At 40.5% G+C, this 288,358-nt stretch overlaps 1 protein-coding gene across 1 annotated transcript; it reads right to left on the bottom strand.

The window, feature by feature from the left end:
• Positions 1 to 51,170: 51,170 nt before the first annotated feature.
• LOC126162355 (nose resistant to fluoxetine protein 6-like) lies at positions 51,171 to 221,727 on the bottom strand. The gene is made up of 14 exons (XM_049918809.1): positions 221,466 to 221,727; positions 171,355 to 171,516; positions 157,212 to 157,417; positions 139,314 to 139,531; positions 129,363 to 129,463; positions 124,472 to 124,665; positions 120,765 to 120,928; positions 114,541 to 114,709; positions 103,324 to 103,517; positions 98,252 to 98,393; positions 90,740 to 90,941; positions 67,469 to 67,611; positions 60,272 to 60,409; positions 51,171 to 51,682 (listed from the first exon to the last, which is right to left on the bottom strand). The coding sequence occupies exons 1-13, from the start codon at positions 221,710 to 221,712 to the stop codon at positions 60,302 to 60,304; spliced, it is 2,250 nt and encodes a 749-aa protein (XP_049774766.1). The 5' UTR covers positions 221,713 to 221,727; the 3' UTR covers positions 51,171 to 51,682; positions 60,272 to 60,301.
• Between the last annotated feature and the right edge of the window lie 66,631 nt (positions 221,728 to 288,358).

The following is a 288,358-nucleotide window of genomic DNA, read 5'->3' as shown; positions in this document are numbered from 1 at the left end:
TACTCTAGTCCATACTAGGTTACAGTTGGATTCATTTTTTACCTTATTTGCCCTGCTATTTCTGCTTATTGCTCTAAACACTGTTACTTCTTGGGTTTCTAATTTGTGTTCCATATGCACTGATATGAAAACGTAAGGATGAAAATAGCTTTCACATGATGTATCACTGCCAATATACTGCTACATTACAGTATAGAAGATAACTAAAATAAATTTACCCAAAGAGACACACAGAAATGACACTTTTAATGAAAGACAATAATTTCACTGAAGTCACCATGGTTCATGTTGATCCCTAGGACTTTACAACAGGTGAAACATGGTTCTTAACAAGGTGTGCGATCACTATGGATAGCAATACATGCTGTGCAACATGCTCCCACACTGGCCACAAGGTTGGTAAGGACTTCTTGTGGTAGGGGATTTATTCCTCCACCAGTGAGGTAGACAACTACAGAATGGTCATTATTGCATGTATACATACTGCAGTACACCTCGTTAACATACACTCCAGGGGGCTCACAGTTCTTTTGTGAGTTTGTGTGTGGCACACATGCAGCCCAAAGCTATTGTGGTCATTTCTTCCTTCCTGGGCTGCATTCCCTTCCCATGCCACTCTCTCCCTTTCTTCGCTCCTTCCACTTTGCCCCCTATGTCTCCTTTCTTGGTATCTTTGTTTACATCTGCCAGATATCCTCTTGGTTTCTGCCATCCCTTATGGTTTTTTTCCTCTTGTTTTTTTTTATTTTTCACCTTTCCTTTTCAGCATTTATGGTCATCCTTTGGGATTTGACTTTCCCTTCTAAATTTTATCTCTGTAGTGTGAGCCAACTGTGGAAGAACACTTTACTCAGTATCTTTGGCAAGTGGCCTTACCATCTCTTACATGTTTTACTTGTTGCCATTGTCCTTTTGACATTATGTAGCCAGTATGGTACTGTATGGTGGGATCAATATGCATGCTTTTGGTTGAGCCCCCTGCCAATACAGGGATCATACTTGTGATACTTTAGCCGCTACCTTCCTGTGAATGCCTAGAAGTGGTTACTCATCATTATGTAGCACCAGAACTCCCAGCTATGGCCACCATGCCAGACGATCCTTGCTGTGCCTGGGTAATGCACATGGAGAGAGCCCCTGATTGGAGTGGGTTGTATCAGGGTGGATGCTCTGTGTATGCAACTTACTGAACTCCAAAAAACTGGCTACTCTTTTAAGACCACCTCTTTACTTGGAAATGAATCTTTTAATGCTGCATCTTTTGACCCAGTGGCCTTTGCTTCCCTGGCTACACCCTGGGAGGAGGTCCTGTTTCAACAGCTTGGGGTGAAACTCTTTCCCTGCTACCTGGTCTGCACCAGGAATGATGGGGACACTTTTGCCACTGCCAAACTGTTATTTTTCATAGAAACTATGAAAGACAAGTTTGGCAATGTGGACTTTCTAAGTACGCTGTGGTCGAGTTTGTTGTTGGTAAAAGCTTCAGGTGCCCAATCTGCTATCCTTTGTGCCTGTGACCATCTTGGCAATATCCCAGTCTTTGAATATGGTTCGGGGTCTCATTTTTCTAGGGACCTCATCCTTGAAACTGAGAAGAGCTCTAGGCCAATCGATGGCAGGGCATTCATTTTGTTTGGCATGTTGAGAAAATCTGTAAGGTCAATCACACTGATACTGGCACCTTTATTCTGGCATTTGAGGAGGACACCCCCTGGAGAAGGATGAGGTTATGGTTTATTGGTATGATGTGAAGCTATATGTCCTGCCACCTGTGAGGTGTTTTGGACACATATCTTCCTTCTGTACAGCAGACCCTCTATGGGGTGAATGTGTATGCCCACCCCATGAGGTTAGCTCTTATGTTTCATTGTGTGTGTGTTGACTGTCATGACCATCACTTTCTATGCTACCAGACTGTCATGTTTATAAAAAGAAAAGGAAGAGGAGTTAAGTCCCTTGAACATGACCATCTCATGTCTATGACATCTAACTTTGCCTCTATTGCATCCTTTCCTCCTCCCTCCTCCTTATCACAGTCCCTCTTTCCTCCCCTCCTCCCTCCCCTATGGTTCCCATGCTCTCCCCTCTGGCTGCTTCTTCCTCTGTGCGGCTGGAGAAATGTTCCCCTTCTTCAGCATCTGCTGGTGATGAACCTCTGCATGGGAGCCTTACCTCCCCCCCCCCCTTCCCCCCTTCATCTATCAGACCAGGGGGCTGCTGTCACATGTTGGCCATAGTATCCACAGTCCATGCTCCCCAGGTCTCCTGCTCTCTTTTGGTTACAGATCTTGCTGAAGCCTGTGTTTTCTCAATTACAGATTTTACTGGAGCCTGCACTTTCTCCAGGCTCATGAAGCCTGTTCTTACCCCAGGCTTGCTCCTTGACCTATGAAAGAGAAGGAAAATATATGTAAGTCCTAGGATATGGCTCCTCCAGTACCACCAGAGGGGCTGATAGCCCCCACACAACCTGAGTCTGACCTCTATTTTATGGATGTTGTGCCGCCCTTGTTGGTGACCTGGCAGTGTGACTGGTTTCAGCCCATACACTTCCTGTTTGGATCCACATTCGATGCTCATTCAATGGAACTGTAACAAATATTACTGTCACCTTCTGGAGCTGCAATCCCTTATTTCCTCTTACTCCACAGCTTGTGTCATTCTACAGGAATGTTATTTTACTGACCGTTTGTTGGTTTTGCACTTTCTGTCAGAACCTGGTTGGTCATTTGAGGGCTTCCGGTGGCATCTGCATGTTGGTCCATATGGATGTTGGTAATACATGGATTCTCCTTCACACCACATTGGAAGCAGTTGCCATCATAGTCTACTTGGACTCTGCAGTCATGGTTTGCAATCTCCCTCCTGACAGGCCACCTATACCTGTTGCCCTAACTGCCCTCCTTCAGCAACTCCCCCTCCCTTTGTCACCCTTGAGGATTTTATTGCCCATCACCTCTTGTTGGACAGTCATTTTTTGTCTAGTTGTTGTCTCCTCATAGATGAGTTTCTCATGGATCATGACCTGTGCCTTCTTAATGATGGCACCCCTACCCATTTGAGTGCCACTTATGGTACTTTCTCTGCCATGATCTTTTGCTCTCTTCCCCTTCCTTTCTTGCTTCAAAATGCTGATCACCACATGATTACCTCTGCAATAGTTTTCAATTCCCATTGATTCTCTCATTCCCTTCCTTCTTGCCTCCCAATGGCCAGGTTGCCCTGCTGGGCTTAGCATCACACTTATTGGTCTCTATTTACTTCCCACATCATGTTTACCCAATCTTTGACAGGTTGTATTGATGAAGTCATCTGTGACATGTCTAGTATGATTATTCATACCCCCAGCATTGCCATCCCCTGCTTGACTGGCCCATTTTGCTGGCGACTGGTCTCATGGTAGAGTGCGACCATTGCCATCATCATCCTGAACCACAGTCAGACTTTAAAATGCCTTAAGTGGCACCTGTCTTCCACTAGTCTGATTATCTTTAAACATCTTCATGCCAAAGCCCATTACTTAATCAGACAGAACAAGCAGGTGTGTTGGGCACACATTGTATCCTTCCTAGGTTCTTCTGTCCTTTCAACATGGATGTGGGCTATGATCTGCTCCCTCCAAGGTTGCCATTGACCGTCTTCCATCCAGGCCTTATCCTCCCAGGTGGATTCTTTTCCCCTCTCAATGGAGGGTCAATATTGTGGTTCTTATCCTTAAAACCAATAAGGTTTCATCATCCCTTGATAGTTACCAGCTGATCAGTCTGATCAATGTCCCCTGCAAGTTATTTGAATGGATGGTGACTCATCAGTTTCATTGGGTCCTTATATCCTGGAACCTGTGGTCTCATTACCAATGTGGCCCTTGGAAGGGTTATTCTCTGACAAATTATCTGCCTCAGCTGGATACCACACTTTGGCAGGTCTTTTCTCAGTGCTGCCTTCCTTTTGCAGTTTTGTCAAATCTTTGTAAGGTCTTTGACATGGCTTGGCACCATCACATCTTAATTACACTCAATTTTCTTCACCAGTTCCTATCCCACTGGTCGTTCCAAGTTTGGGTTGACACTGTACAGCTCCAGGCATCCCATTTCAAGTGTCCTCCTTTTTCTCATTGCTATTAATGGACTTGTGGACTCCTTTGGACCACTGGTCACTCCTGCTCTCTATGTGGATGATTTCTGTACCTGGGCTAGTGGTTCCTACTCTGTGGCCTCTATAGAGTGCCAACTCCAGGGTGCCATCTCGTGTGCTTCCATCTTGACCCTCTCATGTGTCATTCAGTTCTCTCCCCTTAAATTGTGGTTGGTGCATTTCTGTTGCTGTATTGTTGTCCATCCTGATTCGGAGCTCTACTTTGACGCCCAATGCCTGACCATGGTTCGCCAGTTCCATCTTTTGAGTCTTCTTTTTGACAACAAGCTTACTTGATTGCCCCATGTCCGCCTTCTGAAGATTGCCTGTTTCCATAATCTCAGTGTCTTTTGCTTCCTCGCCCACACCTCTTGGGGTACAGATCATTCAACTCTTCTCTACCTTTACTTGGTCTTAGTTCTGTCTCACCTGTATTGTGGCTGTTAAGTTTATGGCTCAGCTCCCTCTTCTACGCTGCTCCTTTTGGACCTGGTCCATCGCTGTAGTATCAGTTTGGCCATGTTGATAGCCTTTTGATTGATGCTAGAATTCCTCCCTTTCCCCCTTTTGGTTTGGCAGTTTCCTATACCATCACTATCTGCTCTTTCCCTGTTTACCCATCTGCCCATCCTCAGGTCAATTTAGTGATTGTGCTCCGTCTTACTTCTCTTTGCCATGATTTCCATCTTCCAGATTCAGATTGATCTCTTGTAGGTCCAAAAACCTCCATCTCTCCAGTGTTGTTCTGTTGTGTCTCTAAATCCATCAATCATGTGGGATATGCCTTGGTGTCTTTTATTGTCATATAACACTGTCTCTTTCCTGCCACATGTTGGGTCTTTACTGCAGAATGGATGGCCATTTAGCAGCTGCTCTGCTTTATTCAGTATTCATACCTCACCTGAGTTTTATTATGAGTAGCTACCACCCACTGTTTTTCAGACCACCTCTTGGTCTCCGCCAGCCACAACCTTCTTGCTGATGTTGACTGTGCTGCTTATTTAGTTGGTTTCCTTTGGGTTCCTGGCCATGAGTTTGCCAATCATCTGGCAGGGGGGCAGCCACCTACTCCTCATTCTCTATGATCCCTCCAGGGGTAGATTTACAGCTTCACATAAAATTCTTGTTTAATCATTCACAGACTGAATCTCAAGAAAGGGCGTGGGGGAAGAGGCACCTCCCTTGTCTAATAAACTTCATGTTATTAAGGGCTTCCTGACATTTAATGTTCTTCCCACTACCTCTCCTGGCAGGAATCTACCATCCTCTACTGTCTTTGTATCGGCTACACCAGGTTGACCCATGGTTTTTTACTCTGTAATGAACAACCACCTCGTTTGTAGTTGTGAGGCACCCCTCACTGTGATACATATTTTGCTAGACTCTCTAACCTTTTGGCTCTTCACACTAAACATGCCCCCCACTCTCCTTGTCATCTGTGTCAGCAGTTGGACCTTGCATGTTTATGTCTGTCATCAGTTTTCTTCATGAAAGTGGCTTGTCCTACCAGATTTAAGTACCTGAATTTCATTCTGGAACTGAAGTCCCTCAGGACTGGCATTGGTTTGGGAGGCCTTTGGCCTTGCCTCCAAGCCAGCTAGGTTTTCACCTCTTTCCCCTATTTTGTCTGGTCTTTTGTGTCATTCTCCCCACCTCCCCTTTTTCTGTTTCTCCTTCCCCTGGTTTTGTCCATGTTGTGTCGGGATCTTGGTGTAGTGTGTGGATCGGGAAGGTTTGGCAGAGTTACCAGCACCCAGCCATGCATAGCACCTCTGGGAGCCCCTACTCTCACATCTGCCCCCCCCCCCCCCCCCCTGCCCACCCTTAGCTGTTCTTTACTCTTCCTGCTACTGTGATGTTCCTTCTGCCTCTTTGTTTGCTGTTTTTATTTTCCATCATTTGGACTGTGCCATTGGTGTTATTCCTCCATTAGTTTTTCTCACCTTGGATTGCAGGGTTGATGACCTCACTGTCTGGTACCTTTCTCCTTCCTCCCACCACCCCCTTCACCCCCACCCAATCAAACAACCAACCATCCCTAATGCAGCCCATATACTTTTGATGAGATTTAAGTTGGGCGATGGAGGGGGTTTGGGGGAGGACAAGTAAGGCAGTTCATTCGTCAAATATCCTCTCATTCCAAGAGCCAATCACCTATGCTGTTTGAGAAAGTTGTGCGTTGTCATCTGTAAAAGTGAAGGCAGGGCCCAATATATCCCTGCAAAGACACCCTGTAACTGGGTAACCTATTTCGATGCTAGTCAGTTGTCAGGATGAGCATTACTGCAAAGGGCATTTGATTTTAAAGCATTATGTCAGGGTAAAAAACACTAAATAAATTACTTTTTCTCTCTTAACAACATGTGGGCAGGGTGGGTTTTTCCTTGGCTTGGGTATGAGGTAGAATGAAACAGCATTTTTGCATACGATAACTTTTATTGAAAGATTTGTTCAATGGTTTCCTTACTGGATTGTTCTGGCTGGGAGAGCAGCAGCTGTGTTGTTTACGAAGCCTTCTGCTGCACGAGCGCCGGCGTCTGATTATGCCTGGCACTGTGTATCTCGTGTCGCTGTGTCGCCCAGTTGACTGGAGACACGCATCGTGAGGTGGCCCGTTTAATTATTCAGAATGAAGTCGTGGATCGGATGGTGATACCTTGGATGTGGCGTCCCAGTGTTTCTCTTCTCTAGGCAGCTGCATGTGTCAGAGTTGTGCGTTGGCCAGCAGAGCAAGGGAACACCAGTGTCCCAGACTCGAACAACGGACTCCCGCTTGCCAGTCTTCGGCTGTCAGATCTTCATCACCAGCTCACAGGTGACTGCTGATGTGAGGCCGTCTCCTTCCTGTCCTCACGAGTCGCCCGGGTACACAAAAATCAGTCTTCAAATACCTTCTAACTTCTGTCCTCTGGTGGAGAGGCTGCTGCTTACTATTCCATTCGGCAGACTTGGCGCTTCTGTGTACGATGTAGTCTCTTCCTGCATGATGGTCTTCAGCACCGACTGAACTATACTGGAACTGAACTCTAACTGAAACTGAACTGAAATTACTGTTGGGCCCACTGTGTCTCACGTATTTATTTACTTCAGTTCACTGGAGGTGAATGACTTCACGGTCATTGCCTCTTCTGTCATGTTGAAAAGCTTCTCGAAGAATCTTATTAACGTCGGTCATTGGCTCTTGGAATGTAGGCGAGGGCCTTTGATCACATGTGACAATTGAGAAACACTTGAGCCAGTTGGGTGATGCCCTGACAGCTGAATCGACAGCTTATGTGGGGAGGGTGATGGCTTCTCCTGAACGTGCTATTCTGACTCGCAAGCACCGGCCGTTGCCACTGCTGCTCTGCCCACTGTTTGCCAGTGTGTAACTCTTCTAAACTAAACTAAGTTTTTCATTTATTTTCTAATTTCTACTTCACTTCACATTGATTTCACTAATTTATTTACCTATCTTAAGTACCACTCAACATTCCTCCACTCTTCGGAGAAATTCGCACTAGAATTTACCACTCGACATTCCTCCACTCTTCACATGGCAAAAGCACTAACGCAAGCAATGAAAACTCTTGAGTTAGACGATTACACACACTTCACATTAAGTATGTTGAAAATACTTTATCACTTTACTAAACACTGTACACTCATGAATCACATAGTTCACACATAAATCGTTATAATAATTGTAACAAATCTTGATGACAATGAATAAACAAAAATAGATTTTTCACTTAGAAAATTACATAGCAGTACCAGTTTAATCTACCATATATTAATTCAAGAATATCTATTCTACAGTATTGTTTATTTTAACATGAGACTGTTTAATAAAGACTGAAGTACAATAAACAAAATTAATACACTAATACTCAAACGTAACCACTGAAGTACACCAGTTAAGAGTGTGGTATCCAGTTAACAGGGATTTGATGATGTGGTATATTATTATTTGGCTTATTTTTTCGTCTTAAATAGAACAAAACTGTACAAAGCAGAAACACCATCACAAAGGTTCCATATATACCCATTCCTAGCATTATAATTTTAGTTTTGTGTTCACTTTTTAACTTTAAGACTTTTGCATCATAACATTGGCATCAACTTTGCCTTGCTGTGAGTTTATGAACATATCTAATGACTTCAGAAGGGAACTGTCAAGGGAGTCATTGCGGTAGGATAGCTCTTGTGTAGAAAATGCTTGCAAGACTTTTTATGGCCAATAAATTAGAGGGAAAGATGAATTAACATTAGTTGTACCAGCGATTGTTGCCGGTATATGAAAATTCACTCCTGAGATGGAACAAAACGTGCCATTAATTATTAGTTCGCTTCCATGAAGTTCAAAATGTTGTAATGTTGTAGCTACACTTCTCATAACATTGTGCAAAAATATCAGCTGGTTTACTGACTGCATATAACCAGTGATTTTCTACTTGCTCAAAAAAACATGATGTAGAAGTTAATATATCGCGTGGGTAATTGGTGGCGTCAGATTGTTCGAAAAATAATTGAGATTCACAACTAGTGGTATGTAATACGATTGCACAAGATGGACATATAATAACTTGTTTGGATAGGCAACTATTTAATTCTGAAGTTGTCATTACCGTGCTGGTATTGGTTGTTTGGGAAATTAAAAATACTTGGTGTGTTCGGAACTGTACAAATTTATTTAGTTTGCCCCATTTTACTGGAAAGGAGTGTACTCTGTAACAGTCATATATACACATTTTATCTGTAACAGGGAAAGGTATATGAACTAGTATTCTTGCATTATCTGTATCCACTAGTACTGTAGCTAAGTGGTAATACTGCGGTAACCAACTTTTCCATTTTTCTGCCTGATTAAATCAGAAGGGGACGGCATTTTTCTCCCATAGATCACTTCATAAGGCGACATGCCAGTTGCTTCATGCGTTTTGGAGTTGTATGCTGACATGATTATTGGTAAATACATGTCACAATTAGAATGTTGTTCATTAATATAATAACTAAGCATCTTGCCAATTGTCCGAATAACTCTTTCTGTGCATCCATTGCCATGAGGGTGTAAGAGAGTTGTGCGTAATTTACATATTTTTAGTAAGTGGTATAGCTGTTTCATTAATTCAGACATAAAATTAGATCCCTGATCTGTGATAATAGCTTTACGTACGCCAAATTTAAGTATCCAGTTGTTAACTAAAGCTTGGGCAACTGTATTTGCTTGCTGATCTGGGAGACTCACCATAGCTAGATAGCGTGAAAAGTGATCTATAATCGTAAGAACATACTTATTACCAGCAGGTGTTTTATGGAATGGTCCGTAAATATCTAATCCACAGATTTGAAATGGGCATGAAGCCTCGGGGAGCCTCTGTAAGGGTATTTTTAAATGAGAAAGTTTAGCTTGTTGTGCACACCCAATGCAATTACGAACATACTGTGCAACATCTTTCTTTCTGGTTTGCCACCAAAATCACTCTGCTACGCATCTTTCGGTTGTTCACTGTCCACCGTGTCCTGCAAGGATATGATTGTGGGCCTCTGCCATTATTTCTTGTCTAAGGTATTGGGGAACAACAATTCGCGGTCCAAGTTTTGTTTTATGGCATAATACACACCATCTTCAAAGCAAAATTGTTTTTGAGTTGTGTATTTTTTGCTTTCTGTATCCTCATCTTGTGCCTTTCTCCAGTCCTCAGTATCTTGGCCTGTTGCTTCCAAAAGTGCTATTTTCTGACTTAGGCAATCTACATTCATGTCTTTTTTGCCTGGTTTATGGATAACTTCGAAATCCATTTCGGAAAGACATAGGGCCCAATGGGTGAGACGACTAGATGGATACTTTAACCCAGGAAACCATTTTAAAGCTGCATGGTCTGTAATAACCTTGAATTTCCTACCATACAAGTAGCATTTAAAGTATTTGATGCCATAAATAATACTTAACAATTCTTTCTCCATTGTGGAATAATTTCTTTCTGCCGTTGTTAGTTGTCTCAAAGCGTAGGCTATTGGGTGTTCCGCGCCATTAATATTCTGACTCAAAACAACTCCTACTGAATGATCACTTGCTTCACAGGATAAAATAAATTCTTTATTATAATCTGGGTAGGATAATACTGGACTGTGTGTTAACTAATCTTTAAGGGTTTGAATTGCTGATTCACAATCTTCAGACCAATGAAATTTTGCACCCTTTTTCAATAATTGGGTTAAGGGTCGGGCAATTTTGGCAAAATTTTGAACATAATTTGGTAATACAATGCGAGACCAATGAAACTTGGTACTTCCTTAACACATTGTGGTGTTGGGAAGACCTTAACTACTGAAATTAATCGAGGATCTGTTTTAATTTCTTTTTCACTAATGACATGCCCTAGGTATGTAACCTCTGTCAAGTCCTTAACTACTGAAATTAATCAAGGATCTGTTTTAATTTCTTTTTCACTAATGACATGCCCTAGGTATGTAACCTCTGTCAATGCAAAACCACATTTTTCCATATTTAATGTTAATTTAGCTTTTCTAAGTCTCTGAAAAATGTTACACAGATGCACAGCATGTTCATTAATGTCTTTGGATAATACAATAATATCGTCTAGATACACATAACATTGCTGAGTTTTGAGTCCTCGCAATACTCCATCGAGTAGTCTTTGAAAAGTTGCTGGGCGTTTTTCAAACCAAAAGGCATTCTTTTAAATTGCCAGTGGCCTCCAGGGGTAGAAAATGCTGTTTTATGCCTATCTTCAGGAGCAACTTCCAATTGATGATATCCGCTATGTAAATCGATTATTGAAAAGTATTTACTGTTACCCAAACTGTCAATGATATCTGTAATGTTTGGAAGAGGATAAACATCTGAGATAGTTTATTTGTTAAGGTGTCTGTAGTCACAACAAAATCTATATTGTTTCATATTGTCAGGAGACTGCTGTTGAATAATTACAATATTTGAATTATAAGTCGAATCAGAATATTCTATAATTACATCTTTTAGATGCTGTTCTAAAAATTCATCCAGTACTGGCTGTAAGTGATGCGGAACTTTATAAGGCTTCCTATAAACTGGGGGGCTATTTCCTGTTGCGATCCTATGCTGTGTGATATCTGTTGCTGGCAGTGGACCTTCTGCATTAAATAAATCTTGGAACTCAACTAAAACTGCTTCTATCATGTCTCTGTCATTTCCTCTCAAATGCTCAATCTTCTGGCATAATGCAGTTTTATAGGTGTCTGGTTTCTCACCATCAGTAATATCTGACCAAATGAAATCTTCTTCTTCAAAAGTACTGACTGTAGCTACTAATATTCCCTTATGCAACTCTTTGTCCTCCACTCCGAAATTGTCAATATGTACCGGTACTTTTCTTTCTCCCTCAGCGTCTTCAATCCGTACAACACTTCTACGTACAAAACAATGTGATACATCTAATTCCACATTTTCCTCTAATGGCTCTATTAGACACATTGTATCTGTAGGTACCTCGGGGTCGACGGTCATCCAGAAAAGTTTTCCTGAACCAAATGGTATCTTATCCTGCGAATCAACCTTCAAGGACATTGCATGCAGTGTAGTTGATTTTGCCTTCCAGTTGGGGAAATCTTGCGGCAGTGGGCCCTTTGCAGCAGTGTCACCTAGCTGAAACACTATTCCGCTAAGTTCTACAATTTGCTGTCTGAGGTTGATTTTAGTGTGAGGTTTATTCAGGAAATCCAGCCCTATGATTGTGTCGTGCCTGTCAGTTACCTTTGTTACCACTTCTACATCTTCTTGAAATTGTACACCATGAATATAGAAAATCAATGATGTACATCCTAATGACTTCACTGTACCTCCTCCTACCCCACTCAGTCTATACCTTGGAGTGTCATATTTCTTTTCTCCAATGCATTCATTGCTTACTATTGATACATTTTCACCTGTATCCACCAGTATCCTTGCCTCTTTATCTTGTATGGTAGCAGATAACCAGCATTCCGCCTTTACATTCACCTTAATGGCATGAAATTTTATTGGGAATGCCTGGTGGTGGCTCCAACATTCCTGTTTGAGTTTAACTGATTTCTATTTCCAAAAACTTTCTTAGACCTGCATTCCTTGAATGTGTGACCTATTCTTTGACAATTAGTGCATTAAGGTTGTCTGCAGTTTTTTGCTATATGTCCCTGTCGATCACACCTTAATCATCGTACTCCTGCTGAAAATACATTTCGCTTCTCCTTGTATCTGGTGTCAATGTCTATTTCTTCGAAAGCCATCGCCATAGATACCTTCCGCTAAATTTTTAGGAAACTCTGCCCTGACATGACGGAATGTTTCGGGAGGTAACCCACGTAAAAATGTATCCAAAGCTATATCTTCTGCCTCTTGTAAAATAACTTTATTTGCTTCATCACTAGTTGTCAACTGATTGGTGTTAATATTAACTTTTCTAATCCTATATACAAAGCTTTCTAATAACTCGTTTTGCCTCTGAGTGATAGTGTTTAATTTTTCCCTATAAAATCTGCAGCTGTTCTGTTTTTGAAAACGTTTAAGTAATCCTTTCTTCAATTCCTCAAATGTTGGAGCATTCCGTAGTTCTTCATGGTATAATACGTGTGCTTTAGCCTCTCCTATCAATCTTAACTTTATCATTTGTAAGATCTGTTCATCTGACCATGATCCTAACTTTGCAGCTGCTACTAAATCATCAAAAAAGGCTGTTATGTCCTCGCCAGGTTTACCTGAAAAAGGAGTTACCAAGGCTGCTGCTGAGGAATCTAGGGTGGGAGGGATTGAACTGGTTTGCCTAACCTCACACAACTGTTTAAATAATGTATTATTATCATTTTTAAGCTGTGCTATTTGATTAACTAAGCTCTGAATAGCTTCCTCAGTAGAAACCGCTTGTGGTGCTGACTCTGACTTTGCATGATTCCGTGTCATCATTTTACAAACTATTAGTTACACAATCTTACTACACTCAATTAAAAAGATGTTTAAATATTTTCAGCAAACTCTTAAAATTATGAGAGAAAATACACTTCTAAATAAAGAAAATATTACGACTGTTATGCAAACCTCTATCCTTTCACACATTAAACAATACTAACTGTGGACATTTAGTGACTGTCATTCACACCTCATATTGAGCCAAGGGTTTTTTCTCTGACACCAAATGTAACTGGGTAACCTCTTTTGATGCTAGTCAATTGTCAGTATGAGCATTACTGCAAAGGGCATTTGATTCTAAAGCATTATGTCAGGGTGAAAAACACTAAATAAATTACTTTTTCTCTCTTAACAACATGTGGGCAGGGTGGGTTCTTCCTTGGCTTGGTTATGAGGTAGAATGAAACAGCATTTTTGCATAAGATAACTTTTATTGAAAGATTTGTTCAATGGTTTCCTTACTGGATTGTTCTGGCTGGGAGAGCAGCAGCTGTGTTGTTTACGAAGCCTTCTGCTGCACTAGCGCCGGCGTCTGATTATGCCTGGCACTGTGTATCTCGTGTTGCTGTTTCACCCAGTTGACTGGAGACACACATCGTGAGGTGGCCCGTTTAATTATTCAGAATGAAGTCGTGGATCGGATGGTGATACCTTGGATGTGGCGTCCCAGTGTTTCTCTTCTCTAGGCAGCTGCATGTGTCAGAGTTGTGCGTTGGCCAGCAGAGCAGGGGAACGCCAGTGTCCCAGACTCGAACAACGAACTCCAGCTTGCCAGTCTTCGGCTGTCAGATCTTCATCACCTGATGTGAGGCCATCTCCTTCCCATCCTCATGAGTCACCCGGGTACACAAAAATCAGTCTTCAAATACCTTCTAACTTCTGTCTTCTGGTGGTGAGGCTGCTGCTTGCTATTCCATTACAGTGGCGGACTTGGCGCTTCTGTGTACGAATTAGTCTCTTCCTGCATGACGGTCTTCAGCACTGACTGAACTGTACTTGAACTGAACTCTAACTGAAACTGAACTGAAACTACTGTTGGGCCCACTGTGTCTCGTGTATTTATTTACTTGAGTTCACTGGAGGTGAACGACTTCACGGTCATTGCCTCTTCTGTCATGTTGAAAAGCTTCTCGAAGAATCTTCTTAACGTCAGTCATTGGCTCTTGAAATGTAAGCGAGGGCCTTTGATCACGTGTGACAACTGAGAAACACTTGAGCCGGTTGGGTGATGCCCTGACGGCTGAATCGACAGCTTATGTGGGGAGGGTGATGGCTTCTCCTGAATGTGCTATTCTGACTTGCAAGCACCGGCCGTTGCCACTGCTGCTCTGCCTGCTGTTTGCCAGTGTGTAACTCTTCTAAACTAAACTAAGTTTTTCATTTACTTTCTAATTTCTACTTCACTTCACATTGATTTCACTAATTTATTTACCTATCTTAAGTATCACTCAACAACACATGGGGATGGAGTGCAGTGTCACAATAATGTTGACAGGTGAGTGTACCATGTTCAAAGATGTAGGGATGAGTAAGCCCACGCAACCTTATCACAACCTGACCTGGACAACCAAAACAATCATGTTTGAGAATGCTGGATTTACCCTCATATGGCAAGAGCTGGGAAAATGTAATGCATCCAGCACCTGAGATGACAACTACTTCCTAGGTTTGGATCTTGTCAATGATCTTTTAAATAATGGCAATGGTGAAGCCTTGCATTTTGATCATGTTGTTATGTCTCATGCTGACTGATGATCCAATGAGGTATTATGATCACTGAGAATATCATCCTGTTCGTTCTACCAGCAACTCCTATCATTTATTTGTCCCCAGTACCATGGTAGGATTTCATATGAAGGATGTAGACAACATCTCTGACTTTTGTCCCTTCTGTGTAGCTTCATCATCATTGTCTTTGTAGGTGAAGTCTGACAAGTGAAGTGGGTTTCAGTATGCAATAAATTAGTGCTTTAATAATGTTTCTGATACCTCATCCTTCCTCACAGGTGTAAACATCCATACCAGGTCACATTACTTGTACCTTACAAGTTGTGTTTGGTGTTATGAGTTTCATTCAAATGAAACCTGGTGGGTTCACCTAACTTTGCCTTACACATAAGGTGGCACCACGTAACTGTGGGTATGGTAGCACCATCTATTGATGTTGCATAGTGCTAGTATGGTTTCATGCTGAAGAGAAGGTCGTCACACAAGTTATTGTCCACTACTGAACATGCAGGCGAATGAGCAGGAACAATGAGGAGTGATTCAATTTTTGGCAGCAGAGGGAGCTGGAGGCCATGAAGTGTATCAACAGATGAAGGCTGTGAGTACAGACTGAGTCATTCAAGTGTTGTGAAATGGCACAAACGATTCCTTGAGGGACGAGAGTCACTAGAAGACGATGGTCATCCTGGACAGGCTCATCATGTCATCACACCACAAATGGTTGCAGAAGTGAATGTTTTGGTCTTGGACATCCGCAGAATCACCATGGATGAGATCCATCAGTTACTGGGTGTTAGCATGGGCACCACCCACACCATAATGCACCAACACTTGAACTTTTGAAAAATCTGTGCGCAGTGGGTTCCCCACCAACTGACCACCAAACAGCAAAATACTTGTATGGCACTATCTTTGAGTCATTTACGACGTTATCATGAAGAGGAATATGGCTTTCTGTTGCATATTGTCACACATGATGAAACATGGTGTCACCATTTTGAACTGGAAAGTGTGACTTCACCACCTCCAAAGAAATCAAAGGCTGTACACACCAGTTCTGGTAAGGTCATGATGTCCTTATTTTTTGACCACAAGGGCCCACTGCTTGTTGAGTTCATGGAACAGGGAACCACCATCAATACCCAGCATTATCAAGCCACTTTACAGAACCTTATATGAGCCATCAAGTCAAAACACCAAGACATGTTGTCCAATGGTTTTATTCTCCTGCATGATAATGTCTGCCCACACATGGCCAATGCAATGAAGACAACATTGTAGCAGTTTTGGTGGGAAATGCTGGAACATCCGCTGTACAGTCCCAACCTTTCGCTGTGTGACTTTCATGTGTTTGGACCTCTAAAAGAAGCTATTCACGGACATTGATTCGCAATGGGTGACAAAGTGTGTGACTGGGTCCAGGCCTGGATCCGACAACAGCCTACTAGCTTCTCCGTGGATGGAACTGATTGGCTAGTGTTACAATGGGATAAAAGTGTCAACAGTTTTGATGACTATTTTTGAGTATGTGTACTGTGTATAATTACATTTTTGGGTTAATAAAATCATTACTGTTACTCTACACTAGTGGCAGGGTTCCATTTGAATGCCCCTTATATTATCATCAAAGGTCCATGTGCACATCTAGTGTCTTGTTTAGGCTGTTCGTGTGATAAGCTGTTTTATGGAATTTGTCATCTGGGAAATACTGGCAAGTCACCAATAGCAGATCTTCCACTAGGCTAAGAGGACTGCCAAATTTGTTTATCAAGGCCATTAATTACTATGCTAGGATGTACAGAGAGGCCTTAGAAATTCAGTAGCATAAAAACAATTTTAACAGAAATGGAGGAGGATTGAAATTAGAAAAGTTGTGGCCCTTAGTGCTAACTAAAGCAAACAGCATCAACTCTTCCCCTTTACAAGCTCAATGACACACATCAGTGTGGATACATGATCTTAGGCAGTGATCTGACAATGTTGTGAACTTATTGTTGCATGGAGACATATTAACAGTTTGGCTTGCTGAGATTGCTTAACCCTTGAGTGGGCACCCCTATGTATAAAGTGCACCAAACACAAATAAAATTGTTTTGCAGTGTTCCAATGTTGTTTCACAATTCTGAGTCCATACCTATTCCTTCAAAATTGTTTCAGCTAACACAATGATAAATTGTGGTGTCAAACATCCAAGTGAGAAACAGTAATATAAAATAAACCATGAGCGTGGTCATAAAAAATTTACAATCTGTACAAGAAAGTGACCTATATTCTGAGTTAACACCACAGTCCCACAATAAGGCAGTTGTCTATGAGATAATGAGTAATGAAATGAGTGGTTGGCTGGGATCTGACATAAATGTGCTGTTTACTGCTTTGAGTGGATCATTACCATGGAGTAACACCTGTCTGTGGCAAAAAATGATATAATGAAAGTTTATTTAGTGATTGTTTAGTTAAACAGTGTTTTAGCACATATTGATTGCACTTTTACATTTTTACTGTGGTAACATAGAGACAGCCAGTCTTCATAGGTGTTGAAAGTACACCACATGCCTACTCGTGTTGTGAAAATTGGTGTGCCCACTCAAAGGCTAAGTTTGAAACTGCTATCTGAGTGTTTGTAGCCTCTGTGATGTCTCTACAATTTGAATATGGAATTTTTAAGTAGGAAAATAAGACTTGGGCCATGGCCTCATGCCCATGAAGGAGCTATTTGTAGTGATGGGGAATGACTTGAGGGAGTTGTAGAATGACCTCAGTCAGGGTTCAGCAATTGGCTTGATCCTGCAAGTCATCTGTAGTCATCTGAAATTGTGTGGCATACCAAAAGCTGTCATGTTATGTGACATTTTGCAACTTAATAGTTGTTGACTACACTTCTTGTTTCTTTAGAGTAGTGCACAACATATCCAGGTCTTCTGCAATGGAAAAATGAGGTGTGTTGTCCTCTCTGTATGTTCACTTTTCTGCTTGCCAGTCTGGTTGCAGCTATGTTGTTGAGAGCCTTGGGTGTTGACTGGCAATTACGACAGTATTCTGCAGTTTCTGACACCACTTCAGAGTGTTGTTTTGTCCTGTAGAGCTCAGTGTCAGTGACTGATGAACTTCTTCTTGAACTAACAATGCTACCTCAGCCTCACTGGTTTTGACAGTTTAAAGCTGCTACTTTCAGCTGTGTGGATTTTATGTGAACAGATGTCCTAAAACCCTTCTTTGACTATTTAGTGTTTTAGTGATGGTGTGGTCCTGATGACCTTCCATGATTGCCAACAGTACGAGATTCAAAAGTATGGTTCACTGCCTCAGTGTGCTGGAACCACTTGATGAAATCCTCTGTTGTGGCGACAACCTGTGAAATTTGTCTCAGCTCTTGAGCTTTAATACATTCTCAAAATTCTGCTTGGCTTTCACATCTGTGTAAATGTAGACACTGGCTAGGTACTTCATTTCATCCTACCTGTTTTATTTAATCACTCAATGAAATTCCTGAGTCATATATTTAAATCCTGACTAGCATCTGCCTAGAAAATTATTGGATGCCTGATGTGCATCTGAATCAGCAGTGCTTTCACATCCCTTAGTACCTAGACAGTGTATACCACCAGAGAAACGTACTACTTTCATTTGGGTTTCTGCCCATGAAAGCACTCATTTCTGCTTTGTCTTATAGATTACGTGGTGATGTTGATGTTGTAGATACCTGATGTCTCCACCAAACTATGCAACATTGAATGTGGAATCAAGTACCAACTGTAAGAGCCAGATCATCAACAAGAACTAACACTTCACACAGAAAGCATGTTTAGTGAGTACACATGTGGCTGAATTGCCTGTTTCAGCAGAGACTGCTCATATTCATATGTGGATTGAATCTTATAGTAAATTACATTATTTCACAAACAAGTACATTCTAGAACCTCCTATAAAATACAAATCTTAACCAATAAAGAGTAACAAAGTTGGGGATTGAACTGGCAGCCCATAGATCATCAGATGGTGACTGTAAATGCTACACCACAATAGGTGAAATGCAGCATGAGGCAGTTTCACACTTTGTGCACATATTTTGTCAGTACTGGAAGTCTCTTTGTGCTGGTTGACCTACTTTTATTTCTTCATTGATTGTCCTTGGTGTTGATGTACTGCATTGTGATACTGGCTGAAAACTGGAGTGTGGAAGTACAACACTGACTACTTTAAATAACGTAGCCAACAGGTGCAAAGTTGTTTACTTTCACTGTTTACAACCCCCCCCCCCCCCTCAATAATACCCAGGTAAATATAGCCAGTGCACTATTGTTTAAACTTTCCATAAGCCTCATTAATAGATTGCAGGCGAACATCCACATACTGCTACAATAATTTCCTGTTCAACATGTATGAGCAGTAAAAACCTAAACAAAAAGTTCTTCACAGTTCTTGAAGAATAGAAAGGTATGTATGGAGCAGGCACTGTCATTGTTTTAACACATGGCCTAATTGTGTATCACATATTTCACAGATGCATTGTTGTTGTTCTAACCAACACAGGTTTCTCGTCTGAAACTTGGCCATGAACTGACTGTCTCATGACCAAAAATTGGGCCCTTATACATCATCACAATAACTACATCAATTACTATGTGGTTTCACTTAAATACACTGTTGTTATTATGTTCTTTCACTGAACAACACAGAAAACTAACTCGTTTCAAGGTTAAGAAATGACTGAAACAACTCACTAACGGTTGCCAACAATGACATAAACATTTTTACATTCTTAATGGAAAGTAAACAAATTTACTTGCATATTAATGTTTGCTTCTCTGGATCTTCTGGAAAACTACTGCAGATACACATGTGGGACATGTTTTATTAGATTCACCAGACCAATAACAACAAAATAATTGGAAATCATGCTTTACTTTAACCTCGTACAGTTTTGCAATGGCTTCATATTAGCAAAGTTGCTAAATTCTAGGTAAAATCTTTTATTAGCCATAACTCTATAACCAAAGATTTGCAGACATATGTTTATTGAAAAATTTTCTTTAGTCTTACTTGTAGAACAACATATTAAAATATTTGCATATTTCTGCAAATCAACCTGTATGATGCTGCACTTTCTACTTAATCTACTTAATCAGCTACCGATGAAATACACATGTGAGATTCTTTTTATGACTTTGGTGAAATTTAAACTTCTGTGAATCAATGTGAAACAGAAAATCACACTAGTCTTCCAAGTTTATGCACAAGTGATTAAATGATAAACATATTGGGTCTACCAGAGCCAACAAGTTATAAAGTAATTGAAGTGGTTGAGTTTCTGTACAAGCAAGAACAAATGTGCCGTGGATTCAGTCCCTGGAAGGTGATGAAGTTTGGGTAGGACAGTTGGAGCTGTGCTGGGCAATTTTTGTTCTTAAGATTGTACACTTAAAATGGCCACAGTGGTAATTGGTAAACAAACTGTATGGGCTGTTGTGCGTGCACTCTGATTTTCCTCTCTGATTTAAGCTTGTGGCAAAGGGAGTCAGTCTGAATTGGTAGATCTCTCATTAGCTGTCATCACTACTCTAGAATCTCAATATTCACTGAAAGCCTTGGGGAGCCCTCATAAACATAAAAATAGTCATCAAATGACCTCTTTAATTGAAAAAAAAAACAGCCATACACACAACATTGAGCTGAAAGCATAAGGCCCTTCATGCACTACTTACACCTAGTAAGCAATATTGGACCATTCCACAGAATGACTGCCAGTTCTTATACAACCACTGCTAGGTTATTTGAGCACATTATTGATACACAGAATTGTAGTGCCCAGTTTCAGTGGAGTCATCTTATTCATATGCATGAGTTCCTGTTGCAGTTGAAAATCAAAGTCCGAGTGAAGTCCATAACAAAGATTCAGCCATGTGTTCATAATGGTGTGCATTCACAGAGCATCTTAATCACAAATGTAAGAGTGTGCTTAACGGAATGGTGCATGGTGACCACTTTATTGCTTCAGGAACCAGCACATGCCTCTTTTTTATGTGATGCTTTGTGCAGTCGGACACAGGCTTAATGGCATCACTAAACTGTGAGGTAACCTCCAGACATAGAATGTCAACTACTGGATCATTTTGTATGGATACAAGATGTACAGTATGTTGACATGGGAGGAAACCTGTAGATGACAGCTCAAAATGAGAGTCACGAATAAGCGGAATTTTATTGCTTCAGGAACCAGCACATGCCTCTTTTTTATGTGATGCTTTGTGCAGTCGGACACAGGCTTAATGGCATCACTAAACTGTGAGGTAACCTCCAGACATAGAATGTCAACTACTGGATCATTTGGTATGGATACAAGATGTACAGTATGTTGACATGGGAGGAAACCTGTAGATGACAGCTCAAAATGAGAGTCACGAATAAGCGGAATTTTATTCTACAGACTTTGTGTCAGTGCAGTGGTATCAAAATCTGAAAAATTCTCAAGGGGATAATTGTTCTCTGTCAGATGTAAGTCCCTTTGAAATGAATTTTGCCAAAAAGTAATTAAGTATTATAGCTTTTCTTCATTAAACCAATCTTTGCAATGTATGATTTTCTCTTATGGTACTCTTATGTCCTTTTTCTTTTCCATTGATCTGTAATCTTGTGCATGTATGTGGATCTCTTGCCATATTTCCTACTTAATCACAGCCAAGACATACATTTAATAAAAATAAGAGCCATGAAGTGTCCCTAATGACCTCATCAACAGGATGTTAAGCTATAATATTCCTTCTTTTTTCTACATATGCAATTATAAACCTGCTTTTATGCCCCTCTGTCTATATCCAACTCTGTCTGTCTGTCTATCTGTCTGTCTGTCTCCCCCCCTCTCTCTCTCCCTCCCTCCTTCCCTCCCTCCATCCCCCCCTCCCCGCCCCCCTCTCTCTGAACTTATTACTCTCTTCCACCCCTTCTTTCATGATCTGTTCAATTTCTGTAACTGTCTTACATTTGCTAATCGTCCAATCAAATTAGTTAATTTCATATGATCTACAATTTTATCATTCAGTTATATATTTTACCTTACCATCTTCACTTACTTGTACTGTCTGTTTTTACCTGTTTCACTTTACCTAATTGTTCAAAATATCTTTGATTATATTTAGTATTTTCTGAATAAGTACAATCCTTATGTAACTGCTCCCTTTGTCATCTAATATTTCTCTTGGCTATTGGACAAATGAGAGAAGAGGGTTGGAGATTACATACAGATACACAAGCGATTATTGAATTCCACCATATACCTGAAACCAACCTACGCACTGCTTCCTAAGCTCATAGGGACTTACATTTAATGATATTTTAGAAATGATAATAGTCAGTTTATGGAAACACAGTTTATTAATGCTTGTAACAAGTAAATGGTCCTTAATCCATCTCCTATGCAAGTTCACAGCATTCACTGCATCTAGCCACAGTGTAAAATTTAAGTTGAAAAGTATGTTTTGAAGTCTGAAGTGTTAAACTGATTAAATGACACACTATGTCACTTTTTCCAAGATCACTTTGTTAATGCTGAAACACCCACATGGCATTAATGGCAGCAACACACATAATATTTGGAGATTTCACTTCTACTTATAACTTCTCATTCCTTGCAAAATTATAAAATTACTTCCTCTGTTCAATGAGTGCCTTAAAATCTTAATCATCATTGCCCCCAAGACCCAGACTGAACTGTTTCTCCTGCTTCTGCCAAAGTGTGCACAATCTGTTGGGATGACTCTCTGTGGGTTGATGCAAACTGTTATGTACTGGAACCTCCCACAATGCCAGCAATATGATATCAATTGCAAGTAGATGTTCATAATCGATTACTTACTGCAGGTATCAACAATGGTATATTTACAACTCCACCCTTTTTTTTTTTTTTGTCGTATCACAAAATTTTCTCAAAATAACAGAACTCAAGCCTCCAGAATCAAATGCCCTAAGTGTCTAGATTCTCATTTGTCAGTTTACACTTTTACAAATCTTGGAGCAATGTAATCGTGCTAACTCTGTAACACTTTAAATTTTGACATTTACTTTCCACAAAATGCATTAACCTATAGGAATACAGATATGAGCATATAATAATAGTAATGTAAGAAATGCATATGGAAAGAATTTATGTAAATCTCTGCACAATGTTTTACACTGTTACAGGGGAAAATGATTCTTAGTCATATGGTACAGCAGCTGCAGCGTTCCTCTAAGAAAGTCAATTTCTTCCACAACTAGCACTGCTCGCTTTTTGTTTTGCGGACAGACTATACTCCCACAGCATTTCCTGTCCAGTTTTTTTACATGAATAAACAAAAGTAAGTTCAATGAACTCTTGTTTATATGGTGGAGCTATTTTTAGTTTATTAAATGAGTGATTATTTGCAGTTGTCGAATGAGCTATTATGTAAATGTGTTAAACTGTCTAACACACTGAAGAGACTGACAAAAGTGTAACATGCTGTCAATAAATATTCAACAATGTCGATTTCATTGTATCCACTAACACTACTTGGAATATGTTTCACAGCAGGAGGGGTATCAAATGTATCAACCTGGCCTCAGCTATCCAGCATCTGAAGAGGCCCAATGGCTTAAACTGTCTCCTTCTGCAACATAAGTATGTCACCTAGACCTTATTGAATTTCAGATATCTCAACATAGGACAAGCAGTGCTTTGCAGCAGATTGCTGCTCTAGACTTGAACAGATCTTAACAGTCCCACTGCATCAGAAATATTCACTGCCACCTTGGAAGATATGTCATGGATGTGTGAGAAGCGGCTCCACTCAGTGCAGTCCATTGTAAAATTGTCAGAAATTTCTGTATGGAAGAGATTTATGCAGTCTTCTAGAAACACAATTATGCTGAGAGAAGAACAGTATCTTTCTGGTCAATCATTAATTCACCACCAAGTGACTACAACACAGTTATATGGCTTCAAATATGCCATCAATGATAGACAGCATCAAAGTTACACATTTAGCAATCCAATCCCATCAACACCAAAAAGGTCACTGACAACATGACACAGATTGTAAACTTCTCAGCGATTGTTTATAGGAACATATTTTACATAGAAGCTCACTTAACAGCAGCAAACACATACTCATTTGACAAATTGAAAACAACTCCACTATAGACATGAGCTCAGTGAAGTTATTTTATCTACTCACATAAGGGAACTGGACATGAAATGCTGGGGAGGTAGAGTATGTCTGCAAAATGAAAAACAAGCAATGCTCATGGTGGGGGAAGTTGCATTTCCCTGAAGAACATTACAGCTGCTGTACAGGATGACTAAATAGTTTTCTGCCTGGCAGTATAGAAGAGCATGCAAAAATTTACATGGATTCTGTCTTTATGGATTTCTTGCATTAGCATTATTGGTAACTCATATCTATAGTCCATGTAGTGTATTGCACTTTGTGGAAAATAGACACCCCCAGGTACGTCTGCTCACTGCTTCATCAGTGATTTATAAGCTGCACTGTGGATGTTCAGTATAGCTTTGTGAAACTCCCTGTAGTTGATTTTTATGAAGTTGTGGGGTAGGTAGAATGGGGAAACATCTGCTTCCTCTTCAGTTTGCAGATCTATGAAGGGGGAAGTGCCTGACTACATTCCAAAGACCTATCTCTGCTTGTGCTTTTACCCTCCACCCCCTTCTCCTCCACCCTCTTACACATCCAGAAAACCATTTATCCCTTCAAAAAACTCTACTGTGGTTTTGGAAGTGGTACATAATCCCTCTGCCCTGTTACACCCCCAGAAAACCATTTATCCCTTCATACAACTGCAGTGTGATTTTGGATGTGGTACACACATTTAATATATGTTCTTAACTCACTTCATTTAACAATAAACATTAATTTTATACCATTTAAACAGTATTTTGTATAGAATGTGATTTTTTTCCATCCCCTGCAGTGCAGACACTATTACTCCCAGAGAAAAAAATGAATAGGACCCTTTTTATAGGAAATTTAATGTGGTTTAATTTTGTACTGGGAAACATTTTCACTAGAAGCTTTAGTTTTCAGTATATTCAAGAAAACATAAAAAGCAACCTTTAAGGACCACCCTCCCCCTATACCAACACTCACACCCATCTGGTCAAAATTTTTAGTATGTTGTTCATGACACTCTGTCCTACCACAACATGAGGATTTGTGACTTCACTATTTTTTGTCATTAATTGTCCCTTATTGATTGAACTATTGCACTCAGCTGTCATTTCGCCATTCATTGTCACACATTCAACAATTATACATGATTTCAGCATCATTTCTCATGAAGCATCTTACTTAGCACAAACAAATGATACTAAAACAGACAAAAATGTTGTACCCTACATTGCTGTGCGTCTTTATTTAGATATAGAGGGTGTACATAAAGTCCAGGAACACTTTCAATTATTTATTGCACAAGAACTAAACATTGTATAGATGTCAAACATATTATATTTTGAAGAGAAACTGAAAGTTTTTTTTTACAAACATTTGGTATGCAAACCATGAGAGACCCAGCAGACATCGGTTCGGTAATCGAATTCTTGCCATACCTGTCCCAGCATGGCATCGTTGACTGTGGCAGTCACTTCCTGTATTCTCTCCTGGAGCTCTGCTACATCATGTGGTAGAGGCGGTATATACACCAGATGTTTAATGTGTCCCCACAGAAAAATCTCACACAGAGTGAGATCTGGTGGTCGGGAAGGCCATTTCATGAAACATCTGTCTTCTTCTGTAGCATGGCCGATCCATTGATGTGGCAGTTCTGTGTTCAGGTACTCACGAACTTCACAATGAAAATGGGGTGGAGCCCCAGCCTGCTAAAAGATGAGTGAAGAGTCCGACTGCATTTTAGGCATCAACCATTGCTGCAACATGTCGAAGTAGGAATATCCAATGACAGTTCTCTCAGTAAAGAAGAATGGCCCATACAGTTTTCGATGTGACAAGGCACAAAAAACATTTACCTCTTGGGAATCACGCTCAAATGGAATGCTTGGTACTTTGCTTGGATGTTTTGTACCCCATATTTGATGATTATGCCTGTTCACTTTCTCATTAGTGTGAAAAGTGGCTTCTTCGCCAAATATGAAGTGATCAACAATGCCATCCCCATCCTCATTTAATTGTTAAAAAAAAAAGAAAGAAAAAAAACTTGTCTTTGTTGTCATCATTGAGCTTCTGCACTAGTTCCAATTCAAATGGTTTCATAGACAGCTTCTGTCGCAGGACTTCCCACACTGTCATAGGAGCCATTTCAAGGTCGTGGGGTGCATGATGCACTGATTTCTTTGGACTCCTTATGAATGTCTCTTGTATGTGCTCCACATTCACTCTTCACTCACACTGGGACATCCACATATCTTTGCCGGGCACAAACAACCAATTGTAACAGATTTATTGTGCCAGTGGTAAATGGTCTTCCTTGTTAGTGGCTTCTTGCTGTACTTGGTTCTAAACATCCATAGAACAGCTGAAGCACACTTGTTTTTGTCAAACTCCAACACACAGAAAGCTCACTCCACACCTTAACTCACCATGTTTGCAGCTAGCACTGACTATCGGCAAAGTACCAAACTACTCTGTGGTGGTATACATGAAAAAATAACTTTCAGGGCTTCTCTTCAAAATGACATATGTATGATATCTGTACAATGTTTGGTTCTTGTGCAATAAATAATTGAAAGTGTTCCCAGACTTTATGTGCACCCGGTACTATAGTTTCTTAGATACTTAGTCTAGGTATCGCTGCTTAAATTTAATCACAAAACTTTAGAGTTCAATGACACTGTGTGAGTGTTCATGACTCCAATCATTACAAAGAAATGCATTAATTATGCCCATTTATTCATCAATATGGCTACTCTGATTGTCAGTTTATTCTTTTATACCAGCCGATAACATCTCTTTTGTATGGTCTGACCTTTATCCTATGCAATGATCCTTTAGTCTTGCCTGGTAACTTCAGAAACAGATCTTCATATTTGAATAGAATAATTTATTGTCCTCATCATCTCCTACTCCTCCAGCTCCATGGATTTTGTTTACAACTTCTTCTTTCTTGTTTGCCAAGGACTCTTCTGAATTTATTTGTACACTGATATTTTGATAAACCTCATATGAACACCTTTTTCAATAATATGTGGATTTTGTGTACTTACTTCACATACTCTAGCAGAGTTAGCACCTCTCACAGCAGTCACCTTCTCAGTAATTTCTATAATCTTTTCATTATTTATTTTTATGGCTTCATTAGCAAAACTCAAACTCACTCCATGCTCTGACATCCAGTCAGCATCTATAATCATTGACTCACAAAGCTGTGGAATTACTATTGCATCATTATATTTTGACCCTTCCTCTATAGTTCCCAATATTACAGACTTCTTAACAGGGTTATTTTGCTTACCTATCTCTCCCAGAACCTTAATTTGCTAACTGGTAATTCAGGAATACCTACACCCGTCTTCCAAACTTTTTCATGGAAATTCTTTGAAGCCACTGTGGCTTGGCTTTCAGAATACAAAAGAATACAAATTTCTTCTCCATACATTTCTGCTTTAGTGATAGAAATAATAGCTTCCTTCTGAACTGTTCTTCAGTCTTCATAGAGTAATTCTTCCTGTTTCCTCACTCAAGCCTTCTGCTTCAGTCACAGTTATTTGTCTCTGTCCTGGTCCCAACTCTATTGTCTTTGGTAAATTTCCAGTCTACTGTCACCAAATTGTTCATACTCCAAATGTGATCATTGTCATTTTCTCTCAAGGCTTACACTGAAATTCACAATCTCTGTGATTATTGATTCTTCATTCTTGGCAATGGGTAGTGATTATTCCATTGTGGTCTTTGGTTCTACCTATACATAAGTCTGTAGCCATCTCTGTGCGTATTTTGTTCTGGTCCATTACTATTATTATTTCACCACAGTGAATCTTTAAAAGTCCTGTAATTTTCTCTTCGTCTTTCATTCTCTATCTGTCCAAAAAATTATCTCACCGGACCAGCTGTATTAATAATGGCTGCATATTTCAGAGGGTAACCACCTTGTGACCAATTTTACAGAATGCTCTTCCTCAAATTGTTTATCGAAGTACCAGTTGTTACCCAGTACCTTTTCCAAAAAATTTGTCAGTGCTCCACTGGTCTCTCTCAAGAATTCTTTATTATACCATCCATCTATAATGCAATCCTAGGTATGTTATGACCAGTACTGTGCCAAAATGGCCACTTCAAATTCAGCATACATCATTCTTCCTTCATCTTGTTGTATTCCTCAATTGCAGACATCTCCATTCAAACAATTAGCAGCAAAACAGATCTTTTCACCATTTGCCCATACTGATGGCACTATACCTCTAAAACTCTTACTAAAACCAACAGGATGTAAATCTCCCTTAGGTATGAATTCATTTAACCGAATACTCTGTGGAAAATGTTGTTTTTGCTCAGCATCACATACATCACCACCATGTGTCCACAGCAAGCTGAAACTTCCAGAGTGATGCTATGGGCCATTTTGGGTTGCATTTGAGTAGGAGATTTAGGAACTGGCACACAGCTTTCTTCCAAGGCCACACAATGATTGCCCATAGTTACTAGCTCTGTAATATGAGTCATCTGTGCCATTAGTTGTTCCTCGTTTGTGGCCACTTCCCACACCTTCAGATCAGATTTATGATGTTAGTGCTCTGTTCTTCCCCAATACTTTCAACATTTTTAATGTTTTTTCCTTAAAGCTACTGTCTTGATTTATCTATTTCTGTAGACAACTTGGTGTGATTGTTGTCTTTCTGTTTTCTAAAATCCATAAGCTCTTGACTAATTTCACCAGCAGCACATTCTTGACTTTCTAATACCTCATATCACAATTTATTTATTACTTATTTCTGATACTGTATAATGCTGAAATACCTAGGGGTAGTACCACAAAGAGGTATGGCATGGGACAAACACATAAGAACAATAGTACTGGGCTGAGGGAGGAATGGGGGAAGAGGGAGATGGAGAACTTAGATATGTTGAAAATGTTTTGGAGAAATACAGTGCATTTGTAAACAAAAAAACTCAGAAAAATATAGTGCAATCTATTCTAGATTGTTGCACCAGTGTCTGGAGTCTTTATGAAGTAGATATGACAGCAAACATTAAATAATCCAGAGAGTCATTGCTATAATCATAACAAACAATGGAAAATCCAGGGTGGAATGTAACAATATTATGAAAAGGAAAGTTGCTACTCACCATATAGCAGAGTTGCTGAGTCACAGATAGGCACAACAACAAGACTTTTCAGTTATGTGTGTGTGTGCGTGGGGGGGAGGGGCTACTTTTGGCGAAAGACTTACTGGCTGAAATCTATTTTGTAGCAGACCTTTTCAAAGTACTCTCCACCATGTGCTGTATTACGGTAGCGTAAAAATGTAAGTAGAGGACATTAATCAAAAATACTATCAAATCAAAATAGTGCCACATTTTATGAAAGAACTTTAGTGGATCAGACTGTGCCTGATTGAAATGTGACAACAGTTTACTAGCAAAGAGGTCAGATACGTTGCATGTAAAGACAGTAATTTTCAGAAAAGGAAAACTTCTGGGCATTGAAACAGAAGGTATATCACAAAAAAGAATTAGGAACAATAGACACTAATGCTAATTGTGCTTATGTGAAAAGTGTTTTTCATAACATTTGGACTGCACAAGAAAGAATAATGCAGAATCATCACATCGTAATGCATAACATCTGCAGTACTTCTTTACATTGGTTGGATCATCACCATGGCAGGCAGAATGTGTCACTCATAACTGTGCAAAGAGTACAGTATTGCATGGCTGACTGCTGTGATTAACAATGTAAACAGTATGCTGCAAATATTAAAACAATATTGTGTACCATGATTTACTGTGCTTTGATAAGATTCCTTTATGTTGCATAGTGACAAATCCAAGATGGTCGACAATAACAAGATGGCTAATATTGCAAGTAAAGGCTTAGTTAAAGTTGCAGATAACAGGAAAGAATTGTTGAAAAATTAAAGTTCTAGGGAGTATAGCAGAACTATATATAGTACTGATGCAAGTAGTACTTTAGAAATTGAGGACCAAAATGTGCCCATGATGCTGCCAGCAGGAAACAGATGCAGAGAATCCAGGGACTGCAGATATTTCTAGTATGATATGATTAATCTTGCAATGTCAGAATAATCTTGCTAATCGAACTGAAGAAAGTGCAGAGATAATTCACATTAATTTTGCTATCAATTCTGCTATAACAATCACAAAAAATTTAAAACATGTAAATAAACAATTAAAAGAAATGCACAACAGCATAGCAATACTGTTCAAAGAAGTGATGTTCTTATGTGTTTGTTCCATGTAATACTTCTTTGTGATACTACGCGTAGGTATTTAAACATTGTACAGGCCTCAGAAGTTGATAGTATCAATAAACATGTAACTGGATATAAGTCGTTTCTTGTGTGTGTGGGCATTATATTGTGTTTAAAGAGAACTACTCTTCAGTATGTGAAGTTTGCCTGCTTTATTTCTTCATTGATTGTTCTTGATGTTGACGTACTGAGTTGCTACACTGGCTGAAAAATGAGGTTTGTATTTGCGACACTGACTACTGTAAATAATGTAGCCTACAGGTGCGACGTTGTGTTTCACTGTTCTTTACTTTCACTATTTACAACCTTCCAATATTACACAGTTATATGTCCAGTGCACTATTGGTTAATTTTCAATAAGCCTCATTAATAGGTTGTGGATGAACATCCACATACTGCTACAATAGTTTACTATTGAACATCTACGAGCAGTAAAAAACATAATCACATAGTCCACAGTTCTTTCAGAAAAATCAGGCATGTATGGAACAGACACTGTCATTGTTTTAACACATGGCCTAATTGTGTTACACTTATTTCACAGTTAAGTTGATGCATTGTTGTTGTTCTAACCAACACAGATTTCTTGCCTGAAACTCGGCCATGGACTGACTGTCTTGGGATCAAAAATTCAGCCCTTTTATACCCTCACAATAAAAAGTACTGAAACTACACATTGTTTGATGTTTAATTAAAAGAAATTACAATTAAAACTTAACTCATTAAATTAACTGAATGCCTCAAAAACTTCCTTCTTTTTAACAGTTTCTCCTACTACAAGAGCTAGGCCGAATTATATTTTTAAATGAAGAAATAAACAGATTTCATTATGCAAACAATACTTTTGACAACACTATTAATTACTTTGGAATTAATTAAGGACTGGCTTCGCTAACATGTTTTTGTGTAGAGCCAAATAGATCCTTTAAGAATACTATTACTTGTGCCACCAAATGTTTACAATTAGTACAGAATTTATATTCGTTTACAAGTCAACAATAAAATTTAAGTTACAAAACAATTACTGATTTCAGCCCATAACAAAAGATACTAACTAGGAATAGTCGAAATAAATTAGAAAGTCAATTACATACATAAAACTAAGCACAAAATTAGTTGTGGTGTTATATTCTTTAAAACTGAGGGCCAACCTTTCTCTTTTATGAAAATGCAGATTATACTCACTTATGTTAATGGTAATTAATTCAAAAATGAAAAAAAAATGAATGTAAGGAGGCAGATGGCAAAACAAGAGGGGAAATAAAAATATACCACCTTGTTTTGTCACATCACCCCCTCATTGGATTGACCAGATAGTTATTGCAAATAGCTAACTGGGCAATTCAGTGACCACAAGTGACCCCAGACAGTGGGTTAAAAATCTACACATAAGAAATATTACATACAAAATCTTATCTAAACTACAGAATGTATGTTTTTCTCAAATTTATACTTATATGAACTGGCTGTACAAAACTCTACATACAAAATATTTACATGCAGTGTATTGTACAACAGCACAAAATATCTACAAGTTATACTTTCAATCAAATTATTTTCATCATAAGTGATGTCCATTTTGGGTAAGTGAAGGTTACATTGTAAGATACATAACACTTTATACAAGTCCTGTCTTGCTTAAAAAAATAAATCCTCATGGGTTGCAAAAAGTCAAATTATACTGTGCACTGCAGTTCAATTTTTAGACAGAAAATTTCACTTGCTCAGGGTTTAGTATTTTTCACAAGTACTTTCACTCTTTTCCAATGATTTTTTACACATTTTATCACCAAGTTGTCCACACCTTCAACAGGTCCAAGAGGCAGTTAGTAAGGAAATGTGATAGTATCAGTCCTCTTGGAGGTGGTTCTCCTCCACCACAGTACATGAAAAAAATGAGACAAAGTACCCTATTTTAGTACACTTACTTTTACTTCTAACTTGAGTATAACAAAAAATTGTTTAACACTAGTGGCAAATGATATTCATTACATCATAAATAAATACATAATTTGCATAACATTACAATAATTAGCACTAAATTTGACTATAGTACAAAAGGTGTGGACTAGAAAAAAATTTATGTCAAGTACACATTACACTACAAAACATTACTCTAAAGCTCGGTTTACACAACGGCACTAGGTTGCAGCTTTTGTGCAGGCAACTGCACTATCAGCGACTGTGCATGCGTGCTGTGTAACTCGTTGGTGTAACTAAACACTTTTGGTGTGTTCCAACTTTGGCAACACTAGTTGCATGAGTTTTGAGGGTATGTGTGTTTGTAGAGTGTAGACATACTGAAATATGAAGTGGGGAATGGAGAATAATGTTTGCTTTTCGGATATCTATGCTTTGCATAGGTGTTTGTGGTATTTCCGTGATGCTGATTACAAAAATAAGCAACATATTGGTGTCACTGAGACCATCATGTGCAGTCATAACATATATGGTTTGACAATATCTGAGCTGCAGGGCAGAATTTATTGAGTTACGAGCACATATACAACTGAATTTAAAAAAAATACAAGGAAGTGTAATTCTAGCTGAGCCAATGCTCTCATCTACAAGACTAAAATCCCATCATGCAAGTTGGCCAACTCTTTGTTAAGGAATATTGTTGACAGGAGGGAAGGCTATAGAAATTCAAGAAGCTGCATTCTTTATTCAATATTTATCTATTTAAAACGTCACTGCAGTGCTCCCCATTCACATACGTTAGAATTTTGAAATATTGCCACTGTAAAGATTTATCTTCAAGAGAGTAGTTTGCAAACCATTCTCTTCTTAATGTGGCCTGCTTTGAGTAATTATTGTTGCTAATGTTAATAATTATTTGTGTTAATGTTAATAATTATTGGTGTTAATGAAATAATGTCATCGCCAACTAAAACCATATCTTATAGCATGCCGATCGTTCTTGATTGTAATGCATGCAATATAATATGTAATTGCAATTCTGGTGACAGTGCGTCATGCATTACAGTACCTTTATTCCTTATCGCATAATTAACTCTATTTAGAAGAAACGTGAATAGTTCTGATGACATACTGAGATAATTAAAAGAACTTACTGGATCTTTCGTTATAAATTATTTCAGCAAGGATGCTGAGTAACCAAGCTGATGTCTTTTCTTCATCCAGTCACAAATCGAAACTCATTTCTTATTTCTTTCTTATGCAGCAATTCCACGCAACAAGCTTTAACTCTATCCTAATTCGTGCGACATGCAGCTGCCAAAACTTTCATTTGAGACACACTCAGGGACCCACAAAACGATGAAACTGAAGTGTATAGTGGTGTTGCCATGTCTACAGTCATATATGAAACCACTTGCATTCAACTCATTCCATGCAATGAGTGGCACAACCCAATGTCATTGTGTAAACTAGGCTCAAGTCATAACTGTCTGAAACTGCTTGAACTTTAAGGACTTTGTTTCTTTCCCATTTACAGAATAGCAAAAACTCAAGATGTGCATTAGCTAGATTTATTAATCATTATGTCATAAAAATTTAGTCACCATCACATAATTACTATTCAAATCAAAATGGATGGAAGTTATACTAAATCATTGCCCCACTTCTCTACTTAACTCTGAGCACTCATTCAATCAGAAAATTAAATCATCACAAAATGTTACCAAATAGTTGACCCGTCAAAATATTCACATCAGTCTAGCACCACAGTTATCAGTTAATCAGCAAACTTATTGTTCTTCATATCAGTGTTACCACTTTAAGCTTATAATTCATCAGAAAACAAATAGAAGTTTTCAGATAACCTATAGATTCAATGATGTAGCATTACATGTCTTGTGCCTAACTAAAATATTACTCTTTCTGTTAAACTCTCATTCCCAGCTGCAGTGTCATGAATTGCACAATATAAACAGTACCCAATGTTGCCTAGTTCAAAATTAGATAACCAATACAGTTACTCCTCATTTGTTTGTATACAGTTATCTTTTTCATTACTCAATCATGTCTGTGAGCTCCATTATTTTACTTACCTTTCCTATCTCGTTAGCTAGTGGAATGCATTCTCAAAAAATATCCCTACTGTTATTTGTGTTAATGTTAATAATTATTGGTGTTAATGAAATAGTGTCATCGCCAACTAAAACCGTATCTTATAGCATGCCGATCGTTCTTGATTGTAATGCATGCAATATAATATGTAATTGCAATTCTGGTGACAGTGCGTCATGCATTACAGTACCTTGATTCCTTATCACATAATTAACTCTATTTAGAAGAAACGTGAACAGTTCTGATGACATTCTGAGATAATTAAAAGAACTTACTGGATCTTTCATTATAAATTATTTCAGCAAGGATGCTGAGTAACCAAGCTGATGTCTTTTCTTCATCCAGTCACAAATCGAAACTCATTTCTTATTTCTTTCTTATGCAGCAATTCCACGCAACAAGCTTTAACTCTATCCTAATTCGTACGACATGCAGCTGCCAAAACTTTCATTTGAGACACACTCAGGGACCCACAAAACGATGAAACTGAAGTGTATAGTGGTGTTGCCATGTCTACAGTCATATATGAAACCACTTGCATTCAACTCATTCCATGCAATGAGTGGCACAACCCAATGTCATTGTGTAAACTAGGCTTAAGTCATAACTGTCTGAAACTGCTTGAACTTTAAGGACTTTGTTTCTTTCCCATTTACAGAATAGCAAAAACTCAAGATGTGCATTAGCATAGATTTATTAATCATTATGTCATAAAAAAATTTAGTCACCATCACATAATTACTATTCAAATCAAAATGGATGGAAGTTATACCAAATCATTGCCCCACTTCTCTACTTAACTCTGAGCACTCATTCAATCAGAAAATTAAATCATCACAAAATGTTACCAAATAGTTGACCTGTCAAAATATTCACATCAGTCTAGCACCACAGTTATCAGTTAATCAGCAAACTTATTGTTCTTCATATCGGTGTTACCACTTTAAGCTTATAATTCATCAGAAAACAAATAGAAGTTTTCAGATAACCTATAGATTCAATGATGTAGCATTACATGTCTTGTGCCTAACTAAAATATTACTCTTTCTGTTAAACTCTCATTCCCAGCTGCAGTGTCATGAATTGCACAATATAAACAGTACCCAATGTTGCCTAGTTCAAAATTAGATAACCAATACAGTTACTCCTCATTTGTTTGTATACAGTTATCTTTTTCATTACTCAATCATGTCTGTGAGCTCCATTATTTTACTTACCTTTCCTATCTCGTTAGCTAGTGGAATACATTCTCAAAAAATATCCCTACTGCAGAGACAGTCTCCCTAACCATTAAGACTCTAACATTATTCATTATTTTATTATTTCATTATTGCTTCATTATCTAACAAATAAACACCTACTCTGCTTATCCAGTGCAAAATTGACTCTACTGAAAAACACTCCACAGTAACAGATCCTTATGCTAAGGCAAACTTAACTCTCATTACTGATCAGACAAAGTTATCACTCAGAAAAACTACTATTTCTGTGTATTCTATCAAATTGCTTAAGATCCTAGCCTGAAGGGTGATATACGTACAGATCTTGCTTATTCTTTCCACACACATTACTCCAGGCAACTATGTCTAAAGTTGGAATTCCTTAATGTTAGAAAAGGCTGTACCATGACACACTTCTATGGGTAGATAGTCATCTGCATATACTGACTGCAATGAACACAAACACTTCTATTATACCACAATTAATATTAAGATCCCACATTTAAGATGACTTTTACTGCATATTGCCTCTGCTGCTGCACCAATGAGCTGATTACTTCAGACGGTAATGTTTTCAGATAAGCTGCACCTTCTCCTCCACATATGCTGACACCTTTCATTTTCTGTCTACCTTACCTCTTTGTTTATAATAGAGGGAAACATTCCACGTGGGAAAAATATATCTGAAAACAAAGATGATGTGACTTACCAAACGAAAGCGCTGGCACGTCGATAGACACACAAACAAACACAAACATACACACAAAATTCTAGCTTTCGCAGCAAACGGTTGCTTCGTCAGGAAAGAGGGAAGGAGAGGGAAAGACGAAAGGATGTGGGTTTCAAGGGAGAGGGTAAGGAGTCATTCCAATCCCGGGAGCGGAAAGACTTAACTTAGGGGGAAAAAAAGGACAGGTATACACTCGCACACACACACATATCCATCCGCATATACACAGACACAAGCAGACATTTGTAAAGGCAAAGAGTTTGGGCAGAGATGTCAGTCGAGGCAGAAGTACAGAGGCAAAGATGTTGTTGAAAGACAGGTGAGGTATGAGCGGCGGCAAATTGAAATTAGAAATTAGCGGAGATTGAGGCCTGGTGGATAGCGAGAAGAGAGGATATGCTGAAGGGCAAGTTCCCATCTCCGGAGTTCTGACAGGTTGGTGTTAGTGGGAAGTATCCAGATAACCCAGACGGTGTAACACTGTGCCAAGATGTGCTGGCCGTGCACCAAGGCATGTTTAGCCACAGGGTGATCCTCATTACCAACAAACAATGTCTGCCTGTGTCCATTCATGCGAATGGACAGTTTGTTGCTGGTCATCCCCACATAGAAGGCTTCACAGTGTAGGCAGGTCAGTTGGTAAATCACGTGGGTGCTTTCACATGTGGCTCTGCCTTTGATCGTCCTTTCGTCTTTCCCTCTCCTTCCCTCTTTCCTGATGAAGCAACCGTTTGTTGCGAAAGCTTGAATTTTGTGTGTATGTTTGTGTCTGTTTGTGTGTCTATCGACCTGCCAGCGCTTTTGTTTGGTAAGTCTCATCATCTTTGTTTTTAGATATATTTTTCCCACGTGGAATGTTTCCCTCTATTATATTCATCTTTGTTTTTAGATATATTTACCTCTTTGTTTCACAGACATTCTTTGACCATGGTACCAATTTACTTTCTTCCATCCTCCGGTGATTCCATTTCTTATAACTAAAAACACTGAAGAAAACTTTTTAAAAATTATCCTATACTAAAATATCCTACTGTACAAAACCACATGAAAGTCAAAGATACAATGTCTCTGGTTCACTTATAAACTACACGTAGGATAGGAGAAGAGTTAGAATGCACCTGGAAACATGAACAATGAGACAGACAGATGGGCTAGGCATTATCACCACGTAATGAATCCAACAGAGGTTGTTAAACTCCCTACTTGCTATTTGCACAGGAAATTAGACTCAAATATTACCTCAATGCTGAGATTTTGAATCACCAACAAATTGCACCCCAACAGCTGTCCTGCCAATTCCACCGAATAGCACCTCTCGTTTCACACTCTTTGATAGCTTACCAGTAGCACCAGTAATGCTTATTCCAGAAACGTGCATCACTACTATACCCTCTGTGTTCTTAATAGATTTGAAAAATGTTTGTGAGATGCCATTCAAATCACTACCACTCTCCAGTAAATGCTTAACATGGATACATTGTACACTTGCTGTTATTACAGTGCGCCACACTTGTTTTTTACTTACCATGTGATCTTGTTCATACAACTAATGATATGTCCCTAAATTCTGATGTGCAATGAATTTCTTTATTGGTAGGAAACAACACATAATACTTAAAGGTCCTGGGTGGCCTATTTTCATGCCCATATTTCTTTCATTTTCTCACTACGCTCTTTTTTCCTCTCTCTTTGAATCAAGTTTCTTTTGTCATTTTATTTGATTTTTCTTTCTTGGTAATTTGCCACTGTTGAACTTCTAATGGAAAAATTTCCCCACTCTGCATATATGGTGGTGTAATATCTAGTAATGTTGGTAATTTATAATTTCCCCAATGTGTTTCATATCCATGATGCTCTCCTTACTCTAGTTTTTCAAAAATTCAGCTGTTTGTTCAATGGGTCTCTGCACTGTGAGATGACATTAAAGTCTCATGTAGACAACTGTTGCTTATACAGTTGTGTTTTTCCTGATTGGCTGACTGTAAGTGAGTCTTGAACAATCAGCCACTAGATTAATATGAAAAATAAAATAGTGAGTTTCTGGCAGTTGTAGTGTTAAACTACAGAAACATTAAGTATAACTTTGTTGTACATGTAATTGGAAGTATATTGACCTAATAATGCAGATAATTTCAGTATATATTTATATGTACTTTGACTTGTACAATACAGTTACTTTTCCCACATCTGTTAGTGTAGTGTTGTGCGTCTCCTGCATGACATGGGATTTTTGTAATATCTTCATTAGAAACTGTATATATAGACATGTAAGTGTAAGAATGCCTAGCTCCCAGAAATGGCTTCTGTAAGAGGTATGGTTATCAAATTTACGCAATATTCTTACAGAAAACTTATGTAGAATAAATACTTTTTTGACGTTGGCTGTACTGCCCCAGAAGATTATCCCATACCATAGGACACACTGAGTAGTAGTATGTTAACAATATTGTATGCAGATTGATGTGTGGCATCGATAGGTCACATTGACCATGTAAAGCATGACCTTTGAACTCTAACTGTTCTGACAAGCTGCCATGTAAATGTTCCAGTCAGCCGTTGTACCTTGTACAATGTACACGTGTATCTTCCTTTGTGCTGAAATATATGTACGTATAAACATTCATGGGAACAGTTTGTTGCGTATACAGTTATCCATATTTCCGTTTCCCATAGATGAAATGAGAGAGGTTTCTAAATGCAAAGCAGGTAGAACTGAGCTTTTTAGTTAACTTATCCATTTACTGGTGCCATCTCAGATTATTATCCATCTGGTTGCCTAAACGAGTCACACAAAGCCTCATCAAACATGTTCAATTGACCTCTATTTCTGGTGCTTGTAACAAGAACAGTATAAATTAGGATAGATTGCTGCTCATCACCTTCAGGAGGCACAGAGTGGCAAACAGATATATTTAAAAGTAGTTTAAGCTATCAGAGATATTTCTTCTTCAGATTAGGAGAAACAGACATGTATTCACATATCACAATTCAAACACACATGGCCCCTGTCATTTCTGGGTACTGGTGCCTGTAAATAATTTTTATTTGTTTGCAATTGCAGAATATGTCTTTGTATGATAAACGTCTGAGAGTCTTGGTATGAACCAGTTTAAAGTCTGCTCCATTATTCCCCTAGCTGAGGTTGTTACAGATCTGTATGGACCCTTCATTGGTATACTAGTATCATCAGCAGACATCACAGTTTTCTGAGTGCTCCAGTGTCCCACAGAAATCATTTACTTAAGTCATGAATGGGAGTTGGTCAAACAATGAACCTAGTAAGACATGACATTTGATGTTCCCCACTCAGAATTTAATCTTATTTCTATTATATTATATGATAAAGTTGCCCTTGTTTCTACTTTTATGATAAGATACTATCCATGCAAGGCAAATGCCTTTAATGTACTAGTAGGGATCTGCACAATCAAAGCCTTGGCAAGACCAAGGAAATGCTAACAGTATAATTTTTCTTGTTTAGTTCTACTGAAATGAAGTTCATGGAATCATATTCTGCTTTGTCAATAGAGTAGCCTTTATAGAACTGAAAATGAGCTATTGTATTTAAGGAAATACATCTTGGCCCAATATAATTTTTCAGAACACAGAAGCAGACATCTGGTGGTCTAATGTTCTAACTTAAAGAATGAGTGTGAATCTGGATTATTTCGATTTATTCCCCCAAACCACTTTCCACTTCTTTATAAAGTGATTTACTTGGAATTTGCAGCCACTCTTATTTACTGACTGCCCAGCTGCTGGAAACCCTCTTAACTTCTTCTCCATCGAATAATGCTAGGTACTGGAATTTTTAGACTCTTTATACTTATGAAATAAGTAGGCATACGAACTTTGCTTTTCATCAAATAATGATGTATTTGACTTTCATATACAATAAAGCTCTCACTTTCCAGCTAAATATGTAACTTCCAGTAAGTCTCTCATACAGCCAAATGTCAGACACTAATTGAGTTACAGTTAAAAGAAAGTTGGCTTAAATACCATAACTTTTCTTAACATGAATCAGAAAATAATCTTGCCTTTAGCAAGCTTACGCCAAGAGCTTTCAAGAGTTATTTTTCAACTGTCTTTGTTTTAATAACAATAGTCAATGACAAAATAAGCACAGAACTACATATAAACTCTATGGTTCTTCATTAAACACTCACTGAAACATCTATGGATTGCCCGACAGGTACTTGTTGGTGCTGTTTGTCTGCTGCGTCTACTTTCTTCCTGCAACTGATTTTGAGCCTGCACACACAAACATGTGACATGCAGTCAGTAGGAATCTACCATCCTATACTCATATCCAGAATACCATGTGTTCAAGATGGTAGAAGGCTGAGTGGCTGTAGAATTTACACAGAAATTCTTCAATCACTACAGCGATATAAAGTCATATATCTTTTGATATGTAGTAATGCTGATAATCTGTTCCACTTGGACAAGTAGTTGCAAAGTGCCAATAAAATAATATAAAATGCGTTTTTGTAATATTATTAACCTCAAAGTCACATAAATTAAATGAAAATACCATATTTAATTGGTTCCAGAACATTGAAACAAGACAATGGCTCAATCTACATGAGCAAACTGAAAAAGATGTGTATACGAATATTACAGTTTCCATTTTACATCAGGGTAGTGATAAACTTAGAACTGTAAAAAGAGGAAGGAAGGAGATTACATATTACTAAAGCTATCCTCAGCAATCCTAGAGGATATGTGCAGATCCCAGAACAGGAAAACAAATAAAGAATATATTTTAATGAAAAATAAATGAATAATCTTTGTTTTGCTAATGAGTTTTTACTGTTTGCCTCTAGTATAGCCAAAACATTTAATAGAATAAGGTTGTAAGCAGATGTGAAAGCCATTTACAATAACACTTCACAAATTTTTTACCAACATATTAAGAAAGTACAAACTGGCTCCGAAGTTATATAATCAGTTAATGAGCCCTTTTTTATTATTCAGATCAGTGTAGAGTAACATAAAACTTTAGTGAAGTGATGTGTTGCACAAGCATTTTTCAAACTGACCAATGATGATTGCCATTGATTGGAATGTTTGGCTGCATGTTTTACTTATATGCATGTAATGTGAGATGGGTGCAGCATATCTAGTCGGAATGATGATAAACTTTCTCCATGTTAATGATACTTGCTGGTCAGGTCATTTATATCATGTCGTTGGTTCCTGCATTGGATATATGGTGTGTGCCATAGAGGATGAACGGCTATATCAATGCTTATATGCTTATGATGTATGGGGACAAGAGAAAATTTGTATAGATACATTCAATTGACATCTGTTAATTAAGACAGAATGTTTTTGGACTTTGCCCTTATCAATGTTTTTGCAATGTTCTGCATGATTTAATAACTTTGTAAAGCACTGTTATTGTAAACAAGAGTACATTATGTGAGACATTTGAATATTGGATGTTGGATTTGTACTCTTAATTTCCAGCAGTAACTGCAGCACTATGAGAAATGAAGTTTGATCAGAAGATGCTGACAATTGTGCTGAAATAGTAAGGTGAGCATGATTAAAAAACAGGAAGTCTTAGCTCCTGATCAGACTTTACTTTGCCATCTGACATCACAATAAAGAACGAATGGAACATCACATGTGGTGACTGTTGACATAAACCCAGAACAAATACAGCTGGGAGTCAATAAAATTTGCATAGAACAAAAATAGTAAACAGCATTTTGAAATTTTAAAGAGAATTGGTGAGTTCTGAGTACACAGCTTTTTTATATCTGTTGTCAGTGGTAATGGAGATCAATAGCTGAGATTATGCTCCATGGCAAAATCAATTTCTAGCTCTGTGATCAGCAGTTACAGATTTCAGCTGCAGCACATCGATCTACAGTGGTGGCAGTATCTATGGCACAATCATAGTCAGCAATGCAGTGGCTTACGTACTGATCCAGCCTCCCCTTCAGCATCTACACACTGTAAGATTCTGGTGACTTATATACAATCTGAGGTAATTGGTTTGCAAAAGTTTTTATGTGTGCTGTGTGTGTGTGTGTGTGTGTGTGTGTGTGTGTGTGTGTGTGTGTGAGAGAGAGAGAGAGAGAGAGAGAGAGAGAGAGTTTTGTGCGGTAAATTGCAAGTGATTTTGAAACCGGGGTTTGTAGGTTTACTACAGCAGCACTTGTTACAATATTAAGTGTATTAAGCTAGGACCAACATGTTAAACATGTGTTATTGTAGATACTGTAAGCCAGTCGTGATGAGAAGAGGGAATTCAGATGTCCTGCGGTGGTTTAAAGCATTTAGTGAACAAGTGGCCAATGATATAAAAAAAAATGAAATAAAGAATACTAAAACAGAACTAAAAATTGAAATAAAAACAACAAACATGACACTAGAACACCATATATTTGAGTCACAGAAGGAAATGCAGGAGATACAGAACAGCATCTTCCAGATACAGATGATACTTTCCACCTTACCAGATAAATAAATTTGAAAACAATGAAACAATGTGATTTAGTTCAAAAGGAAATAAATGATCAACTTAGAGAGGTTAACACTGACTTTAAACAACATGTGCAATGTGTACACAACCTCCAAGATGGTGTACCCTGGGCAACATACTGCTAAGGCAGGACGGCAAAAAGGCTGCACTCCAGTCAGCGATACTAGATCAGTCTCTCATGGCTATTCAAGACAACAGCACAAGAAAACAAACTACAACAAAGGCTCTTCTCAGAGCCATACAAAGAGTATGAAGAATTTTGGACAAAGTATAAGTATTTAACAAATCAATGTTGAAGGATTGACAAAAGACAAATGTGACTACTTGAGCAAACTGGCCACAGACCATGAAGCTGATATCATATCCCTCCAGGAATCCCATCTAAACGAGGACAATATAGCAAAGGGAAAGGTTACAGGTCTAGAAATGGCTCCATCAATGCAAGACGCAAAACAGCGTTTATGATATTAAAGGAGTGTTAACTCTGGAGGTGAGTGGCTTAACTGTTGCCTCAGTCTAAAAACCACCGAACATCCAGTGGCCCACCCCAGCCTTGCCATCTGTACCCCAGCCATGCATATAACTAGGTGATTTCAACAGCTACCACACAACCTGGGGTTATACAAACCATGACATAAATGGAGAAAAATTAGTGGAATGGGCAGAAGGAGAAAAACTCTATCTCAGCTATGATGTCAAAGAACCGAAAACCTTTCGCTCTGTTTGGTGGCACACCAACACTAATCCTGACCTGTGTTTCCTCTCCACTGATGAAAACACACTCCCCTTGAGTCATACAAGGAAAGCCCTAAAGGATTCCCAAGAATCTAACACCACCCAACAATAATGAAAACAGGGCTGGAGATACCCATAATAAATTACATTAAGAAGCCAAGATGGAATTTCAAGAAAACTAACTGGGATCAGTATACATGGGAAGTTGACAGCAACCTACGCTGGGTAGCCCCAAAAGCAGAAAACTACAAAAGATTTGTGGGACTTATAATCGGTGCAGCCAAACATAATATACATCAAGGGCTCAAGAAACAATATATCCCTTGATGGGACGACACAGTAGGAAACTTTTATGAAGAATACCAACAAACTGAAAACCCTGATACTGGTAAAATAATACTAGAACAGCTGAACAAAGCAAGAAAGCAGACAAGGATGGACCTGATGTCTAATTTAAATTTCCCTCTTTCAAGCAGAAAGGCTTGGTGATTATTAAGAAAACTTGACACTGCAGACAATGTCTGCAATCAACAGCTGAAGATAATGCCAACAGTACTGGCACTACACACAAAATCAAGAGCTGAGAAGGTCCCTGTAGACACAACCATGAAAGAAAAAGTAAAGAATGTACTGAATGAAGTCAATAGACACCTCCATTATAACACTACACTATCAGACTCATTTTCTTAAAGAGATGTAAATGGGGCCATCAAAACACTGAAAATGAGAAAAGCTGCAGGACTGGATGGCATATTCCCTGAATTTATAAAACATAGGGAAACATGGAAGAACTTGGCTGAAGAAGTTCTACAATGATTTGCTCAAGACCGGAAGGGTGCCTCAACAGTTCAAGATCGCACACACATTAGCAATCCTCAAATCTGGAAAGCCAGTACATGACCCCTCAATTTACCAGCCAAATGCATTGTTGAGCATGTGCTTCAAACTACTGGAACAACTCATCCATAACAGAACACAAGGAATAATAAATAACATAACCCCAACATATCAGGCTGGGTTCAGAAGCAACTAGAGCAGATGTGAGCATGTCCTAGCCTTGACATCGTACATTGAGGCTGGATTCCAAAAGAAACTGAATACATCAGTGGCCTTTGTTGATCTGTCAGCAGCATATGACACTGTGTGGCTACATTAACTCTTGCTGAAGTTAAAAAAGCATGTCCCAAGTAACAAACTGATGACACTTATGGGAAATATGTTAACCAACTGTTTCTTCAAGGTTAGCATTGGACAAAAACAGAGCGAGTCATTTACCTTGAAAAATGGGCTCCCCAAAGGGTCCATCCTAGCACCACTACTTTTCAATCTGTACACTAGTGACATGCCAAACACTCCTAGTGAAAAGTTTTGCTATGTCGACGACCTCCATAGCCATACAAACACTTGAGGAAGGAGAAGCTATGTTATTTAGAGACTTAGAAACTCTCAACACATACTACAAAGCATGGAGACTCCAGCAAAATGCAGCAAAGACAGAAGTCTGTGCATTCCATCTAAACAACAGAATTGCAAACCAGCAGCTGAATGTGATTCTGCCAGCAAAAGGTTAGACCTAATTTCCAGCCTTAATAACTTGGTATCACACTAGATCGGTCTCTGACATTTGGAAAAAACAAGCCAAAAACTAAAGAGCTGAAACAACATCGTAAAGAAACTAGCTGGTACAACATGGGGTGCAAATGCATTGACTCTACATACTGCAATATTTAGGCCTGTATACTCACAAGGGAACCTCCCCATCGCACCCCCCTCAGATTTAGTTATAAGTTGGCACAGTGGATAGTCCTTGAAAAACTGAATGCAGATCAATCGAGGAAACAGGAAGAAGCTATGTGGAACTATGAAAAAAATAAGCAAAATATACAAACTGAGTAGTCCATGCGCAAGATAGGCAACATCAAGGATAATGTGAGCTCAGGAGCGCCGTGGTACCGTGGTTAGCGTGAGCAGCTGCGGAACGAGAGGTCCTTGGTTCAAGTCTCCCCTCGAGTGAAAAGTTTAATTTTTTTATTTTCAACCAATTATTATCTGTCCATCCGTTCGTCCGATGCGAGGTAACTGCACCGTAGTATGGGGATGCTACACCTAAACAAGAAAACCAAAATCGGGCAAGGTAGAAGAATCTTTTTCCCCATTCGCCAAGTGTACAAGTTAGGTGGGTCGATAACATATTCCTGTCATGTGACGCACATGCCATCACCAGTGTCGCATAGAATATATCAGACGTGTTCTCCTGTGGAGGAATCGGTTGACCTATGACCTTGCGATCAAATGTTTTCGGTTCCCATTGGAGAGGCACGTCCTTTCGTCTACTAATCGCACGGTTTTGCGGTGCGGTCACAAAACACAGACACTAAACTTATTACAGTGAACAGAGATGTCAATGAATGAACAGACAGATAATAATTTTGCGAAAATAAAGTAAACTTTTCACTCGAGGGAAGACTTGAACCAAGGACCTCTCGTTCCGCAGCTGCTCACGCTAACCACGAGACCACGGCGCTCCTGAGCTAACATGAACCTTTATGTTGCCTATCTTATTCATGGACTACTCAGTTTGTATATTTTGCTTATTTTTTTCACAGTTCCACACAACTTCTTCCTGTTTTCTTGATTGATCTGTGTTCAGTTTTTCAAGGCCTATCCACTGTGCCAACTTATAGCTAAATCTGAGGGCGTGCAATGGAGAGGTTCCCTTGTCAGTTGCTGAATACTGTGGTCCAGTATGGCCACACAGTGCCCACACAAGGAAGCTGGTCGTACACCTGAATGAGTCAATGAGTATTATTACGGGCACATTAAAATCCACCCTGATCCCCTGGCTGCACACCATCAGCAACATCCCACCACCTGAATTGCAGTGCCAAGAAGCAATCAATTGAGAATGGAGGAAACTACACCACCCTGACTACCCACAAGACCTCACAATTCGTACAGTCTTAAACAAACCTCCCACAGATCTTACAATGTTGCAATCCACTGTGGTGTAATGGAAGAAACGATAAGAAGTTTGACATTCAAGAAGAGTGGCGTGAGAGGCGGAATGCTGCAACAGTAACACATCAAGGTGTCCAAGTTCCACTGCCAGCCTACCAGGATTTCATCTGCAGAGAAGTGTGTGAACAAGGCTGAACAGAATAAGAACTGACCATGCCAGGTGCAACACTATGATGCACAAATGGAGACTCCAAGATTCTCCAGCCTGTGATTGTGGGGCCCAAGAACAAACTGTTCAACATATTGTTAGAGACTGCCCTCAGAGGAAGTATCCTGGACTATTTAGTTACTTTATTAATGCCACTCCCTCTGCTGTTAGTTGGCTGCAATCATTAGATATTGAACTATGATTAAATGTATTTGTCTTTTTTAAAACTTGCAATTGTATCAGTTAAAGTAGCCAGTAATATTAAGTAAGTAATTTTCACAATTTAAAAATGTGTGTAAAATTTACACCAAAGAGTAAAACTAAACTATTTGTAAATATGTAACTAGATATACATGTAAAAGTAAAATTTATGTACCTGTCAATGATTGCTGTTGTTGCCATATGACAAATAAAAAAATATAAATACACTTTAAATAATTAAAAGATTTTATTGAGCAGGCATTTAAAACAATGCAGGAACAAATCTCAGGCTTTCAAGTCAGATTCAGAGCACTGGAATGAAGCAAAGATTTGGATGTAGCCACAATTGCTATTTTGTAGGAGTCTGTAGTTGATTTAGTTGATGGTAAAACATGAGAAAGGGCTGAATCATCTGTAGATACATGTTATTCTAATGTGGAAACAGATAGACCAGAGAATGAACGAGAGAAAATTTGGGACAACTTAACTAAGATTACAGAAGCACCTTTTTACCAAATATTTATGTATCAGTGGGAGTGCACTAAAGTTGGAAACCTAGCTTTGAATTGTACTTAAACTGTAATGATGCTGATTAAGATTTGAGACTTGAGTACAGTCTATGTAAGGGGTGGTTGAATATGTGTGAATGTACCACAGCATTTTGTAATTTGTGTTGCTACTGCAAAAAGTATCTGAATAGGAAGCTGTAATTGAATGGACCAATAAGTGTACTATTAAGTGAAAGAGTCAAGAGCCTAGATTTAAGGTATGTATATTGACCAGATCGTGGAGGTAGTTTGGTTATTTAATGCTGAGGATATCATAGTGCATGTCAGATATGGTATACCTCTTGAAAACCAATATCTGAACTGGAAGTGTTTTTAATTTAGAATGTTGGTTAAGATTTAACGATTTTATCTACTTACTCTCTTTAATTAGATGACACAATGAAATTTTTATCCAGTTATTTGTTTATTGTTGAAAGAAAAAACAGTGTTAAGATGAATTTGGGTCACTGCATAATGCATGTTAATATACATAATTACTAGATTGGGATTCAGTATTTAATTATACTTAATTATAGAAAAGGAATTTTTTAAATGTGTTAGCCAGTTGGCCACCTTAGTTTAAGTGTGCTTACATTAGATTGGTTATATAAAGGAAAATACTGTTACTTTGACCTAATTTTAAACTTAATAATGTGGTGCTAGTGAAAGCCTTTCATCACAGTTCACAGTTAAGGAAAGAAATGAGTACGTTTTTACATTGTTATGAAAGTCCATACAAAATTACAGGGATTCCACATCCAAAGACTGTTTTCTTAGTAGAATCATCAAGTGGAAAAGAAATGTCTTTAAAATACAGGTATGATTAAAAGACAGGTATCATAAAAGGCATTTCTTATGACTAACATTGTTGTACATTAGAATGTGGAGAAAATAGAAGTTAACAAACTTGAGACAACAAATATACTTCAGAACAAAGAAGAGTTATTTCTTTTTCTGGGTGAAGCTGGATGTTAGTTCCATTAGTTTTGACAGGGAGGGAATTGAGGAGGATATAACCTTTGTTGTGAAGTGTAAACATTTTTTATTTTTGTTGCAGATGATCAGTGATAGGGCTGAGTTTATAAGAATTGTCTGTGGGAAGTTCTGGGTAATATAGTCAATGGAATTGGTTTAATTTGAATGTATTGTAGCATGCATCCAGTGATTTCCAAAAGTTTTATGAGCATGGCTAGAAAAGCCTGAATTATGGAATAAATATACTCGATTAGATGGAATATGGATGATTCGACAATGAGTGGTACATGAGCAAAAACAACAAACTGTTCTATAAAACTGTTTGATGATCCTTATTGATAATAAATATGTTATTCAAACTCTCATGTCCATAGTAGCAGTGATTGCCTGGTAGAAATGTTAAGAAACTTAATCAAAATGAAACATGCATTGTGGTCTAACATATCACTTTGGTGAAGTGATGTGTTGCACAAGCACTTTTTGAACCGATGAATGATAATCACCCCTATAGAAAGTTTATTTCTGTAATGTATTAGATAATCCACTGTTTGAATGTACATTTTATTTATGCACAAGAATCATGATGGGGATGGATGCAGTGTATCTGCAAGCTGGGATGACAAGAACATCATACCACATTCGTGGTACCTGCTGGTAGGCAGTTTACTCCCTGTCATCAGTCCCTGCCTTGAAGATGTGGTGTGCACCAAAGAGAAAGAGCAGCTGTGACTCTGCAAATTATGTCATGGGATCAAGAGAAAACTTGATATATCGATACACTCAACTGACATCTTTGAATTAAGACAGAACATTTTGGGATTTTGTCCTTATCAGGACAATGTTCCGCATGATGTAACAACTTTGTACTGCACAGTTACTGTATGCAAGAGCACAATATATGATTTATTATTAATGAGCAGCCTCACATTGATTTTGAGAGTTGGATGTTGGTTTTTTACTCTTAACTTCCAGCAGTAACAGCAGCACTTGGGGGGAAAAAAAATCCCAATCAAACTTTAATTTGGCACCTGATAACATGGTAAAGAATATCAGTGGAATATGGCACTGCTTGAAGATGACAACTAAATGGAGCATGAAAGAATTTAACAGAAGAAAGGGGCAGCCTTGAGTACTTTTGATAAAATAAGCAGAGGTTTCAAAACTCTGAGTGTCAGGAAGGGAAAGTTGATAATCAGTGTGTTTCATCAGTTTTGACTTAAAGCAGTAAGAAATGGCTTTAATGAGAAAACCATTAAAAACTAGCAATGGAAAGACTGATGTGGTAACAGGAGAACAACCAACTGGATCACTGAACAGACTTGTAATTACAACCATAATGAAAATGAAGTGAATGTGTGTAGGACATATAGACAGGTGTATAAATGGCAGGCAGAGAAGGAAATCCTTTATGAATTCCAAAAGAGAAGGAAAGCTATAGCTGATGATTGAAAGAGAGATAAACGTGTGGCATCAGAAAGTATGTAGGAGAAACATGGAAGTGTATAGCTGAAGGCCATAATGCATGGAAAAATTAATGAAACATCCTTACACAGCAGGGAATATGAAATGGATGATGGTTGTGGTAATAATGGTGGCAGTATTGACGAACACTGGGTGAGCTGAATGACATCTATGCACCAACTGTTCTGTAGTCAGTTGCTTGGCCTTGGTTTGTTTTTTCAGATCATAGGTAACATGATATCATCCCTCCCTCTTCCCATAAACCTGATATTTGCTTCCTTGAAGTCCTTGGAATGGGCATAGGAAATAATCAACCGTGTCTTATTACCACAAAACGTTTTACTATTGAGAGAGGCATATGTTCTGTAAAGTGTTATATGAACATCACTGAATTTGTGTTACTGAAAACTACTAATCAAGTTTTAAAAAAACATTTTATTTGAAATATAAATAAATAAATAGGGTACCTATAGCTCTCAGAGTAAACAGGTTACAAAAATACACTTCTCATTTTTCCATCGATAAATTGTGACTATTCATCCACATAAATATTAATTATCAATATCTTTAATCTATAAAAATATATATTCAAGCTGAAAAAAGTCCAGCACCTCAGTCTATTAATTAAGCTAGGGACAATGACCCACATGATCAGGGAATTTAAACTGCGTTTGTACCTAATTAGAAATTTTCACTCTGCAAAATGAAAATTCCTGACAGAAAAAAAACTGTGTGCCAAGCCCTTTGCCTTTTTTTTAGCTTGTATCATGGAATTGAAGTGTAATCACATTGTTTATTTGGTAAAGGTATTTCATCTGAAAAGTTCACTGCCAGTCCTGGCAAAAGACAGTTTTTAATTGACATGAAGTCTCAATACGGTTTAGATTTCACTGCTGTACAAAGTTACATACATATCTTTGTTACTGCTTACATGCACTATGTATTTTTCCTCATATGCAACTGATAATAGATAGAAGAAAGTTCTTTAAGATTATTAGTAATTATTGAACATTATCTCTATTCAGTTGAGGTCTTAGTAGTTCTGCTGCTCTCCATTGCAGATCAATGTCAATCTGTCCAGAAATATGAAAATGATTCTGTTAAATATTACCATACTTATTTATTGACTCATTGATATCGTGTAGGCCATTGACATCAATCAGTATCAGACATCATCCTTAGATTTTTAAATACCAATTTCTATCAATTAATTGCTCAATACAGCTGTAAATTGTAAAATGTAAACAAATTCTCACTGTGCAGTTAAGCAACACTAGACATGTAGAATTATTTAAAGAGGCAGAAACGTTGTAAGAAGTTCTTGCCTGACACTCACTGGCAGCTAATGTGGTGGTATGCATCTGTCTGATGAATAAAATTGAACACTAACTTAAAAAATACTTTTTATTTATTTTAGTTTTAATATTTTACATATAAATATAAATAAATAACATTATTTATGTACAAAATGGTAACAGTAACTTCCAATATAAGTAGATATTACATATATTGCAGACTATTTCTTTGGAGCATGAACAATGTTTTCACTATGATGGAAGTTATCTCACCACCAAAAAAACCCATCACTACTAAGGTTTTATAATTCCTAATCCACAAGTGGAGTCTTTGAACCACTGGTGATCATATTCTTGTTAGGAAACAGTGAATGTATCTGTATAAGCAAATTTTCTGTACTCAATGTGTACAGTGTTTCCCATTTTAAAACTGAAATGGTTGTAAACCTTCAGTATGTGCATAAATACCCTCATAGATACATGCTCTCTGCAGAGGAGATGTGTTGCATCTTTAACACTGAAATGGTTGTAAACCTTCAGTATGTGCATAAATACCCTCATAGATACATGCTCTCTGGAGAGGAGATGTGTTGCATCATCGATGAGTTTCAGCAGGATACCTGTTGGCATTAATTTAATTTTACTGCAATTACTTGATGAATAGTTAGAGCCAAAAATTAAAAAATACATACAAACGAAATGATTAATCCTAACAGATTATATGAGGAGTGAGATCCCACACAGTAGAAACTGACATGTATGTGACATATTCTACATCTACATCTACATCTATAATCTGCAAACCACTGTGAGGTGCATGGCAGAGGGTACATCCCATTGTACTAATTATTAGGGTTTCTTCCTGTTCCATTCACATATGGAGGGTCTCCAGGTACTGAAGAAAAGTGCTTAACAAAACATAAATTTTTCAGTGACACTCACTCCTTGTAAAATTCTTCAAGTTGTTTTTAAACCCAAAAACCAAATCATGATTATGTTTTCATAACACACTGTATATCTCACTTAAAATCTGGACCTTAATGCATATTTCATTGTCAACATTTGGCCAAAACAGATAAACAGCTTACTCTCACCTTTATGTCTATAGGATTATTGAGTGTCAGCTGAATCTTACTAAAAGACTTCTGACAAAGCCAAAACAAATTCTTGTGACATGTAAAATCTATCAATGACACCAGTGCTGGAGTCCAGACTCTCATAGATGACAAAGGAAATAAAACTGGTGGTAACAAAGCAAAAGCAGAGAAACTTCACTCCATTTTCAAATGTTCCTTCACAAGGAAAATCCAGGAATACTATTCCAGCTTAATTCTCTCTCTCCACTGAAAATGTGATTGATAGAGATATTAGTGTCAGTGGTATTGAGAAACTGCTGCAGTTGCAATGGAATCTTTGTCATATTCTATTTAGTGTATGTAGCTAAGCTAACCCTCTTTCCATTATAAAATACCCCAGATACATTACAAATGTGTCCACTAGTTGGAAGAAAGGAGAAGTCACATCTTTCTATATGACGAATGGCAGAATTGATCCACAAAACTACCATCCAGTATCATTGACATCCATCACTTAGTGATTCTAAGCACTTTTTTCTGAGATCTGTCACAGTCATATATTACCACTGACAAATATAGAAGTTACTTTAGGTGTACCACAGGAAAACGGGCTGGACACTTGCTGTCACTGTTTTATTTTAACTGTCTGGCAGACAATATAAATAGAAACTTCAGACATTTCATGAATGATGTAATTATCTACAATGAAGTGTTATTTGAATAAAGCTTCACAAATTTCTTGTCAGTTCATGATAAGATTTTGAAGTGATAAAAGGATTTGCAATTTACACTGAATGTTAAGAAATACAAAAAAATTACTTCACAAAGTACAAAAACATAATATCCTATGATCACAATAACAATGATCACAACTGTAATCAGTTAACTCAAACAATTATATGGAGATAACAATTTGTGGGGATATAAAGTGGAATAATTATGTAAGTCAGTTGAAAGTAAATTAGGTGGCAGATTTTGGTTCAGTGTTAGGATACTGAGAAGATGCAATCAGTTTACAAGGAGATTTCTTATGAAACACAGGTGCAATCCATCGCAGAATACCTCTCAAAATGTGTGGAATCCATACCAAATAGGACTAACAGGGTATGTTGGATGTATGCAGAGAACTACAGCAAGCATTATAGCAGGTCTATTTGACTCACAGGAGAGGATCATGGAAATGCTAAAAAAATATGAAGTGGAAGATACTTGAACAAAGGTATGAACTATCTTGCAAAAAGCCTACTCACATACTTGAAAGAATCAGTTTTAAGTGAAGGATCCACAATATGGTGCATGTTTCGACCAGCTTTTCATCTGAATGATGGCATGTCATAATATGACCACTGACTTGTAACAAGAAATGTGATTCACTCACCCATGTGACACATTTCCATCAATACATAGTTAAGTCTCAATGATCCTGCATCCACTGAAATTGTAATCAATGATCACATTAAGTCAACATGGGAACATTTAAGCGTCATTTGCCATGGAGCCCCATATTCAACAATGTTCACTGAATGGTATGCCTGAATATGTTTGTCCCTGCTTATTGTCCAGTCTGCCTGTACTGCTTTACAGAGCAGGCAAGCTTCTGACCTCCACATTTTTGGATGGGGTGTGGGCATCTGATATCTTATCACTTGTTCAGGTTTCACCATCCTTCAGTCACTTTCCATAGATGCCAGCAACAGTAGCTTGTAAATAGCTGCACAGTTTTTCCGTTTATGTGATGCTCATTCCCATGTGCTAGGACACGACAGTCTGCCCTTTTGTCAATGTTGTTTAACCACTCATTATCAGCACATATCGTTCCTTGTATGATTCCTTATTTGTCCCAGCTTCACTTATAAACTTTACTTACCACATCGCACATCCAGAACACCAGCAAATGGCATTCAGTCTAGTGGCAGGCAGTAGTCATAATGTTTTAGCTGATAAGTGTATATACTGTGCAAGCAGCTGTACAGTGCATGGCAAAGAGTACTGCATACTAATATCGTCAATATTCTGACCTATGTACAAGATATGCAATGGAGGCAGCATAATGGTTACACAGCCTTCTTTGAATCTTCGTTTTCCAAATGTACCTAACAGGGTTTCACAAGAATTACATCTTTTTTCCTAGCATTCCATTTAAGTTCCAAGTGATTTCTATAACAGTTTTACACATACTGAATCAATCTGCTATGGTACCAGTAGCACATCTCTGAATTGTTTGTTGGCTCTCACTGCTTACTTGATAAGAACTCAAATTACTGTAACAATAGTTTAGAACAGGGTGTACAATCATGTTTTATGCAAAGTTCCTTACAGATACACTAGACTTTTTCAGAACCCTTCTAATAAATCTAAGTTCTCCATCAGCCTTCCCTAATACTAGTTTCATGTGATCATCTCTTTTCATATAACTTCTTAGTATTACTGTACACCTAAGTAGATTCAACATGATATATTTCAGATGTTCATCTCTGGTTTTGTGAGGTGATGCTGGTGGGGTCTGCCTCTTTGTTATAGTCATTATCTTACACTTATACATAATTAAAGAGGTCTACCAGCATAATGGTGGCTATTTAACAAAAGCCAGTGAGTACAAAGCATAGAAGATGTTGCCTTTTAAAGATTTATGGCCTTCAGATATTCCGATGTGACATTCCTCTAGTACTATGTGTGGACTCTTACATACAGACTGTTACTGAAATAGTTGAGAGTGAATGAGCAAAGCTGAATTGCAACAGTTCATATCACTGTTGAACAGCATTTCCAAATGCAGAACAAAATACAATAAGTATTTCTTATATTAATGTCTGAGCCTGGCGGACTAGTGGTAAAGCGCTTGGCTGGAAACAGTTCACAGAATAGAGTCCCAGTTGGACAGTAGAAATTTTCAGTCTGCCTTTAATCCAGCATTCATCTCCCAATGATGTGATTAGCTGCCAAGAATGACACATGCTTCAGTTTCCAAGTTAAACTGTTGGTCCCCTTTCCCATTTGGACAGATGGTGTAGATTAAGGTCACCCAAGTCACCGAAGTGGTATCTAATTGAAAGACTTGCATGTAGCCATTGAGCCACACAAAATTATTATTACTATGTTATTGTTTATTTCCTTATGTTTTATTACTAACAAGCTGTTATAATAAAGCTGGTCATATGCAAGTCTAAGGCTTCCATTGAGTCCCTTGTTGACCAATCTGGTGTGGCAGTAGAAGATAGCAAAATGAAAGCTGAAGTTATAAATTTCACATTCAAGAATTTGTTCACACAGGGGAATCATACAAATATACTGTCATTTGGCCATCATACAGATTCCCGCATGGACGATGTAGTTTAAGCATACCCAGCATGGAGAAACAACTGAAGGATTTTAAAGGAAATAAATCACCAGGTCTGGATGGAATCCCTGTTCAATTTTACAAAGATTACACTACAGCATTGGTCTCTTACCTAGTTTGCATTTATTGTGAATCTCTCGACCAGTGCAAAGTCCCAAGTGACTGACAAAAAGCGCAGATTACCACAGTATGTCAGAAAGGTAAAAGAATGGACTGCACAATTACAAACCAATATCTCTAACTTCTGTTTGCTGCAGGATCCTTGAACATATTCTCATTTTGAATGTAATAAACTTTCTTGAGACTAAGAAGCTAATGTGCATGAAACAGCATGTTTTTAGAAAGCATCACTTGAGCAAAACTCAGCTTGACCTTTTCCCACATGATAAACTGAGAACTAAGGATGAAGGGAAACAGGAAGATTCCATGTTTCTAGATTTCTGGAAAGCATTTAACATAGTGCCCCATTGCACGCTGTTAACAAAAGTTTGAGGAAATGGAATAAGTCCACAAATATATCAGTGGCTCAAAGACTTCTTAAATAATAGAACCCAGCATGTTTCCCTTGGTGGCGAGTGTTCATCAGAGACAAGGATATTCTCAGGAGTGCCCCAGAGAAGTGTGATAGGACTGCTGTTGTTCTCTATATACATAAATGATTTGGCTGACAGGGTGGGCAGCAATCTGTGATTATTTGCTGATGACGCCATGGTGTATGGCAAGGTGTCAAAGGTGAGCAACTGTAGGAAGGTACAAGACAACTTACACAAAATTTCCAGTTGGTAAGATCAATGGCAGCTAGCCCTAAATGCAGAAAAATGTAAGTTAATGCAGATGAGTAGGAAGATCAAACCTGTAATGTTTGGATATGGTATTACTAATGTCCTGCTTAACACAGTCAAATCGTTTAAATACCTGGGCATAATGTTGCAAAGTGATATGAGATGGAAAGAGCATGTGAGAACTATGGTAGGGAAGGCAAATGAACAGCTTTGGTTTATTGGGAGAATTTTAGGAAAGCGTGGTTCAGCTGTAAAGGAGACTGCATATAGGACACTGGTGTGACGTATTCTTGAGTACTGCTTGAGTGTTTGGGGTGCATACCAGGTCAGATTCAAGGAAGACATTGAAGCAATTCAGAGGCAGGCTGCTAGATTTGTTACCAGTAGGTTCAAACAACACCTAAGTGTTATGGAGATGCTTTGGGAACTCACTTGGGAATCCCTGGCGGGCAGTTGAAGTTCTTTCTGAGAAACACTATTGAGAAAATTTAGAGAACTGGCATTTGAAGCTGACTGCCAAACGATTCTACTGCCACCAGCATATATTGCGGGTATGGACCACAAAGATACAATATGAGAAATTAGGGCTTATACAGAGGCATAACAACAATCTTTTTTCCTTGTTTATTTGTGAGGGGAACAGGAAAGGAAATGACAAGTAGTGGTATAAGGTACCCTCCACCACACACACCACGTGGTGGCTTACGGAGAATCTATATAGATGTAGATGAACGTATTGCAACTAAATTTTCAGACAGAAAGGGGGAAATATTGGCACATATTATTAGCATGTTTACAAGCAGCACTCTTTGGCATCAGCAATACATTAGATAGCATGATTTCCAAGCTTCACAGGCACCATGTAAGAGCTGTTACATTGTTCATTATAACCATCATAAAAATGACTGTCATTCTGACCACATTTCAAAACCTTTTGGAAACAAGTAAACTGTTCCTGTGAGTTAATGCTTTTGTGACAGATTTAGCACACATTTTCCTCATATACAAATCCTCATTAATGATTTCATGTCCTGTGATTTTATCCATCCATGCAGCCTCTGTTATTATCTGAGCACTTAACTGAGGACTGGTATTGAGAAGTTCATGTGTGTGGTTCATACTATTCTTAGATTTGCTTATTGGTGGGTGTCCAGAATGGAATTTGACCTCCAGTTATTAGTTGAATATCTTGTGTAATCACAAAACTTGTGAAGCTAAGAGACAATCTTCTCCAAAGACTTACTGTTGTTGCATCCTGTTTGAACTGACTGAGGCTAGCATAAACATGGCAGAATTAGTAGGAAAGCTTCTAGTTTTAAAAACATAAGAAAGAGAAAATCACTGGAGCTCTCCAATCAAACTAAGTAGCTAATTTTTGATTCATGACTTTCATTTACTGCTCATTGCTTAATATTTACATGCCTGCTACAATAATGAACAAAAACTGCCAGTTATCTACATTCTGTAAGACTAGAAGCATTTTCATATTGAACACTGTTACATATCATGCAATTAATGGGGGTTTCCTGTTGTTGAATCTAGGTAATTTTTTAATTTGTAGAAGAAAGGTCAATGGTATACAAGGTATAACAGAAAAGGTATGGTCAGACTTTCAGGACACATTACTCATGGAGAGAGAAAGAAAATATGTTACAAGCACATGGGTTCAGAAAGCACATAACTAGTATTTAGTGTTCATCATGAACTTGTTCCAGTGCAGTGAAAATGAACACTAACACAGAGTTGGAAAATGCTTATTTAATGTATGGATCAGTATGGTTACTCTGCTCAACATTTATTTTGTTCCATAACAAATGTGCCACAATAGGAGGGCATTTGAAGCAATTAGTCATTAACTGAGGTAGAATGGAAATTTGACTCCTTCTGCTTGCAACTGGGAAGGCCAGATGAATGAGGCCACTGCAGTTGGGGGAAGAAATTGATAATGCATAGGACCATGACCCTAGTCCCAACATAAGACAAATTGCTGGTTTTATTCCACAGATTAATTCAAAAAAGTGTTAACCCTTATTTTAGTGTCATAGTAATGTTCACAGGTGAAGTGTATATTAAACGTTACCAGACTGTAAATTTTCAGTATCAGCACATATGCAACTGGTGAGGAGTGTTATCAATACTTATTTTCTTCTATATTTGGAGCAACATTGTTGATGACTGTTAACTAGGGCCTCAAGTTTTTCTATTCAGTATAAACAAACAAACTTACAATGCTTTCTTCAAGAATATCAGCAAGAAGATTTACATTTATCAGTGCAACAAAACATGTACTTTGTGCACAGTGGAGCTGCTCCTCATTTTAGTGGCCTTTAAGTAACAGGTTCCATGACAGATAGGCTGGAAGAGCTTGGTCAATTTCTTTTCCTCGAAATTCTTCAAGCCTAAACCCTTTGGACTTGCTACAGGCAGGGAGGAAACCTTAAGTTATTAAATTTAGAGAAAATAAATCTAAATTGCATTTGGAAGCTCTTGTGTATCAAACTACAGCACAAAATGCAGACTATCTTCATGTGCATGCTGAGAAAAATTGTCAAACCATATACGATACTGCAGGGATATATCAGTGCAACTGCGAGTCATTGCAAAGTTAAATTGATGCACATGTCAATGCTAACATATGACATTTTGAATATTTTGTCTAAGAAAGGGTGGTACAGTGTGCTGATGTGAAGAGATGTAGAAAATAAATTGGGCACAGAAATAAAGTGTTTCCAGATCCACATCTATATAAAAGATTTCCTTGTTCTGTGTGGAAAATGTGTTCTGAATGTTTTTCTCAACCACTTTCTTACCCTGCATATTTTTTTGATTTGCACTTAAATCTTCTAAGACTGCCAGTTACTGCCTGCAGCTTGTTAATGTCTTATTTGTGAATTTTCTGAGCAAAGTTTTGATGGCATATCATTACTTGAAAGAAAGCTGAATCTTGAGCTAATATTGTGGACTACAAACTGTTTTCTGTCAATCTAAACCAAATGAAAATTCGGGTGCAACAGACTATAGGCACATTTTGATGGTGACACTCCTCCACTAAATCTTGTTCACAGTGAGTGCTCTGTGGTCTGGAAAAACTTGATTGCATTAGTTTTCTGACAACAACAATGAGACATTTCCATGAAAATACATACTTCAATGCCAATGGAAATACATACTTCAATGCCAGTATTCTCTTTCATTCCTATTGCATATAAAACATTTTTATGACATTTGATGTACGTTCTATAGAGTTCACATGATATACCTAACTGATACTTCTAGAAAACAAAAGAAATAGTTGTACAGGGATATACAGACCACATAACAACTTTGAAGAGATTATAACACCTCATTGCAGTAACTAGCAACAAATATAATTATTTTAGATTATTGAATGTAACACTCAGAAAGTTAACCGTTAGTTCTTAACTTTGCAATAGAAGAGTCCAAATAACTGTAGACAAACTACAATTTTAGTTTTATAACCCTAATAATAAGGTGATAATATGAACAACAATAATAACTAGAAACAAATATCAGAAAAAATTAAAAATTTCTGTGCTGGTCAGTAGTATATAAAGAAAAACTTGAAATTTATATTAGTAGAAATTTGTGTAGAGTTACTGAGCTGGCACTTGTGTAAAATTAATAAGTTATGTTGCTACCCACTAATTTGATCCGTGCGTGAGAATTTGATTCTCAAATCAGCTGCTATTTAAAAAAATGTTTCAGTTACATTACACATAGTAACATAATGAGAGTAAATGAATATTTCCATCTGAAGAGCAAATAGTAACTGTTCGTCACAAAATTGATTCCAGCAGAAGTTAAGCAAAATAATGAAGTAACAATCCAATTTAGTGAGCATTACAATAAACAAAGAAGTGTACAAATTTCTCATACTTCATAACAACAGAAGTGCTGTCCTGGTACAGAGTTGTGTAAATCAGTATAATTTAAGTTCCTTGGTTATTTAACAAAAATTAGGGCAAATTTCCAGTCTGTCTTTTCCATACTAACCTTTTCAAAGGACTACATTTTTCTTGAAAGTCACGAGAGCAATATTTTTGATATTGTACGAATAGGTGCCTCTACACCAATAAATAAAAGAAATGCTAAGAAGTAGACAGCACAACAGTCTCCAAGAAGGGACCATATCTGAAATAAATCAAGAATACTCTGTTAGTTTTCTAAAATATTCATTGTTAAATCTGTTACAGCATTATATTATCCATGTTAATAACTTTTATAATAATTACAATTTAATTGTTCAAATAAAAAATATTAAATTAAACACATTTAATTTGATTTAAGCAGAATTACTTATACAATCGTTGTATTCCACAAACTGTATGATACAGGAGAATGTCCTAGAATCTGGAACACGCTAAGTTATGTAGAAACGAAGAGAAACAACTGTCAAATAGTAATACTTTGCACTGCATTAACAGTTCACTGTCAGTACACTGCCACTTTACATTTGTACTTTAATGTATTATTATAAACATAATAAAATTAGTAAGAAAGCTATTATTTTGGGAAAAATGGTAAAGAAAAATAGTGCTTTTCTTAGTTTATGTAACTAGCTACAGTCTGATCCTTTAAGCTTTTATATAACTACTTCCTTGGTACTTAAATAACTGTAGTCATAATTATCAAAGAACAGCAGTTACTGAAATATGGTAAGAACAGAAGCCTTTCTAAACTGAATGTTGTAATATGATATAGCTCTTAATATGAGTTTACCATTCTTGAAACTAGATAACCTGATATTTTCTGGAGGGAATGGCAAATAAAGAATTTTTTAGAGATTATTAATTTCTACAAGCATATTGTTAAAGAGATTTAGACTTTGACACAGAACACCAGCATGATTTCTGGATGTGAAGACAAGGAGTACATATGAATTTTTTGTGTCTCCCACTGTGATTGTGTTTATCTGGAATTTATTTCACTACTAGCACAAATACCATTAAGGAGTAAATGTACTTGTAGATGGAATTACTTTATGCAATATTTTTCATTCTTCATATATGCCAAATAAATGATTTGTGTACTTCAGCTACCCAGATCCGGAAGAGAATTCCATCAGACCACTGGGATGTCAAGCCCTTTTCTTTCTTCCTCCCATGTGACACCAGCAAGTGAAAGTAGGGAACATAAGCTGGCAAACTTATCTTAAAATAAGCCCATTGAGAGAAGCTGAATTTCTGGTTCCTCAGACAACTGGCGTGTTAAACTCTAACTTCCTCTCTCCCATAAGACAAAAAGAAATAAAAAACTGCAAAGTAAGCTGGCATACTAGCCTTAAAATCAGCACAATGAGAGAATCTGAATGCAGGCTCTTGATTAGTTTATTTATTTGTTGACTCCAGTTTAGTTTGTTTTCCAGTTGGATATTAAGGTATTTTACACAAAGTTTTTCATGTAGTGCATCACCATAATATTTATTTATGGTAACAGCAGGTCATTTCACCTGTTTAAACTGCATAATGTGGATCTTTGTGAGATTAAGACAAAATTTTTGCTTAAACTGGTTGTAGCCTGTTCACCTATAATTTGGGTGTGAATGGAGTCATTAATCTGAGCTATTGATTTGTACATTTGTGTCATAAATAAATTTGTTGCTTTTTGAACTATCCTTACAAATCTTTGGAAAGTAATTTACACAGATGAAGGTGGGGAGTTGATATAGCACTGAACCCTATGGTACTACATACTATATGTTTTCCCATTCTGAGTTTATTTTTATTTCCATGGCACTGTCTGCCTGTGTAGCACACTGATTTCAGCTATTAAAGTAAGAGGGTAGCCGTTACTACCAGATCATTTTAAATTCCATAGTAGGATTTGAGCATCCATACAATATAAGAAGTCTTGGTAGGCAACAGCTTATATCACCAGGAGAAATTACCTTATTTGAGTCTATCATAAAATTATTTGTGTGAGCATATATGCAATCTATACTTTATATTTTACTCTGTCCTTTGAACTGAGAGACAGTTAAAAAAGTTCTTCTAGAAAAGTGAGTAATCTTCTACTGTAGACCATTTCTTAAAAGTTTTTTAAAGACTGGAACTAATGAAAAGTCTTTTAATGAAAGTTACATTCTTATCTCTGAATGTTTATGAGTATTAGTATTGGACATTTAAATATTTGAAGACATATATCTTGTGCCACTGAGTGATTACAATGGTAGCTTTTGGTTGGTCTTATGAAGTCGGAACAAGATTTCAATAATGTGTAAGAAACAGCATCGTGACCTTGAAGCACAGTGGTGTTCAATGATAAAGATATTTAAATATTCTTGGACTTCTATTGCTAATGTTTGCCAGCGATTTAACAGAGAGAAACTAATCATTTGCATTTTACTCTTTATTATGAGCTCCAACATTTGCTGCCACTTTTTAAGAAAAAATCATTACATTTTGTTTACAGTGATTTGAATGGGTGTTGTAGCTATTCTTGCTTCCAGTATTGTCTAAAAACTAAATTTAATTGATCGTTTTTGTTTTGTTTTATTTATTGTTTGATATTGATGTAGGCAGTTTGCTTTATTATTAGAATTGTTTATATTTGTACATAATAATTTTGATTCACTTTTTAATGACAGACAGGAGGATCAGTGATGGAATTATTCATTTTTTTATGTAGATTTTGTGGTTTGGTGTATAATAGTAGACTGGATAACTCATAATGATGCACTTTCTCTTCTTGATACAACCTGCACTCTCTGCTCTCTTTTTATTGGAGAAGATTTTACAATACCAGGTGTTATTCCTCACAAATAATTTAACAATAGGAAACAAGCCAAAGCTGGACAACATCAACTATAGGTATCATAAAGCAGTATTACTTTATAACATTTAATTCTGCATAACATTATTAAAAAATTTTTAACTTCTATATGAAACTGGAAGTACTTCCTGCTGACGATCTGTACACTGTCAGTATTACTAGCTTGTGTGTACTTGTTTTTCTGTCTCATCAGAAATCATGGCCAAGGGACATCAGTTTTTAAAGTAATTAAAACTGCTGGAAACAAAATGAAAGTAGAAGAAAAGGTCCATGTTGTTATCTTATTCATAAAAAATATTGTATGTGTTTATCAGTACTGCTGCATAAAAAATCGAAGAAAGTTTTTGGAGTTTTTGATAGGGAACTGAACTGAATTACAATTTAAGGATCATACAAACATGATGAGAAGGCCAACATCTGTTCAGCAACACTGATTACCATGCACAAGAAGTTCTTATGAATAAGATAACATTACGGAAAGGATAGATCACTACTTACCATATACTTATGCCAGTCACAGACAGGACCAGTGAAATAATACTAGAAATATTTAAGCTTTCAGACAAATTCCTTTCTTAAAAGTAGTAATAGGAATATAAAAAAAGGGAGGAAGGTTTATCTGTTTAGCAAGAGTAATAGAAGGCAGATTTCAGACTACCTAACAGATCAAAACGAAAATTTCTGTTCCGGCACTGACAATGTTGAGTGTTTATGGAAAAAGTTCAAGGCAACCGTTAAATGCGTTTTAGACAGGTACGTGCCGAGCAAAACTGTGAGGGACGGGAAAAACCCACCGTGGTACAACAACAAAGTTAGGAAACTACTGCGAAAGCAAAGAGAGCTTCACTCCAAGTTTAAACGCAGCCAAAACCTCTCAGACAAACAGAAGCTAAACGATGTCAAAGTTAGCGTAAGGAGGGCTATGCGTGAAGCGTTCAGTGAATTCGAAAGTAAAATACTAGGTACCGACTTGACAGAAAATCCTAGGAAGTTCTGGTCTTACGTTAAATCAGTAAGTGGCTCGAAACATCATGTCCAGACACTCTGGGATGATGATGGCATTGAAACAGAGGATGACAAGCGTAAAGCTGAAATACTAAACACCTTTTTCCAAAGCTGTTTCACAGAGGAAGACCGCACTGCAGTTCCTTCTCTAAATCCTCGCACCAACGAAAAAATGGCTGACATTGAAATAAGTGTCCAAGGAATAGAAAAGCAACTGGAATCACTCAACAGAGGAAAGTCCACTGGACCTGACGGGATACCAATTCGATTCTACACAGAGTACGCGAAAGAACTTGCCCCCCTTCTAACAGCCGTGTACCGCAAGTCTCTAGAGGAACAGAAGGTTCCAAATGATTGGAAAAGAGCACAGGTAGTCCCAGTCTTCAAGAAGGGTCGTCGAGCAGATGCGCAAAACTATAGACCTATCTCTCTGACGTCGATCTGTTGTAGAATTTTAGAACATGTCTTTTGCTCGAGTATCATGTCGTTTTTGGAAACTCAGAATCTACTATGTAGGAATCAACATGGATTCCGGAAACAGCGATCGTGTGAAACCCAACTCGCATTATTTGTTCATGAAACCCAGAAAATATTAGATACAGGCTCCCAGGTAGATGCCATTTTCCTTGACTTCCGGAAGGCGTTCGATACAGTTCCGCACTGTCGTCTGATAAACAAAGTAAGAGCCTACGGAATATCAGACCAGCTGTGTGGCTGGATTGAAGAGTTTTTAGCAAACAGAACACAGCATGTTGTTCTCAATGGAGAGACATCTACAGACGTTAAAGTAACCTCTGGCGTGCCACAGGGGAGTGTTATGGGACCATTGCTTTTCACAATATATATAAATGACCTAGTAGATAGTGTCGGAAGTTCCATGCGGCTTTTCGCGGATGATGCTGTAGTATACAGAGAAGTTGCAGCATTAGAAAATTGTAGCGAAATGCAGGAAGATCTGCAGCGGATAGGCACTTGGTGCAGGGAGTGGCAACTGACCCTTAACATAGACAAATGTAATGTATTGCGAATACATAGAAAGAAGGATCCTTTATTGTATGATTATATGATAGCGGAACAAACACTGGTAGCAGTTACTTCTGTAAAATATCTGGGAGTATGCATGCGGAACGATTTGAAGTGGAATGATCATATAAAATTAATTGTTGGTAAGGCGGGTACCAGGTTGAGATTCATTGGGAGAGTCCTTAGAAAATGTAGTCCATCAACAAAGGAGGTGGCTTACAAAACACTCGTTCGACCTATACTTGAGTATTGCTCATCAGTGTGGGATCCGTACCAGATCGGGTTGACGGAGGAGATAGAGAAGATCCAAAGAAGAGCGGCGCGTTTCGTCACAGGGTTATTTGGTAACCGTGATAGCGTTACGGAGATGTTTAACAAACTCAAGTGGCAGACTCTGCAAGAGAGGCGCTCTGCATCGCGGTGTAGCTTGCTCGCCAGGTTTCGAGAGGGTGCGTTTCTGGATGAGGTATCGAATATATTGCTTCCCCCTACTTATACCTCCCGAGGAGATCACGAATGTAAAATTAGAGAGATTAGAGCGCGCACAGAGGCTTTCAGACAGTCGTTCTTCCCGCGAACCATACGCGACTGGAACAGGAAAGGGAGATAATGACAGTGGCACGTAAAGTGCCCTCCGCCACACACCGTTGGGTGGCTTGCGGAGTATAAATGTAGATGTAGATGTAGATGTAGACATTCACATAAGAACAACTTACACATAGATGCTGCTAGGGCAGAGACAGTACCCAAGTGTATGTGAGATGTTGCTGTATGAATATGTGAGAGTTATACTTCTGAGGAAGGACTTTGCCCAAAAGCTAAAATATTTCCAGTAATCTTTTTGGTGAATCTCAAAGCCTCTACTACATGGTGAGTAGCAATCCATTCTTTCCATGCGGTTATCAATAAGACACTGACTTTTGTCCTAATTTCAGCATAACTCCAAAAGGAGGCCACAGTTATTCAGAGACACAGAAAAAACAGCCAAAACTGAAAGTTTAGTTTGTACCACTATTAAACACTTGTACTGTCTAAATGAATAACTAGTAGAACTGCAATGGAGATCTGGAAAAACTCTATCTTTCAGAATTAAATAAAAAGATGAATGAGAAATGCTTCATTAGCCAATCAAAAACAATTCAGAGTATTTAATTCAAAGAGCAAGTCTAAAGAACGACAAGGAAAGCTGAGAACAAAAATTAAAGCAACAGGTTCCAGCAGATGGCAAGGAGATGTCTGAGTACTTATTGTAGCAGAGGTGCAGTTTCTGGTGCACATAATAGGAGTAAGCAGGAAGAGACAGTTAGTCAAGGTGGGTGGGGAAGGGGTATAAAGATTATGTTCTACAGAAACATGCAATATGTTTCAGTATGAAGTGCTAGTATGACAGGTGAATGTCAGTGAAAGATTTGTGATTATCATGTCATACAAGTATTCTAAACACCTTTTATGATCAAATGAAATAAATGTGGAAAATTCATCTTTGAAATGTGGAATCAGTTTCAAAATGTTAAATCCCCTTTCACTTTCTTCATTTAGGCTACATTGCTGTCAAGAATAAAATGCTTTATGTATAGTCGTGAGTGCTGAGAGCAAAGTATGCTCAGAACATATAGGATTCAAAGATGATAAACTTCCTTTTCTCTATGACAACATACCATTAAATAATGCACAGGATTCATACATGTTGCTTTTTGTATAAACATAGGTTTGTAACATAAATTTTAAATGAAGGAAAGATAAGACAACTTGAAAACTTACTAAATAATATGATGTCTTTCACATCCCAAAGCATTTATATAAAATTTAACACACTGCCCAGGTATAAGACTGTCTCGATTTGATAATTTCACTCACAGAACATATGAATCAGTCTAGGACAACTGCCATTTGCTTCATAAAAAGCAGTCCAGTCAATTGCAGTATAGAAATTTGGAAGTCCATATCACTAGCTCACTCCTATAAACCAATTTATTGTCACCAGTAATTGAACAATTCAAGGAAGGAAGGAAGGTAGATTGGGTTTAATGTCCCTTTGACATCAAGGTCATTAGTGACAGAACACAAGTATGGACTGTGTCAAGGATGGGGAAGGAAATCGGCTATATCCTTTCAAAGGAACCATCCTAGCATTTGCCTGAAGTGATTTTAGGGAAATCACAGAAAACCTAACTCTCAATGGCCAGATGCAGGTTTGAACCATTGTACTCTTATTCACAGTATGTAAGCTAAATTTTAAATCATGACTGTACCTTACGGCTGACTAATTGACTAGTTCTGTTGCATAACAAACCAAAATCTTAGGCATATGATGACATCCAAAATGTTCTGTAGTAAACTCTTCAAAATGTTCTCTTATGCACTTTTTGTTTTGTTTTAAAGTATACTTACTGTCGTGAACCAGTCAACATTCCTAGGAAGTCGAAGGGAACCTTCATCATACAACTGAGGCAATGTGTGTATGAGGTAGGCCCCATAAGTCAACCGACTCAAGATAATAAATATATTAGATGAGATGGTCTTCTGTATTTTCTCTGGAACAAAAAAAAAAGTTTAATGTATGTTTAATAAAGTTGTCATGGAGGCAATAGAAATATGTAGAAACTGAAGCTAATTTTGTCTTTATCCACACATATGTAATTTAAAAAATACAACAAAAGAGGAAGAGAGAACAAGAAATAGTGTGTGTGTGTGTGTGTGTGTGTGTGTGTGTGTGTGTGTGTGTGTGTGGGTGAGAGAGAGAGAGAGAGAGAGAGAGAGAGAGAGAGAGAAAGCAATGGAGGGTGAAGCTTTGACAATGCCAGCCACTCATGCTGGCGAAACATCAGTAAAATCATCAGATGAAAATTAGCTGAAGAGCCCAATACAGAAGCCAATAGCCAGCTTGTCAAAAAATGGCCACAAAAGCCTTAAGCATCTTCTAACGACTCTTTGGCATCTATATCTACCTCTACAAATAACTATGAGTTGCATGACAGAGAGTAATTTATATTATAGTGTGTACACTGCTAGCCATTAAAACGGCAACACCAATAGGGACAGCAAATAATCAACTCTTACTTACTGAGTGTAAATAGTATAATAGAGAAAACACACCATCACACTTATAGGCACATTGGAGGTGTACACGATGTGAAATTTAGTACACAGACCTGTCACCACTGGTAGCAATGATGGCATTAACCAAGCTGGGCACTGAGCTGAACTGAGAATGGATGACATATGTAGGTCTTTAGTGCTTCCATGGTGCTTCAACTTTATTCCAGAGTTCATCAAACATAGTGGCTGATATGTGGCGGCATGCCAGTCTCTTGGCAACCCTCTACCAGCTGTTTTCAGTGGATGAGACATCTGGAGAATTTATTGGTCAGGGGAACAGTCAAACACTTGCTGTAACAAAGTAGATCAGGACAGCACAGGCAACATGTAGTTTTGCATTATCTTGATGAAAGGCATTCAACATTGCAGAGACCTCAATGGTAGGGCATAACCACCAGCCTTAGAACATCAGAAATGTAATGGATGCAGTCCAAATTAGCAATCATGCAAATTAGAGGTGACTGTGTTGTGAACCCAATGGCACACAAAACCACCACATGTCTACATGCTGAGGTGAAAGGAATTCTGTCAATGTTCATTCTCCTCAGAGCTTCCAAACGGGCAAACATTCTCACAATGCAGTGTGTAGAACCAGGACTTGTCTGACAAGAAGACATGGTGCTTCTGTAAAGATATATCATTGGGCACACCACTATTGGTACACCAATCTGCTACAAACCTCTCTCATTGGTGCAAACAAGTCCATTTTCTGGATTAAAGTGTTTGATTTGGCACAGCAGAGTGAACAATATGCCTGTCCTTATGGGCGCCAATCATGTGGGTCTGTTCTGATACTGCATGGCATTAAGTGTGGCCCTGCTGAACCTATTGACTCCATATTTGCATGACAGCTATGGGATCCTGGGTAAAGCAAACAAAAGACTGCATTTATTGGCAGGACACTTAGTAAGTACAACAGGTCTACTAAAGTGGCTGCTTACACCATGCTTGACCCACCTCTTCTGGAGTTCTGTTATGTGGTGTGGGATCCTCATCATACGAGACTGACAGAGGATATTGAAAAAGTTCAAAGAAGGCAAACTCATTTTGTATTATCACAAAATAGGGAACAGAATGCCCCAAACATGATACATGAATTGGGATGGCAACTGTTAAAACAAAGGCGTGTTTCATTGTGGCAGGACCTTCTCATGAAATTTCAGTGTTTCATTGTGGTAGGATCTTTTCATGAAATTTCAGTGTTTCATTGTGGCAGGATCTTCTCATGAAATTTCAATCACCAACTTTCTTATCATTGCAAAAATATTCTGTTGGCGCCCACCTACATAGTGTGACATAACTATCATGATAAAATAAAAGATATCAGAGCTTGTACAGAAATATTTAAGTGTTTGTTTTTTGATGTACCATTTGAGGATTGAAAGGTAGAGAAATTGCTTGAAACTGGTTTGATGAACCGTCTGCCAGCCACTTAACTGTGAATTGCAAAAAAGTCATGTAGATGTAGATGTAGATCCTAACTAGAGCAAGCAGCAATGCTGCAGGACTATAATCTGCTGCCTCAACAGCAGCACCCATACAGCTGTCAAAATCTGCCACATGCAGGTAAAAATTTCTCAATCTTTCATAACAAATAACAAAAATCTTATCTCAGAAGAAACAGCATTTAAATGTGATTCCTGAGTGAGAAGTTTGCTGTGTAATATTTTCTTGCATTTTCTCGCATTATTTCTACCTAAATTGTATGGTTACACTGAAATGCATATTGCATATCTGAACTTGTGTTGCATTTCATGCCAGTTTTGATGGTTTGCTGCATGCTGTGTTCAAGGTGTTGCAATTTCAATGGCCAGATGTATATTAAGGTCTTCTTCTTCCAGTCACATGCAGACTGTGGGAAAAAATGACTGCTTGCTTCTATTTGAGCAAGCTGTTATTTGCCTAATTTTATCTGCACTGCTACACTCTCTGTATTACAGAAGTGTAGGGCCTGGAGGATATCCACAGAATGTGTCCTGAAAGGCAGTTCTTGAAGTTTTCTAAGCTAATACTTGAGAGCATTTTATTGGACATAATTTTCTGACAGATAATTGCATTATCTAAAGAAGTATGAGGCTGCAACTAATACTATCTGTTCAGTCATTAATGATAAGATGAAGAGCAATTCTCCTATTAGACTCCACTGGAAATACTGGAAACACTCATATCAGTAGATATCTCCATACAGGTTAACTTGCTGCAATTTTACTGTTAGGAACTTTTTATACTCTCATCAACCTGGTTAAACATCACACAGAAACATAATATTTTTAAAGGAATCAATGTGGTACAGACAAATGTTTTTGAAATTCTAGAAACACAAAATTGACTTAGTTTCCCTTATCTATGGTATTCATCAAGAGCATGAGTTGAGTTTCTATTAATGTTTCTGAACCCATCTTGAATATGACACGGAAGTTTTTTCCAGGTAGATCATAATATTGAACAATGAATGTGTTCTACAATTATGCAACATATAGATGTGAGTGATGCAGAATGGTATTTGTGTGCATCAGCTCTACTTCTTTTTTGTAGCTTGGTATGATCCATGCTCTTTCTGAAACACTCAGAACATTTTATAGTTCAGGCATTTACACTAAATTATGGTCAACAGTAGTTAGTACACTCACAAATTCCATATACTGTAGCTATTTACAAAGACCCTGTCAGATCCTAGGACATTACTGAGTTTTAGCATTTTAAGCTGCCTTTCAATGCTGCTAGCACTAATTACAATGTTACTCATCTTAGCAGCAGTACAGATGGTGGCAATTTTAAAAACTGTTTTTTTTTTTTTTTTTTTTTTTTGTCATCAGTCTACTGACTGGTTTGATGCGGCCCACCATGAATTCCTTTCCTGTGCTAACCTCTTCATCTCAGAGTAGCACTTGCAACCTACTTCCTCAATTATTTGCTTGACGTATTCCAATCTCTGTCTTCCTCTACAGTTTTTGCCCTCTACAGCTCCCTCTAGTACCATGGAAGTCATTCCCTCATATCTTAGCAGATGTCCTATCATTCTGTCCCTTCTCCTTATCAGTGTTTTCCACATATTCCTTTCCTCTCCGATTCTGCGTAGAACCTCCTCATTCCTTACCTTATCAGTCCACCTAATTTTCGACATTCGTCTATAGCACCACATCTCAAATGCTTTGATTCTTTTCTGTTCCGGTTTTCCCACAGTCCATGATTCACTACCATACAATGCTGTACTCCAGACGTACATCCTCAGAAATTTCATCCTCAAATTAAGGCCGGTATTTGATATTACTAGACTTCTCTTGGCCAGAAATGCCTTTTTTGCCATAGCGAGTCTGCTTTTGATGTCCTCCTTGCTCCGTCCGTCATTGGTTATTTTACTGCCTAGGTAGCAGAATTCCTTAACTTCACTGACTTCGTGACCATCAACCCTGATGGTAAGTTTCTCACTGTTTTCATTTCTACTACTTCTCATTACCTTCGTCTTTCTCAGATTTACTCTCAAACAATACTGTGTACTCATTAGACTGTTCATTCCGTTCAGCAGATCATTTAATTCTTCTTCACTTTCACTCAGGATAGCAATGTCATCAGCGAATCGTATCACTGATATCCTTTCACCTTGTATCTTAATTTCACTCCTGAACCTTTCTTTTATTTCCATCATTGCTTCCTCGATGTACAGATTGAACAGTAGGGGTGAAAGGCTACAGCCTTGTCCTACACCCTTCTTAATACGAGCACTTCGTTCTTGATCGTCCACTCTTATTATTCCCTCTTGGTTGTTGTACATATTGTATATGACCCGTCTCTCCCTATAGCTTACGCCTACTTTTTTCAGAATCTCGAACAGCTTGCACCATTTTATATTGTCAAACGCTTTTTCCAGGTTGACAAATCCTATGAAAGTGTCTTGATTTTTCTTTAGCCTAGCTTCCATTATTAGCCGTAACGTCAGAATTGCCTCTCTCGTCCCTTTACTTTTCCTAAAGCCAAACTGATCGTCACCTAGCGCATTCTCAATTTTCTTTTCCATTCTTCTGTATATTATTCTTGTAAGCAGTTTCAATGCATGAGCTGTTAAGCTGATTGTGCGATAATTCTTGCACTTGTCAGCTCTTGCCGTCTTCGAAATTGTAAGGATGATGCTTTTCTGAAAGTCAGATGATATATTGCCAGACTCATATATTCTACACACCAACGTGAATAGTCGTTTTGTTGCCTCTTCCCCCAATGATTTTAGAAATTCTGATGGAATGTTATCTATCCCTTCTGCCTTATTTGAGCATAAGTCCTCCAAAGCTCTTTTAAATTCCGATTCTAATACTGGATCCCCTATCTCTTCTAAATCGACTCCTGTTTCTTCTTCTATTACATCAGACAAATCTTCACTCTCATAGAGGCTTTCAATGTATTCTTTCCACCTATCTGCTCTCTCCTCTGCATTTAACAGTGGAATTCGCGTTGCACTCTTAATGTTACCACTGTTGCTTTTAATGTCACCAAAGGTTGTTTTTTTTTTTACTTTCCTGTATGCTGAGTCTGTCCTTCCAACAATCATATCTTTTTCGATGTCTTCACATTTTTCCTGCAGCCGTTTCGTCTTAGCTTCCCTGCACTTCCTATTTATTTCATTCCTAAGTGACTTGTATTTCTGTATTCCTGATTTTCCCGGAACATGTTTGTACTTCCTCCTTTCATCAATCAACTGAAGTATTTCTTCTGTTACCCATGGTTTCTTTGCAGCTACCTTCTTTGTACCTATGTTTACCTTCCCAACTTCTCTGATGGCCCTTTTTAGAGATGTCCATTCCTCTTCAACTGTACTGCCTATTCCTTATTGCTGTATCTATAGCGTTAGAGAACTTCAAATGTATCTCGTCATTCCTTAGTACTTCCGTATCCCACTTCTTTGCGTATTGATTCTTCCTGGCTAATGTCTAGAACTTCAGCCTACTCTTCATCACTACTATATTGTGATCTGAGTCTATATCTGCTCCTGGGTATGCCTTACAATCCAGTATCTGATTTCGAAATCTCTGTCTGACCATGATGTAATCTAATTGAAATCTTCCCGTATCTCCCAGCCTTTTCCAAGTATACCTCCTCCTCTTGTGATTCTTGAACAGGGTATTCACTATTACTAGCTGAAACTTGTTACAGAACTCAATTAGTCTTTCTCCTCTTTCATTCCTTGTCCCAAGCCCATATTCTCCTGTAACCTTTTCTTCTACTCCTTCCCCTACAACTGCATTCCAGTCACCCATGACTATTAGATTTTTGTCCCCCTTTACATACTGCATTACCCTTTCAGTATCCTCATACACTTTCTCTATCTGTTCATCTTCAGCTTGCGATGTCGGCATGTATACATGAACTATCGTTGTCGGTGTTGGTCTGCTGTCGATTCTGATTAGAACAACCCGGTCACTGAACTGTTCACAGTAACACACCCTCTGCCCTATCTTCCTATTCATAACGAATCCTACACCTGTTATACCATTTTCTACGACTGTTGATATTACTTGATACTCATCTGACCAGAAATCCTTGTCTTCCTTCCACTTCACTTCACTGACCCCTACTATATCTAGATTGAGCCTTTGCATTTCCCTTTTCAGATTTTCTAGTTTCCCTACCACATTCAAGCTTCTGACATTCCATGCCCTGACTCGTAGAACGTTATCCTTTCATAGATTATTCAATCTTTTTCTCATGGTAACCTCCCCCTTGGCAGTCCCCTCCCAGAGATCCGAATGGGGGACTATTCCGGAATCTTTTGCCAATGGAGAGATCATCATGACACTTCTTCAATTACAGGCCACATGTCCTGTGGATACACGTTACATGTCTTTAATGCAGTGGTTTCCATTGCCTTCTGCATCCTTATGTCGTTGATCATTGCTGATTCTTCCGCCTTTAGGGGCAATTTCCCACCCCTAGGACAAGAGAGTGCCCTGAACCTCTATCCGCTCCTCTGCCCTCTCTGACAAGGCCGTTGGCAGAATGAGGCTGACTTCTTATGCCGGAAGTCTTCGGCCGCCAATGCTGATTATTTATCAAAATTTAGGCAGTGGCGGGGATCGAACCCGGGACCGAAGATGTTTTGATTATGAATCAAAGACGCTACCCCTTTTTTTTTAATCTCATTTTGATCGCTTTTGTTCGTTGCATCTGGTCGGTGCGGACGTCGTAAGACATCCATTTATGTTCATTATTGATCGATTGACTCAGGTTTTTTTGTATTACAGAGGGCACGTAACCCTCTGACCGAACACGCTGAGCTACCGTGCCGGCAACAGTAAAGGCACACATCAAACTTGATGTGTCCTAACAAAAATTTATCATGGATTATCCGAGAAACAAAATGAAAATTTTCAATCGAGGGAAGACTTGAACCAAGGACCTCTCGTACCGCAGTTACTCACGCCAACCACGGGACCACGGTGCTCCCGTAATTTTGGTGCCTAGAACTGCACGGCCACTCCGGCCGGCACCCCTAGACCATGGGTAGCTGTATCTGACAGCCAAATTGAAGATATTGGTATATCAATAAGTGCAACATTGTCCACATCAGGCAGGGGTGCTTGTGGCAAGAGCGCTGCTGATATCACTGACCGGTCATGCTGAGTTTCTGTAGGGGGCAAATATAAGACCAGCAGTGGCAGTCTCTTTCTCAGTTGCTGTTATTCAACTTTCCTCTACCTGTGGCTCTATCACAACTATTTATTGTGTGCATACTGCCACAACGTATGAACTTGCAGTTTCCACCACTACTTGGCTTAACATACCTATGATTACTAACTGCAAGCTTATTGGCTAAGTAATGCTTTGACTTTATTCAGCTTAATCAGGAGCAGTCTCATATAAGTTTCTGTTGTGGGACAGATGAATATTCCACCCAGAACCGTTACTGTTTGGTTCATTCATGGGCTAAGTAATGATTTTATGTTACAAAATTTACTTGTATTTTGGAAACATTGTTTTCCCTAACAGCAGTAGTTTTTTAAATTATTTATTTTATTTTTTTATTTTTTAAGGGAAGACAGAATTCAGTATTTTGGAATGTGTTTATCTCTTTCTGTTTCAGTCTTTGTGTCATCTAAAAATGTCTGGACAGTGTTTATTGTGCAAAGTAACATACGGAAGGAAAAAAAAAATAATTTTGGGCCAGTTTTTGTGATAATATTGTGCTATGATGTTTATTGAAGACTACATGTATTGCCCTACTGGTTGAATCAAATACTGTTATGCACAATATTGTGAAACTCTTTGCCTATATCATCCACTGGTGCCAGAGAGATCTTAGTGTTCTTGTTGTATGTGAATGGTATGGCTGAGACATGTGTTTACAAGCTAATCATCTGATCCATAGCAAGTTACTGTATTTACTCGAATCTAAGCCGCACTTTTTTTCCGGTTTTTGCAATCCAAAAAACCAGCTGCGGCTTAGAATCGAGTGCAAAGCAAGAGGAAGTTCTGAAAAATGTTGGTAGGTGCCGCCACAACTAACTTCTGCCGTCGAATATATGTAGCGCTATACAAGCATGCTTTGTGGGCACAAAGATAAATACTGGCGCCAAAACCTTTTTTTTTTTCTCCGCCCCGAGTTTCGGCCACTGCATTTTCATACATTATCCAACGAAGTAAATACAAATTCCGTATTGTTCATCTTCGAATGTAGCAGAATTTTAATGTACTACGAAAATCCGACTGGCAAGACTGTTAGGGATGTTTGTCAATATGGCCAACTCTACGTTCCGAGTTTTTTCCTACCTGTGAGAAGAGATGGTTGCTAATAGGAACCTGATGAAATGTGAATCACATGCAGTATTCTCTTCACCATAAGAATAATACAAAAATAAACATTTTGCCATGTATTCTTTTGTGTTTGCTGCTATCTCATTTAAATCCTGTCTGCCTAATAAACTACGAAACTAGAGTGAAACAACAGCAAACGTGGAAGAATATACGTATCGTGTCATGTTTATATTCGTATTATTCTTATGCCTAATAGTGATATAGTCAGAAATGAAGCACGGCAACTGACTAGATTTTAAATGTAATGACTAATTTCTGTGCAGAATTTAATGTACTAAATAAGCGACGGCAAAGATTTTCAAAAGGAGAAAAATTTGCGCCTAACTCACGTTCAGAACATGTTCTATCATACGCAGTCTATTATTTGGTTCTTGTTGATCATTATCAAAGAAAGCAGCAGTGTAAGTAACAACAAATAGCAGTCTCTTGCCATTGTTTCGCTAATGAGACGATTCCTCTTTTTAAAAAAAAAAGAGCGGCGGTAGCGCGCACAAAAGCAAGTCATGCCGCGAGCGGCGACAGGCCGTAAATACGCACTATCAGAATGCGACAAACAATGCATGACACAGTACAGTAATGCATTTTCAGCTTAGAGTGACGTAAACACCTATAACAAAGAAAACGGCACTTATCAGATCAAAGCAAAATAAGCAATCGATTCAAACCAGACGAAGCACGTGAAAAAGGAAGGGTACCCATATAAATACGTACGGAGTGCCTGACGCATAGCAATGGCTACCTGGTAAAGCTTAACTGCTAAGCTTACGACTCGAACCAAACTACTGTAGCTGTATGGTCTTTCATTCGACCTAAATTGTGTCTCATATTACAATGGACCAACTTTGTTTCGATTTGGAGGTGCGGCCTAAAACTTTTCTCTCCCCTTGAATTTCGAGTCTCAAATTTCAGGTGCGGCTTAGATTCGGGAATTTTTTTTTTCCTTTATTTCGAGTCTCATTTTTCAGGTGCAGCTTAGATTCGAGTGTGGCTTAGATTCGAGTAAATACGGTAAACAGTGGAGTGCCAAGATAGAAGGATTTACACAAATGCTGACAGTTGCTAGGCAGTATACTTGATGTCAATTTGGATGTGATTAGTGTCAGTGTAAGGTGTGCTTGATGTAGTTATCTCATTTTATTGCCTGTCATACTGAAAATCATTATAACCAACCAGTTCTTAGTATTCTATCTTCTCCCAGATTCCTGATAATGGGGTATTCCTGAACATTAGTCAAGTAATCGATAATTTGTATGCAGCAATGTGTTATTTTACAAGGGTGGTTTGATAACTCTGGTCAATTTCCATGAAAGAATGGAACATTTTTGTTGCACCTTCATAGTTGGTAATCTTTGTTATTCCAAAGATTGTACAAAAAATTTCAACAATGTAGAGTGTACATTGGATTGTTGGCAGCCAACTGAACTGGTTAGTGTGTCAACTACAACTGAAAATGGAGAAAACTGAGTTTCATGCTGTTATTAAACATTTTAATTTGATTGGGTTGGACTGCCACACAAATCAAGAAACTGTTGAAGTTCACATTGACTCTGCACCATCATTGAACACCATTTACTTTTGGATTAATGCATTTAAAGGTGGATGGATGAGCACCAAAGATGAAGTGTGCTCTGGCTGTCCAATTGAGATCACCACAAAGGAAACTGTTGACAAAATCCATGATATGCTAATGCAAAACCACCAAATAAAAATTAGTGAGCTTGCTGAGGCTGTAGGCAGATCAACTGAGTGAGTGCATAATTTCATGTATGGAGACAGTGGCGGATACAGAAAAACGTCAAGGAGGGGGCGCTAAAGATATCTTGAGCTACTTTTACTTTTACCGTAATAAAAAATAATCAAGTCACGTGCAAAGTTTGAGAAAGCTTTATTTACACTGATTATACACATATACAAGAAAATGCTATCTTATGATATAAAAGATTTACAATTGTGGTTCTCTTCCTTAAATGATGAATTCTACATGCCTGTTCTTCCTGGCAAACTGGTTAATTACATCGTCAACAGGACAATCAATGTTAGAGTGAATGTTCAACAAAGCTGAGCCTTCATTGTCGACCTCAGCCATGTCTTCGTACACCACGATGTTGAAGAACTTCTTTCTACTCTAGCAACAGATGCAGGTAGACAAGCAAATATTTTGTACAGGATGTGGAAGGTAGGATAGTCAGATCTCCTATTTAATCTGTCTCAGTAACCTTTGTAACAGCAAGTTACGTTGGCCTTGTCTGCAATAGGTGGAACTTCCTCTGGAAAATGGTGAACAAATGTTCCATCAATTTATGTTGATGAAGTAGTTTACGCAGGAAAATGTCTCCTCTGTTTATAGCCAGTTTCTTCCCAACAGTCATCATGCTGTCTACCAGGAACATGTTCCCCCTACCCTTTTCTTTTTATGAGACAAATCTGTTGATGTAATAAATAAGTGGGAAAGTAAATTTTTTCCATCACTTTAATCTTTTGGTGAAATGCACAATAGCTGTAGAACTGATCTGCTCTGTCAACATATTTTGTTCCTACTGTAGTCAATGATGACATTTTGCTTTACAGTTCTATAAGGTTGTTGTCAGGAAGTATGAAGTGAGTCATGTTTTTCTTCATCTCTGTTGACAGAAGTAACATTGCTATTCATATCTAACATCAACAATATAGCACAAATTCAATCACAACTTAGCAATTCACTTGCAAATCCTGATTGTGAGGATGGGTCTGTTGACCAGTAACCACAGAGTTTGGCTATTTGAGGACACACATATGCAAAACAACCTTTAAATAAGCAGTAAATTTCCAGTAATTTTATTACAGACCACTTGTACCATATAGAGAGTTTTTTTTTCTTTTTGCTTTTGTTCCCCTTCAGATTGTCTTTATGAGTCATTGATGCAGTTGTATTATCAATGCATTGATTCATTTCACATTTGATTTCTCAAATCATGCAGTCATCAAAGAAAAAATGGCAACAGAAAAATGTGAGTTTACGCCCACTTCTTTCTGGAACATTGCTGATTGTATAGCTCTGTTTGATTGAGTGTCTAGTTCTGACCAACACTTTCCTTGGAGTTGAGCACATAATTAGACACTACACATGGAGAGTGAAGGTCTGTATCATCAGCTGAATAAAGAATGTTTGTATCAGTTCTCAGAAGATAGAAATGTAAACGTCAGGAACACCATTCATAATAGAAAACATTGGTATAAACTACTGTACTTGCTTTAGATAACTGGAACATAGACTTGCATGCATCATCACTTGTACTTTCATCTGTAAAGTATGTGTCCTCTGTTTGTATCTTCTATCTTTGATTTTGAATCTCAGTGTAAAATTTCCAACATCTTTCACTGTCCAGTTGTGATATGCCATTTCTACATTGGTAAATAACCATAAATGAACTACACAAGACACCAAGTACCCTAATTTTTTCTGGGACAGCTTTTTCAGTAGGTTGAGCAAGCTATGCAAGAGTACACACTGAGTGAAAGTGGTTCTCCTTACTAGCCCTTTTCACCATATCTCTAAGGGGTATCATTAGTTCATTAACTTGTCATACAGTTGAACTGCCAACAATTAATGGAATCTTCAATTTCTGCAGCTGTTTTTATCCAACGTGTGATTTAGGATGGTTTTCCAGTGATAGTAGTGTACTGTGCTGCCTCAGATCTGGCATTAGTTTCAGATGACAGCACTTCATACTTGTTGATAGGGGTGAGGGGGGCAACAGAGTAGGATGGGTGGAGCTGGGGGGCAGGGAGGAGGGGGAGGTGAGGATGTATTTAGAGTATCTAGCTCTGTGATTGACAGTAAAATGGATACGTGTGTTGAATGTTCAAACATACTTGGAGAGAAAGTAACTGTCAAATACGTAATAAGACTATGTGAGTTTGAAGAACAGTTCTCTTTTACCAGTTTCCACCATAATAGTAAGTATGGCAAAGTGAACAGAGAAGTAAATGGAAAAACTGGACTACTCAAAATTTTAAAAATTAAGAGGAGAAGGCAGATAAGAAATAGGGACAGGAAAGAAAGGAAAAAATTTATAAAGAGTCAGATTTACTGATACGTGATGATTCCTACCATATCCAAATGTTTGCTTCCCCTGAAGAAGCAATGTCCTCACATTTTCATGAATTTATGCAGTTCATGAATTAATTTAGTTAATATATATCTCTATGGCAGGGCAAGCCACAGTCCATTAGCCAGTTGTTATCCTTTTATATGCTGTAGGGAAACCTGTGAGTGTAGCATTCAGGAATAACAGGAGAAAACATAAATTTGAGTCTCACCTGGTTGTATGCTCAGATAGTATTATTGGTCAGGCAGCTGATCACAATTAGCATTGTGTAAGTCTAGGAGTATTTAATTTGGTGTTCTGCATTTTTAAATGTTTAACTACCATAATGACTTGTCTCATATCATGTAGTACTCTCTGTACCCAAAATGATTCAAAGGATTAATAAAGAATGAATGAATGAATGAGCAGAACATTTGGATTCAAATTGTGATAAGGCATAAATGAAACAGAGTACTTCTTTTAATCACATTCAGGCATTCTTGTAAATAGGAGTATAATGATATAGTGCTTTTTATGGTTTGTACTGAAAAGGTTGTCATAAAAAGAGGTGGAAAGTATGTCAAAGATGTAAGCCATAATTGATTGGATAGTGCAGATTATACCCTCTTATCTGGTGTTTATATGGAAGCAGATAAAATTGGACAGTACCTATGGTCTTGGGCTTCATTCCTTGTTTCTCCATTTCATTTTGTGAGAAGTTTAGTTGAAAATGGTAATAAAGAAATAAAAACACACAGGCTAAAAAAGTGGGAGAAAAAGAAGAAAGTGACTTCAGACAAAAACTGTAAGAAAATTTAGAGCATGCAAATGATTTAGCTGCACTTAAGACATTACTGTAATGAAAGATGAAGACAAGATTGTCAAGGGCATCCAATAAGAAATATGAAGAAAACACATTTAGTCACTCCTGGGTAGGTGCTATAGCCTGTATGAACTTAAAAAGTGAAGTCATTTTCACTGGTTTGTTATTTTAAATGAGTACTTTCTGAAGTGCCACTTGCTAGTGGGTAGTGTGTGTTAATACTCAAGTGTACTGCAAATATAATGACACACCAGAATTAAATGGGACCCAAAACAGAATAATTAAACAGCAATGGATCTTTCCAACTATGTGAACACAAAATATATAAAGGTTAATTTTTGTTGAGGGTAAATATCCAGACCTTTCACCAAACGCTCATCCTTTTGAGGCATCTTGCATTTCACTGCAGTTTTCTCAGAAATGCAGCATCTAGTGCAGTTGTACAGACTTTTATATTTTGACTTCCATTTAATTCTGGTATGTTATTATGTTTGTTTGTACACTTGAGAGTGAGCAAATGCTTGAAACTAACTAGTTATGTTTAACAAAGCAGTCATTTAAAATAACAGCCTGGAAGACACAATGTTATCATAAGTGTCTATTAGTCATGGAGAAAGACCTATCAGGCTGAGATTACTGGCTAACTGTGGAGGCCAAATAACTCTGGTTATGAGACTAATTTACAGATCCTTGCTACAAAGTCACAGAATGTGTCATACAACTGAATATATACTGTTAGTAATATGGAGTACCTTTGTATATTACGCACATTTGTAATTTCTTGCTATTTTTTTAGTAAATGAAGCTGGACAATGTTTGCTAAAAAGTATATATCTGGCAGTACAATCTGATGCTAAAATCTTGATCTCCATCCCTCCTTCAAGGAAGTAAGTTATTCATACTTCACCTTAGTCTGCCTAGACATTAATATATGTTGGTGATCCTTTTGATGCATCTTTTTCTATGAGCCACAGTATATAGTAGTTGGTCTGCATTTGGTAATCATGTCCAGTGCTTTATGTTATCCAACCAAGACATTATTCTTCACTTTTTTCTTCTTTTACCCTCAATCTTCACTTCTCTTATCAACTGCTGAAGCAAAACATATATCAAAGGTGTGTAGTTTTTCTTTTATGTAGATGTTGTTAATATTTCTCACTGTTTCTGTATTTGTCGCAATACTTCAGTATTATTTACTCTTGCTGTCCACAATATTTTAAGCAGTCTGCAGTAAGTACACATTTGAAAAACCTTGATCTTCCTTGCTGTTTTCATATTTAGTGGCCATCTTTCAGAACTGTGTAGAAGAGTAGATCATATGTAGCATCTAATAAATCAGACTCTAAGGTTTTGGAGTATGCCTGTACTTGTGAGAATATTCTTAAATTTTATGAAGGCATTACAGGCTTTCTCTATGAAACATTTTATCTCCATGTCTGATCTCCAATAGTGTATTATCAGCACAATGAATGTTGTTGATCAAGACTCCATTAACCTTTATGGCTTTTTCTATATCATCAATGCTTCCTGAAAAATACTCTCTGAGTATATAGCCGATGTTAATCCAGTAGAGAATTATGGAGTGTCTTTTTGGAGAACAAAAATCTCTTTCATGGGAATCAACATGATTTCTGCAAACAGAGATCTTGTGAAATTCAGCTTTCTATGTTCCTCCACAAAATTCATAGAACCACAGAAAACAGCACTCAGATTATTTCTACATTTATTGACTTCTATAAAACATTTTGTTTCATACTGTAGCTCATTCAACAAAAATTTAGTTTACAGAAAACTGGATCAACATTTCCAAGCACATAGAACTCAATACATAGTTCTTAATTGAGCATAATCCAGGAGCACCCCAAGAGAGTGTAGCAGGATCATTACTGTTCACTATATATATGTAAATGATCTCTTAGGCAATGTCAGAAGCTTCATGAGGCTGTTTATATGTTATATTGTTATACACAGGAAGTTAAAAAGCCAGCAAACTGTCATGAAATACAGGATGCGTCCAGAGGGTCACATGATGGAGGGAGTGCTGGTTGAGCCTAAGCATCAATAAGCAATTGTGCATAAATAGTTGGAAGGATCCACTGCTGTTTGTTTACACTATTGACATAGGTCACTGGAAACAGTGATGACCACATAAATATCCAGGAGTAACAACCTGAAGCAATCTAAGACGGAATGACTAAATGAAACTAATTGTGGGAAAGAAGATGCCAGGCTGTCCCACTGGAAGATTCCTACAGAAATGTAACTCATCCATGAAAGGGGTCACTTACAAAATGCATGTTCAACCACTTCATGAGAATGGCTTATCAATGCTGGACCTTTACCAGGTAGGATTAACAGAGAATATCCAAATAAGGATGACACATTTGGTATGTGTGACACTATTTTGGAGAAGCTCATCAAACTGCACTAGTAGATGCTACAAGGGATGTATTGTACTCTAAAAAAAGGTTACCGTTAAAATTCAGAGATTACATGTTTATTTTTCCTATATGTTGCCATCATTGTGGTTTTCAGTTGAACACTGATTTGCTGCAGCTCTGCTCACTAGTCTATCCTGCACAAACCTCTTCATCTCTGCGTGATGACTACAGCCTATGTTCATTGTAACCTGATAACTGTAGTTAAGTCTTCATCTTACTCTAAAATTTTTATCTCTCATGCTTCCATTCTCTACCAAACTGACAATTCCTTGATGCCTTAGGATGTGTCGTGTTGATTTCTTTTCTTCCCAAGTCAATTCATTACCTCCTCATTAGTTATCTGATCTACCCATACAATCTTAAGAATTCTTCTGTATCACCATATTCAAAACACTTTTGTCTGAACTGTTATTGTCAATGTTTAATTTCGGAACATATAATTACATTTAAATTTACATTCAGTGTTGACAAATTTCTTCTTTTCAGAAAGGCTTTCCTTTTTATTGCTAGTTTGTATTGTCTGTATTTTATATCCTATTTACTTCTACCATTATCAGCTACCAAAATAGAAAAACTTATCTACTATGTTTAGTATTTCATTTCCTAATCTAATTCCCTCAGCATCACCTAATTTAGGCTACATTCCATTACCCTTGTTTTACTATCATTGGTGTAACTTTCCATTCAATTAATCTTCCAAGGCCTTTGCTGACAAACAGAATTACAATGTAACTGACAAACCACAATTTTTTATTACTCCTCTATTAACTTTAATCCCCATTCCAAGTTTATCATTGGTTTGCTTCACAACTTGATCTATGGATAGATTGAATAACGCTAGGGATGGGCAACAAATGTAGATTTGGTTTTTTACAATCTATCTCCTAAGACAAATTGTAGGATCAGTATTATCTAATCTGTTCCTATATTTCTGAGGGAAAGGCATCTACTCCAGATGCTTTGTTTCATCTTATATCTTTTAATGCTCTGTCAGAGTCTTGTCATATTATCATATCTGCCATCTCACTTTCATCTACTCCCTCTTCTCTTTCTAAAGTTTTGTCATCAAGTTTGTTTCCCTTCTATATGTTCCTTTCAATACTCAGTCTTCTCTTTTTTGCTTAGTACTGGCTTACCATCTGAGCTCTTGAGATTCATACAATCTCTTCTATTTTCTCTAAATGTCTCTTTATTTTTCCTGTAGGTGCCATCTATATTTCTAGCCATACCTGAAAATAATTTTGCATTTTTTAAAGATATCTGTATTCCCTTTTGCCTTCTTCACCTACTGCATTTTTATACATTCTTCTTTTGCCAATTATACTCTATATGTCAAATGTTTGCTGAAAATTTCTGCTGTCTTGTCTTTCTGCCTAGTTTATCCTCTGTGCCTTGATTATTGTATCTCTCAGCACTACCCTTTTATCTTCTATTGTATTTCTTTCTCCTGCTTCAGTCAACTATTGCCTAATGCTCCCTTTGAAACCTCTGGTTCTTTCAGTTTATCTAAGTTTAGTCTCCTAAATTTCCAACCTTTTTGCAAATTCTTTAGCTTAAATCTGTAGTTCATAACCAATAAATTATGGTCATAGTCAACATCTGCCTCTGGAAATATTTTGAAGTTTAAAATCTGGTTTTGAAAACTCTGTCTTACAAGTATTCAGCATTAGTAGACCAAATGTTAGCAAAGAACAAATTGTGCCCTGTGCAAAACTCTGCCAGGCAGCTTCCTCTTTCATTCCTGTCCCCCATTCCATGCTCCCCTACTATTTTTCCTTCTCTTGCTTTTTGTACCATAAGACTTCAGTTCATCATCATGATTAAATTTTCTTGCCCCATAACTGTCTGAATAATTTATTTTATCTCATCATTCATTATTTCTTTAGCAGTGCTGACCAGAGCAAGAGCTTGTTGCAGTAATCACACTACTTGCTGTAATTACCTGGCACAGAATTTTGTCACCTCACTCAGGTCAGCACAATGTCACAACTACACTGTCAAACAGCAACAGTTTTACTGAAATCCAGTATGCTTCAGCAGCATTGCAGCAAGTGGCTGACATGACAGATAGTGCAACTGCTTACCAGCACACCCAACCATGCCACAGTTTGCACCCTATATCTCAACACTTTCATTACTCGCCACAGCTAGGACAAACCTTCCCACCCACCCATCCTGCTAGCAGCATAGCAGTGCCTGACTGTATTGCCAGCACCTAATGGAGCTTTGCTGCCTTATCTGGAATGTCTACTATGCAAGGCCGCTATGCTCCCAAGACAAGCTGAGCGTGGTAGCCAGAGGTGACTATATGAGAACTCTTTGTTGTTGAGGACTGAGGGTTTGATGCCCAACCCTTCCTGTAGATGTGAGCTCAAAATTCTGTGGTAATACAAACTAAACAAATAAATCAACTGACACCAAGCTGAATGTGACTTGAGTTGTGAATGCCTCTCTACTAGAAAATTCCAAGGCCCTAGCTTTATTGCCCCTATTTTCATTGTCTGCAGAGCTGGTAGGTATGTAATCTTACACTGCTGTGATGGGTGTTGGTTTTGTATCCATCTTAGCTATGACACCGTGTTCACTGTACCATTCATTGTGGCTTAGCAACATTCCCATTTTCTTATTCATTAGATTTATTCCAGCATTATCCCTATTCAGTTTTGTATTGATTATCCTGTACTCATCTGACCTAAAGTCTTGATCTTCCTGTCACCATGTGCCACTAATTTCCACTACAATGGAAAATCCAGGATAGAATAAGGACAATATTATGAAAAGGCTAGACTGCTACTCGCCATATAGTGGAAATGCTGAGTCACAGACAGGCATGACAAAAAGATTACTAAGCCCATAAGATTTTGGCCAGAAGAGCTTCTTCTGAAATAGACAACATACACATTGGCCTTGGCAGGCAGAGACAATGGTCATGTATGTGTGAGCTACCTTTGCATAAATGTGTGTTTGTGTATATGTTATCTATTTCATAAGAAGGCATTCTCGCCAATAGCTTACATGTTTAGAGTCTTTTTGTTATGCCTGTCTGTGACTCGACATCTCTGCCATATGGTGAGTACCAGTTTATACTTTTCATAATATTGTCATAATTTCCACTACACCTAATTTCAATCTATCTGTTTCCATTTTTCAAGTTCTTTAAACTATCTACCTGCTTAAGGGATCTAACATTCCTTGCTCTGACCAGTAGAAAACGTTTTTTCTTTCCTGATGATAACATTAGCCCCTACTCTGAGAGCTGAATGGGACACTATTTTACGTTTGAAATATTTCACCCAAGACGATACCATCATCATTAAGCCATTCAGTAGAGCTGCATGTCTTCAGGAAATATAATGCTGGTAGCTTCCCCCTAATTTTCAGCCATTAACAATACCAAAACAGCAAGACCATGTTAACTAATTTTATAAGTCAGATTAGTTGATCATCCAGACTATTGTTCCTGCAACTATGGAAAAGGCTCCTGCCCATCTTCAGGAACCATTCATTAGTCTGGCCTCTCCACATATACCCTCCCAATATGACTGCATTATAGTACACTTGTTTTTATTATTAATGCACACAATAACGATTCTTATGACACAGCACAAGACTCAGTATAATTTCTTCATGACTTCAAATGATCGATGTAATTTCACTAATGAACTTAATTAGCACAAAACATCTGAGCAATCTTTAGGTGACTTTTTCTCTGTTTTTTACTATATTTGACCTGTACCTAAAAACCACAATTACAGGTAACTGAAAGAAGTGCATCTGATGATTGTAGACTACTGTGGAAATGGGCAATACTCATTTAATTAAATTTACTTAGACTTAACGTTCATGGATCTCATGAGTCCCACTCTCAGGACAGACAAAATTAAATGTAAGTCCTCATTCCTACCACACTCATGCCTCACAAAATGACCATGATGAGAAAATCAAAGACCAGAGCTCATTCTGACAGTAATTGTTTCCCACGTACAATTCCCATATGGAACAAAGAAGGGAGAAAAAGACAATGGTACCAGAGGTACCCTCTATCACATGCCATAAGGTGGCTTGTGGATTACAGAAGTGGATGTAGATGTAGATTCTGTACTAAAAATAATATATCCTCATTTATTTGAACAAATTAGTCGAACACAACAGGGTCACTACTTCAGACAGTACATTACCTGAGTATTAGTCCATTTGTCCAAGTTTCAGCTCTGGCTAATCTTAGAACACTGCAATTTAATGTCACCCTCATTTATTTATTTAGAGTAATGCATATACCCAAATTTTACAATATTAGTATGTGTTCCAAGCTACACAGTCAAGCATCAGTAGGCCTACAGAACTCAGGAAGCTGTTTTACTCACAGACATTTATTACATTTATGCATGCTAAGGAATGTATTGTTTCAATCAGCCTGTTGCAACTGTTGAGTTACTGAGCTGTGAGAGAAGAAAAAGGAAAAGACAGAGAGAGAGAGAGAGAGAGAGAGAGAGAGAGAGAGAAGGGAGGGGGAGCAGAGTTCAAGTGTGCTGAAGGAAAAGACTTTCTTGTTATTAATAATGGATTCCTGAATTACCTATGCAAAACTAGTGAGACCTTGGTCTTTCCAACAGCAGTAATAATACAGACAATGAGGTGAGCAGGACATCACACAATATAACAGCTATACTAAGGAAAATATAAGTATGTCACTAAGAGAAAATAATTGTCACTAAAATGAAGTACAGCATAAACCAAAGTCTGTAGAAAGACTATGCATTTTAGAAAGAAAACATGCACCATAAATACAAATAAATGAATCATGTGATCAATAGAAGGCGATTTACTTGCACATGTCTCTTGTGAATGAGCTCAGTATATCCTGACAGCACATCTTCCTCAACAACATGGATAACAGCAGCAGCACCTTTACCTTTTACTTGTAGTACATTTCATAAAATGATCATTACAGGAAACATCAAAGAAATTAAAGTCATTTGTGCAGTACACCAATAGTAATTTTAACAGAAATGAGTAAATGATAATGATACAAATAGTCCCTCAGTTACATGCTGTAATGTGGCTTGTGCAAATGCAGTTGTAAGTGGCACAGGATGAGCTAATGCATCTGTGAAAATTAAATCAGCAGCTTAGTTGGCGATCTGAGTCTGTATCTTTCACATGCAATTTGTTTTGGAAACAAAAAGGAACTTATCTATGTTGATTAAATCTTAACAGAATCACTGTCAAATATTTAGCTTCACTAGTGAGCCACAGTTATCCAAAATTATGTTTGTAAATGGATATGTTATGGGATCATTACTGGAGCAAAGTTGAATGACCTTGAACATGAATACTAATATAATTGTTCCCACTATGGTACAGAACTGTTGCTTACTTTGTAGCTTTTTTTTAATGAATCCTGTGTGATTTAAGGTTAACAAAGTCATCATCACTTTTACAGAGGAACTACAACTTTGTGCCTGTTCTACATACTTCAGCATTTCACAAATAATTTCAGACACGGATAGCATAACAGATGTCTATGGCAGTACTGCCTCTATTGTATATACATGCAATTAAGTATACAACATAGAAAAGTAATTAGAATTACACTTAAGGATGAAGAAGGCTCACATTGTGACGAAGCAAGCTGGGATATTTTTACTTCCTGTCTTGTTTTGCCATCTGCCTCCTTAAAATTCATTTTTTTCATTTTTGAATTAATAAACATTAACATATGTGAGTATAATATGCATTTTCATAAAAGAGAAAGTTTGGCCCTCAGTTTTAAAGAATATAACACTAGATATAATTTTGTGCTTATTTTTATGTATGTAATTATTTTCTAATTTATTTTGATTATGCCTAGTTAGTATCTTTTGTTATAGGGTGAAATCAGTAATTGTTTCATAAATTAAATTCTATTGTTGACATATAAACAAATGTAAGTTCTGTACTAATCATAAATATTTGGAGGAACAACTATTGTATTTTTAAAGGATCTATTTGGCTCTATTAGGAAACATGTTAGCAAAGCCAGCCCTTAATTAATTCCAATGTAATAAACAGTTTTGTCAAAAGTACTGTTTGCATAATGATATCTGTTAATTTCATATTTGCAGAAATAATTCAGCCTAACCCTTGTAGTAGAAGAAACTGTTAAAAGGAACAAATTTTTCAATGTATTCAGTTAATTTAATGAGTTAAGTTTTAATTGTAATTTACGTAAATTTAACTTTGAACGTTGTGTAGTTTCAGTACCTATTATTGTGAGGATATATAAGAGCCTGATTTTTGGTCCCAAAACTGTCAGTCTACGGCCGAATTTCAGACAAGAATCCTGTGTGTGTTAGAACAACAATGTTTCAACTACACTGTGAAACAATTTGGTCATGTGCTAAAACAATGACAGGATCTGCTCCATATGTACCTTTCTATTCTTTGTGAACTTTGGGGTTAGGTTTTTACTGCTCGTAGATGTTCAATAGTAAACTATTGTAGCAGTATGTGGAGGTTTGCCTGCAAACTATTAATGAGGCTTATTGAAAGTTAAGCAATAGTTCACTGGCCATATAACTGTGTATTATTGGGGGGGGGGGGTTATGAACAGTGAAATTAAAGTACTGTGAAATGCAACTGTGCACCTGTCAGCTACATTATTTACAGTACTCTGTGTTGGAATTACAAACCCCATTTCTCCGCCAGCAGAGCAAAGCAGTATATCGACACCGAGCACATTCAACGAAGAAATAAAGAAGGCAAACCTTCACAATGTGCTCCATCATGTGTTTACATATGAGCCACATGTAGCTAGGAGGGGAGTTAACACAGTAAAAAAAGTGATATTTAAGGGTGCTGCCTCTGAAAAGAGAATGCTGTGGAGAGCAGATTTCAAATCACTCCCCTTGTTACAAGTAGCCTGAGGTTATAGCTCTATGTGTCTATTAAAGAACAGGACTGTGAATCTTAGCACAACATAAGAGCTGTGTAATGCAAGATAACATACTACCAGGAATAAGATCATTGTGCACATATCATATCATCAGCAGCTAAATTATCTCTATACAAATATTGGATATGAAGGAGTCTCTGTTAGAAGCAAATATCAAGGATTAAATGATATAGAATAAAATAATACTAGGAGCTTTTTGTAACTGACACAAATAATAATAGTTTTAGTTTTTTATGCTGATTCACATGTAGCCCTCAGACATTTTTGGATTTTACTATAGTGACATATGGAAAAAGAATAACTGCAGAATAACTTGTTGATCATGCACTCCAGAGTACTTATATGGAATCAGTACAGCCTTAAACAGAAACTAAATCTTAAGGCATCCATATCCAGCATCTGTCTGGTCTAAATTCTTCAGTTAAATGTTTAAAATTTTCCAAAAAATGCTAAAATGTTAGTAAGAAAATTAGAAAAAGTCTGTTGCAGAATACATACCCACAAAATGACCCATGTGTCCAAATGTCTGCAGTACTATGAATGAGCACACTACCAAACCTATAGCCACTCGACATAGGGATCCATAAACAGCAGCCTCAAGGGGGTTAAGTGGACGAGAAGGTATAAAAAATATGTAGCCTGAGAGTACAGTGACCAGTCCTATAACCGCACTTATTGCCACTCCAGTATAAGCAAAGACCTGGAAAACAAGAGGAATCTGCAATATCATGGTTTATCCCCCCCCCCCCCCCCACCTCTCTCTCTCTCTCTCTCTCTCTCTCTCTCTCACTCACACACACACACACACACACACACACACACACACACACATGATGATATATAAGATTGTAAGATAATCAAAGCACATAAGGAGATACACTGAATCATTCATGTGATAGCCTTCATCCTTCTCATAATAAATTCACACAAAATTTTTCACACTCAGTTTACAATGATATAAATAAAATTTCGCAACAGCTTTGCTATTTGGACCTGGCATATATACTAGACTGGGATTCAAGATCATACTTTCATGGGAAATGATCTTACAAACTGAACTACCCAGGAATGACTCACAAACCACCTGCTCATGTGATACTTGGAAAGCAGGAGAATGTACCAAGAAATTTATTCTGTAAGGCAAGGCTGGATTTGGATTTGAATTTTGGATCAGTACCTAATTGTAGCCTGTTAGGGAGCATCAAAATAGCACACACTCCATTACTCAATGGAAGATTCGTTGTGCATATTATGACTAAGCCAATTTTCATAATATCCTATCTGGTGGAAGTGCTAGTATCAATGCACAAGAGCTTCTGAGGAGCTAGTGAATGGAAAGAGAGCCACTGGAAAACAGGTTGGGGGCATTCCCCCATGTAGCTCCGAATGAGTGTATGGTCCACCACAGAATGAAAGATTTATTCTGGAAACAAAACAATCCACCAAAAATCCAGAGTGGATTACATAATAATGTAATAATTTTTTTCATCACTAGTTGCTGTATAAATTGCTGGTGAATCTTGTTGGTTGTGTGGTCCTGGTCCATGAAACTTTTTTTTGTTCCTAACATTTTGTCCAAATCTGTGTTTGAAATCTTCAACAGTTCATAGGCTTCCATGGCCAGTGTCATTATTTTGGGTATTAGGCCACATTATTACAAAATACTAAAGCAATTAAATTGCCAATGTTTTGACTGACTGTCTTCTGTCCTCTGAGGGTGGTTCACTGCTGGATGCTGTTGAATATCTGTCATTATACACTATCTGTTTCAATTATCTGGTGATAACTGATGTCACATATCTCGGATGTCATTGGACGATTTGAAGGGAGGTAACTATGGAGGACATTGGCTGTATGGTAGGCTATTCCAGTGCTATTATGGTGACTGATTGGAAGGCAGCTGTAATAAAGTTCTGCATCTCAGAGTAATCAAATTCATTTTCCAGAGTGGCTGCAAGATCCTAGATCTGTTGAGGCCCACTAAGAATCCCATGAATGCTCTCAACACTGCAAACATCTATGAACTTCAGTGTGAGTGCGGTGAAGTCTTTGTTGGTGAAACCAGGAGACCCATTAGCAATCACATGTCAGAGCATAAATGTTATGTGTGACTAGAACAGAACAACAAATCAGCTATAGCTGAACACCACCAGGAATGTGTCCATTCTATCAGCCTTCTAGAACCTCGTTTGCTTGCTCAGTGGCCAAGGATGCAGCAGCAAAAATAACAGAGGCTATTGAAATACTAAACAACTCTTCAGTCACAAACTTCAACATTATCAATGCCCTTATACACCATCAGTCGAGAATGCGTAAATCTCCTCCTATAGCATGGCATCTCCGTTCACCATCCAGTGCTGTTGCACGTGCAGCTACATGAAGACTGATGCTGTATCTCCAGATTCATTATTGATATAGCCTTGTGCCAGCCTTTGGCCTTATCAACTTCCTGCAATATCAACGTGTAGTATACATTTTCTTTTCTTTCTTTTTTCCTTTTCTCCATTTTTTTTTTTACAAAAAAAAAACCAGGAGAGATAAAAAAAATAGTTTCTTGTGAATTTACCTCCCATTATTGAAACTGAAATAATTTTCCTTTCCTTACCTCCTGTGAGATTTCTTTTTCTTTTTCTTTTTTTTCTTTTTTTTTTTAAAAATGCATACTATACATAGATCTTGTCAAAAGCCAAGAAGTGATTCTTCTTGGCATTGTAGCTCTCAGGGGCACCCTGAGATGCTGTTTGTGTGATGTGCAGTATTGTGCTGACCTCACTTTGAGTGTGGCACATGACCCACTAGTTTTATTTAGGTTGGTGTGCAATTTTATTTGCAGCCACAAGTTGATAAGACCAAAGGTTCATGCAAGGCTGTATGAATAATGAGTCTGCAAAGACAGTGTCAGTCATTGTGCAGCTGCATATGCAACAGCATTGGACGGCGAATGGAGATGACATGTTATAGGAGGAGATTTAGGCATTCTCGGCTGATGTTGTATAAGGCCACTGATGATACAGAAGTTACTATGAGTAGTTAAGTCAGAGCACAATTGATTCAACAGGGCCTGTCCATGTTTTGCAGGTGTGTTTCTAACTTTACAGTTACAAAGAATGATACAGCTTATCATGGTAATGGTTTGATAAGTGTTGCAGTTGTGCAGTATTCTGGTGATACAGTGAAAGCCATCCAAAAGCGACACAGTTGTTTTGCAGGTATTTGTAGGGCTGGAGACTTTTAATAGAAGATTGCTTATTGCACATTTCAAGTGAACGATGTGCACGAACGGGACATGGATCAGTTGTATTTTACATCTATGATGCCGTTTGTTGTGACAACCAGCAATCATCATAAAATAAATGAGTCAGTGTCCATTGGTGCATGGTTTAAAGGTGATGGTATTTGTAAAAAAATTAAAGAGTCTGGTGACATTACCTTCTATTATCGAAATGCCCTAACAGCATGATAGAGAGGATGGCAACAAGTTACCTAAGGCCTCTTTGCCAGTCATTCCAGACTGGTGGACTGTCTGTGTTCACCAACCAGCAAAACTACCTGACCCCATTTTAACAGCATAAAAATTGGTCACAAGAGATCTGCCGTGCAGCCTTAATACTTCATTGCAGGAAGGCACTACCCCTGGGTACATGAAGCCAGTTTGCTGTTGCTTACTGATCAATCACTTACTACAATGGCACATACAACATGTGTCACTATGTGAGAGACATCAGTGACCATGTATGAAAAGTTCTGCATCATGGAGGCCAACTACAGTCAGCTAGAAAAGGAAGTCCTAGAAATCATGTACCATTACAAAATTTCATCAATGTCTCCATGGCAGAAAATTTTGTCTAGTGACTGCTCTGTTTCATCATACGAAAGATATGCCTGATTGTACAGCAGCAACAATGCTGCAACAATGGTCATTACTTCTAATTATCAGTATGAATTTCTTTACCATCCCACAGCATAGCATGCAAAAGCAGACTCTATGCCTCACTTACCCATGGGAAGCTACCCGGACTTCAAAGAATCAGAAGTGTCTTACCTTCAAATTAATCAGTTTAATTTGCAACCACTGCAAGCTTTTCCCACTGATTGTCAGTGGATTGTACAAGAAGTTACTGAACAGGATCAGTCACTATGATTGCTCAGGTACTAAATTTGGATGAGTTGGCCTAGTAATCCAAAATCCATTCCAGGAGCAATAGCATGAAAATGCCATAGTCATCACAACAACCTTTCTCTCCAGAATTGTGTAATTTTATTGTGTATTCATAATGAATCAAAGTGAGTCATGATTTCCACATAACTGCAGCAAAATGTTTCGAAACTTTTACATAGAGGACATTTGGGAATCGTCAGAACTAAACAGCCAGCACAGTAAACTTCTTTTGCCTAGTATACCAGTACACTTCTTATGTTCTCCTTACTTTGTTCTTCATGTGTTAATTTGCTTCCAAGGTAGCAGAATTTATTACATTTATCATCGTAATGGTTGCCAATTGTGATGTTAAGTTCATTATAAATCTCATTTCTGCTACTCCTCATTACTTTTGTCTTTCTTTGGTTTACTCTCAGTTCATATTCTGTGCTCCTTAGACTGTTCATCCCATTCAACACATCCTGTCATTCTTACTTTCTTTGAGGATAACATGTCATCAGCAATCACAGTGAATTTTAATCTCAATCATGAACTTTTCTGTTATATCTGTCATTGCTTCCTTGAAGTGTAGATTGAACACTAGGAACAGAATGCTAATCCCTGTCTTTCAACCTTTTTAATCTGAGCACATTGTTCTTGATCTTCCATTCTTATTGTTCTCACTTGATTCTTATCCATCTTTCCCAATATCTTACTACTATTTTCTCAGAATTTTGAATATCTTGCATCATTTTACATTCTCAATCACATTTTATTTTTGACAAACCCTTTGAACATATTTCAATTTTTCTTAAGTTTGATGCCTGAGCCACTGAGCTGATTGTGAGATAGTTCTTGCACTTTTTGCCATTGCTATCTTTGCAATTGTGTGGGTGATGTTTTTCCAAAAGTCTTATGGTATGTCTCCAGACTCATACATTTTGCACACCATCTTGGATAGTCATTTAGTTGGGACTTCTCTAGGAATTTCATAAGTCCCAGAGGAATGTTATTATTCTTTCTGCCTTATTTCAATGCAAGTTTTCCAAAGCTCTTTTAAACTCTGTCTCTATTACTAGTTCCCCAGTGTCTCTCATATCAACTCGCATTTATACCTCAGTCACATCATCAGACAACTTCTCTCCTCCGTACAGGCCTTCAGTCTACTCTTTCTCCCTACCTATTCTCTCCTCTGCACTTAGCAGTGGGATTCCCATTGAACTCTTAATGCTGATGCCTTTGCTTTTAATTTCAGTGCAGGCTGTTTTGAATTTTGTCAAGTTGAACCAGTCCTTCTATGACTATTTCTTTTTTCAGTTTCATCAAGATTTCTCTGCAGTCATTTTATCTTGGCTTCCCTGCACTCCATATTTACAGGATGGTTCAAAAAGAATATACATATTACATAGTACTATGTAGTCAAAACTATTGATTGCTGCATCACAGCTTGGTTATTGGAGGAATGAGTGGAATGAGTACATTGCCTAGTTTATATTCATTGCTGTTAGGTGTTGGTTGTTTTCCATTTCCTTTGTTACTGTCACATGTTTCAAATGGCAGCTCTGCAGCAGAAATCATTTTATGTTCATGAGTTTATGAAGTGCACCTCCATTATTACAGTGCAAAGACTTTTCAGATTGAGGTACAAAACTGATCCTCCAAATGGATGGAACACTTGGAGATGCTGTTGACAGTCTGTAGACACAAGACATTTATTAAAGGAAAGAGTCCTAGCCACCCTCATCTTTTGGATTAAAACATCACATGCATTCAAACTGCCTTCCAACATCATCATACAAAATCAACTTGTCATGCCAATTCAGAGTTACAACTGCCTACAACAACAATTTGGCATGTTTTGAGACATCATTTGGTTATGAAGCCATACAAGTTATAGCTGTTATGGGTTCTAGGTCATGCCAACAACGCAAACATGTGATACTTTCTGAGAAGCTTCAGAATGTTATTGACAATGATAAGAATGTTGCACAAAATGTCTTGTTCAGAGATGAAGCAACTTTCTACCTTAGTGGGAAAGCAAACAAACACAATGTTTGAATTTGGGGCCAGCAGAACCCAGATGCACCCATTGAAAATGTATAAGATTCACCCAAAGTCAATATGTTTAGTGCAATATCCAACTCTTCTGGTTATGGCCCATTCATCTCTGATGGAAACATGATTGATGGTCAGCTGTATTTTCCTATGTTACAAAACTGTTTCTGAGGCTGGGTGAGGACAACTTTGTTTTTCAAAAAGATGGGGCACCTCCTCACTGGAGTCACCAAGTGCATGAATATCTGAATGAATTGTACTGAACTGTTGGATTGGTCATCAAACAGCTGGAAACTTAGCACTTCTCACCTCACTTCTGTGGTCACTGGATTTGATTCTCTGTGACTTCTTTCTGCAGGGTTTAATTAAGGTCTATGTTTATGCACCAGCATTACCACAGAACCTAAAAGAGTTGAAGAACCGGATCTGTACTACCATAACATCACTGATGATAGACATGCTTTTCTGAGTGTGAGAAGAATTCAAGTATCAATGTGATATCGTTCATATCACTGGTATATCACTGGTGGTGGACATGTTGAACATCTGCAATCTAAAGTTGAGAGATTCGTAAATATGTGTCTCAAGTGGCATAGTTGTATGACTTGCAGTTTAATAAATATATGTGTTCAAAATATGTATATTCTTTCAGAAAAACTCTGTATTTCATTCCTAAGTGACTCATATTTTTATATTCCTGAATTTCTCTGATAATTTTTGTACTTTATTCTTTCATTGATCAATTGAATTTCTTCTGTTATCCAAGATTTATTCACAGTTACATTCCTTGTACCTATGTTCATCTGTCCAACTTCTGTAATTGCTCTCTTTAGAGATGTCCATTCCTCTTCAGCTGAACTGTCTGTTGTGGTATTCCTCATCATGGTATCTACAGCATCAGAGAAATCCAAATTCATCTCACTATGCCTTATTGTTTCAGTACCTTCTTCTTAACACAACGATTCTTGGCAGATGAGTCCCTTAAAATTCAATCTATTCTTCATCATTACTAAATTGTGATTCGAGTCTATATCTGCTCCTGGAAATATCTTACAATACACATCTGATTTTTGGGTCTCTGCCTGACTATGAATCTTCCCTCATCTTCAGGTTTTTTTTAAATTACACCTCCTCCTCTTGTGATTTCTGAACAGTGTAGTCACTACTACTAGCTGAAATTTATTGCAGACCTCAATTACTCTTTCTTCTCTCTTATTCCTACTATGAAGCTCATGTTCCCCAATAACTCTTTCTTCTGTTCCTTCCCCCACTATCCAAGCCACCATGATTATTAGATTATAATCTCTTTTTGCACACTGTATTAGCCATTCAATATTGTCATATACTTTCTCTGTCTCCTCATGCTGTGACATTGGCATGTATACCTGAACTATTGTTGTTGGTGTTGGTTTGTTGTCAGTTCTGATGACAACAACCCTATCACTAAACTGTTTGCAATAACTCACTCTTTACCCCACTCTTCTATTAATAAGGAATTCTACTCATGTAATGTGTTTTTCTGCTGCTGTTGATATTACCCAATATTCATCTTACATTCTTTTTATTTCACTTCACTGACACCTATTGTATATACAGTGAGCCTTTCAGATTTTTTAGCTCCCATACCACTTCAAACTTCTGACATTTCGTACTTTGATTCACAGTATGTTAACCTTTCATTGATTATTCTATCTTTTTCTCATGGTCACAAAATGAAGCTCTTAATAAAAATAATTGACAAGTAAATAAAAAGACAAGTACATTGGATCAATTCATTATCATTATGAGATAGTACTATGATATTAAGAGATACTCACCATAGGGACTTTAAATGCAGCTGAAATTCCCTTATGAGTGAGAATGCCAGATATCATTCCTATGATATATGGAGCGGCTCTAGTATGTGTAGTTACATAAGCTATTTGAAATGTTTTGTCCTCTCTTGGATCTTTGAAATTCCTAAAATAAAATACAAACAACATGATTTCATTGTAGGTCAGGAATGATTTTTATTTTTATTTTCATTCTTTAAATTTTTTATATTACAGCAGTTCTGTAATGCAATATTGCACACAGTGAGAGGCGTCTGTGCCTATCATATATTAAAAGAATAAAGGATAACAGTTCTTTTCTCTCATTATGTTAAACAATTATGTATGATTTTCTGGTACAGTTATGATGAGTACAACCACCTATGTAGTGTAACAACAAAAACAACAAATTACAAAATAGTTTAATTGGATGGACAAAAAATCTACTCACCAAGTGGCAGCAAAACACACACATAAAAGAAGGTTGTAATCAGACAAGCTTTTGGAGCCAGGTCTAGGAAAAGGGGTACATTTCAAGAAAGTCACCCAGAGTTGCAGGTCAGGGAGTCTAATTGCATGGTATGAGAAGGAAAGACATTCCTTCTCATTCCATGTGGTAAGTCTCCCCTGACACACAGTTCTGGGCGATTTTACTAAAATATACCCCTTTTCCTAAATCTCTCCAGTCCTTTTCCTTCAGCACTCTTACTTTGCCTTCAACCCTTCTGCCTGAAGGAGGAGCCACTGGATCTGTTCTGCTGCTGCTTCGTGAGTAAATTTTTTATCCATCCAATTAAATTATTTCTTCTAAATAGTGTACATTATGCATAGAGGCAGACCAATTGTACATATTTATCTACTATTTCAATAACTATTGCCTAATGATTGATATGTAGACAAATATGATGAGCTAATTGCAGAAGGTACAACAGGGAAAAAAACTGCTGCTCTCCTCAACCCAAAGATTCCAAGAGGCCATAGTTTACATGTCGTACATGCTGCTCCAGCAGACAGTGACAGGACAGTGAGCAACTAACTACAGATTGTGACATTTGTTGGGTCAAATAATGCCTGTTGCCTGGGCTCCAAAGTCATATTTTGATGTTGTTAAAAACTGTAATACATGGTCCTGATGTTTAACATTAAGATTTATTGCAAACCAGCTTTTGGCTTTCTAGACCACCCTCAGGCAACTTAAGACTAAACAGATAGTTCAGACATCAGTGAGAGTTTGTTATTGTAAAAAGATTGTTTTTCCAAGGACCTGTGACTTTTATGATTATCTGTCTACACAAAAACACAGTAAAAATAAATACACCTTACATTATATTATACTCAAAGATTAAAATTATAAGAACATACGGGCCAAAATACTACACAAATGAGTACTCACACAGACTACCGTGTTATAGGGACAATACAGCTGGTGACTGTTATGTAATGGATGAAACAGGATCGTTGTAAGTAGTATAACTGTCCCCCAGACGTATTCCATTGACTCCTTTCTCCACCTCTGCCCCCTTCCCTTTGTCCCTTTCATAGCTTCTTTGTATGTTTATTAGGCTTGTGCCTTTTGCATAGATACTCAGTCATGAAGGTTACATATCTGGAAAAATATCCTGTACAGCTAAAACCACTTGATGATGTTGTTTGGACTGTTTGTTTCATCTTGAGTTGTCAGAGAATGATGTAGAGAGCTGGAAGCTGGTTCACAACAAACTATAAAATAAAGGTTAGTGTGTAACATTAGTATTTTGTATTTCAGCTTTTAATATGTCTATGTTCCTCCCTGTACTGATGGAATATTCAGTAAATATTATCATCCTTGGATCATTTCAGTGACTGACGGGGGAAGGTTGAGAGGACCAGTCTTGCTCACAGAACTTCGATGAAGTTCACAATTAGCAACTTGGTCCCCAGAACTGATTATGACCTCCTGGTTCTCAGTCAAATGGACGGCTTAAACCAGATATACTTGTGTTTACAGTAATTAAGTGTGAAACAGTGAGACTAGCAATTCTTCTAAGGACATGGAAGGTAAGTACTGATGTATGCAATAGTCAATATTGTATTAGGACCTGTTTATTAAGAAAACATTTATGAGCTACTCATCAAATAAAAAATAACAGTACATTATTTTACTAAAACATTTATATTTGTATAGTCAACAGAGCTTAACTAATCCTAATACTTTCTGAAGAAATCACACACAGGAAAAATAATTTTCCAGTGAAAATTATTTGTAACATATTGTTAACCTAATTCATTAAGTTTTACAAAAACACCCACATGTGCACCTGTTAAAAACACCCACATGTGCACCTGTGTGTGTGTGTGTGTGTGTGTGTGTGTGTGTGTGTGTGTGTGTGTTTGTGTGTGTATTGGTATTAATTGGTATTAATAAACTTCTTTCAAGGTTGAAACTTCATCAATGGTGTTGCGCTCATTCAGTTTAGTAGAACGATAGATAGTATTAGCTACGCTACTATTTATAGTTTTAAAAGTTTCTTTTGAGAAATGTTCATACTTCAGTCATCAGTCTTCTCAAACCCGAGTGACACTCCCTCACAGCACTACGATATCGTGAACCGTCACACACATGTGCTCCCTTCTCACTACATTTCTGCATTGAAAACCCTGAGATGTAGCTGCAGTTCGAAGAAGGAAGAAAGAAGAGGAAAGATCAGTGAAAGAAATGGAGCAAAGAGAGAAGGGGAGGTCACAATTCAATGGTAGAAGACTGGTACACATCTTCTTCAGCACCAGAATCCAGATGTCACTCAGTTTCATGTCTGCCTCCTTCCTATTGAAATTCCTGGGGTGCTTTACAATCTCAATGGCCTCTCTCTATAATCTTTCATGGTATCTGCTTGAAGCTTCTAGTGCTTGAGTCCTATTAAAATGAATGTTATGGTCTCTTGCCTGCAGAGTATGTTCCACAACTGATCTGTCAGTCTCCTCACTTCTGCAATTGCCATTGGGTTCTTCTAGTCATTTCTTGGCCATTCTTTATGTATTACCCATGTGCAACTCCCCACAACTACACAGAATCATATAAATTCCTTCTTTTTGAAGTGGTTGGCAAACATCCTTGGCTGATTTTATGTGATCTTGTATCTTCTTGGGGGGATTTATAGATTACCATGATGTTCCAATTTTTCATACTTTTCCTCTGCAGTTGATAATGTCATTAATGAAAGGCAGGAAAACTTTCAATTTCACCAGCACTTGGTCATTGCTATGACTTTTACATGATGGTCTTAACACTCTTTTCACCTCAGCAAACAAATAACTGTTCTTGAGCAATTCATTGGTGAGTTGTTTTAATTCTGTGTCAAGTGTTCCGGTTCACAGATTTTCCTTGCTGTATCTGCCAACCTTTTTATGATGCCTCACTTTTGTTGTGGATGGTGGTTCCAATCCTGGTGTAGGTAACAGTCTGTGTGCATGGGATTTTGGTAAAGGGTGTGGCTCAAGCTATCATCTTCTTTCTTGAAAACTAGCACCTCAAGAAAATTCAGTCTCCCATTGCACTCCTCCTTCCTGGTAAACTGAATCTTCAGATTGATCCCACTGAGATATTTGTGAAAATGACCGAGTTCCTTCCTGCCATGCCACCACAAAATGAACGTATCATCCACATACTGAATATTTGATTCCAGTACATGGATGATAAGTTTGTTTTGTGGCGGTATGTATCCTTGTAATTTTACAAGTTTTACAAAATGTCTGATCATGTAGATCATAAAATTCTTTAAAAACAAGCAAGTGAGAAATTTAATATCTTAGCTTGTAAAATTGTGTTCTTCATTAAAGCACATATGCACAAAGCTACATTGTCCAAGTGGAGCAGCTCAAGTAAGGAACAGCCAAGGATAAGTAAAGCCCATGTAAAAATTTTGTTTCTTCCAGTCCATACCTCCACCCAACAATCATCAGTCCACTCTCCCACTCAGCAACCTTTTGATAACATTCCAAGAATAATACACCTCTTATATTTTATTGCCTTCTTTCCCTTGATCCATTTACAATGATACAAACCTCACAATATGCACAAATTGGTGCACCAGTGTATTAAAATTCATATCAATAGTATTGTGACTATGTAAAAAGACAAAATTATTATCAGCCCTGCCAAATTACCAAAAAGATCCTGGAGACGTAGCAACTCTGATGTCTTCAGCATATACATCTTCAATACCTTAACAACAGAGTGCATAACTTCACTCTGAAATCTACACCAGGCAGCAAAGTCTACATGAAAAATATTTCTATGCATATTATATTGTAATTATGCATATTTTAGTTTTGCTAAAACTAGTAAGGAATAAATGTAATGGTAAGTGAGTTTAAGTATTCCAAGATCATAAAGATGCCTATGAAAGATATACAGTTATTTGCTTGCACAAGATTCTCCTTGGTCACTTCTGCTGTGCCCAGAAAATAATTCAGTAAGTTAACACAGACAGAAGATATGCCAAATATGTCTTTAGGTTAAAACAATGAGGGATACTTGTAAGAGCAAAGCACATTGAATTGAGTACAGAAATATGACACTAATACAAGTATGCAGAACATTTAGGTTTCAATTTTAATGTAGCTCTGGCGTAAAGAAGTAACATGTAAATTTTAGAAGAGAATGTTGCACAAGAGCTGAAAGAATATTTATCTTTATTATTAGGCTGGATGTTCTACTATGTTCTAATTACAGTTCCACATTTTCTGGTAAGTGGGTTTCATTTGCTTGCATACATACATGTGACATGAGAGCTGTTATAAATCAAGTAAGGAGAGATGCAGCAGTATTTACTGTCATGTAAGACAATGTTTCATGAACAAATAAAAATGCGCCATGATACAAAGGAAAAATGGGTAAAGAAGGAAAAAAAAATGTAGGATAAAAAACAAAGGCAATAAAGCAAAATATTCAAGAAATTGTTATGGGACATCAGTTTGAATGTAGACAAATGTAAATAAAGGAGGCTATGTTTGATCTCCTGTGCAAATATGTATAACAGCTGTCATCATTGATATCAGAGAATAATATTACCAACTGCTATTATTTTTCAATTACTAACCTGGGAAATGGTTTCACGATTGGTTCAATATTCCACATGTATATGACAAGGAATGGTATAAGTACTGACAAGGTAGCTATAACACCAGTTATAATCCAGCCAACTTTTGGCCATCGCCATATTATGTAGATAAGAAAAGTAGTCAGCACAAACATTTGGAAATCAACAGCCAGGTACCAACTTGGAAACATGCACTGAAAGATGAAGAAAACAATACATATGTAATACAGAAAAGAAAAAAAATGAGTACTTTTAGAACATTGAGAGCAAAAAAGGGAATTCTGCCAACTTCTATAGCTCCACATTTTTAGCAGTTGTTGTTATGCAGGCATATTGAGAGCATAGTCTGGCATCACTGTTTCATCAGTTCTGTAAATTGTACTACCAGAATGGTTTGAGGGATACTGGCAGTTAGTATTTTCAGTACTTTACAAACAGAATTTGGTGTTTCGTACATCAACTCTGCACTAACAAAATAACTGTTATAATGTACCAAACAAAGATTCCTTTGTCTACCACTCGATATACTCCCACAAGAACTAGCAGAGCCTGTATTGTAAACACCACAATTTTGTAAACTTATAATCAATAGTCTATTTTTCACAATCTGATATTATAGTGAAGTACAAAAAACCTGATTTAATCTATAAAACACTTTATTTATTCTAAATTTATGTCCCTTTTGGAAACTGCTCCAATCAAACCTACATTTGAAAGAATGTTTCATTTTATATTTCAAATGTAACTACTACAATACATTAATTATTAACTTTTGACTTTGGGAAAATTACAGCTTCTTGTAATTAGAATGAACTTCATGTCTGAGTTAAAAACATTGCTTAACTGACTGTGGTGTCGATAGGTCACATCGACCACACAAATTACAATCTTTGGAACATTAACTGCTCTGACGAGCCACCATGTTTAATTCAATCTGCCTTTGTATTTCATGCAGTGTTCATGTGTATCAGTCTTTATGGTAAAATATATGTGTATATAGAAAACTTGGGAACTGTTTATTATGTACATTATGACCCATATCCAGAATCCCATATTGGTGACCCTGGAAAAAAAGTTCTACGTCTTCTGCGACTTCCATGCCGGTCGTATAGAATCAACAGGTTTTGTGTCAGACGCCATGGCTACATCACCACACATTCTTTACAAGGATTTGGAGGCCCAGCTCTTATGACCAGGCCAACACAACCCTCTGTTGTTGATTATTTTGCAGCTAACGGACAATGATCTATGATCTTCGACGAGGATAACCTCTACTTTAGAGTCTCCACAACGACCGTGTGTCACGCAGTTACCTCAAACAATGGACTCAGGTTTTGTTTCACTGGATTATGCACAACAACAAGTGAAAAGTGAAGTGGATGATCTACTAAATAGTGTGACGATTGATTGCTTGTATGAAGTTCAAAGGGACTGAAATTCACACACGTGCTTTGATCCTCTAGGCACCATGTGCAATACCGCCATTTTTGCAAAACACACACACAGTCAACTATTACCAAGCTACGCCAGCCTCACCTTCCCCACAAATCAGTAACAGACATTTTTATGCATCCAGTTCGCCAGACCAAACCACCAGATTGGCAGCCCAGTTTCACGATCATGTGGGTACGAGTGCCCTCAACATAGCCTCTTCACCCAGCAATTACTACGTCAGTGCAACCGCCAACAGGTTTCACCAGTGTTTTATGGTCCTACCACGAAGGGTGCGTGGCCAGTGTACGCGGAAAACTCTTGTTGTTGCCACTTTAAGCTCCAGGCCACGCCCCCCCCCCCCCCCCCCCCCCCCCCCGCCCACCCACAGGGGGCCTCGTTTCCGACCAAACAACCACTCATTCCTTCTCCAGTTCCATCTGAGTCTGCCAAAGCAGCCTTCTGCATCATTTCCGAGTTGGACAATGTCAGTGCTATTCCTGCAATTTCCAGTCCAGTTTACAGGCCCTCATTACATGCCGCTTGCCCGTTCACTCCCACGGTACCAACCGTGCCTGCCACGTTGTGTTTTCAGGCATCTTCAGAGACATTACAACCAGCCATTTTTCCAAACGTCTGTACTAGTAACATTTCTGCTCAGGTGATGCCGGATCCCAGCATGAACTCTTGTGCAGTGGGACCGCAGGCCTTCCAAGACATGCCGAAGCCACCTTTGTCTCCACCTCCAGTCCGCCTACCCAAGGTACCTCCCCTATACGAGAACAATCCAGTTTCATGGTTTGCACTGGTGGAGCACCTCTTCGAGCTGCATCAAGTGACTGATGACAACTCCAAGTTCTTATGTTTGGTCACACACCTTCACTACCACTTGGATTTAATTAGTGATCTCCTACTTTCGCCTCCACCACCACCAAAGTACAAGTTCAGCAAGAAAACAATGTTTATAATCAAAATATGTATGAGGAATACCTGGGAGCCGCACTCCCTCACAACTTTGGCGCTGCCTCAGGTTACTCGTGAGTGAACACACAATTCCAGACGTCACCCTGTGGGTGGTATGGTCTGCCAAGTCACCTACCAACCTACAGATACACCTCCTGCCACACTCGAGTCTATCAGTTCTCACTTATGCATTGCAAATCAGCTGCATGCGCTCCTGCGCCATAAACACCCAGCTCATCCACCATCGCTGTGTGACGCTACACCTCCTTTTTACCAGCTGTCTGCTGGCAGGGGCAGGGCCTGGTCCGCTTCCACGCCTTCTACGCTGCCGGGCAGTACTCGCTCACTCTCTCCTCTTTCCAAGCACTCAAGAATTGCCCACACTCCATACGTTTCAGAACAGATCAACGAGGACAAGCCTCCCCTGCTATCACAGTCACTGCCACCGCCACATCTGGCTCATCCATACTGTCGGTACCACAAGATTTTTGGGGCTGAGGCCACGAAGTGCAGGTTACCTTGCCAAGTGGTTGTTTATATGTGACAGACATTTCATCACAGTTTGTCTACCTAATTGACACTGGCACTGACATGTCTATCATACCTCGATCATTGGCTCCAACAAACTTTTCACCGACAAAGTCTCTCCTACGAGCTGTCAGCACATCAAAGTTACAAATTGTCGGCTCTGTGAAAGTGATGGTGCACCTATCACCTTCTCTGCATTTCCTGTGGACCTTCTACATTGATGAACCAATTCTCGGTATGGATTTTTTGTCCCATTACAAGCTCTCCCCGAACGTAGTCCAGTGTTTAGTTTTACACCACCCATCTAACACTCAGATGCCGTGCTCTGGCACCCAGTCTCCTCGTTCCATTTCTGCTGCAACATGGGATTTAGTACATGAGTGTTCCGTCCTCACGGGCAAGATTGTGATGTGTGTCACTAATCTACTTTCAGAATATTACTCAGTGGTGCACCTTTGCCGTGAGAATGACAAGCTGAAACAACGCATTGCTTACACTTACAACGAGGTTGTTAAGGCCTGCACCTCACTGTTGAAACTGCAATCTGCAGTTCCTTCACCAGATTGAACTTCATCGCCAAGCATCAGTTCAAACAGTCATCAGGTTAGTTAAAAATCAATCATTGCGTGTGACGATTCACGTTCAGTGACCTCCACACTGCCCAACCACCCACTAAGCGCAGTGCCTCATGTTTCAAACAGTGTCTCTAATAACAGTCGCTTGTGCAGCACGATCACGCCCACTACGCATGCAGCTGCCCCGCTTGTTGATAAACATTCCCCCTCTCCTGTGCACCAGCCAATCAACTTGGCGGCCATCGTCGTCCCTTGTGCTACGCCAGCACCTCTCTCACCCACGCTGGTTGCCCAAGACAAAGTTAACAACAGACAGTCGCTGCGTGCCCCATTTCGCTCCATGCTGTGCGCACAGCCGACCTCTACAAACAAGCGCACACCGCACTTGCGTAATAGGCATGTTACTTTCAGACTGCCTTTTCCCAATCACTCTAGTGGCTATGCCTCATCGCGCCCCACTCGTCCCAAAACTCCACGTTAGAACATTACTCAGCCTCATGTGCAGTTCTCAGTCTCTTCCGTCACTGATGGAATGGAACACAAGATAATTATGACTGCTGGCCCTCCTATTAGACACATGGTTAGACATCTCAACCCCATTAAGTTGCACGCGGCCCGGCAGCAAATTAACAAACTTCTGGAGGCAGGCATCCCACAGCTATCGGACAGCAATTGGTCTTCACTAATTCACTTATCACCAAACACAACGGTTCTTTTTGAATGTGTGGTGATTACAGACGTTTAAATTCTGTCATGGACAATTACCCCGTGCCAAATATAAATGATTTTACTCATACGTTATCGGCGCCACAATATTCAGTGTCATTGACTGCAAATGTGCTTATTACCAGATTCCCATAACGCCGGAAGACATTCCAAAGACTGCGATCATCACGCTGCTCGGTTTGTTCCAGTACTACTTCATGCCATTTGGTTTAAAGAATGCGGCAAAAAAGTGGCAACGATTCTTTGGCTCAATCTTACGATGATTCGAGTTCTGCTTCACATACCTGGATGACGTACTCATTTTCAGCAAATCGACTGAAGACCATGAAGATCATTTATCTCACGTCCTCCAGACTTTGGCATCCAACGGTGTTGAGTTCAACAAAGATAAATTCCAATTGTATCACTCATCTGTGACATTTCTGGGTTATACTGTCTCTGCAGATGGAATACAGCCTCCCAAATCCCGCATGCAGTCTATCACGTCATTGCCACCCCCGGCTATGTACGAAGAACTCAGATGTTTCCTAGGTACTATAAATTACTACTACCGTCATCTACCTTCTGCTGCTGCCGTGCAGGCCCCACTGATGGACTCGCTCTCCGGCAAACAAACTTCGGTCGTTAAACCAGTCCATTGGACTGAACCCATGCTAGAGGCTTTCAGGGCTCTTAAAACAGCTTTAGCTGATGAAGTTGTACTCTTCCACCCTAATCTGTCTGCCAATCTGTTCATCACTATGGACGGGGCAGTATTACAACAGAGCAAAGGCGACACAATTTCACCACTTCATTTCTTCTCCAAAAAACAGTCTACAGCACAGAAGAAATACTCCGCTTTTGATAGAGAGCTTCTGTTGATGTGTGAGGCTGTCAAACATTTCCGCACTCACATCGAGGGCCATCCTTTCTTCATTCTTACTGATCACAAACTGCTGGTGGACGCCTTCTGCGACCCACCAGAGGATCCTTCACCCCCCCCCCCCCCCCCATGCTTCCGCCACTTCGACTTGGTCTCCCAATTTACTACATACGTACACTACATCAAAGGCACGGAGAACGTCCCCACTGATTTCCTCTCATGGATAAATGCCGTTTCAAGTATCGTAGATTTATCCAACCTCGCCACTCTACAGGCTTCGGACGAGGACACTCAAGATCTGCTCATGGACCCGCAGTCTTTGCTCGTGTTTACCGAGGCTAAGTTCCCTGGCCTTTGCTCCTGCCCACGCTGCACCAACAGGTTTTCGATGCCCTGCATAATCTCACCCACCCTGGCATCTGAGCCACCATTTGCCTCGTCACCGAGCATTTTGTGTGGAAAGATGTGAAACAGGACTGTCAAACATGAGCACACTGCTGCATTTCCTGTCAATGAAACAAAATAGGACGTCACACCTCTCCACCACTCGGCAAGTTTGACATCTCTAAGGGACTTTTCCGTCATGTAGATATCTACCTTATTGGTCCCTGCCTCTGTCGGAGGGCCACAGGTATATCCTGTCCACAGTAGACTGAATGTCTCGTTGGGTGGAAGCTGTCCCCTTAACAAATATCACAGCAGAAACTGCGGCCAAAAGATTCATTTCTTCTTGAATCACTAGGTTCGGCTGCCCGTCCACCATCTCAACTGACCAGGGTCGACAATTCGAATCTGCTCTTTTTATGATTCTCTGTAATCTTTGCGGTATTAAAAAGATCCATATGACAGCCTACCACCCGCAAAGCAAGGGGTTGGTGGAACGATGGCACCGCAACCTTAAAACTGCACTCATGTGACATGACTGTTTCTGGGCCAAGGCACTTCCTTGGGTGTTACTAGGCCTATGTCCTACAGTTAAACCAGATTTACATGGGATGATTTCAGAATTCGTTTTCGGCAAAAACCCGGTTTTACCTGGGGAATTAATTCTCCCCCTAGGTTCAGGGGATTCCCCCTCTTTCCCAAGCTTTATCAGAATGATGCGTGCACAGTTTAGAAATACCCAGCTACACCCACCTGTCAGCCATTCCCCACCTGACACGTATGTGCTGACTGCACTCAGCACTTGCTCACACGTCATGCTCAGGGATGACTCTGTCAGACAACCCTTACAACCCCCTTACCTTGGTCCCTTCGAATTACTCCGGAGAAGCAAAACTACGTAGTTGGACTGCCTGAGCACATGTCCTTTTGACGAATCCGCTAATGAGTCTGTTCAACCTACGGTTGGGTTTTCTCCATCCAAAGAGTCACCACTGCAGTTTGCGGGTTCCTCATGCATGTCATCATCATCCCCATTCACAGGTTTTGAACACATTTCAGGTACTAGAGACGCAGATGTCCCGTCCTTCATTTTGCACTGCAACATATCACCTGACCGCGTCGACGACATTTTGATTATGGTGTTAGATCATCGTGTGCTTGTACTGCTCACCAACAGCACAGACCCAACCCTCACCAAGGAACTCAATGTCATGACAGTGCACAGCTTGTCCCTTCCACAAGAGTGTGACCTGTCATGTGTTCAAGCTTTCATTTCTTCGGACAGCTCAGTATGTATTCGGGGAAGGCACACTCACATGCCGCCTCCTCTCCCATACCGCTACTCCCAAGTTGGCTGACGCATCATTCCCCCCTGCTGGTTTTCGGATTACAAGTTGGACCGGCAGCTGCCCGCCACACCTTTGCATGCTGATCCGATGGAGATGGAGCTTCCGGTCATGCGCCTGCCGCTTCACACCACTCATGCCGGCGCTGACACCCACACGACTCCCCTTCAGGGCTCAAAGGCTGTACTCCATACTGCAGGGGTTGGGGCTGTGTGGCTTCGATAGGTCACATAGACCACACAAATTACAATCTTCGGAACATTAACTGCTCTGATGAGCCGCCATGTTTAATTCAGTCTGCCTTTGTACTTAATGCAGTGTTCATGTGTATCAGTCTATGGTAAAATACATGCGTATATAGAAAACTTGGGAACTGTTTATTATGTATATTATGACCCGTACCCAGAATCCCTTGTAAATCTTACACTACAGAAAATCATTTTTGGAAATAGTTCATGTAATGATCCTTCCCAGATGACTTGTAAAATGCATTTATTTAGCAATGTTTTCAAACACAATTATTTTTAATTATAAGTCTGAACAAGTGAAAACAGAAACAATGTCATGCAATAATTTCATTGTTTTTATGCTGTATGTTGTATGGCATCAGTGTATGCTGAATTAGTTGATTTCTTCCTGAAGTTGAATAATTCAGTCTGCAACAGTTCGATGTTTATACTTGGGTTACATGTAAAGAGAAAATATTGTTTTATTAAACTGAAGTGCCACAATGCACAGAAATTATCTTTATCACATACTGGAGTGCGTGGAAGAGATCATACATACCAGAATTTATAGGTTTTCTATTTACAGCAGTATGGTTATGGTAACCCTATTGTCAAGTTAATAATTAAAAGTTAAATATCTGCTGTTTCACATAGTGCTACTACTTTTTATGAAGTTTCTGTATAGTTCAATGTTCAACAGAAACAAAATACAGAATTATTAAATTTGAATTTCAGTTATAGTATCATTTTTAGTGGAATATTATATAGTGTAGGTACTCATGGAATATTGTCACTACATTAAAGATGTTAACTTTGAAGCTAATTTCATTCATACATTATATTTGTATACTATAACTTGTTGATTAAATTTACAGCAAAAACTTCATCTTAGTAGTCAATGTCAGTTCTAAAATACCACTTGAAACACACTGCACTCTCCTGAAATACCTTGGGGCTGTGATCCGTAACACAGCTACAAGTAATTACATATGTTATTAGAAAATACCCTATTACATACAATACTTTGAGAAAGCATCCTTATTTACATCTACAGCCACTCAGGAAATCAACTGATGTGCATTCCACAGGGTACTTCTGCAGTGCCATGTATTACAGTTTATTCCTGTTCCACTGACATATGAAGTATAAGTAGAATGACTGCTTAAATGCTCATGTGTGCTGTTATTAACATAACCTTATCTTTGCAGTCCCCACAGAAGCATTACATAGGGGGCACAGAGTACTTCTAGCTTCCTCACTTAATAGTGGTTCTCGAAACATTCTGCGTAGGCTTTCATATGATATTTTACGTCAGTCTTCAAGTATCTGATGTTTCAGTTTTTTAGCACTTCTGTGTGTCAAACAAACATTTGATTATTTGTGCTTCCCCTTCTTTGTGTACATCCAATGTGCCCTATGGTAAGTCCTATTTGGTTGATCAATATTCTAGGGTTGATCACAGGAGTGTTCAGTAAGCAGTCTCCTTTGCACACTGACTGTATTTTCACAGTAGCCTACAAATAAATCAAAGTCTGCCTTCTGATTTACCTTCAACTGTGCCTATGTAATTATTCCATATCATGTCACCACAAATTATTACTACCAAGTCTTTGATTTAGTTGACTGAGTCCAGTTGTTATTAATTGATGTTGATCTTTAAATGTGTACAGGAAGATGTGACTGAATATTTGTGCAGTGTTTTAGAGTATTTTGTTACATATAACTGTGTCACCTGCAAAAAGATGAAGTTAATATTAATACTGTCTCCCAGATTATTAACATACATCATGAGTCAAGGGCTCCAACACACTTCTGTGGGGCACTTCTGAAGCTACTTCTGCTTTCTCAATGACTTTTCATTCAAGACAATGTGTTATGTCATCCCCCCCCCCCCCCCATATTATCATACTTAATTAATTATTGCTTCTTGATTCAAATCCCTTTCAGAAGTCAAGAAATACTGTATCTACAGGACAGTCTTGACCCATGCCTTTCAGGGTGTCTTGTGAGAAAAGCAAGAGTTGAGTTTCGCTTGATTGATATTAATGGAACCCGTGCTGGTTCCAATAGAGGTCACTCTGTCAGAGATATCTCATTATACTTGAGATCAAAATGTGCTCTAAGCTTAAACACCAGATGGGTGACAGTAATACTGGGCACCAGTTTGTGGATCATGTCTGTTATCCTTATTGTTTATGGGTGTGACCTGTGCCCTCTGCCAATAATTGAGCAAAGTTTGTTCATCACATAATCTACAGCATGTTGTGGTTGAGAGGGTCAGTAACCCAACTGTCCATTCTGCAAAGAATCTCTGAACAGTTTCATTGGGTCCTGGGGCCTTGTTCAATTTTAGTGTTTTCAGTATACCCTACTCATTTTACAGTGGTGTAAAAATTAAACTGGGGCAGTCCTTTTGGAACTTACTTTGTAAAGGGGACAAATTTCATTGAATTCTGTGAGAAGTCTTTTAATAAGTTTCTGCTACAACAGTCATTGAAAGCTTCACAAAATGCTATTTTGACAGCCATATATGTTTAATATAGCATATCTGTATCTTTAGCCCTATGGTGTGTTTTAAACCTGTTGTCTTGTTGCCATTGTTTTTAGAAGTTTCTTTGCAGTGACTATATACCATGCAGACAAGGTCAATAACTAACAAAAACATATTGCAGAATGGATATAATATTTAGAAAATCACACGAAAGAGAACAATGAATAAAACTGACAATTTAGTATAATGTACATTTTTACAACCACTATCAATAGTATAGTGCAGTGTGTGCAAAATGAAACATTTTGAGATTATTCATAAAATATGGAAAAAATCTGACTAAAAGTAGTGAATCACACAAAATAAATGATGTACTTATATAGAAGTAAAAAAATATTTCTGCTTCAGTAATGTATAGACAGACAAAGAGGTACTTTATAAGAACAACAGTTTAAGAGATGACTCAATAATATCTGTAAAAATGGGAGGAATTGGACTTTTTAATATTAAAAAAATTATGTTAAAACTGAAGGTGAGTTAGTAAAGAATGAGGAAATTTTTTCCCATGACAATTTAAGCAAGATCTAGCTTAACATGGTCTCTTTATCCTCTGATATGTATGGCACAACAATCATAGAATCTGTGCCAATACTCCAATATTGCCTTCAGAACAACGTATTGTCCATAAAACTGGCCGCCGTGATTATTTTAATTATTTGTAATGGTGGTTTTTGTATCAAACAGGAAAGAGGAAAAAGCTACAAGACTTTTTTTTTAGTTTCCTAATCATGCTGTGCTGCAAGTTACTGAAGCCCCCGACATGTCTACTATTGCATTTGGTTTCCTTCTTGGATTAGTCACTTCAAGTTTTATTGTGAATAGGCATGTCATGAATGCAAGTAATTAAGTAAAACACTGTATATACTGCTGTCGGGAATGCTCAACATCTCTGCCATAGCATCCAACAAAATTTCGTAATCATCCCCTACAATAGCTAGAGCCATGGCAAAATTATTCTCATTCACTGTGGTGGATAGAAGGCCAGGAAACCCTGTTACAAAGTAGGTGTGAAATATGTCTTACATTGTTTGATAGGTAAAACCACAGTAGTTACTTGAATAAAATCTACACAAAAATCTAACTGCAACATTCTGTAAGCTTCCATAATAGATGTCTGTATAAGGAAGCTCACACATAAATTGAAAACAGATACTATTTTTCAGACATGACTGTTTATCCATAATGCTTCTTTCTAGAACTGTTGTTAAGTGTGTACAGACAAGAAAGTGCTTCATTTTTGTATAGCCAACTATGCTTTATCTACTTTTCTGATAAAACATTCTTACACTGTCGTATGTGCTCAACTCAAAAACTTAGCTCTATAGTTTGTGTAGAATATATCTCTCTGGTTTTCATCACATCACATTACAAAGATATCTTCAGCACTGAACTGATGAAAATGCAGATAGCAAACAGCAGCAGTAGCAGCAGCAGCAGCAGCAACAACAATACAGATATCAAGTAGAACTAATAGTTGATTGTAACATGAATGTACTAAAGTTCAAGAAAAGACAAAAAAGAAAATGTTGCTGGAAAGGAAGATATAACAAATCATAACACAGGCATATAAAGTGATAGACTGGGAGAAAAGCATAATTAATAGCAATGTAGATGGTTCTCTTACCAGATTTTTTATATCTAGATAGTTGTTTATGTATAGTATATTAGCCCACCAGTATGCATTACAGCGATTTTGCTCTTTAATAACACTGGTTTTCCAGAATGGTCCATTACCTATGTAAGGTAAGACACAAATTTCAAATAACAGAATAACCAGATATGATGGCGTCAACCTGTCAACATAAAATGTAAGAAAGTAATAGTAATTAACAATAAGTAATATGTAAAACTATTACTTACTTACAAAATGTCAATTAAAACATGTCCTAAGATATTTAAGTACATTTAAAATAAATTTACAACTAGCCAATATTTCTCTTGTTTAAAAATTGTCATTGGCTATTGCCTCACTATTCAGTAAAAATAACAAATGTAACAATTTCAGTTAACAATACTGCATGATGCAAAACAAAAATCCACAAAAAGTTTAGTGTAATGAAACTCATACAAAGTGCAAATGAATAGATTTTACATTTATCTTTATATACATTATATATTAGTGTGGCACATAAGATAATCACTATTCACCATATTTCTTCATTGCTATATGAGGTAAAATATCTGGGGCTATCTTTTCACAAACTTGGCTGATATAGTCCCAGTGGAGTTTTGAGTTGATGTTAATGTCTGAAAGTTTTGGAGACTAAGTTTCTAAATATTTGGACAGTCCCAAAAGGAGGGTTGAATTATGCATGGATTGCAAAGGAAATTTTATTTTCCAAAGAAAATTTTATTTTCCTTAATGCCATACATGTGGGCTTCATTTCAGCCTCTCCCACAGCAGGGTTATTTTCTTTTAAGTTTTTTTCTTCCTTTGGAATTTACTTGCTGGATAGGCACATAATGATTCCTTAGATTATCATTCTAGTTGCTACTACATTTGTTGTGGATGATTCTAGTGTTGCTGTTCCTCCTGGAACTGCAGCTGTGTTTTTTCGAAACCATTTGTATGGAAATTTGGGTCACCCCCATTTTCACTGTCATAGCTTAAAAAACTTTCTTCACCATCAGTTCCTTACCATTTGTATTATGTGCACCAGTAACCTATGTTTTACGTGCTACTCTCTGTTATTAGTGGTATTGTGGAAACTGGTATTATGCTATCATTTTGCTACTTGCCTACAGTTAGCATTTTTTAAACAAAGTATCAGTCTTGGTTGCCATTGGTTTTGGAAACTTACATCTCTCCTCATGGGACTGGAGCCATCATTTCCACTTTTTATGGTCTTGTCATTACTTTTTCATTTTACTTCTTTTTGTGATGTTTTTACAATCTTTCAGGTATCGCGTATTTCCATATTTTATTTTAAACATTGGAAAGTTTAGATAGATAGATTGCTATTCACCATATAGAGAAAACACTGAGTCACAGATAGGCACAATGAAAAGACTGCTGTACACTAAGCTTTCTTCTGAAGTTGAAAATACACACACATTCACACAAGCACAACTCACACACACAATATTACCACTGCCACTATAGTTGCATCTGAGGGGCTACTGCAGCAGTGGTGGCCCTGTGCCATTATTTTCAGCATCTCAACAGGAATGAAGGGCATTTGGTCTTTCAAACTCCTTTGTTTATAGCAAAGGAGGCCCTCACAGCCCCACTGATAGAATGAGATACTTCTGGCACCTCAGTCTGAGTAGCCAGTTTCTGCTTCTTCACCTTCTCCACTGGACCAGAGCATCGACATACCAGAAGTGCCCACCAGGACCTCATCCAGCAACAGCCCACAGGCAGCAAATCACCCTCCTTTGCATCATCTAAATAATTTTGCACCTACATGCTAGGGATCTTGCAGTCCCATGAAAATATCAATGGGTGACACCATGCTAATGAGATGACTTATTTCAGCTATGAATGGTGTGGTTGTTGCAAGTTGTGAGCACCACAACACCTTTGTCCAGCTGGCCACGTAGCCAGTCAGCTGGCTGATTTGAGTTCAAGTGGTTACAGACCCAGACTTTTGTTTGATATCTAATGTGTTCTACTCCACAGCTACCTGAAGTATTGACAATGAATTCATACTAAACCGATTCTCTCTAGATATTCTTTGAACTACTTGTGTTATCTGTTCATGACAACTTAGCTTGCTTAGGATGTGAGTGTAGTGGGATCTGCCTTCCACTGCTAAGGTCTACTTCAGTGGACTGTGATACCATATCAGCCAAGGGATTGATTTCAGCCTCAGCTATGAGTGGTGCCCAGTACTGTATTTCAAGTTGTGTTACTTCTGGTTGTTTTCACTTACAGTCCTGGAAACTCACAGGATTGGTAGATAACTTATATGAAACATGCATAATTTATTCTGTGTTTCAGCAGATTCAACAAAGTGTTAATAAATAACTTTTGTGATCTAAATTGGGTACAACAGAAATTAGTATATGACTGAAGGTGAAGGCACTTTTAGTGAATAACTCGTAGATATTCTGGATTTTATCATAAGAAGGATGTAATTTTGAATCATTGCTCCAAAAAGGTGTCATTCATATTCATATTAAAACATAAAATAATGTTCATGGTGAGCATGAAGCATTTCTCTGATTACATAAATTTGTTTCTAACGAATTATGCTAGGTACAGCCCTGCAGTTCATTGCAAATGGTAGCTTAACTCATTACATTTTTATAGATACATTTCTACATGTGCTCTGACAGCAAGTAATTTTTTTCTCTTTCTTGTTACAGGTAGCATAATTTAGGAAGGCTGCTGTCCAAATGTCACCTATGCAACAGAAAGTGCAATGTGCTAGGTGGTGTCATGAAACCCAGTCAGCCATTACGGTTCAGCAGCCGTCCCAAATTGCAGCCTGAAGTCAGTGGGGACATTATTGATACCACACATACAGCATTTCAATGCAATCTGCGTAAATCAACATGTTATGTTTCCTGATAAACAAGCATCCCTTAGGGCACTGTGGTTAAGATTTTACACAACAACTGCATTTCCATGAATATATAGCACAACTCTTGCAAGCTTTGCAGCCAGCTGATAAGCCCCACTGTGAAGATCTGGCCTGGACCATACAGGAACGAATCAATACAGACAGTGACTACCTTAACAAAGTTTGAAGTGACTTTTCACATCTCTGGAAAAATAACTGACACAACGTCCAGACCTGTGGGTCATTGAATCGATGTAACATAGTGCAGCAGATAAGGGACAGTCCAAGAACAAATATACAGTAGGATTAATGTCAAAACAGTTATTGGACCATTCCTTATTATTGAATCTACCATTACAGCAACATGGGTGTGTTGGAACTGTATGTAACACCTCAGTCACAGGAATTTTAACAATGGGTAGTGTTTCAGCAAGGTGGTGCAATGTCACACCAAAAGTTATTTGTTCACCTGTTCTCGGATGGAACCTTCCCAGACAGAGGGATCACTAGAGACAGCCCAACATCATAGCCACAACCTCTTTTGGCTGTTTTGTGAGGTTATGTTAAGGATAATGTGCAGCTCACCTGCTCCTGATTTATAAAAACTCTTACAGCACCAATATGAGATGCTGTAGAGGCACTGACAGAAGAGATATTGGAAAATTCATGGAGAGAAATTGAATAGGGCCTAGACTCTCTATGGGCAACAGACAGAGCACATATGCATGTGTATCTGTAAAACACTCCATGAGCTGAGCTGCCATTTGAAACAAATTTTATTGCTGTATCTAGCATAGTTCCTCAGAAATAGATTTTGTGGGCAAGGAAAGACCTTATGCCAATGCTACTCTGAGATGAAGTGGTTGCCGCAGGTGAGGAGGTCTTTGTGGACCGCTCAAAACCAGTCAGATGACTCATGAAGAAACAAAAGCAATCACTGGAATCTACACCGATCGCGACTTCTTATTATGAGCGAATACTCCTGCAGGTACTGTACGGAGTGCAAATAAGTTGATTATGGGGCATTAAACCAGACAGGAAGAAACAAGACAACACTACAAACACTGTACATTGCAACAAATTTCATAGATGTATCTAGCAACAAATTTCATATCTGTATCTAGCAAAGTTCCCCAGAAATAGATTTTGTGGGCAGGGAAAGACTTTATGCCAATGCTGTATTTGCATACATCAATGAACTGTCCTGATCATGTAAGTATCAAAGTAATCCACATTAAAAACATGGAATACATATGTATGAATCATCTAGGATAAAGTAACTTTTTGTACTTTCTATCAAATTTAGTTATTGTGACACAAAATGTTCTGAATCTCACTAAAACAGTCACACCAAAAATGGCAAGTTCACAATCTTGCTCCCTTTCAAATTAATTTCTGTGTAAACCTGTGATCTGACTGCTTTAGCTCTTACAACATTTAGCTCAGACCTCTAGATACAATAACAGAAACAAAAAATACAATCATTTGTCTTAATAATTAGTGGTTTCTGTCTTCATTTTGTTTTTATGTTAGTCTTCAGTGTGAACATGTCAGCCAAGTCTTAGAGACTTTTGCAGTTACCGTCTTGTGACTTTCATTTATAACACACACAGTCACTGAATACACTACTGGTGTCAGTATGGAGAATATTGGAAGTCTCAGACAGGAGCAAGTTAATCTAAAAAGTAATTTAACTATGTTGAGGAAATTTTTTTCATTTAAAAAAAATGCAAATGAAATGCTAGGAGGATGCAGTAGCCAAATACTTGTATGAGTGTCATACTGTCAAAGGTAATTGCAACAGTCCCTGACAGACTGGCCAGAGTAGAATTTACCCTGAAGGTTCATGCGATAGACAACATGAAATTACAGATAGTTAATTATCATTTTGAAGGATAAGAAAATGATTATATTTTCATTTCAGTTATTATGCCTGGATATCTCATCTAACCCATGTCAGAATGAAACCATGGAATATTCAAAAACATTCTTGATTTGCCAAAAGTATTTGTAAGAAGAAATTGATATAAATGGATAATAAATAAGCTGGTAATAGCTCTCAGTTATTATTTCAGTAGACTGAAAGCAAATTTTTGTGTTAAATAACATAATATTACACAGCTTTCAATATAATTTCACAACTGAAGCTTGATACTTTGAAGTTAGAAAATAAATATGATAAATCTGTTCTAGCAGTTTCTAGAGAGGCACAGCAACTTGTGTACTTTAATTAGACACATAGTTTTATGTGTAAGGTGCAAGATAATAGGGCAGGTGAGCTTTTATAGCATTCCATATTACCCAAAATAAAGCTGATATTATAAAAAAAATGGTTCAAATGGCTCTGAGCACTATGGGACTTAACATCTATGGTCATCAGTCCCCTAGAACTTAGAACTACTTAAACCTAACTAACCTAAGGACAGCACACAACACCCAGCCATCACGAGGCAGAGAAAATCCCTGACCCCGCCGGGAATCGAACCCGGGAACCCGGGCATGGGAAGCGAGAATGCTACCGCTGATATTATCCAAAATAAAGCTGACTGGCAGCACTTTGATTAAAATTAGAACATGCAGGAGATCTAATGGAAATTCTAACTGCACCACTGTTGCATTGGTACATAATATGACAAAAATCTTATTGCTCAAGATGCAAACACCTAAGAAATGTAAATATATTTCTGGTTCATTTGTCCCTTCCCTTCCTCTTGTCAACCTCTGTTCACGAGTCTGGGTATTTTGACATTGGCCTCTCAATATGTATATTCCTTATTGTCGTTTCTTCTTACCAATATTAGTTTATTCCCAAGAATAAGCAGCTTTCACTCAGTTAATACTCGGCAGAAATCAAACCTCCATTTGGACCGGACTTCCTTAACTCTTGTGAAAAAAGGTGTGCAGTATACTTCTGCATCCATTTTGAATAAGCTGCCACTCAAATTCAAAAATCTTAGCAATAATCCAGGTGCTCTCAAATTGAAACTGAAGAGTTTCCTCATGGGTCACTCCTTCTATTCTGTCGAGGAGTTCCTTGAAAAATTAAGCTGATTCTTATTGTATTGCTGATAGCGTTTACTTAAACTTATGGACTGACTTTTTTCAGGTTCATGAATATTTATTTTTATCTGTTTATTACTTTTATGTTGTGAGTTCATGTACTGACATGTTCCATGACCTTGGAGATTTGCTCCTCAGTTTGGTCCTACGGAACTTGAGGTGTAAATAAAAATAAAAAATAAAACTGCAAGGAGAATCCTTAATTAACATTCTATATAAATTTTAATATGGATTCACTTTCATTTAATTAATACTTACATAATAAACAGATGTCACTTACCTTAAATATCGGGTTAGTATAACAGAAAAAATATTCTTAGCATTTGTTGGCTTTTCCAGTTCATCAAAAAGAATATAAGCTGAAGTAAAGGCAGCTAATGTGAAGAATACATCAACAACTAGAGCCCCATTTGCTAAGAGGATACTGAAAAAGTTGCTGTATATCTGTGAAGAGATACAAAAGTCATCATCAGTGAATATCAAAACGGCAATGCATATAAAGTTGGAACAATGACATTTAAATTATATTAAATTTATGAATGGAAATGCGCAGTGTGATATTATGATATTTTAAAGTTTGTAATATCACAAATAAAGCAACATTATACTGAATATGGCTGATCTCTAATTTGTCAATGACCAAATGACATGCAATTTCATCTAAAATGGTTTACTGTTTCATCCTGCTTATCTGCAGTTTTCATACTTTGAGTCAAATGCACACAGTCATACAGTAATATACAGCATACACATGCCATCTGCCAACATGGACTGTTGCAGGTTCACTAAAAAGTCTTGTACTGGTGGGACATATATGCATTTTCAGTCTGTCTCATAACAGTTTCTTCTGAATTGTGCTGATGTTGAATTTTTTTGTTGATCTCAAAGATGCCTCAGCTTATGAACATGGGTATAGTTCACAACACACTGGAGAAATAAAAAAATATGAGGTAGGACTGTACAGATGGACTGATGCATGTAATGGTGATGTAGATATATAGCACATTTTCTGAAGCTTCTGAACACACTTTGTGTCTGATAAGGACACCAAGTTGGACCTCTGACTTTCAAAGTAACAGCTCTCAACATCTGAGCTAGCTGTGCATATCTCAAGCTCTATGTCACTGCTTCAATCTATAACTATCTAGTTAAATTGGAAAAACAGCAGTTTGTTTAGAAAAATGTAGTATCTAACTGTGTTATATTTCTTTATAACCTCATTAACAAAAATAGAGTATCCCATAGCAGAATCAACAATTAATTGTAAGTAGTTTCTGAGAGCTACTATATTATTGTGGACTTGGAGTTATTCCACATTCATGAAGAATTAATTTGTGTTGGGATGTATAGTATGACATGTAAGTTTTAGTGAATATGACAGTCATGGCAGATGGCATTTTCTATTGAACCATGAATTATAGTTGCTATCTCTTCCATTTGTGTATATAATGTGGGAAGCACAACTGCTTAAATGACATGTGTGTGCTGCAGATAGTCTAACCTTATCTTTGGGTTCCTACAGGAGCAAAACACAGGGGATTGTACTATATTCCTAAATGCCTCACTTAATCATGGTTCTTGAATTTTTTTTAAGTAGACTTTCATAGGATAGTTGGCATCTATCTTCACATGTCTGCTGATTCACATGTCTCAGCATAGCTGTGATGCTCTTCAGTGCAGCAAAGTAACCTGTGACCATTTGTGCTGTCCTTCTCTGTATAAATTCAGTATCTCTTGTCAGGCTAATTAGGCATGAATCCAAAACAGTTGAGCAATGGTCTAGAATGGGTCATACAACTATTTTGTAAGGTTACGTAAAGAACTCTATGAGCAGTAAAAATATCATTACGAGAAAGAAGTCAGGAAATGAAAAGCAGCAAGAATTAGCGAACAGATAAGAAGCTCAGATAATGCTTCCAAGTCTTGTTGGGTAGCTGTAAACGAAAATAACAAAGAGTTCAACAGAGACTGAAATTAATAATATAGAATCAACTGTGAATAATGATGTCATTTCTGACCCCCTTCTAGTAAGCAGTGTTTAGTAATTACTTTATACATTTTGCTAACAATGATATCTGCCTGAAACTGGATGACTGGATGCACAGCATACATTTGAGACCACTAAAGAACAGAGCTGCAGTGCACTACCCGCAGTATGCATGGATGACATTCTACAGCTTACTGATGGACCCAGAAAAAAGTTACCAGGATCACATGAAATTTCTTCATATCTATTGAAGAAATAAATTGTAAGCTAGTGTAGCATTTAATTCACCTAATAAGCTGTGTTCTTGGAGACATTGTGTTCCTTGATGAGTTGAAACTAGCTATACTGAAACCCTTACACAAAAAAGCAGAAATAAATCACGCCCAGAACTACAGATCCACTGCCCTAGTCTCAACATTCAGCAAGCTGATGAGAGAATAATGTTGAAAGGAATCTTGGAATATTACAACAATGCTGACATATTATGAGACATGGTGTGACTCATGGAGGTCAAAGTATCAAGACAGTCCATTATGTACCTGAAAAAATAATGAAAAATCCTAAGCAGCAGGAATGTTTGTGAACTATTCAAAAGATTTTCATACAATGCATCATAAAGCACACTAATAAAAAAATTTCAGTGAGTTGTGTCACTGGAAAACTCATGCAACAGCTACAAATGTATTCAAAAGGTAGACTAGAGTGTACCAAACTTGTATATGATAATGGAGCAGTACTGGATGGGACACAGTCAAGAATAAAACACTATACATTTTGGTGTCCCTCAGGGCACCATTTTAGATCCATTCCTACTAAAATATTATGTAAACAATTTCCCATGTTCTGCAGATGTGTATGCCAATGACACATCTGGTGTCTGTTGTACAGACAGTGAGGCTGGCATAACTGAAGAAATTCAAAACTTTATTGAAATGGCAAAAGCTCACTTTGAAAGAGACAATTTAAAACTAAGCATAGAAAAAATAAATATTATAAATATTGTTCCCTTTAAACTAAGTGGGCCAAACAGACAAAATGTTGCAACTGGTGAAAAAAGGGCCAGTCTATACAAAACATCTCATAAAAGCATATTCATTAGATTCACTATTCTCAATATTCATGCCACATATATGCTAGAGGGCTCTATTAACCTTGTCACTGAGCACCCCAAGCCCCGGTCCACCCTCCCCCGACACACGCATACACACATACACATACACACACACACACACACACACACACACACACACACACACACACACACTCCATATATGCTAGAAACCATTATGCTAGTGAAAGAAAGCACTAAGGTCACAAACAGAAACATGGAAATTCACAAATATGACACAAGGAATTATACAAATTTTCATATGTTAAACAGAAGATTAGCTTTAACAGCAAAAATCCACTATCTTATATTAAGATGGCGACTGGAGATACTTTTAAAAAGCAACTCGAGCAATGGCTGATCTAAAAATGCCTGTATAACTTGGGTGTAACACAAATAATAATGTAAAAAACAATCCTGTTCTAGAAATAAGTATAGTAATAAATTGCACATAAAACCAATTGTTCACTATGGGATGAATTACTATCCTACAACTTAAATTATTTAATTGTATTATATAGTGAAAAATTTGTAATTTGTAATTTTGAAAAAATGTACTTGGTTGACAATGCCCATGCATGTAACATTAAATGTTAAAAGCAAAAAGACAAATTGAAACAGTTTGATAATAGCCATGTGCAGGTATGATTGATTTATTGTGCATAAATTAATGTGTCTAATCTCACCACCAAAAAACAAATGAATAAATAATACTATATGAGATATTAAACTACAATGTACCCAGTAACCATCAGCTAAAGTGTGCCCCCACAAGAATATTGTGTTTTTCTTATATTGTGCAGTACCTCCCCCTTATTCCCTCCCTCAAAATATCCCTATAAATAATTGGTTTTCCTTGTACAGATTTGACTTAAGTATTCCATAATCCTACCTTGTCCAAGTCTTCACCATTGTATACCGGATGCCCATACGAAATAAGCATCCGATGACCAGCAATCACCGCAATGATAAATAAGAAACGCACAAAGTGAAAGCTGTCAAGTCCTCTCACTTTACCATTTTTTTCTGCGAGGCGCTGGATATTTTGAAAAATTGAAAAGGCAAATATCAGTTGTTCTTTGGTACCTGAAGGAAATAAGTAAATAAATGTTATTGGAATTTTGAAGTATGGTTAACACACTTGTTATCTTAGATTACTATTAATGGTAAACTACATCCATGTGTATTGAATACTGTTATTTCTTTAGAAACTTCATTATTTGTAATTCATACTGTATGTCCTCAGTAACAGTGCAGGCCTTCAACAGATTGCCAGTGCTAACTATTAGTGACAAGTTTAATAATACGCCATCACATGGAATTGAGAGGATTGCCCTACTTACTTCATAGCTTTTGACATGTCTACATTATTTCAAGGATTTAGTAAATCAATATTATAGGTTATGTTAATATTGTGTATAATCTGTGTTTTCAAATAAGAACAGATGAACAGCACAAATACTCGGAACCACAGGCAATGACTTCTAAAGATGCAAAATGTTTGCAGTTATTTTTCCAATACAAAGTTTCATACATAAGCAAGCATCTCTCCATTGTGGATCCACAATGAATCATGGAAGTAATTATCTTTGTTTGTTTGCTTTTATTTCTCTAATACTAGTTCATTCTCTCTCAAAAATAAGAAAGCAATCATATAACAATATTCTATCAGATGTATCCCTGCATTTCACGGATGAAGTATGCCTGTGCAGTGATTTCTAGAACACATGAATGTTCTGAAGAAGTTGATCTACATAGTTAATTCATGTGGACAGTTAAACTCTTGCTCTTATAATGCCAATGATGACACTCAAGAAACAGAAATAAAGACATTAAAAAATAACAAACGCAAAAGCTCTTAGTTTTCAGATGGATAACAATACAAAGTCACAATAACAAATCCACAGAGTTATAAAATAAATCTCAATGGGACATGCATTGTCCATAGACACATATATGACCATAATGCCCTACATATTAAGTCCAGACATTTGTATGTAACAGCAGGTAAAAGTGCTTATCTAACACATTCCTGTTGTCCTAAATATTTATATATGAATTAATACAGCTACATCCAGAAAGTGCTTAGTTTGACAAACTGAAAAATAAGAATATTTTGTATAGAGTGGGAATGACCACAATAGAACCTGCAAGCTTGTGCCTCAATGTGATAAAGCTCTTGTCAACTTGGAAATGCTGAATTGTCACACTGATAATACTGTATTGTCTGCTACTGACAAGAATGCATGTGACAGTAGTGCAAGTGTGTGTTGTGACATGCTCTAGAGTAAAGTAGTATGCACAATTCTAAAATCATTTCTGTGAATGTAGTTATTTGAACATTGCAACTTGAAGTGTACCCATGGTTGCTATTCTTGTTCAGTCATTCATGTATCAAGTTAATGTTACTCCAATTATGAAAGACATGCTTCAATGGTGCTGAATGTGTCAGTTTTACATTAACAGGCAGAAGAAGCCACTGCAACTAACCTCTGAAAAGCATACCAACAATGAATTTGACTGGTGCTAATCTACTCACATTGATAGTAGTAGGAGCTATCTCTAGATGAATTTATATATGTACATATGTAGAGACTTCAGAAAGTTAGTCACACATGTCATACTGTGTTAAGAATATTTTGCAACATGAGTGGTGCATTATCAGAGGAGTGTATATGTTCTGGGTTTCCTACAGTTCCGCTGCAATATGGATAACAAGTGTATCACACTGTGTAACTGAAATTGTGCAGCAGCTGGAAACAAACTCTAAAGTTGAAGTACTTGGAACATTACAAATTCTTTTGGGTAAAACATCTAAATTGCGCACAGATTCACCATGAAATTCTGGCAGTATATGGACCAAATGCAATGTACATACAGGGAAGCAGCGAAATGCTAAGTCCGGATCTAGCACCATGTGATTTCCACCTTTTTGACAAGATGTGATTATGTCTGGGGGAAGCAACCAGTTACACATTTTTGCAGCAGAACACACATAACTCCACTTTGAACACTACATCAAGATGCAAAGTGTACATAGAAACTCTGCAGCTTCATCTATACTCCACAAGCCACCTTATGGTGCATTGCAGAGGGTACTTTGTGTACCACTGTCACTTCCTCCTTTTCCTGTTCCAGTCCAGATAGTTTGCAGAAAGGACGATTGCCAGTAAGCCTCTGTTCGGGCTTGAATCTCTCTAATTTTATCTTCATGGTCGTTTTGCAAGTTGTACATACAGGGAAGCAAAATACTGACTAACTCTTATAGGAACACATGGTCTCAGAATTTTAACAGTAAGGCACACCATGATATAGAATGCCTCTCTTGCAGCATATGCCACTGTGTTGGCTGTGCATCTCTGTGATGCTTTTGCACTTACTAATGAACCTGTAATGAATTATTGTGCTCGTCTTTGGATCTTTTCCTCTTCCAAACCTATCCGGTACAGATCCTGAAGTGATGAGCAATATTGTTTATGGACTTCATTTGCTACAAATACTTCCAATGAATCTCAGTCTTATCTGCGTTACCAGCAATTAATTTTACATGGTTGTTCTTTACATCACTCCTTATGCATACTACTAGATATTTTGTGGAAGTAATTGCTTCCACTGACTGTTCTGCAATTGTATACTGAAACAATAAAGAGTCTTTCTGTTTATGTATGTGCAATTTGTTTATGTTGATACATCAATTATCACTCCCTGCACCAAGCAGTGATCCTCTGAATGTCTTTTTGAATTTTGCTACAATATTGTAGCATTGCTACTTCTCTGTATACAACAGCATCATCTGCAAAAAATCTCATGGAACTTCCGACTTTCTACTAGATCATCTATATACATTGTGAAAAGTAATACTGCCTTGGGGTATATCTGAAGTTACTTTTATGTGTGAAGACCTCTCTCTATTGAGAATGACATGCCATGTTATGTTTGCTAAAAACTCTTCCATTCAATCACACCATTGATCTGATATTCTGTATGCTCTTATTTTGTTTACTAAGTGACAATGCAGAACTGTATCGAACACCTCCTAGAAGTCTAGGAACACAGGATCTACCTGGGGACCTGTATCTACTTCTTTCTGGGTCTCATGAAGGAAGAGAATTTTACACAATTGTTGTTTTTGGTACCCCTGTTGATTCCTGCAGAGGAGATTTTTTTGTCTCCAGAAATGTAATAAAATGTGAACATAAAAAATCATTTTTATTTAACTTCCAGTATTTGGTTACAAATTGCCCACATTAACACTTGTTATTAACTGAGTCTTCAAGTGAGTTAAGTGATTGTTTATAATGGAGGCATCAAGTATAAGTCACTAGTTGGCTTCACGAGGCTGAGTTCATCCCACTCCCAGCTTAACACCATGGAAAAATCCCATTCCATGCTTACCATCATGGAAAAATCCATAGCAGTGCTGGCAGTTGAACTTGGGTACCCCAGATAGTCAAGTATGATAATCGCTCATTTATAGAGGCAGACACTGGAGGTAAGAAATTGGCTGCATCTTTCTCAGATGAACCACCCTAATATTTGCCACAAGAAATTGAGGGAAAACAAAGAAAACATAAATCTGGATGTCCTGATGGGTATTTGAACTGGCATCCTCCAAAATGGGAGAGCCCAATGTCATAAATGCTGTGTCACCACACTCAGTTTCACACACTGAGTCTCATCCAGAGTGTGTCCATTGATTTATATTTCTTGTACCTTTAAGATATTTATATTTGGTTGGAACTGGATAATATGAATCTTTGTAATGGTTAAATGGTTAAGCTGTTTGCTGTGGACCAATTGTTAGCTTGTTCCATTATTACATTAACTGTATCAGGTAGGGATGTGCTTCAGTCCTTTATCAGTGTACTTGTCTTATCACCAAACATCACAGTCTTTGAAGAGTGCACCAAAGTCCAAGGGAAATCATTTATGTGGGTCAAGAACAGGTGCTGGCCAAGCACCAAACACTGTGATACTAAGATTATTTCATTCAAAATAAGTCATCACTCCACTTTAGACTATTTTCACAAAAAGTATTTACAAGACTGGAAGAACTGAAACAGATTTGTAATTAAAAGTGAATTTCTTCTTTCTGTTTTATTATATGGTTGTCATGATGAAATATTTTGGTCTTCCAGATTACTGGCTTTGAATCATTGACTGTTTGCCAAAATAGCTCAAGAATTGTCACGGAAATGCAGCATGTGATTTTAATACTCTTGTATAAAACACCTTTACAACCAGAACAACTTGGTACCATATCTTAGTCACCTAATTCATCGGTAGTATTTTTTTTTAAACTAGTCATTGTCTATGGAATGATCAGTGTCTGTTGGAGTAAATATAATGCAGATACATTTTTTTAAATTTGGGAGTGGAATATTTGTTGCCACTGAGAATAACTAATCACTGGAATTGGTGGTTAATGTTTCAATGTATCATTACTTATGACACTGCTGTTTCTATATGTTTGCTGTTAATAGTAAGACTTTTCCACCATCTGACTGATGTTTGGCTTTTTTCATACTGATGTACTGAAGTAAATACTTGCATTTAAAGAGAGTTTATTGTTTCTCAAGCTGGAATTAAGCTTTTTAGATGATACACATAAAGCAAAAGAGAAAAAAAAAGAAAAAAAAGCAACACCTTATCTAGGGAACATATTTCTATTACTGTATATTAATTCTTTAAATTATTTAATCTTCTTTTTGTTGAGTTGCTGGCATTAAAAAAGTAAGGGAAATTTAACATCTTTTATGACACTAAAATATATTAGGACATACCTAAATTTTTTGTAGACTGCAAGGAATTTTGATTCATGTTTGAGCGCATATGATAGTATGAACAGTATAAAACCAGTAGAATTAGAGCTCCCACAAAACACCTGTTAAAAAAAATTGATTGTTGTTGTTAGACACTAAAATAGGGTAGATATCTTAATGAGTAGCAAAATTAGAAATTTATTGCTAAACATATTTTGGTTGATGGAAACTCCAAGGGGCATAATAAAGATTTGGGACTTAAATTTTCTTTGTAGATTCCACCATAAAGTATAAATGTCAGTAATGTGGAACAAGTGAATATAGAAATTACCATTACATTCATTTTTGTCAGTAGAATTGTTGATACTTTCCTTATAATTACATAAACTGAAAATAAACATCTTACATAATTCATATTCTTTCAAGAGGTTTTATAACTCCCATTGTGAAGGAAAGATTTAATGGTCAATGTATAAATAACAAAGACAAGCAGCTGTTACAAGTAGCAGTAGTAAATAACTTTTTTAAATTCAATAATCTATTTTCACCTACTCTGGCTAAATGTTTCATTTTAAAATTAGAAGGAAAGCTGCTGCTTTATGCTGCTCTAAAAAAGCTGCTAACTACTCAGTTACACTATGTGATCAAAAGTATCTGGAAACCTGGCTGAAAATGACTTACAATTTCGTGGCACCCTCCATCGGTAATGCTGGAATTCAATATGGTGTTGGCCCACCCTTAGCCTTGATGACAGCTTCCACTGTCTCAGGCATACATTCAATCAAGTGCTGGAAGGTTTATTGGGGAAAGGCAGCCCATTCTTCACGCAGTGCTGCACTGAGGCGAGGTATCATTGTTGGTTGGTGAGGCCTGGCACAAAATCAGTGTTCGAATACATCCCAAATGTATTCTATAGGAGTCGGGTCAGGACTCTGTGCAGACCAGTGCATTAGAGACAGGGATGTTATTGTCACGTAACCACTCTGCCACGGCTGTGCATTATGAACAGGTGCTTGATTGTGTTGAAAGATCCAGTCGCCATACCCGAATTGCTCTTCAACAGTGGGAAGTAAGAAGTTGCTTAAAACATTAATGTAGGCCTGTGCTGTGATAGTGTCATGTAAAACATCAAGGGGTCCAAGCCACATCCTTGAAAAACATGATCACACCATAACACCACTGTCTCTGAATTTTACTGTTGGCACTACACACTCTGGCAGATGACATTACTGGGCATTCGCCATACCCACGCCCAGCCATCAGATCGCCACATTGTGTACTGTGATTCGTCACACCAAACAACATTTTTCCACTGTTCAATCATCCAATGTTTACACTCTTTACACCAAGCAAGATGTCGTTTGGCATTTACTGGCCTCCTTACACCAAGTGAGATGTCGTTTGACATTTACCGGCATGATGTGTGGCTTATGAGCAGCCACTCAACCATGAAATCCAAATTGCCTCACCTCCTGCCTAACTGTCATAGTACTTGCAGTGGATCATGATGCAGTTTGGAGTTCCTGTGTGATAGTCTGCCTATTACACATTACAATCCTCTTCAACTGTTGGCGGTGTCTGTCAGTCAACAGATGAGGTCAGCCTGTACACTTTTGTGCTGTACATGTCCCTTCAAGTTTGCACTTCACTATCACATTGGAAACAGTGGACCTAGGGATGTTTAGGAGTGTGGAAATCTCACATACAGACATATGACACAAGTGACACCCAATCACCTGACCACATTCAAAGTCCGTGAGTTCCGCGGAGCACCCCATTCTGCTCTCTCACAATGTTTAATTCCTACTGAGGTCATTGATATGGAGTACCTGGCAATAGGTGGCAGCACAATGCACCTGATACACTCCTGGAAATTGAAATAAGAACACCGTGAATTCATTGCCGCAGGAAGGGGAAACTTTATTGACACATTCCTGGGGTCAGATACATCACATGATCACACTGACAGAACCACAGGCACATAGACACAGGCCACAGAGCATGCACAATGTCGGCACTAGTACAGTGTACATCCACCTTTCGCAGCAATGCAGGCTGCTATTCCCCCATGGAGACGATCGTAGAGATGCTGGATGTAGTCCTGTGGAACGGCTTGCCATGCCATTTCCACCTGGCGCCTCAGTTGGACCAGCGTTCATGCTGGACGTGCAGACCGCGTGAGACGACGCTTCATCCAGTCCCAAACATGCTCAATGGGCGACAGATCCGGAGATCTTGCTGGCCAGGGTAGTTGACTTACACCTTGTAGAGCACGTTGGGTGGCACGGGATACATGCGAATGTGCATTGTCCTGTTGGAACAGCAAGTTACCTTGCCGGTCTAGGAATGGTAGAACGATGGGTTTGATGACGGTTTGGATGTACCGTGCACTATTCAGTGTCCCCTCGATGATCACCAGTGGTGTACGGCCAGTGTAGGAGATCGCTCCCCACACCATGATGCCGGGTGTTGGCCCTGTGTGCCTCGGTCGTATGCAGTCCTGATTGTGGCGCTCACCTGCACGGCGCCAAACACGCATACGACCATCATTGGCACCAAGGCAGAAGCGACTCTCATCGCTGAAGACGACACGTCTCCATTCGTCCCTCCATTCACACCTGTCGCGACACCACTGGAGGCAGGCTGCACGATGTTGGGGCGTGAGCGGAAGACGGCCTAACAGTGTGCGGGACCGTAGCCCAGCTTCATGGAGACGGTTGCGAATGGTCCTCGCCGATACCCCCGGAGCAACAGTGTCCCTAATTTGCTGGGAAGTGGCGGTGCGGTCCCCTACGGCACTGCGTAGGATCCTACGGTCTTGGCGTGCATCCGTGCGTTGCTGCGGTCCGGTCCCAGGTCGACGGGCACGTGCACCTTCCGCCGACCACTGGCGACAACATCGATGTACTGTGGAGACCTCACGCCCCACGTGTTGAGCAATTCGGCGGTACGTCCACCCGGCCTCCCGCATGCCCACTATACGCCCTCGCTCAAAGTCCGTCAACTGCACATACGGTTCAGGTCCACGCTGTCGCGGCATGCTACCAGTGTTAAAGACTGCGATGGAGCTCCGTATGCCACGGCAAACTAGCTGACACTGACGGCGGCGGTGCACAAATGCTGCGCAGCTAGTGCCATTCGACGGCCAAGACCGCGGTTCCTGGTGTGTCCGCTGTGCCGTGCGTGTGATCATTGCTTGTACAGCCCTCTCGCAGTGTCCGGAGCAAGTATGGTGGGTCTGACACACCAGTGTCAATGTGTTCTTTTTTCCATTTCCAGGAGTGTATGAAAAACGTATGTTTTTGGGGTTGTCTGGATACTTTTTATCACATAGTGTACATTAAGTAGCTACTATTTATACCATACCATTAATATAATTCAACTTTTACACACTGATATTTATCACACAACAAATGTACCCTGTAAGAATATAGGCCTGTTTCAAATTATTACTAGAACTTGTCAGGTAAAATAAGAATTTTCAACTTTTGAATCTAGATAATTTATAAAAAGAGCAGCTGATACGAACAAATTTAATTTTGCTTTTGAATTTGTAGGGATTTTCAATTCCTTGCTTTATGAGTAATGAGAGCAGATTGAAGACCTCAATAAGAGAATTAAAAATATAATTTTGAACCTTAAAGAAAGAAAACTGCTCTTGTATTTTTTACTGTAGTTGTGTATATCAAAATTAATTGGAAACCAACTTCTGTTATTAGCAACAAATACCATTAAGGAATGCCAGCCGGTGTGGCCGAGCAGTTCTAGGCACTTCAGTCTGGAACTGTGCGACCGCTATGGTCGCAGGTTCAAATCCTGCCTCAGGCATGGATGTGTGTGGCGTCCTTAGGTTAGTTAGGTTTAAGTAGTTCTAAGTTCTAGGGGACTGATGACCTCAGATGTTAAGTCCCATAGTGCTAAGAGCCATGTTTGAACCATTGAGGAATAAACATACTGAAAGTGGAAGCAAGAATGCCAAGAAGCCAGATGAGGCCTTCGCAAGATGTTCAGCTACCTGCTTTACATAGTATTTTCTGAATGAATACCTTCTTTACTTTAATTGCATTGCTACAAATTGATAATTTCAGAAGATAAGAGAGAGAGAGAGAGAGAAAATGTTCAAAGAAATTCAGCACCCTTGTCTTCAAGTTAACTCACTGAAAGCCTCTGAATTAGCATGTCCATGTTATGACACCATTTCAGTTTGTCATCCAGCTGGACCATAAGGTATTTTACACACATAATTTTCTTTTATGATATGCTCATTACAGGCTATCAGCAGGCCATTTTATTTGTTTGAATGTGTACATTATGATTTTTTGTGTGGTAAAGACTTAAATCAGTTGCTGTAAACCAGTCACAGGCTTGTTCAGTTATGCTTGGCTCAGTTTCACCTTTGATTAGTATGCTCTTACTCCAAAGCAAGAGCTGCTTATTTTGAAAGGTCATTTGAAATGTCATGAAGGAATGCCTTCGGGTTATAGTAGAACAAGGTGGACAATCCTAACTGTTCTTCTACAGCTCCTGACCTTAATATACTTCTTTCCCTTTATTTGATCTTGTTTTGTTATTGGTGCATATGCAATAATTTCATAAAATACTAATTTATCATTTCTGATTAATATTTATTATTCACTGGATAGTTTTCAGACCACTGATAATAGTAGTACATTCTGTTATTATGGAAATATTGTATGTAAAGAAATACATGAATTACTATGTATCCAAACTATGTGGAGATGAAATTTTCAGTGAGAATATAGCTGTTTGTTTCTAAAGCAACATAGCTCATTTAGAAGCCTTCATTCTCCTCTTCTCAACAAATGTCTTACTTTTACCAAAAATTTCATATTTCAAAAGTTATTCACAATCAAAATGTTTGTGCTACAGAATTTTCAATCTTAAATAGTGTTATTTCCAAAATTCAGTACCATTTTTCTGATTCCCAAAAATGCCTACATTCACTAGAATGACTTGTTGGTTTGTTAATACTAACAATATCAGGTAACCATGTTAATTATTCAGTTTGGGAAATTTAACTTTCTCAAAAGCCATACACCCTTCCACTACTGGCTACTACTGACCTGTGAAAGGCATTTCCTACCCCAACAAAGGCATGACCACTTTTGAAAGCAGTCATGTAGTCTATCTGTAAAGTATGCAAGGCTAGTCCCCCACATACACTCCTGGAAATTGAAATAAGAACACCGTGAATTCATTGTCCCAGGAAGGGGAAACTTTATTGACACATTCCTGGGGTCAGATACATCACATGATCACACTGACAGAACAACAGGCACATAGACACAGGCAACAGAGCATGCACAATGTCGGCACTAGTACAGTGTATATCCACCTTTCGCAGCAATGCAGCCTGCTATTCTCCCATGGAGACGATCGTAGAGATGCTGGATGTAGTCCTGTGGAACGGCTTGCCATGCCATTTCCACCTGGCGCCTCAGTTGGACCAGCATTCATGCTGGACGTGCAGACCGCGTGAGACGACACTTCATCCAGTCCCAAACATGCTCAATGGGGGACAGATCCGGAGATCTTGCTGGCCAGGGTAGTTGACTTACACCTTCTAGAGAACGTTGGGTGGCACGGGATACATGCGGACGTGCATTGTCCTGTTGGAACAGCAAGTTCCCTTGCCGGTCTAGGAATGATAGAACGATGGGTTCGATGACGGTTTGGATGTACCGTACACTATTCAGTGTCCCCTCGACGATCACCAGTGGTGTACGGCCAGTGTAGGAGATCGCTCCCCACACCATGATGCCGGGTGTTGGCCCTGTGTGCCTCGGTCGTATGCAGTCCTGATTGTGGCGCTCACCTGCACGGCGCCAAACACGCATACGACCATCATTGGCACCAAGGCAGAAGCGACTCTCATCGCTGAAGACGACACGTCTCCATTCGTCCCTCCATTCACGCCTGTCGCGACACCACTGGAGGCGGGCTGCACGATGTTGGGGCGTGAGCGGAAGACGGCCTAACGGTGTGCGGGACCATAGCCCAGCTTCATGGAGACGGTTGCGAATGGTCCTCGCCGATACCCCAGGAGCAACAGTGTCCCTAATTTGCTGGGAAGTGGCGGTGCGGTCCCCTACGGCACTGCGTAGGATCCTACGGTCTTGGCGTGCATCCGTGCGTCGCTGCGGTCCGGTCCCAGGTCGACGGGCACGTGCACCTTCCGCCAACCACTGGCGACAACATCGATGTACTGTGGAGACCTCACGCCCCACGTGTTGAGCAATTCGGCGGTACGTCCACCCGGCCTCCCGCATGCCCACTATACGCCCTCGCTCAAAGTCCGTCAACTGCACATACGGTTCAGGTCCACGCTGTCGCGGCATGCTACCAGTGTTAAAGACTGCGATGGAGCTCCGTATGCCACGGCAAACTGGCTGACACTGACGGCGGCGGTGCACAAATGCTGCGCAGCTAGCGCCATTCGACGGCCAACACCGCGGCTCCTGGTGTGTCCGCTGTGCCGTGCGTGTGATCATTGCTTGTACAGCCCTCTCGCAGTGTCCGGAGCAAGTATGGTGGGTCTGACACACCGGTGTCAATGTGTTCTTTTTTCCATTTCCAGGAGTGTAGTTGGTCACTCTTGCTTCTGGCATGATGCCTGCTTGCAGCTTGCTACCCCTTGGTGAGGACTGTTTAGTGCCTATCAAATAAGTCACATTTTTGGATGTGATGCAGATTATAAACATTCTGCTTACAGGATTAATGCTAGCAGGTGCCACCAGCAACAACCATCATCAGTCGTAGGCAGTACTTAGAGAAACTACATCAGGGCAACCATCAAATGGACCAACTTGCATCTGCAGGTCATGTAGTCATCAAGAGCCCAAGGACATTCCTCCCCTGCAGTGTATGTAAACCATGATGCATCCTTCAGCAGGCAGTTACAGTAGCAGCTCTGCTCCAGGCCACTTATGCTAGCTGCTTGTTGCATACCATCTGTTGGAGCTTCAGCCGAGTCAGCACCACATGCATTGTTCTGCTATGCTGCCCAGCAGCTACCACCAATATTCCTGGGGACTTAGTGGTACTATGTAGTTGTGATTACAGTGATTATTGGACCAATATTTCTTTGGACTTGGAATTATACTTACCTCTGATCAAGAATGATCATTTCTGTTATTACTGTCTTATGTGGGACTTAATGTTTGCATGGAGATGCTGCAATAAATGTATATTCTCAGACTATCTGAGGAATCATCATTCTTTGTCATGCTGTTCACTATCATCCTGCCAGGACACACACAAGATATTGAGATGCTACACTGTTTGGACTTCACTGTTGGTTATGTTATGGATATGCAATGCTACCCTGGGCTAGGATATTGCTACTGATTTAGTATCGCTTGTGGTTGTTGTCACTTCCCTGTTATTGTATTTTGTGCCTTCTTGTGTTTTTTTCAATAGACAAGTCAACTGTTTAGTATCCATTTGTATTGTAGGCTACAATGCTATCAACTTAGATGCAACCACTCTGTGGCAATCTACATGGGCATGTAACTAAACAAGTGTCTGTCCACTTGAATGGCCACCAGCAAAATAGCCAAGAGGAAGATGGACCACAGCCTGTGCCATCTGTATCCTTCACATCAACATAAGCTTTCATGAACTGCACAGGTGGAATTATCCTTTGTTCATGTGAATTTCCTCATCTCGGCTTTCAGTATAGCCTGTACTCCACTTGCCTCTATCTGTACCTCCTTCCCTGCTCTCATATGAGACTTTTACACACTTTCTGTCCCACTGGCTCAACTGCAAAGTTCTTTTCCCCTTCATCTGCTTCTGTCCCTTCTCTCACCAGCACTGCAGTCCCATCCTGTCCCTATGCTCCCGCACACTCCTACAGGCAGCACTACAGAATCTTCACCCCATCCCCACCCTGCTATCCTTTACCCTCCCCAGCCCTTATGTCTTCTGTGCCCCCACTACTCACAACAGCCAAAATCATTACTCACCACAGTGGGGCCACCATACCCAGAAATGACAGTGGACATGTATGTATGAATCGTGTATGTGCAAGTTTTTTGGTCTGATGGAGGAATTTGTCTGACACCTCAAAATCTAACAGTCTACTATCAAATGTTTCTGTCTGCTGATAAATGCCCCTTCTATTTGGTGAGCAGTAATCCATCCTAATTCATATTCTCAATCCACTATTAACTTATTATCAAACTAGATTCCAAAGAAGGTTACGTATAGTGTTTCAGATGGTGAAAACAAAAAAAAAAAAAAAAAAAAAAAAAACCCTCATTGCAGATCTCAAAATAAACATTTACCTGCTATGATCGATTAGTTAGCATTACCACTCATTATGTTGCAAACTTTGCTGTTGAGTCACATCATCAAAAAATCCCACAATACATAGATACAAGCTTACTCCGTGAGAGCTGCTGAAATTGTAGTGAATCGAAAATTCTTAAGACTCTTCCACAAGTGAAGTGAGTGAAAGATTTGGCGCTAATGTGTTTCACACTAATGAACATGAGTTTTTCAGAAGACTTTCACTGTGCCACCCATAGCTTATACTGGTTCATCAGTAAAACTGCCTCAGTTAGTGTATTGAACTTGCCATTTACGTAACTGATAATTAACAAAATCTCTGTTGAACTCACTTGGCATAATTCCAGTCTGAATGGGTATGATTAGTGTCAGCCCATTTAGATAAAGAATTTTTCATACACAGGTGGTAATCGTGGAAGTATGGCACAGGACATATTTGCATCATATTAACTTTTGGGAATGGTGTTCAGTGAGGAGTGCATAATAAGCTGGTAATGCAATAATTATCATGGACTCTGGCTCCATTTGTAATATTACCATAGTTCCACAATGGCAATGGTACTGCTTAATATTGGAATGTATGTAGCCACCATGACCAGAACAAGAATGGAGCAATAATTATATGATAAGTTTTATTAGATTGAGAAGCTCACAAACTAATCTGATCTCTGATCTATAGTGCAAACAGATGAGGAAGATTACTGGATAAAATGCCTTGAGTTCTTATTCAAGAAAAACAGACATCCCTGTCTGGCTATTATGATGTGAGTTTTCTATAGTATTAGTAAATCATTTCACTGAACAATGAATTTCCTCAACACAGTCACTGTTGATCCTTTCTTCAAATTGTTTGTAGACTGAGCTAGCATCACACATCTAATGTCCTTCATATAATGGGAAGTTAACACTAACCTTGGTTTTTTATAATTTACAAAAGTTAATGGAACATTACACTTGGTGAAAATGTTGGATTTATTAGCTGGGAAGTCCCCTAGGTGTTCATCCCAGGGGACAATTTAAATAATAAACAGTTCCCTTATGGTGGACCCCTTTACTCTGTAAAGAGTGAGCAGTGTGTTGTAAATGTAGCTGTTTTAGAAAGATGTTTGTGGTGAGTCCACTGAGAGCTAAGTACTGTTGATTCAGATGAGAAAAAGAAGAGAAATGATGGAAGCCAATGTCCACATGTAGCCTGAGAATTGGGATTCAACCCAGGACATAGATACATAATCTGGCATACATCAAAACATTCCCTCATTTTTCCAGGAAACAGAAGTAACAAATTTTAACTACAGTTGTCTTGATCACAGTTAAAATATAATACTCTATTGATCATTGTTTCCAAAAATGTTTACCAAAATTGTTAGAAGTAACAAAAATTTCTAGCTTTTTCAGGATTTGTGCTGTCTACCACTGGTTCAGTCCAACCACACTAACAGAACATTGCTATGAAGCTGGGAACATATTTATCTTTCTCTCTTTCTCTCTCTTCGTTTCTCTGTCTGTCTGTGTCTCTGTCTCCCTCTCTCTCTCTCTCTCTCTCTCTCTCTCTCTCTCTCTCTCTCTCTCTCTCCCTCCCTCTCCCCCCCCCCTCTCTCTCTCTGTCTCTCTTCCCCCACACTTGTAGCACTATTTGTGTGTAGCTGGTTTGAGACATACATGAAAGTGATGTGCGCTGGACGCAGAGTGGGCTGCTCAAGTTGGGATGTGCAGCTGTCATGGTCCAACACAACCTCCAGGCTGGCACCAAGAGGGGGCCCCACCTCACGGAGCACAGCACCCATTGCCACCTGGACCTCTGTTGCAGAGCATGTGGATGGGACACACAATGCCCACGAGATGCGGTCCCGGCGAATTTTTCTCTCATCGCCTGTGTCCTGAAAAAGAAACCAGGGACTGAAATTTCACCCTGCTGCATGGCAGAGCAAGAAGTCATTATACAAGTCTACTGTGGTTTAATTACAAGCACAAAAGATATTTAGTTCTATGAACTCCAAATTATCCATATGCACCTGCCATTACTTCTGACTTCCCAGTGCAGTGGCTTGACCATAAGAACATGAATTTATTTTCCACTTTGTCACATATTTAAAATTTATTAAAGTACTTGTAAAATCAATTGCAATTAATTATAGCCAAGTAATAAAATTCTAAAGCAGTTAATGCATAATGTGCCCATATGTGAATGTTTAGAGATTCTTGTTGTGTCTTGTGTACATGATAATACTGAAGCAAACTTTACAGATTGTTTCTGAGAAGTTTGCAAGAAGGCTGATACATAGAGAGGTTGAAGAACATTAAAACATCTCACAGAATCAGGTGTACTGAAAGTGGTCTGCATCTTCCCAACACAATATTTCGATGTCATAATTTGGCATCATCATCAGGTGTTATGATGTTGAAATATTGTGTTGGAAAGACGCAGACCACTGGCAGTACACCTGATTCCAAGAGATGACACCAAATCACCAGGAAAGTCAAAGAAATAACATTAAAAATGTTTAAGGAATGACAATTACAGGGTACTTATTACACTCACTTGACACACCTCAAACAGAAACAGTGATGGGCACTTTAGAGCACATGCAATTAGAATCCAGCTTAGTGGGAGAGAATTATTGGCACCTACAGAAAGGATTAAATGAGATTTGCTTTGATCTAAGGGAGTCCAACACTGTCAGGAAGTTATTGAGTATAACTAATAGACTTTCTTATTAATTAAAAGTGGAATATAACTGAATATGCCACAATGGATTGTTTAATTAACGGTATGAGACAGTAAGGGACTCTGATATGACTGCATGAAGTGAAGTGTTGTGTAAAGAGCATGAAGTTCTATGTTCAAGAGTGGTGGTGCATTTTCTGACTGTCCCCCAACAGTAATCAGCCAAGCAACACAGTGGTCTAAAGAACAACTGAAAGAAATAGACATCATATAGACAGCTATGGTTCTGCTTTAAAGAGATTGGGTTGTGACTGTGATTGTGATTTTAATTGGTGTAACCTTTTGTACAGATACGTACTTGTAACATAGGACAGGTCATTACGCTTACAGTCTGGATAATATGAAATAACACATTAAATATACATAGGAGCTTTCGCTATAAAGATGATGTGACTTACCAAATGAGAGCGCTGGCATGTCGATAGACACACAAACAAACACAAACATACACACAAAATTCTAGCTTTCACAACCAACGGTTGCTTCGTCAGGAAAGAGGGAAGGAGAGGGAAAGACGAAAGGATTTGGGTTTTAAGGGAGAGGGTAAGGAGTTATTCCAATCCCGGGAGCGGAAAGACTTACCTTACGGGGAAAAAAGGACGGGTATACACTCGCACACACACACATATCCATCCACACATATACAGACACAAGCAGACATATACAGAGGCAAAGAGTTTGGGCAGAGATGTCAGTCAGTTGTTTTTAGATATATTTTTCCCACGTGGAATGTTTCCCTATATATCTACACTCCTGGAAATTGAAATAAGAACACCGTGAATTCATTGTCCCAGGAAGAGGAAACTTTATTGACACATTCCTGGGGTCAGATACATCACATGATCACACTGACAGAACCACAGGCACATAGACACAGGCAACAGAGCATGCACAATGTCGGCACTAGTACAGTGTATATCCACCTTTCGCAGCAATGCAGGCTGCTATTCTCCCATGGAGACGATCGTAGAGATGCTGGATGTAGTCCTGTGGAACGGCTTGCCATGCCATTTCCACCTGGCGCCTCAGTTGGACCAGCGTTCGTGCTGGACATGCAGACCGCGTGAGATGACGCTTCATCCAGTCCCAAACATGCTCAATGGGGGACAGATCCGGAGATCTTGCTGGCCAGGGTAGTTGACTTACACCTTCTAGAGCACGTTGGGTGGCACGGGATACATGCGGACGTGCATTGTCCTGTTGGAACAGCAAGTTCCCTTGCCGGTCTAGGAATGGTAGAACGATGGGTTCGATGATGGTTTGGATGTACCGTGCACTATTCAGTGTCCCCTCGACGATCACCAGTGGTGTACGGCCAGTGTAGGAGATCACTCCCCACACCATGATGCCGGATGTTGGCCCTGTGTGCCTCGGTCATATGCAGTCCTGATTGTGGCGCTCACCTGCACGGCGCCAAACACGCATACGACCATCATTGGCACCAAGGCAGAAGCGACTCTCATCGCTGAAGACGACACGTCTCCATTCGTCCCTCCATTCGCACCTGTCGCGACACCACTGGAGGCGGGCTGCACGATGTTGGGGCGTGAGCGGAAGACGGCCTAACGGTGTGTGGGACCGTAGCCCAGCTTCATGGAGACGGTTGCGAATGGTCCTCGCCGATACCCAGGAGCAACAGTGTCCCTAATTTGCTGGGAAGTGGCGGTGCGGTCCCCTACGGCACTGCGTAGGATCCTACGGTCTTGGCGTGCATCCGTGCATTGCTGCGGTCCGGTCCCAGGTCGACGGGCACGTGCACCTTCCGCCGACCACTGGCGACAACATCGATGTACTGTGGAGACCTCACGCCCCACGTGTTGAGCAATTCGGCGGTACGTCCACCCGGCCTCCCGCATGCCCACTATACGCCCTCGCTCAAAGTCCGTCAACTGCACATACGGTTCACGTCCACGCTGTCGCGGCATGCTACCAGTGTTAAAGACTGCGATGGAGCTCCGTATGCCACGGCAAACTGGCTGACACTGACGGCGGCGGTGCACAAATGCTGCGCAGCTAGCGCCATTCGACGGCCAACACCGCGGTTCCTGGTGTGTCCGCTGTGCCGTGCGTGTGATCATTGCTTGTACAGCCCTCTCGCAGTGTCCGGAGCGAGTATGGTGGGTCTGACACACCGGTGTCAATGTGTTCTTTTTTCCATTTCCAGGAGTGTATATATATATATATATATATATATATATATAAAAAAAAACGAAGATGATGTGACTTACCAAATGAAAGCACTGGCACGTCGCTAGACACACAAACAAACACAAACATACACACAAAATTCTAGCTTTCACAACCAGCGGTTGCTTCATCAGGAAAGAGGGAAGGAGAGGGAAAGACGAACGGATTTCGGTTTTAAGGGAGAGGGTAAGGAGTCATTCCAATCCCGGGAGCGGAAAGACTTACCTTAGGGGGAAAAAAGGATGGGTATACACTCGCACACACACACATATCCATCCGCATATACACAGACACAAGCAGACATTTGTAAAGGCAAAGAGTTTGGGCAGAGATGTCAGTCGGGACGGAAGTACAGAGGCAAAGATGATGTTGAAAGACAGGTGAGGTATGAGCGGCGGCAGATTGAAATTAGAAATTAGCGGAGATTGAGGCCTGGCGGATAGCGAGAAGAGAGGATATGCTGAAGGGCAAGTTCCCGTCTCCGGAGTTCTGACAGGTTGGTGTTAGTGGGAAGTATCCAGATAACCCGGACGGTGTAACACTGTGCCAAGATGTGCTGGCTGTGCACCAAGGCATGTTTAGCCACAGGGTGATCCTCATTACCAACAAACACTGTCTGCCTGTGTCCATTCATGCGAATGGACAGTTTGTTGCTGGTCATTCCCACATAGAACGCTTCACAGTGTAGGCAGGTCAGTTGGTAAACCACGTGGGTGCTTTCACAAATGGCTCTGCCTTTGATCGTGTACACCTTCCGGGTTACAGGACTGGAATAGGTGGTGGTTGGAGGGTGCATGGGACAGGTTTTACACCGGGGGCGGTTACAGGGGTAGGAGCCAGAGGGTAGGGAAGGTGGTTTGGGGATTTCATAGGGATGAACTGAGAGGTTACGAAGGTCAGGTGGATGGCGGAAAGACACTCTTGGTGGAGTGGGGAGGATTTCATGAAGGATGGATCTCATTTCAGGGCAGGATTTGAGGAAGTCGTATCCCTGCTGGAGAGCCACATTCAGAATCTGATCCAGTCCCGGAAAGTATCCTGTCACAAGTGGGGCACTTTTGGGGTTCTTCTGTGGAAGGTTCCGGGTTTGAGGAGATGAGGAAGTGGCTCTGGTTATTTGCTTCTGTACCAGGTCGGGAGGGTAGTTACGGGATGCAAAAGCTGTTTTCAGGTTGTTGGTGTAATGGTTCAAGTAGCTTCTTCTTCACTTTTGAAGGCCAGACATACCAACAATTAAAGGGAACAGCCATGGGTACCAGGATGGCCCCCTCGTACGCCAACCTATTCATGGGTCGCTTAGAGGAAGCCTTCTTGGTTACCCAGGCCTGCCAACCAAAAGTTTGGTACAGATTTATTGATGACATTTTCATGATCTGGACTCACAGTGAAGAAGAACTCCAGAATTTCCTCTCCAACCTCAACTCCTTTGGTTCCATCAGATTCACCTGGTCCTACTCTAAATCCCATGCCACTTTCCTTGACGTTGACCTCCACCTGTCCAATGGCCAGCTTCACATGTCCGTCCACATCAAACCCACCAACAAGCAACAGTACCTCCATTATGACAGCTGCCACCCATTCCACATCAAACGGTCCCTTCCCTACAGCCTAGGTCTTCGTGGCAAACGAATCTGCTCCAGTCCGGAATCCTTGAACCATTACACCAACAACCTGAAAACAGCTTTTGCATCCCGTAACTACCCTCCCGACCTGGTACAGAAGCAAATAACCAGAGCCACTTCCTCATCTCCTCAAACCCGGAACCTTCCACAGAAGAACCCCAAAAGTGTCCCACTTGTGACAGGATACTTTCCGGGACTGGATCAGATTCTGAATGTGGCTCTCCAGCAGGGATACGACTTCCTCAAATCCTGCCCTGAAATGAGATCCATCCTTCATGAAATCCTCCCCACTCCACCAAGAGTGTCTTTCCGCCGTCCACCTAACCTTCGTAACCTCTTAGTTCATCCATATGAAATCCCCAAACCACCTTCCCTACCCTCTGGCTCCTACCCCTGTAACTGCCCCCGGTGTAAAACCTGTCCCATGCACCCTCCCACCACCACCTATTCCAGTCCTGTAACCCAGAAGGTGTACACGATTAAAGGCAGAGCCATTTGTGAAAGCACCCACGTGATTTACCAACTGACCTGCCTACACTGTGAAGCGTTCTATGTGGGAATGACCAGCAACAAACTGTCCATTCACATGAATGGACACAGGCAGACAGTGTTTGTTGGTAATGAGGATCACCCTGTGGCTAAACATGCCTTGGTGCACAGCCAGCACATCTTGGCACAGTGTTACACCGTCCGGGTTATCTGGATACTTCCCACTAACACCAACCTGTCAGAACTCCGGAGACGGGAACTTGCCCTTCAGCATATCCTCTCTTCTCGCTATCCGCCAGGCCTCAATCTCCGCTAATTTCTAATTTCAATCTGCCGCCGCTCATACCTCACCTGTCTTTCAACATCATCTTTGCCTCTGTACTTCCGTCCCGACTGACATCTCTGCCCAAACTCTTTGCCTTTACAAATGTCTGCTTGTGTCTGTGTATATGCGGATGGATATGTGTGTGTGTGTGAGTGTATACCTGTCCTTTTTTCCCCCTAAGGTAAGTCTTTCCGCTCCCGGGATTGGAATGACTCCTTACCCTCTCCCTTAAAACCGAAATCCGTTTGTCTTTCCCTCTCCTTCCCTCTTTCCTGATGAGGCAACCGTTGGTTGCGAAAGCTAGAATTTTGTGTGTATGTTTGTGTTTGTTTGTGTGTCTATCGACCTGCCAGCGCTTTTGTTTGGTAAGTCTCACATCTTTCTTTTTAAATATATTTTTCCCACGTGGAATGTTTCCCTCTATATATATATATATATATATAATATTACATTGTACACAATGACTTACGATGCAGTATATTCACCATATTACACAGTAAAAACTGACTTATGATACATGATACATACAAAAAAATAATAATTTTATGAGTTGTATTTAGCTTATATTTTACATCAGTGGTTCCTAATTATAGTTAATTTCTTTATCACTGATATCTGTTGCTAGGTCTTTTTATGATGTGTGAGATTTATCACTCACAGGATAAACTTTTGATCACTGTTTGCTAATGTAGTCAGCTACACTATAAAATTCTCCTTGTATCAGAAACTTTTTTAGAACTGTGGGGGAACATTTTCTCAGTTTTGAGGTCTTGTAATTCCCTTGGCATTGCTTGTATTGCTAGAGTATTTGGGTCCTTTGTCAAAACTCTTAAGTCTACGTGGAAAGCACCGCAGTTGTTTTCTGTTCCTTGTGTTATGTGTATGAACAGTCTCATTAGTCTCCAGTTTTGTGTGATCATATAATGCAGTGCCATCGTTCCACTAAACCGTTGCTTTGTGGGTGGTAGGCTGTTGTATGAATTTTTTTGATACTGCAAAGGTTACATAGAATCGTGAAAAGTGCAGACTCCAACTGTCGCCACTGGTCAGTGGTGATGGTGGACAGGCAACCGATCCTAGCGATCCATGATGAGACAAATCCCTTGGGCACGGTTTCTGCTGTGATGTTGGGTAAAGGAACAGCTTCCACCCAACGAGACATGTGGGCTCTCTGACAGTGGCAGAGGGCCGATAAGGTCAATATGTACACGACGGAAACGTCCTTGCAGAATGTCAAACTTGCCAAGGGGGGGGAGAGGTGAGGCACCCAATTTTAGTTGTGTTGGCAGGAAATGCAACTGTATGCTCAGGTTTGACACTCCTGCTTAACATTTTTCCAAACAAAACACTCAGTGATGAGGCGTGTGGTGGCGCGAACGCCAGGGGGGGCGAGGTTACGCAAGGTGTTGAAGGCTTGTCGGCACAATGTGGGAGGGAGCCACCGCTGTAGAGTGCCGGTAGAAGAGTCGCACCATGCTTCATCCAGAACGACAGGGAACTTGGCTTTGGTAAACACAATCAATGTCTGAGGATCCATGAGGAGAGCTTGAGATTCCTTGTCAGAGGCCTGGAGAGCGGCAAGGTCAGATAAATCGACGATGCATGAGACAGTATTGATCCACGAAAAGAAATCAGCAGGGATGTCTTCCATGCCTTTGATGTAGTGTACGTCCATAGTAAATTCAGAGACCAGGTCGAAGTGGTAGAAACGCCATGGGGGTGGGTCCTCGGGAGGGTTACAGAAGACATCTGCCAGTGGTTTATGGTCAGTAAGGATGAAGAAAGAACGGCCCTCGATGTCAGGGCGAGTGTTTGATAGCTTCAGAGATCGCCAGAAGTTCTCTAGCAAAAGCAGAATATTTCTTCTGTGCTGTAGACAGTTTTTTAGAGGAGAAATGAAGGGGTGAAACTGTGTCACCTTTGCATTGTTGTAATACTGCCCCATCCGCAATGTCACTGGCCTGTGTAGTGATGAACAACTTGGCAGATGGATCAGGGTGGGCGAATACAATGGCGTGAGCTAACACTGTCTTTAGAGCCCTTAAGGCCTCTAGCATAGGTTCAGTCCAACGGACTGGCTTAAGGCCCAAAGTCTGTTTGCCGGACAGCGAGTCCATCACTTGGCCTGCACGGCAGCGGCAGAAGGTAGATGTCGGCAGTAGCAATTGTTAGTTCCCAGGAAATGCCAAAGTTCTTTGTACGTAGCCAGGGGTGGCAATGACGTGATAGCCTGCACGCGGGATTTGGGAAGCTGTATTCCGTCCGCGGAGACAGTGTAACCCAAAAATGTCACAGAAGACTGACGCAATTGGAATTTATCTTTGTTGACTTTGACACTGTTGGGCTTCAAGGTCTGGAAGACCTGGCATACATGATCTTTGTGGTCCTCAGTCGACTTGCTTAAAATGAGGATGTCATCCAGATATGCAAAGCAGAACTCGAACTCTTGTAAGACTGAGTCAATGAAATGTTGCCATGTTTGTGCCACATTCTTTAAGCCCAAATGGCATGAAGTTGTATTGGAACAAACCAAGCGGCTTGATGATAGCAGTCTTTGGAATGTCTTCCGGCACTATGGGAATCTGGTGATAGACACGTTTACCCTCAATCAAACTGAAGATTGTGGCGCCCAATAACATATGGGTGAAATTGTTTATGTTCAGCATTGGGTAATTTTCCATGACAATATGAGCGTTTAAGCATCTGAAATCACCACACATTCTAAAAGAACCATTGTGTTTAGTGACGAGGTGAATCAGTGAAGACCAATTGCTGTCTGATGGCTGTAGAATGCCTGCCTCCAGAAGTTCGTTAATTTGCTGCCGGGCTGCGCACAACTTAATTGGATTGAGGCATCTAACCTTGTGCCCAGTAGGAGGGCTGGCAGTCATAATTATCTTGTGGGTCGTTCTGTCAGTGATGGAAGAGACTGAGAACTACACACGAGGCTAAGAAACGTCCTGACGTGAAGTTTTGGGATGAGTGGGGCGCGATGAGGCGTAGCCGTTAGTGCAAGTGGGAAAAGGCAGCACGAAAGTCACATGCCTATTATGTGAGCATGGCATGTGCTTGTTTGTAGAGGTTGGCTGTGTGCACAGCACGGAGCAGAATGGGGCGCGCAGTGACTGTCTGTTGTTAACCTTGTCTCGGGCAACCGGCGTGGGCGAGAGAGTCACTGGCATAGCGCGAGGGACAGCAATGGCCGTCAAGTTGCTCGGCTGGTGCACGGGAGAGGGGGAATGTTTATCAACAAGGGGTGCAGCTGCCTGCGTAGTGGTCATAGTCATGCTGCACGAGCGAATGTTATTATAGACACCGTTTGAAACACGAGGCACTGCGCGTAGTGGGTGCGTGCTTGGGTGGTGCAGAGGTCATTGAACACAAATCATCACACACAGTGAATGCTTTTGAACTAACCTGATGAGTGTCCATGCTGGTGTCTGCTGATGAAGGTCGATCAGGTGAAGGAACTGTGTACTGGAGTTGCAGCAGTGAGGTACGAGCCGTGATGAGCTCCGTCATACGCTGAGAGTAGATTAGTGACGCAGGTCACAATTTTGTTCGCGAGGGTGGAGCACTGGTGAACCAAATCATAAGTCGTGACAGAAACGGAATGATGAGCGTAAGTGCCTGAGTATGGTATATGAGTGTCAGAAGGGTGGTGTAGCACTGAACCTTGGACTATGTTTGGGGAGAGTTTGTAGTGGGACAAGATATCCATACCGAGAATTGGTTCGTCAACGTCAGCAATGTAAAAAGTCCAGGGGAAATGTAGAAGAGATAGATGCACCATAACTTTAGCAGAGCCAACAGTTTGTAATGATGATGCGTTGACAGTGCGTAGAAGCGACTTCATTGGTGAAAAAACAGGAGGAGCCAATGATGTAGGTGTGATGGACACGTCAGTGCCTGTGTCAACTAGGAAAACAAGCCGTGACAAAATGTCGGTCACATATGAATGACAGCTCGGCCAAGAGGACAGAGTGCAATATTTGAGGACACCTGTGAAGTTTCCCACAGGACTCGGCGTGTTTTAGATCCTGCAGTCGGCATTTGGGTGCTGGCAAGGTAATCTGCACTTCTTGGCCTCATCCCCAAAAACCTTGTGGTACCAACAGTACAGATGAGCCAGATGTGGCGGTAGTGGTGATTGTGACAGCGGAGGAGGTTTGTCCTCGTTGATCTGTTCCGGAATGTAAACCGGGAGGTATGGTACGTGTGCGATTCTTGAGTGCTCGGAAAGAGAGGACAGAGGATGAGTACTGCCTGGTGGTGTAGATGGCATGGAGGCAGAACGATCTCTGCCTCTGCTTGCATACAGCCAGTAAACAGGTGGTGTAGTGCCAACCAGCGGTGAGAGGTGTGCTGGTTGTTTTTGTTGCAGTAGTGCATACAGCTGATCTGCGATGCGAAGGCAAGAGTCAATAGACTTGAAGGAGTGCAGTAGCAGGTGTATCTGCAGGTCGGTAGGTAACTTGGCACACCATACCACCCACAGGGTAATGTCCGGCATCGTGTGTTCACTCACAAGTAGCTGAAGGTGGCGTCAGAGTTGTGACGGAGTGCGGTACCCCAGGTGTTCCTCCTACAGGATCTTGATTATTAATTCCTGTATCAAGCAGCCGAGTCGGTCCAATATTGTCTTCTTGATGAACTTGTATTTTGACGGCAGTGGTGGCGAAAGGAGGAGGTCACAAATTAAATCTGAGTGGTCATGGAGGTGCATGATGAGACATAGAAATTTAGTGTTGTCGTCGGTCACCTGATGTAACTCGAAAAGGTGCTCCAAAAGCATGAATCTTAAAACGGGGTTCTCCTCATATAAAGGAGGTAGCTTCGGCAGAGGGCCAGGGGAGAGGGGGGGAGGGACGAGGGTGGCTTCAGTGTATATTGGAAGGCCTGCTGTCCCGTGGTAGGATAGGCTGTCCTGTAATTACTAGCAAACACGTCCCAAACAACGGGTGTTTGCAATGTCCCTGATGAGTCATGGAAGCACGACACAGCAGGTACAGTCGGTACCGTGAGAACGAATGGATGAGTGGCGCATGAGGTAGGCCTGTAAACTGGACCGGGGGTTAAAGGCACAGTACTTCTATTGTCCACCTCGGAAATGACGCAGAAGGCCAGTGCGGCAGATGCAGACGGTACGGCGGAAGGAGCGAGTGGCTGTATGGTCAGAATCAGGCACCCTGCGAGTGAGGGGGAGTGGCGGGGGTATGTGAGGGGTGGTTTGGTACTTGGTGTGGCAACACCGAGAGTTTTCTGTGCATTTTGGAAATGTACCCCATGTGGTAGGACCATAAATCACTGGTGAAACCTGCTGGCAGTCACATTGTTATGGTACAACATTCATGGATTGTGAAATGCCGTCAGGTGTGCTCGAACACATGTGGTCAAGAAACTGGGCAACAGATCTGGTGGTTGAGCCTGGCAAACTTGATGTATAAAAATGTCCATCATTAAATTGTGAGGAAGGCAAAACTGGCATAGCTTGATAGCAGTTGACCGTGTGTGCGTTTTGCACGAATGGCGGCATTTCACATGGCACTACTGTAACCAAAATTGTCGGGTGTAGAGGATCAAAGCATGTGTGCAAATTTGGGTCCCTTTGAACACTACACGAACAATCGATCGTTACACAATTTTGGAAATCATCCACTTCACCTTTCACATGCTGGGGTGCACAGTCCAGTGACAGAAAACCTGAGTCCATTGTTTGAGGTAACGGCGTAACACTTGGCTGTTGTAGAATTGCAAAGTTTGAGGTTAACTTCGTTGGAGATCATGAATCACTGTCTGTTAGTGGCGAAACAACCGTTGGCAGGGAATTGGAGTGGCCTGAACCTCCAAATCCTCGTATAAAATGTTGGGTTAGGCAGCCATGGTGTCGAATGTAAAACCTGTTAATTCCACACAGATGGCGCAGAAGTTGCGGAAGGCATAGAAACTTTGGGGTCACCAATATGGGAAACGGGAATATGGATAACTATATACACAACAAACTGTTCCCATAAATGTATATTTCAGCACAAAGAATGATACGCTTGTACACTGTACGAGGTACAAAGGCTGACTGGAACATTAACATGGCAGCTTGTCAGTGCAGTTAGAGTTCAAAGATCATGCTTTATGTGGTCGATGTGACCTATCGACGCCACACATCTAAAATACGTAATATAAATAGAAAGTAAAGCACCTAACATTTTCACACTAGTTCACTTTTACCTGAAATAAAATGGCACAGTTGCTGGAATATGCCATTCTTTTCTACACAAGATGTATTTTTAATCATAGTTAAGTAGAACCCTACAAGTCAGCAGAGTCAACTTTGCCACTTCTGTCCTGAGGTGTTTCTGGCATGAGCCCACCTTCATAATGGTTCATTCAAGCAGAAAAGAATAATTACTATGTTGTTTAGAAATGTGCTCCAGTCACTGTAAAAACTTTACAAACATTTTCATGAACCTGAAATAAATTAAGAATACTTCACCCATGACAATGGTTTGTTAATGTGAAAAACGTCAAGTTTCACCATCTCTTGGACCCCAGATAAAACTTTAGGTCCCCCTATAACTGGCTGGGTAAACTAACTCCAGCATCAGAAGAAGACAGGGCCATACCATCTCCAATAGAACCACACCCAGAAGGCACGGTGGTGTCAACACCAGCCTTCATGCTGGGGACAGCTTTACCTTTAAATGTGAATAACTGGCACCAGGTTTGGATCCAGAGCTAGATTCTGGAGAGGGTCACAGTTAATTAATGACCACCCCTCTCCTTGGTATCTCTCATCCCCCCCCCCCCCCCGGCCCCTCCCACACTCTTAACAAGCCCTTAACAAGTCATGGATGCCTAAGATTGTAGAAATAATAACAATAAAACCTATTAAATGCTTTATTAGAATAACAATAATTTGTTTACAACAGTGCTTGGTAAACTGATTGAGCACAGCTTCCAAGAAGTAGTACCTCATAAAATTACTTCTTATCTGTGTCAAGGGATTGGTTTCAGAACTACTGGCAAAAAACTTTGGCAAATTCATAACTTATCTATATTGATACATGAAGATAAGTCACTGAGTAACAACATTACCAAAAATCTCAAAAAGTTTTTGACCAATTTTCTTCAAATTTTTATACAATATTCTAACAAAGGTACACACAGACATATGCTATATGTTTTAGCATGTACGGTATATAAATATTACTATATAAACAGGAAACGTTGTATGCAAAAATTTCATGTATACCTATTCTTTCTCCTTACATATAATTTTGAACAAAAACTGTATACACAGTGACGAAATGTTTCATTTTCTTCCTGAGAGTCATTTTTAACAGAAAATGTAAAAGATTTATTTATGGCTTACCAGCTTATGAGTAAAATACTACTACAGAAGGGGAAAACATTCAAAACTTCGTACACCATACAAGCCACAGACTAATTTGACACTTGATGCAATGGCTGATGGGAACCACCAGAAATGGGAAATGCCTATCCTCTCACAGATTAAAACTATGCGACATACTGTCAATGAAGCTTCTTCCATCACAGACCCAGGAGCATTAGAAATTTCATTCTCCTTATACCAATGATTGCAACTGAGTTACCTATTCATTTTAAGTGACTTTAGTTCCCAATCAGGGTTTTATTAATGACAACAATACACAAGATTCAAGGTCAGGGACAGGGAGGGGGAGGGGCAGAGGAAGGGGAGGCTTTGGAAATGGACATATAGAGATGGAAGGAGGAGATTGACAGAGAAGGGGGAGAGGAGGTGGAAGAAGAGAATGGTGGGGGCCGAGATGGGCAAAGAGAGGGGAGAAGAGGAGATGGACAGGGAGAAGGGGGGAAGGAGATTAGGACATATTTCCCATTCCCACAAACATTTAGCAATTGTGAAGCATTGTTGGGTTCACTAATATGTTATACAATTGAAGTAAGCACTCACCATTGTCAGTACTTTACCCAGAACTAAGACTACTCAATGGGTAAATCATGAATAAATATTTAATGAGAACAATAATGATTAAAAAGTAAATAAAAACAATATAGTACATGTCTGTTACCGAGTGAGATGGCGCAGTGGTTAGCACACTGGACACACAATCAGGAGGATGACAGTTCAAACCCGTGTTCAGCCATCCTGATTTAGGTTTCTGTGATTTCCCTAAATTGCATCAGGCAAATGCTAGGATGGTTCCTTTGGCAGGGCATGGCCGATTTCCTTCCCTAATCCAATGGGACTGATGACCTCGCCATTTGGTCCCCTCCCCCAAATCAACCAACCAACCAACATGCCTGTTATATGTACATATATGGGTACACATTTCCAAGTTGCAAAAATATAACTTACATTTTAAAGAAATTGTCCATAGTCCTTTGTTTTAAAATTTTTAGCAGCAATGTCGCCCCATCTTCCAAGAAGAATGGTGTCATGGAGTAGCTTCCACTTGCTTCTCAACATAATGCAATGCCATGTCTAGTGAGTGATCACTGGTACAGGTTTTTCAGGCAATTCCTTGTCGTCACTTTCTTCGATGGGTTCACTAACCATTTCAACAATTGCAGCATCGGTCACTTCGGACTGTTCATCCATTCTGAAACATCACTCGCATTCGCATTTTCACATCCAGCAAGCTTTTTCGTCAGTTCTGCTAATGGGAAGGTCATCTTCGTCTGTACTGTAGGTATCGATTTCATTCTGTAAAATCTGGTTCCGAGACTTTTTTTAGTGTCACGCTTTTATTTCAGACCATGAATCGGCTAGCAATTAAACTACGTCCATGATCGTAGTTTTTTTAATGGTTCCTTCACCTTCTGATGTTTGTGGAAGCATCTGAAGCAAACGACGATCTTTTTCTTCAAGCATTGTAAAATGCCTTGGTCCTAGGCTGCATTAAACTCGTCGCATTAGGGGGTAAGAACAATGCACGAAAATGGTCATATTGTAATTCTTTCTCATCAGGGTGTGAACCAGCGTCGTCAAGCGTTAAGATTGCCTTGGAAGGCAAGCACTTCTTTTTTACTTATCTTTCGGCCTCCAGAACAAAATCCTCGAAAAATCATTCTTAAAAATATTTTTGTCCATCCAAGTAGATTTTTGGAGGAAATATGTAAAAGACAGTGCAGAAGCAGTGATATTTTTTAAAGCTCTAGGCTTAGCAGGCTTCCCTATTATCAGCAGCTTCAGTTTATGGTCTCCACTTGCATTCTATGCATCAGGAGAACTGTTAACCTCTCTTTTCGATTTTTGTAGCTCAGGACGCCCTTTTCTTCTTTTGGAGCTAGAGTTTTAGATGGAAACATTTTATAATTTAGCCCTGTCTCATCACAGTTATATAGATCATCAGGAGTAAGATTTTTTTCTCGTATAATTTTTCTTAATTTCTCACAAAATTGTGTAACAGTTTGAGAATCAGCAGAAAGTTTTTCACCGCAAATTTCAAGCTGCCTTACGCCGTATCGCTTCTCCCACCTATCCACCCATCCTGAAGTTAAAGGAAAGTCGTCCACACCTTCCTGTAACTCTCTTCTAAAAAAACACAGCTTTTTCTTGTAGAATAGGCCCTGAAATTGGATTTACTTTTTGTCTTCGTTGAGTAAACCAATCACTGACTTCCGTTCAAATGACGAAACAGAGCACCTGTTTGACGAAAATTTCTCAATTTTGTCTCTGTTTCTACACCATCCAGCTGTCACTTCACCGACTCCATACTCAGCAGCTAGTTTTTTTTTAAAATGTTTCTCTTTTGTCTAGTCTTTTAAAAGCCTTCTGTTTCACATTCAACAACACAAATTTTCTCTTACTCCTATCACTCTTCGTAATGTGTGACTTAAAACATCAATAAGCGCACAGTTACATACGTTCAGTACAGTGTACATACATACGCTACTTTAAAATTAACTGACACAGGTGGGCTCACTACAGTACAGATATTTCTACGCAAACAACTACAGTAATACAACAATGGTCAGCCAACGTTGTAAAATGTGTACTGTAATGTTACTTAGTCATACTGCATTTTAATGACTACTGTTGCTGAGTAGGCACAAAAATACGGGTAACAATAAGGATGGTATGCATTGTACAACTGATTGTCAGGCGGTTCCAGTCAGTGAAGAGTCGAAGAAGAAAGAGCAAGTGCACTCCTCGAAACCTAACCTGTCCATCTGTAATACACTCCTGGAAATGGAAAAAAGAACACATTGACACCGGTGTGTCAGACCCACCATACTTGCTCCGGACACTGCGAGAGGGCTGTACAAGCAATGATCACACGCACGGCACAGCGGACACACCAGGAACCGCGGTGTTGGCCGTCGAATGGCGCTAGCTGCGCTGCATTTGTGCACCGCCGCCGTCAGTGTCAGCCAGTTTGCCGTGGCATACGGAGCTCCATCGCAGTCTTTAACACTGGTAGCATGCCGCGACAGCGTGGACGCGAACCGTATGTGCAGTTGACGGACTTTGAGCGAGGGCGTATAGTGGGCATGTGGGAGGCCGGGTGGACGTACCGCCGAATTGCTCAACACGTGGGGCCTGAGGTCTCCACAGTACATCGATGTTGTCGCCAGTGGTCGGCGGAAGGTGCACGTGCCCGTCGACCTGGGACCGGACCGCAGCAACGCACGGATGCACGCCAAGACCGTAGGATCCTACGCAGTGCCGTAGGGGACCGCACCGCCACTTCCCAGCAAATTAGGGACACTGTTGCTCCTGGGGTATCGGCGAGGACCATTCGCAACCGTCTCCATGAAGCTGGGCTACGGTCCCGCACACCGTTAGGCCGTCTTCCGCTCACGCCCCAACATCGTGCAGCCCGCCTCCAGTGGTGTCGCGACAGGCGTGAATGGAGGGACGAATGGAGACGTGTCGTCTTCAGCGATGAGAGTCGCTTCTGCCTTGGTGCCAATGATGGTCGTATGCGTGTTTGGCGCCGTGCAGGTGAGCGCCACAATCAGGACTGCATACGACCGAGGCACACAGGGCCAACACCCGGCATCATGGTGTGGGGAGCGATCTCCTACACTGGCCGTACACCACTGGTGATCGTCGAGGGGACACTGAATAGTGCACGGTACATCCAAACCGTCATCGAACCCATCGTTCTACCATTCCTAGACCGGCAAGGGAACTTGCTGTTCCAACAGGACAATGCACGTCCGCATGTATCCCGTGCCACCCAACGTGCTCTAGAAAGTGTAAGTCAACTACCCTGGCCAGCAAGATCTCCGGATCTGTCCCCCATTGAGCATGTTTGGGACTGGATGAAGCGTCGTCTCACGCGGTCTGCACGTCCAGCACGAACGCTGGTCCAACTGAGGCGCCAGGTGGAAATGGCATGGCAAGCCGTTCCACAGGACTACATCCAGCATCTCTACGATCGTCTCCATGGGAGAATAGCAGCCTGCATTGCTGCGAAAGGTGGATATACACTGTACTAGTGCCGACATTGTGCATGCTCTGTTGCCTGTGTCTATGTGCCTGTGGTTCTGTCAGTGTGATCATGTGATGTATCTGACCCCAGGAATGTGTCAATAAAGTTTCCCCTTCCTGGGACAATGAATTCACGGTGTTCTTATTTCAATTTCCAGGAGTGTAGAAATGCATTAGCAGTCTGTGCATTTCTGTCTTACTCTTCAGTGGGACAGTTTAACCTGTATTGTACATAGAAAGCTGAAAGGAAGTTCAAAATGTGACACATTCGAAAGTGTGTAAAACGTACATGCGGAGAACGTATGAAAACGGGTTTTTGCTCTAGTTTTATGTAAAATGTTAATTTCCTTAAGATCAGCTAGAAATACACGAAATGCTGGCGCTCGAATTACGGGGCTCTACTGTATATGTAAAAATATAAATGCCTTTAGTGAAATGTTGTTTGGGAGGTGGGGTGTCACGATCTCCATGACAGGCCTTCCACCCCTCTCCTCTCAACCCCTCCCCCTGGATCCGACATGCTTGTATTTAAAATATCTTATACTTTCTAGAATTCTCTGCTATTTTCGAGAGCCTCGATTTTCAGGCTTCTTTGTTCTCCGAAAGTTAATGCGAAATTTGGAGATTGATATATGTAAATACGCGTTTACCAAAATGTCATCTCTCCCCTCTTCTCAATCCGAGGCTTCCTGACATGAAGAAATAACCCCACCTAACGATTCTCGTGACGCACGTAATATAACAGTGTGAGACAAGTGGAGTGACTGACCTGCAGCTTGAGCCATGCAGAGCCCTCGGGGTCGAAGTTGAGGGTGTAGGGGTCTGCGGGCAGTGGCTGCGGTTCCGAGGGTTTGAAACGCACCTCGGGCAGGCAGTATTGCGCCGCCCGCACCGACACGCACTCGTCGTAGTGACCCAGCTGGTACACGGCTCCGAACAGCACTCCGGTGGGCGCCTTTACCGATGCGTCATACACTGTAATGTGATCAAGCAGAGCTGCTATAAGGTTGACTAACATTAAGTAGTATAGCGGTAGTTTATTGTTAATAGATACTGAGTATCTATGATTTCCTAGTCTATTGTTAAAGCATACCTCGACTCGTTCCACATCCCTGAAGGTCATTTATCTTGATGGGATCCATGGAACACAAATGAATGATGCCTCCAGTAAAGTTTACTTGCATTTTAGTTAACACATGCGCAAAGCCAGAATTTTTTTTCTCTAGAACACTAACAAACGAGAGGACGTACCATGAAGGAATTGTTCAAATGGGGCAGAAATCGGTAGAGGTGATGTAGATGTACAGATAAACAAATGATTACAATTTCAGAAATAACTTAAGTGGAATGAGATTTTTCACTCTGCAGCGGAGTGTGCGCTGATATGAAACTTCCTGGCAGATTAAAACTGTGTGCCGGACCGAGACTCGAACTCGGGACCTTTGCCTTTCGCGGGCAAGTGCTCTACCAACTGAGCTACCCAAGCACGACTCACGGCCCGTCTCACAGCCTTACTTCTGCCAGTACCTCGTCTCTTACCTTCCAAACTTTACAGAAGCTCTCCTGCGAACCTTGCAGAACTGGCACTCCTGAAAGAAAGGATATTGCGGAGACATGGCTTAGCCACAGCCTGGGGGATATTTCCAGAATGAGATTTTCACTCTGCAGCGGAGTGTGCACTGATATGAAACTTCCAGGCAGATTAAAACTTTCAGGAGTGCTAGTTCTGCAAGGTTCGCAGGAGAGCTTCTGTAAAGTATGGAAGGTAGGAGACGAGGTACTGGCAGAAGTAAGGCTGTGAGGATGGGGCGTGAGTCATGCTTGGGTAGCTCAGTTGGTAGAGCACTTGCCCGCGAAACGCAAAGGTCCCGAATTCGAGTCTCGGTCCGGCACACAGTTCCCTCAGAGTTACCCATTCTTCTTCTACTGTACTTCCTTCCCCCACTGCTGTCAATTGTTCCCTTATGCTCTCCCTGAAACTCTGTACAACCTCTGGTTCTTTCAGTTTATCCAGGTCCCATCTCCTTAAATTCCCACCTTTCTGCAGTTTCTTCAATTTTAATCTGCAGTTCATAACCAATAGATTGTGGTCAGAGTCCACATCTGCCCCTGGAAATGTCTTACAATTGAAAACCTGGTTCCTAAATCTCTGATTTACCATTATATAATCTATCTGATACCTTTTAGTATCTCCGGGATTCTTCCATGTATACAATCTTCTTTTATGATTCTTGAACCAAGTGTTAGCTATGATTAAGTTATGCTCTGTGCAAAATTCTACCAGACGGCTTCCTCTTTCATTTCTTACCCCCAATCCATATTCACCTACTATGTTTCCTTCTCTCCCTTTTCATACACTCGAATTCCAGTCACCCATGACTATTAAATTTTCGTCTCCCTTCACTATCTGAACAATTTCTTTTATCTCATCATACATTTCATCAATTTCTTCATCCTCTGCAGAGCTAGTTGGCATATAAACTTGTACTACTGTAGTAGGCGTGGGCTTCGTGTCTATCTTGGCCACAATAATGCGTTCACTATGCTGTTTGTAGTAGCTTACCCGGACGCCTATTTTTTTATTCATTATTAAACCTACTCCTGCATTACCTCTATTTGATTTTGTATTTATAACCCTGTATTCACCTTTTCCTCCTGCCACCGAACTTCACTAATTCCCACTATATCTAACTTTAACCTATCCATTTCCCTTTTTAAATTTTCTAACCTACCTGCTCGATTAAGGGATCTGACATTCCACGCTCCGATCCGTAGAACGCCAGTTTTCTTTCTCCTGATAAATGAGCAACACGATAAAATAAGAGAAATCAGGGCTCGCACAGGAAAATTTAAGTGCTCGTTTTTCCCGCGTGCTGTTCGTGAGTGGAACTCTAGAGAGACAACTTGAAGGTGGTTCGTTGAACTCTCTGCCAGGCACTTTATTGTAAACAGCGAGCAGAGTCAAAAATCACGTAGATGTAGATGAAGCTGTATCTATATTTGGAGACCACGTCCGCTCCTACATGCAGTTTGATGTTCTTCTGCACGACGGCATCTAGCGACAGCATAGTACAGCGTGTCACACAGCTCGCGGTGTTCGTGCGTGGTCTGAAGAACGCCAGGATGAGTTCAGCGCACTCCAGTCGTTACCAGACTCCACGGATTTAAACCCGATCGGGAATCTGCGGCACCACGTGGATCGGGCTGTTCGCGCCATGGATCAAATGGCTCTGAGCACTATGGGACTTAACATCTGAGGTCAACAGACCCCTAGACTTAGAAGTACTTAAACCTAACTAACCTAAGGACATCACACACATCCATGCCCGAGGCAGGATTCGAACCTGCGACCGTAGCATCAGTACGGTTCCCGTCTGAAGCGCCTAGAACCGCTCGGCCACAGCGGCCGGCGCGCCATGGATCCTCAACCGAGAAACCTAGCGCAGCTGGCCACAACACTGGAGTCACCATAGCTCCACATCTCTGTCGGTGCCTTCCACATACCCATTCACTCACGTCGCGCACTTCTCGCAACAGTCCGCGCAGCAAAAGGTGGTCATTCAGGCTTTTGACAGGTAGTCACAGTAATGTGACTGGACATCCTATAAGAGACCTGTTTCCCTATTTTCTCAAATTTTTGGAGCTTTTAGTCTCAAAAGATTGCTCCACATGTACGTGGCTTCCACTCTCGTTTCATGTCGTACGGTACTTATTTTTAAATTACATGCGGTTTACACACCGGTTAAGCCACTGAAGCTGACTTCGAAACGCTGTACAACCAAACAGATTTAGATTTCCTGTTGCTCTCCTAAACTATTTAAATAGAAAGCTGGGGTAGTTCTTTCCACAAGGCCCCGTTCGATTCCTTTTCCTGTCATGCATGCCGAGCTAAGATTCTGTCTCCAGAGACTCTATGTCTGACTCCGTTCCTCTCTTCAAAACCGTTTAATGCATCAAACATCGGATATATTGGCATCAGATGAACTGTTACTTACATATAAATGCTCTAAGTTTTTGTGCAGACTTTTAGCTATCATTTTAGTTCCGGTAGCAACCAGTGTTTTCAAGGTTAGTGGTCTGCTGCGACTGTCAGCTAACTAACCTTGAGCAGTGAAGCCCAATGGAGTCAGCAAACGTCATTCAGTCTGAAAATAAACATCTAAAATTGCCCAGAACGTAACGGTTCGTGTGTTCTCCAGCTGCCAGTGAGCAACCGTGATCTCTCCCTGGTCGTGAAGATTAGCCGCTTGTCTGTTGCGGCGATATATCCTGTACGTATAAGCCGATGCAAGTGTCGCATACGGGAACTGACAACCCAACAGTGCAGGGTTGACCACGTCTATGTGTCCCTTCTCCCTTGAAATGGTTCAAATGGCTCTGAGCACTATGGGACGCAACATCTTAGGTCATAAGTCCCCTAGAACTTAGAACTACTTAAACCTAACTAAGCTAAGGACATCACACACACCCATGCCCGAGGCAGGATTCGAACCTGCGACCGTAGCAGTCCCGCGGTTCCGGAATGCAGCGCCAGAACCGCTAGACCACCGCGGCCGGCCCCTTCTCCCTTCTCTGGCCCAAGGCCGACAGCGCTCGGTGTCCGTTCCCGCTCAAATTACGCAGCTCATCTGGGGCGCTATCACATCCAGTAACGAACCACAAGCTGATAATGGCTGATTGGTTGTTCTGACCCTATATCCACGGTGCCTTATCCTCTGAATCCCTTGCAGGTGTCCATTTCTCTTCCATTGCATTATTTTTATGAAGTAGTTATAAGGACAATAATGATGATGTTTGGTTTGTGGGGCGCTCAACTGCGCGGTTATCAGCGCCAGTACAAATTCCCAACCTTTGCTCAGTCCAATCTTGCCACTTCCATGACTGAGGATGAAATGATGAGGACAGCACACAAACCAGACATCTCGAGGCAGGTGAAAATCCCTGACCCCGCCGCCAATCGAACCCGGGATCCCGTGCTCGGGAAGCAAGAACGCAACCGCGAAACCACGGTCCGCGTTTTTTGAGACCAACGACGTCATTTATTATTATTATTAATTGAATTAGAAGCGTCAGATACATCGAAACACATATTTCACAAATAATCAAAAAACTATAAGTGACGACACACGCACGCACTGTGCAGTTTTAGTTCTGAAAAAGACCACGTTCCCTCTACTGGGATGGACTGGTATCAGCTCTGCCCAGAAACGCTGCACGGGCCATCGAGGCCAGGAGTACATTCGTGAACCGTCCGTGCTGCAACGTAACCAAAAGGTCTTGGAAAGTCAAGGAAATTCCAAATGTGCAGAAATTCGTTGCATCTAGCAAGACGAGTCCGAAATCGATTCAGGGATTTCCAGCACGTCCAAATATTTTTTATATCATGTTGCGAGCTCCACTAAAGTTCGGACCCAGTGGTGAGCCTTGGATGTTATCTACTTCTGCAGCAGAGAGATGGATTTTTTCTAGAAGTTTACAGTAGTGCTAAGAAAACTATTCCTGAACCTTAATGGTGCGTGCTACGAAGCAGATGTAGTTGGGAAAAAGGGTGTTTAGCTCTCCCTTTGTAGCCTGCCGCTTTCTAATTGTTGGAGGTGAGATGCCAGATAAAAAAGTGTGAAGCTTTCATTTCCGAAGATAGTCGACTTTATTAATTCGTGTTAATTTACACTAAACTAGGAATGAAAAACACATATTGATAAAGCTTTAGTTTTAACAACTGGTGGTTTAGTTCCCCAAGTTGTGGTGGTTAATTTACAAAGTATGCTCTGAGAGGAAAAAAAAAGATGCACCACGAAGGAATTGTTCGAATGTGTTTAGATATTATGTACTCGTTCAGACAAACAAATGATTAGAATTTCAGATGATTTAGCAGTTATTCGGCTTGGCACTGACTGACAGAGTTGTTGGATGACTGCCTGAGGAACACAGTACCAAATTCCGTCCAATTGGCTGATTAGATCGTCAAAAGCCCGAGCTGGTTGGAGGGCTCTGCCCGTAATACTCCAAACGTTCTCAAATGGGGAGAGGTCCGGCGACCTTGCTGCCCAAGGTAGGATTTGGAAAGCGCTGCGACAAGCAGTAGAAACACTTACCATGTGCAGCCGAGCATTATCTTTCTTAAAATAAACCCAGGATTGGTTGGTGTGAAGGGTGACAAAAGGGGTCGTAGAATATCGTTGACGTACCGCTGTGATGTAGGAGTGACAACCAAAGAGGCCCTCCCACACCATCACTCCTGGCTGTCGGGCCGCATGGTGAGCGACATTCGTGATGGTATCCCACTGCTGCCAGGGGCGACTCCAGTCACGTCTTTGCTGCTCATAGGAGCTAAGTTCGAAGCGGGACTAAAGACAATTCTACCCCAGTCAGTGAGATCCCAGGTCTCCAGCCAGCTCGAGATGTTGAAGAACTAAGGCGCCAATTGGACAGAATTTGGCACAACATCCCTCAGGAGGTCATCCAACTGTTCTGTCAATTAGTGGCAAACCGAATAACTTTCTACATAAGGGCCAAATGTGAACCAACTTGCTCAATTTATGAAGCTCTTTCCCTTGAATAAATCGCCAAACCTTTCTAAAATTGTAACCATTCGTTTGTCTGTACATCATATGTAACGATTTCCATCCCATTCGGGTAATTCTATCGTAGGGCGTCGTTTAGTTTTTGTCGTAGAATGTACTTTACTTCTATCACTGATCTTCAGCTTTCTGATGGAATTATGTTTCTGGGAAGACAGAAGACAGAGCTCGGTCTGGGGCAACTCCCGAGTAAATGCGACTGGCAGAGCTCCAATACCGTACCTCGCAGCGAGACCGTCAACACCCTTAAGATCTGCGCGTTGCAAAACAAAAATCAAAAGTGCAGACCTTCTTGTCAGCAGGATACGTTTTCAGTTAACATACTGTAAAGTATTGATTAAATCTTTCAAGTCATTACGTAAGCTAGTGTTTCATCTCCTAAAATGATCTTCATTGTGTGGCTATGGCGCTTTCACTTGCGTTGACAAGACTAGTCGCATATTAAGAGATAGACTGGTGGATGGTAGAGATTCTGGCTAAAGTACTGGTGAAGGTGGTTTGCCGTTGTTTTCCCCCTGTTGTTATGCACGACCAGCTGTGTATTTTCTTGATATGGGGCAGAGTAGTATATTGAATAGTTAAACACAAATGCGTAACTCTGTTGATTTACTGCTGTAGTCGCTAAATGACCAAGGGCTGGCATTTGATTGTATACTGGGCTAGTTTATGATGACTTCATTCTCAGTGTTTGAACTGAGATAACAGCAATAGTGATTATGTTCCTTGTTTTCCTTTAGTTGGTTGCTGACATGTATGTTAGGCTTTTAGAATTATTTTTTGAAGGGAAGTGTCTGTGAACCAAACATTCAAACATTTTTTATGTTTAACACCGATCACACGCTCGTACAGAATGCTTCTCAAGGTCACTGTTTGTTTGAATAATGTCTTGAAGTATTTACCACTCAGTATTTTTGTTGGCCACCACGTCTCTCAAAATCATAATCCGACAACCAAGAAGACCTGTAAAATGACAATCTAACTACCCGTGATTATTTTTTAATTTAATTTTGTGTGAAATCTTATGGGACTTAACAGCTATGGTCATCAGTCCCTAAGCTTACACACTACTTAACCTCAATTATCCTAAGGACAAACACACACATCCATGCCCGAGGGAGGACTCGAACCTCCGCCGGGACCAGCCGCACAGTCCACGACTGCAGCGCCCTAAACCGCTCGGCTAATCACGCGCGGCCCCATGATTATTGCCGACCCATTCTTTTGAATGAGAACTGGTATGTATACCTCCTTGCAGATCACCGACTACAATTTCATTCATTGCCTAGAGACATCGAGTTGTGAGTCGAGCCGTAACTGACGCGCGAGATGTTGTATGGTATCAGACAGTGCTAAGCCACCAATTCTTCTATCCTGCCGGCAAAATTCTGTCGTGAAAATTTCTTTCATCACATGGATCCGTACATGCGACTTCACAGTCCGGCAACGCTGCACTAACGTGTATTAATAAACAAGACTGCCACATTGTATTTAAAGAAAAATGTTGATAGAAAACATGTATAAACTCGTACTAAGTCAACTTCATCAACAATACCGCAACGTTTTGGTTACAAAACAGGAGCAGTCTTCCTGTCCTCGCGCAAGTTCACATAGTAATGTGAAGTTTGCATCATCAGCTCATGGAGGAAGAGTATCGCCCACTATTCTATTCCGCTGTCTTCAGTGTAGTACCTGAAGGCAGCAGGAGGCTAGGAGTTGTCAGCCTATTATGGTTGTTTACAAGCGTTACCGGGCTGCTGGCTGCTGCTGTCTGGCGTAGCTGATCAGTCATCTAGAGAGCGCCTTCGGCGTGGCTCCTTGCCCTTGATATGCAACCGGGCGCTCGTTGCAGTGTCTGTTGCGTCACATTCACGTCCGCGTAGGTACGTAAGCACTCCGAGCCGACAGTGTGACGGTCATCCGCCAAGAAAAGTTTGTAAACAAGCGTGGTTACGTCACAAGTCTTGAGAATTGTCCTGGTGATATGGAATCCCCTTATCCGAGTACTCTTTCAATTCTGAACTACCAAAAATACCCAGCTGAAGTCAAGCGCAGGCTGAGGACAAACCTATATTTTATTCAGTATACTAATATAGTTTGTCCTTCAAGGGCTGCAGCTGCAGTTTTTGATCAATATGGGTTGAAAGCCTTTTCAAAATCTGGGAATCCAAGACAAGGTAGAAGTTCTTTCTCATTGCTCATTTCTATAGTAACAGTATAGTAACCTTTCCTGAATGGCTTTACACACCTTATCTTACACTACTTCCGGAAAGTCCTTTCTTCATTGCTCATTGCCTGTGTAGTTGATTAATGTTTTGAAGTATTCAAGCTTTTAAGGAAATGCTTTCAAGAAAAAATTCTACAATTCACTGACTGTTGTCAATGAACAATTGCAATGTCAACTGATGAAATTTGGTGGTTACCTAGTATAAATTTCGGTCTTGTTTTCTTCGCACTCTTGTTGTTTTCAGTAGTTTCTCTTATCAGATTTTCACTGTATCCATTCACATGCTATCGAAAACAGTCCCGGAGACTTTTGTTTAATTCAGCACATGGTAATATATTCCAACTTCCGTTTATTTGAAACTCGCACCTTCTCTTTAGCAACTGCCTAGTTCGAGAGCGTCATTTCTTTTCATCTCTTGGCACTTGCAACATCTGATGTTTACGTAACTATCTACCTTATATAATTACCCCTTTCTTCTATGTCTACATAACCTTCCTCTTATAAGGGGCTGAACTTCTTTCTCAATTTAATGTCATGTATCTCCCTTGCCTTCAGTAGGTTCTCATCCATCACTTTGTTCGTATTTATTCTGTTCTTATGAGTTAGTGATGAAGTGTTGCCTGCTGGTGCTCGTCTCGACCGACGTTTGCTGCTTTTTCTGACATTTCGGCAGCACGAGTGGCTAACACTGTCGGAGAGACGAGTGTAGTATTTCCATCCAAATGCAAGGATACACGAGTACACAGAAAATTGGAAAATGTAGAGTGCTGAAGCAGTATTGTATTTCTTCTTACGGTAGAACACAATTGAAATTAGAGCCCAATCAGATGATGACTAGATCGAAAAAGTTTACATTTACAATACGTTTGCACTAACCAGGACAAAATTTGATACTGAAATCTGCGGCGACTAGTAAACACACACTCGCAGTCATCTCGCAAAAGACTCCTTTACGGACTCGTGTTTATTAGCTAGTTTCTGCTTTTATTATCGCATACTTTCATGCGAGTTAGCCGGCCGGAGTGGCCGTGCGGTTCTAGGCGCTACAGTCTGGAACCGAGCGACCGCTACGGTCGCAGGTTCGAATCCTGCCTCGGGCATGGATGTGTATGATGTCCTTAGGTTAGTTAGGTTTAATTAGTTCTAAGTTCTAGGCGACTGATGACCTCAGAAGTTAAGTCGCATAGTGCTCAGAGCCATACTTTCATGCGAGTTAGTTTTTCCTATTAACAACGAAACACCCTGTATAGGGACCATATACATATTGAGACGATTAACATGACTGTAGTGTATTATGTATTTATATAAGCCTGCTGTAAAAAGATAGTGAAAACTGAAACGTGACATATAAAAAACTGTAGAAATGTGCGACAAACCACCGACAGATGCACTACCATTGCAGCAGCCAGAGAACGCATACAGGAGCACAGGCTTTGCAATTAATGAAGGTGCTGGGAACTTGACAACAATGTAGTTAGTGGTAGTCTTAGTAACTTAAATAGGATTTAACTGTTTTATATTCCGTGGTGCTTGAAGGTGAGCACCAGTGGCTCGAAACGTGTCGCAAATAAATTCATGTTACAAAATTAATAATCCACAAACATTGTAACTGGGTGCAATATACAGGGGGTTAGGGGTAAAAGTGCAGATACTGTTATGATTGGTACCTTGATATGCACCAACGTCACTGTGTTTGTTGTTTTTTCTCTACGTATAACAATCTCCACGCAAACTCGTCACATAATCTACTACCTGATGTTTTCTGCACAGTCGTAGCTGCACCACCAAGTGGACTATACCTGTCAGTATAGACTAACTGTTTTGCGTCCACGCATCCTCACTGTAACACCCGACATGCTGCCCAGGGGAAAACAAGCATTAATGGCTTGCTCTGCCACATACACTTATAGGTAGGTACTAACCAACTTAAAAACATACTACTCCTAATAGTTATAATTACCTGCAAAAAAAGTAAATACTGATGAAATTTTGTTCAGTACAGTGTCCTCATTGACCAATAAAAATATCAACGTTTATACTCATAACACCCTATTTCCACACAAGCTTCCATTAACTCAACTAACTCTTTTAAAGTTTATCGGTCTTACATGATGGTGAACGGTAAGATCGATACAACAGTACACCAATAGTACGAGACTCTCTGGCTCCTCTGATTTCAAAGATGCCAAAAAATGAGTTAACAGACAACGGGGTATAGACGTAGATGTGGATATACAGCTAGCATGTCTTGAGTTACAGCTTCCACAGCTGCTGTTATGCGATGTCTCAGATCATTCATTGTTGTTGGTAACGGAGGTACATAAACAGTCTTTTATAAACCCCCATAAGAAATAGTCACGTACAGTCAGCTCCGGTGACCTTGGAGGCCAGTAGTGTAAGGCTGAATCATTTCATCCAGTGCGACAGATGCATCGTTTAGTAATCCTTTGATTTAAAAATTCCCGCACTTCCAGATGCCAGTGTGGCGGTGACCCATCCTGTTTGTAAATGAAGTCCCCAGAATTAGTCTCGAACTGTGGGAAAATAAAGTTCTCAAGTATATGGAGATGTGTGCTTCCTGTAACACTATTCTCGGCAAAGAAAAATGGACTATACACCTTTTCCCGTGAAACTGCGCAAAACACATTAAATTTTGGAGAGACCTTCTCATGTTGTTCAACTTCATGTAGTTGTTCCGAACCCCATATTCTCACATATAAATGGAATGTTGTCTCGTCACTAAACACTAAACGTGGAAGACAACTGTCATCTTCCATCTTGCCAAGAACGAAATTATAGAACTCCACACGTTGTTGTTTGTCACCTTCACAAAGAGCTTGCAGCAGCTGAATTTTGTATGGGTTCACGTGTAAACGCCGACGCAGCCCACGCCAGATGGATATCGGGGGTATGTTGAGTTATCGAGCTGCACGGCGAACGGATTTCTGCGGACTCCTTATGAAACTGTGAACTCTGGCGGATGCGTTCGACGTCCGGTCAGACACTCGGTGACGGCTCGGCGAGTTGCCTGTACACAAAAAACTTGTTTCTCGGAATTATTCATGCCATCGTCTAATGCTCTACGCTGTAGGAGGATCCACACCATACCTAATACGAAAGTCGCGGTGAACAGTTATTACTGACCCGCACTGCGCAAAACGTAGAACAGAAAACGCTTTCTGTTATCCCTGCATCATTTTTACCAGAACTGAAGTTGGCGCACACTGCTGCTACCTGGAGGAACCATGTAAAACACGTTGAGTCTGCTCTAGTACGTTGTTCACGCAATTATCTCAAATAACATAATAGTTATAATTCTTCTAAAAATCGGATGATTCTGTTTGATACACCCTATATTCTATAGGATGAGCAGAACCAAAAGAATGTTGTGCAACGGCAAGCAGATTTGCTCGTCTGTTGTAAGCGTGTGTACGCTTATACTCTACATATCGGCCATCTACAGCCCTGAGTAAAATATGACTTACCACGAGTTCATAGTATACGGAAGACAGCCACCTCATGTAAACACAGATCTTCCTTTACAGAACTTAAACAGGCCCTAATCTTCGATGGTAGTCGGAAAACAAACTCTACGTTTTCACAGAACACGACAAATCCTGTTGGATATGCAACCTGCGTAAGGCAAAAAGGCCGTAGACTTAGGTGGCATCTCGTTGTTGTCATGATTCACCCGTTTCACTACCGGTCGATAGCGCAAAGCTTTTTGTGTCTGATTTGTCCATCACTAAACGTTTCTGGCGGAAGGTGATTTCGAGGTGGACTAACTTTGCTGACAAACGTTCATCGTCTTAGATGGCGTGCCCTACGAACCAAGGTACGTAAAGTTGGATGGTGACAAGAATTAGCCTGAAGGTTCAAATCAGTGTGAGTTGGTTTCGTATAAACAGCATGTTCCAACGTGCCGTTAACTTCCTCCTGACGAACACATCAAAGAAGGTAAGGCAGTTATCCTTTTCCACCTCCATAATGAAGCGAATATTCAGTTGGATCAGATCAGATGTTCCGAAAAGCTGCTCAAATTCTCATTCCAAAGAGACCATACGACTAGAGTAGTGTCTACAGATCTAAAAAAAAGCATGCAGGTTTCAATGCTGCCAGCTTCAGGGCACGTTCCTCGAAATCTTCCATCGCGGATTGGCAATAATGGATGACAAAGCATTTCCCATCGCAACTCCACATGTCTGCTCATAGAACTGGTCATTGAATAAAAAGTAGTTGGTAGTCAACACACAATGAAATACGTTAGTTAAGTCAGCACCATCCCTAACCTCAGTTAACAGTAACGAATCAGACAGAGGAACGCAAATAAAGAGAGAGACCAGATCAGAACTTGTTAAAGTATTAGAGTCTTTCAAATGCGGTCCTCTAATCTTCGTAATAAATCCTCCGAGTTCTTCACGAAAAAACCGAACTACTGGAGACTCCAGCAAAAAGGCACTAAGCTACAAAATATGTCGGAACGTCAGTGTTAAGTATCTCCAGAAGGCCACATATTCTAGGTGGAACAGCACAAGATGAGTAAGACTTTAAAGTCTCTTGCGACATGGAACTTCCCTTCAGGAGGTTTTACTCTTTCTCTCAACACATTACGTCATTATTGAGTCCGCGCTACACTGGATCAGATAGGAAACACAACATCTTTTGAACGCAATCCTGTTTGCCCGACACAACAGTAGCACTGCCCTCGTCTGCTTGATGAAAGCAAACAAGCCCATTCCGCTGTTGTAATACACTCTACAGGGAAAAAAAGAAAAAAAAAGACACATGACGAAGGAATTGTACGAATTGGAAGATCTATTCAAGAGAAAGACCTTCACAAATTGAGCAAATCAATAACGAGTTTATGCAAGCAATTACTCGGCTTGGCCTTGATTGATAGAATTTTTGGATGTGCTGTGTCGTGTCGGAGTTTGTTCAACTGGATCGTTGTTAGATCGTCAGAATCACGAAATGGTTCGAGATCTCTGCCTATAATGCTTCAAACTTTCGCAATTGGGAACAGATTCGGCGACCTTGCTGGCCAAGACCTGTTTGGTAAGCACATATAGAAGCAGTAGAAATTCGGTCGTGTGCGGGTGGGCATTATCTTGCTGAAATGCAAGTCCAGGGCGTGACAGAGGTGCAACCTTTTCCGCAAATTGCTGCAGATTTCAATGGTGGGCCATCAACAAGTGTCAGCGTGCGAACCATTCAATGAAACATCTTCGATATGGGCTTATGGAGCCGAAGGCCCACTCGTGAACCCTTGACGACGGCATGAGACAAAGCCTGGGCCCGTCAACACCGACACTAGACTGATGATGCCTGGAAAGATGTTGCCTGGTCAGACGTGTCTGGTTTCAAATTGTATCGAGCGGATGGACGTGTACAGGTATGGAGACAACCTCATGAATCCATGGACCCTTCATGTCAGCAGGGGACTGTTCAAGCTTATGGAGGCCCTGATAAGCCAAGATACGACTATGACAGGCGACACGTACGTAAGCATCCTGTCTGGTCAGCTACATCCATTCATGTCTATTGTGCATTCCGACGGACTTGGGCAGTTCTAGCAGGACAATGCGACACCCACCACGTCCAGAATTGCTATAGAGCGCTTCCAGGAACACACATCTGAGTTTAAACACTTCCGCTGGCCACCAAACTCCCCAGATTCTGGGACACCTCGCAACGTGCTGATCAGGAGAGTACTCTTACGGATTTATGGACTGCCCTGCAGGATTCATGGTGTGTTCCCTCCAGTGCTACTTCAGACGTTAGTCGAGTCCATGCAACGTTGTGTTGCGGCTGTTCTGCGTGCTCGCTGGTGCCCTACACGATATTATGCAGGTGTATCAGTTTCTTTGGTTCCCCGTGTATATGAATATGTATTTTTGAGTCTGTTTATATACGTGTGTCCTGGACATTAAGGCAAGGTAGTTCGATATCTCCTCAAAAGCTGAGTCTATGTGCTGAGAGCCAAGATGGGGTTGTCAGTGACGTCTGTGAAGTCTGTATGAGTAGTGCGAGTTGTAGCAGTGCGAGCTGCAGCAGCTGAGAGCGTCGTTAGCAGCAGTAGCGGGTCTGGCCAAACACGGAGTACTCACTCTGCACGGCCCAGAGGGTGAAGTTGCGCAGCGCGTCCAGGTAGCGGCTGTAGTCCCTTCCGCAAGCAGAGCCCGCGTGCAGCTGCGCCGCCGCCGCCGCCACGGCGAGCGGAAGGTCAGGCAGCGTGCGGGTTGCATACCGTCCAGGCTCCGAGACGTTAACTGCAAAGAGCGACACATTTGCATGACACCGCCGCTGGTGCACATAAACGTTCCCGAGCATCGGAATATTGACAAAGGCACCGAAAAATACGAAAAGGGTAGAATTATGACATTCTTAGCTTCACCGTTAAAATTGGAATCTCTAAAAATCATTAAACAAACATACGCTAAGGAATTGACATATTATTTTATTCATAGCTGTTACTTTTCATCAGATATGTTACAAATATTTTAGAATAGAATTCAGTCTTCAATTCTAAATATATCTATCATGGTACTATGCTCCCGTGAAGAAGACACTAACACCTACGAAACTAATACTAAGTAAGTTTCTGTAATATACTTCTTATACTTAACATAAACATATGGCCGAGGTCTAAAGATTCATAATATCGATAATTTTTTAGAGTTATGAAGATGACAAATTAATTAGTCGAAACCTTAGACCTCGGCCATATGTTTATGTTAAGTATAAGAATTATATTACTGAAACTTACTTAGTATTTGTTTAGTAGGTGTCAGTGTCTTCTTCACGGGAGCATAGTACCATGATACGTCAAAAAATTTACGTATTGTATGTGATTATTGTAAACACAAATTGAGAGACTGATAATTTACAGTAACTGAACCACGATCTATGCACATGTCAAGCTGTTGTACAAGTGGCTAGGAACGTGCATGCAGTAGGAAGAACATGGCACATAGTTCTAATGTACAGGGTGATTCTTATTAACGTTTAAAAACCATCAGAGCAACGTAGATGACGCTGATGTAACTAATTTAATAAAAGACACATGTATGGAAATACTCCACAAGTGGAATGGCTCTGAGCACTATGGGACTTAACATCTATGGTCATCAGTCCCCTAGAACGTAGAGCTACTTAAAGCTAACTAACCTAAGGACATCACACAACACCCAGTCATCACAAGGCAGAGAAAATACCTGACCCCGCCGGGAATCGAACCCGGAAACCCACAAGTGGATAACAAATGTTAAACATGTGACGTCACCAGATGACGTACCATGCTGCACGGGCAGTGGTTGGGTTTGTCGATCCTACTCTCGTCGGTACGGGGCACTGTTACGAACCGCTCCGCTAGATTTTCTGTTTTAGTGTCGTTTGAAGGAGCTAGTACACAGCACCCCAGTAGAGTCCACAATGGACATCATGACTTACACAGCCGTTGCCGCTGCGGTGATCCAAAATACGGAGGATATTTTCGAGCGCGTGCTTGAATGTATGATTGAGTGATGCATTATTTTCAAGCAAAAGGTGCAAATTTTGAAAACATTTTGTAAACGTGATCCGTTGTATAAGCAGAAGTTACAGAATTATTTCCTCACCGTAACCAAGCAAAAACTGTTCATATTCTGTATTTGTTCCCTTTTTTCCCTTGTTATTCTGTTCACCGACAATATTTGATAAAGAAAACGTAGGTCATTTACAGCTAGCGAAGCGATTCGGAAGCTTATAAACGTTTACTTGTGACGTAATACAACAGGTTTTTGTTGTACAGTACTTTCCAATAAGCCAGGGGGGACTGCGAGACCGGTAAAGAAAATAATAAATTTTACCTCAATGTAAACACATGAAACTGTCTAAGACAGTGCAAAAAATATTGCCTGGCAGACGAACCCTGAGCCCCAGGATGTAAAGTCGCTCATGTAGGCTCGGAGCCACACCGACGTGAGTACTTGACTTGGGTTGGGATGACCAGGTGCCACAGGCCGATAGGCTCAACCGCTGCACGTGCGGCGACGTACGTCACCTGGCGGCCTCGCATGCTCAACATCTGTCATTCACTTTTCGGATGTGTCCCGACATTTGCAGCCCCATGTGCCTTATACTGAATTACACGTCTCAGTGTCTTCTACGTCGCTTCGGAGGTTTTTAAATGTTAATAAGAATCAACCTGTGTAAAAGGAATGGGCTGATTTCCACTTTTTATAAGAAATGCTATGCAATCAAAATAGTGGCTATTTTTAGTGCAAATTGTTAACTCAATAAACGTTTTGAATTTAGGTGGGAATGCTTGTATACTTCACGTTATTCTAAACGTTTCATTTTGCAGCCCTTGTCAATTACATGCAAAAATTATTATAGTAAGAGAGGATAGATGAGGAAGAATGTCTATCGCGATTTTGAGATGTTCTGCGAAAGCTGACTTATATGAATTCTCGCCGTCTTTGTTGAGCAAGTCCTCACGAAAGCGGGTCTTAAATGCCCCTCTGTCTGTCCTACATATAACATGTGAAAACTAGCCCATTCCTTCTATATACTAGAACTGTGTGGCATGTTTTTTCTAATGTATTATATATAACTTCCTTATATGCCTTAGTTATACTCTTTATACGCTATTATATAAGTTTCTTGCTGCTGGTACAACAGCTTGATATGTGCATAGATATGATTCAGTTACTGTAAATTATCGATACATTAATCCATGTTTACATTAATCACACACTATATATATATATATTGGACATACCATGCTATTATGCTTCTTTGAAGAAGATACTGACATCTACCAGACCAATACTACGTAAATCTCTGTAATACACTGCTTGTAATTCACATGAATGTAAGCCAAGGTCTAAGCATTTATAATATTCTTGATTTTGTAGGTTTGTGAAAATGGCAAATCAATTTGTCCAAACCGGTAAAGCTAAATAAAATATATTTGCAACTGACGAGTGAATGTTATTCTGGAGTTGACGTATATTTATGTTTTTGAAACTTTAACTTACCACTGGCATACCACTTGTAAAACATACAAATACCAATAAAGGTCTGAAAAATATCTGCTACAATTCAAGTAAATGCTCTTTTTAATATATATACGAAATACAAATAAACACTTGCTAATTCGCTGATGTGCAGTTAATTGAAGTATGTATGACGACGAAAATAAACTGCAAATCCCTGTTCACAAACTGAGCTTACTGTGTCAAGAATGTTATATGCAGATCTCTATTGATAAGACAAAAGTAGAGGAGTCCAACGTATACGATAAAATATGTTGCTTATGGCAGGATAATAGAAGTAGTAGAAACATATATAATTTGGAAATAAAAAAAGTTACCTAGATGTTCAAGAGATAGAAAGTTTGCAAAAGGCCAATATATGTGTGCCGCTGTAAACAGAATTTTAACGAATAAAGTGAGGAAAGGAACTAAAATTAAATTTAATAAAAGTATGGCAGTTCCTCTACTTCTTTACGGCAGTGAGATCTAGAGATTTACCAAATGACAGAGAGGAAGATTGAATCATATGAATGTACACTGATGAACAAGAACATCGTGGCCACCGACTTACTATTGATACAAACCTTCACAGACGATAGCAGCGTTACCTGACGAGGAATGACTGCTAGTGAGACACATGCACGGTACATTTAGTACGTAGAATGGAGAAGGCGTGCTATCTATCTGAGTCTGACCGAGAACAGATTGCAATGGCCCGGACGCTTGGCACGAGCATTGCGGAAACTGCGCGATTTGTCGGGTGTTAGAAGAGTGCTGTGGCAAGTGCCTTCAACACTTGGCGAAACCACAGTGAAACGAAGTCCAGACGCCGTGGGGCTGGGCGTCCACCCTTCATTACCGATGTCGGACATCGTAGGCTGGGCAGGCTGGTAAACTGTGGCAGAACTAACATCAGACTTCAAAGCTGGGCAGAGTGCAATTGTGTCTCAACACACAGTGCACCGAATATTCCTAACGAAGGGGATCCGCAGCCGACGACCCATGCGTATGACAATGTTAACACCATGACATCGGCAATACGGCTGAATTTGGCACGTGACCTTCGGCACTGGACGTTCACGCAGTGGCAGAGCGGTGCATGATCTAATGAATCCCGATACCTTCTTCATCATGCCGATGGGAAAGCGCACCGCTCCTTGACACGTGTATTGCGGCCCCATTATGCTCTAGGGAACATTCACATGGGCGTCCATGGGTCCAGTGGAGCTCGTGCGAGGCACCATGATGGCCAAGGAGTATCGTACACTGGTTGCAGACGACGTACACTCCTTCATGTCGATCATATTTCCCGACGGCAGTGGCAGTTTTCAACAAGTTAATGCGCCATGCCACAAGACCAGGAGTGTGATGGAGTGGTTCGAAGAACACAGGGCGAGTTCCAGTTGCTGTGTTGGCTCTCCACCTCGCCAGATCTGAACCCGATCGAACACATCTGTGATGTGATTGAACATGAGGTCAGAGCTCATCGTCCGCCTCCCCGGAATTCACGGGAATTAGGTGGCTTGTGTGTGCAGATGTTGTGCCAGCTCCCTCCAGTGACCTACCAAGACCTCAGAGCTTCCACGCCACGACTCGTCGCCACTGTTATCCGTGCCAAAGGAGGACGTACAGGCTATTAGATAGATGGCCGTAATGTTCTGGCTGCACAGTGTATGAGTGTTCAAATGAAAAGGTATGAAAAGCCGTAACAACCAAAACGGTTGAAATTTGGACGTGCCACTTTGGAATAACGTAGTGACACATCTAGGAACGTCACCTCCCTTTACAAAATTCAAAGCTGTGTCCTCGGCGCGCAAGGTGACGCTAATCGTCTTGTCCGAGGTCCGATGCTCATCGAATTCCACGAGTACGGAAAAACCATTAATAGTGACATGTACTATGAAATGCTCCGTAGCCTACGCAAGTTCATGAAGAGCAAACAATCTGGGCTGATCACGGAGGGGGTGATTCTCCCCCACGGTAAAGCGCGTCGGCACATCTGCAAAGTCACACAAAGTGTAATGGTCAAATTCAAGTGGGAGCAACTTGAGTCTCACCCCTGCTGCCCGAACATACTGCTCTGCGTCTTCCGTGTACTTCGTCCGCTAAAGAAGGCATCTCAAAGGGAGATCACTTCAGCTCGGACGACGAACTGTAGAACACAGCGGAGGACTGCCTCCTGTCCAGCCACAGGAATTCCGGGAACAGGGAATCTTTTGGCTCGTGAAACAGGGGAATCGTTGTGATCTGGCCTCTGATGATTACTTTTGAATAACGGGTTCATTACACCCACAGTGTTGTTCCATACCTTTCATTTTGAACATTCCTCATAGATTCCTAAAAGCCATGAAAGAATGTAATAATTTAACTAAAATTTTAAAAATGTGTGTATTAGAAAAGGATCAAGAGTTGATGTAATAAAAGATGTAACAGATAAATATAGATTTAAATGGGATGAGAGTATGGAATGAATGTCAGATTGGCGATTACGAATAGAACTAATGAAATGTGTAACACAAAATGGTTCAAATGGCTCTGAGCACTATGGGACTCAGCATCTGAGGTCATCAGTCCCCTAATACTTAGAACTACTTAAACCTAATTAACCTAAGTACATCACACACATCCATGCCCGAGGCAGGATTCGAACCTGCGACCGTAGCAGTCCCGCGGTTCCGGACTGCAGCGCCTAGAACCGCACGGCCACCTAGGCCGGCTGTGTAACACATGGAAAAAGAAGTACTGGAAGAGCCAAGAAGAGATAGCATGAATAAGACTGACTTACAAAGACGAAGCATATAAGTACGATGGTGATGAGGGATTTTTCCTGTTAGAATTGTAACAAATTTAAGAATGAAAAACATTGAAACGTGTTTGTTCCGCTGGTTTTTATTTTATTTTTTTTTACTGCAAACAGCTTTGGGTTATTAGGGCAAGGTAGCGGTTGCAAACGAAAATCGGATTGTAATAAATAAATTTTACATAAAACGCAACTTGCGTGCTTTGTGCGCACTAAAAATAAGTTTTTTGGGATATTATTACAAATCTGAGTAGACCTCGTGTATTTATCTTTTGGGTCTTTACGTGCTTCTATTGAGAAGTGAATTTTACTGACGCTAGTGCTAATCAAGGAATATTCACAGAATTTATTTCTGATGTTACATATGGCATTAAAACTATTATTTTTATTTACTTACGTGTTCTAGTTTCTTATCTTCTCTGCCAGAATTAACTGAACTGAGAACCTCAAGATTTACGTCCCGATGAAGAAGACGAAAGAACCACGTAGGTTTCTCTAGGAGATCACCGTACCTATTGCAAAATAGCTTAGGGGAAGGAAAAGTAGGGTTAGCCGTTCCGTAGACGACAAGGTCATTAGAGAGGGAACGCTAGCTCGGCCCGGGGGTGACGGAGAAGGAAATCGGCGGTGTCCATATCAAAGGAAACACCCATGCATTTACCTTCTACGTTTTAAGTAAACTGTGGAAAAAGAAAATCTGGTGCCCAGACGGGGACTTGGACTGCCATCGTTCCGAATGCGAAACTAGTGCCTTACTACTGCGCCACCTCGCTTGGTCGAGCATATCGGAATTAAAAGTTGTCTCTGTACAGTTTTGTGAATGATTATGCCGTCTTATTCTGAATCGTAATTTTAGCTGCATTAATTTCTCATGGATTGCAGTGACAGATCTAGTATTACAGCTGTATTCAGGCATTACGGGCTGTTATTACATAAAACATAGGCTGCATGGAAGGGCCTTGAATTCCCATGGCTGGGATGTAAATCAACGGTATGTGGGGCCAAGTGCCCATGAGAACCATTGCAAATCGAGTAAGCGATACTATTAAGAAATGTATAAACTGCTGTTAGTAAAATAATTAGCAAATAAGCGTAACAGTGGCACAAGCCATATTAATATCTAGGTAATGGATAATAATGTATTTTTGTCCTCTTCTTCTGAGTTTCTCACAAATGGAGAGAGTCAGCTGATCGTCCATATATGACTTGCAATTTATTTGTTTATACACTTCTTTTCTTTATGCTTAGCTTCGCGTGGTCTGAGGCACCTTGTCACGGTTCGCGCGGCTCCCCTCGTCCTCCCTCGGGCATGGGTTTGTGTTGTCCTTTGCGTAAGTTAGTTTAAGTTAGATTAAATAGTGTGTAAGCCTAGGGACCGATGACCTCCGCAGTTTGGTCTCATAGGAACGTACCACAAATTTACATTTTACCTTCACGATTACTCTATGGTTTGGCGCATTTCTATCGTGTCAGACGACTGTCTTGGCGACAAATCTAATTACTTATCTAAATCAGATACACTTTAGGAACCGAGATGGTGCATTCATAGTAATGGGCAATAATCTTAATTTAACTGAGCAGAAACTGTCTGCATCTGAACTGTTTGGGCAAAAACAATAAAACTTTAAAGGATATTATCTAATTTATTGTTGGATCCTTCTATCAGTCTTATCTGTAAAGCTGACTGACGACTTCAGAGAATAATCTCAATTCATCAGCACGGCTGAAACCAGGCCTTAGCATACTAATTGGCCAACTTTTAAGTACTTCACAATAGACTGGGAAAAGCAAGTTCGTAAATGGAGGACAAAAGAAAACTTCCCGCCAAGTTGTTGTTAAAGGTGTTTCTGAAAATTACCTTGAGCAGGTAATTCAGAATCCTACTTACAGTGGAAACGGCGAATGAGAACGAAGTCTTTCGCAACGGCACTGATATGTAAAGCATTTTCGGTTTCTTTGCAGTGTCAATTCAAGGTAAAATCTCAAGCTTTCGACGATAGCCTCCATCGTCATCGTCAGGAGCAACTGACTCTCTTTACTGCTGCTGAGGTGGCCTTATATAGCCGTGGACGACTTCTTATTGGTCAGCTTGTGATTGGTCGGCGATTACGTACTGCTGTCGCAGACGGTGTCAATGTCTGCGCTGGTGGCGCCGACGCTTCCGTGGGAACGTAAACCCTGCAAGGATTGTCTCTGCTGCTTCTCTGCATCGAGCGCTCGTTTCCAAGGACCGCTCAGATAGTATCCGCTAGCACGGTTAAAGTTCTACTCGCTCATTCTCATTTCAACAGCCTCCTTAACAACAGAATCCCAGTATGTGGAGGCATGGGACAACATTTTTGTTTCATCAAACAGTATTTTATGTTTCTTCGTGAGGCTGTGCTCCGCAGATGCCGATTTCTCCGGTTCTCTATTTTTAATATGCCGTTGGTGTTCTGCACGGCAGTCGGAAATAGTACAATTGGTCTGACCTATATAATTGCTTCCACACTCACAGGGGATATTATAAATTCCTTAGACCCTGAGGCCGAGACTGTCCTTAACAGGGCGCACCATCTCTTTCTACCCAGGGCTCTTCCTATTTTGCTGGATATAACGCCACAAAAAGGAAGAACCGCAATCGGTGTTTCATCCTGTAAGTGTGCTGTATTTTCACGTTTCCTTTTCTTGGAGAACACTGCCTTTATATCACGTGCACCACAGCCATTCTTTCGGAACACGTACTTCAGATGGTTAATTTCGGACTTCAAGCGATCCTCGTCAGAAACGGTTTTTGCTATATATACCAATATGTTCAAAACGGCTCTCTTCTGAACGGGATGATGGAATCTCTGTGCATTACGGTATAAATCGGTATGCCTCGGCTTGCGGTACACAGTGGCCGAGACACCTGTCCGCCTGTCGTCGTATGTAAACGTCTGAGAATGGCAACCTTCCTTCCGTCTCCATCTGAAGAGTGAACCGGATGTTCGGACGTATTCCTGTTGAGGACACTTTGAAAATACTGGCGGATCTTTCTCCTCCTGAAACAATAAAGCTGTACTGGCTTGTGATGGCGACCACCTACTTCTTTTATAAAATGACGGACGGTGTGACGATGGGTTCTCTGTTGTCTCCACCAGTGGCTAAGTTTCTTATGGAGAATTTTGAGGAACGTGCATTAAATTTGGCTCACCTTCGTCCATCTTTATTTTATCGCTATGTTGACGATACATTTATGGTCTGGCCACACGACGCAGAAGCTCTTGAAAAATTTATAGAACACATGAACAGCATACATCAAAACACCCGGTTCACTATTGAGGTGGAGAAGGAAGGAATGTTGCCATTCTTAGACGTTTCAGTACAACGACAGGCGGACGGACGTCTCGGCCACTCTGTGTACCTCAAGCTGACGCATACCGATTTATACCTGAATGCACAGAGTTTCCATCATCCTGTTCAGAAGAGAGCCAGTTTGAACATGTTGGTATATAGTGCAAAAACCGTTTATGACGAGGACCACTTGAAGTCCGAAATTAACCCTCTGAAGTACGTGTTCCGAAAGAATCTCTGTTGTGCACGGGATGTAAAGGCAGCGTTTTCCAAGAAAAGGAAACATGAAAATACTGCACAGTTACAGGATGAAACACCGACTGCGGTTCTTCCTTTTTGAGGCGCTTTATTCAGCAAAATAGGAAGAGTCCTGGGTAAACTGGGTACAAGTCCTATTTTTCGTCCTCCTAGGAAAAATAAGGAGATGGTGCGCCCTGTTAAGGACAGTCTCGGCCTCAGGGTCTCAGGAATTTATAATATCCCCTGTGAGTGTGGAAGCAATTATATAGGTCAGACCAATCGTACCATTTCGGACCGCCGTGCAGAACACCAACGGCATATTAAAAATAGAGAACCGAAATCGGCATCTGCGGAGCACAGCCTCACGAAGAAACATAAAATACTGTTTGACGAAACAAAAACTTGGTCCCATGCCTCTGCATACTGGGATTTTGTTGTTAAGGAGGCTGTTGAAATGCGAATGAGCGGGAATAACTTTAACCGTGATAGCGGATACTATCTGAGCGGTGCTTGGAAACGAGCGCTCGATGCAGAGAAGCAGCAGAGACATTCCTTGCAGGGTTTACGTTCCCACGGAAGCGTCGGGGCCACCAACGCACACACTGACACCGTCTGCGACAGCAGTACGTAATCGCCGACCAATCACAAGCTGACCAATCAGAAGCCGTCCACGGCTATATAAGGCCACCTCAGCAGCAGTAAAGAGAGTCAGTTGCTCCTGACGATGACGATGGAGGCTATCGTCGAAAGCTTGAGATTTTATCCTGACTTGACGCAGCAAGAAAACTAGGCGTAGACTGACGGCTACAAACACATCCGACCTCTTTGTGGAAGATTAGGCAGAGGGTGGAATTAGTGATCGTCACTCACTCGTATCAGAAAGTATTCCTACGTTACAAAGGACTATAGAAAATAAAGAGAAAAGCGTACACGTTTGTTAAAGTAAGTAAAGAGGAGCCTACCTTATTACTCAGACAGGAATGAAGCCAGGCAATTCGGGAAATGAACTGGGGAGCAACTGAAGCTCAAGCTAAAGCAAAAAGTTCATTAGTTTATACACGGAACAGTTACCCAACAGAAAAATTGAAGACGGTGGAGACAGCAAGCCGGGTAGAAGAAACTGTGTGTTTTCTCCTTAGCAAACAGCGCCAATTGCATGACAGATTCAAAGCCAACTAGAAGTCCGCAGATGTCAATTTAAATATCTTTGCCTACTGGATAAACAATACGAGAAGCCTTCGGTAAATACCATAACAAAATATTTTCGGGAGCTCTCCCAACAACAGACGAAATTTTGGACAAACATCAGCGCTGTGGCGCAAATACTAGCGTCCAAAATTTAGTTATCCTCGTGAGTGGAGACCAGCGACTGGGGAATCTCTGACTGAAATGTAGCCCCTGCCATAGCGGCAGTGCTTCGACCCAAGTAAACGCGATAGAACATCGTAATCAACGTAGCACGTAACCTGTACAGTTTCAGGAAAGGCAGTTATATCTGTCAATGCGGTCATGCGGGAACATCCGACAATATTATTTTTGACTGTGACACGTCTAATGGAATTAGAGAACCTATCGAGTCAAATCAGAGCTTTTACGAATTTACGAACGGTGGACGGCTATGAACAATGTTACTAACATTCTTTCCCGACAGGCGAAAGACAACTAAGCCAGGATGCGGCGCTTAGCGAATCTCATGAACACGCCCTATTACATAAATATAAAGAATAGGCCTACATGCAGCGGTAAATAAATAAGCAGCCTGCTCTCTGGGCTGGGTTTTTGCCGATGGACCAGCATATAAGTGGATTTATCACCTGGTCAAGGTAGATCAACACTTGGTGCTGAGATACACTGATTTTGTCCCTGTCGTTCCACAGTCACCTGGAATTCTCCATTGCACCTACGGAAAGATGGGTGGAATCTCTATAGAGCTGTTGATCACGACGGTTTCCCACTGAGCTGTATGGACTTTCTGCTAACCACGGTGCGTGTAGAGCTGAAAAAAGCCTGGCGTGACATGGATACTATAGATCTCTGACTCCTCTCATTGGGCTACGTTCACTGTGTAATTGAGGCGAAGTGTTCGTCAAATTCGTCCCAAACATATGTTGATGGGACGTGAGCGGTAACGGATACAGCAATTATGTCTCAAAATGTTTCTTCACAAAGAGAAATCAAGGAATGTTGCCATTACTCAAGTGCAATAAGCAGAGTTGAGTGACGTATTAATCAGTATTAGTAGAACTAAAACACACCGTCGGTCCCTTGAGCGAAAAACGTAATTTCAGTGACTGGAAATAAGGAGAAGTCACACTCATCTATAAAATATTATCTACGAAATTGTCATTCTATATCCTCACCTCTTGTTATACCAGGATTCAGAAAACTATTAGAAGTTCGAACAAAGTAATTTCTCTGTTGAAGCTAGGATGAATTCGAGAAACAACGGCCATTTGAAATGTGCTTAACGTCCCTATATCGCCAGTAAAGATGACCATGTAGATTCGATGGGCTAAACAAAAAGTTTCGAACGGCTGGCGTATTTTTTGATTTAACTAGAGCATTTGACTGTGTCGATCACAAAATATTGCTCCAGAAGTTGGACCATTACGGAATAAGGGGAGTAGTTCACAATTAGTTCACCTCTTACTTTAGCAACAGGCAGCAAAAGGTCATTATTCACAATGTTGATAACGGCTGTGATGTGGGATCTGAGTGGGTACTGCCAAGTGGGTGGTGCCCCAGGGATCAGTGTTGGGGCCACTCCTGTTCCTTATTTATATAAATGATATGCCCTCTAGTATTATAGGTAACTTTAAAATTTTTCTGTTTGCTGATGGCACTAGCTTGGTAGCAAAGGATGTTGTGTGCAACATTGTCACGGTTTCAAATAGTGCAGTACATGACCTCAGTTCATGGCTTGTAGAAAATAAACTAACGTTAAATCACAGTAAGACTCAGTTTTTACAGTTTCTAACACACAATTCAACAAAACCTGACGTTTTAATCTCACAGAACGGGCATATGATTAATGAAACTGAACAGTTCAAATTCCTAGGTGTTCAGATAGATAGTAAGCTGTCGTGGAAAGCCCACGCTCAGGATCTTGTTCAAAGTCTTAATACTGCCATTTTTACTATTCGAAAGTTACAAAAAGTGAGTGATACTTCGACACGTAAATTAGTCTACTTTGCTTATTTTCATTCACTTACGTCGTATGGTATTATATTTTGGGGTAACTCTTCCCATCCTAGAAGGATATTTTTGGCTCAGAAACGGGTGGTTCGGGCAATAAGTGGTGTGAGTTCACGAACCTCTTGTCGACCTCTGTTCACGAGTCTGGGTATTTTGACATTGGTCTCTCAATATGTATATTCCTTACTGTCGTTTCTTGTTACCAATATTAGTTTATTCTCAAGAATAAGCAGCTTTCACTTGGTTAATACTCGGCAGAAATCAAACCTCCATTTGGATCGGACTTCCTTAACTCTTGTGCAAAAAGGTGTGCAGTATACTGCTGCATCCATTTTCAATAAGCTGCCACTCGAATTCAAAAATCTTAGCAGTAATCCACGCGCTTTCAAATCGAAACTGAAGAGTTTCCTCATGGGTCACTCCTTGTATTCTGTCGAGGAGTTCCTTGAAAAATTAAGCTGATTCTTATTGTATTGCTGATAGCGTTTACTTAAACTTATGGACTTAAATTTTTCAGGTTCATGAAATTTTATTTTTATCTGCTATTACTTTTATGTTGTAAACTCATGTACTGACACGTTCCATGACCTTGGATATTTGCTGCTCAATTTGGTCCTACGGAACTTGACGTGTAAATAAATAAATAAATAAATAAATAAATTAGGAGCGCATCGTACATTCATAGGAAGTAGTGAAATAGTTACCAGCGCCGTAACCTGTTTATTACACTTGTCGTGCAAACTGTTCAGTAAGCACGCGCCCGCGGAAGTGTCTACGCTCTTATAGCGCAGATTATGCGTCAGATCCAGGAAGCAAATGAGACTGGTGGCTCGCTCGTCGCGTAGGACGGGCTTAATGACTGCACCGTTAGCAGAGACGACGAAGAACTGCGTACCTGCTTTTGGGACTGAATGGGTGGTCTGCTAGATGTGTCAGAGTATTGCAGGAAGTGTGGCTCACCTTCTGCGAACGCAAAGGTGAAGGTTTGCGACTCCGCGCGCCTTGAGCTGTCAAGTGCAACAGCCCACCCGTTCTTGCGGTGCGCCGTTAACTTATTTACACGTTCGATAGAGGCACAGTGTCTCGTTAGCTACAGTGAACGTTTATAATACAAATTTTTAGACAGTGGATTAAATTATGCTTGCGGGATCTGAAACGATTTGTATTACTGCTGCAGCCACCCAGTGCGCATGCCAACTAATACTGCACTTTCAGTTCTGTCTTTGGCGTTTATGTATCATCACATTGTGTTTCACCGCCTCTTTATAGTTACTCATAACCACGCAGATGGCTAGAAGTATAGCACTGCGAGGAAAACTGGTCAGTGAATGCACAGAAGAAAATATGAAAATAGTAGCAGTTGCAATTACTGTAAACAACACAGAACAACCACACAACACAGAACAACCCTCGGCATTGACGAGAGACACATTCCAAGTCAACTTCTCCATTTGATAAAAGGAAAAGAATTGCAATTTACCGAAAAGGGTGACATTATAAGAAATTTATGTTTTTAAGACGCTAGACTCCCATTCGGGGAAGGACTGCGGTGCCAGGTTTCGTCCTGTCTTTCAGAAGTTTTCCGATGTTTTCCTAAATCAGTTAAGGCAAATGTCGGGACGCTTCTTTTGAAAAGGACACAGACGATTTTCTTCGCCATCCTTTCCCATTCCGAGCTTTTCCTCCCTCTCTAATGACTTCCTGGTTAACGAGACGTCAAACCCTCATTTTCCTTCTTTCCTTAGACTACATCGTGAAGTTACCTCTGTAGAATAAATAGAGACGGGATGATGTACTCCACACGAATGAAGCCCTTCTCAAGCAATACTTTCGTTATTGTGTTGGACTGCCTCGGAATGGAAAAAAGTAGTATAGTAATCAGCGTTTCTGCTTACTGATGCGGAGGTACAGGGTTCGATTCCTGATGAGAACAGAGATTTTTCGGTGGTGGAAAGATATTGAAAGGTGTCCACTCAACCTCGTGAATCCAAATAAGAAACTATCAGGTAAGCCGCTGAAGTCGAAAGGTTAGCACAAGTGTGAGAGCTACAAGACGTCTTTTTATTATTATTGTTATTTTGTAACCATATATTTACTACTACATGTTTCCAGTGTCACGAGTCCAACTCCTCTTGCATACTGGCCTGTGTCGCAGTACAGAAACATACGCTGTAATCTCTGCCTGATATGTCAGGAGCGTCATTTCGCTAGATCTGTCATTGGAGCGCTGAGAGAGCGGACATTTGCGGATCGCACTGGACGACAGAAAGCAAAGGCGCGTGTGAGAAGGGGCGTAGTCGGTGTCGACTCCGTGAACTGACCTTGGGTATAAATAGCAGAGCGCTGCCTGCAAAACAATGCCTCGGAGTCAGGTAGCAGTCCAGACAGTGCATCTGCGGTCACCGCCCGCGGTCTAGGCCATTCGAAAAAGTATTGTGCTGCAGAACGGAACACTCAACCTTGCAGTATTCCGAGAAGCATTACTTATCATTTTCTGATTGCGTATTATAGCGTACTTACGTTGCAGGTGATTACACCCCTTGGACTGAAGAACCTACTGTGTTTTCAGTCAAGCTCTTTGTTACCACCATAACATCCGGATAGGCACCGACCGAGTTGGCGCAGCGGTTAAGATGTCGGTCTCGTAATCGGGAGGAGATTAGTTTAAATCCACATTTGAGAAGCCAGGTTTAGGTTTCCGGTATTCCCTAAATCGCATCACGTGGGTCTCAGGTGATTTCATTGAAGCACGGTCCGTCGTTATCCAGCTGGGCAGCTGCTCTGTATCTAGATTCCCAACGATGTAGCAGGGACATTAAACTTAGACGATCTTTGCTTCAGAATACACAACCTTATGTAGCAGAGGATAACGTTGTGAAACTTTAGTCACACCTGGGGGCAATTCTTGTATGCCTTTAAATTGCTTTTTATGTTAGTGTTTCATTACTTGTCCATTCCTGGATTTTTGTAGCAGACAAGCTTTATGTCTTCATATGGCCGTAACCTATGCTGCAATCAGACAGTCGAACCAATAAAAATCAGAAGCAGAAACATTTCACTCAACTATCGAGTCTGCAGTCACCCATCCTTAACCACCCCAAATCTGTGTTCTGTTTCTACTGATCTAGATATCGACGCTACCTTCAAACTTTAATCTTCATGTCTTTATGGTGTCGAAGTACCAATAGTACAATGCGTTTGAAGATAGTGTAGCAAGTGTACATGTGCTAGGGACTGGGTTTTTTACTAGCTTTTATGAAAATCAGCAGACACTGTCGCCACTTAATCACTTCCGTTCATCGCTGTCAAACCAAACCAACAGCCAAGGCAACGATACTGCTTAGTAGAGTGAAAGACGATCTTGGACTATGGAAATCCGGGGTCTACCAGAGAACCTGCCAATGTCGTCAGACATCCGTAGGTCAGACATTGTTGGAGATCGTTGCCGAGAACACCAATGGCACACAGGATTGAAGCGGCCTAACTTGTCGGCTATCGCAGAACATTGACTGACGGAATTTCATGGAATACATTATGACCATACCAAGGTTCTGTCACAGTCCGACTTCTGGGACTGCGTCATTAAGGAATCTATTGAGATTCGAGAAAGGGAACCGCTGATAAATCGTGATAGCGGATACATCTTTAGTGAGGCATGGGATGGAGTTACACGCCTGTTGCACTTGATCGATCAATACAGGAACGGTTAATGCTGTTTGTGGATGATGCTGGAATTGTCGTCCTATGAGGTCCAATACGTGCTCGATTGGAGACAGATGTAGTGATCGAGTAGGGCAAGGTAACAAGTCGAAAATCAATAGTGCATGCTGGGTTACAACAGCGGTATGTGAGAGAGCGTTATACAGTCGGAAAACACATCCTGGAATACTGTTCATGGCAGCAGAACATGTCGGACATGTCCGAAAGGACAAATACCATCGGTGACCATGCAGCTCGTTAGAATGAAATTACAATGAAATGAATACCCCTGGCTGCATACAGGCGTTGATATACGTCAACGAGGGCAGTTGAAAATGTGTGCCCCGAACGGGACTCGAACCCGGGATCTCCTGCTTACACGGCAGATGCTCTATCCGTTCGGACATGTCCGAAACAACAGATAGCATCTTCATATAAGGCTCACCGGCCATTTGACCATCTTCTTCTGTGCAGATGCACAAGCAGTGTCCGAACTTTTACGGGAATCGGCTAAAAGCCGCGGGTAATGAGTATAATGGGCAGGGCCACTATGAATATAGTGCGCGACAGTAAGTTGGGAATGTGGGTTTCACGGGAGGCGAGCGAGAGATAAGTCGCTGCAGTCGCACTATCCTCTGTGTCCTCGGTGGGTCAGAAGGATATAGCGTCTGCCATGTAAGCAGGAGATCCCAGATTCGAGTCTTGGTCAGGGCACACATTTTCACCTGTCCCCGTTGATGTATATCAACGCCTGTATGCAGCTAAGGGTATTCATTTAATTGTAATTTCATTCTAACGAGCTGCATGGTCACCGATTGTATCTCTTCTTTCGGACAGAAAGAACAGATACCATCTTCATATATACTTTAGAAACACGCCTGCCAACTCTCATTTATGCCACACAACTCCTCCTTGGTGTTACGATTTCTTTTCCGTCAGTGTAGTTTTCATTTATCAAAGTGAACATTACGCATGTAAGCCTACAGCCTTTAAAATGGTGTACCGCCGAAATCAGTTGATCGTGTGAAATAAATCACTGTGTTTGTAATAAAGCCTAGGTGGAAAGCGGAATTGTCTCTTAATAAATTTGTGACTGCGGCACCCTATATGAAAATTTTTATCTGTAGGATTCATTTATTACAAAGGCACTGGCCTGTGTGATGGATTCATGTGCTATACAAATGAAAGCGTGACCATGCGTGAATGCAAATTTGAGTAACTACATATCAGATTAAATTGTGCAGTTAAGCTCCCACTGACAGAATTTCGTATCTCAGTCACTTTCCTTCCCACCTTCCAGCGTCTACTCAGTTCGAAGCGACTACTTAGAATGAGGAAACACAAGCTGTGTCCTCAGGTGTCCTCGTAGAACACCGTGCGTCCCGTAATCCGCTGGCAGTCGCCTGCTCCCGCCTACCCGGTACCTGTGCCGTGCATCAGTCTTCTGTGCAGACAGAGAGCGCCCGGCAGGGTGCGGTGTCTGGTGCCTGGTGGCCAACGCCTGCCTTCACACAGAGCTGTCTACTCGCGAGGACGCCTTGCCTGCCTCACATCCAAAGCGGCACGAGTACCGTTAGCTCTGCGCAGGTCGGCCCTATGCAAGGACATCTCAGTGATATTGCTGTTTAAATACTTGTCACGAAACCAAGAACTGGAAGAATTATGTGAGTCATCGTAATTTCACATATACGCTGTCGATCAAGCGTAACTGTTGAAACGACCCCTTAGAAAAATTATACATGACTGTGCATAAACTGACACACAGTACTTTTAGCGCAACGCAATCTGACTTTCAATAATCCCTACAAAAGAATGGCCCTGACTAACAATACGGTGTGGCCGAGCGGTTCTAGGCGCTACAGTCTGGAACCGCGCGACCGCTACGGTCGCAGGTTCGAATCCTGCCTCGGGCATGGATGTGTGTGATGTCCTTAGGTTAGTTAGGTTTAAGTAGTTCTAAGTTCTAGGGGACTGATGACCTCAGAAGTTAAGTCCCATAGTGCTCAGAGCCATTTGAGCCATTTGAACTAATAATAACCTATACCATTCATGAATCACTTACCTCACAAAAATCTTCGTTACTCAAACTACTGCAATACAGCGAGCGCCACTACTGCCAGCTAAATAAAAAGATTCAAACTACTGAAGGCACTAACTAATGATAGGCATAGTTAGCAAATGAAAGATTTCGATAGAGAACAAACAATGTATTTACCTTAATAGTGTTCGAAAGTCATTATATATATCAGTCCATGATATCCAATATTACAAATTTACTCTTTCTAATGGGCACACTTCCAGATCGTCCGCTCTCAAGATTCTGCCATCTCTCTCCCCACATCCACCACTGCTGGCGGCTCACCTCCAACTGCGCAACGCTACGCGCTGTTAACAGCCAACTGCCCAACACTACAGTAGCATATAATCCAACAATGCAAACCAACCACAGCCTTCACACAGCACCGTCAGTGATTTTCATATAGAGCGCTACGTGGCGCTACCAATATAAAAACCTTAACAGCCTACTTACACTGTAAAAAGGTGTAAATACATAAAAGCTGGAAAAAACAACCAACGTTTTGATTACTAGTTCCATCATACAAATTTTCATCTTTTATCGCGGTACAAATTTCAGGCAATAGAAATTACAGTGAATGTTCTCCTGCAAACTTACGACGTACTTTGCACTCCCAGCACATAAACCTCACAGACGACAGACACAGAACAGTAGAAGGAAGACACAAGACGGCATCTGTCAACTTCTTGCTATGTCAATGAAGTGATTACAGAAAACATTACCAATCTGAGAATTTCCGGCAATATGATAGGCAGATCGATGCATTCAAGAGATAGAAGTCTTTTAGTACAAAGCAGAGTACTTGCTCAAATGCCTAGCTTTCCTATAAAAATGTGCTTGACAGTAGATACAATAGACTTCAGGTTGCAGATTTCCCTTGACCGAACGTCTATCAGTCAGATTTCATTGTACCAGTGTGATGCCCTCAAGCTGTGAGATACATTTCTTCTGAGACTAAACATAGCTCGAAGTACAAAAATGCGTGTGAACCAGAAGTTCACCGACAGACTTTCAGAAGCTGTAGTATGGATTGAAACAAGGAAAAAAAAAACTGCCGAAAAAAGATTGGCTCTAATATTCATACCGTATCTTAAGAGCTGTGAGCACTTCTGCATGTTCGATACTGTGAAACACATTTCTTCTATTAAAATATGTTTGCTTTCCATATGTTAAAAGGAAGTAGTTTGGACCTTCGACATCAGCTATTAGACCCTTCACGTGGACTTTCTAGTGCTCTAGAAACTTTGTCTGGGCTACCAACAGGCGAACGGAGACGAGTGAAGTAACTGCGCACATACATCGGCACAGGCTTTTTCTTTTTAGCAAATGACACCATCATTAGCTCTACATTCACACGTTTCGAAGCACATGTTCATTGCTACGAGAGTAATCCCAAAAGTAAGGTCACCTACTTTTTTATAAGTACATAGACCTGTTTATTTCTACAATGGTTTATACCGGTTTATAGCTTGAACATTTAGCTATTTTTCACCATAATCACCATTTCTGTCTATTCATTTTTGTAGACGTTGTGGCAGTTTTTGTATACCCATGTCATACCAGCTCGCCGCCATGCTGTTCAGAAAGTTATGAACCTCTTCTTTCACCTCGTCGTCAGAGTTGAATCCCTGGGACCACATTTAACGCTGACAGGTATTGTGAGACTCTAAACTCAAACGGGCAATTCAGAACCGGAGAAGAAGAATGTTGAGCAAGGGCGTACATATTCTCCATGACAACGCTCGCCCACACATCGCTCGGCAAACCGTTGCTCTCCTGCAACAGTTTCAGTGGAGCATAATCACCCACCCACCCTATAGGACTTGGCGCCCAACATAAAAAAAAACATTTGGCTGGAAAGCGATTCAGCTCCGACGACGAGGTGAAAGAAGCGATTCATAACAGCATGGCTGCGAGCTGGTATGACATGGGCATACAAAAACTGCCACAGCGTCTACAATAATCCATCGACAGAAATGGTGATTATGTCGAAAAATAGCTAAATGTTCAAGATGTAAACCATTGAAGAAATAAACAGGTCTATGTACTTATAGAAAATTAGGAGTCCTTACTTTTGGAATCACCCTCATACATACAGATATCATATTCATCTTTCTACTCAGTGTCATGTATCTAATATGTTATAAACAAACTTTGTTAATGTTTTCGTCAAACACGCTTCCTCATGAGTTCCTTCAAAATAACCTCTTTTAAGGGTAATACACTGTAAGTACAGCACCGGTGAGAGAGACAGACTGGTAGGAGCGGTCATTTGGCTGTAGGACGAAGAAGGCATTTTTCGTAATTTTCACTTTATTCCCTCCTCCCTTAGGAGAAAACTGAATGTTACAGACGTCTCTTGTAGGAACGTTAAAGTTTTTTCACGTGTTGTAGAGGTTTTTGTTAGCACCAGGTATCTTTTTCGAGTTGTAGGAGCTGGGAATGAATGTTTCTGACATTTTCGCAGAAGGGCCAAAAAGTCGCATCTTTTCAGCGCTCTCCAGCACCGATACTAATCATCTGATCAGTGAATTTGGTAGAACCTTTCGCCTAGTTTCATTTTGTACCAAGTGTCATATTCGAAAATAGCTCAGTTTTTCGAGATGTAAGCGAAAACTGAAAACACTGCGAGAATTTAGAGGTTTCTTGCCCTTTTCGTTGTGAAGCCGACCTCCTACAAGGCAGAAAACTGTAAATTCGGAATCAGCACGTCAAAAAACGTATGGAACCGTTGAGAGAAAAACTTCCGCAATTTTGTTACGAGAAAATTGCCATTTGACTGAGCTAGCTGTCCGTCAGGGTGGCAGCTGTATTATTTTTCTGTCGGTTATTCGTGTGATGCTGTTATCGCACGCAAAACAGGAGGAAGAGGAAAGTGTGAAGAACACAGTTGTGGCTTTGGCTTCGTATTCCTGGTACGATTTCTAAATCGCTACCCGTTATTCTGAAGAGTGAGCCATTCGTTGCTAGACCAGCAATTTCCTCAAGAGGCATGACACTAAGTCGGTTGAAGCACCAAGTTTCAAAATTCTCATGACAGGTGATGACATCCTAACATGAACTGACACTGGCAACTACAGGTGTTTCGTTGACTTGTACTTTCAGGCTTCAATTATCATAACAATAATGGTTTCTCTGTGTGATCAAGGATATCCAGAACACTACTTAAACCACTCAAAACATCGAAACAAGGTTTGCAACACATGACTGTTTACTTACGATAGAATTTTTTATGTGTAGCTAATATTCTGAATATTTTATCTGCTGAAATGTTGCAACAGCAATTTGTCTTTTTTTATACTTTACCAACCGAAGTACATTTTCTTATTTGTTCCTGTGGTTTGTGTGAATGGTTAGGATGAAATGCATGTCGTGCGACTAGGGCCTCCTATCGGCTAGACCGTTTGCCGGGTGCAAGTCTTTCGATTTGACGCCACTTCGGCGACTTGCGCGTCGATGGGGATGAAATTATGATGATTAGGACAACACAATACCCAGCCCCTGAGCGGAGAAAATCTCCGACCCAGCCGGGAATCGAACCCGGGCCCTTAGGATTGACATTCTGTCGTGCTGACCACTCAGCTACCGGGGGCGTATGTTGGGATGATTACTCATAGATTGTAGAGTTGTGTTTGTATTGTTATGGACATGTATACAGTGTAAGGAAGCGTGAGTCGAATTACGAGGCCGCCACATAACCCACTGTTCGCAAAACTTTGGTCTTAAGGCAGTTATTCAGTAACGTAGCACCATCAACAGGGTCACATGCTCGCTGTCTATATGGTGCTCCCTATCTGTAGGGCTCATGTGGAGAGGCTTGGAGCGCAACATAGAAATGACGCATTCTAGTGATCACTTTAAAGACTACTGGTTACGGAAATTTCGTCTGCTATCTGGTTTCGCACGAACTACATGCGGGTCGTGCACGAGCGACCTCGGAATTCGAGCAAGTACAGGATTATTCTAAATGATGGACCCATTTCAAAACTTCGTATTTATTCAAGTACAAATAAAAAATGAACAGGCTTTATACCAATGAAACGAAGAAGTTTCAATGTATTTTTGCATAATGTTTGACATCAATATAATAAATTTAATAATTTGTAATGAATTAGTTTTTAATAATTATTTAATAATTAGAAATGTGATAAATGTTATAAATGTTCAATGTGGCCACCGTTGGCTGCACGGCAAACATCGACGCGGTAGCCAAACTCGTCCCACACACACACGAAAGCGTGTTTGCTGCTACTGAGTGCATGGCAGCATTGATCCGGTTTCGCAGATCGTTCAGAGTGATAGGTAGAGGCGGGACGTAAACATCTTCCTTCACATAAAAATTGTCGCAGGGTGTGAGATCAGGAGATCTCGGTGGCCAGAAGTGCAGTCAGGTCCTCAAGTCCTCTGCAACTGATCCAGCGCTGAGGAAGGGAGTCATTCAAGAAGTCTCATACATCATGGTGCCAATGGGGCAGAGCACCATCTTGTTGGAAAATGAAGTCCTGGGAATCTTCCATAACTTGAGGCAACCAGCCATTGTTCCATGATGTCCAGGTACGTGAGTCCCGTTACAGTTCTTTCCACAAAGAAAAATGGTCTGTAAACCTTTGTACGGGATAAGGCACAGAACGTTGATCTTCGGTGAGTTTCTTTTGTGTTGCAATGGTGAATGTTGATTTTCCAAACCCCATATGTGTCTGTTGACTTTTCCACTAAGGTGGAACTTCGTTTCTTCGCTAAAAATTACACGCTGTAGAAATGCGTCAACCTCCATCTTTGCTAGCACATAGCCATAAAATGCGATACGCTTCTCTTTGTCAGTGGGGTTGAGAGCCTGCACAAGTTGTAATCAATAGGGCTTGTACAGCAAACGCCATCTCAGAATTTTCCGTATAGTTGGTTGGGGTATTCCAAGTTTTCGACTGACTCTGTTAGTAGACTTACTGGGACTGCGCACAAAACTCTCCAGAATCTGTCGGACATCATCCTCTAACACATGCGGTCGGCCTGTGCTTTTTCCTTTGCACACACTCCCAGTCTATTTAAATTGTTTAAACAAGCGGCTAATGTAGTGCATGTCATGAATTTACGACACTGAACTATTAGAAGCAAATATACTAATAGCAAGTGTACACATAGCAGTACTGCTCTGTGTACACTTCAAAGAGTATGTTTGCTTCTAAAAGTCCTGTAACATATACTGATATTCATGAAATTCTCTACACATTATTTAAAAAATGACAAATGTAATCCGTGAAGATGGTCCATAACTGAAACCAGTCAATATTTGGATTTAAAATAAAAGCAGCTGATGGTCAAACATGCATTTTATTCGAAATTACATCCATATGGAGTTGTTGACTGGGAGCTGTCCACGGTTAGTTTAACTATGTGAAAGGGAAGGTTAATGATTATCTCCTTCTTTTTCTTGTACCTTTGTCCCCGTCTGCTTAGGGTCGGCATGATGGCTATTTACGGATCTGGGATACCTTCCCGTTGCTATCCCGTTATCTTCCGCCATTGAATGTGTATATCCCAATTGTCCGTGTGTAGTGTAATTCACGTGAAAGTGAGCGATTTTTTTTAGCTTACGAATCGTATAACCGAGGTGAGATTTGGCTACCAGCCCAGTATTCACATAGTGGGATGTGAAAAACCTCCAAGAAACACATTCAGGCCGACCGGCACACCAACCATCGTTGTTTTGTAAGTAACTTCAAAAAATTTTCAAGTGTGCAAGGTTCATCCAACAGGAGGTACTGCAGCACGTGCGCCGCGTCTTGTACCTCACCACACTCACACAGAAGATGTGCTTCATCCGCGAGGAACCTCACATCTGCATGCTGTTGTGGCAATGCGGCACTGTCAGCTTCACCCTGCTCAGAGTTCGCCATAGAGGGCGGGGGAGATCACCGCCAAAGGTCAGCTCTTCTTCTCCAGTTGTTTCCCATTTTTCTACTCGGTGCTTCTGATGGATACCCGCACTGAGCTGCGTTCATTGTATGAAGTTCTGAGTAGATGCCACCCAATGGACTATGATCCAAGCAGTAGTGACAGGACTTGGGTTCCGTTTTCCTCTTCTCCACGCGTGAAGCGATGTGCTGGCGCATTTAACGGGGGTAAGGGGGAGGTCGCAATGAGCTGATAAGAGTTCTGTACTGGTTGCTTCAGGCCTCCCTCCGCAGTCCGCAGTGACTCATCCGCCGTGACGTCCACCTTCTTTGTCTGCAGATGACCTCCGCACAGGAGAACTTATGCGACTGCTGACACACACATTGTTCCTACTGACATTCGCAACTGTCGAGGATCAGCACCCCATGTCCTCGTCAGTGGCCTGATAATGTTGTTCTTGTCTGTCAATTTGGGAGTAGTGTTAAGTGGGGTAGGACGTCTAACGGGCCGACTTGGGCAGGAGAGGCACCGCAGGACATTTTAATTTCTAGTGTCTATGCTTTTACAAATAAATTCATAAAACTTTGTCAGCATGCGATTTTAAAACGGAAGTTCGCTTTGGTCGTACAGTGTGTGTTGCCTGAAGTGTTTCAAAGATATTTACCTGAACAGCTTAGAGGCTGTTAGTACGAGCTTTGTGCAGAATTATCACGCAATTACAGAATTATTGTGGCGAGTTATCATTCATTTAGGAAACGCTAGTAGGGGCTTTTGCCGACACTTGAGGAGGTGGTTCTAGTTTTGATTCGATTTTGTAACTTCAGGACCTGAAGTGATGGTGGCGCCTAGGTTTTTTTGTTTGCTTTTTTTTCTTTCTTTTAAAAAAAATTATTCGCTATCGTCAACCGACGATAAACTGCTCTAGTTATAATAAAGATAAATTAAATATAGAATTTTCCCCTAATTTATCTAGAGTCCCAAAGCAATAAATAAAAAGGAAATTACATCTTGAAAGACGTAAACCAGAGTATAAGATATCAGTATTTATCTGTTAGCTGCATGAAGGCGACGACACATGTAACTGCATGCTTGACAAGCACACTTGTGCAAGTATGCCTGAGCAAGCACACACAAATTCATGACTCCTACACATGGTTCAAGCCTACTTGTACAAGCATTAGTTTGTTTACCACGAAATGTAGGGATCAGACGATAATGTGCTGACCTGTGCAACCTTTTTGCCTATGTTACGAAAAAAAAAGAAAGATAAATTGTGATATGTGAAGTACAGAGAGGTTAAAGAAACGAAAACATTATTTCCGTATTAACTATACGTGGTAAACATGTTAGACCATATGAAAATTAGTTCACAGTACTGTTGATTTTTCTTCCCTCTTTCTCCATGTAATATTGTATTCTTTGATTTGACCTACAATACAGTACAACCTTTGTACAGAATGTAAGTTAATGGGACTGAATAAAAATTAAATCAAACCAGATCACTGATAAATGCTTGCACAAGCATCCCTAGTCTAGGTACAGACACTTAAGCATGCAAATGCTTGAACGCTTCGATCAAGCATCAAGCTATTTGTACAAGCCTGATGCTTGAACAAATTTATCCTTCACACGATCAAGCACGCTTCTGCAAGCACGCTTGTGCAAGCGTGCTGATAAAGCATGCTTGAGCGTGTGTAGCCTCCTTTAGAGACTAACTGTACAGTGATACAATTTATATGTTTTATGTATATGTAAGTGATAGCAGTCATTTGTATATTTGGTGTAGACAAATGAAAAGAGAATAAATAATTTGTGCAGGCGATAGATATAAAAGAAATATTTGCTACTAAATTTAAATATCATGAAAAATAAAGAGAAATAGCTGTTTGTAACTGATAAATAATGAGAAGAAGACTAATATTATATATCTGACTTGGCGGTTAACTTGATCTTTGCTTGGAGTTGGCAAAAATTATACGACAACAGAGAGAAGCCATGAAATTCGTAGGCATATTTCGGTAAACTGTAAGTAAAATAATATTTGTTACCGCTAGATTTGCCCAACTGTTCAGCGTTTTTACCGTAAATAATCATGAGAAAGAATCTTTCTTTAATAGTAATGAAAATCAGTTATATTATCCGTACAAGGCAGCGATGCAGCAGAGGTTCAACTGCGTTTAAAAAAAAAAAAAAAGTTTCGGATGTTCTAATCGAAATGTTAGAGAAGGAAAGGATCCACGCTTCAAGAGATATTGTAAATGAACTAAGCGTTAGTAAGACGTGAATTACAAGTCAATAAACAATAATATTGCTGGCTCATTATACACCAGGTGTTTAAGTGTTATAAAAACAGTAATTTTTATCTGCCTCAATGGATAATATTATCCCTGCAATGAATAAAAATTTTTGCAGTTCCTCGGTTTCGGCCAAGGTTTTCTTTTGGGTTTCATACGAGCGTGGGAGCTGGAATTCCCGCCACAAATATTCTCAGTTAGGATTCCCTCCACCTACTCCTACCTTGATAGATTATTTGGCAGAAAAGAACCACAAGTATGTTGATATGACGGATCTCACACAACCCGCTGGAGTAGAGAATGATGAGGTCCCATACTCCGAGACCGGCATCGCCGTACTAGGCAAGGTTCTAAAAGAGGTGGTTTGCCATTGCCTTCCTCCGACAATAATGGGGACGAATGATGATGATGAAGACGACACAACAACACCCAGTCATCTGGAGGCAGGAAAAATCCCTGGCGGGAAGCGAGAACGCTACCGCAAGACCACGAGCTGCGGACTGGAGTAGAGAAGGAAAGTTTAAAAAATCCGGATAAGTACGAGTAAGTGTCGCGCACTGAGGTTTCCGTACAAACGTAATTATTTGTAGAGATATTTCATCCAGCCCAGGAATCGAGAATCTCGATGATTTTTACCTGTTATCATATCGGTACTGGCAATATATCGGTCCCGGGAACTGTAAGATTTTCGAGAATTAAAAAAAAAATCCTGTGATATGATTGTAACCAACGATTTTCGCATTTATTTCTTTACTTGTACTGTTAATCCTTGCTGCTTGCCAAATTTCATGATTCTAGATCTACGGGAAGTACCCTATAGCCTTGATGAGTGAGTTTGCGAGTACCAAAATATGTGACATAAATGGCCGTATCTTTTGATTGCACTGACTTAGAGGCTTCATTGTTTTTACGGCGCCAAGAAACTTATATGACATGAATTTCTACGTGATACATCTTCCCGTTCCTGAAAAAACGGGTTTTTAACCGTGGGACAGACAGACAGACAACAAAGTGATCTTACAAAGGTTCCGTTTTTACCGACTGAGGTACCGAACCCAAAAAAAGTTAGCAGCTATTTCTGGAGTGATTTGCAGACGGGAGTCATTTCATTACGGAGGGCGGTCCATCAATGCCGTCAGCTGGCGGGAGTCGGCGATAGGCCTACGAGCAATCTGGTTTGCAGTAATGGCGGTATCGGACATGGACCACGTAAGAAGGTTGTTTATAACCGCAAGAAGGCTAATGATTTTTTTCTCTTTTCTATTGACACAATTTGTGTTCGTAGAAGTAATTTCAGTTTTCTGGCGTTACCGAGTGACCGCGAAATTCTGAGTATGATCTCATCAGCATGAACGCTTTGACACTGCTGTGGTGCCTATGAATTAGACACAGTTCCTCTATAATGCAGCAGAAGGTGCAACTGAGACACAGAGTTACCTAAGAGAGGTAACGTAAGAAAAATGTGCTTTTCCTTTTTTAGTTTTGCGCAGAGTTTGTCATGCACGAAGCAGAGGTCTAGTTTGGAACGAGCTTCGCTCATCGTGTCCTTGGCATTTCTTTCAGTACCCGGATGTGGGTAGATCCCAGGTGGAAGATGAAACTACCACCCTGTGTACTGTGCAAACTCTATCCGCCTTTCGACTTTTTGCAGTCCGCGAATAGCGAACCTCAGTTTTAAATGCAAAATCGGGTGAGGATTTCAAGTAAACAGATTTGAAAAAACCGGCCAAATTCCACAGGCTGCTAGGCCGGCACAACGGCAGATCGTTTGTTGTAGTGGGGCGGGCGACTCGGTCCTGGGCCAAAACACGAGGTGGCCGGCACTTAGCGCTGCGCTGCTCGTCTCGTCCGGTCCCTGGTCTCTGTTGAGGAGCCAGACAGGGGACTGAGGCGCCGTCCACGTCCGAGGACCGCAGATCTTCCCAAGGAGTTATGTTGAGAACGGGCTGTTCAATAAAGAGTGATAATAATTTTTTCACAATGTATGTTTACTCATCCTCATAATTTTGATGTTCCTCCTCAAAAGAGTCTTCTTTGGAAGCGATGCACTTGTCCCAGCTTTTCTGCCAGTCTGCTCACCATTCCTGCAATGTCCTTCAGAATCGCCTCTGTGGTCTTCACTATTGCTTCTGATAACGGAAAATGCCTCCAACGAACGTGTTCCTTCAGGTTGTGGAATAAATAAAAGCCACAGGGGGCTAAATCCGGATTATAGGTAGGGTCAGGGACGCACGTCACATTGATTCTTTCAAAATGTTTAGTAACAATATTTGCAATATGCGACCGTGCATTATCGTGGTGCAGTATCCAGCCAGTTTTACAGATATGTGGTCTTTTGCGCCTGATATGCTCTTGCTAAGTTTTCAGGACATCGCTGTAATATTGTCCACTTATTGATTTGTGTGCAAATAGAATATGTTGATAAGCCATTCCATGAATATAGAAAAACTAGATGACCGTAACTTTCCCACGAGAAGCAACCACTTTCGTTTTCTTTTTTTGGGGGTGGGAGTAAGGGGGGGGGGGGGAGGGAAGGAGCTGCCGATGAAAGAGATGCCAAAACTGAGCTTTGCTGTTTGCTCTCAGATCAAAATGATGTAGCTAAATTATGTCAGCAGCGATTACCTTTGAAAGAAATTCCGGATCTTTCTGTAGCATCAATTTCATCTGCATGCAGATCTGCACGTGAATGTCCTTTTGCTGACTCTAACCTGTGGGTGGCACCCTGTCAGTTATCCAGTATTTCAGAAAGTGTTCGCAAGGTTATTCGTCGATCCTGTCACACATGTTTCTCGGTTGAGGATCCATGGCGTGAACAGCACGATCGAGATAGTCCCACAGATTCCCGATTGTTTTACATCCTGGGAGTTTGGTGGCCAGGGGAGTACAGTAAATTCATCCTGATGCTCTCTGAACCACGCACGTACACTGAGAGCTGTGTGAAACGTTGCGTTGTCCCCCTGGTGGATGCCATCGCGCTGAGGAAACACAAACTGCATGTAGAAATGGAAATGGTCCTCAGGGAATGGTGCCTACTTCTGTTGATCCATTGATGTTTCCAGTATTACGAGATCACTCAGTGAACGCCACACAAACATTCCCCAGGCCATAAGCTCCCTTCTCCGGCCTGTACCCTTACGACTATTGTTGCAGAACCATACAAGCCAATGGCCATCTATCCGATGGAGCATAAAACGTGATTCGTCTGAAAAGGTCACCTGGCGCCACTCAATGTGTAAGTAGGCTATTTAGGTTTTTATGTTGGTAACGCCACGTAGCGCTCTATATGAAAATCACTGATTGTGCTGTGTGAAGGCTGTGGTTGGTTTGCATTGTTGGAGTATATGCTGTTGTAGTGTTGGGCAGTTGGCTGTTAACAGCGCGTAGCGTTGCGCAGATGGAGGTGGATCGCCAGCAGTGGTGGATGTGGGGAGAGAAATGGCGGAGTTTTGAGAGCGGATGATCTGGACGTGTGTCCGTCAGAGACAGTAAATTTGTAAGACTGGATGTCATGAACTGGTATATATATTATGACTTTTGAACACTATTAAGGTAAATACATTGTTTGTTCTCTATCAGAATCTTTCATCTCCTAACTATGCCTATCACTAGTTAGTGCCTTCAGTAGTTAGAATCTTTTATTTAGCTGGCAGTAGTGGCGCTCGCTGTATTGCAGTAGTTTGAGTAACGACGATTTTTGTGAGGTAAGTGACTCATGAAAGGTATAGGTTATTGTTAGTTCAAATGGCTCAAATGGCTCTGAGCACTATGGGACTCAACTGCTGAGGTCATCAGTCCCCTAGTACTTAGAACTACTTAAACCTAACTAACCTAAGGACATCACACACATCCATGCCCGAGGCAGGATTCGAACCTGCGACCAGCCGGCCGGTGTGGCCGTGCGGTTAAAGGCGCTTCAGTCTGGAACCGCGTGTCCGCTACGGTCGCAGGTTCGAATCCTGCCTCGGGCATGGATGTGTGTGATGTCCTTAGGTTAGTTAGGTTTAATTAGTTCTAAGTTCTAGGCGACTGATGACCTCAGAAGTTAAGTCGCATAGTGCTCAGAGTCATTTGAACCATTTTTTTGAACCTGCGACCGTAGCGGTCGCGCGGTCCCATGGTAACTATGCCTATCAGTAGTTAGCGCCTTCAGTAGTCTGAATCTTTTGTTTAGCGGCAGTAGTGGCGCTCGCTGTATTGCAGTAGTTCGAGTAAAGAAGATTTTTGTGAGGTAAGTGATTTGTGAAAGGTATAGGTTAATGTTAGTCAGGCCATTCTTTTGGAGGGATTATTGAAAGTCAGATTGCGTTACGCTAAAAATATTGTGTGTCAGTTTAGTGTTGATCAGAATAGGTAAAGATCGAAATGTCTGATGACGTTCAGTTCTGCTCAGCTGTTTGAAAATCAAATAATGTAAGAGGTCTATCAGCACAGTCATTCATTAATTTTTCTAAGGGGACGTTTCAAGTGGATGTCCAGTTGCGGTACTGGCGTGCAAATTCCAGCCTTCGTCGCCAACGAATAGCAGTCAGCATAGGTGCATGAACCAGGCACTTGCAGAGGCCATGCGCAGCAACGGTCGCTGAATGGTCGTTGAGGAGACACTTTTGGTAGCCCCTTGGTTCACCTGGGTAGTCAGTTGTTCAACATCTGAACTACTATTCGCCCGCACACATCTCCGCAGCCGTCGTTCACCCCCATCATCTACGGCCCGTGGTGCACAGCAGTTGCCACGACGCCGGCAAAGGATAGTGTCATTTTGCCATGCCATACTTCAACTGCGGCGGCACCCGAACAGTTTACGAGCTTAGACATTTCTAAAATGCCTCCACCCTTGGCCTGAAAACCACTGATCATGTCCTTTTGGACGTCACATATATCGCTCCATTTCCATTTCCTCCTTACGACAACGAGCGTACAGTTTTCCGCGTCCCCCCGACAAGGTTTATACAGGTTGGTCCATTGATAGTGACCGGGCCAAATATCTTACGAAATAAGCATCAAACGAAAAAACTGCAAAGAACGAAACTTGTGTAGCTTGAAGGGGGAAACCAGATGGCGCTATGGTTGGTCCGCTAGATGGCGCTGCCATAGGTCAAACGGATATCAATAGCGTTTTTTAAAATGGGAACCACCATTTTTTATTTCAAATTTATGCACTACGTAACGATATATGACTGCTTTAGTTGGACCACTTTTTTCAATTTGTGATAGATGGCTCTGTAATAGTCACAAACGTATAAGTACGGGGTATCACGTAACATTCCGCCAGTGCGGACGGTAATTGCTTCGTGATACATTACTCGTGTTAAAATGGACCGCTTACCAGTTGCGGAAAAGGTCGATATCGTGTTGATGTATGGCTATTGTGATCAAAATGCCCAACGGGCGTGTGCTATGTATGCTGCTCTGTATCCTGGACGACATCATCCAAGTGTCCGGACCGTTCACCGGATCGTTACGTTATTTAAGGAAACAGAAAATGTTCAGCTACATGTGAAACGTCAACCACGAACTGCAACAAATGATGATGCCCAAGTAGGTGTTTTAGCTGTTGTCGCGGCTAATCCGCACATCAGTAGCAGACAAATTGCGCGAGAATCGGGAATCTCAAAAACGTCGGTGTTGAGAACGCTACATCAACATCGATTGCACCCGTACCATATTTCTATGCACCAGGAATTACATGTCAACGACTTTGAACGTCGTGTACAGTTCTGCCACTGGGCACAAGAGAAATTACGGGACGATGACAGATTTTTTGCACGCGTCGTATTTAGCGACGAAGCGTCATTCACCAACAGCGGTAACGTAAACTGGCATAATATGCACTATTGGGCAACGGAAAATCCACGATGGCTGCGACAAGTGGAACATCAGCGACCTTGGCGGGTTAATGTATGGTGCGGCAATATGGGAAGAAGGATAATTGGCCCCCATTTTATCGATGGCAATCTAAATGGTGCAATGTATGCTGATTTCCTACGTAATGTTCTACCGATGTTACTACAAGATGTTTCACTGCATGACAGAATGGCGATGTACTTCCAACATGATGGATGTCCGGCACATAGCTCGCGTGCGGTTGAAGCAATATTGAATAGCATATTTCATGACAGGTGGATTGGTCGTCGAAGCACATTCACCGGATCTGACGTCCCAGGATTTCTTTCTGTGGGGAAAGTTGAAGCATATTTGCTACCGTGATCCACCGACAACGCCTGACAACATGCATCAGCGCATTGTTAATGCATGTGCGAACATTACGGAAAGCGAACTACTCGCTGTTAAGAGGAATGTCGTTACACGTATTGCCAAATGCGTTGAGGTTGACGAACATCATTTTGAGCATTTATTGCATTAATGTGGTATTTACAGGTAATCACGCTGTAACAGCATGCGTTCTCGGAAATTATAAGTTCACAAAGGTACATATAACACATTGGAACAACCGAAATAAAATGTTCAAACGTACCTACGTTCTGTATTTTAATTTAAAAAAACCTACCTGTTACCACCTGTTCGTCTAAAATTGTGAGCCATATGTCTGTGACTATTACAGCGCCATCTATCACAGAACAAAAAAAGTGGTCCAATTAAAACATTCATATTTCTTTACGTACTACACGAATATGTAATAAAAAAATGTGGGTTCCTATTTAAAAAAAACGCAGTTGATATCCGTTTGACCTCTGACAGCGCCATCTAGCGGGCCAACCATAGCGCCATCTGGTTTCCCCCTTCAAGCTAGACAAGTTTCGTTCTTTGTAGTTTTCTCGTTTGATGCGTATTTTGTAAGATATTTGGCCCAGTCACGATCAATGAACTACCCTGTATATCCCCCGCTGCTAGTGCTGGCATCTACCGTCTATATTAGATTAGATTAGATTAATACTTGTTCCATAGATCATGAATACGACACTTCGTAATGAAGTGGAAAGTGTCAGGTTAATAAAAGATGTCTGTACAAGATATTAAATTACACAAATTATTGCATGACACTAATGTTTAAGTTGTTCTTTTTCCCTCCCTTAATTTATATCTAAAAATTCAGCCAATGAGTAGAAGGAGTTGTCATCTAGAAATTCTTTTAATTTACTTTTAAATGTCGGTTGGCTCTCTGTCAGGCTTTTGATGCTGTTTGGCAGGTGACCAAAGACTTTTGTGGCAGCATAATTTACCCCTTTCTGTGCCAAAGTCAGATTTAACCCTGCATAGTGAAGATGATCCTTTCTCCTGGTGTTATAGCTATACACACTGCTATTACTTTTGAACTGATTTGGATTATTAACAACAAATTTCATAAGTGAATATATATACTGTGAGGATCCCTAGATCCTTAAATAGATGTCTGCAGGATGACCGTGGGTGGGCTCCAGCAATTATTCTGATTACACGTGTTTGAGCAATGAATACTTTTCTACTCAACGATGAATTACCCCAGAATATGATGCCATACGAAAGCAGTGAATGAAAGTAAACATAGTAAGCTAATTTACTGAGATTCTTATCACCAAAATTTGCAATAACCCTAATAGCATACGTAGCTGAACTCAGACGTTTCAGCAGACCATCAATGTGTTGCTTCCAGTTTAACCTCTCATCAATGGAACCTAAAAATTTTGAAAATTCTACCTTAGCTACAGACTTCTGTTCAGAGTCTATATTTATTACTGGAGTTGTGCCATTTACTGTATGGAACTGTATATACTGTGTTTTATCAAAATTTAGAGTCCGTTTGCTGAGAACCACGTAATAATTTTGTGAAAAACATCATTTACAATTACATCACTTAGTTCTTGGTTTTTGGATGTTATTACTATACTTGTATCATCAGCAAAAAGAACTAACTTTGCATCTTCATCAATGTGGAATGGTAAGTCATTAATGTATATCAAGAACAGTAAAGGACCTAAGACTGAACCCTGTGGGACCCCATACTTGATAGCCCCCAGTTTGAGGAATCAGCTGTTGTTTTAACATTACATGAACCACTTATTTCAACTTTCTGCATAATTCCAGTTAAGTATGAATTAAAACATTTGTGAACTGCCCCCCTCAAACCATAATGATTTAGCTTATCTAAAAGAATTCCATGATTTACACAATCGAAGGACTTGGAGAGATCACAAAAAATACCAATGGGTGACGTCCGGTTATTCAGAGCATTTAATATTTGATCAGTGAAAGCGTATATAGCATTTTCTGTCGAAAAGCCTTTCTGAAAACCAAACTAACATTTTGTTAGTACTTTATTTTTACAAATATGGGACGCTACTCTTGAATACATTACTTTCTCAAAAAAATTTGATAGAGCTGTCAGAAGAGAGATTGGGCGATAGTTGTTGACATCCGACGTATCCCCCTTTTTATGCAATGATTTTACAATGGCATATTTCAGTCTATCGGGGAAAACACCCTGCTCCAAAGAGCTATTACATACGTGGCTGAGAATCCTACTTATCTGTGGGGAACAAGCTTTAAGTACCTTGCTGGAAATGCCATCAATTCCGTAAGAGCTATTACTTTTCAGTGAGTTTATTATTTTACTGATTTCAGAGGGAGAGGTTGGTGGAAATACAGTTGTTTCAAACTGCACAGGTATGGCCTCTTCTATTAGTAGCCTTGCCTCTTCTAGTGAAGATCTAGATCCTATTTTCTCCACAACATTTAAAAAATGATTATTGAAAATATTTTCAATTTCTGATTGTTTGTTAGTACACTTGTCATTCAGTTTTATGGCACTAAAGTCTTCCTGTGCTCATGGTTGCCCTGTTTCCCTTTCAATAATATTCCAAATTGCTTTAATTTTATTATCAGAGTTACTGATCTCAGACATGATACACATGCTTCTGGACTTTTTAATAACTTTTCTTAGTACCGCACAGTAGTTTTTATAATATTGAACAATTTCGGGGTCAGTACTCCCTCTTGCTGTTAGATACAGTTCTCTTTTACGGTTGCAGGATATTCTTATTCCTTTAGTTAGCCAAGGTTTTTTATATGTTTTCTTGGAATTATGTTTAACTATTTTCTTGGGAAAACAATTTTCAAATACCCTTAAAAATGTATTGTGAAATAAGTTATATTTCAAGTTTGCACAGGGTTCCTTATACACTTCATCCCAGTCTAGCTGCTGTAGGCTTTCCCTAAAGTTTGCAATATTTATATTGTTAATTGAACGCACTGCTTTGAAATTCTGATTTGATATACTGCATGGAGCTATGTCATGTACTGTAACTAGCTGTGCACCATGATATGAAAGGCCATTCTCAACAGGATACGCATTTATGTCCTCAAACTTATCTTGGTCTATAAAAATGTTATCTATCAATGTCCTGTTGTTCTTTGTTATCCGAGTAGGAAAATCAATGACGGAGCTCAAATTGAAAGAACTGGGTAATACTACAAGGTCATTCTTCCTATTACACTCTTTCAGGGAATCAACATTGAAATCCCCACAAATGATAATTTGCTTCCCCCAGTCTGACAGATAGCACAACAAAGCATCCAAGTTTTCTAGAAATAGCTGGAAATTCCCTGAGGGGGACCTATACACTGTTACAATTATGAAAGTGCCATCATTTAGTTTTAGTTCAGTGGCACATGCTTCCATATGTTTCTCTACACAAAATTTTTTAGTTTCTAAATTTTGTACACTGTGGAAGCTTTTGACATATATGGCAACTCCTCCTCTCTTCATATTATCTCTACTTACATGTGCAGCTAATTTGTACCCATTGATACTAACCTTTTGCATATCAGTGACAATGTGATGCTCAGACAGGCATAGTACATCTATTACATTCTCATTTTCTATATCTTGTAAACAAAGCAGAAGCTCATCAATTTTATTCATCAATCCCCCAATATTTTGATGAAATATACTAACATTATTTTTCACTTTACTTTTGTGAGTATCTTGAACTTTTTTAACGTCTTTAGTACTTGCCTGGCTGAGTTTCCCACTGGACACTGATCTTACACTAAAAAAGAGTTTCCACCATGAGATGTAGTTCCTCCCCCTTCTTTGGGTGGTTAGTTTACGTTGATGTCGAACATAGACGATGGTCATATTAACTTGACTGGACCGTGTATATAGCAGTCCCATTGATAAGAGTTGATAAACTGTAGCAGTGAAGTAGGCAGTGCTGTCAAGGTATAACAGATCATCCGGTGGTGTTTAACTGAATTCGTAACTCGTTGCAGAGACGACGGCAGTATTGCGTGTAAAATTGAGAACGACAAGTAGAACATGTCCTATAACAGGAACGAGTGTACAGGAAATTATAACATGTCACGTGCTGAAGTAATACGGCATTTCTTGTTTAGGAAGCTCATGTCTGGAATTTGAGACCAATTAGACAGGGACTTAACTGAAAGGTTTACATTTGAAACATATTTGTTCTGAGGTCAGTGGTGGCTCGTATCCACACATTCGCAGGTCTCGCAAACTAGTCCTTTGCGTACTCGTGTTTTCTGAACGTTCTTGTTTCTGTTACAGTATACATTCACTCGCATCAGTTTTCGCAACTAATTATGATACACCCTGTATAGCATATACTACTGTTTGTTCTATAGAGTAGACAACTTTCATGCTACTAAACTTGTTTCTTTTTTCTGAAAATTAATACAAAGGGTTACCGTCCGGACCCTAGTGAGTCACGCAGTGTTTCCAGGTACTCAACGTGAAGCTCAACTCTGCTGAAAATACATGCACACGAAAGATGCTTGTGGTGCGTGGCTGTCCATACCCCTTTCGGTAGCTATGAGGGCTATTAATGAAGAATTATCATACTTTTTTTCCGTCAAAATTTGTCGTGCTAGAATTTTGTCTTATGAATTACGAAATTGTGCTAGCTTACACGCCATGCCAGTTTGATTGTTGGTACTTCTGGACCCTGGTTCCCGCCTGTGCGAGGCTGGCAAGTGGAGACACGTTCAGAATCGCCTACGGCAACAATGGAGATGACTCGCGATGTATAATGTAGGGCTTTGAGAATCTGCTTTCGTCTCTAGAAATGACCAACGAATGACTACCAACCATATTGTTGCGCGAGTTTTTCGTAGTGTGTACGGGTGATAAATCGGGGTCTACGAAGCGGATAGGCCTTGGTTGCGGTTCGGACCGCAGGCGGTAACATCAAAGCGTTGGCGGTGGGTTGGCTCTGGGGGCCCTTCCTCTAGTGTGTACGACAGGTCGAATGATCATTGGTTCAGTAGCGATTTGCTGTGTCTGCTGAACGGATGTGTAACGACAAAGAGAAACAAACGAAATTATTTTGATATTTTAAAGGTGTACATTGAGATGTCATACGAATTCCTAATAGCTAAATGTCTCAGTTCGACCATTAATATTTCTGTTACAGGTTCAGCTCTCCTAATAGCGGTGTCATTTTCGAAAAATTTAGAGTTTGCACAATTCAATAACAATTCGAAATCTGAAGCCCCATTCGCAAAAATTATGAAACAGCCATTATTCCAACTCAGTTTTGAGATCAGACATTAATTTTCTCCTAACACACTGCTCCCTACTTTTCGAAAGAGAGGCCGTCCACCAGAGTCGTTTCTTCTACTTCTTCTTTTTTGACGATCAGTTTTTTGATGTATCATAAATACTGCAGATGTGACTACTGCTAAATCCTTTTCTTATAATGACGGCCGGTGGAGCCGTAATTAAAACGCCACTTGTAAACAACAACAAAATCGGAGCAATTTCAACAAGTTATCAGAGTCAACTGTGATCCTACATGGCCGAATCCCTTGGCCCCAAATCCTCGGTTTGTTGAGAATAAGGGTCCGAACACCAACACCTTGGCGACCATTGTTTGGCCGAATCCACTGGCTGTCGTTCGTTGGCTTCACTTGGCCTACTGTGTACGCGCATTCAACAGATCTTCAGCTGAGGCCTGTCCAGAGTTACAGAAGGCCTATCGAGAATATGTTTTTCCCTACAGCATAGCTCGAGGATGGTTTAAATTGCTTAAAGAGGGGAGGCAATCCATTTCGATGGATGGTGAGCCCCGCACTTCAGTTACTGATTTTACGGAAGAATACATCAAAACTGCTGCATGGCTCCAAATCCCTGTAGGTATCTTCCAGTACGTCATTGCTCTCTTCCTGCGCATCTTCTCTGCATAAGATGGTTGTTCAGGCTTTTGGCTGGACCGTTAGTACACTTCCGAGACGAATCCAAATAGAAAAATCGAGAGGATTGAGGTCAGGTGATCTCGAAAGGTTAAGGTACAAGCCCTAGTCGAGCTGTCCGTCTTGGACCATATTGGAGCGTTTGGTGTCGTGCTACATCACAAGACAAATGCGTCGGTGAGCTATCCATCGCCTTTCCCAATGATGGGTAATGGGTGAAATTTGAAGCCACTTGTATGAACTAGGATAATATTTAACTGTGAAGCTCGTGGCTGCTCCTAGCAATATAATCGGGGATATCCTGTAAGCGGCTCGTTTGCGGACACATGCCTACCGGGAAGATTTTGCTTCCATGTCACATTCCACTACTGATTATGATACACGCTGGATACAAAAAAGGAAAATTATTTTGTATGAAGTATTTAAGAATCTTTAGAACCCACAGTTAACGCTCATCACTACAGAGATATCTCAATAGAGTTATTTTCATTATATATGTTTCATATGTCTTTTGGTGGGAGATTGCATTGTTCATGTACGACCTAGAATATAATACAAAAAATGTAATTTTCTAGTTTTTATTGATCTGCAGCAGTCATCATAGCCTTTATTCTTCAATGTGACGCCACAAATTCGAAGATTCAGTTCTTGATCTAGTTTTTGTCCTAAGATTTTTTACGGTGTCGATCATTTACTCTTTCTATGGAATTACATTGTCGAGATGTAAATAAAATGCTATGTGTCACCTTTCTCAGATTGAACTTAAACCAATACCATTCCTCAAAAATGGCACACTGAGTATGATTACAGATTTGGCACGTTCACACGGGCGCTCATACGGTAGTTTATTGGGAGGGGGTGGGGGAGAGACAGACATGGGGTATGGAGTATTTTTAATATTTTGGAAGACAAATGGCGACTTGACTGTAGCCATAAGAAAGTTCCAGTTCTGGTCCCGTTAAAAACCTGCGTAATACCGACCTTAAAGTCATTTTCTTGAAAGAAAAACACCTGACCACATTACATTTTATCCTTTGTGTAAGAACTCCCCTCCACACCCCATTGCCCCTCGGGTGCTGACGCCCTTGTGCGTTGATGTTTATCACAGTTACACGGCGGTAAGAGCCGCAATGTCATGGATTGCGCGGCGCCTCAGGACGGAGGTTCGAGCCCTCCCTCGGGCGTATGTGTGCGTGTTGTACTTAGCACAAGTTGGTTTAAGGAGTGTGTAAGTCTAAGGACCAATGACATCAGCAGTTTGGTCCCTGAGGAATTCACATACATTTGAACATTTGAGCTACAAAACGTTTTAACATCAAGACTTATTATAGTCAAAACTCACGTAAACGTTTTCTGCGACCATACCGGTTATGTCTTGACACTCATTTTCAGTAGCCCATGGCACGAATCATGGCCTAAGACTGTGCTACAGCATGCCGAGCGGCATCATAGAGGAACAGCAACCCACTTTTCCTCAAGAGCCGGAACCATAGAAGGTAGTGCTTTTGGACGCTGGGGTCTGGGACAAAGTTGACAGTCTAACTCATCCCAAAGGTGTTTCATTAGGTTCTGGGCAGGTCAGTCCATTTCAGGAATTTATTGTCCACAAACAGTTGCCTCACAGATTCTGCTTTAAGACAGGATGCACTGTCACGCGTATACAATCATCGTCTCCGAACTGCACCTCTACTGTACGTAGAACAAAATGCTGTAAAACGTGTCACATCCTTCCGCATTTAGCGTTTTCTTAAACACAATAAGACGACCACATCCTAACCGCGAAATAGGCATTCGCCAAACCAACTATACTGGACTGCCACAGAATGTAGCGATTCATCAATCCGAATCACTCTTTCTCATTACTCACTGCCACTACCTCAAGCGTCGCTTAGCATTAACTACAGAAATATGCGGCTCTTTATGAATTACTCTACCATCGTACCCCATTTTTTTAAACTCTGCACACACAGTCGTTCAGTCATTGTGCGAGCTGCTCAGCTCGTAGCGCTTTGAAACTCACGAGTGTTTGCTTCTGCTGATTCTGTGTGAATTTTCACAAACACAGTCCGAAATGTTCGATGGTCCCTACCTGATCTTGGCAGCAGTCCTCTCGGTTGAATTTATTATCAAGCTACTTACTTATCGATAGAAGTGCAATGATAAATGTGCGTACCTTATGCTTTGGAACCACAATAGTTCTTTATTATATTTTCACGAGAGAACAAATCAATTTTTCTATAAATGAGGGCAACACAAATGAAGTTTTTATATGACACACACGCACGTCCAAGTACACAGGTGAAAAGATAGAAATCATGAAGAAATTTGCAGATTTTTCCGTATTATCATGAATATTTAATCGTGGGGCGGACAAAAATATATTTTTTCTACAATAATGCCCTGTTTAAGAGAAGTGTTATTCCTACAATCACGAACAACATTTCATTATTACTAAAACTCATTATCATCTCTGAATTCCTCTTAAACGTCCTAATATTAAATGCGTGAATATTGTGTAGGAAGATAACATGAAACACAACGAAAATAAACAGCTATTCCCTCTAGTAGTTTGAAATGCGTACAAACCTGTTACGCAAAAACAATTTAATTAATTGTGTTGAAACTTTGCATGATTTAATATAATGTTTTTAGAGGTATTTTCAGACTATTTTCAATATTTTAAAAAGGTCATAAAAATAAATGCTCTGAATCTGTACAAATTTTTCATACTAATATCTTAATGTAATATTACCTAAGGTTAAAAAAATAACAGTTTTGAGGATAAGTTGAAAAAAATCGTTAACTTAAGGTTTTGTGGAATAAGTTATTTCAAAAGTTAAAAGGGGACTACAAAGAGTTGTTTGAAAGAACGGTATTCTTGTGACCGTATTCGTAGCATTAGGTATTTAACTCATAAACCAAATAGCGTAACTATTAAGTACAGCTTATGACAACAATGACATTCTCGTCTGCAGACGTCTAGTTATCTTTGCCGACATTGTATGCATTTTGCCAAGGAACTGATCCTTCCACAGAGCAGAAGTAGTTGCAAAACGTATCTTTAATGTCACAACCACGGTTGCTACCTCTTAGTCCTACGTTTTCTGTAGATTCCAGAGAACAAGTTAAATCTTCAAACCGATAGCTATCAGGCTTCCGCACAAAGTTGTGCAGCACGCAACAAGTTTTTTATAACACTTTCAGCCAAGTTAATATTAACATCTATGGCCCAGTGGAAAATTCGACACTTGTCAGCAAGGATGCCAAACGAACATTCTGCTACACGCCTTGCTCTACGCAGCGTATAATTAAACACTCTCCTCGAGAATGTGAGTGATTTTCTTGCAAAAGACTGCATCAAGTGTTTATCAAGGGCAAAACCTTCTCACCTATAAATACGAGAGGGACATTTTCATTGTTGAGTTCATCAGTCAAATGTCTGGCGTCTGGAAAAGGTAACCTTCCATTATAAAGTGCTCTTCAGAATTTAGTTCCTTTCAAAACATTTGAATTACCATCGCGTCAATATCCTCCTGTATCAATGTATCGGAAGCAACAGTCACAATTCCCAACTGCCATAAGCACTACGGAATGAAACTGTTTACGACAAAAAGTTCACTTCCACTATTAGAGGGCTTCACCAGCCGCGATTATTATCGAGAGGAGAAAATCGCCTAATGTGGCATTAGCCTTACCAAAGGCACTCGCGTAGGTCGTTCGTTGCAATAGACCATTAACGCTAAATTTCGCCGCGCTGTCCTAACGGATGCATTCGTCGAACGTCCCACATTGATTTATTCGGTTATTTTACGCAATGTTGTTTGCCTGTTAGCACTGACACTATAGACAAAGGCCGCTACTCTCTGCCGTTAAGTGAAGGCCGTCGGCCATTGCGTTGTCCGTGGTGAGAGGTAATATCTGAAATTTAGCGTTCTCGGCGCACTCTTGACACTATAGATCTCGGTATATGTAATTCCCTTAAGACTTCCGAAATGGAATGTCCCAGTCGTCTAACTCCAACTACCATTCCACGTTCACTGTCTAGTAACTGCCGTCGTGCGAACATAATCACGTCAGAAATCTCTTCCCATGGATCACCCGAGTACAAATGACAGCTCCGTCAATGCATTGCCATTTTATACCTTGTGTACGCGATACCACCGCTATCTGTTTACGTGCATATCGTTATACCATGACTTTTTGTCTTCTTAGTGTATAATGCAATGTTCGTTAATATACGAAATGATTAGAGATCGTTACTCTAATCAATCGCTGATCGGTGACTGCAATCAGTCACAGCCTTCAAGAACTGTATGAGTATCTGACGGCAGCCATTTCAGGTGGAACGACTACATTAATTGTGGGGAAGGCTGCGGCTAGACTCAGATATATTTCGCGATCACTGAAGAAGTAAAATCCTCGCACTAAAGAGCCTTCTTTCAATCAGTTCTTGAGTAAGTCGTGTAGGAACTGTGGAAGGAACATTACGAGGTGCATTCAAGTTCTAAGGCCTCCGCTTTTTTTTTCTAATTAACTACTCACCCGAAATCGATGAAACTGGCGTTACTTCTCGAAGTAATCGCCCTGCAGACGTACACATTTTTCACAACGCTGACGCCATGATTCCATGGCAGCGGCGAAGGCTTCTTTAGGAGTCTGTTTTGACCACTGGAAAATCGCTGAGGCAATAGCAGCACGGCTGGTGAATGTGCGGCCACGGAGAGTGTCTTTCATTGTTGGAAAAAGCCAAAAGTCACTAGGAGCCAGGTCAGGTGAGTAGGGAGCATGAGGAATCACTTCAAAGTTGTTATCACGAAGAAACTGTTGCGTAACGTTAGCTCGATGTGCGGGTGCGTTGTCTTGGTGAAACAGCACACGCGCAGCCCTTCCCGGACGTTTTTGTTGCAGTGCAGGAAGGCATTTGTTCTTCAAAACATTTTCGTAGGATGCACCTGTTACCGTAGTGCCCTTTGGAACGCAATGGGTAAGGATTACGCCATCGCTGTCCCAGAACATGGACACCATCATTTTTTCAGCACTGGCGGTTACCCGAAATTTTTTTGGTGGCGGTGAATCTGTGTGCTTCCATTGAGCTGACTGGCGCTTTGTTTCTGGATTGAAAAATGGCATCCACGTCTCATCCATTGTCACAACCGACGAAAAGAAAGTCCAATTCATGCTGTCGTTGCGCGTCATCATTGCTTGGCAACATGTCACACGGGCAGCCATGTGGTCGTCCGACAGCATTCGTGGCACCCACCTGGATGACACTTTTCGCATTTTCAGGTCGTCATGGAGGATTGTGTGCACAGAACCCACAGAAATGCCAACTCTGGAGGCGATCTGTTCAACAGTCATTTGGCGATTCCCCAAAACAATTCTCTCCACTTTCTCGATCATGTCGTCAGACCGGCTTGTGCGAGCCCAAGGTTGTTTCGGTTTGTTGTCACACGATGTTCTGCCTTCATTAAACTGTCGCACCCACGAACGCACTTCCGACACATCCATAACTCCATCACCACATGTCTCCTTCAACTTTTGATGAATTTCAGTTGGTTTCACACCACACAAATTCAGAAACCGAATGATTGCACGCTGTTCAAGCAAGGAAAACGTCGCCATTTTAAATATTTGAAACAGTTCTCATTCTCCTCGCTGGCGGTAAAATTCCATCTGCCGTACGGTGCTGCCATCTCTGGGACGTATTGACAATGAACGCGGCCTCATTTTAAAACAATGCGCATGTTTCTATCTCTTTCCAGTCCGGAGAAAAAAAATTGGAGGCCTTAGAACTTGAATGCACCTCGTACCATGTCTCTTGTTTTGGAAATATGTATTAATGTTTTTATTTTATGTTGTACATCGTCAAGGATCTCTTTTTTGTTTTATGTTCTACATCCTCGAGGATATCTTTACTATGGACAGATGGAATTTAAAGTGTATCTGTTTGTCTGAGGAGTGGGAGTTCAGATCTCTGTCTAGCGATTCTCATTTAGGTTATCTGTGGTTCCCCTACATCGCGAATGTGGGGATCATTTTTTTTTAATTATTATTTTTAAGGAAGAGACTCATATCCCTCCCCATCCTACTACAATATTAACTTGTGCACCGTCTGTAATGACCTCTTCGTCGAAGGACGTTACATTAAGGTTGACTAGATTTCCAAAAACAAAATGTAGGACCCAAATTAGAAGTTGAAAATGAACCGAAATTTTGTGAAAACTTTTGTTAATACCGTATCTACATAGTAGCTTTATGTTAAACTACTTGGTTTACGCTACAACTACACAGATCATCGTACCATTTTCTTAAAATGCTCACTATAAAGACTCAAACTACCTTGTGTTGCTAATCGAGTAAATATTTTATTGTTGTCACGTGCCAAACACAATATATCACTTTAATATAAGGATGTTTTTAACTAGGCTGGAAAATGATTGTTATTTATGTGGGTAACTCAAATTTTAATATCAATTGGCCCGGAAGTTTCGCCGTGGGTAGTTTCTGAAAAATCTTTTTTGTTGTGTTTTGTAGAAGAATTTATTTCATTCAGAAGTTTTATATTTTCAAACGGAATTTTATAAAAATCAAAAGGTGAGGTATCGCAAAAATGAATCTCAGTTGTAACTATTACCTTAAAGGTCTCGGCATTAAACCCCTTCATTTCATCAATTCATTAATCATTTGCGATCGAGGACATTCTTTTACAGTTGCATTAGTTCAAGGTAGACCTAGCACAAAGGCAGTAATGACCTGCTGATTCTTGTAGCAGTTATCTTGAGTTGTAAGGAAATTCAAAATGTGAGACCTCGTTCAGTTTGGTATAATCAAAGAGTGTATTTTCTTTAACCTCTGTGTATGACCACATTTGCTCTTCATTTGGTTATCCTACACGTTACTTAAAAATACGCTATTTCAAAATATACGAGACGTTTAATGAGAACGGGACAATATTCGTTCCGTCCATATTTTGCCGAGGAGAAAGGAACTGAAACTAAATACGGGACGATCCCGTAAAATACGGGACGTCTGCTCACTCTACTTTACATCCTATGCTTCGTTCGTTGCGTGAATATTCATCTACAGGGTGGTCAGAAACGGTCTGAAAAGCTTGTAAAGGTGTTACAGGGCACGTTGCTCTGAGAAATAATTGATAACTAAAAAATTCGATACGTTGAGTTGTTTCCGAGTTAATTGGCATATAAGTTAGCCAATCAGGCCGCTGCGCACGCAAATTCAAGTCGTCCGCCAGAGACGGTGTTGCCAAGCGTGTTTTCTGGTCGGCTGCCTAAAATCGAACAAACATTGGGCACGGGACAGTAGCAAGGACCGGACCAGAACCAAAGGCTGAACAGTGTCTGCGCTATAATCTTCGCTATGGGAACAACTGACGCTAATTGTATTTGGTGGACCAGTTGAATTTGCGCGCGCAACGGCCTTGTTGGCTAACTTCCTTGCTAATTATCATGGAAAAGGCGGAACGTATCGAATTTTTTTCTTAACAATTATCTCTCAGCACAACTTACTCTGCGACATCTTTAGAAACTTTTCAGACTTTTTCTTACTATCTGTATAATCCTATCTGTGTACTCACTAAAATCGAAATATTGATCAGTAGCGTCCATATATTACTAGATGGCGCCATTAAATAAAAAACCTACCTCCGTACCCAGTCGCTAAAGCAAGCCTGTGCGGTGGCGCCCGACTCTGAGGTACGCCGCTTCGAATCCTGGTGTTGAGTGAAAGATTCACTGCCAATATTTAGCCTGAAGGGGAGGAGAGGTGAAGGCGTAAGGCTGCTGATAACCAGTCCTTGCACCAGTGCTCTGTATTAAATTCTAAACCTTTCCGCAGAGTCTCATGAAGAGAACGCATGTGACACTATTGATGGTGGTCTGCCCTCGGAAAGCTCGGTGGGCCCAACGATGCTATTCGAGAAGAGCAGGCCATGTGTCGGTAGCGGGTATCACCTTTTCCTTTCTCTTATCATAGTCGTACAACACATAAATAACACTACACAAAGCTCGCATCCCTTACACTCACCTATACTCCACAAACACGCGAAGGAAGAACACCCTTTCCGTTAGTCGGCTGAATCCATCCCTGCCATTTACTAGGCACCAGTGCTATACAACATTCAATTTTCTAACTACAAAAAAAGTAATTTCGTTTTAAGAAACTCTAACAGATTCCTTGTTCTATCAAAAAATGAGTCAGATGTTTGTCTCTAACGATATGCTTGCAGCGCGTTATTAAGTAGTGACGTAGAATGCATCATCTCATCTCATTCTAGTGAATCACACGTCTGTTCAGAATTACTGTGGTAGCCAGCAAGAGGATGTATTGTTTCCTTTTTTGTTATGGCGAATTATGAAAATAAAAGAAAACCAGAGGGTGATATGAAACCTGGTGCCAACATCTAGCCTACCTTTCTCAAAAATGGTTCAAATGGCTCTGAGCACTATGGGACTTAACATCTGAGGTCATCAGTCACTTAGAACTTAGAACTACTTAAACCAAACTAACCTAAGGACATCACACACATCCATGTCTGAGGCAGGATTCGAACCTGCGTCCGTAGCAGTCGCGCGGTTCCGGACTAAAGCGCCTAGAACCGCTCGGCCACTCCGGCCGGCTCGTTATTAGGAATAAAATATATAAAATCTTTACACCAAATCGCAACAGGCCACCACGGCCGGCCCTACCTTTCTTCTTTGAGACTGAAGAGGCTGGGAAATTTAACGCTACCATCGACACATGTACGCACTGCGTTTGAGCTGCATGGGATTTAACGCTGAACATATCCAGAAAACTCCTGTTTCTGCACTCATATCGGTTACACCCTGGCCAAGTGCTGGCGTTCAAGTACACATAGTGACTTCCGCTACAGAGTTGGGATACAGCGAAACACTGACAAGGCAACTGCTGCTATAGATTACTCATCTTTATTCTACCCCGGGACAAAGGCAGGCGGCACTGACTGTATATGCGCTGGCCGGCACTTTCCGTAACAGAAGCCTCGTCGCCCTGTATATAGCGTCAGGAGACGGCCACTTTTTAAACAACCCGTGCCGTTTAGTCTCCAGAATCTTTACTTGCGTACGAAGTATTTGCTACTTTTGGGGGCGTCCACTTCCCTTTTCTTATCAAAACTGCAGTACAGTGCCAGAAATGAGAAAAAAAGCTAATACTAAATTGGACAGCTGTTGAATTACGACGTAACGGGATGGATGGGCTGGCAAGCTCGAAAGAAGAACGTCATTTAGTGTAAGCTTTCGCGTCGTGACTGTGTCTTTAGGCCTCGTTAAGAGGCGTGAGGAACAAGAGGGAAATATTTCCCCCTCCTGGAATATGAAGCGCAGATTTCATATTCATTTCAAAATTCTCGCACATTTCTAGCACAATTTATCTATGATTCTAGTAAATCTAAATGCTCTCTCTTGATTTTTGTTTCTTTCAGTTTCTCCGCGTTGAGGAATTAATTTGCTCTTTTTCCGTGATTGTTTATGTTGCAAGCCATCATGGTTTCGGAACTGATCTCAGTGTTTTTTCTAAGTTCAGATTTTTAATTTTATGTAAAGATTTGTCATTATTGGTACACCAAATAAAATATTTATTGCGAATAACTTGTTGAATACCCTAGAAATAATCACAAGAAAAATGAAGGTTGGGCTTGCCGGATCAAACTGGTGGCGTTCATATCAAAAATACAAAATTATGTGCTTAGTATATACAGATGAAATATGTACATGTGGCGTCTGTTCTATTGGACATGTCCGAAAGAATAGATACAATTTTGATCGAGCAGCCTCTATGAATTAAGACACAAAGGAATTACAGGCATTGACAGCGAGGGAGCACTGATGTGAATCAATGGGGAGAGTTGAAAATTTGTGCCAGTGCGGGATTCGAACCCGGATCTCCTGCTTACGAGGCAGATGCTCTGACCGCTGTTTTTTTTTACGGGGTTTTAATGCCATCCTTTTTTTCTTCATTTTGTTCGATACTGTTCTTGTCAGTTTCTCTGGACGGACATCACATGACACCCCCTTCGAGTTTATCGTCGAATACTTCATTCAGTTCTTTTTTTATTACAGAGGTCAGGCAGTGCTTCGACCGAACACGAGGAGCTACCGTGTCGGTTCTAAGCCGTCCATGGGTGTGTGTGATGTCCTTAGGTTAGTTAGGTTTAAGTAGCTCTAAGTTCTAGGGGACTGATGACCTCAGAAGTTAAGTCCCATAGTGCTCAGAGCCATTTGAACCATTTGAATCTAAGCCGTCCGAAAAGAGTGGTCTTCGCAACTGCGCGGACAACGCAGCACGCCTCCCGTCAGACCCAAATTCTCAACTTACCCACACACTACTAATGTTGCATCCCTTGCCTATTATCCTTATTTTTCGCCGCATTTCGCCGCTTTCCGTAAGAGTTCGATCCTAGTGTGCATCCGCACTGAAGAGATCATTGGCCGTTCTCACCTTAATGGGCAAGGGGCACTACTTTTGTAGTGTGCGGATAACTTGAGAATTTGTGTCTGACGGAAGGCATCCTAGGGTAGTCAGTGCAGTTACGATGACCACTGTGTCCGTCTGGCTTAGAGATCAGAGCAGCTGCCTCGTAACAGGAGACCCGGGTTGGAATCCCTGTCCGGCACAAATTTTCAACTATCACCATCAATATAAATCGATGTCCACTCGCAGCCAATGCGTGTAATTCCTTTGTGAGATAAAATATGTTTACCACTGCGGTGTCAAAATCATCTACCTAAACAACCTGGAGTGGAGACCTATCTAGCGTTTCAGATACAACAAGTTTTGTGGAATTTGAGTCAAATTCAGTTTTTGGTGTACTAAACGTTCTTAAAAAAATGGTTCAAATGGCTCGGAGCACTATGGGACTTAACATCTTAGGTCATCAGTCCCCTATAACTTAGAACTACTTAAACCTAACTAACCTAAGGACATCACACACATCCATGCCCGAGGCAGGATTCGAACCTCCCACCGTAGCAGTCCTGTGGTTGCGGACTGCAGCGCCTAGAACCGCACGGCCACCGAGGCCGGTAAACGTTCTTAAACCCGCTGAATCAGTCGTATTAGTAGTGACAGTTTCGGAATCTTGCCTCCTGTTGGGTAAACTTCTGCAGATGCCCTTGCGCATGATGCAACAAAACCCTACTGGTTGTGTGACAGCATCCAGGTATTTTTTTTTTTTCAATTTATTGGCTCTCGGGAAGCGCCCATTCAGCCATATCAATAGCGTAATGTCAGTTACGTCGATATGGACCTGAGGATAACACAGCACCCATCCCCCGAGCGAGAAAAACCTCCGACCCGGCTGGGAATCTAACCCAGGCCCCTTTGGATAGCAATCCACCGCGCTGACCGCGTAGCTATCGAGACGTAATAAGCATTTCCATAGCCAGTAAAATAAGAACCTACGGCTCGATTACTCTTCTACACCATCCAGACGAGTGTCACTTGCGTAAGAACAATTTTAATTGAAAAGTGCGTACTGTGGCATTGCGAGAGAATGAACACTGACCTGTCTGAGCATCGGGCTGCTGCTGCGGCACAGGCCTGACGGCGCGGTCGGTGGGCTCTTCTTCATCGACGGGCACGTCTTCCGCGAGGAGCGAGACTGTGGTGTAGTCCTCCGTGGTGGAGGTTGCGGCTGCCTGGTCCAGCTGCAGGTCCGTGGTGGGCGCCGCGGACACGCCAGCTGTGGCGGCCAGGGTAAAGGCGAGGATCGCCACTGCCACTGCCGCTGCCATTGCTGCCGCCTGCCGCATCTCGCTTCGCGGGGTGCGCTGCGACTGCCGCCGGTGCGCCGCCGCAGCGGGTACCAGCCGGCTCCGGAAGGTCCGCCCGAGGACGTCACCGCCACCGCCACCGCCACCAACCGCCTTACCGGGTCGCCGGGGACTTGTTGGTGCCGGGCGGCCCTGGAAGCTACCACGCCACGGGGTCGCCTTACCTCGCCTCGCTGCTGAACCACTGCTCGCTCCACCTCAGACCGTCGCTCTGCCTCCACTTCTCAATCTGCTCCTTGTAAATCAATATAAAGCGCGAGGCAGAGACTACCATATATAAAGGTGTCCTCCCGTACAATTCGCAATGCTGCATGGTAAGAAGTTTATAACACTCCGTGCAATCTGTTGTTGTATATGATCTTTCAGAAACATTCGTCACATTTCACGAGACTGTATCTGGTACGACGGGGCGTTCAACAACTAATGGGGATTTTCACCTTTTTCGTATCCCAATCGCATTCTGCCGATGTATTCGCATCGTATAATGATTTTATGGACGGCGTGCGCCGCGACCAGTTTCTTTAATTTGAATATGCTTGCCAAAGTCGAAACGCGTCACTGAAATTTGAAAATAAAAACCTCTGCAACCAAGACCGTGTTTTTATCTCAAATCTTACGTTGGTTGCTTATCAGACGAAGTAGAAGAAGACGACGTGTGACGACGGCCTCCCGTTGGGTAGGCCGTTCGCCTGGTGCAAATCTTTCGATTCGACGCCACTTCGGCGACTTGCGCGTCGATGGGGATGCAGTGATGATGATTAGGGCAACACAAGACCCAGTCCCTGAGCGGAGAAAATCTCCGACCCAGCCGGGAATCGAACCCGGGCCCTTTAGTATTGACAATCCGTCGCGCTGACCACTCAGCTACCGGGGGCGGACATCAGACGAAGTGATAAAATGGAATAAATTTTAGTAATGCAACATATTTCTTCTCAGCCAATTTCGGTTTAAAAAATGTGGAATTTGTTGCGGGACATCGGTGAATATTTCCGCTACCGCCTCTATAGTTTCACGAAAATCCCATAGGTGGCGGAGCCATACGTAGCCTTCAAAATGGTATCTATAATAGAGGTGCGTTCCAGTCAGAGTGCTGTCACTGGGTTTCTTTTGCCGGAAAACAAGAGTATCGCTGATATTCATAGGCGCTTGAAAAATGTCTGCGGAGGCCTGTAACTGGACAAAAGTACGGTGAGTCGTCGGGCGAGAAGTCTGTCATCATCGCAACAGTCACACAAACGTGTCCGATCTCCTATGTGCCGACCCGCAGCGCACAGCAAAGACTCCTTTTGTGTTGGAACTTGTGGATACTCTCATTCGAGATGATCGACGGATCACTATTAAAAATGTCGCTGCTCAACTGGAGATCTTGTTTGGTAGTGGTGACGCACCGGTAGACCACTTGGAGTATAATACATACAACAAGAGACACCATGTGTTAAATGAAGAGCTAATAAAATGTTTTTCATAATTTTGGTCATTTTCACGTATGTTTTCCTTAAACTGTGGCTCACGGAACCCTGGGGTTCAGTGGTGACCACTCATGGGCTCCGCGAAGCTTACGTGACGTTTTCATAACATTCAAGAAAGTAACTTTAAAAGTTATATCTTTTGAATAAAAGTATGTACTTGCCAGGTTCCTCGTGGCCTAACAGAAGACGATGCAGAGCATCGAAGGACCATCTGTTGAGCCCAATGAGGGATTCACTCTGCAGGAAGCAGTACGTGGGTGATGCGGAGGTTACTGTGTATCATGTACGCATACAATTCCTCCCAGTAAGGTGGCGTAAGGCTGTCGCATTGAACTAAGATAATACGAGGGTTGGAACTTAAATAGTGGCAACTATTTATTCGTAATCCATAAAAGACTTAAATGTTTGCCTCTGTTAGTGTCCTTCAAAGTAGTCACCAGCGTTGTGTAGAACCTGTTGCCAGCGATGTGGAAGGTGTAGTATACCGTTAGCATAGCCTGTTCTGTTGATGGTGCGAATGGAGCGGTCTACTGACTTTAGAATCTCTGGAACAGTTTTGAAGCGTATTCCACGTCAGTGCACAGTATTACTGTTCGTTTTTGGAGCATCGCCTGCGACTAGCTTTGTGAAAGAAGTGGCGACACTTTCTGTGCACCCCACCTATCATATTGCACGACAATGCGCGGGCGCATACAGCGCAAGCTGTGGCTGCTCTATTCCGTCGATGGGACTGGAAAGTACTGTACCATCCACCATACTCCGCGGACTTAAGTTCTTGTGACTTTGATTTGATTCCGAAGATGAAGGAACCACTTCGTGGAATTCACTTCAAAACGGTTCCAGAGATTCGACATGCAGTAGACAGCTCCACTCGCACGATCAACAGAACAGGCTCTGCTAACGGTATACTACGCCTTCCACATCGCTGGCAACGGGTTCCACACTCCGCTGGTGAGCCGGCCGAAGTGGCCGTGCGGTTAAAGGCGCTGCAGCCTGGAACCGCAAGACCGCTACGGTCGCAGGTTCGAATCCTGCCTCGGGCATGGATGTTTGTGATGTCCTTAGGTTAGTTAGGTTTACTTAGTTCTAAGTTCTAGGGGACTAATAACCTCAGCAGTTGACTCCCATAGTGCTCAGAGCCATTTGAACCAACTCCGCTGGTGACTACTTTGAAGGACAGTAACAGGTGCAAACATGTAGCTCTTTTGTATCGGTTGTGAATAAATAGTTGTCACTATTTAAGTTCCAACCCTCCTATTTGTAGCCAAAAGAGTGGGGAATAATAAGGTGAGATTAAAACTGAAGAAATTGCAAAAAGGTGGGAATTTAAGGAGATGGGATCTGGATAAACTGGCTAAAACAGAGGTTGTACAGAGTTTCAGGGAGGGCATAAGGGAACAATTGACAGGAATGGGGGAAAGAAATACAGTAGAAGACGAATGGGTAGCTCTGAGGGATAAAGTAGTGAAGGGAGCAGAGGCTCAAGTAGGTAAAGAGACGAGGGCTAATAGAAATCCTTGGGTAACAGAAGAAATATTGAATTTAATTGATGAAAGGAGAAAATATAAAAATGCAGTAAATGAAGCAGGCAAAAAGGAATACAAACGTCCCAAAAATGAGATCGACAGGAAGCGCAAAATGGCTAAGCAGGCATGGCTAGAGGACAAATGTAAGGATGTGGAGGCTTATCTCACTAGGGGTAAGATAGATACAGCCTACAGGAAAATTAAAGAGACCTATGGAGAAAAGAGAGCCACTTGTATGAATATCAAGAGCTCAGATGGAAACCCAGTTCTAAGCAAAGAGGGAAAAGCAGAAAGGTGGAAGGAGTACATAGAGGGTCTATACAAGGGCGATGTACTTGAGGACAATATTATGGAAATGGAAGAGGATGTAGATGAAGATGAAATGGGGATACGATACTGCGTGAAGAGTTTGACAGAGCACTGAAAGACATGAGTCGAAACAAGGCCCCGGGAATAGACAACATTCCATTAGAACTATTGACGGCCTTGGGAAAGCCAGTCCTGACAAAACTCTTCCATCTGGTGAGCAAGATGTACGAGACAGGCGAAATACCCTCAGACTTCAAGAAGAATATAATAATTCCAATCCCAAAGAAAGCAGGTGTTGACAAATGTGAAAATTACCGAACTATCAGTTTAATGAGTCACAGCTGCAAAATACTTACACGAATTATTTACAGACGAATGGGAAAACTGATAGAAGCCAACCTCGGAGAAGATCAGTTTGGATTCCGTAGAAATGTTGCCGCACGTGAGGCAATACTGACCTTACGACGTATCTTAGAAGAAAGATTAAGGAAAGGCAAACCTACGTTTCTAGCATTTGTAGACATAGAGAAAGCTTTTGACAAAGTTGACTGGAATACTCTCTTTCAAATTCTAAAGGTGGCAGGGGTAAAATACAGGGAGCGAAAGGCTATTTACAATTTGTACAGAAACCAGATGGCAGTTATAAGAGTCGAGGGGCATGAAAGGGAACCAGTGGTTGGGAAGGGAGTGAGAAGGGTTGTAGCCTCTCCCCGATGTTATTCAATCTGTATATTGAGCAAGCAAAAAGGAAACAAAAGAAAAATTCGGAGTAGGTATTAAAATCCAGGGAGAAGAAATAAAAACTTTGAGGTTCGCCGATGACATTGTAATTCTGTCAGAGACAGCAAAAGACTTGGAAGAGCAGTTGAATGGAATGGACAGTGTCTTGAAAGGAGGATATAAGATGAACATCAACAAAAGCAAAACAAGGATAATGGAATGAAGTCGAATTAAGTCGGGTGATGCTGAGGGAATTAGATTCGGAAATTAGACACTTGAAGTAGTAAAGGAGTTTTGCCATTTGGGGACCAAAATAACTGATGATGGTCGAAGTAGAGAGGATATAAAATGTAGACTGGCAATGGCAAGGAAAGCATTTCTGTAAGAGAGAAATTTGTTAACATCGAGTATAGATTTAAGTGTCAGGAAGTCGTTTCTGAAAGTATTTGCATGGAGTGTAGCCATGTATGAAAGTGAAACATGGACAATAAATAGTTTGGACAAGAAGAGAATAGAAGCTTTCGAAATGTGGTGCTACAGAAGAATGTTGAAAATTAGGTGGGTAGATCACGTAACTAATGAGGAGGTATTGAATAGGATTGGGGAGAAGAGAAGTTTGTGGCACAACTTGACTAGAAGAAGGGATCGGCTGGTAGGACATGTCCTGAGGCATCAAGGGATCACAAATTTAGCATTGGAGTGCAGCATGGAGGGTAAAAATCGTAGAGGGAGACCAAGAGATGAATACACTAAGCAGATTCAGAAGGATGTAGGTTGCAGTAGGTACTGGGAGATGAAGGAGCTTGCACAGGATAGATTAGCATGGAGAGCTGCATCATACCAGTCTCAGGACTGAAGACCAAAACAACAACAATGGAATCCTGACGAAAACCAGCCTCCTTTTAGAAAAAAAAGTCTTGCATTAGTTATTGAACGACCCTCGTACGTCAGCGTACCTTAAGGAGGGAGTGTAACCAAAATTGCAAAAATTTGGAAAATAATCTTATAAAATATAAAGTTATGAAGATAATGTAGCTATATATAGCGCACTTGTATAGAAATGTTGTGTGCAAATACAAATAACTTCTCCTGTTTATTGAACCTCTACTTTTTTATTTATAAAGAAATGAAATTTTTTCAACAGTGTGACTGCAAGTGCTGCTTTTTTCAGTAGTCTATCAGAACTAAATGAATACATTTTTGTGCACGATTTGATACATCATTATTACAGTTATCTGTGGAACAGAATTTTGATTCCCTCTTTTGCAGAAATTTTGCAGCTGTCCAATTAGCTCTGAAAAAATCCACCAAACGTCACGTATTTTCTCTTCCATAAATGCATTAATATTGTATTGAATGAAAATTTGTTCCACAAAATTTTAGACTGTAGTATTAATTATTTAATACCAAATTTAGCTACTAAGTAATAAAAGAATAGGTAATAGTAACGTTAAAAAAGATGTAGTGGCCTGTTTATGAGAGAGGCTGGAAGTGGTTGCCATGGGCGTCCACACATCGCTGTCTTCATGGATTAAGTTACCATAGTAATTTTCCAGACATGATGTTTTTGATTTCTCTACTAATGTTTTGTTTAGCATCGGCTATTGTGACAGGAATGTCAGCACACACTTTGCTTTTTAGTGGGTCCCATAAATAAAAATCACACAATGTTAAGACTGGAGACCTTTGGGACCAGAGGCCTCTACTGACAAGTCTGTCATCAGGGAACATGTTGGTGGTATGAACCATACTTTCGTTGGATGTATGAGCGACTGTTACATTTTGTTGGAATACTGCATACATATTTTCTGCATCTGTTAAATGTACATAGAAAGAGTCAAAGGTCTCTAGATATCTGGCACTGTTTAAGGTGTAACTGAAAAATATGCCAGAAAACGTACACAGAACATCTATCGTCTCTGAGTGAAGAGGTTCTTCGTGCAGAATATGTGGGCTACCCTACGACCAGTATCTGTAATTCTTGGAGCTCACAGAATCTGACAAATGGAAATGGGCCTCATCTGACATGAAGTACAGCAAGAGGTCCAAATATCCTTGAGGAGTTGGTGTTAACAGCCAGTAACAATAATGAATTCTTTTTTCCTGATCCTCCGATTTCAACTCTTGCACCACACACACACACACGACAAGTTTTTAATTTCATATCTTTTAGTACACAATAACACGATGTACGAGAGAAACCAGCCTAGTGCGTAATTTCCGTACTAACCTGCGGGGACTTCTCGTAATGTCTATGCGAATTCTGTCTATATTTTCAGGGGTCCTCGCTGTCGGTTGCCTATTCCTCTGCACATTCTGAAAGGATCCAACCATACGCCATTTCCTGTACAGATCTTGAATAGTGCTGGTCGTGAAGAATTTCATACCAGGACACTTCGTTAGGAACATTTCTTTACACTCGTTGATGGAGCCTGTCTTTATGTAACACTCCACAATATCAATGCGCTTTTCTAATGCAAACTGACCCACTTCTGTAGAAACTCAACAATACGAGCTTCTCACCACAACTGAACACACAGCTACATTCAAATTTCCGATAACATGCAGTGCAGCCAAATTTCGAGACAGTGTTGCCACTTTACAAGCAATTCGATTAGAGATGGTTATCTGGTAAGTGAGGCGTACCGGTTTTTTGTGGGGGCGCTTTGCATAATTATACATTATACATAAAATACATATTATGCATATAATAATAAATATACAGTTATGATAACTGCATGGATTCAACACCGTAAACCAAAGAACTCACAATCAGTGGGTGCGATGTTATTCCACAGAATTCTTAATGAACAACATAAACATTCACTCCGTTGTAACTGCACAAAATTAGAAGAAAACGCCCTGGAAGAATTAATACTAGAAAATATAGAACAAGAGACACCATGTGTTAAATGAAGAGCTAATAAAATGTTTTTCATAATTTTGGTTATTTTCACGCATGTTTTCCTTAAACTGTGGTTCATGGAACCCTGGGGTTCAGTGGTGACCACTCATGGGCTCCGCGAAACTTATGTGACTTTTTCATAACATTCAAGAAAATAACTTAAAAAAAGTTATATCTCTACGAAAACAAAAATTAGAATAACAACTAACCTTCGCCTCCACTTCCAAACCTGAATAGTCAGAACGAATGCCAGCCTAAGGTTATATTTTTCGTAGTAGCGCTTTTATCCATTCAATGTTACATACATGTGCGAAATAGGGATTTCAGTTCATGAATAAACAAAAAAGAAATATCACAACGGACTTGATGCCGAATTTCTCATAAGAATCCTACTTTCTTTCAGAGAGCCTAATATTAAGTATATCTATGAAGATAAGAACCAGTGCCAGTTGTCTGATTAAAATTTAAATTTGGAAGTCCTGTCTGATTACGTTATTTTAAATTTAGGTTAGTTTAAGAACTTTTTGGATTAATTCTGACATTACTTTTTTGAAGCAAATAAATTTATTTGAAATAATTGTAATTTCTGTTACGAACAATCCATTTGCAGCATGTTTCATTATAACATGTTACAGAAACCTGTTGTAACAACAATAACACTATACTATTGTACTTATAATAAATTTTTTTCCCTGAATTTCAATAATTTAGCCTAATCGATGTTCTGATTTTATTTCTTTTTTTTGTTTCATGCCATTATGTTAAAGAAGCTATAAACAATGTTCGATGGAAATTTTAATATTTATGACAAATTTCAAGCAAAGTTGTAATCAAAGTGAAGTGTAACTAATGTTGGAAATATTGTAAGATGTGAAAGTTGTAATTGTACACCTGGTCCATACGTAAATAATGTATTAGAATAAGTGGAATGCAAAACCTTTGGTGAATACCCTGTCTGTAGGGGAGCGGTAAAAGGTGGAGGCAGGCGAGCGCGGGAAAATGCACACGGGCGTGGTACGGTATAACAGGCTCAGCAGTAGTAGTCGGAGTTGGGCATCGATCTGAGAAACACGTGCTGGATCGAGGAGGCTCTCCTGGAAAAAGTGGTTTCGTGGAGCCTCGGATGCGCTGTTTCCGACACCTATACAACATGGCAATATTCCATAGACACTAAATGGAAAAGTATTGCGACGCTATGAAGATGTAAAGTGCCGATATTTCCTGAGCCAGTGCTGTAATTGCATGTGTGCATCGTGCCTCGCCATCTCGCCGCCTGCCGACCGCCTCATCGATACGAACAGGTTGAAACTTTTAGTACTGTATTCGTGGACCAGTGTTACTTTTGCTACATACTGTTCAATAACAACTTAAATTTTACCAGAACTGTCCTATCAATTAATTATCCCCAGAACTAACCTAGACAGGGTCCTTTCCACATGTTGTGCAATCCGAGTGTCCCAAGATGAAGATGTAAAGTTTATGTTAATAATAATTACCTGCAGACCTATCAATGTTAGAATGATGTTTAAAGAACTTTGTTATTAATGAATACTGGACGAATAATACAGGTATGACAAAGTTGGAAGATAATGTTGAAATTGGTTTAGTAATGAAGTTTAAATAATTTGAAACAAAAATAATGATAGTTAAATGAGCAGCAAATAAGACAAAAAGAGCGGTAAATCATATTTTGGAAATCTTGAATGCTTAATACTCTCAATAATCAAACTTTCACTATGGTGATCATAATAGTTTCAGGGTCCCCCCCCCCTTTTTTCTTTTCTATTCACTTGAATTCTGAAGTGTACTGAACTGATTTGACCAGCAAAGTTAAAGTCAATATAAAACCTAAATTTATCAGTGTTTTACCCTTCTTAAAATAGACTTTGTATGTGTGTTTCAAAAGTGCTATTTCTAGGGTAACCTATGCCCGATTTCAATCAGATCAATAGACTATACGAAGTTGTAGTAAACATTATAGTGTATTGTTGTGTATTTATGGCGTGTCCATATTAGTACAGAAAGTGAAAATATTAGTTCAGTAGATTTTCTGGCTCTAAAATTTACCATATAATGCAGTGTTACTACGTGTTGTTATGCTTGAACGTACTTCCTCTTGTGCAGGGAAGAAACTCAGTTAATGCCTAATTAGGCTGGCGACCTTATTATTAACAATTGGTAGCATCTGCTGTGTATGTTTCTTGTCCGTCCTAACGTGCAGTTGCACTTTAAACTTGCTTGACGTATCATTGTTGTTACTGAGTGGGTGTAAGTCTGATTTTGCCTCCATTCAGGTACACGCGGTCAACATATTTATTAAAATCCTTTCTTATAAGGTGAAGCCCGTCAACTTACCATAGTACAGGCTTTAAAGAGATAACGTACGCCAGAGCGTAGACGTTACACTGTCCACGACGAAAGTGGACAATGAAAGGCTTCCACTCAACTAAAAGATTAAGAAACACAGTTCTAAGTGAATGAAGATAAAAACTAGGGGTACATTTTAACTTACGGATGGGATTACAAAATTTTTGTTTTCAAAAGCACTATAAGAATTTACAAGGCTCTATCTTTTATGTACATGCATGCACACACGTTCGTAAGCTGCAGCGTTCAGGAATTATGGAGAGCCTTGCTTGCTGGCGTGGCATTGGTGTTTTTTTTGTATATTACATGTTTTCAAGGTTTGCAAATCAGTATTTATGTGAACGAGGTCAGCTCTGTTTTCGCTTTGCGACTTTGCCGACTTGGCGAGGATTAGTATCTATTTTTGTTTGAATCATGAATCGTTTTTCATTTTGCTTCCCCACACACTAAATAATATTACGAGAGTATGAAAGCATATGGGGTCAACTGGCTGCTTTTGTGAACGCTTGGTACTGTATATCCATGAGGTCCCGTGGAGGACATTTTTATCTACTGTTCGTGAACTTTTATGCATATTTATTGATTAATAAGAGAAGGTAATTGCGAATCTCTAATGAACCACTTATCTCTCTCAGTATTACGACCTTTAATGTTCATTTGCGAATGTGCTCGTCTAGCCATCGTTTATATTAGTAGACGGTGCGAGCACAGCTTTCTGGAATGATCAACCTTCAGTACAGTTAATAGTCTTACAAACGGTCTTCAAAAACGTCCTCAGATATCTGTGGATGAGAATTTTGATATCTTCGTTTGCTGAATTTTTACTATTCAGATAGCTCTGAAAAATCCTGCTTTCAGAGAAAGTATTGTCTTATTTACATGCAGTTTTTTCAGCCAACGAGGTAGGTTTGATTTGGAGAGGAATTCTGCAGGCCTGAATACATCAAGATTTTGCATTTTTGTGATGCGTGATTTTCACCGTTAGGTAACAGGCCGTACAAAATACAATCACATCTGCATTGCATGTATCATTTCTACAAGAAGAGATACATTTACACTTATAGACTGTATTAGAACTGTTGAGGATCTTAGTTGTGGGCTGGTTTCCTTTCATTCAAGTTAAAAGCTCCCCTTTACATATCCTGTTGCGCTTTGAAGGTATGCTTACTACCTCATATTTCGTTGACAGTAATCAAATTGCGTTGTCGTTCATTCATGCGTCAAATTTTAATTGAAGAGGAATGTTTTTAGGACATAACTGCTGTGCACTCTTAGGTAGTAATGCTTTCATGTTTAAGACGGTCGTCACCTTACCGCCTTGTATTCTTCGAAATTTGTTATTGTATTCTTCTTCAGGCAGATTTAAACTGCGGCTTGTCGAGTACAGTCGCTTGCGATTACGAAGGTATATTTATGGTGCAAGCTCACGGTTCGCAGATCGCCTTACAGGAGATTTTAAGGTGCAGTTGCGCTACACTCCCTGCCGGTTGCTGACGCGGTTTATGCTGCTGCTACAGCGAAAAATTAAACATGAAATGTTATTCAGTGCCATTTTCTCGCAAGTGACTAGTTGAATCTGACAAAGACGGCACCTCCTCCACGTCGAATTATCGTCTCTGTTATTTCACTATTTTATTCTCTGTCTTTGAAATGAAAACCAACGTCTCTCATTAATTTATGAAAAGTTTTTGTTTCAATAGTAAACAAGCGTTACCGTCAGTTACTATTTAAAGTACCTTTTTTATTGTAAGCACTCCATGTATGAAGAGAAAAAACATATGACTCTGATTGTTTAGCACTTTTTACAAAATCTCATTTCCCAGAAAAGCACGGCTGTCGTCTTTTCGTCGTGCCAAGAATCTTCTGTCCTTATTTCGCGCACCAATAACAAACACTCTACACTAGAACACAGCGAAACTTAGATGTTGTTTCTAAAATCTGATTGATAGGGACAGATTTCTTTTCTTTGAGCTTCCAGAAGAAGTAAATATCAGTTTCTTGCCGCTTTTTACAACGCTCCACGCCTCTGTTTTAGAGCGGAACACGAAGTAACTTCAAACATTTTCACAACAAATACAGATGAAACCCACGTGGCAGAGAAGGCGACTGTCCACTGAGACTTGAAATGACATTGTTAGGCACTCCAGGTATAAGAGCTGTTTTGTCTGTGCTCCGTGATTATCGCTATTTCGTATGAGATAACCTGACACTGAAGTGTGCATCTTTGACATACAAGTGAAAAAAACGTCATAAATTCAACAAATTTATTCACGTTTATTTACATCTACAATTCGCCTTCCGTTTCTTCCTTTGAGCGAATCTGCCTGTGAGCCGGCCGGTGTGGCCGTGCGGTTAAAGGCGCTTCAGTCGGGAACCGCGTGATCGCTACGGTCGCAGGTTCGAATCCTGCCTCGGGCATGAATGTGTGTGAAGTCCTTAGGTTAGTTAGGTTTAATTAGTTCTAAGTTCTAGGCGACTGATGACCTCAGAAGTTAAGTCGCATAGTGCTCAGAGCCATTTGAACCATTTTTGAATCTGCCTGTATATTACTGTAATGAACGGATTTACGTAATTAGCGCAGTATTTCCAATTTTTACCGCTCGTTGATTTGTTTATTCAAAATTGAAAAGTCTGCGATCAGACATACACGTAGCTTTTACGAAGGTAACTACCATGGCGTAATACAGTGTACTGCGCGTGCTTTGTCATATTACGTTCCATTCAGTTTCTCCACTGAAAAATAGTGTCCACACTTGTCATAAATAAGCGCTGCTTTGAGATTGTTACGCAACCGCAAAGAAGGTAGAGAGACAAAGTTAGGCTCAAGGAATCATTGTATTCCAGCTTCTTATTTTGTTACAACACAAAACATTTTGGGATTGTAGTTTCAGTTTATAAACGGAACTTGATATCCGTGTAACATTACAAATCTTGAAAACAAAGGAGTGTCAATGAGGTGAATTTAAATTTATTGACCAAGCCGGTTAAAATGCGAAATAGATTGTAGTGAGAAAAATCAACATGTGTTTTGAAACGAGAGGCTAAAGAGCAATGGTGTCTGTAGTTGTCTCGGTGGACAATGGGCAAAAAAGTCAAATTCACAGAGACGGAAAATGAAGTGGCATATGATACAATATCAAGAATGGAAATAAACTTATAACTAAATCCTTCTACGGACCGCCAGACACTCGCAGATGTAAGTGAATACTGAAGATAATCTTTCTGGTTGCTAAAGTATATGTTCTCCAACGGTACTGTCCTCATTGGAGGAGACGTTAATAAATCAACAGTCGAATGGAATAATTATCGTTTTTGAAGGGTGGACGTGACAAGACATTCTGTAAAATAATACTAAATTCTTTCTCTGAAAACTGTTTTGAATCCATAGTTTGGAAGCCTCCTCATGACGGAAAATACTAGAGCTAATGGCAACGAAGAAATCTGACATCTTCGAGGACGTCCACATTGAAACTGGTCAGTGAGCAAGAGGCGTTGTAGCAACAATGAATACCAAAGTACAAAAGGTAATTAAAAAAAGTAGAAAGGTTTACATGTTCAGTAAACTACTTAATGAGGTAGTAGTATCCTATCTGATACAGGCCCTCTGAATATTTACCTGAGGATAGCAGAATGAAGGGGAGATATGGCTCAAGTGTAGGAGACTAGTTGATTAAGCACGGGTAGATATATACTTCGTAGAATAGTTCGTAGTGGAGGGACCCCCAGTGGTATACGATGTCACTATTAGGAAACTTGAAAAAGATCGGTGACTACTGCATAACAGATGTAAAACAAAGCATTGGAAAAGAAATGCTGAATAAAACGCATTGGGCTGTCACAAGAAACGTGCTTGTAGCGATTAATGACTACCATAACAGAATCTTATCGAAAGGTATCCCACAAAAATCCAGAGAAATTTTCGTCATATGTAACGGCGGTCAGGGGCTCAGAATTACCGTTTACAGACTCACCCATGACGAGAAACTGAAACCGAGGGTAGCAAAACAAGAGCAGAAGTATTCAATTCCATTTTGAAATGTTTCGTTACGAAACTGTTAAAATTAAACAAATCAGCAGAGCCCGATAGAATCCCTATCAGAGTATACACTGAATTTGTAGGAGTTAGTCCCTCTTTTAACCATAATATGACGTAGATCCATCGAATTAAAATCTGTATGCAGTACTTGCAAGAAAACACATCTGTCTGCAGCAATGGTCGTAAAAGTGATCCACGAAATTACTGTTAAAATCAGTGAGATCCAATTGTCGAAGAATTTCAGAACATGTTGAGAACTCAAATGTAGTGAACATCTTCTGACTGCTATATCAGTGAATCACAACTGCTAAAAGTTAAACCTTACCAGTACCCGATTGTACCTATTAAGGCGATATAAAATCAAATGACTGGGTAGGCTCTGTCATAGTGGTACACGGTGAAGTCACATTAATGAGACCACCTACTGGCGTCAGCGTGCAGTAACAACTCACAGCTCTAGCAGTAGAGGGTGTATAAAGCGTGTCGGGGAGGGGGAGGGGGGGGGGGGGGGGACCGACAGGAGTTCAGTTGTCGTATTGCGTAAAAAGGAGCGGTTTATCTGACGTCCAAAAGGACTTGATCATTAGCTTCCGGGACAATGGTGGAAGCATTTCCGAAACAGCGAAGTTCGCGTGCCGCCGGGATTAAAGCAAACCGTGCATGGGAAAACGGCGCTATCCAAAACCGGCACCGAGGCGGCTGTGTTGCACCACGGGTCGTAGACGACAGGAGTGAACGATGACTGCAGAGATGAGTCCGGGTGAACAGACGTGCGACTGTAGATCAACTGAACGCACAGATTAACCAATGGGCTATCAACGGTGTCTCCTCAACGACTGTTCACCGAACTTTGCTGCGGTTGGACTTCCACAGCAGGTGCTTGCTTTATGCAACCTTGCTGCTGACAGCTGTTCATTGGCAACGAAGGCTGGAAGTTGCACGCCCATATCGCAATTGGGCGTCCACTGAGTGGTGGCAGGTGGCGTCTTCATATGAATCACGTTTTACGCTCCATCGGACAGATGGCTGTTGATGTGTATTGTCCTGCAGCGATCGTCGTAAGGGTTCAGCGTTATGGTCTGAGGAATGTTTGTGTGGCCTTGCCTGGGTGATCCCGTCATTCTGGAAGGCACCGTGGATCATCACAAGATTGCATCTATCCTTGGGGATCATGTACGCCCCTAGATGCTATTGTTTTTCCTCGGCAGAATGGCTTATACCAGCAGGACAACGCAACGTGCCACAAAGCTTGCAGTGTACGTGCGTGGCTCGAAGAGCACGAAGATGAGTTTAGCGTACTCCCATGGCCAATCGAGAATCTGTGGGACCACCTCGATCGGGCTGTACGCGCCACTGATCCACAACCGAGAAACCTAGTGCACTGGGCCGCAGAACTGGACTCGGCATGGCTCCACATCCCTGTCGGTACCTTCCAGAGTCCCTTTCATTCTCCTCGTGCACGTCTAGCAGCGGTCCACACTGCAAAATGTATTTGTAATGTATTTGTAATGTATTTTTCTGGCAGTTGGTTACATTAAGGTGGCTCGATGGTGTAGACGGTGACAGATTTCGATTCATAGGTAGGATACCGTGAAAATGCAGTCAGTCTGCAAGGAATGCTGTTTACACAACACTCGTGGCCCCATCAAATAATATTGCTCAAGTGTGTGGGACGCGATACAAATAGAACTAGAATGGGATATTTAACGTACTGAAAAAATGGCAGCACGAAAGGTCACTTTTTTTCCTTACATACGGGAGAACGTAAAAGAAATACCAAAGCTCTGAAAATGCCGACTTTGTTGGCAGACGCCAGTTACCCCACAAAAGCCTACAAAGGATGTTTCAGAATCAGTACCATGTGACGAATCTAGGAATATACGAGGGTAGACCAAAGAGTAATACCTCCTGTATCACAAAACGCTTATAACAGCGGAATCAGTAAAGATCATAGCCTGGAATGTCCTTTACGCGATACTTCCGTTCAACGTAGCCACTATGCATAAACCCGGACATCAAAACCTGCTTGGAAACATTCATAGTTTTGCTTCTTGGTCCATGATATCAAAGCTGCTCTTACCTCATCCAACAAGAAAGTGTATGAGGACGCTGTAAAGGACATCAGCAATGTGCGGCTTTGGAGGAAGAACTTTGGTAACGGAGAAATGGCAACTTCTGCCGCAGAAACAGTTTAGCACGTGCTGATGAAGTGATTCGACGAGACACACGTTTCAGAGTTCATGACATTAATAGCTTTAAAATCATTCTGAGAAAAGTGAATCAACGAGCAAAACTCTGAACTGGTTTTGAATGCCTGTGTTCAACGAGGGTACAAATGTATAAAAATGTGTGGTAACTGCGTTGAACGGTAGTGCTGTGTAGAAGACGGTTCAGGCTATTATCTACACTGATTCCTCTGTTGCACGTCCATTGTTAATTTTTTTTATGATACAGGAGGCATCACTTTTTGATCCACCCTTGTTATACAATTCCGTACATATTACTCTCGTAGAGACCGTGAAGACAAAATTAGACTAATGAAGCGTGCACAAAGGCAGTTAAACGTTAATTTTTCCAGCTCTCCATGCCAGGGTGGTACACCCTTATAAACTAAAAAGAAAATCCACGTCAGAAAAATTTGACGGTTTATTCAATAGAAAAGGCGTCCTAAACTGAGCAAGTCAGTAACGCGTTGGTCACTTTTGGCCATTATGCAAGCAATTATTCGGCTTGGCACTGATTGACAGAGTTGTTCGATGTCTTCTCGACGGATACTATGCTAAATCCTGTTCAATTGGCGCTTTAGATTGTCAGAATCACGAGCTGCTAGGCGGGCTCTGCCCATAATGTTCCAAACGGTCTCAGTTGGGAAGAGATCCGACGACGTTGCTGATGAAGGTAGGATGTGGCAAGCATGAAACAAGCAGTAGAAACTCTCACTGTGTGCAGGCGGGCGTTATTTTGCTGAAATGTGAGCGCTGGGTGGCTAGCCGCGAAGAGCAACAAAACGGGGCGTAGAATATCACAGACATACCGCTTTGCTGTAAGGATACCGTGGATGACAACCAATGGGGTTTTTCTACGAAAAGAAATGGTACCCTAGACCATCACTTCTGGCTGTCGGGCCGTATGGCGGGCGAGAGTCTGGCTAGTATCCCACCGCTGTCTGGGACGTCTCCAGAGTCGCCTCGCTGGTCATCGGGGATCAGTTCGAAGCTGGTTTCATCACTGAAGACAATTCTGTTCCAGTCAATCAGATTCCAGGCCAAAGACGTATCTAGAGACGCTCCAGTCAGTTGTGGGATATCAGCCTGACTATCAGCCGCCAGACAACCAGGAATGATGGTTTGGTGTGCCGTTTCATTTCATAGTTGGACCCTACGACTGTCTTCCGCGGCAGCCTTACAGTTCAGCGGTGTCTTGACGATATTCTGCGCCCCGTTTTGTTTCCCTTCATGGAAAGCCATCCTGGGTTTACATTTCAGCCAGATAATACCCTCCCGAATACGACGAGAGTTTTTACTACTTTTCTTCGTGCTTGCCAAACCCTGCCTTGACCAGCAGTGATTTTCCCCAAGTGAGAACGTTTGGAGCGTTAGGGGCACGGCTCTCCAACCAGCTCGGAATTATGACGATCTGAAACGCCAATTGGACAGAATTTTTCACGATACCCCTCAGATGGGATATCCCTCAGGAGGAATATCACTCAATGCCAAACCGAATAACTGCTTGCTTAAGGGCCAGAGGAGGATCAATGCGTTATTGATTTGTCCAATTTGTGAAGTTTTCTCATACTTTTTTAAGTTTATTACTTATTTTTATTTTCTACATATACATCTACTTCCGTACTCCGCAAGCCACCTGACGGTGTGTGACTGAGGATACTTTGAGTACCTCTATCTGTTCTCCCTTCTATTCCAGTCTCGTATTGTTCGTGGAAAGAATGATTGTCGGTATGCCTCTGTGTGGGCTCTAATCTCTCTGATTTTATCCTCATGGTCTCTTCGCGAGATATACGTAGCAAGTAGCAATATGCTGCTTTACTCCTCTGTGAAGGTATGTTCTCGAACTTCAACAAAAGCCCGTACCGAGCTACTGAGCGTCTCTCTTGCAGAGTCTTCCACTGGAGTTTATCTATCATCTCCGTAACGCTTTCGCGATTACTAAATGATCCTGCAAAGCAGCGCGCTGCTCTCTGTTGTATTTTCTCTACCTCTTCTGTCAACCCACACCGCTGAGCAGTATTCAAGCAGTAACCTACTTCCTTTGTTTTTGGACAGCATTTACTTAGGATTCTTCCAATGAATCTCAGTCTGGCATCTGCTTTATCGGCGACTAATTTTATATGGTCATTCCATTTTAAATCACTCCTAATGCCTACTCCAAGATAATTTATGGAATTAACTACTTCCAGTTGCTGACCTGCTACATCGTAGCTAAATGATAAGGGATATTTCTTTCTATGTATTCGCAGCTCATTACACTTGTCTACATTGAAATTCAATTGCCATTCCCTGCACCATGCGTCAATTCGTTGCAGATCCTCCTGCATTTCAGTACATTTTTCCATTGTTACAATCTCTCGATATAGTACAGCATCATCCACAAAAAACCTCAGTGAACTTCCGATGTTCTCCACAAGGTCATTTATATACATTGTGAATAGCAACGGTCCTACGACACTCCCCTGCGGCACACCTGAAATCACTCTTACTTTGGAAGACTTCTCTTCATTGAGAATGACATGCTGCATTCTGTTATCTAGGAACTCTTCAGTCCAAATACACAATTGGTCTGATAGTCGACATGCTCTTAGTTTGTTTGTTAAACGACTGTGGGGAACTGTATCAAATGCCTTGCGGAAGTCAAGAAACACGGCATCTACCTGGGAACCCGTGTCTATGGCCCTCTGAGTCTCGTGGACGAATAGCGCGAGCTGGGTTTCGCACGTTCGTCTTTTTCAAAACCCATGCTGACTCCTACAGAGCAGATTTCTAGTCTCCAGAAAAGTCATTGTACTCGAACATAATACGTGTTACAAAATTCTACAACTGATCGATGTTAGAGATATACGAGGTGCATTCAAGTTCTAAGGCCTCCGATTTTTTTTTCTCCGGACTGGAAAGAGATAGAAACATGCACATTGTTTTAAAATGAGGCCGCGTTCATTGTCAATACGTCCCAGAGATGGCAGCACCGTACGGCAGATGGAATTTTACCGCCAGCGGCGAGAATGAGAAATGTTTTAAATACTTCAAATGGCGACGTTTTCCTTACTTGAACAGCGTACAATCATTCGTTTTCTGAATTTGCGTGGTGTGAAACCAATTGAAATTCATCGACAGTTGAAGTAGACATGTGGTGATGGAGTTATGGATGTGTCGAAAGTGCGTTCGTGGGTGCGACAGTTTAATGAAGGCAGAACATCGTGTGACAACAAACCGAAACAACCTTGGGCTCGCACAAGCCGGTCTGACGACATGATCGAGAAAGTGGAGAGAATTGTTTTGGGGTACCGCCAAATGGCTGTTGAACAGATCGCCTCCAGAGTTAGCATTTCTGTGGGTTCTGTGCACACAATCCTGCATGACGACCTGAAAATGCGAAAAGTGTCATCCAGGTGGGTGCCACGAATGCTGTCGGACGACCACATGGCTGCCCGTGTGACATGTTGCCAAGCAATGTTGACGCGCAACGACAGCATGAATGGGACTTTCTTTTCGTCGGTTGTGACAATGGATGAGACGTGGATGCCATTTTTCAATCCAGAAACAAAGCGCCAGACAGCTCAATGGAAGCACACAGATTCACCGCCACCAAAAAAATTTCGGGTAACCGCCAGTGCTGAAAAAATGATGGTGTCCATGTTCTGGGACAGCGAGGGCGTAATCCTTACCCATTGCGTTCCAAAGGGCACTACGGTAACAGGCGCATCCTACAAAAATGTTTTGAAGAACAAATTCCTTCCTGCACTGCAACAAAAACGTCCAGAAGGGCTGCGCGTGTGCTGCTTCACCAAGACAACGCACCTGCACATCGAGCTAATGTTACGCAACAGTTTCTTCGTGATAACAACTTTGAAGTGATTCCTCATGCTCCCTACTCACCTGACCTGGCTCCTAGTGACTTTTGGCTTTTTCCAACAATGAAAGACACTCTCCGTGGCCGCACATTCACCAGCCGTGCTGCTATTGCCTCAGCGATTTTCCAGTGGTCAAAACAGACTCCTAAAGAAGCCTTCGCCGCTGCCATGGAATCATGGCGTCAGCGTTGTGAAAAATGTGTACGTCTGCAGGGCGATTACTTCGAGAAGTAACGCCAGTTCATCGATTTCGGGTGAGTAGTTAATTAGATAAAAAATCGGAGGCCTTAGAACTTGAATGCACCTCGTAGGTCTATAGTTCTGCACATCTGTTCGACATCCCTTCTTGAAAACGGGGATGACCTTTCCCCTTTTCCAATCTTTTGGAACGCTACGCTCTTCTAGAGACCTACGGTACACCGCTGTAAGAAGGGGGGCAAGTTCCTTCGCGTATTCTGTGTAAAATCGAATTGGTTTCCCATCAGGTCCAGCGGCCTTTCCTCTTTTGAGCGATTTTAATTGTTTTTCTAGCCCTCTGTCATCTATTTCGATATCTACCATTTTGTCATCTGTGCAACAATGTAGAGAAGGAACTACAGTGCAGTCTTACTCTGTGAAACAGCTCTGGAAAAAGACATTTAGTATTTCGGCCTGTAGTCTGTCTCCCTCTGTTTCAGTACCATTTTGGTCACAGAGTGTCTGGACATTTCATTTTGATCCACCTACCGCTTTGACATAAGACCAAAATTTCTTAGGGTTTTCTGCCAAATCAGTACACGGAACTTTTTCTTTCGAATTCGTTGAACGCCTCTCTCATAGCCCTTCTCACACTACTTTTCGCTTCGTGTAATTTTCGTTTGTCTGCAAGGCTTTGGCTATGTTTATGTTTGATGTGAAGTTCCCTTTGCTTCCGTAGCAGTTTTCTAACTCTGTTGTTGTACCACTGTGACTCTTTTCCATCTCATACTCATCTAATGCATATTGTACGATGGTTTTGAACTTTGTCCACTGATCCACAACTCTATCTGTACTTGAGATAAAACTTTTGTGTTGAGCCGTCAGGTACTCTGAAATCTGTATTTTGTCACTTTTGCTAAACAGAAAAATCTTCCTACCTTTTTTAATGTTTCCATTTATGGCTGAAATCACCGATGCTGTAACCGCTTTATGATCACTGATTCCCTGTTCTGCGTTAACTGTTTCAAATAGTTCGGGACTGTTTGTCACCAGGTCTAATATGTTATTGCCACGAGTCGGTTCTCTGTTGAACTGCTCAAGGTAGTTTTCAGATAACGTACTTAAAAAAATTTAACTGGATTCTTTGTCCGTGACACTCGTAATAAACGTTTGAGTCTCCCAATCCATATCTGGTAAGTTAAAATCTCCACTCAAAACTGTAACATGGTCGGGAAATCTACTCGAAATATTTTCCAAATTTTCCTTCAGGTTTTCTGCCACAACAGCTGCTGAGCCGGGGAGCCTATAGAGAGATCCAATTACCATGCCTGAGCCGGCTTTAACCGTGACCTTCACCCACATTATTTCACATTTCGGATCTCCGTCAGTTTCCTTCGATACTATTGCACTTTTTATCGCTATAAACACGCCTCCCCCTTCACTGTCCAGCCTGTCTCTGCGGTATACATTCCAATCTGAGTTTAGAATTTCATTACTGTTTACATCTGGTTTCAGCTAACTTTCCGCCCCTAGTACTATGTGGGCATTGTGGCCGTTTATTAATGAGAGCAGTTCTGGGACCTTTCTATAGACGCTCCTGCAATTTACTATTACCACATTGATATTGTCATTCCCTGTTGCGTTTTGCCTACTGCTACCTTGTCGCGTCTCAGGAGGCATCTTGTCGGGCCTAGGGAGGGAATTCTCTGACCTAGAAAACCCAAATGTGCACTCCACATGTACTCCGCTACCCTTGTAGCCGCTTCCTGAGTGTAGTGCACGCCTGACCTATTCAGGGGGACCCTGAGGATGGAAGAATCTCCTTTGCGCTGTACCACTGTACTGGTCAATTATTTGTGTACCGGTCAGGTGACTGACTTTACAATTTTTTCCTCCTCTACATCATCTGTATTTTTACTTTAATCTGATGTCACTCATACCACTGTTGGCAAACTGCACCTTGCGGCACCAGGTACGTGTTACTTTCATTACGTTCTGATGTTATTCGCACTACCTTTGACTGTATTGTTTATAATATTATACTTTTATAATTTTTGTTTCGTCGCCTTTTTTTTCGTTTGCAGTTTAAAACTGAAGATGATCCCCATGGCAGATACAACCAAGTGGTTGTTACTAAAATTTATTATAATCCAGACGGCGTTCATTCATTTACTATAGTTTCTGAGATTACAGTTCCTATGAAAATGGAATGAGGCAGGTCTCGCCGTCTTGGTGCAGGTCTTATTACATTCGACGCCACACTGGGCGACCTGCGCGCCGGATGGGGATGAAATCCCCGACCCAGCTGCGAATCGAACCCGGGCCCGTAGGACGGCAAGCCGTCACGCTGACCACTCACAAGGGGAGGCCGCCAATTGTGAAATTCAGATTCGATTCATACCGCGCATAATAAAAGCTCATGGCCAGAGGTGTAATGTGGCAAAGCACCAAGATGCACTTCTCAGCCGTTGTCGAGAAAATCGACAGTTAAAAGAAACCGTTGCGGTGAACATCATTATGTTTTCCGCAAACAAAGTTGTATTTCACAAATGTTATTGTCTTCATAATGTTTACCACGCATAGTTAACGGAAGACGTAGAAACGATATTCCGAAACGAATACGTATAGTGTAAGTCAAACGTTCGAATTAGAATAGAGACCCTACGAACACAAATTTGCTGTGGCAGGTATGAAATATAAACTCCGTTACTCGCTCGTTACACTTGAAGGACAGGTGTTGAATGGGCCGAAACGAGCCGCCGCATAACAGCGTAGTTGCCTGCTAACTTCGAAAGAAGCGCAACTCATAACATCGTCGAATATCAGTGCGTACGTGAGAGCTTTGGTACACCCTGTTAAACAAACAGAAAAATGGAGGCGGTTCAATTAGAGAGCGATCTGGGCCCTTCGCATGAAAGTGATGTGATCGAAGAAGATTCTATATACAGTGAAGTGGCGAAACAACAATTGAAAGATGCGTTGGTGTATTTTGAAAGCCTCCTTCGTAACAGTAATCGCATCGCAGCAGAACCGTCATCATGAATCAACGAAGAAGCCATGGTAATTGGGGAAGAAATGTTCCAGAATACGCTGCAAATGCTCGCCGAAAACACCCTCGTTCATGATGAGGAACTGATAGACATCAATGACATCGACGATGCGCACGATGTCGTGCTGTTTTCTGCTTTCCATGTTTCTATGATAACTATCAGTCTGGTTCGTGCGATACTCCAGCTACTTCTGGTTACTAATTGTTAATTATGTGCGAGTATATACCGAACTTTTCAATAAATTGTATCCACTTGAATATTATTTGTGGTATTTTGTTTTATTTCAAGTATTATTTTTCCACGACAAACGACTTTCAACAACTTATTATATGCATAATTGTTGCAACTGATTGCCAGGAATTATATATATATATATATATATTTGAATTACAAAAAACAAATATATATATATATATATATTTGAATTACAAAAAACAAATAAGAAAATGTTGCATGGTGCGAGATTCGATCCGGCGACCTTCGGATTACGATCCCGAGCGCTTACCCCTACGCCACGACGCTGTAGAAAATTATTAATCGTAGAAAGTATTTCACCACAACGGTTTCTTTTAACTGTCGATTTTCTCGACAACGGCTGAGAAGTGCATATTGGTGTTTTGCCACACTACACCTCTGGCCATGAGCTTTTATTATGTGCAGTATGAATCAAATCTGAATTTCTAATTGGCGGCCTCCCCTTGTCAGCTATCGGGGCGGACACAAATCCTATGACTTGGCGTGAGTTGTAAAATGCTAGAAGAAAAGTTTATAAATTCCTCCCAGATACCATGACGAGCATTAGTTTAGGGTAAATACATCGTTTCAGGGGAATTATACATTTTCTAGCTAATCAAGGACAGTTCATAAATTTCCGAGTGATGAAGCAGTGGCACAGCGACACATGCTAAAATGGCTGCGTAATTCTTGCCAATAACTTTGTATGAGAATATAACAGTAGATAGCCGGGAACAGATAACGACACGAATCTAGAGAGTGCGCTGTTGCAAAACTTGCTGACACACAGGATCGCATGCTTGTACGCAGCTCGAACTCGGATCTCTGGAGTGGTGCTACCGATCTTGTTAGTGATGCACGCCTCTTCCGAGACTCAGCTCTAGCTGCACTACTTTCCCACTTTCCACGGTAGCTCTCCTTGCTAACACCAGCAAGTCCACATTCCCCGTGAAAGACAGCGACCTGGATTCAAGTTCCGGTCCGCCACACAGTTTAATATGTTAGGAAGGTGGAGTTTGTAAAGTGAAATATATAGCAGAAACTAGAAAATCGCGGGTAACATTCTCCCTAAAGAATTACAAATGTAATTTGAAGAAAGAAGAATCGTTGCAGCCACAGCAAAAGCACGGACTGCCGGTGGGCAAGGCTCACCCAGCCAGTCTAGTCAGAGTGCACGAACAGCAAAAGCTTTTTACTACCATGTTCGAATAAAAACTCGCAACACATAAAGGATGTGTGTGCGTCCGTTTGAAAGCAGAGAGGGCTCCTGTAGAATGCTGTGAAGCTGTTGTTTCCATCAATTCCAACGGACTTCGGCATGTGCAGTCTAGCGATGAAAGCTTTAATAGTAAACGGTAAGATGAAGGACATCAGACTGCAGAATGTTTTCTGGATTTCAGTTAACGCAGGCGTTTGACAAGGATATCGTGACTCCGTATGGCCCGAAGAAATTAGGCATGCACACCCTCGTCGATTTTGCGACTTTGACTATAATGAAGATGACATTGATCTGTCATATACAACGTATCTGTGAGAAAGAACAAATTAGCAAACTTGGAGCAGAAGGCAGCCGGCGATAAATCTGATCTTCAGGCGGGAGTGCACTCAAACCTGACAATGAACAACATTGCTTATGAACCTGGTAGTGGGCTTAGTGATGTCATTTTATCCTTTTTGATTTGACAGCGAAAACTCAAACCATCGGATTAACCAGCACCTTCTCGTAGTGTTGGCACCACGTCACGCATATTCCCAAACGATACTGTACATCACTATTCCTAGAGTTGACTGCTTTTTGAACTTTTTTTTCGAGGAGCAGATCTGCAGGTCATCGCTCCCTAAACCGTCATGGGTCTGGCTCATAAGTGATCATATAGTGCCGAATCTCCAGTCACGAAGCTGATGACGATGTTGGTAGTTTGTAGTTTGTACTTCGGACGGTCCTGGCTGGCTTTCTTCCGGTTTATGTAACTTTTCGGAGCACTTACCCTGGATAATCTTCACGATGATAAAGAGTTTTCAGCAAAATTACACTAATTACGTAGATTTCTGCCCACAACGAGTCAGTCCAAGGATCTATTCCAACCGAGGAGTTGTTCAGAGAGAAAGGAGGAGAGAGAGAAAGAGAGAGGTCGAGAGCCGAAATTCACAGCTTCTCGCACTTCCTGTTTAGTCCCTCTGCACTTTTATTACCTGTCGAAGGTTGACAATGGGCTTTTTCCGTTGTCATCCACAAATACATACTTAGTTACGCACACTGTTTTTGGAAAATGATGTTCTTATAACATACGCTTTATATCTCTTGTTAAAATCATATTATAAATGTAACACCAAGCATGCTACATCCCTTCTAGCAGGACCGTCCGTGTTTGCATCTCTCTTTATGTGGAGTAACTCATCAATCATTAGCATTACACAGCGGCACACGTAATAAAAAGCATCATATTACATAACATACCACTTTGTCAGCGTCTCTTATTATTCTGAACGATGTTAAATTTTAATTGTACGTTGAACCGGCGTGGTTTGGTTGCTGACAGTACGCACCCAAATAAGAAAATGAAGTAATCAATAAAAATTAAATGTCCTCAGAGAACCGATATCCGTAGGAATAATCAAGGGACACATCCATCCTTGATAATTACTTAATTTAAGACGGCATTTTTATAGGTTTCCCTGTTGTGGCTGTATGCACACATATTTTTTCTCAATTAAAGTTTCGGAAATGTGCTCACGGTAATCATATTTTTCCATCCTTACTATATCCTTCTTTCAAGAACCAGTTTTTCTCCTTTAGTGCATTGAATCATTTGCACTTCTGATGTTCTTCCAACCAGTTTCGCATCAATAAGAGTAGGAGGGAGGGAGGTGACGAACAGGGTTATCGTAGAGGCGAAACTCGTCATACCGGATCTGCTAGAGGGAATTGCTCACAAGACTACGTGACACAGCGGCTTCTCCTTTCCTGAGCAGTACAGGCTTTTGGAAAACATTTCATTTACGAGCAGCAACTACACTGTCGTTGATACTGTAGTTCTGGTCACCCTTTATAATTATACAACACCACTACAAAATTTTCAAAACAAATTAGTTCGTAGATATATCTATTCATTGTTTAGTGGAAGCAGTACAATAAAAGAGAAGTTCGCAAGGTAGCGGCGTCCATTGGAGAAGATTTTATGTATAATGCAAGTAATGGCAGTAAAGCCACAGGAAGCGCACGAAATTTCCACTCAGCGGACCAGTTGCTCATTTTTAATGTTTTAAGTGCAGTCGCTATTATCTTCAGAGGTTCAATTATTTTGCTGTAAGAGACCATAAGAAACTTTTGCTAAAGACAACTTCCTCCTGGAAGCGTTCTGGGTATACGATCGTGTACTAACGCGTTGATTTGAACGGAAATATGCTGAAGAACAGGACATCGAACTCACAGCTTTCCGTGCAGCTCTTCTTCCGCTTATGCCTTCAATGGTATACGCTGGGAAGTCCCGCAGTGCTGTTGTAAGTATACGGGGAACCTGTATTTTCACAAAATTCATTACATTCTTTAGTCTTAAAAATCTCCTAAAAATTGTCATTTTTGATCTTTCAGGTAGCATGATATACTATCGAGCAGGTTTCCCACAGTGTAGGTTTCACCAGCTGTGTAGAAAACATGACGCACCTTGAAAGAAGAAGTTCGCCTTAAACCTTGGACGCATGAGTGGACGGACTGACGTTAATGCACGATGCAGGCCTCAGAAGCCGCTACTGAGATTTCCATAAATATTTTTGATTTTCAGTCTTGTTAGTTTATTATGAAAACTTATATTTACAAAATAGAGAATACAGTCATATAAACCGTATCTGTAGTTAGTTTAGATCAGGAAAACGTTAAAGAAATTGTTTGGACAATAATTTCAGTGGAATAAGTTTCAATTTAATCTTTACTAATTTCATTATTTTGGCATATAGTGACTTATATTAGCAATTTATATAAACTAGGAATTGCAGATTGGTGACATACAAAGCAAATCAGTATGCGTAAAGCAGCCAAATACAGAAAGAAAATGGTTAAGTTGCACATTACATAGGCACAACAAAAATTCAGCTGCACAGCATTTTATCCAAAGAAAGATTAGACTGCCTGTCACAAAGGTCTACACATTACTACTTTCGCAAGCGAGCACACAATGTTCATTGCATATATTGTTAGAAAATTTTGAAGAAAACTGCACAATTTTCCTTTCAATTTCACTTGAACACAAAAAGCATATTCTTCTTGGCATATTTTTTGGGGAGGATGATATCCATTTCCTGGTCCTGTATTCCTGGCCACATCTAGCCAAAGCCTTTGCAAACTTGACGTTTTGGCTCTGAACTCAGTATGTGGACGAATAAATTCTAGGGCCAAGTATTTCAAAAAAATCCTCCTTTTATGTGATTTTCCGGTTGTTGATTTGTGAATAAACAGAAAGCATTTATAGCTGCAACATCCATTACATTAGTCCATAAAAGAAACGGCCATCTCCTTGTCTGTCTCTTGCAAATGTAAGTACATATCTTTTGGTCAAGAGAATTCGCATCTGATTTTGTTTTGTTATAAAATCAAATCATTTTACTTTCTTTTTTCTGTGAGTCTCATCAACTGTGGCATCGTGATGCATGGAGCTTAGTAGCACCAAACTCTTGTTCTTGTTTGGTACATAGCTCAAAATAGTTAAATCATCTATGAACCCAAACGTTGAATCTGGCACCTCACCTGATTTACACAGTTTCATTTCCGGTGGGATTTGCGCTTTGTTATGGCGTAGACTACTGACTGCTGTATTCTATTCTTCAATAAATCTTGGAAAAGCGAAACAGAGGTAAAGTAGTTGTCCATCACCGCACTGGCTGAGCTTTCTCTGGGAGTCGTTGCCAGGGTCTTTACCATATGAGCTGCATCATTAGCTTGACGAGAATGATCTGGACTTATTCCTGAGCACATTAGCCCATCTATAGCGTCTGACGTCAGAGTCGTAGAGCCAGACTATCTTTATGCCACATTTTTCTGACTTGCTTGGAATAAATTGGAGAAGTCTGCAACGCCCTCTGGAAGACACTGCTCATCTACTGTGGAGATCTCTCCTGGGTAAAATCTTTGTCTGCAGTTGATAATAAATAACTACCACACATCGCACAAAGCTCCTAGCTTACTGGGTGCGTCTGTCGTCGAACCTTATGACTCTCCTTATTTCTTCAAACCTGCTGATAGAAAAAGTTTCCATATAAACATGGTTACCAGCAGAGTAGTGAAATAATTCTCTTGTAGGAACATCCAAACTTTTGTAAGTACTAGCTAATAGGAGAGTTCCAAAAAATGCATTGCTTTCCTCTTTTGTGACATGACACCATGCTTTAATAACAGCTGAGTTTCATCCTTACAGATATGTGGAATGATCTACTTCATCCACAATATTGTTTGTGATGAAGTAACTCCAAACGTCTTTTGGCGTGCGTTTTGTACAATAGTTCTCTCATCAGAACCTGGAGATCTTTCATTATGTTGTGAGTAAGCGTTCTTCTAGAACGAGGTGGTGTCTGCTCCACTGAGTTCCTTCGTGTCGGACAAAAGTTAGCAGGTTGGGCTGTGCTTGGTGTATTATGTGTATTTGCCGGCTGGGGTTTCCTTCCTATATTATCGAAATTTGCAGGCTGAGCCGTATAACCAGGCCAGGCTATCCTTGGTAAGCCTACATGATTTACATCTCAATATTCATAGCTACTTTCTTCAGATTCTAAGCTACCCGACATAGGTCTATGTGCAGGATCAGTTTCATATTCGTCCAACTATTCAGAAATAATCATTGAAGCATTTGGATCAACGTAAGTAGCTTGTCTTTTTCGAGAAGTACTAGACGATTCCAATCGTAAGTAATGAACGTTCCTTGGTTAGAGAGGAAGTCTAAATAGTTACTTTGTCAGAGAAAGAGAGAAAAAAGAAAAACAAAGAGAATAAGAAATTTAATTACTTATATCAGCTATGAGAGCAAGACCTATCACTTCCTAAGTCAACTTCAACAATCAGCAGGAAGTCCATTATTTCTGTTGCTTGAGTGTAGCACGTGCAGTAACTGCCAGTAAAAAAAAGTCTGTCACCAACATTCATAAACTGACAGAAAATCACTTGCTAAAGCATTAGAATAGAACGGGACCGAAAAGCTCCCTTCATGCATTATGTGCATAACATTAAGAAAACATTATTTGATACAGTCTTTGCTATATTAAATAGACTTTATGTTTCTTAATCCTTGATGTATTTTTAAGCATTATACAAAATAAGGTCCAATTACATATGATTCTAATACGATTAAAGGGATGATTAATTCACTGTAGAGCTTGAAAGGCCCCCATCATGCATCCTAGGTTAATTTACAGGTAACAAATTGTACAACAATGAAGCGGGCACGACTGTGGAAGCTCTTCCCAAGTACACTGATGTAAACACGTAAAGCTGAAATTTTCGTTGGGGCGAAAGAGGGAAGAGATCTCTGAGAGATGCATGGAACATGGTTTACTTCTCCTCTGTTATAAAGTTAATATGTTTTATCAGTCTGAGATAAATTAGAATAAACCTGTCGTACACAAAACTTCGCAGATAAATTATTCTAGTACTGTACATAAATCGGTTTATACCAAGAGAAATAGCCAGCCTCAAACTCGCTTTTGAAACGTAATATCGAACTACCTACCTGGGGCGGTAAGTGGTGGTGTAAAAGGAATGCGTGGCTTAGTTCCTACATTCTGCTGCATACTTTAACTCCAGCTACACATCATCGACCTGTTAACCTAGCTACCTTACATGTCATGCAGTTGTTCTTACACTCGCACTCCCGTATGTGAACTCGACTGAACTTTGCCTGAATAAAACAGTACTCCAGAAAGTGTGTGTTCACCATTAAGAGCTAACGAGTCTGGTAAACTCAAATATATTATTGAGGCCCTTTGTCCTCCAGTTACGTTGGTGCACACAAGTTACAAGATTTATGTAATCCTGACAACAGCACTCATCAGAATTCAAGGAGTTTGTGAGAGTGAAAGTAATTCCGATTGCAAAGACTAGCGTGACCAACTCTCCGGTATTTCCCCGGATCTCCCGTTTTTGTACATATTTTTTCACAGTCTGCCGGCTCACAAATTTTCAGGTTCATTGGGCGTTTTTCTCCCGTTTCTATTTTTTAAAAGTATGTACAAACATTTTTCAAGCATTTAAATTTTGCGCGCACGGTGAGAATTGGTTGCAGCTTTGGACAGCAGAAACAACTGATCCTATAACGGATTTATGTCCATCGATTGTCTTAGAAATGGTAACCGAGACTTGGCTGTTAGACGTGACTTCGCTTCAGTGCCAGTGCTTACTGCGAATCGTTCAAGATTTTATGACGGGCAGCGAGGACGAAGCAAAACCACCACCAAAAAAGAAAACAAAGTATATGTGTACATATCTTACGAAGTGGGAAGCTTTATATTCCTGGGTTGGACCAGCGCGGACAAATGCTTATAAAGCAAACTTCTCAATCTGCAAACGTGAGTTTGGTATCGCACATGGCGGCAAAAACGATTGTGTACGGAACATGAATACTTCAGGTAATAAGTTATTACTATGTGTTCTAATATATATATATATATATATATATATATATATATATATATATATATATATATATATCTTACTGTTCAGCAGGTAGTAATTAGTAACTGGCAGTTTCCTGAGTTAACTCTTGTAGGTCACAAAAGCAAGCAAATGATGTCACTACGTCAACTACTTTCTTCATCTCTCCTCATATGAGCAAAGGCCTAACAAACGACGTGAAAACCATTAGTATGCCATACAGTATAACACAATCTAGGCTATAGGAGCTTGAACTGCGATAAAACCTTCGAAAAACGTGTTCAGTGAATCTAATGTGTCAAAGAAAATATCTTGCTGGCGAACTAAATCTGAAATGATCATAATGAACGTATTGCCCCCAAGAAGTGTGAACAACTTTTGCGAAGTTTTAAATGACCTCAAAAAGTGTAGCATGTTCTTTTAATTAACAATAGATGCCTCCAATCACCAAAAAAGGAATATGTTTCCAGTTGTAATACGATATTTTGACCCCTTTAGTGGAATTCAAAACAAATTGTTGAAATTCATAGAACAGGTAGATGAATCAGTAAAGGATGTTCATAGGTTGTTAAAAACGTACTGAATTGAAGTTGAATGTCAGTAATATATCATCGCACTGTGCTGATGGTGCCAATATAAATTATGGCAAGCACCATTCGGTCATGAAACTATTAAGTAATGAAATGAAAAAATCCTCTAAGCCAGTTATTTTAACCATGTCCTTCATAACGTCATGAAACGTGCATGCAATTGTTTACAATATGTAGGTGTTGAAGAGTTAGTATTGAAAATATGTAGTCAGACAGGAAACTGTTCTGCCAAACGAAGGGAAACTTTAAAACCAATTTTTGAATGATGTTGAATGGGCTGAAACCCTGCGACATGTAAATACTCTGTTATCTCTCACTCCTGCTGTATAAAGGCTTTTAAATAATTGGGAGCCCTTAAAAAGCTACTTTAAAATCATATATGATTCAGACTGTGCTAACGTTTTGAAAAAGTATTTTTGCAATGAAAATACCGTAGTAGACAGAATTATTAAGGTTTATATTAGTATCTTTGCGAATATTGGAAATATTTTCATTCAAAAGTCAAATTATTTGGAGAATTTTGATCTTAGTACTATGGAATCTCATGAAGCCGTACAATTACTAATTAGTAAAGGTAGATACAGAAAGCAAGATAGATTTTTTGGTAGTGGTACTCATAAATTGTTAGCCACTGTTCTTGATTCAGATTTGAAATCTACTAGTGAGACCAACTTCAGTGGATTCTATGATTGGTTCAAATGGCTCTGAGCACTATGGGACTTAACTTCTGAGGTCATCAGTCCCCTAGAACTTAGAACTACTTAAACCTAACTAACCTAAGGACATCACACACATCCATGCCCGAGGCAGGATTCGAACCTGCGACAGCAGCGGTCGCGCGTTTCCTGACTGTAGCGCCTAGAACCGCTCAGCCACTCCGGCCGGCAATTCTATGATTCTTTAAATTCTTACTTAGTTACAAATTTGATGATAGTTTAAAGTGTTTAACTCCATTATGTCTAAAAAGGGAATTAACATTCAATGACATGCATGAAGTTGTGGAGCGTATCAAGCTGGATTGTATGAGTGAAGATGAATTGTGTGAGGAATTTTGTAGTTCTAACGGTGCAACTAAATTTGCTGTCTCTTTAGGGGGAAGCGTGAGCCAGAAATGGAGAAAAGTTTTAACAACTTTGAAATCAAATAATGTGGATTTTGAAAACTTGGGAAAGCTGGTGGTTTATGTTGTTAGTATACCAGAAGGTAATGCTCACACCGATAGAGTATTTTCTCTTATGTGTAATAAATGGGGAGATGTAAGGAGCAGAAGTCGTACAAACCTAATCAATTCTGAACTGCAAGTTGCCATGAATTTTCCTTATTCATGCAGTGCATTCTCTGAATTTGCTAAAAATGATATAAAACTACTGACTGAGGCAAAATCTGTTGCAAAATATGTGTAAGTATTTGCAATGTGTAATTAAATATAGCCGGCCGGAGTAGCCGAGCGGTTAAAGGCGCTACAGTCTGGAACCGCATGACCGCTACGGTCGCAGGTTCGAATCCTGCCTCGGGCATGGATGTGTGTGATGTCCTTAGGTTAGTTAGGTTTAAGTAGTTCTAAGTTCTAGGGGACTTATGACCACAGCGGTTGAGTCCCATAGTGCTCAGAGCCATTTGAACCGTTTTTTTGTAATTAAATAGTTATCTTTTACAAAAACTGCTTTGAACTTTGGTGAAATTTCGTCGTGCTCTTAATCTCCATTACTTTTTGTCAAGGAAAAGTTGATCACCATAGCGAAGACAGTTCCGTTGTACCGAATTAGCAATTCGCACTTACCATTACAATGAAGCTACTTTGCCACATGGGACTTAAACAGTACCGCCAGGATCGTTTTGGATCTGCCGGCAAAGATCTCACGATTTCTTCAAGACACAAAATACACAATTCTCAAAGTCGCGACCAGACACCATCATCAACGCTGAGCCAGAGCAAAACGAATCAGCATCGTCCAGTTTATCAGCATTTGGTCGACAGATAACGTATGGTGCGACATAAGCTTTGTTAAGTTAGCCTATCTCCATCGAAGCGGAACGTGTATAGTTCGGAAATCTGGCCAAACCATAAAAAGCCCGCAGCTTGGGTGTTGTGTGATGTCCTTAGGTTAGTTAGGTTTAAGTAGTTCTAAGTTCTAGGGGACTGATGACCATAGATGTTAAGTCCCATAGTGCTCAGAGCCATTTTTTTTTGAAACCGTAAAAACATTTCAGTCCCGACGTATTGAGAACATTTTTTTTGTATGAAGTGGAACGTGCCTAATGTGGAAACGAATTTTAAGAGTTAGTTAATAATTGTATAACGCGGGAGAAAGATCTTACTCAGTACTATCGTGTTATAGTAGATCTTAGTTATCTACGTCTATACCACAGACAACTCTGACAGTGCTGTTGCGTGAATGAGGTGATTGTTTTTCCGTTAAACAATAGTTTTACCAGGCTAGGTCAAGCATTCCAAAAGAAAGACGCTAGCTACATTATTTTTTACCAGCTGCGGTTGACATGTAGCACTTTAAGTGACAACATGATGTGGACGAAAAGTATGTGTCGGTAACACCTAAAGGAGAGATGAAGGTAATAGAGGTGAGTGAGAAAGATATTCTCTGTGAGTGAAGTAATGCTGCATTTCAAATGCAGTAAAATATGCATTTATGAAACCTTAAAGAAAAGGAAAACATACGGGATGAATGGATGAAAGGCAACGGGCAAATGAAAAGATAGGCGAAGAAGAATTAACGAGACACTTTGGGAATTGTTAGTAAGAGCGCGGGCAAAAATCTATCCCTTTTCTGGTCCTATGTTGCAGAGTGGGGCTCTGAAAGTCGCTAAATAGCTTGAGCATACTAAGTTTGAGACATTCACAGGATGCCTGGAAAGTTTCAAAGCTAGGGTCAAAATCATATGTAATGAAGTTAAGAATGTGCAGGAATCTGTAGCAAGAGAACATAAGACAATAATGCACAACCTAATTGCGAATTATAACCAGAAAGCCGTGTCGATTGTCGATGAAACGGGACTGTTCTATCGCGCACTGCTTCAAAATCTCTACGAATTCGAGGGGAAGAATGCATCGGCGGAAAAATGTTCAAAGAAAGACTCACTATACTGCTGCGTGGAAACATGGTACGAGAAATAGAGAACTGACTGGTGATTGGAAGGGCCGCAGAAACCCTGTTGTTTCAAAAACATAGACCTCAGTAAGCTTCCAATTACATAGCGAAGCAATAAAAGAGCGTGAATGGTGAGTGGTTGTGTGGAAGGATGACTATGCTCTTTCAGTGCCATAGTGAAAAAAAGGAAAGCCTTAAGTTCTCCTACTACTAGACAGTTCAGCCCTGCCACTCAAAAGACAACGTGAAACTTGATTAGTTCCCGCCAGGCTGACCCAGCCTCTCACCACCCATGGATCTGGGGATTATTTAAGTATTCAAGTCCCATATAGACGATTACTGATGCTGTCTCTCATTCTTAGTGCTGAAGGAGCCCAAAGTTCATTTGCCCTCGCATATTCAGTTTCTGTCCTGTTTGCAGTAAATTGGCTTGGCTTGGCGGTAAGGGAAATGGAGCTCGAAACTGTCATCACGTGATTCAACAAAGTGGGGTTTGAAGCTGATGATCAAGACGCTTCTGTACTCATCAAAGACCAAGAAAATGCGGCGCAGTTGCTGAATTAATTCAAATGCAGAACATTTCATGTAGTTCAGGTGACTACATTAAATGTGATGAGTGTCAGATCTCTTCACTTTTACTTTGGCAACACATCTAATAGAAATCCGCCATATAGAAGATGATGAGAACACAAAGGGAGATGAAGAGGGGCCAAAAGATGTCCCGAGAGAAATTAATACACCGGAGGAAGCTACTGCGTGCTTAAACTATGTAATGCAGTTTGCAGCACACACAAATTCTCCCAAGCTATTGGAAGTATTGCACAGTACAAAAAGCTGCGTAGAAAAAAACAGTTTTGAGAGGGAATTCAGACAGATTTCCGTGCTTGATATGTGTCGAGAAAAGTGAAATGTAAAGCAAATAATCACAGGAATAATACGTATGTACATCTACTCCGGAAACTCCTAAAATTATTTTAGTCCCATGCAATTCCGTTTTGAGCAAGTTTTAGTGTAGTATCACCTTCAAAAATATATTTGGAAGCACCAATTACATGCACTGCCTAAACAAGCATGCGTACTCCGTCTTCGTTAGCATCAAATGAACTAGTAAAAAGCTTATGATGTAATTAAGGTGTGGTGCCATCTGACGTAGGCGCTACCTCAACCATGTCCCGACACGTTCTCCTCTGCACAATGGTCTGTCACCCATACTAATAACTTTTGGAACTTCTGTGACGACAGACAAGCCACATTAACAATAACGTTTACTTTCGGGACCTCCGTGACGTCAGACAAGCCACTTTACGAATAATTTCCTGTCAAAACTGTATTGTTCTTCAGTGGTTCCTTTAGTGTAAACTCTTCTGGAACACTATTTGAAATAATTCTGACTTCATTCATACTCTTATGGAACTCTCTTTTAGATGGATTATTTTAATTTCCTGGGTCATCCATGCCTTCAGCTCGAACAAAGGATGACTGCCCTCACATCATGAATGTAACTTTTAATTTGTGTCCCTCATATTCTTACACTGGCTTCCCGAAAATTTTTCATCGTCGTGCTGTACTTCCCGCCATAACGGCGTTCTTGGGCGTACTGTCGCCCCCAACGTGCGACAGTATTTGCCTTCGGCCTCTGCTTCTTATCACGAATTCTTACTTCAGTACTCAATTAGCATTGATATATCTCATGATCCATAACTGATTATCATACAATTTCCACCAGACGCTCTTAAATCAACGACCGCACCCATGTGCCTTCTGTTACAACCTCATTCTCCTCTTACTCAATTTTTATTCTTACAGGAACAAGTACATTGACAACGAACGATGTCAGTGATTACACCTATCACTGCCACATCCCACCCCGCATGCAGTGGTTTTTAAGCAACATGAGTTTTAGCCAGCAGTATTTGTAACTCAGTTTTCTGATCTCTCTTCAACTTTTGTCACGAAATTCTATACCATTATATTTGACTAAAATTCTTCTAAAATTACTATATTTGTCATTTAGATAATGCTTAGCTTATTGTTTCTTTGCTAATTCTTTATATGGCCCCTTTATCTTTTGCAGCATGCCAACAAACCTTCGTACTATAAATAAAAAGAGAAACAGACAGAAGACTAGACACGTATGTATCACGCACAAACGTGATTCAATAGTTCACTGATTTGCTGTCGTACATCCTCTTTAGGCTTTTTAAACTCTATTTTTCCTCTATCCTTTTTTGTTATAGTTATTTGAACTCGTTTTAGCAATCAGAACTCTATTTCACCACACTCGTTTACACGGTTGGCATTTAGAGACAGATAAGGAGGGACTGTGGTTGGGAGGGTCCTAACGTTCGCAGCCTTGTTGTGATGAAGCCTCCTCCTGCCTCGTATCACCGCTGCCTAGTATGTGCAATCAGCCCCGGATCTACAACATATTTCCGAACCGGGGCAAAACCTCGAGCGTTTGAGGTAGAACGTCAAAGACTTTAAAAAATTGTTTTTCTTTTTTTTTTAAGATGTTCATTTTATAGCGCACATCTTTTTGAAGAGTTTGATATATAAAGCACATATGTTCGAGGATATGTAAGACATATTTTTCAGTCTTAAGTGTGCCCAAGTACAATGCCACGCCTCTTCACACAGGATTCTTCTATCGCACGTCTCTATATTCCCCTCTGTGGAATTCAAACGTATATATTTTGTAATGGAAGCCGTCAAACCTATATTCTGCACAGTGGCAACTGAAATGTACTGTGGAAAATTTTTCAGAGAATTTGCACTCTTTATTGCCTATTAGCTAGTAACTTTCTCTTTTTCATGAGATGAAATTAAGTGTAGGAAACATAAAACCGGTAAAGACAAGAGGCAAGCAAACAGTACACATTTCTACAATCCTTAGGCCCAAGCATTTTTTTCCTCTCTAATCCTGCTACAGCTTGCGAGGTGTGCTTTCCTTTCTGTGAAAGAATCTGTTACCTCATCAAAGTCCGTCAGACATTTTGCTACATGAAAAATCAAAATGTCGTTGTCTAATGCTGGAAAAGATGTTAATACGAATAGTACCCAAGACTGGCGTGGTTTCTCGATTTGATAATGTCTACTTTGTCACTGTCTGCTAATAAAGCGAAACAGACATTTCTAATATTGCAGCAATTGTAACACTCGCCAAATAAGAGAGACTATTTTGGCACAAATTGTCGTTTTTATCTACCTCATTTACATAGATAACACGACAGAATATGATTCACGAAGAACCAACATCAAATGCCTATTAGGCCTACTAAAAGCAAAAAAATTTTGTGTTATGAAATAGCTTCACATTTCATTCATACGCTCCAATTTCTCAAGCATGAGATCGAAAAGTAGCAGTACGAATTTTTTATATAAATTTAGAATCGTCATATTCTTCCATATAATTTAAGTGATTTCCCCGTTTCTTCTCCTTCCTTGTTCTAACAAACAATCTTGTCATGGTCAAAACTTGTTTTCCGAGAAACTTCAGTAACTCTGCCAGAATCACCTGTTAAGTTATCCCGCGTTTCTTCTCCGGTTAGCCGTTTTAGGTGTTCGTACAAGGCGTTTTCCGCGCAATTCCGAGAATAGAACTTAAGCGGCTGCTAAATGGGGACTGTACAACTGGCTATTGATAGTGTAGCGATCTGGCAAAAATTTCCGTTAAAATTTCATTTTCTTTGATACTCCGAGAAGATTTATTTGTAATCTTTCTTACCTGTTATTTCTGTAAGTCGTTTATTTCCGCACTGGTAGTCTGGATCTATGGATTTCGCTGGTAATTATAACAACGCTGATCATTCGCACATCCAATCAACCACATAAACAAACAGCGATAGGCATTCACCCGTTTGGGTTTATTCGGCTAACTCGTATAGCCCCGCCCCCTTAGTCTGCTGGAAAGCTTTTTATTTCTAGATGCGACAGGGAATCCCCTGGCGGAGACATAACGTAGGCATACAACATGCACGCATTCGAAAATCAACTTATGATTCGTTAAAAAGTCAACTTAGAATGTGATCAAAAATGGTTAAAAACCAACAGGGACGCTTTTCAAAATCGCATAAACTATCGATACACCGTCATGCTCTGGATGCTAGGTGCTTTGTGAAACAAGGTCTTTTTCCTACGAGAATAATAATTTGACGTCTCCTGAAAGTGCCACCTGGGGCAGATACCCCGGTTTGCATGCCCGCCTCCCTCCTCCCACCCCCACCCCCTACCTCACTCCTAGATCCATGCCTGTGTCCAATAAGCTCATCTCTTTCACAACTGTGGGCTACAGTGCATTTAAAATTAGATGCGACTTTTGACGTTTGGCTCACTGGTGGGGACATGACACCGTTGCCCTGGTACCACCAACGATGAGCCGGCCTTCCCTACCACGCCACCAGCTGTTCGCTTGGTACAGTGCCCCTGTTGCCAGGGAGATGAAGAGGGGCCAAAAGATGTCCCGAGAGAAATTAATACACCGGAGGAAGCTACTGCGTGGCGCTTTAGAGGCACCTACGAGGGTAATCCCAAAAGTAAGGTCTCCTATTTTTTCATAAGTACAGAAGTCTGTGTGGCAGTTGGTCACACTGTTATGAAGAGTGCTTCACGCGCTGTGTGTAAACATGCGCACGCCGCGCTGAGGCGCTGTCTTGGCTTGGCAGGCGTTGAGAATGGAGCTCCCGTTGGATGTTACCAAGTGCGAATTGCGCGCAGTTACTCGGTTTTTGAACGCAAAGGGCACTGCGCCGGTTGAAATCCATCGCCAATTGAAGGAAGTGTATGGTGAGTCGTGCATGGATGTCAAAAATGTTCGTAAGTGGTGTAGAGAGTTTGCAGCTCATCGGATCGAAATTCACGAAGAACAAAGGAGCGGGAGACCGTCAATTTCTGAGGAGACAGTGTTGAAGGTTGAGCAAAGCATGTGTGAAGATCGGCGGATCACCCTGGATGATCTCTGCACTTTGGTTCCTGAGGTTTCCCGAAGCACCGCTCACAGAATTTTAACGGAAACATTGAACTACCGTAAGGTGTGCGCAAGATGGCTGCCACGCATGCTGACTGAAGACCACATGCGGCAACGAGTTGATGCTGCTCGCGCATTTCTTCACCGCCTTGCAGCCGAACAGGATAACTTTCTGGACTCAATTGTCACGCGTGACGAAACCAGGGCATACCATTTTAAACCTGAGACCAAGCAACAATCACGGCAGTAGCGGCATCCTTCTTCGCCAAAGCCGCGGAAATTCAAACACAGTCTGCCGGGAAAGTCATGCCAATCGTTTTTTTGGGATCGGAAAAGGGTATTGTTAGTCGACTTCATGCCCACTAGGACCACAATTAACGCTGACAGGTACTGTGAGACTCTGAAAAAACTCAAACGGGCAATTCAGAACCGGAGAAGAGGAATGTTGAGCAAGGACGTACACATTCTCCATGACAACGCTTGCCCACACATCGCTCGGCAAACCGTTGCTCTCCTGCAACAGTTTCAGTGGAACATAATCACCCACCCACCCTATAGTCCTGACTTGGCGCCCAGTGGCTATCACCTGTTCCCTAGCTTAAAAGAACATTTGGCCGGAAAGCGATTCAGCTCAGACGACGAGGTGAAAGAAGAGGTTCATAACTTTCTGAACAGCATGGTGGCGAGATGGTATGACATGGGCATACAAAAACTATCACAGCGTCCACAAAAATGCATCGCCAGAAATGGTGATTATGTCGAAAAATAGGTAAATGTTCAAGCTGTAAACTGATGTAAACCATTGTAGAAATAAACAGGCCTATGGACTTATAAAAAAAATAGGAGACCTTACTTTTGGGATTACCCTCATGCATCCGTTAGCTGTCATAGCAAAGTGATAATTTCTGGCGTTGAAGTATTCTACAGTCGTCAGGTGTTGTGAACGAGTGTTTGTGGTGGCGCTGCGTTAGTAACAACAGTGCAGCACGTCTGAACACGAGATTCGCAGTAAAAGTGGTCATCCAAGAGCACGGACATCGGCTGTGAAGGTAATGTTCCACTGCAAACTATTCCTCCTAATTCGACAAAGCAATGGACAATGAGCAGTGTCAGTCGGTTGTGATGGATAAAGCTTGAACAAAGCAATGGAGGAAAGCTGCTATTTTTCTTTGGGTACAAATAAATGTTCGAGTGGATAAATTGAATCTAGTTTGTGTAAGGCGAAGTTAATGGAACTTGTGGTACAGTACAAGCCAAAAACTCCACGCTACCAGGTCGACGAACAGGCTAACACTAAAGGGCGTAGTTAAATCAGGCTTCCTTCGTATCATCCACGTTTAAATACGACTGAGAATACATGGACCTAGGTGAAAAGCAATATGGCAAAAACAAGAAATTTACGCTCATTGCGGTTTAAATGCTGACAAAAGAAATCATTGCAAATGTTACATCACAGGACTGGTCTCAAGTTGTCAGCCATACCAAGAATGTGTAGAAGGAGACATGGATTCATGAAGCACTGTGTCGAGTTTTGACTAATACGTCATGTCTCTTGTTGCTGTTTTAGCAACTACTTCTTTTGTCTAAACACAGCAGAATTTACAGATCTACATCTCACTAATATTCTACTACAGTTGAAACAGTGACAGTATCATAAAACAGCGTATTATTAAACTAGCAACAGAGGGGGAGTCGTATCGTTAGTTATGAGAAAGCCCATAGTCAGTGTAAAAATAAATGTGCAGCTTCTTCATTTACATTGATGAAAAACCCACAACAGTTTTTGTTTCACAGGCTACCGATGGTCCTTGAAGCTTACATTATTTCATTAAAAAAATTCTGTAGTTGCTTGAATACCGCGGTAGATTTGGAAGTTTCACATATTAATCATATGGCAAAATGCTCTGCTCTTTGCGTGTTATCATTTGTCAGAATCTTATTTGAATATCTCAGGCCGTTTATGAGATACGAGGGCTTTATGAATATTTCATTAGGGCTTTGTCACTGGCATGTGCGTTCGTGACGGAAACATTTACAGCATTCCATTATCTGGACATTGGAGATAAATAGCGATATCCTTCGAGGTTTAATAAATAATTCAATATGTTACCTAAATTTTATATGCAGCAACATATGACCTAACTCATCAAACGAAAATTGGTAGCGATCCCTATTTTTCACTACAAACTTTAAGAATTTCTCTCAGTTGCTCAGCTAATACCGAAATATCACAATAACTATGACCATTAACGAAATAATAGGTAATTCGTCATGAAGCTGTAACGTGTTCGAGACTCGAAGAGTTTATTACCGTACAGTTTCTCTAAAATCGTTCGAGAAAGATTGCAGATCGGCCAGCTTGGGCGGCCGTAGGTTACGCGCCGAGTAGGCCTGGCGATATCGTCGCCTGCTGACGCAGCCAGCACACGCTGGCAACTACGCTTCCCTCCACTCGACCTGTATTGAACTGTCAAAAGTCGCAACTAATTTCAAACGCACTATAAGTTCACAAACTTCAGACAGTTGTCTTGCAATGGTACCTAAAGGCCACCCATCGGCTCTCCGTATTTCAAAAAGTTTGTGTCGGCTTAGACCCTGTTTACTTTCTCTGGCTGCATTACCAGTATATTGTTGCCATTCTTATTGTGATATTCACGAAAAATTTCTAAGCTTTAACAATGGAAACTCCAAGTAGTAATATCAACAATTGGGAAAGGACAGATTGCTGCTTACAACAAAGATGACAGGTTAAGTTGCAGACAGCGACAATTACAAGACACTTACACAAAACTTCCGGCCACCGTCTCCGTCAGAAAAACAAAAACACACACCATTCATTCACACAAGCAAACACACCTCACGCACACATTGCTCGTTTCACCATGCTATTTCTGCCTCTTCTTGGCTCTCTTTAGCATTCTCTCCTTAGGTAACTTCTGTACCTCATCTCAATTGAGAATTTGATTCACTGGAAAAGCCATCTCCTCCCCAACAATACTTCCCTCCAAACATTAACATGCATGGCGTAAAGCTCGTAGCTTCATACCACAAATTGTTAATCGCTCCTTCGAATGCCGGAATAAAATTTGACCTTGTGATGTTGCATCGGTACAGAAGGTATGACACAATCGGTTTAGTTCTTTCATTGCTCGCTCTCTTGCTCTCTTGCCTTTGGGTGTTTACATGGCCCCAAAATGTGCTTAATGTCCGTCAGATGTTCATCTGCGGAAAATATGGAAAACTCTTGATGTGCCTGATGTGCTTTCTTACTAACTTTTATTCAAACTTGTCTGCTGTAAGCAGCAGACCATTGTCTAACAATAATGAATTTGGTTTTCCAGTTTGAATAAAATAATATTTTTCCATTTTCTTCATCAATACTGTGGCATCCACACAACGGATCGGACAAAACAGTACATGCTTTGACAAAACGACTAATATAATAAAAATGAAAATGCAGTCACCTCTGGACACAGACGATGGACCGAAGAGATCTGCGGCAATTAATTGCCTCGGTGCAGCTACATGAATACCCTTGCAGAATCCTTGAACTAGCTCGGAAGCTGCAAATACATTCTAGCGCTTATCACCATGCTGTGATACCTTTTTGCGCCCTTCTCCACGTTTTTTTCCAAAATCATATTTTCTTGCGTATTTGAGCAATGCAATTTTGTGTGCTATAATGTTAATAGCTTTTGTGGATTAGATGTATCAGGTTACCTGTATGGTGATTGAGAAAGCACAATTTCCAATCTTCCCTATCTGTTTTCCTTCTACGAAAGTGCACAGCTTGACAGATCTTAAAATACCCCTTTGCCTTGACGTGTTTATGCGACCCCAAATCTGGTTCATGTATTTCAGGTGTTCATCTCTGTTCCGCTCACGACTCATTCTTTAAGGTTCCTTTCATCAAAAATATCTGTATATCTACTGGAATTTTCCCAGTTCTTCTTGCTTTCCGTCTTCAGGTAACAGCGATAATATTGTAATGACGTTTGACGTATCTGACCTCTTTGTTGAATTGTTGAAAATACATGGCCCACTGACTTAATGTCGGATGTCTAAGGTGGCACCTCTTCCTAAAGATTAAAGCCTTATGATCTCATCATAAAGGTTAAAGCTTTATGATAGTTAACACCACAGTGTGATTCGGATTCGCCAATAGGTAGCCTTCAAACTTTTAAATCTATACACAATGGCTAGGACTTTCTGCTCGGTTACACGATAATGTTCTACTTGCAGACGATATCATATGATGTTGAGCCTGCCCTTCCTTCCCTTCCAATTGGAAAATCTCTATTAGAACTCCATATGAACACACATCCGAGAACATATAGAAAGGCTTTATAAAGTAGAGATGGTATAAAATTTTACTGTTGAGCAATTAGGATTTGAGCTCTCGGAATGCCACTTCACATTCCGCAGACCAAATCCATACTATGTTTCTCTCGAGCATTTAGTTCAGATGCGAACTGTTGAAGGCCTGTGATGATGTCTATGGCATCAAAAAATACTGATTATTGGCATCAATTACTTCTTATTTTTTGGCCTCAGAAGTTCCTCTTTGCTTGAACTTTCCTGCTTCAGATATGATGCTGTCCATATTGATGACCTGTCCTGAGAATCTTATCTCCGTTTTAACCAGTTCGTTTTTATTAAGTTTGAGTTTCATCCTGCCTTGCTTCATAACAACCATCATTCGTTCCGTAAATTACAGTGTACTTCCTAAGTGGCCGTAGCTAACACCACTTTCTCAATGTATAAAGTCAACAACTCCATCAATTATGAGGCCCAATACTTTGTGTATTGCCCTCAGAAAGAAAAGAAAAGAGGCACAAACCAATACTTTTCATCTGAACGGCACTACACAGAAATGATAACATAGCTGCTAAACCAAAATGCGGTGTACTTTCTTGAGTGTGGTGCTAACCTGAGAGTCCAGTATCCACAGGTCACGTCCATGGAAGATATAAACGTCTGCCCATGAAAACATCATATCAGCTTGTCAGCTGAAATGGATCCATCGCTTTTTCATTCATTTGACTTTAGAGCATCTAGAATGATGAGTAAGCTTCCATCCTTTTTAAGAACCATAAATGCACATGCACTCCGTCGTCAGGCCACAGGTGGCTCATCGAGACCATCCGACCGCCGTGTCATCCTCAGATGAGGATTCAGATAGGAGAGGCATGTGGTCAGCACACCGCTCTCCCGGTCGTTATGATGGTTTTCTTTGACCGGAGCCGCTACTAGGCGGTCGAGTAGCTCCTCAGTTGGCATCACGAGCCTGAGAGCACACCGAAAAATGGCAACAACGCATGGCGGCCCGGATTGTCACTCACCCAAGTGCCACCACGCCCGACAGTGCTTCACTTCAGTGATCTGATGGGAACCGGTGTATCCACTGCGGCAAGGCCGTTGCCGTTAAGAAGAACCATAAAGAGTGGCTTAATATATCTGCTGCTGTTCGTCTTGGCAATGCTCCCCTCTACTACTGTTTTCACTTCATTCTGCATAGCTTCCTTCTGTGCCAATGGCACAGGTAAGGTCTTTGCAGCAAACTTCTCTTGAAGCTGTATATTTAACCTACATTCAAGCATTTTAACCACTCGAGGGGAATCAGAAAACACCGGACTACTTCTTAGAAAAATCTTCTTTAAGATTCCTCCCTGTTTATTGGACAACATCTGTATATCCTTACTTCTTTTGACTATTCCATTCATAACGTGTTGTCGGTCTTCACCCAGTAGTTTAGATTCACTAAAAGAACTTTCATTACTCTCTGTTCTAAGTGTTCATACCTTAGCAAGCCTATGCTATTGCTCTCCCCCATATCTTCTCGATATGTAACTCCCAATGTTTTCATTTCATCGCCCTTTTACTTTAAAAAAGGCACCACTAAAGCTTTTTCCTCTACATATAGTTTTACGTAACACATATCAAAATTCATATCACAATAATAAGTATTGGAAAATCAGTCCCTGGAATCATGTTACTACTCAGTTGCGGAATAATTTAAAAAAAGTACGTTCACTTACCACACCATTAAATTGCACTGGTAGCATGGCGTTTTGCTAATTTCTTTCGACACCTTTCACACTGCCTTAAAGATTTTAACACTTGGTTCCAGCAGTGCAACTATGTCTGTTTTGTTTGGCAAGGCTTTGAAACAGTCTTGAGAAATCGCTGAAATCTCTAAACCACTGTCTATAAGTAACACATACTCCAATCCCCCTACTAATGCCCTCACAGTAGGATTAATACCAACTACTGATGGTACCGGGTCAGCTTCAAATAACAGACCTTCATTTACTGTTTTTATGGCAAATTATGGTTTACCCGATGGATTTTCAGGTCTCATTCCTCCTACAGGCAAACACTGAACTGCTAAAAGCACCCTGTTATGAAGCAACAAGTCACACACGCACTGTGATTAGAACCATTCAGCCTGAGAGTGTAAAATCAATGCATTCTCATTATCCAACCTTAAGAGCAGTACATATTCGGATTTCCCGTCCAATGCGAATTTACAAATAACGTCACTTTTCCGTAGAGGCACTCTGTGCTTCTTTGCTTCACTTGTTCAAGTTCAATAGTCTGTACTTCAGAACTATTTTCAGTCTTACGCTTGTCCACATTCTGTTCAGGAGCCCAATATTCCAATGCTTGGCAACTGAACGAATGATTATTTCGTACTGATCTTATTGCATTTGGTTTCATTTCTGTAAGTAGTCTATCAATACCACAAGTGTCATCTGGTGAGTCGGATTACCACTGCTGTAGTCATACCCTTGAAAGTCAATGGTGCCCCTTTGTTGTGCAGGGTTGCTAGAGTGCCCCGGCCAAAAATCTCTTCTAGCCATCTGGATGGCCTGTTGCGTCCAGCTGCCTGTAGCTCACGCCACCAATGTCAGCTGTGGCGTCATCCTTCTGGGTTTTGCTACTTTGTGAATATATGTTATTCTTTGCCAATGGTCTTCACAGTGGTGGGACCCCATATCTCGTCTCAGGCTGATCAACTGCTGATACACTGTTAAGTTTAATATTCCTTGCAGAATATGTTGATTATCAAATTCTGACTCTTCATAATGGCTTCCATTCAGTTGTTCGTTGAGAGAGTTTTGCCTACCGCTGCAACTGCACATGATGCGCACCAGCCCTACCTGCATCTTATTGTGGCTGCATGCCCTTATTTTTTCTCTCTTGTCTGCACAATTGCTCTACCCTTTCCATGAAACAGACATAATTCTCGTAGTTATCACACGGCACTGTAACCAAGACTCTCCGAATGTAGAATGGTACCATACTCTTTATAACCATGACAAATATTCTGTCGCCATACCTGCATGAATATATTTAATTCTCTTCCACCAATATTTGCAGAAATCCTTCATAGTTGCATGTTCTGGTTTGTACCTGTTACTGATCTGGCGTTATAGCAGTAATTCCATTTCAATTTTGGTAGACCAATATTCCCACAGGGATTTCTCACGAGACTTGCTCAAATCATTAGAGGCATTTATTTACTATGTCATTATTCCAGCGAAGTACATCACCGTTTAAATTTCCTACTACAAAACAAATTTGTTCTTGTGCCACAAATATACCAGCAAAAAGTCCATGAATTGCAGTATGAATAATTTTGGATGTACATTACAATGAGAATCAAAGCAATTGAATTTACAAAAATGACTGAAGGCTGCTTCTGTTGAGGTAATTGGTTAATGCTGTGTTACACTTTTTGACAACTTTAAAATCTCTTGACCAGTCCTGTCAAATTTCTTGTCAACAATATGATTATATTCAAACTGCTCCTTGTGAAACATGTACCCTTTTCACTGAGCATCCAGCGTGCGATTCATTTCTGTTGCATGATTGTTAAAATTAGTAGGCTGAGTGAGCGTAATAGTACTATTTGTATTAATTAATTCTGTGGTGGCAGCCTCTTCATAAGCTGATTGTTTTAATTCTACATTCTCTGAAAAAGTGCAATAGACAACTTCATTTGCTTTCAGTCTTATCACGACTTGTGCCTCAGATTCCTTAGCATGTTCTTCATTGTTTTGGCTCACAGTATTGAGTCCTGAGTATACCTTTCAACAACAATAGTTTCTAAATGTAAATAAACATGTTCTTCCAGTTGTCCTTTATATTGGACAAACTGGTTTTTACTGCTATTTTTTACTTCCGATACCAACTCTAACATCATCTTAGAGAATGAGATTTTCACTCTGCAGCGGCGTGTGCGCTGATATGAAACTTCCTGGCAGATTAAAACTTTGTGCCGGAATGATGTGGAATAGCTGTGCTTCGAAGAAAGAGGGGTGTATGGCATCTGGCTGATGTCTTACGATCCAGCCACGTGCCACACAACAGAGTGCTTTGGGATGCCGCCCTGTCAAGATGCATACAACTCTTCTTGCGTGAGGGAGCCACATCCGGCGGATACAGCCTGCACCAGCTCGTTTGCGATACAGCTTCTTGGCATTCTTCCTCCGGGTGGCCTTTATAGGACACAGCCCAGCAGATCGTTAGTGCGAGTTCCACTCTCAACGCTCGACAACTCAGATTATTCGCCAGAGAGCAGCGCCGCCAGTCGGAGCTTACGACATCGCTAGTGCACCCTACTTAGACTTAGCCTGCGGCAATGGTTCTTTACAGTAGCGGACAGACTGTGTACTCCGCTGTATCTTCAAGAACTATCTCATCAGATCAGAACGATATTTTAGCTGCCCTTATTCGAAACTACTCCACTCGGTATACAGAACCAAACGTCATTGTGTATTCTCTGTGTTTGTAATGAAGTTCTGTGGTTCTTGGCTACTTGGACACATTCTCTTATTGTAGCAAGCATCACTCACAATGGAATATTAAAGTGACGACAGGCTAAACGTTCTTTCTTTCTGTACTTTTCTCATCTTATAAACGACTGTTTTGATTCTAGGACTTCATACCCAATGTCTTATGCCCAACCAAGTATTTTTTTTCTCTCATATTCCGCGATTTTCTGTCTTCTTTTGCCTTATTTCTGACTCGTGCCAGCACAACTTCCTTCCTTATTCTGGTTCACTGCACCTGTCTGATTCTTCTGCTTCTGTCGATTTCTGGACGCTCGATTGCCCTTTTGGCATGGCTTCCTCCAGACTGGAACTATCTTTGCTGCAGCTTGGCCAGTTACAAGGTCAGCAGTCGCACCGTATGACCAGAACATTGTTCACTTTACGTAGCACTGCCTCCACGTGCTGTAGATGGGAGTGCACAGCTTCTGCTTTACACTTTGCACTTTCTGTGGCACACTTAGCTTTTATGTAGCACCTCAATCGCTCCAATGCTCCCCCTGTCCAGGACTTGTCTTTGCTCCTTCACTTCCTCTGGAGTTCGAAAATGCCTTGGATTCATTGCCCACCATCCTTCTGCACTAGCTCACTTCCTTCAGGCTTCCGCACTTCTTGCTGTTTCTCTCTTGGCAACCTCTGGTACCTCGGCCTCCAATTCGTCTGCCTTTGGCACGGTCGCCTCCACACTTCCTCCTGTGACCCAGCCCCAGCAGCCTCAGCCCTGGCGCCTCCTGCTCTGATGCCCTTTGTCCCAGTATCCCCTTTTGAATACTGGCACAGGCAGTACCCTCACCACCAGCCCCAGTGCCTCTGCAGACTCCAGGGCCACTGCCTCCAGTGTCAGCGGCTCCAACGTGACTGTCGCCAGCACCACTAGTACTAAGATACCAGTTTCAGTGCATCCAGTTACTGCTCCACTGCTTCCTGTGCTCCCAGCCTTAGTGCCTCCCGCCCTTGTGCCCCCTGTCCTAGCATCGCCCCTTTGGGTCCTGATGCCACCATTGCCCTCGTTGCTGGCTCCAGTGCCTCTGCATGCTCCTGTACCACCGGATCCAGAGCCACCAGTTCCAGTGCCCCTAGCTCCTGCATCACCAGCTGCAGCATTACTGACCCCTGTGCCTCCAGCCTCTGTGTCACTGGTCCCTGCACTGCCAGGTATGGTGCCACCAAGTCTGGCCTCACCAGCTCGTCCAGCACTGCCATCTAATGTGGTGCCCACTGCTCAGCCTCACGCTCTGCCAGTTTTGCGCCATGCAGCTCCAGCAGTACCTGCTCCTGCGCCACCTGCTCTGGTGCCTCCCACTCTGGCACAACCTGCTCCAGGACCTCTTGCATTGACACCCCCTGCTCTGGTGCCACTGGCCTTGGCAGTTAGGTTCGAGCACATTAGGGTGACTCTCCTCGTCTCCAGCTTACCCACTGCTGGCCTGCACACAGCTGGCCTGCCCAACACTGGCCTAGTCGATGCTCTCCTCTTTTGGTTTTACTCTTGTGCTTCCTTAACCTTCGACTCCTAACCTCTCATTCTCGATCTGATTGTGGCAACATTGGTGCTCTGCTGACTCTGCTAACATCTTTTCCCCTCCAGACATGTTGCTCTTTGTTTGGCTTTCTCTTCTGCCAGTTGCCATTATTTGGCCCACATCCACAAAGTCCAAAAAATGGTTCAAATGGCTCTGAGCACTATGGGACTCAACATCTTAGGTCAGAAGTCCCCTAGAACTTAGAACTACTTAAACCTAACTAACCTAAGGACACCACACACACCCATGCCCGAGGCAGGATTCGAACCTGCGACCGTAGAGTCCCGCGGTTCCGGACTGCAGCGCCAGAACCGCTAGACCACCGCGGCTGGCCCACAAAGTCCTGTTTCCTCTGTCAGGCCTCCTCACTTCTCCTCGTGGGTGTCACCTATCCCATGTTCTCATCTTCTTCTGTGACAGGCATTTCCACAATGTGCATTCTGCCATCTATGGGAATATGCCAGGCGCTGTCTCAACATGGTCACATGATGACCCTGCATGTGTCTTGTTTTCCAGGTCTATTCTCGCCTCGTCCACATCCCTGTCTGCCTGTCAGCTGCCATCCACAACAGACTGTGCCTGATGCTCCTTGCACCTTCTCCTGGAAGCCCACAGCCATGTCCGGCCTTCCTTCTGAGAGTGCCTCAACGCATTGGGCTCCTTCTATTTATGACAATGAGGTCTGGCAACCTTCTGGGACATTCATCTAGCATTATTGCATCTTGACCCAGCTGCCACTGTGTCCTCTCTAACTGTTGCTACCTGGCCAACCCCAATCAGAACCGCTGTGTTCTGACTGCCATTGTTGGTTCAAGGACAAATGTCCCATCGACCAGCGTCCTGGCGACGACCTCACAGCTATCCTGCATCACCACCACGCAACACCCTGCTGCTGAGTGCAGTGTGCCTGCCTCACACTCGTCCTGGCTTCTTTCCAGACACTGGCTGGAATCTCTGTGGGCCTTCAGTTGGACTGCACTGATGGACCTGTTCTCTGGTCCTGGAAGTTTTTATCACAAGCCTAACCTCACCTGATCATGCAATCTTTAGTGGCCCAGTAGCTTTTACTGACAAACACCTTGCCTGATTTCCGTCTTTTTCCTCAGGTTCACTTCTCCTGAACTACTACACGATCTCCTCTCTGGGGAAACAGAATGTCGTATTTTTGACTGTCGACTACAGCGCAGCTGTCGTCTTCACAGCGATACGGGTCGGCTGTCTCCTCCAAAAGGAAGAGGAAAGTGGCATCTGGCTGGTGCCTTACGATCTAGCTACATGCCACACACCAGAGTGCTACAGGCTGCAGCCTTGTCAAAACGCCTACAACTCAACTGTAGCTCATCTTTCCTGAAAGCCGCTGCGGCATGTGAGGGCGCAACATGGCCCAGATACAGCCGGAACTAGCTTGTATAATGACTCTTATTATTACTGGGCTAATTACTGTTTAGCTCTACAGGGCCGTTATACTGAAATGGTTCTCCACACCACCTAGTATTGTCTTTCTATGTGTGTGAGTAACTGTTTGTTCACTGTTGTGGGTAAATACATACAGCGTACACAGGGCGGTGTGTGAAACTGATAGCGATTACACTCTTCCGCTGTTGTAGAAATCTGCTCCAGATGCTGCAGATACCGTGTTGAGCTCAAAGTGGTAACCAAAGCACGGAGAAATATTCTTCGGGGCTCTGTTGCATAGCAATCAGATTGCTTTCAGTTCTGAGAAATGTCCAGTTACTATTGTGGATTTGAATGATCCATGAAGTGACTTCTTTTCTGAAGAAAACATTGAACTATTTCACTAGAACTGAACGCTCCCGTCGGAACTGTTCTCAGCTGGTGTTTATTAGTAGATCACAATAGCAGTATATCGCTGGGTGTATAATAAGACGTACCTTCTTGAAATGAACAATATTTTATTGTTCTATTAACTGATTTACTTCCATATGCACTTATATTTTACAATGTGAATCAAAAACTCGCAATGGCGTCGATTTTTTACATCACAAGAATGGCTCTCCACTCCTCAAAAATTACTCTTACCAAAAACAAACAAAAAACTATATCCTAAGAATAATTATGTGAGCGCTGACCGCCACAGAGTAATAAACAATATCTTTGTCTCTCTCTCGCACTGTCACAGCAAGTTACGCTGCATGATACATCATACTTGCTTTGCCGGCCGTGGTGGCCATGCAGTTCTAGGTGCTTCAGTCTGAAGCCGCGCGACTGCTACGGTCGCAGGTTCGAATCCTGCCTCGGGCATGGATGTGTGTGATGTCCTTAGGTTAGTTAGGTTTAAGTAGTTAAGTAGGGACTGATGACCTCAGATGTTAAGTCCCATAGTGCTCAGAGCCATTTGAACCATTTTTTTGAACTAGCTTGCTTTAGCGGGTCACATAGTTTCGCGTAATAGTTCTCTCTCTCGCGAATTGTTAAATTGTTGCTCTATGGTTTATTTATTCTCTTTGTAACAACACATTTACGGAAAGAGTTACGCGAAATATTTTTATCAATGCTGTGCTTTGCTTTTCATTATCATCATTACCTTTTAGCGGAATAAAATGTATATATGGAAGTTTGATTGTTCTGGATCTGGCCTACAATTTAAGGAACGATTTTTAGTAACTGCAACTCATGCTAGAAATCAATATATCTTCCCTACTTCATAATGAGTAAAAGTTGAAATTACTTGGTTGTGAACACTGATGTTACAGTTCGTATGATCGTTCAAAAACACAAGTTCGCAGTGGATTTTATTTCTCGTTAAAATGCTATTTCACACCACGACTAGCCCAAGAACATGAGACTCTCATTAAAAATACGTTGTCACTATAAAGTTTGCCAGATCAGAACGGAGCACAGCAAGATTCCTATCAGATTCTGAAGGTACATTAAATTATTTGCACTGTAAATTATATCCTATCGGCAGCCCGCGTCAATCTGCAACACATCATAAAATCCGCTGATCTTCACTGCTAGTCTGGGAGCTAAAAGAAATAATATTATTTTACTATTATTTTACCGCTTCCTTGCGGTATGCTCGACTATATCGTAAGTCGTTTAAATACGCCGCGGCAGCGGCTTTTCGTTCTCCACGCAGCTCAGCACCACAGATAATATTTATATAACTGAAAAATGTTTCAACAGGATGGGATAATATGCAAGCAAGCTTAACAATAAATGATACAAGTTTTCATTTAAACAACTCTATTAAAACCTTTAAATATCTCAGTGATTACAGACCTTTGTGAATTCAGACATAATGGCGTCAAATGCTTAGTTTCGACAAAAGAGTGCTACATTCGCGTTCTCTACGACAACCACAGGAGATCTTACTCGCGCAACTTCCAAACTAAGAAGACAAAGACATTAATCTACATCACGTATTATATACTAGTTCATTTCTTTTATCTCTGTTTAACATTTATCTTCTGTGTCGGTTTTATTACTCGCCGACGCAGACGTTTTCAAAAATAAATAATAAAAAAAAATACATAATTTTATGCAATGACACAATATGATACATCTAATTCTCTAATTACTACATAATATATTGTTTTTGTTTCTCTAGACGTTACAATGCCCCCTGGCAGCAATTGACTAACGTTGGAAATGTTCGGCAATATGCTGCCACTAACGTCTGTTTGGTTATTGTCTGTTACCTTGGTTGGAACATTCACCATACACTTCTTAGTTCTTTTACACTGTAGGTTTAATTACACTTTTTATACTGTTCTTACACTTTGCGAGGTGACCGTCAACCTAGTCCCAGGGTCATTACATTTATTTGGCTCCCCCATTCGGGCTACGTGCGATCAGAAAACCTGGGAAAACTGCGCCGGAGCCATGGTCATCTCGCCTGGTTTGTTTTAATACCCAGTTTGATCACAAAAAGTTCAGATTCTTTCAATGTTCACATATAACAAAGGCTATTTGTGAGATCATGTTAAACTTTTAGTCTCTTTGTTACCCATATAATATTTGTGTTTTGGATTGTAATGAAAGTCCCTTATTACACATTTTTACAGTAGTATCCTGAATCGTCCTTGCATTTGCTCGCGACAATTGGTTTAAAATGTCTAGCATTCATGCGAGTATACTTCATTAACATGACGAAAACATATTATATCTATATATCACTGAACCAATGAATACTTCGAGTCTGTATTGGATAACTCAAAAAAAAAAAACAAGTGTTTGTCACGTCATTTAGTGTCTACTAAACAGGGTTCATGTTAGTGCATTAAACACATATGTGATAGTTCATTTGAATGACAACAAGGTTGTACGGAGCTGGCGGCGCGAAGCAATTGTTGAGTAGCGTCGTCTGGAACGCCGCGTGCCGACGGCCGCTGGGTTCGACGACCGGCTCTCAGTAACAGCGACGTCGTGCTGACGTGGCGCCCGAGCAGTCACGAACCGCGCTGAACCATTCGCCGATGTCGGCGAGTGGCAGTGGTTTACCGTGACCGGCTGGCTGGCGACACGGCACTCGTCTCGGCTTCTCCGCATGGCTCCCCGTCGTAGCGCATGAAACAAACATTCCACAACGGTGTACTGTCTTTAAGAACACAGATTACTAGCTGTGGAAGAAGATGCAACTGGTTAAAAGCGTTTATTGTTCAGTAAGCCGTCGCTTCACTGGTATGCACAGGATGGTTTGGCGTGATAACAGGTTTCTTGTGGCATTGTGACACTGGTATTCAAGGTTCGTCACACGCACATTGTACTACACATTTTCACTCACTCCACGGTTGGTACACTGCCAGAGCGTCTTTCAACACGTGAAAATGTTTCGTAACACACATACTAAATGTCCCCGTCGAGCGATGTTCGTTTAAATCGACTCCGACCGGATCAATAACTACTGTTTTTATACACTGTCTATTGTTCGTTGAGCACTGCACTAGGACAGTCTGTCACTCAACACTAGACTTATCGACGTATATATTGGTGCAGATACAACAGTCATTTTCTGTCCCTGCTACACACAATATTGCGTCCTTTCCTCCATTATTTATACGCACAGTTTATTTTGTAGTACCTTTTAACTGTTCTTCGTATACTCACTCTCATCTACATGGCGTCTATTTGTTTTTACCTTATCACAACACACTTTTCATATTGTTACTAGGCGTATATAGCCCTTTTGTAAAATTTTTTAATTTTCTTATCCGTGTAGCTTGCCTGGTTATCACCCATCTATCAAACAGATTTTACCATGTGCATGACAGCTTGACTTGGGCATATTGCTCAATAAATACTTCATTTAGCACTAGCATTATTTTTAATGATTTTTCCTATATGACTACAGTGTAGGTTCCACATTGGTTGACCTAATTCGCGTATCGCGTAATGAATATTCAAGGGCGTGTACCAAGTACACAGGCTTCAATTGAAGCATTGTTATATACAAAGCGGAGTTTCCACGGAACCGGCTTGTTTTTTGATTAGCTTATGCTCCAGTGTCGTTCTCAAATCACTACTGGTAGCAAACATCACATAATTGTTGCATATTACAGAGTCCATGTTTGGCTAGTCAAGACTCTCTCTCTCAGGGTTCCTTATTCTAATACAATTACAACAGTTACCTTACTATATTAGATTGCATCATTAATTGCACTTACACACTACACATAGAAAATGGTTCAAGAAATTAATCCTTTGTCTAATGATTCAAGAAATTAATCCTCACTTTATCAACAAGAAGATTGTTCGTTGCTTAATGAGCATATAATATTTTAAATGGCTCTAATTGTCTGTAAGCAAAATCTTTCCTGTGTAAGCTATTGCCTACTTTCTGAATCCATTTCCTCCAAGTTTCATTACACACAAATTTCTTTCTTAATACTAACATACTTATATTCTAAAACACAATTAAAATCTTCTTACAACTATTACTCTTTATATGTGATATGTCACTGAATAAATAACTTCACATCCTTACGTGGATACAATCCTTTGATCTTCCCCGTACGGGGATGTGCTAACAAATAGCTACATTCGTGTGGCACGCTTATTACTTCAAAGGGCCCTGAATATAGCCACTCTAACATTTTCCGAATCTCTTTAGCTACCAATTCCCTCCTCGACCAAGGGATGGAGTAAGTTGCGCGACAGTATGTTTTATGGGGCATCACCTCTATGTGATAGTGGTACCCTTTGACTATTCCTGGTCGGTCGGTAAATACCATAGTGTATTCCGATAGCAGCTGCGTCAACTGTTGCTTTTGTGTATCGCTTAACCCTTCAGATTCCTGTACTTTGGTTTGAAATGCCTGAACATTAGTTTCAAAATTTCGATCCTCTAAATTCGGATAATAGAGGTCTGCTGCATGTGACAGATCATCAAGGTGTAGTACCCAAGGGTTCCTACCTTTGATATTGATTCGATTACAACACGGCACAAGTACCTCCTTCGATTTCATCATAGATAATTCAATCCTCCTACCCCTATTAACTATGCTTAATTTCCCCAAGGAGAGGTCGATCAATGCGTCCCTCTCGCGGAGAAAATCTACTCCCAGAATGCAGGCCACCTTCAGTCCTTTAACAACGAGGAACGGGCTCACTATGGCTTCGCCCTCCTTACAAATCTCCACCTGCACCTGGTACTTAACTGATTGGCTCTGTGCACTAATGGCTCCAGACACCTTACAATTATTAACCGGGAAAGTCGGAATGCTATGTCCTTTTCCCAGGGCCTTAAATAACTCCATACTCATTACACTTACTGAGGCACCTGTGTCGATGATTATATTCACTGCAACATCATTGATTTTCGCTTCAGTAATAGCTTGCACATTTTCGTTATTATCTTTCTTACATTCGTGCGGTTCGTTCAGTAGATCTTTATCCATACTGACACCATCGTTGTATCGCAGCATACGTATCCCAGGTATATTATTATCACTCGTGTTGCTCTCACTCCAGCCCTCGGCCATCGATGGAGAGCATATCGAGGCCGATTCTAGTTTGTTGGATTAGTTACTTGTGAAGTACTTGGACGGCTATTGTCCGCGACCTCCACTATATGTACACTCTGATTTGTCGGCCGCCACGGCTGCGCAATAGGCGCGTTTTGCGGTGGTGGTCTATTGTTGTCATACCGGTCATTACCCTGTCGCTCTGGGCTTCTTCGCTGATTTTGCTGCCAATTTCGATTACTATCACTATAATTGCTCTGCCACTGACCTCGCGCATTTTTCCAACGGTTGGTCCCTGACATTCCGGATTCGTACCGGTCGTCAAATCGACGCTTTTTGTTATAAGTTGTTTGTCCATACCCGTTCTGGCCTCTACCATTACTACCATTTTGCGAATGTTCTTGCCGCTTGTTACCAACCCCACTATTTCCATGGTTGTGGTTTTGTGCACTACTATTTCTGTCATGTTTACATCCTGACCCATTATTCCGCGAGTGATCACACGCTGATTTTGCGTCTTCCTGTATCAAGTCTATAGAATCTAGAACAGACAGGAAGTTTTCCATATCGCTTTCTGGTACGTGTATTAATTTCTCTTTGATATGAATGGGTAAATGTGATTTTAGTAGTCTTATTATGTCTCTTGGTGATATAGGTTCGTCCCAGTAGCGTGTTTTGTTTATATATTTTTCAAAATACCGTCTCAAATTCCCCAGACGAGGTGAGTACGGTTCGGGGTTATATACTTCTTTTCTTAGCCGCTCTTGTATACAAGGCGACCAATATTTCGACAGAAATGCCCTTTCGAACTGTTCATATGTCATGCAGCTGTCTGCTACTTCTGTAGCCCACAACGCTGCGTCACCTTGAATGTACGACATTACGTATTGAATTTTCTGTGTTTCGTTCCACACACTGGGCAAGATATTTTTAAAGCTTTTTATGAATACTACTGGGTGTACAGATTTCCGTTCAGTAGTAAACGTTTGAAATTGTCTATTTTTGATTAAACTTTCTTCCACTAATATTTTTGAACTACATGGTTTTGCTCCTGGGACATATGCTGTGTGCTCCGAACCGAAGCTACAGCTCTTCGCATTGTCGACTACAGATTCCTCATTGTTGTATCTCGTATAAGTTTGTGCGTTGCCAAAACCGTGGGCTGTTGGCGACGGAGGTTCCTGTTCCAAATGCTTTCTGCTTTGTGCTAAACCCTTCTCCAGGTCGGATATCCGTTTGTTCATGTTCACTTGCCACTTCGGAATATCCTCACTGAGTATTTGTTTGATGGTTTGCACGTCGTTCTGTACCTGACTATTTACTGCGGTACTGAACGTTTCGGGATCTCTATTTGCTATGGCTGCTTGTACTTTGGAATTAATGTTCTTGTCAATCTCACACTCCTTCACTTCTAGCCATGAGTTGAATTCTGTTTCAATTTTAGTTGCTTGTTCGTTCCACTTCTGCTCTACAAGCTGCGTGGAATCTATTTCTAGCTTTTCTACTCGATTGGCTAATACACCTATTTCGTCTACCCTGTTAGTGTTTGCTACTTGCAGGTTGTTGACCTGTTCAGTCAGCTCCTGCACGGCCTTAGGTATCGACTCATAATTCTGTTTCATATCTGCAATCTCTTTTTTCATGTTTTCTAACGATTGCACAAGTTGCTGGTCCCGCTCAGCTTGCCGGCGATCTCGCTCAGCTTGCTGGGCAAGTAAATTTTCTGCTAGCCTACGATCTCGCTCAGCTTGCTGGCGGTCTCGCTCGACTTGCTGTTCAATAAAGGTTTCAATTTTTTCGTCCTTTTCAGCTTGTTGTTGCGCAAACTTTGCCTGGTAATCCAGCACGCGCTCTAAGATAGCCTGAAGTGAATACCCACCAGGCAGATTACCACTCTCTGGTTCCTGCTTTTCTGGTGGTGGTACAACTCCTTTCTCTACATCCCCTTGAGGACTAGTGGGCGGTGGCACCACTTCCTGTGCCCCTGCCCCCACATTCTCACATGTTATATCCTCAAAGAGAGTACTAGTACTACTTGAGGTACCCGGTTCCACATTTCCTGCACTAACTAATTGTTGTTCCTCAGTATCCATATTGCTCGGACGTTGACTACGCAACTTAACCATATTCCTAAATTGCTTACTAAAACACAAAGTCTGACAGTTTTTCCCCTTGCACACAAAATACGTTAATTTATCTACACTAACTGCACACTAAAAATTACTATCTACCATCAACTTTGTCCTGTCACAAACACTAACATCAAACTACGTACAATATGCACACCACTAGCGAAATGAGATCACTTCACTGGAGCTCGACTTCTACAAACAGGACAACTACACTGTAGTCTTACCTTTAGTTTATCTTATCTCGGGGTTCGGCTGCCCCCGGATTACGTAGTCGTTACAGCTTCTCAGTACTATCAGGATCGTCTTCTCAGACTCGTTTGCAGTAGTACGTTTTGTCATGAAAGAGTGTTTACACATTCATTAATACATAGCATTGATCATGATATACATACATACATTCATCACTAAATACATATATATCTATACATACATAACAATCAACACTGAAAGAAAAATACATAAAATTTTATATTTGTGGCCACTGCAAATTCGGGCCCCGCGTTTTTGGGCGACAGTTTCGCGTAATAGTTCTCTCTCTCGCGAATTGTTAAATTGTTGCTCTATGGTTTATTTATTCTCTTTGTAACAACACATTTACGGAAAGAGTTACGCGAAATATTTTTATCAATGCTGTGCTTTGCTTTTCATTATCATCATTACCTTTTAGCGGAATAAAATGTATATATGGAAGTTTGATTGTTCTGGATCTGGCCTACAATTTAAGGAACGATTTTTAGTAACTGCAACTCATGCTAGAAATCAATATATCTTCCCTACTTCATAATGAGTAAAAGTTGAAATTACTTGGTTGTGAACACTGATGTTACAGTTCGTATGATCGTTCAAAAACACAAGTTCGCAGTGGATTTTATTTCTCGTTAAAATGCTATTTCACACCACGACTAGCCCAAGAACATGAGACTCTCATTAAAAATACGTTGTCACTATAAAGTTTGCCAGATCAGAACGGAGCACAGCAAGATTCCTATCAGATTCTGAAGGTACATTAAATTATTTGCACTGTAAATTATATCCTATCGGCAGCCCGCGTCAATCTGCAACACATCATAAAATCCGCTGATCTTCACTGCTAGTCTGGGAGCTAAAAGAAATAATATTATTTTACTATTATTTTACCGCTTCCTTGCGGTATGCTCGACTATATCGTAAGTCGTTTAAATACGCCGCGGCAGCGGCTTTTCGTTCTCCACGCAGCTCAGCACCACAGATAATATTTATATAACTGAAAAATGTTTCAACAGGATGGGATAATATGCAAGCAAGCTTAACAATAAATGATACAAGTTTTCCAAGTTTTCATTTAAACAACTCTATTAAAACCTTTAAATATCTCAGTGATTACAGACCTTTGTGAATTCAGACATAATGGCGTCAAATGCTTAGTTTCGACAAAAGAGTGCTACATTCGCGTTCTCTACGACAACCACAGGAGATCTTACTCGCGCAACTTCCAAACTAAGAAGACAAAGACATTAATCTACATCAGGTATTATATACTAGTTCATTTCTTTTATCTCTGTTTAACATTTATCTTCTGTGTCGGTTTTATTACTCGCCGACGCAGACGTTTTCAAAAATAAATAATAAAAAAAAAACATAATTTTATGCAATGACACAATATGATACATCTAATTCTCTAATTACTACATAATATATTGTTTTTGTTTCTCTAGACGTTACAATAGTACTAGATAACTTCCTGGTATTCCTCCTTCAGGCGTCCTTTATAGGACCCAGCAGTTCGCCAGTCAGTGCGAGTTCCAATCTCAGTGCTCGACATCGGAAGTCCACGAGAATATTCGTCAGAGCGCAGCATCGCCAATAAGAGCCTAAGAATTCGCTACTGCAGCCTATTCAGACTTTGCCTACCGTAGTTTTACTTATGGTAACCGACAGACTCTGTACTCAGTTTGTAATTTTCAGAACTATGATTGTGATAGTGACAAATTCTCATTGGATCACGACTATCTTTTAGATGCTTTCATTCGAAACTGTTTCAGTCGCTCTGTAGTAGCAAATGTCATTGTGTACTCTCTGTGCTGGTAATAAAGTTCTCTGGTTCTTGGCTACCTGGGCACTTTTGGATATAAGAGGTGTCATAGTGAGGCTATCTGGGACGTTCAGAACTACTCCAGTAGAATCATTATGTCTAGTTCTCGAAATATACTTCATATGCATCATTATTAGTTACAATACTGCTTCATATTGGCTGAAGAAACGAAACATTGAGATTGACAAAACGTAAGTGATTTTAGGATTAAAAATAAATCCAGTTAAAAAACTGGAGTGCAAGTACGTGGCAGATAAATGGGACAACACTGATAGGCGTCGAGTAGTTTCCTCTCTCTTCCCAAACGCTCGGGAAAGATTGAAAATGCACCATACCAATTGCAGTTGGATCATACTACATGTTTAGATGGGACACAGACCTCTACTCATTTCAAATTACTTAAGCCTATGCAGTGAGGTTCTGCGGTGGAGGAGAGGCAGGAATTCCTGAATGCACCCTCTTCTACTGATCGTTATTTAACACCTATAAACGGAACATTACATTCCGTTTGCATCCGATCTATACAAGGCTGTAAGGGTCCCAGAAGAGTGATGTATAATGAAAAACCTAGATAACAGAATCTCAAGCAAACTGGTAGTAGCATGGAAGGGAAGGTGTTAAAGGTGACATCTTGGGGTACCATTGATAAAAGCAGAAAGCAGGACGCTACACTGTGAGGGAAAGGGAGCATCAGGTAGTGAAAGTGAAATGACCAGTGAGTACATTACACGTGAGCTATTCATAACCCATGGTTGGGAATCACATCCCCGCTTGCACTCACAATTAAAATGCTGCCTAACGACAGAAAAAGAGTTTGTTGCCACATATGGGGCAGCTTCAACATTTAGTCAGAGATAACTCCTAATATCAGACTAGTTCTAAAGTTATAACAACAGTATAAATATGGTAACCATGTAAAATACAATTGTAAATTTGTAGTGTAACATAATGTTGTGTAGTTATTACTGACAACAGCCCTGTTAGGACGTGAAGGCTCTGGATAGTTAGAGGCAGAACCACACCTGTAGAACCCAATGGGAATCTATACATATTGTAAAAATGGATGTATGTATATATGCATATATGTATAAATGCATTTATATGTGTATGTTCCATTCCACATCTTCTCCTAAATCACTGAACCGATTTCAACGAAACTTGGTACACATAACACTTAGTGTCTGGAAAGAATCTGTAAGAACCACCTACCTATCAAAGGAGTGGGGGTGGGAGTGAAAAAGCTGTGTAGTCCACAACACGTGAATACTGTTACTTTAGTCATCCAGTATTTATACCCATTGTATTGTACTGTATTAAACCGGGGACCTAGAATGGGTGGAGAGGCATCGTCCCACTGGAGCCCTCAGTGGTTCACAACCTCACAACAGTCCACCCACCACACCGCCGGCCTACACCGAACCCAGGGTTATTGTGCGGTTCGGCCAGCCCCCCCCCCAATCCCCCCCCCCCAATCCCCCGCCTCCGGGAACGTGTCATACCAGACGAGTGTAACCCCAAATATTTGTGTGGTAGAGCAATTATGGTGTACGCATACGTGGAGACAGTGTTTGCACAGCAATTGCTGACATAGTGTAACTGAGGCGGAATAAGGGGAACCATCCCGCATTCGCCGAGACAGATGGAAAACCGCCGTAAAAAGCATCCACAGGCTGCCCGGCACACCAGACGTCGACACGAATCCGCCGTGCGATTCGTGCCAGGGACTGGCAAGCCTTCCCATTTGGGAAGCAGCGCGTTAGGCCGTGCAGCTAGCCGGGTGGGCTGTTTATACCCATACTTTACTCATCCAGTATTTGAGAACGAGGGCTCTGAGAGACTTGCAACAAAGTATGCAGATAACTTTGAAACGTCCCCTTAGAAAAATTAATGAACTGCTGTGCTGGTAAACCTCTTACATTATTTGCTTTTCAAACAGCTGAGCAAAACTGAACGTACTCAGACATTACTCTCTTTACTTATTCTGATCAACACTAAACTGACACTCAATATTTTTTTAGCGCAACACAATCTGACTTTTAATAATCCTTACAAAAGAATGGCCCTGACTAACATTAACCTATACCTTTCACAAATCACTTACCTCACAAAAATCTTCATTACTCGAACTACTGCAATACGGCGAGCGCCACTACTGCCAGCTAAATAAAAGATTCAAACTACGGAAGGCACTAACTACTGATACGCATAGTTAGCAAATGAAAGATTTTAATAGAGAAGAAACAATGTATTTACCTTAATAGTCATAATATATATAGCAGTTCATGACATCCATTCTTAGAAATGTACTGTTTCTGATAGACACACCTCCAGATTATCCATTCACAAAAATCGGCCATCTCACTTCCCCACATCCACCACTGCTGGCGGCTCGCCTCCAACTGCGCAACGCTACGCGCTTTTAACAGCCAACTGCCCAACACTACAATGGCAGACAACAATGCAAACTAGCCACAGACTGCACACAGCACAGCCAGTGATTTTCATACAGAGTGCTACGAGGTGTTACCAATATAAGAACCTAAACAGCCTACTTACATAGCCCCCATGCTCCCCACAAAAAATTTTACAAATAGTTTTGGCCCATGGCCAATACAGATTTGAAAAAATTTTTCATAATTACAATAACAAAGATATCAAGTGCACAAACTTATTGATACGATGTTGGTCAAAAGCTAAAATTTTCTCACAGCCCATAAAAACAGTCCTGATCATTGATCACAGTGTTAATTACAATTTTATGCACAAAGTCTGAGCAGTAAAAGAAAATGCACACGGAAGTAGTGGATTCCCATGCAGTCTTGAAGAAGTAGTGTTGTCCTTCCAACAGAAAGACAATGCTGACTCTTGACATGCAGACAGGTAATGGCCCACAACAGAGCAAACCCACAGCAGAGTCATTCGAAGTTTTGAAGAATATTAGTAGACAGGTCATCACAGAGTAGACCCACTGTAGTCCTGGTAGAGATTACGGTATTGGTGGGCCACCAGAGGTGCAGACCCACTGCAGTCCTTGTAGAGACGGCCAGCAGCCATCTGTTGCGACTGTGCAGGTGCACAATCAGTATCAAAAAGTCTTGCAGACAATATAGCAAGTCCATAAACCACCACTTGTGCACTCACAAAGTTTTTGGAATTGTCCTTAGAACCAGCAATGCTGTTAATCAGTCCCTTGCTGAATTATTAACACACATCCAAACACTAACAGTCCCAACTTCTCACATATTTTGCATATACTATGACGATCAGAAATTTGATGAACTGGTGTCAATTACAATTTTATAACATGAGAATACAATAACAAAGGTACAAAATACATTATTAAAGAACATAACAATACAGATAAATTTGTAGTAGTACAGGCTTTACAAAAGAATAGAAATAAACAGATACATCAGTGTTACAGGAATTCTGACATAAGTGAATATATAAAATAACGAGAATAGTTTTCGAAACATTATTTTAACATATGAGCATTAAAACAGAACAGAATAAATAATGTCTAAACATCTTTACAAAGAAAATAACATAGTATTTGAAAAATTCTACAACATAAATCTTATTAGCTAAACACATAAAGACAGGAAAAAGACAAATACACAAGGATACATAAACACATAGAGGAATAATACGAAAGGAAAGACAGGGTTCGTTTTCACGGTAACATTTGGTACTGCAGTCCAACCCAAAACTTCATTCCATAGATCTTTCGTCTTTTTTCAACATTAGTTTCCACCAAAAAAAATCCTATCCAAGCATGCTTTCTGTATTTATATGTTCACAAATTTCTTACCTCATTATTTATTTTCCAAGAAAATCCTACCTAAACCTGTTGTCCCTAAACCCTACTTTTTTGTTCATATCCTCTTTCAAAATACTTTTTGGCCAAACCATTTTCTTATAGCTTCTCAATGCATTTCTTCCAATTCATCACAACTCGTTCTCTTATATAGCCTACCCCATCTTAAGCTAACTTAAATCTACTGAGCTCAGATGCTAAATTAAGAGACGAGGCAATGCAGCAGCGCAAAACAATTAACACAAACAGCAATGACAAAAAATGCAAATTGGTAAAGCAAGCAGCAATATATAAGTTAGCATAGCAAATGCAACATTATCACTAATATGAGCCAATCTGCAGCAACAAGAAAAATAAATCAGTAGTAAATCTGGCTTAACAGAGTAATACAAATTGAAATTTATTAGCACTATGCCTGGCAAACAGCAGCAGCAAATGCAATAACTTATACCTAAACATGACAAAGCTGAAGCAGAAAAAATATTACAGTAAAAACAACAATGCAGATAAGGGAAATGTCTATTCACATCTTAATGTCTCTGTAATTAAAGTGGTGCACCACAACAACTTACTGTAAAAAAAATGTTACCATGTACTTGAAAAGAAAATTATGTATGCAGTTACTGTTACTAGTCCCTTCTTGTTGTTCTTTCCTATCCAAGTGCTCCTTTTTTGAAGAATGTGGATCATAAAATTATTATTTAACAGATCTGTCGACAGAAAGTTTTCACATTAGCAAATGCATTTAATTTTATTTTATAAAACCAATGTTGTAACACAGCTGGAAACCAGATATCAAATGAAATAAGCAACTATCTAAAGCGAAGCATAAAAATATCATTCAATAGTCATGTGGCATTTCATAAGTTAGTAGAAATTCTCTCAACTCTCGTAGATAGACACTTGTCATAACCAGGTGTGCAGATGTTAGAATATTACCCATCAGTTCATAAGCATTTCAGTAAGTAGCACAAAGTACAATATGTTTCCAAGTAATGAGCGTGTCGTATTTGCAATGCCTTCTACAAAGGAATGTCAATAGCGAGGATAGTGGCCTCCCTTTTTTTCCACCTTTGCCTCTGAAAGGCACACACTAATGGCTTTTTCCCAGGCAACTATCGCGCAGCTGGGTGCCCACTATGCATTACGTGAAGGTCACTTAACTTTCCTACCGAAAAATATTTACGACAGCAGTTTATGCTACAGTGACAGACTCATATAAAAAAATTCACAGGTCGAGAATTTGCGTTACAAATGTGTAGAAACAAATTCCTATAAATACAACAGTGTCCAAAAGATTTTCAGTGGCATTGTGATACATTCACACATGTACACACATTTCATAATTCTAAAGTACGATTCTTGGTTTCCAACATTCTTCTCCACAACTCAGAGTCCCTAACCACTACTCATTATTCCTTACCTTATTATACATATACATATTCGTCGACACTTCTTCAATATTTAATCATAAGAAATACATAGCATAATCAAATTCCTCATATATGGTAGCATCATCTTATTTTGATCATAAACATACTGTACCTCAACAGCGTAATACATATTGTCGTCGTAATAATATCATAACATCTCAGTCAATTCTCAAAATCGTTGTAGCTTCCCCTAATAATTTCAAAACCTAAAAAAATTCTCAGCTCATTTCAATGGTGTCATCTACCTCAAACGTACTTTAAAAATCATGATCCCATACCAAATACATCATTCAAAGCTCTCAAAGTATCACAATGGTTCTAAAAAATATATGAACAGTTCACAAAGTACAGACAAAATACAATTTCCTAAGTGTGAAATTATCCAACTGTGTAATTGCGTAAACATGTGTCACTGACATAGTAAAAAAATTTTTGTTTCTCTGTTAAATAATCAGATAGCTGTGTAATTTATGTGTTAGAGAAATATGGTACCGATGTGTAAAGTTGTATAAGCAAATACCATATTAGCTAGGGCTCCTTGTGCTTGCCACACACATGGTACACAAAGTAAGCGTGTACCCCCCCTGAAAAACTTCACCTTTATCCTACCGGATTCAGACTTTTCCAAGTTAACTGTAATTCCAGATTCTGCAAAAATATGTAACACGCTGTTGAGGATGCGATTGTGTTGTTCCCATGAGGCTTCTGCTATCAGAAT

The sequence above is a fragment of the Schistocerca cancellata genome, chromosome 2, assembly GCF_023864275.1.
Source record: "Schistocerca cancellata isolate TAMUIC-IGC-003103 chromosome 2, iqSchCanc2.1, whole genome shotgun sequence".
NCBI classification, from domain to species: Eukaryota; Metazoa; Arthropoda; class Insecta; order Orthoptera; family Acrididae; genus Schistocerca; species Schistocerca cancellata.
This window is presented reverse-complemented; position numbering and strand designations above follow the sequence as displayed.

Coding starts and splice junctions, on each gene's coding strand:
- LOC126162355 (XM_049918809.1), bottom strand. CDS start 221,712: ATGCGGCAGGCGGCAGCAATGGCAGCGGCAGTGGCAGTGGCGATCCTC. Junction 171,517..221,465: donor GCAGCCCGATGCTCAGACAG/GTCAGTGTTCAT, acceptor CGCTCTTTGCAG/TTAACGTCTCGGAGCCTGGA. Junction 124,666..129,362: donor GCAGTCTACAAAAAATTTAG/GTATGTCCTAAT, acceptor TATTTCCTTCAG/GTACCAAAGAACAACTGATA.